Below are 216,878 nucleotides of genomic sequence, written 5' to 3'. Positions count from 1 at the left end.
GGACCCTCTACAGATTAGATTTTCTCACATAGCAAGAATTCTGAATATGCCAGGTAGTTGATAAGAAATCAGAAATTTAAGGTTACTGGTGTTTTGTCTTATTTAGCAAACACGTACGCAGGACTTACTCCGTGCTGGGAGCTGTTTTTTATGACTTCACACATGGACTTCTGTGACTGCAGAACATCGGTATCCCTCTTTCACAGAGGAGCCGCTGAGGCACAGAGAGGGCAGGTATCTGCAGGGTTATCAAAGGCAGAGTCAAGGGCGAAATTACAAACATCCTTTGATAACTTCTTTTTTTTGGAAAAAAAGGACCCTTGATAAGGGGACATTCCCATTTAAAATGATGTGGGCAGGGCCTCCAAAACCAGGAGAGACTCAAGCCAACAGATGCCCAAACACGATCTGGTCTTCTCAGGCCCCAGCATAGGGCCTGCACAAAGGAGGTAAATGTTGAAAGAAAGAAAATTAATAACGTGTCCTGATGATGGGGGGTGGACTTGGGTGGGGAAAAAAAAAATCACCTCTTTATTTTCACTACCTTCTAACTTAAATTTAGTATTCCTTTCAGCATGGCTGCAGGCAACAGACCACAGAAATATCACGACCACAGGTGTAGCTGCAGCTTTGTCCCCGGTGCCCACCCAGGACCCAGCAGGCAGATGGGCCAGACGTGGTTCCTGTCTCCCACTCCCACCCCCAGAGCTTCCGCAAGAGCCCAGGGAGCTGCCAGGAGTCCAAGCAGGAATGTGATCTCAGATCTGAGTGTATAAGGATGACCGTGGAGAATTGGCAGGGACTGGAGTCAGGGAGGCCTGTGAGAGGGTCGAGGCTGCTGCCGGGGGCCAAGGGAAGGGCCAGGAGTCCTGTGCTGGGGTTGTTGCCGTGGAAATGGGGAAGGACATGGAGTCTAAAGGTAGTGAAGAGTCCAGAGTGGCAGGCTTGGCGGCCTGTGTGATGTACAGCCTGCGTCCCACGGCCCCTCGCCCGGAGGCCTCTCCCTTGCCCGCCTTCCCGGATACCACCCCTTCCAAACACTTCCAGGGTCAGGTCCTCGAGGCTCCATCTGGCACCAGCCTCCCTTCCATGTCGCCAGCCACCACCACGCACCAACAACTGCCGTGTCTGCCTCACCTCTCCCTGTGCCCAGCTGACTGCACAAGTCCACTGAGATGCCTGAAGGGATGCCTCATCCTGCCCCCAGATCTCCTCCTGTGGGCTCATCTAAGTTGCTGAAGCCTGAAGTCCAGGAGTCGTGGCAGATGTCCTCTGCCTCATTCTCCTCTCTAATCCATGGTGACTTCTGAGCACCGAAGTCCCTCTACTTCACACCATCTCCACTGTCGCTGCCCTAATCCAAGCCATTGGCTCTTCTACCTGCACTCTTTTAACACGTGTTTGCTTTCTGCTGCTGCGTAACAAGCCGTCTCAAACCTAGCAGCTTGTTGTCTCATAGTTGTCGTAGGTCAGAAGTGCAGGCCCAGCAAAACTGGGTCCCTGTTCAGTCTCACAGTCTGACATCCTGGTGCTGAGGTCTCACCTGAGCCCCGAGGGCCTGTTCATGCTCATGTTCCTGTGGGCAGGATTCCTTTCCTTGTAGCTGTTGAACTCATGGAGGCTGTCTTCAAGGCCACAGGGTTGCATCTGTCCACTTCCCTTGCCTTTAAAACTCCCTCTCTGAAGAGTTCGCCTGATTCAGTCAGACCCACCCCAATAATCTCCCTTTTGATGAATTCAACTGATTAGGAAAACAATTGCACCGGCAACATTCCCTTTTGCCATCTAATGTAACATAATTATGGGAGTGATATTCCATTATAAATCTTGCTCACACTCAAGGAAAGAAGATAGTACAGGGGCACCGAGGGTCACTGTAGAATTCACCTATGGCAGAGAGCCTCTTCATGGGGTCTCCAGGATCTGCTGGACAAGGGTCATCTTTCTATCTGCCTGTCTGCCTATTTCTCTATCATTGATTTATTTATCTTTCCTTCTTTCTTTTTTTTGCAGTTTAATATGAAATATTCCAAATAAACCCAAAAGGAGAGTGAGTAGTATGATAGGCTCCCTTTGTACATATTACCTAGATTTAAGCAATTGTTAATGTCTCGCTTTATTTTCTTCATCTTTTTCCTTAATATTCTAAAGTCAATCTTGGACACCGTGAACCTTCACTCCTAAACACTTCAGAGTGTGCACTGATTTTTAAAAAAGGACATTTTTCTCCAGAATTCAATGTCACCATCACCCCTAATGAAATCAACATTAATCCTCTAATCCTTTCTAAACCCCAGTCACATTCAAATTTCTCTTACTGTCCCCAAAACATTCTTTACCAGCTGGCTGTTGAGTCAGGATCAGGGTGATTTCTCCAACATCCAGATCTGAACATGGCACTCCCCTGTTCAGCTCCCTGCTTTATCTCACCGCCCTGGGATCCAGGCCCAAACCCTGGCCTGATGGTGGCAGGACACTGCCCCCCCCCCACCTCTCTCTCTCCTTCCCTCCCCGCCCTCCCACCCACTGGCCTTCTTTCTGTTTCTCAATGGGTCATTGTCCTTCCAGCCATGCGACCCATGGCTGCTGCTTCGTCCAGTTGGCACTGTCTTGTGCCTTCTCATCCTTCAGCCCAGTTCAGCCATTGCTCCCCAGGGAGGCCCCAGAATCCCTGAACCAGGTCCACTCCTGTGTCCTCTGCTCCCTTGAAGCCCTGTTTCTGCCCTGAGCCCTCCCTGGAGCTGGAGCTGAGGCCTTGAGGCAGGAGGTGCCTGGTCAGGGGCCAGCAAGGAGGTCTCCGCGGGAGACAAGAGGACAGGCAGGCCCCCAGCAGGTGGCCCAGAGATGGGCTTCTCTTTGGTCCACACAGAATATTAGAAACATTTGAGTTGGTTGGAACAGAACTACAAGTCCACAAATAACCCACACATATATGGTCAATTGATTCTTGACAAAGATGCCAAAGCAATTCAGTGGGGAAAGAAAAGTTTCAGCCTCGGATCAACTGGACATCCAGATACAAATAATAATAATAATAGTAGTAGTAATTTTGACTCTGACCTCACACTAATACAAAAAAAATTTTTTTTTAGGTCTGTGAAATGGATCATAAACCTAGATGGAATAGTTAAAACTATGAAATTTCCAGAAGAAAACAAGAGAAAACAGTGATCTTGAATTAGGTGATGATTTCTAAAATAATACACAATAAGTGCAAACTATAAAAGGACTGATTGATAAACTGGACTTTATCTAAAACTTAAAATTTTGCTTCTGCAAAACACGTATCTAAAAGAAGGCTTGTATCTGAAATGATGTTTCTCAGCTCAGCCATTTTTTTAGCCTGCCCCCCCACCAAGGATCCTTTCAAGACGTTTGTTTCCTAAGCACCCCCATGAAGTTTTAATACCACACATATCCATTTCTGCACTGTATGTATATCTGTGCTTTCTACATAAAAGCAGTATGATTTTTTTCACTCGCCCAGAACCCAGTTGTCACCCTTGAGGCCAATAGCACCCACAACGAAAACGTACGATGGAGAATATAGAAAGACAATAAGGAGAAAAACAACACAACTTGTTTTTTCATGGGTAAATGATTTGAAAAAACCTTTCACCAAAGAAGAGACAGGGTGACAAATAATCACATGAAATGAAGTGCCACGTCATTAGTGGTTGGGGAATGTGATAGGGGTGTCACCACACACACACTGGGCTGGCCAGAATCATAAAGGCCAACCGTTCTAAGCACGAGGGAGGAGAGACCTGAAACTTACACACTGCTGCTGGGGACGTAAATGGACGTCCACTTTGGGAAACAATCTAGCAGTTTTTTTTTTTTTTTTAATAATTATTTTTTATTGAAGGGTAGTTGACGCACAGTATTACATTACATTAGTTTCAAGTGTACAACACAGTGGTAGAACATTTATATACATAATTCTAGGTTCCAGCTATCACCCTACCAAGCTGTTACAATATCTTGACTATATTCCTTATGCTATACATTACATCCCGGTTACTTATTTATTTTACCATTGGAAGTTTGTCCTTTTTTTTTTTTTTTTGTGAGGGCATCTCTCATATTTACTGATCAAATGGTTGTTAACGACAATAAAATTCTGTATAGGGGAGTCAATGCTCAATGCACAATCATTAATCCACCCCAAGCCTAATTTTCGTCAGTCTCCAATCTTCTGAGGCATAACAAACAAGTTCTTACATGGAGAACAAATTCTTACATAATGAATAAGTTACATAGTGAACAGTACAAGGGCAGTCATCACAGAAACTTTCGGTTTTGCTCATGCATTATGAACTCTAAACAGTCAGTTCAAATATGAATACTCATTTGGTTTTTATACTTGATTTATATGTGGATACCACATTTCTCTCTTTATTATTATTATTTTTAATAAAATGCTGAAGTGGTAGGTAGATACAAGATAAAGGTAGAAAACATAGTTTAGTGTTGTAAGAGAGCAAATGTAGACGATCAGGTGTGTGCCTGTAGACTATGTGTAATCTAGCGGTTTTTTAAGTCAAACACATCCCTACAACATGACCCAGCTATTTCACTCCTAGGCTTTACCCAGGAGAATGAAAGCACAGGAAACTTGCACAGAAATGTTCAAGGCAGCTTGATTTCTAATAGCTAAAGGACTAAAAGTGGGAGTGACCCAGTGTCCACCAACAGGTGAATGGATCAATAAATTGCACATCCTTACCATGGGATACTACTCAACAATGAAAGGAAATTAACTGTTTATACATGTAAGCACAGGGATGAAGCGCAAATACATTATACTGAGTGAAAGAAGCCAGGTGAAAAAGAGAGCATAACATATAATTCCATTTATGTGACATTCTAAAAACCACGATAAAATCTTCACCAACAGAAGCAGACTGTGTGGCTGCAGGTGGGTGGAGGGGAGCAGGGATGAAGGATGGATTACAAAGAATCATGGGTTAACTTTGTGGGGGTTTGGAGTGGTTATTGTCTTGACTGTGGTGATGAATTCATACATACAGACGCCAAAGTTCACATCTATGTCCAGACTCATCAAACTACATCTTAAATATGTATGATTTATTACATGTCAATTATAACTCAAAAATCTGTCAATTAGTTGCCAATCTTAAAAATGGGGTGGTTTCAATTTTTTTTTAATCTGTTTTTCCGACTTTACGTGTACTGGCTGTGTATAGCTTTTCCGGTTGGCCTGAAGGCAGGAGGCTGGAGCTGAGCACCCCAGGGCCCCTCTGGGCCCAGCACAGGCTCCCCAGCTTGCCTTGGCCTGACTCTGCTGGTTTCTCTGCACACTGGGTCACCTTCCTGTCTCCCAGGGCAGCTGAGTCTGCAACCCGGGGCGTAAGGGAGCTGGGGGTGGGTCCTGAGCAAGGAAGACACGGATTGTTCCTGCAGAGTCTTCTCAGGCGGCCCAACAAAGCCCCTCTCAGTCTTGCTGCATCCCAGGGTTGTCGGGCACAGTTAACAACATGAAACACCAGGCCTTGGACCTCATCACAGAAGAGTTATGGCTCAGGGAGCTCATGACAGATGCCACATCGTTACACGAGGTATCGTTATCCTGTTTTACAGAAGACTGTAGGGAACTGTCTGACGGGGTGAAGGCGCAAGGAGGCCAGCAGGAATTGTGCAAAGCTTCTTTGTACATTATTTCTGTGCTGGGTTGTTGGGTCTGTGATGCCAAGCCCAGAGCCAGGTAGGCCTGGATTCGATGTGAGCCAAGCTCTCTGCCTGCGCATCTCTTCTCCCCTCTCCCTGAGTGGGGAGCAGGGCACAGGGCTTTACTGTAGCTCTGGGCTTCGACCAGTCAGCTGTTGGTAAATATTTGCACAATTGGCCTGCAGAGCATTAGCCATATCCTTTCCTCTCTTCCCTGCCTCAGTTTCCCCATCTGTAAGGGGGAAGTAGGCTTGATGCCTTCTAGAGGCCATAGTATTCTGGGAATCCTTGAGGATAAACCTCCTCTTCCCACTTCTTTTCCTGAGTTGCTAATTACCAAGATCCTTTAGAAAACAAGCTCAAAAGCTCTAGAAACAGGTTGTATCCTGGGACCCAGAATTTGCCCAGAGCTCTGTGATCTTGTGGTTTAACCAAATCCACCCAAGCTATCTTGGGGAGTTAGGGGAATCTTTCACCTTTGACTGCTCACTATTCTTGTGCACAGAGTGAATAAGACAAATGGACACTATTTCCCTTTGTGCTTTGGTCACCATGAACCTCAAAGGTATTTGTCCTCAAAGTAGTGGAAGATCTGCTGCATCTACTCCTCCTGGGATTGCTGTGAGCCCTAAGGAGCAAGGTGGGATGTCTGACACGTGTGTGCACACTTGGTCCTTCCCACGCCTCATGGAGGAAAGGCCAGAAGCAAGAGGACCAGGGAGAGTTGATGGGGTGGCCTCAGAGGGAGAAGGGCTCCCTAGGAGGGAGCGGGCACATGCCCCTGGGCCACTGCATGGCTTTCTAGCTGGGCTCTCTGCTCCCCCTCTCCAGCCAGCCTGTCATCCACCCTACAGGGAGGGGGCCTTCTAACAGCCAGACCCCGCCCTCCCTTCTGGTGCAGAGGAGGAGTCCAAGTCTGCCCTGCGCTGACAAGACCCTACACCGGGGCTCCTTGCTGACCTCTTGCCTGTCACCACCACCCCAGTCTCTGTAGCCTGCCCTGCCCCCACTCCTCTGCCTGCAGTGTTCTTCCCCAGCCTCCGATGCTTCACTCCCTCCCTCCTCCTCGCCTCAGCTCCCACGGTCCCTGACCACCTGTGCAAAAGTGCTTCTCCCCACTAGGTGCGCCCCTCACCAACTCCAGCGTCCTGCCTACACTCATTCTCCTTAGCCCATGAGACCTTCCCTGGTTTACAGACTGTGTCCCCGCTTTTACAGAAATGTGACCTCCATGAGGCTCCACAGGGCTTCTGTGCCGTCCACTGCCCTGTCCTGGGGTCCAGAGCCTGGCACACGGGAGGGGTTCCATAGCTTGTGTTGCATAACTTGGAAGAAAAACGGGGCATGGTGTCTTGCCTGCAGACTGGGTGGGAAGGCGGTAGTTGGGGGACAAGGGCTCTCCCCCAAATCCTCCCAACCTCACACCCAGCGGGTAGCCCCTTTGACCTTGGAGCGCCCGGGCCCAAGGGCGTGGGCCCAGACGGAGCTGAAGCTTGACTTTCCTGGGCCCTGAGCACTTCTGCCTCGCTGGGACCCTTCCTCCATAGCTAATAACAGTAACATGCGTTAAATGAAAACGATGTTACAACTGCATTCGTATGAAGACAAATATATCACAATTATATGCTAAAACATTTTCGTCTATGTAGAAGTTCATTCTTTCTCTTCGGATCCTAATAGATCCTGCGTAAAACAGCCGCGAGGTGGGCGCGGGCGCTTTTCCCAGCGCCGCCCCCACCCCGCCCCGCCCCCACCCTTTCCGAACCGCGGGCGGGGGCGCCGCCAGGGGGCGCCGGACACCAGCTCGAGGCCCCACTAGGCGGCGGGAAGGGGCTCCGGGTGGAGCGAGGCGCTCCGCGGGCAAGGCCCTGCTGCGGGGGCTCTGCCGTCCCCGCCGCTCCACAAACCCTCTCCGTGCACCTCATCTACCCGCTTCAAGACCCAGGCCCAGTAGAAGTACCACACCTCCAGGAAGCCTTCCTGGGCCTCAGGCTGGGCCGGTTGTCTCCTCCGGCCCCCTGGGGCTCTGTCCACACTGTCAGTGAGTTTCCTTTTCCCAGGACAGTAACAGTGAGTCCTTGGGCAGGGGTGGGCTTGGGGTCAAGGATGACCCCAGAATGGCCACTCGGGCAGTGGTTTGCAGGTGAATAAACCGGGAGCTGGGAGCCCCACTCAGGTTTCCTGGGTCATTGGCTGTGGAAGTCCCAGCCCCCAGTGCACCCTTGCTTAGGGCCTGAGCGGCCACAGATGCTCAGTACCTGGGCTCCCTGGCTCCTGCCCAGCCCCACCCATGTCTGACTTCTGCGGACTGACCATTCCTCCTCCAGCACCTTGGAACCCGCCCTCCGGGCCTGAACTGCCTCTGAGCATTCAGCTCCCAGCCAGGCCTTTGCTGGTCTCTGCCAGGACCACCCTCCCTGGCAGCAGGCAGCGCTGCCTGCTGCCTCCTGTTCGAGGGGAGTGTTCAGCTGGGAAGGCAGGTCATTTATGAGACATAATTTGTGAGCCATAATACAGTTCTCAGAGATGTTTGGAATTTATTTTCTCATCTGGCTTTATTTATATTAATTATTAGATTAATAAATTAGAAAGGATTCCAGTTGTTCCTATAATAATCTGTTTTACTCATATTTTTTGACCCTGCAAGAGTGGCGGGCCCTGCAGTCCAGTGTGTCTGGCCAGCAAGATTTCAGAACACTCCAGAAAACACTCAGCCTCCCATATCCCAGGGTCCCTGCTGGCTTCAGAGTCACATAGGCACCACATAGGTGGTTCATGGTACAAACTGGAGTGAGACTGCCTGCATTCAAATCCCAACTCTGACTCTGGTCAGCTGTGTGGCCTTAGGCAAGCTACTGAACTTCTCTGTGCTTCAGGTTCTTCATTTGTAAAGTGGGAAGGTAATAGCAGAGCAACCCCACCCCCACTTCTCAGGAAGATGAAGGAGACAATGTCGGCAGAGCCCTCAGGAGAAGGCCATTCCAGTGAAGTGCGAGAGGGTTAGCAGTAAGCGCCTCTGTTGGGTATAGGTTGGCCATCCCCTGCTGAGGGTGGAGGGTGAGAAAGGAGCAGGCAGGCCTGGCCCCAGGGCTGGTCAGACTCGTGCAGCTCGTCCTTGGCTCCTTGGGACCTCTCTCATGCCCGTCCTGAGTAACCCTGACCACACCTGGGAATACACAGCGCTTTTGTTCTCTTCCTGTCCCCTTAACTGAGAGCTCTTGGGTGCAGGGCAGGGTGACGGCGGGGAGCGGTGTTCCTGGGCCTGGACTCTTCACCTAGGGTCGGAGTCAGGTTCCTGATTTGAGGAGAGGATGTGCATGTGGGCTGGCGGGAATGAATGGATGGACAGATGAATGCATGAGGGAGTCTGGGCCACACCCAGTGCCTAAGGGCAGAGGTGTGGAGATGGGCCTACAAGGAGGTAATTCGGGTTAGATGAGATCATTAGGGTGGCCCTCATCCCACAGGACAGTGTCCTTCTGCAAAGGGACACCAGAGTGCTCTCTCTCTCTCATGCAGACGAAGGAAGGCCGTGTGAGGACACAGAAGGCCACTGTCTGCACACCAGGAAGAGGGTTGTCCCCAGGACCCAAGCAGCCGGATCCCTGATCCTGGACATCCAGTCTCCAGAACCGTGAGAAAAAAGTGTCTGTGGTTTAAGTCCCCTGAGCCTATGGCATTTTGCTATGGTGGCCTGAGCTGACTAAGAAGTCCAGATCACATGGCATTTAGGGGCTGGGTCTCCCTACTCCATTTTCTCTGCTGTTCAGCATGTCAGCTTTCCCCTTCCTTCTCTGTTTCTTGAGGGGCCCGCTCTCTCCTAGCCTGAGGGCCTGGGACTTGAAGGGACCTATCTGCCTTCTCCACCCTTTCCAGACTTGAAGCCCAGCTTCTGGCTTCTCAGCTTTCTTGAGGGAAGAGGTGTCACCTATGAAAACATGACAGCGGATGTGAAACAAAATTGGCAAAATGTTGATCATTGGGGAAGCTGAATGATAGCTATATCCTACTCTCTCTACTTCTGTGTGTATTTTTTTTTTTTTAATAATTATTTTTTATTGAAGGGTAGTTGACACACAGTATTACATTACATGAGTTTCAAGTGTACAACACAGTGGTAGAACATTTATATACATAATTCTAGGTTCCAGCTATCACCCTACCAGGCTGTTACAATATCTTGACTATATTCCTTATGCTATACATTACATCCCGGTTACTAATTTATTTTACCATTGGAAGTCTGTCCTTTTTTTTTTTTTTTTTTTTTTTTGTGAAGGCATCTCTCATATTTATTGATCAAATGGTTGTTAACGACAATAAAATTCTGTATAGGGGAGTCAATGCTCAATTCTGTGTGTATTTTAAATTTTCCATGAGAAAAAACATTTTTCCAAGTGTTCACATCTGCTAGAGTCACACATGAGAATCTAAGGTTTGCAAGCTGAACCCAGAAGCTGGGGAGGAGACCCTTCGGTTGTCACTGCTCTGTGGCACCTTCAGTCATCCAGCCCCTGAAGGGCAAAGACCAGGCTATCTCCGAGTGCCCCACCCCACGCCCTTGCCTTCTCCCCACCCCGAGCCGGGCCTGTTGACCATGCTGGGCTGCACCAATGGGCCCCTTTCCTCCCTCCCTGTCTTCCCTTGGGTTCAGCCAACGGGGGCCCTGGCTGGAGATTGGATAAGGTGGGGAGAGTGAGTTCAGGCCACTTCCCGACTTTTCAGCTCAGTGTTTGGCTGTTCTGGAGGCCACACAGACAGATGCTGGGTCTCCCGCCTTCTAGCAGAGCTCTCCTTGTCCCTGGAGGTCTGGGGTGAAAGGGTCTGCCGCTGTGCGTGCCCCTTGTGGGTCTCCTAACTCTGCGTGCAGTCCTGAATCACCCCTTCTCATGAATCACCCCCTTCTCATGAATTACCGCTTCTGATGGGCACGTCCTTCCTGCCCAGGCTCAGAAACTGTTGGCCAAGCCTCATCCCTGGAGCCCAGCCAGATCACCACTGCCTCAGGGAGCCTTTGGATGTGGGTTCTTTTGACGTGGTTTTGAGTGGATATTTGACAAATGTCTCCTTTTCCTAATATAAGCATCCTGAGGGCAGGGGCTGTTTTCTCCCATAATTGTTTGAATAATTGCATTCCTAGTGCACAGTAGCAGACATTTCATAAACACTTGTTGAATGCATATCCATTTGAAAGAGGGAATTAATGAGGAGCTTTATCCAACAAGCAGCCATTCTCACAGATGGCCTAACCAACAAGTGGAATCCAGTGGACTGCCTCCATGGACAGCCATCCTGACCTCCAGACCAGTGCTGTCCCATAAAACCTTGTGTGGAATGGGCTTGTTTAGCCTTGAGCTCTCCAGTATGGCAGCTGCCAGCCACGCATGGCTACCGAGCACTTAAAATGTGATGAGTGTGTAAAGAACGAAGTGGGAAGAATCAGTCTACCTGATTCCAAGACTTTCTATAGAGATACAGCAATGAAAACCGTGTGGTATTGGCAAAGAGACAGGTACATTGATCAGTGCAACCCAGAAACAGACACACACAAAAACACCCAACTGAATTTTGACAAAGGCACAAAAGCAGTTTAATGAAGGAAACGCAGCCTCTTCAAGAAATGGTGTGGGGACAATTGGACATCCACAGACAAAACAACAACAACAACAACAACAAATGAACCTCAACCTGAAATTTACACCTTCTGCAAAAATTAACTCAGATGGTATAATGGTTCATTTTATGTCAACTTGACTGAACCATGGAGTGTCTAGCTATTTGGTCAAACATTCTGGGTTTTTCTCTGAGAATGTGTTAACGAGCATATTCAGTCAGTGGACTGAGTAAAGCCCTCTTCGATGTGGGTGGTCTTATTCTTTCCGTTGAAGGCCTGAATAGAACCAAAAGCCGACCGTTGTTGCCTGCTCCGGGGTCTGCAGCTTGCCAGCCCACCCTACAGATCTTGGGACTTGTCGGCCTCCATAATCATGTTGAGCCAATTCCTTCTAATAAATCTCTGTACATGTATCTTCTTTTGGTTTTGTTTCTCTGAAGAACCTAATGTAGGAGTCCTGGATTTAAATGTAAAACTACAAACTCTTTAGAGAAAACATAGGATTTTAAAAGAATGAAGACTAGTCAGTCAGTGGGCAAAAAAAAAAAAATGTGATGCGTGTGCTTGAGAAGCGGAATTTTAAATTTTATTTAATTTGAACAAATTCCAAATAGCCACATGTGGCTATAGAGTTGGGCTGTGCAGACCTGGAGAAAGGAGGGGCTCAACTATACGGATTGATCCGCGGAGCAGCCAAAAATCAGCTTCTCCCTGAAGACGGTCCCCAAGCCCCTGGGTGTTCTAAACCCCCAATGGGCTTATTTGTCTGGAGCAAAACCCTGCTAAACAAGCAAATGCCCCAGTTCATTCAATCAACATTGAATCCTTAACATTGAGTCCTTTGTTATAAACATCAGCTTATTAAATCCCTAAAGCAGGTCCATGAAGGAGAGATTATGATCGTTTTCAAATGAGGATATAGTACAGAGGTGAAGTGACTTGCCCAAGGCTGCAGCCCACCTGGTAGATAGCAAGTCCCATGGGCTTAACTTGGATGCCCCCAGCTCCCCAGGGAACTGTCCCGGGAGGCCCCAGGTATTCACAGGCATGTGAACCAGCAGGTCAGGTTTTTGGGGTGGTGGCTATTAGGGGCTGAGCTAGGACAGGGACAAGAAATAGAGAACCGGGGAGCTCAAATGCAGGTGCAAGCGTCTGGGGGCAGTGTCAGAAAAGACTGAGTCGGAGATGGTCTGTTTCTGAGCTGGGACGGGCAGCAGAAAGGGAACAGGGTGCCTGCCTACGTGTAGATGGAGAAACAGCATGAACCGGGACAGGAACAGGGTTTGGAGCCGACCCTGGTGGGGCTTCCCCCCAGCTCTCCCCTCCAGGCCTCAGTCTCCCCACCAGAACCCTGTGTGGTTGGATCTGGATGCATCGGGAGGCCCCTCCTAGCTGGTTGAGCAGTGCCTGGGGTCCATGGGGTGGTGGGTGAGTGGCGGTCAAATCAGACTGAGGACTGGAGTCCAGGCTCCCGATGCACAGCCACTCCAGGGGGCCAGAGGCCCCCACCCATCCCCTCCATCCACAGTGCCCACCCCCACCCAGAACCCCTGAAACACACTCCGTGTAGCCGGTCATGCACAGAGCCCGGAGCCTGGGACTCGGGAGTTCTGGCAGAAGAGGGGGAAGTTATCACGGCCTGTAAGCCGTTTTCTCCTCTGTAAAGTGGGAGTGACCCTGACCGCCTCCCCAGACTGCTGAGGGGATGAAGGGAGGTGCTGAGTCCCTGCAGAGGGGTCCCTGCCCAGGGTGAGGGGCCAGGGGGCAGAGACTAAGCCACGTTGGGCCGTGTGGCTGAAGGAGAGCAGGCTTTCGGGGCTGGGTAGAAAGGCCCCCGTGCCTGTCAGCCTCTGGATTGCACAGATAAGGAGAGATTAATGTCTAAAACGGGCCTCATTCCAGAGATGGACAAACCAGTTTGCCACTGCTCAACCGGAGTAGCTTCACCCTTTGCCCACAGCAAGGGGGCGGGGGTCAAGTGCCATCCTGACCCTCCTCTGCCTCATGATACTGCCCTTTGGCCTTGACCCGGGGACTCCAGGAGCTTCTCCAGGACTCAGAGGGTCTGCTGCCCTCAGTCCCTTGTCCCCAGCATGGGACTGGGCAGCCGATAGCCCGAAGTTTAGGTTGCAAGTCCGTGCTGCCTCTTAGGTGGCACTGGGTGGGAGAAGCTGCCGCTCGCCCCACGCACGCTCCAAGGCCAGTGATGGCCCCTCGTCAGAGAAGAAGCCTCATGGATCCCGGAGTGGATGCTGTTGGGAGTGGAAAACAGTGGAGTGCGACCACTGCTCTGGGCAGCTGGGAGGCTTGGCCTGGACACTTTCCTTCTCTGAGCCTCAGAGCCTCAGCTGTGAAAAGGGAATTAGAAGGTCTAAGACCACAGCTTGAGCCCCTCTCCACTCCACACCTGCTCTTCCTGCAGCCTGCCCCGTCTCAGTGAAGGGCAACTCCATCCTTCTGGTTTCCTCAGGCCAGAACTTGGGGCCACCCTTGATTCCCCCTTACCCACACCCCCACCCCATCTCCCTGCAAAGTCCTGGTGGCTCAGCCTTCAAACTGCATCCCCAGTGTGGGCATTACCCCTGCCTCCGCTCAGCCAGCCCGCCCCCTGCCAGGCCACAGCTCCTTCCAGAAGAGCATCTGGTGCAAACCAAGATGACTTGGCACCTTGAAAAAGCCTCCTTTCTTCTACTTACAATAATTTAAAAATTCTTTCACTCATTCAGTCATGAGACGCTGATGGGCATGTGCCCAGGGCAGGGCAAGGGAGTCACTGTAATAGAAATAACCCTATCTCAGCCCAGGAGGGGCTTTTATTCTGGCACTTGAGGGAACAAGACACACCATGGGCATGGCGTCATCATAGCTACACCGGTCATGTGCTGGAGCAGCAGAAGGAAGACGTCCCGGAGGAAGAGGGATTTGGGGTGGCCTTGGAGGACAGGGGGCCCCATAGAGGAGCACTGAGCATGGGGACCCCAGGCAGTGGGTTCAGCAGGTGCATAAGGGCTTCAGGGCGGCAGTCCAGGTCAGGGGGACTCAAGAACGCATGGTTCTGGATTTCAGTTGGAGAGCACCATGAAGGCCCTTGTCTTTGGGGTCATAAAGGACAAGAGAGATTGTGGTGAGCTTGGGGACATGCCAATGTCCAGTGGGACTGGAATCAGGGGTGAGGGGAGAGACGGGTGGCAGGGCAGTTGTCAGGAGCTGACTGGCCATGCAGGACCCTGGGCACGGGGTAAAAAGCACGGGCTCTGTGGGGAGTCAGGACTCCTGGAGGGTTTTATACGAGGGAAGGGAGAACCAGGTCTGCACTACAGAAATGCCACTCTGGCTTCTGGATGGAGATGCGTGGGAGCAGGGCCACGTGAATGAGGAGACCACGGAGAGGCAGGTCTGTGTGGTGGCTGGGGTGGGGACACTGGTGACCTGTGACCTCGGTTTAAAATGAGCCTCCCTATTTCCCACCTGGTACTGGGCAGGTCTATCTGTCCAACATAACAGTGCCAGCCACTGTGCTGGGTGCTGGGCTCAGAGACACAGTTCCTGCCAGGACAGAGCTCACCATCTAGCAGGCCTTTCTCAACCTCTATGAGCCGCAGTTTCCTCATCTGTGAAATGGTGGACATAATCGTGCCTGCCTCCCAGACTGGATGTGCTAAATGAGTTAATATGTGTAAAATGCTTAGCACAGTCCCTGACATAGGGAACACTGTTGTTACGTCATTTGTCCAGGCAAGAAGGCATGATGAGAGCTGAGTACATGTGTTATGGCTGAACTGTGTCCCCCTAAAATCCATATGTGGAAGTTCTAACCCCCAGGACCTCAGAATGTGACTGTATTTGGAGGCAGGTAATTTCGAAGAGGTGATTAAGGTAAAATGAGGACAGGGTGGCCCTAATCCAATATGACTGGTGTCTGGTGTCCTTGTATGAAGGGGAGATTAAGACACAGATGTGCACAGATGGACACCATGTGAGGACACGGAGAAGACAGCCATCTGCAAGGCAAGGAGCAGGGCTCAGAAGTACCCAACCTGCTGACACCTTGAGCTGAGACTTCCAGCCTCCAGCCTGTGAGGAGCAACGCTTCTGTCGCTCAAGCCCCCGGTCTGTGGCACCTGTTAGGGCAGCCCTAGCACTAATACACTGTGCCAGGCAGCACAGCAGGAGCGGAAAGGAAGAGACGACATGGAGTCAAGTCACTAGGAGGACTGGTGTGCCCAGCACAGAGCAGGCACTCAATACAGTCTGTTGAGTGAGGTTAGATTCTACTGAGAGGGGCCTTCAAGGGAGGACTGGGTGGCTGGGGGCAGGCAGGACAAGCCTGATGGGGCTGGGCAGAGGGTGACAGCCTGGGGGTGGTGGGAGAGAATCTCTACCCCCGGCCACTGCCCAGCACCCCAGTCGCGGAGCACAGTCACCCCACGGCCATGCACTGTGGCCCTGTTCTGCAAGGCAGCACCTCGATTATCTCCAACTTACCATAAAAGAAACCAAGGCTTTGGAAAGAGGCAGATGCTGCCCCAGAGAGAAGCAGAGGCAGGGCCCTTTGGGAGCACCAAGGTGGGGACACTCTGCAGGGCAGGGGCCGAGCCTGGGACAGAGGAGGGGTCTGCTGAGAACAGCCTGGGGCTGGGGGTGAAGCTGAGCCCTGGAGGATGGGGTTTGGGTTTCTTTGCCTGTGGTTCGTTTTGTTTTGCTTCATTTTAAGGTGACTGGATCTCAGTGTGTTAAAAAGCTTGGCTTTCTATCTAGCACATCTCGGATGTAGCAAATGCTAAAGGCAAGTGGTGAGGATTACCCGAAACTTCTCTGATTTCTAAAGGAGAGAGTCGTGGAAACCGGCTCAGACCTCTCTGGTGCTTGGAGAAACATTTCTGGGTCAAGAATTTCCAACCCATAAATTCCCCGTGTTTCAAATTCAAAGGAGGCCTGTGCAGGGCTGGGGTTTGTATAACCTTTCACATCACAGAACTTCCTGTCCCACGGCCTCCCGACAAATACATCATCCGGGCCAGGGTTCAGAAAGATTGTCTGATGGATTGAGATATATCAACAGATCTAAAGTCATATTGAAGCTCAGAGCCCTGGAATTTTGCTTGATCAAAAAAAAAGGGGGATTTAAAAGAGGGTTTTTTTCTTTTGCAAAAATATTTTTGGAACGTCCAGGAGGCATTGGGCTGCAGAGTGTGGATGCTGGTGGCATCAGGGACTCTTTTTCCCGCTTTCCCCCATGCACTCCACCAGGAGTGTCTCCCTAGTGAATTTGCCCCATTTCTCCTGCATTTTTCCCTCTACAGAACACGCCAAACAAAAGCCAGCATCTGTGAAATGGACACTTGTTTATAAAACAAGGTGTTTTTTTTTGCAGAATCTTTTCGGGCCTCAGCAGATTGTTATTTTAATGTTTCCCCCCAGCTGTTCTCTCTATATTTGGGCACAGCAAGAGACCAGAGGACTTTTTGGTTTTTTTCTTAAAAATAAACTACAGCATCTTGGAGAAGACAACAGGTTCCTGGGCTGAGCCTTCAAGATCAACTCTGCAGGCCTCTGATAAACTCCAGGTTCACAAACAATCACTGGATGAGAAATGTCAGTCCATAAAAATTCTTGGAGGAAAACCTCTCCCCTTGCTCAAGGTTCCTTATCTTTGGGGTGCTTTCCATTCCCTGGAGATAAGGATCTGATCATCTACCCTTGGCAGGTCAGAGCTGAGGCAATCAGACCCCCTCTCCACTTTACAGAGGGGAAACCGAGGCCCAGAGAGAGGAGCCGCACTTCTGGTTTTTAAAAACATTTTGAGTTTGCAAAATTTCAAATCTACAGGAACATTTCAAGAACAGTACAATGCACATCTGCATTCCCCAGCTGTTAGCACTTTGTGCATAAGCTCTCTCTCGCTCTCTCTCTCTGTCTCTCCATACATGCGTGTGTTAGTTTTGGATATGGTGCACCTCACCCATGACGATCCGGCATGTAGTTCCTTCTACATAGTGTTCACATTCAGGAAATCTAACATTTAATAATGAACACTATTATATAATATCGCTATATTAAATGTAAAATGATTACATAGTAATAATCAGCATTATTATCCAATACACATTCCATGATTCAAACTTCTGTCATTGTCATGCTAACTGTGACAGTGTTCATTACAGGTAGTTTTCAGCCAGGCATTAACCAAGTGTCCTGAGATACAGTCGGTTGTCATGTCTCCTTAGTCTCCTTGGCAAAAACAGTTCTGCCTTTTGTTTTGTTTTTGCTTCTGTTTTTCGTGACACTGGTATGTTCGAAGCATCCAGTCCAGTTGCCCTCAGAAAGCCCCTCTATTTAGATCTGTCTGATTGTTTTGTGTTGATTAGATTTCAGTCTGACTTTTCAGATAGGGACACTACCGAGATGCCACTGAACGCTCTCAGAGCCATGACACCAGCATGCACATGAGGTCAGTCTGTCCCATTATTGGTGATGTCACTTTTGATCATTTCTTTAAGTTGGCATCCCCAGATCCCTGCATATCTTGTTCCCAGAAAATCTTTCCTTCGTGGTTTTAACATCCATTGAGATAATTCTTCCTTGAGTCAGTTATTAACAGGATATTAGTAAAACGGTGACTTTTATTTTGTCATTCTTTCAAGAAGAATTTTCCCTTCTCTTTTAAAACATTTTCTAAAGTATCAGTTTGACCCATGTTTTTGTATCTTATCCAATGGACGAAATGTGTTACTTCCATTATTTATTTTGTGTTCAGATTTCCCCTGACCTGGCCATCGGGGGTCCCTTCAAGATTTCTCTGTGCCGACTCAGCCCCGTCATCTTCTGGCGCTTCTGTTTCTAGGCTCCACTCAACCTTCCCTGTCCCAGCCCTGGAGTCGCCTGCCTCTTTCTGGGGAACGGTGTTAGATCCAAGAGTGCTTCCAAGGGCAAGGGAGCAACTACTTGGGTGCCGTGGCTACTAGGCCCTTCCAGTAGAGTCGCTCGGATAGTCTCTTTCCTGGGCATGTCGCCCACCTCCTTCACTGATTGGTTGGTTTCTGCTGATTTCCAATTAGTTTCCCCTCCATCCTTGTTGAGTTACTTTTATTTCCTAACGTCTAATATTTAAGGTGCATTCAGATATGCACAATTCTTGACGCCGGAAGGCGCCATCCAGCCCAGGTGGGGCCCCCGTCTCTATTATCAAACACCTCCCAGGAAGCAGGCCTTAGAAGCCTGCTTCACGCCTTTTGGAGCAATCCTGGTCTGCGCGGTAGGGGTCCGTCGGCAGTTCCAGGGCGTCCACGCGCAGTGAGCCCCCGGCCTCCCCACTCCTTAGCGCTGCACCTGCGAACTGGAAGGGTCAAACTAGAGGTCACCGGATAGCTCACAGCCCAGGGACTTGACGGTTTCCACTATGGCCCTTTCACAGGTCACCCGTTTCAACTTCACAAGAGCCCAGTCAGTGACCGGCACACAGTAGGGTTTAGGTAATTCGTTGTAGGAATTAGCGTCCTGTTTTTACAGTGTGGAAACTGAGGCTCAAAGAGGAGGCGGCTTGTCTTCCAAGGTCTCCGTGAAAGGCGGGATACTGCTTGAAAACCCTGTCCAGCCCTCTTCACGCAGTAGGCACTTTGCTAAGCTGGAGGGGACCGATTTGCACGCTGGACCCCTCGCCAGCCCGCGGAGCCCGAGGCGGGGCATATGCAAATAGCTCGTGAGGAGGCCGTGGATTGGCCGGCGGGGGCGGGGCGGGGTGCACAGGGCCCGCAGGTGCACCGGCTGGAGAGGCGCGGCGCACGCTCTGCCCAGACCTCCCGTCCCGCGCTCCCGCCGCTCCTCCCGGGCGATGCCTCCGCTCTGGGCCCTGCTGGCCCTCGGCTGCCTGCGGTTCGGCTTGGGTAAGCGTGGACCGAGGGGTGGGGGGCCGTGCCCAGGCAGGGCGGGCAGCTGTGTTCTGGGCGTGTCCCGGGCCCGGACCCTCCCGAGTCCCGAGGGGAGCATGAATGGGAAGTGGTGTTGGAAACGGGAACTTCATTTATTCACTCAAGAAATAGGCACGGACCCCTGCTCTGTGCCACGCCCTGTGCGGGCTCCGGGGCCCAAGATAGTAATAGCAAACAAAGTTTAATAAGCTTCTTCTGGTGGGGATTCCGGGCTCCTGGATGGCAGGTCGCCCGTGATGGATGCTGCAAGAGGCGGATACACAGGGTCTGTGGGAGAGCAGGGAAGGGTCTGCACTGGACTCACGGCGATGACCTACACTAGCGGACACTGAGGGACATTTCAGGGGAAGGAGCAGCATGTGCAAGCTGAGGAGGCGGGAGGCCGCAGGGTCTATCCTGGGAACCTCCCGTCCGTTGTCTAACGGTGAGGCTGGAGCGTGGGGTGAGGCTGGAGGGATAGGGGTGAGGCTGGAGACTGAGGCGGCCCAGAATTTCAGGACCTTGCTGCCTCTCCAGAGAGGCTGGACAGTGGGGGCCGCAGAATGGGCCCGGCCGGAGAGTGATATGGTCAGATTTGCATGTTAGAGGGCAGAGAATGAGGGGAGGGCTGGTTTGTAAAGTCCAAGTGAAGAAAGTGGAACTCCAGGACTGGGCTGGGCGGAGGAGAGACGCTCACAAGGGGCGGTGGGCTTCTGGCGACTGAATGTCTGTCGTGGGAGAGGGAGGGCAGCAGTTCGACTGGACTGCCTGGTTTCTGGCCCAGATGGCTGGGTGGGGTTGGGATGCTGCCTGCGTCTGAGGCAATTCCTGAGACGACCCTTGGGGAGGGTGAACCCCAGTGCCAGCATGTAACTGTATGCAGGTGCTCAGTAACTGTGCACAGGTGTGTATGTGTGTGTAATGGGGGAGGGGGGTAGAGGGTTCCCATGGGGGTGGACAGTTCTGCTGGGGGTCAGCTCCTGTCTTTATTGCCTCCTCCAGGTGTGAACCTCCAGCCCCAACTGGCCAGTGTGACCTTTGCCACCAACAACCCCACCCTCACCACTGTGGCTTTGGAGAAGCCCCTCTGCATGTTTGACAGCTCAGCGGCCCTCAGTGGCACCTATGAGGTCTACCTCTATGTCCTGGTTGACTCAGGTAAGAGTACTACTTCCTTTGGGCTGCACTGAAAGGGGCTTCAACCTGTCTGCAGGGAGGAGGAAGGGAGGCAGGTAGAGGGCGGCTGCATCTCTGTGATCAAACTGCCCCATGCACCTCACTGACACACCAGTGTCTGCTCTGTCAGCCCTGTGTTGAGCACTGTGGTCACAGATATGTCTCTGCCCTGGAGGGTCCTCCAGTCTAGTGGGGGAATAATACAACACCAATCACTGGGTGTCTGCATCATACCAGGTGCTTTGCACACCTTAGAGCCAATATTTACAACCAGCCTGAAAGGTAACTATTACAATGCCCATCACAGAGCAAGGAATCAAGGCTCAGAGAGGTCGGTATGACCCACAGGAGCTCTGAGAGCTGGAGAGTGAACCCAGATCTGTCTGGTCCTCAAACCCATGCCCTTCCCGGGGCTTCCTGATGTGGTTCAAGACTGGTGTTTGTGAGGGGAGCTGAGCACACGTGACTGCGGGCTCTGGCCCAGCCCACACCCATTCCCTGGCAGCAATCCTGGGCTTCTGAGAGAAGGAAAAAGACAGCCTCTTACATTAGTAGCAAGCAGTCATTTACAACAGCTCACTCAAGGTCGTCAGTTTATTCTTTTAGCAGACATATATAGCCTGCCTGCCCATGTCCAGTCTGTGAGCCCTTTGGGGTATTTTTCTCCTATTTCACAAACCAGGGTCCAGAGAGGTAAAGTGAGTTGCCCAAGATCACCCAGCAAGTAAGGAAGGGATGTAAGACCCAACATTGGCCCGTCTGCCTCCAGTTTCCCCTGTACCATTTTGCAGAAGGGGAAATCCATGGCTCCCAGTCTGCTGGGGTGGGAGGTTTAGAGGCCTGGAACAGGGTGAGTGGGATGAGAGGCCGGCACAGCCAGAAGCAGGGCAGATGCTCCCATTGTCTCCTCCATTGTTCAGGGACTCCAGGGCCCAGCTCAGCACTGGCCGAGAGAGGGTGATCAGGGGCATTTGGTGAATGACTAAGGGCGGTGACCAGGAAGCTCACTCTTGGGATGCTTCTACAGCCAGCTCCAGGAATGCCTCTGTGCAGGATGACACCAACATCCCACTGAGTTCGACATTCCAGCAAACACAGGGAGGGAGGACAGGCCCCTACAAGGCCGCGGCCTTTGACCTGACTCCCTGCAGCGACCTGCCCAGCTTGGATGCCGTTGGGGATGTGTCCCAGGCCTCAGAGATCCTGAGCGCATACCTCGTCAGGGTGGGTGCCAATGTGACCTGTGTGTCCGACCCCAACTTCCAGGGCCTCTGCAATCCACCCCTGTCGGCGGTCACGGAATACAGGTAGGTGTAAGTGGATGTGGGAGAGCCACAATTGTACCCCAGCCCCGTCTCAGGAAGAAGCTGGAGGGCTGTGGTGTGAAAGGCCATGTATCTTGGGCCAGGACCATCCCAGGCAGCATGCAGGGACATGCTTCTGGGGTGTGCAACAGTGCTCTGCTCAAAAGGACCCCTGCTTGGCTTAAAGCATCGCCACTACCATCTTGAAATTATTAATTTTTTAACATGGGGCCTGCATGTTCATTTTGCACTGGACCCCACAAATTATGCACCTGGTCCTGGCCCATCACCCATGTGGCCGTTACTCATCCAACCCCCTTTGTTTGACAGGGAAGAAAACTGTGGTCCAGAGAGGGAGAGGGGTCTTGAAAAGCTCGGGAAAGCTGCAGCCCTGCATGACTAGAGCCCCATCAGAGCTTTTTCAGCTACTACCTGATCCCCTGCTTTTCCTGCCTCCTTCCGTCGCGCCCTGTAGTGGCCCACCCTAGCACAGTGGGTCCCTGAACCATTTCCACATGCATTACCTGAGCATCTCTGTGCAGAGCTCAGAGGGCAGCCCTGAGCCAGGCCAGGGAGTCCTACATGGAGCTGAAGCCTTAGGCACACCCACTCTCATTACCATGGAGACGCCAGGTTGGAGCCTGTGCATCCTCAAGGCTGTGCCTGGGGTCCAGACCACCACTCACCTCCATCCTCTCGGCCCCTGCTTGGGCCTCAGCTCTGGGCAGGACACTAGTCCTGCTCTCTTCTCCACTCTCAACCCCTTACCTCTGACCTTGTTCTTAATGTGGGAAAACCCCCTCCCCCCTCATTGAGCTCAAAGCCCACCCAACCTAGGGGACACAGGGCTCATATCCCAGCCTCTGGAATTTTTATCTTCAAACCTAGAGAAATAGGTTTAAACAAAATAGGATTAAACAAAACAGTCGAAGCTACGGAGACTTTAAGGGTCTTCATTTTTTAAAAAGTGTTAAGCCAGGGCAGGTTGGTTTCTTAGTTCTTAGCACATCCATCACTTTTTGTAGCAGACCTCAATTAGGCCACGGGACGTCATACTGTCACCTGATCCTCCTTTATGATTAGTAACACTTATTTGAGATTTTCTGCATATGAAATGTAGCCCTATCCCAGGGCAGTAGGGATGGGAGTGGATATTATTCCTTTTTAAAGGCCCTTTTGGGACACCAAGAATCAGGCCATCAGTAGTGGAGGGCAAGGAAGACGAATGGGTCAATATTCAGTAAATATGCCACACATGTCATCTATATAAAACAGAGAAAAAAGGGGCTGGCTCCTAGAGGGAGAGCCCCGAGGAGGGCCACTGTCACTGAGGGCTTCCTGGACGAGGTGGCATCTGAGCTGGGTGGGATATGGGCAAAGTCCAGCACTGTCCTGCTGCCTGGAGCCCACCCTGTGGTCGCCTAGATTTCCATCCCCTGAAAGTCCCACCCCCACACCGGCCAGCCTAGTCCCTCCCAGCTCCCTGGGGCTGGGGGAGTCACAGGATGCATGGAAGTCATCCTTGCTCTGTCTCTTTCCAGGTTCAAGTATGTCCTCGTCAACATGTCCACGGGCTTGGTACAGGACCAGACCCTGTGGTCCGACCCCATTCGCACCAACCGGCGTAAGTGGTGGAGTGGGCTGGGGGGCAGTCCTCAGGGAACCTGGGAAAGCAGACAAAGGCTGTCCTCTGAAAGTCCCCCGGATGCAGGCAGGCCATTGGCTTGATGAGGAAAATACATCTTAAAACAGTTTAACCTGAAACTGCCTCCCTCTCTCTCCTTCCCTTCCTTGAAGGCCAGGTGTTGCGAGGAAGAAGATGGGGGTTTGGCTGGGCAGGTGGAACTGAAGTCAGAGCCAGATGGCATTTCCCAGCCCTCACGGTGCATTTGTCTCCACGGGGCATGGAGTTTATCCTGCACTTAGATCCTAACCAGCCTCTTTGTTGAGTCCTCAAAACCACAAACATCCCTACCTTGTAAGCGGCTCCAGAGGCTGCAGCTTAGCCCAGGGGAGGGAAGGCATCTGCCTAGATCTGAGGTTTATACACACAAAATCATCTCTGCCGAATCTAAGGAACAATGGAAGAGATTTCCAAGGGTAGTTTTGGAGGCGTGTAACCCTAACTTTAGGGCTCCTCTCCCAGCCCCCATCACAGCTCAGCCCCTCAGATGAGACTTTGTGGGATGATGGGCCCAGCACGGAGCTGAGGATTTTTCCTGTAGAGTCCCCTGCCACTACCCCAGAGCTTTATGGGGCCCATAGCAGCCCTGAAAGGTTACCCAAGGTCACACAGCCAGTAAAGGGTATAGATGGGCATGTGTGTGGCCCACCAGCCTTTCCTGTGCCACGCCCACGCACTGTGGTCCCAGCACTGCCCTGGGACCCAGCGTCCTGAATTCAAGAGCAGCCTCTGAGCCTCACTGCTGTCAGAACCCCGCAGGGCCTCAGTTTCCGCATCTGAGAAGTGGGAGGAAAATTCTTGCTCTGCCTCCCTAGCAGGGTCCCTTTAGGTAATCCAGACATAACCACTAAGCCCAGCTCTCTTGGGGAAGGGCCTGGAGCCAGGCTGCAGGGACAGCGTGACCTTTGGGCTTGAGTCTGGAGTCCAAATGCCCAGAACAGGAGCTCAGTCTCCGGGAGCTGCACCAAGCGATCTGCAGAATGGGGGTCCTGTGGGATGTGACTCCGGGTGCGATGGCGGGAAATTGGCCGGCTCACAGTAGGACCTATATAACTATTTGTCAACTTAGTCCCAAAAGGGTGATACTGGCCAGGTTGGAGCCTCCATTAGACCAGGGCCCTTTGCCTCATTTTCATTTTAATTGTTTATCATCTGCATCCCATGCATCTCACCAGAAGATATGAGTTAGCTTATAATTGAAAATTATGCAAAAAGACAGTTAAAAGAGGAAGAGACCACACACACACACACACGCATGCATGCATGCATGCGCGCGCGCGCAAGTTGGGGCCAAACAAGGCCATCACACCTCAGCCCTGAGGGGAGACAGACTCTGAACTGGGAGTCTGCTTTGTCCCTGAGATTCATGGCCACTAGGGCAGGGGGGACCGCTGTGTACCCCTGGGAGAAAGCTGAGGGGTACAGTGTCTGGGGAGTAACTGGGCCTGCATCCCGTCAGTCACCCCGTACTTGGCGATTGACACGTGGCCGGGCCGGCGCAGTGGTGGCATGATCGTCATCACATCCATCCTGGGCTCCCTGCCCTTCTTCCTGCTGATAGCCTTTGCTGGCGCCATCATTCTCAGCCTCGTGTGAGTACCACCAGCTGGAGGGCAGCACTCGGGGACGTACTGGACATGCTTCTCCGGGAGGGTCTTCCCAGGCGGCAAGGGTGCGACCTTCCATCCTGGGTGGGGTGGGTCCGGTGTCCTGGGGGGGTCCAAGGTCAGGCCATTCAGTGGGGAGGAGGGGCTCAGTATGGGCTGTGAGGGCCCCTCACTTGGGCCTTAGATTTTGTTGCCATTAAAGTGGACCCGCTTGCAGTACAGATGGGGAAACTGAGACCTGAGGGGGAGGGTGGCCCGTGGCCACACAGCCAGTTAAAACAGAGCTGGGCCCGGAGCCCCAGTCCCCTGACTCTACTAACATCTCTGCTGTGTGTCTACACAAGTTAGCACCTGAGGTCTCCTGTGGGTTGCCTAGATAAGCCAACAGGTGGGGAGACAGGTGTGCACATGATCCACCCATTCTGGGAGGATGAAACGGGGTGAATCAAGGCGTGCGCAGGACCTGGGGGCACAGGGGAGGGCAGGGCAGATCCTGCCAGGAGCACAGGGTGAGCTTCCCTGAGGAAGAACAGCAGGGCAAAGTCATCAGGACAGGGCTGAATGGGACAGGGTGAGGAAGCCCCAGGAGGTTTTGAGGAGGGAGAGGGGTGCCTGCCCCAGGGGGTGGGGGCGGGGAGAGCATTTAGGAAATTTGCTTGGAGTAGGTGAGATTAAGTGGACGTGTTGGAGTTAGCCAGGCAGGAAGAGATGTGGAAGGGGTGGGGGAGAGCTGGAGGCAGTGAACTTGGAAGTCAGATTGCCCTCTGACATTTAAGTGAGTAAACACATGGATAACAGATAAGATTAGGCACCAAGAGACTGGCTGGTCCAGCCAGACCGGGAGCCGTCAGTACATGCTTCTGTCCTCCCCCCTCTGGGCACCGAAGGTCCCTGCTACCTGGCTTTAGCCTGGCTCTTTCATGTGCCCTTCCTCCCGTCCCATCCCAACTCCAGCTGCACCCAACTTCCACTGCTGCGCCAGACACTCCCAGCCCTTCCTCTCAAATGCCTGGAAGGCCCTTCTCTGCCCCTGCTCTCCTCCTGAAGGGTTACAGTAACTGCCCCCTCCTCCAGGAAGCCCTCCTGTGGCTCCTACCTTGAGGTCCTTGTCTGACGTGATCTGTCTCCCCACACAATCTTAGTTCTCTGGGGGCATGAGATAATGACCTCCAAGTGTCCAGCTCACAGTAAGACTTGTGAATTGTTGACATAGTTCCAAAAGGGTGACCCTTTGCTCACCCCAGGGCCTGGCATGTGGTAAGTACTCTGGAAAGACTATTTTTTTAAATGAATGCCTGGGAGGACATCTTGGAAAGCAATGTCTCAGCAGAAAGGCCCCCGGCCAGCCGGGAGGGTTTGGGCTTGCTCCGAGCCCCTGACTCTGGCTGTCTTCATCCTCTTGCTCAGGGACGTGGGAGGTTCTGAGGGGGCAGCGACGCACGACTCCCAGATCACGCAGGAGGCCGTCCCCAAGTCCCTGGGCACCTCGGAGCCTTCGTACACGTCTGTGAATCGGGGGCTGCCCCCGGACAGGGCTGAGGCATATGCCGGCAAGCTCCAGGGCTGAGCCCAAGCACCCGTGGGCACTGGCCTTGCCGGGCTGTGCGGGCAGCCGCAGTTCACCCCCTGGCCCCACCCGAGGAGAAACAGCAGGTTCGTCTAGCTCCACGGAAACTCGTAATAAACTCTTTCCAAGGCTTTGAGTTCAATAAAGTCTCACAGGATGAGTGGGTGAGAAGATGAATGAGTGCTGTTGTCTCGAGGGTGGGATTGTTCCCTAGAGGTTGGGGGTGGCCTCTGTGAGGTGGGGAAGCCAGCACCTCCCCAACTGCTTCAGGGAGCTGTACGCGCAGTCCTTAGATGGCGCTGGGGCCCACTGGCTGTGAGATAGTGGAAGCCGAACTGGGCCCCGCGTGTGGCTCTGTGGCCGCTCCTCCTGCCGCCCAGCACACGTCGCTTTCTCTCTGGGGCTCAGCTTCCTCATCTGTAAAACAGGCAGATATAAATGTTCAAGGCCATGTGCACCTGGGTTCCTTCCCAGCTTTCCCTGAGAACCTCATGGCAGGAGGGCAGAAGAGGCTTTGGGGCACAGAGAGGGGGCACCAAGCCTGCCAGGTCTCTGCTCAGATGACTCAGTCCTGTGTTCTGAACCAAGTAACAAGACCACTTCCCTTTTGCGGGTGTGCAAAACGAGGCACAGTCCACTTCCCATCAGTGAAAGGAGAAGACATCTGTCAGGGCAGGGTTGGCAAAAGCATGAACGCTACCTAACATTTGCATGGAAGACAGCCCCCCCAGGCTGATGGGGTGCACTGAGGCCACCAGCTCCTCTTCCAGGGGCACGTGTGCTGAGACACACACAGATCCACTAGCAGGAACCGAAGCTGAGAAGTCAGGAGGCAAAGGTGTGAGAAGATGCAGCCTGAGGGCAGGGACACGTGGGGAGAAGCCTGACCCTAGGGTGGCTGGGGCTGCAGCGTCAAGAGATGAATCTCTGGGTGGTCAGAACGGGGCGGGGGGGAGAGAGTGGCACGCGCTGCTCCTGAGAGAGCTCCCTGCCTGGGTGCATGCTGGACCACCTCCTGGATCCCCCAAGATTGCCTTCCAGCTCTGTGAAGCTGGCCTGGGCCGCACTGAACTTCCTGCTTCCCCCACCCCAGGGCTTCCTCACCGCAGCCCTGCCGCCTTTGGGGTGGCCCTGCCAGCACGTCCCCCTGAGAGAGCAGCGGGGCGTGGGCAGAGCTTCCTGGAAGTCTGCCATCGTTAAAATCTCACGCAAGTTTGCTTTCTGTTTCATGACGTTTTGTTTCATGTGTTTATTTTTTAAATTGAGGTGATATTCACATAACGTAAAAGTGAACCATTCTAAAGTGAACAATTAGGTGGCATTTGGTGCATTCACAGTGTTGTGCAGCCATCACCCCTGTCTAGGTCCAAAATGTTTCGTCATCCAAGAAGGAACCCCTGTGCCTGTTAAGCAGTCTCCCTTCCCCCCAGCCTGCTTTCTGTCTCCATGGATTCATCTACTGTGGGTGATTTATATCGATGGAATCACAGGACACTTGACTGATTGTTCCTGGCCTTTCCACGGAGCACAGTGTTTCTGAGGTTCACGGGCATTGCAGTATCAGGACTTCATGCTTTCATTTTGTTGTGTGGATCTACCATTCACCCATTGATGGCTATTTGGGTTGTTTCCCCCTTTTGGCTGTTGTGCCACTCGTTGGCCACTTAGAATAGTGCTGCTGCGAACATGCTCACATATTTGCTCGAACTCCTAGGAGTGGCAATGCTGGGTCACACAGCCATTCTATGTTTAACTTTCTGAGGAACAGGCAAACTATTCTCCACAGCAGCTGACCATTTTGCATTCCTACCAGCAGGGTAGCCTGTATTTATTTAATGTCAAAATATGCTGGAGTACCAAAAAAAAAGAAAATATGCTGGAGTAAGACATTGCTGCAGAGACAGCCCCATCATTACTATATGGGTCTGGGCACCCCTGGTCTCTGCCCATTCCCCCACTCAAAAAGCAGGACCTTCAGGCCCCTCTCTGTTAGCAACTGCATCGGAGTTAGCGGGTCGGTGGCCATCTCGGGGTGCTGAGCCCTCTTTCCGCTGGCATGGCTAATTGAGGCTCCAGCGAACATAATTTCCAGCTACTGAGAGACTTTAGCAACAGCTTGTGATGTGAAAAGCTGAAGGGCCTGAGCTGATTGAATGCAGGTGGGAAGACATATTTTGTGCCATGAGTAGGTGAGAAAATGAGTGATGGCCCCATCCATTTGCTCAGGTGGGACCCAGCTCCCTTGGTGGTGGTCACCTCCCCAGAGGGCACTGGGCCCTCCTCTGGCCCTGTGAGACTCCAGAGGGAGAGGCTGCTGGTTTCATGGGCAAAGCACAGCCTCTCTGGAATCAGACAGGTCTGACCTACCTACTAGCCGAGAGACCTGAGATGGGCCAGTCTGTCTCTTGCAGCCTCGATTTCCTCATTTGTGAAAAAGGGGCTGTGGAGTAAAATGGAGCCGTGCATGTCAGTCGTCATTACTGTCCCTCCTTCCACTCCCGCCCCCTTGCTCTCCGCCGTAATCGTCTGTAGAAAGTGTCTAGACTGAGTTGAAGGACAGGTTAAAGGTGACATCCGTTTCTGAGACTCCCCCCACCAACTCAGCCCAGAGCAAGGGGAGGAAGGAGTTTGGCAAAAGGGATTAGACTTGACCTCTGGGTTTGGTCCAGGGCCACTGAGTACCTGGTGGTGCCCTCAACCAAAATGCTGACAGGCAGGCTGGGTCGTGGGGGAATCAGGACTTCAGGGTAAGATAAATGTGCTGCTTACAAGGTAGCAGGTGGTTGCCGGGTCTGGAGCTCTGGGAGGAGAGGGCTGCAGGTACCAGGGCTGAAGGTGCCAGAGTGGGGCAGAGTTGAAGGGGCAGAGTGCACTGGTACCCCCAGTTATTCACTGCTCCTCGTGCTGAAAGGGTTTTACCTGCCTTCTCCACCATCAGGTGGGGCTCGGGGCCACTTCTGAGCAGCTATTCAAGAGCCAGTGGGTGGTTCCCCATTGCTGTTATCCCTCTAGCAAGAGAACACACACTCCCGCCGGCTGCTCCGTCCCCCCGGGGCAAGAATGAAGACCCAGGGAGCAGAGTCGCTCCACCAGGCAACGCAGACAGGAAATAACCTTGTGTTGCAGACCAGTGAGACTTCTGGTTTGACTGGCACTGCGGGGAGCAGCTCCAAGCCAGGGGCCCTGACACCCTTGCACATATCCACATAGGCCATGTAGGCCGCCCCACAGCTGCTCTGAGTCTGTGATCCTCCCAGAACATGGGAGCACATGGTGTGGGAGCTGCTGCCTCCACATCTTCCTGGGATGACAGGAGCCGGTTTCCCTCCCCCGGTTCTGTCGAGGTTTGAGGCTTCCTGTCACCCACCCCCATCCCCCAGCGCAGCTGCCTAGCTCAGCAGGAAAGCTCTCAGCACCAGGGGGCCCGGCCCCTCAGTGGCGGTCACCTGCCCCTTCGGTTCAGTGTTGGCCTTGGGACAAGCAGTGCCTCTTTGCTCATCTTTCTTACGCTGTCTGCGTCTAACAAGGTTTCTGGGCCTTTGTCACCAGCCGAATCTGTTGGCCTGGTCTTGGCAGAGTCATATTTCAGCAAAACCCACAGAAGGCTTTCTGATATGCCGAGCAAAGATGGTGTTTGAAGGCCTGGGATTGGCGGAGGTCACTCAACAGGTAATACTGAGAAAGCAAAGGACAGAGCCCTTTCAGCTTTGAGACGGGAAGGAGGGACAACCCAAGAGGCAGGAATGGAGCTCACTGGAAAGCCCAGAGCCCAGCCCCACCTCCAGCTCCCCTCTGTAACCCCACACTGTCTCCGGCCTCTGTTCTCAGCCCCAGAACCTTGCTGTCACTGAGTCAGTGACAGAGCTACTCAACATGTCCCCTAACTGTGTCCCCCCCAGTTCTGCAGAGGAAGCAGCCTCTCTGGAGTCCTGTGAAGGGTCCCCGGTGAATGTGGCCCCCACACCCCTCTGATGCAGCACTAGGGCAGACAGGGTAAACCACCATCCTTCAGTGGGAAAGCCAAGCCTTTGCTAAGTTCCAGCCAGCTCTGATCCATTGGGGCAGACTTACCCAAGCTGGTGGGTGGGGGTGGGTGGGCGATGCTGGGCTTGGCTCATGAGTTCTGGGCTGGACTCAGGCTTCACAGAAACTTCTAGTTATAAATATGCACAGGAGCAATTTTTCTAGCTCACTTCCCAGCTTCCAAAGGACCCATGCCCGCCCCTCTCCCATGGCTGGGATGTCACAGCCTTCAGGGCCGAGCTTCCCACCTCTACCCAGAGGCTGCTTCAACCTTCCCTCCCACTCCAGTCATGGGTCATTAATTAGCTGGTTGCCATAGATATGCTGTGTGACTCGAGGCAAGGAAATAACCTCTCTGACCATGAACCCCCGACCCCTGACCTTATGTGTGCAAAGAGGGTCAGGGTATTTGGGAAGGTCACCCCAAAAAAGGTGATAATTTTTTTTTCTCAGATCTGTTCAATCACAAAGGGATGCCATTCAATTCAATCCAGTGGAACCCTTGGAACCACCCATCTGGTCAGAAGAACAGAAATGCAGAGGAATCATCAGAGCAAACTCTTGGACAGAGCATGGTCTGGATTCAACACACAGGTCAGGCTAGAGGTACTGTAGGAATCAGGGAGGAGCCCCTCCCCACTCAACCAGGGCAGGCAGAATCAGGAGTCAGGTGACTTCCTGGAGGAGGTGATGCCCTTCTCAGAGCTCCTGAAGCCATTGGTTGTGATCCATGGCCCCATAACTGGTAGATAGATGCTCAATAAATAGTAACTTCCTGGGATGTCATGTATCTTTCTTGTTCCTCCACCTGTAATAATTCTAAATTTTACCAGCAATGCAGCACCTCTACTTGTAAAGAGAGAGGCTAAGGTGCTGATTGGACCTCTGTCCCAAGCCCTGTGCACCCCTCAGGAGTACCTCGGTTACTGACTCCACGAGCTCCATTGTAGCCCCCTCCTCAGAGCCCCTACCTGGCTGGAGAGGTGCCCACTGTCACTATCCCCCCCACCAATCAGTGGGTCATGTGACAATGGAGGTTGGACACGCAAATCGCCAATAGGCAAAGGCTGGGGTTCTGGGCAGCCTAGATGCCTGGTTCACCCAGTTCCTCCCTTATGCCAGCTTTGGGGTCCTGGGGATGCCTCTGCCCCGCATGCCTCTCACCAGGTGTGGGAGTCAAAATCTTCTCACGCAGCTGCGGGGTCCTGCCCTGCACGCTGTGGGCTGTGCTCACCCACCTGGCTGCGGCACCCACCCGTTGAGGGAATGTCTGGGTTGGGACTATTATGAATATAGCTGCTGTGAACATTTGTGTGAGGTTTTCACATGAACTTAGTTTTCATTTTTCTGAGATGAATATCCAAGAGTGATAATGGTGGGTTGCGTGAATGTGAGTACATGTTCACGCTTGAAAGAAAAGGCCAAACTATTTTCCAGAGTGGCTGGGCACCATGTTATACGCTCAGTCTTTTGCATTTGGGCCTTTCTAGTAGTGGGTAGGGGCGTCTCGTTATGGTTTGGAGTTGCGTTTCCCCTGTGAATAATAATGTTGAGCATTTTTTCGGGTTCTTATTTGCCACCCATGTATCTTCTTTGGTGAAGCATGTATTCAAATCTTTTGCCTAGTTTTTATTAAGAGTTCTTCCTATATTCTGGATTGGGTCCTTAGTCAGATGTATGTTTTGCACATTTCTCCCTGTCTTGCCCTCTTATTTTTGTAGTGGTATCTGATCCTTGCCCAACTTCCTTTTTCTGCATAGCCTCATCACCCCAACAGACAAGTTTATGCCGAGTTCCCCTTCAACACTGTCAGCTCCATGAGGGCAGGGGCAGGATTTCCTGTCGTGTGCTCAGCTCCTAGCACAGTGGACACTTTGTGGAGGTATTCGTTCAGTGCCCATGCAGGTCCCGCTGGCCACACGTGGCTGCTGTGGGGCAGAGGACGTGCACTGGTGAGTGGAAGCCTCAGAGCAGCGGTTGCTAACTTCTGGACCAGTGGGGTGGAGGCCTGAGCCAGGCATGCCCTGGGGGTGGGGCAGAGAGACCCTCCCAAGGTGCGCTCGCCAGGCTCCCTGCCTCCTTTCTGTTGGCAAAGCTATCCAGCTAGCCACACACCTCACTGCTGCCCAGGGCTGGCCACACAGCCCTCCTGCCAGCCTGCCAGAGGTGGTAGCAGCACCAGGGCTTCCACAGGAACCTGATGTGGAGGCGGGGCAGCAAGGACCTAAAAGGCTTAATGAACTCCTTTTCCCTTAGTGTCGACAGCATGTCCGCGTAACAAGGGCATATATGCACAGCGGGAGGGCGTACCGAGATCTGTGGGGGTGTGGTCCAAGGGCATATATTTGTACATCCGGCCTTTACGCCAGTGCAGGGCATCTGTGTGTTGCAATGTGGGTCTTTCCACACAATGAAACAGTAACTTCCTGTCTGGTTTGGCAGGATTGTCAGCTGGTTCCTGATGTCTTTCCTGTTTATTCTTTGGAGCACCCCTCCAGGGCCCTGTCTGTGACTGTCCCTTCTCTCCTTTCTGACAGTGCAATGCCCCTTCTGTAGCCAGACAGCCTCCGGCAGCGATTTCAAGCAGATGCCTACGTTTCAGCTTGGCCTAGTTACTCTAAGTCCTCTGTGTCTATTTTTCACCATTAATGGGGGACTAATAATACCTACTGCATAGGGTGACCACAAGGATGAAGTAAGATATGGTATGAAGAGTTGAGTACAAGGCACCCAGTAAGTGTGCAATAAACAGTAATGTGTACGCATACACACAAGCACATCTGTCCCAGACACACTGGTGTCTCCCTGGGCAGCACACTGGTATAGAAATGGAGTCTGGGCCCTAGAATCTGGCAGCTGAGCCTTGTTTCACGCACACACATATTTATTCCCTTGTTCCACACATGCTGAATAGACACGCTCATGCCACCTGGGTAGAGGCTAGGATATGGGCACCTACACCCTGAAGCTCCCAATATGTGGCACTGTACAGCCCAAGCCAGCACCCCGCAGTCCCCTTATCTCCGCTGAGGTTGCTCAGGGCAGCCAGGTGGCAGTGTACCTCGCAACTTGAGAAGCTGTGTCTCTCCTGCATATAGGGGAGGAGAGGCAGAGGTCTTGTTCCTAAGGCATCCCTTTTCCTGGCCTTGTCCTTGTAAGGCCTCTTGGCTGAGTTTTTGGGTGGAGGGGCTGAGCCCTCCAGCCTGTATCTCAACTGGGGCCGAACTGATTAATCCAGCTCCACCACCCTGGGACCCGCCGCCCCTGGGGCCCCACTGCCCCTTGGGTCTGGCTTCTGACAGCACCTAGCCCATGGAGTCCTGCTTATCAAGGTCCATGCTGTGGCCTGGGAGCTCCTTGAGCACAGGTGCAGATGACCAGCACTCAGCACAGAGCATTGCTTATCAAGCCTGCCTGTGTCAGGGGGTGGGGAGCCAAAAGCAGTGGTGGTTAAAGGTGTGGGTGGGGCATGGGACTGCCAGGGTAACTTGGCAGGGCATTGGCTTCTCTTTGTCAAATTGGAGTAATAATGATGGCACCTTCCACACAGGCTTATTCTGAGGACTAAATGAAGGAACATAAGCAAAGTGCTCAGGAGTGCCTGGCACCACACAGGAAGCCCCTTCTGCCTTGCTCATTTCTGAGCTGCTGGCACCCACAGGATTCTGGGCTCTGTCCTGGGCTCCCAAAAGTTCACAGGCTGCTGAAACTGGTAAGACCAGCTTCCCTCATAAATGGGAGGCTTCCACGTGGGCGGGGTGGGGGTGGGGAGGTGAGGGGTGGGGTGTGTGTGTTAACAGCCAACTTTAAAACCAGGCAGAGAAAAAAATGTGCTAAGGAGAGAGGAAGTAATCATTAACTCTGGCTGGCTCTGGCAGGGCAGGGAGGGCGATCTGGGAAGGCTGGTTAGCGGAAGCTGTGATCCGATTAGATCTTATTAAGGGAAGGGAAAGATTTCCAGTGGCAGAGGAAGGGAGGGGGGCACCTGAATAAGATCACTAGGGGACACTCATGCAGCGGTGTGCCCTGTGCCAAGCCCATTTGTGCACAATCCTCAACCACCCCAGGAGGTGGTATTAGCAGCGCCGGTTTACAGATGCGAAATCTGGGGCACAATCGCGCAGGCCACAGGGCCTCAGGGGATCAGAACCCAAGCTGGCCTATTCTCAGCCTCGGGGCAGGGGCACAGTGTTTCTTGATGAGGACACTCACACATTCAGACACTTGGGCATCGCGTGCGCAGTCAGTTCCTGCTTTGGGGACCCAGGGATGGACATGACCAGCAAAGTACCGGTTCTCACGGGAAGAGAGAGAGAAAAAAGCAAGTGTACGTAATCTCTGAGAGGGGTTAAGAACTCTGAAAGAAAAGAACACAGGGCTGGAGGAAGGGACTGGCGATTTTAGATGGCAGGGGTCTTCAGCAAGCAGAGCGTTACTGGAGACGCGAGACCTGCCCGGATCTGGGCTCACCTTGGGCCGAGGATTGAACGTGCGCACAAGTGTGGTGCGCGACGCAGCTGTAGTGGCGCGCTTCCGATCGTGCTGGTGCTCGCCACGCCCCGGCAGAGCGCGCTCGCGCCCATTTTGCAGATGAGAACAGAGCGCGCGCACTGGGCCTCATCAGAAGAGGGATCCTTCCGCGCCCTCCACCGCGCCTGCGCCGGAGATTTCCAGGGGGCGGGGATGGGCGGGGCTCCCAGGGAGGGCGGGGCCTCAGGCCTCCGCAGGACCGTTGGTTTCCCGGCGGAACCTTCGCGCGGCCAGGGCCGGCGTGCGGGGGCAGTTTTGCGGCGCGCCGCGGCCGGCCACCGTGGGAGTCGCGGCTGAGCGCGGCGGGGCGTGCGCGCGGTCTTGGCTCCGGCTCCCGCCCCGGTGCGCGCGCAGGCCCCTCCCCGCAGCCGCCGTCTGCCCTGCCCCGCCCAGCGCGAGCGGTGCGCGGCCTTTGCGAGACTCGGGAGACTGGGTGGACCGCTGAGCGGGAGGCTGCGGCGGGGGCGCGAGCTCGGGCCGCGTCTCGGCGGCGCCGCAGGTGAGCGGGTGTTTCGGGGAGGCCTGGGGGCCCAGGTCGAGAGCCCTGAGGACCTCGAGCCCCTCGGGATCCGCCTCGGCCCCTGAAGGCTCTCGGGCCCCCCGGCACCTCAAGGACCCCACAGTGACCCCTTCCCGTGGGGACTCCTGGCCGCCGAGGGAGGCCCCCTCGGGATCCCTCCCGGCCCCCTCAGGACTCGCCCCAGTCTCCTCCGGGCCCCTACCCCCAGAGACCCTATCGAAGTCCTCGGCCACCTCTGGGCCCTACCACTTGGCAGGACTCATGAACCCCAGAATCCTTCCGGAACCCTTAGAGGACTTCCTGCCCGTTCATGGCCCCGAGACCCCCTCAGGACCCTCTGTCCCAGACACCCCCTCAGGACTCTCCCAGAACCCCCTGAGACCGTCCCAGAATTCCCCTCCTTGCCCCGAGGGCTCCGGAGAACCCCCTGGGCCACCAGCCCCCCCAGATCCTGGGCCGCCGTCCCGGGGCATCTCCTCTGCCTCTTTATCACCTGCCCTGAGGGTTCGGGTCCCTTTCGGCTCCCCCTCCAGGCCGATCTCAGGGCTTGGGTTTCTCAAACCTGAGGTCCACCGACCCCAGGGTGTCCGTGAAAGTCTTCCGGAGTTGTGAATTCTTAATATAAAAGAAGTGGAGGCACATAATAGGTCACCTGATGACCCTTTGTAACCATGCGGGTGGCGGGGGGGAGCGATCCCGGCCCCTGTATTTGCATTGTGTGTATCTGGCACTGAGGCCAAAGCAGGGAGTGTTTAACTTTTAATACCCTGGTGAGACAAGGCCCGACAGGAGAGTCTAGACAGATCTGATGTGGAGGCAGAACTAAGTAAGTAGGGTGAGGGTGTTAGGGCAAATCAGGGTGCTTTGAGGTTCTCTGGCTTCATATTTTCATTCTTGGGACTAACCTTGTATTTGAAATGCCTGATAATTTCCAGGATTGGCCCTGGAGCTGGAGACCACACAGTGTCTGCCCCTAGGGCCTTGGAGGGGGGCGGTTATATTTTATATGGTGGCAGTTAAGTGTAGCGGCACTGGCCCCGCTGGGGTGGGAGCCGGGTTCTCAGGAAGGGGTGTTAAGGAGGGCTGTTGGGGAGGAGAAGTGACGGGTAGCAAGGTTGCTGATTCTTGAATTCTTGGTTAAGAATTTTGCCAGGGTCTTTCCGGCAGCCGGACAGTATGTGCGAAGGCAGAGAGGCATGCCGCGGGGCGCGCCACGATTTGGAAACCGGGAAGTGTGTCTGGAGCTCAGATTCATCCTGGGGCATGGCTGGAGATGCGTTGTCTCCCTTAATGAAAGAGGTTCTCAGGGTTTTGGAGGGAATCATAAGTGGGGGGAATCCAGCCTTGTTCCCCGAGGCTCAGGCCCTTGGCCCTTTCTTGAATTACTGCTTCTCCCACCGCCTTGAGTAAATGGTGACGCTGCTCCGGGCCGGCGGAAGATAGGAGCTGGCTAGTGGGAGGGGAGGAGTGAGGGAAGCGTTCTGAGGAGACGGGAATGAAAGCACTGGGTGGTGGGTGTGGCCGAGTGCAGGTTTTGGGTGGGGAAGTAGCAGGACGGGTTGCCAGTGAGGGAAGTCGGGACCACGGGCCCGGGGCCTGAGGAGCTTCTGACGCCCAGGACTCGGCGCTTTCAGGGAGCGGGGGCCCGTGGAGGGGTTTAAGGGGCGGTGTGAGAACGGCGGTTGTGATCTTGAGCAATCGCTGGCTGTGGCGGGGAGGCTGTTTGGAAGGAGCAAGGCCACGTAGAGGTAGAGGTGGTCAGGATCAGGGGGCCGCGCTTCCTCAAGCGTGGCTGTGCAGATTCTGAAAGTAGACGCAAAAGGCTGGTGGTCCAGCTCTTCCCACTTCAAGCCTACAGTTTTCTGCCTGGGGATTGACTCTTCAACTCCTTACTTCCTGTAGGTGAGGTTTTGTCTTTTTGCCCGAAAAGGCTGATGGTCACCTGGGGCTTCATCAGGGTTGACTGTGCGTGTCCTGGTGAGCCCAGCGTCCACACAGGAGATGCACGGGGAGGGTGAAGAGAGGCTGATTCTCAGAAGTGGAGCAAGGCCCTGGCGGGGGTGGGGCGCTGGGCTTGGGGGTCCTGAGGAAATGGAGAGCCTTTGACGGAGAGGCAAGCTCAGGTGTGTCCTGCCGGACTGTCGCCCGTGCGGGCCTCGGAGGGCTGCAGCTGGGAGCGGGTGGCTGTCAGTGGCCAGACAAGTGAGGACTTAAGCAGTGGTAGAGGGTGTGGAACTTTCTGTGGTGGTGAAGAGGTTCTGTTCTATGTCTCTGTTCCCCAATGCGCTCACCACACGTGGCTCTCCAGCACTTAAATATGGCTAGTGCGAATGAAGAACATAATTTTAAGTTTCATTTAAATTTGATTAATTCAAACCAGGCAGGACCCCATCACATACATAGGGTAATACAAGGGGAAGCACACTCTTCTGGGCTTTGTTCCTTTAAATGTTGCCTCTGTTAGTGTTTCATCAACCCTTATTCCTTTTTTACAGATAAAGGAAATAGAGGCTCAGAGAGAATAAATAACTTAGTATCATATTAAGTAGTTTAGCCCCTGATTGTTAACTTCTAAGCCCAGGCTCTCTCTGCTAGATCTCACTTCCTTTCTCCAAATGTCCCGGAGCCTCTCCTTGCGGGGGAGAATGAAGTCCTTTGGGGGGATGGCATTATTTTCCTGCCTAGCCTTCCTTATCTGCTTCTTGCTAACCTTAACGTGGATAGTTGTGCGATTAAACCAAAATAGACTAAACAAAACTGTTGTGAGCTGGTTGTTTTGTCCTAGGCTGCTTCTTGCTGTCCCCCTGTGTCTTCCTGTTGGCAGCTGTTTCTCAGCATTTCTGGAGAATGAACCGTGTAAGAAAGCAGATGAAACTGCAGATTAGTCAAATTGTGTGCCTCGTTATTTATAAAGATTTGGTGGTAAAAGTAGAAGTGAGTGCTTTAGGTGAAATTTTGGGGTCACAGTGGACCAGGTAGTGCTCAGATAGTGGCAAGATGATGGGACATGAGCCACGGGTGAGTTCATAGCTGGCCCCTAACTCCTTGGGGGACCTTGATTAAATCCCTACTTCTCAGGGTCTCCATTTTCTTATAAAATTAGGGTATTTGGCATTCCTTTGGATCCCTTCAGCTCTAAAATGCTCTGTTTTTAAGTTCCATTGAAGGTTTACTTGCGGAACATCTTATTCCTCTTGGGTTGGCTAAATGCTGGCAGCTCAGCTTGCCTTTGGCCGCTGTGTTGGTGTCCTTTACCGTTAGTGGCTTATCGTGAAGTAGCTGGTCCACCTAAGTTACTTTACGTGATGTGTCACCTGTATTGGACAAGCTGTGGAACAGTGGACACTTAAGCCGTTGGCAGCGTTCTAGTTAATGCCAAGTCTAGTTCTTTGCCATTCTGAGCTGCACTAATGTTCAGAGAAAATGTGCAAGACTGTATTTACTATGGTGGTTGGCCTCTTAAAATGGTTTAATGTCAGCCTTGGCCAGGTGACAAGTAATAATGGCCACTCCATAGGGTTGAGGGGATTAAATGAGATAATGCAAGTAAGTGCTTCATACTTTCCATTGAAATTAATAAGGGTGTAGAAAGGGTCAGTACTAATGTTACTTTTTGAACTAAACTGTGACTTCTGAATATTTTATTAGTGTGGGTTTGGTTGTTTTCTGTCTGGGAGTATATAGCCAGGCAACTCTGCTTGGACACAGTGGTTTTAAGAAGCAAATGAACACATTTTGACCATTACAAAATAAGCACTTTTTTACTGTTGTACTTTATTTTGATTGACTAGAAAGTGATTGACTAAGTGGCATGTGTTCAAATTAAGGTTTTGTATTTTCTGTAAATTTAAAAAAACAGTTCATCCCGAAGATCTCTTACTAGTAATGGCTGAGATTAAGTTTTACCAGGACTGTGGTTAAGTTCATACATAGTTGTGGTGACTCAGCCTTGGAAAAGTAGTGTTGAATTAAAAATCCCCTGTGGCTGAGGGAGCTGAGCTGGCTGCTGAGGTTGTTTACAGTAATAGACAAACATTTTACAGTTGATTAAGTGCCCTTCAGACAGCTCACTTTCTCTCCACAACAATCCACTCATTGATGTGGATGATGAAATTCCCATTTGACAGATTCGGAAACGGAGGTTCAGAGAGGTCTCGCAGTTGGGGAAGTGCTGTTTCCTTGACTATAGAGCCTGTGTTTTCCCAGCCATCACTCCAGTGCCGCTTCGGTTGGAGTTGTTAGGGTTTGGGGACTAACCATCCCATCTGCAGTTCTGTAAGCTTAATTTCCGTCCGTACGTGCCTTGTTGCCAGCTCAGGGTTACCTAATCATGCTGATCAAACTCGCCAGCAATACAGCTGCCAGCCAGATCCGGGATGATTTGCTGTGGTTAGAGGGATGACTGTCAGGTGTATTGAAAACAATTCTTGTTGCCCAGTGAGCTCTGCTTCCTTGGCCTCCCTCCCAAGTCTACATGGGGAGGCAGATGGCAATGAAGAAGGCAGTTTGTGGAGATCGGATTGGAGGAAAGGCAGAAGATGTGTCAGCAACCAGCATGTGCCCTCCTCAGGAACTTGCCTATCCTGAGGCGCCGGAGACGGACCCCGCTGGGCAGTGCCTGCCTGGCTTTCAGACCTGCCTTTGCGGCCAGTACAGGTGACAGGCTTTGACCTCCTGTAAGGACAGTCCAGGCCTTAGGACTGGCTACGTGAGTCACACTCAATGTGGCACTAGTATTTCCAAGTCTCCCATCTCCCGTGAGTAGGACCATTCGTACAAATGATTTATACATCATTTCTTAGGGTGGGTTCCTATTGTAACAGTGGCAGTGTGGTAATATTGATGGTATGTTATACAAAGGCCATCCGTGTTGCCGGGCTTTTCCGTGAATCAAGTCACTTGTACTCAGAGTGAACTGTGTCGGACTTTTCCCGCAAATTCTGGGGGCATCTTACTCCAGTACTCTATGGATCGACTACAGGTGAGTTAAAAGCCGGCCTGCGGACACTTCGGTGAGCGTCCGCCGCCTGCTGCCTCCTGCTGTGCAGGAGTGGAGTGTGTGTCTACTGCACACCCCTCCTCTCTGGAAGCAGGTGCTGTACAACCCGGGTGCTCTCATCTCCCTGCTCTTTTTAGCATCCAAAACCATGCGATAATTTATTGATACAAAGAAATTAAGGTTTTTCTAAGGATATTTTTGAGCATCCCACACACTTGGAGCTTCTAAATCATGGCTGTGTCTGTTGAGTGAAAATATAGTTTGTAATAGAAAATAATTCATTTTAAGTTTTTTTTTTTTTTTTAATAATTATTTTTTATTGAAGGGTAGTTGACACACAGTATTACATTACATGAGTTTCAAGTGTACAACACAGTGGTAGAACATTTATATACATAATTCTAGGTTCCAGCTATCACCCTACCAGGCTGTTACAATATCTTGACTATATTCCTTATGCTATAACTTACATCCCGGTTACTAATTTATTTTACCATTGGAAGTCTGTCCTTTTTTTTTTTTTTTTTTTTTTTTTTTTGTGAGGGCATCTCTCATATTTATTGATCAAATGGTTGTTAACGACAATAAAATTCTGTATAGGGGAGTCAATGCTCAATGCACAATCATTATTCCACCCCAAGCCTAATTTTTGTCAGTCTCCAATCTTCTGAGGCATAACAAACAAGTTTTTACATGTAGAACAAATTCTTACATAATGAATAAGTTACATAGTGAACAGTACAAGGGCAGTCATCACAGAAACTTTCGGTTTTGCTCATGCATTATGAACTATAAACAGTCAGTTCAAATATGAATACTCATTTGGTTTTTATACTTGATTTATATGTGGATACCACATTTCTCTCTTTATTATTATTATTTTTAATAAAATGCTGAAGTGGTAGGTAGATACAAGATAAAGGTAGAAAACATAGTTTAGTGTTGTAAGAGAGCAAATGTAGATGATCAGGTGTGTGCCTGTAGACTATGTGTTAATCCAAGCTAGACCAGGGCAATAAAACATCCATGTATGCAGAAGATTTCTCTCAGAACGGGGGGGTGAGGTTCTAAGCCTCACCTCTGTTGATCCCCAATTTCTCACCTGATGGCCCCCCTGCGACTGTGCCTGTCTTAGGTTGTTCCTCCCTTGAGGAATCTTACCCGTCTCTGGCTAACCAGTCATCTTCCGGGGCCATACAGGGAAATGTGAAGTTGGTAAGTGAGAGAGAAGCCTTATTGTTTGAAAAAGTTAGCTTTTTACTTCTTTGCATATTTATGCCCTGTGGCTTCTATGCCCAGCATTTGTCTTGAGGTATCTTTACCACTTGGAAGAATTATGATACTCGGTAAATTTGATATGAGGCACGAATTCTATTTAAGGGTTGTAATTAGGAAGGAAGAAGAAAAGCTATAGAAGTAGCAGGCAGAAGAAAACATGGGAAGATTGATTATTTCTTTGACATATCTTCTTGTAGAGTAACTTCAGCATGTATAGGTTTTAAGCTACTACTTAAATTGCACACACACATTAACATAATAGGAGTATAGTTACGTAACCAAAGCATATCTGTAATTACCAGCCATCTGCAGTGAAACCAAGAAAACCAGTTAGGCACCTTAGGCATTTGTGAAAACTTATCTATGATATGGTGGATATTGTCCAAATGAACTTGAACAGTCTGAGAGAAATCAGACAAATTAGAACAACCCATTCCTGGGGACTGTTCACATGCCATATGTTCTTTTAACAATAAATAGTTTGTAGTTGTAAGACTTTGGAGCGCTACAATTTGCACTTCTCCAAATTCTTGGTTGAGTTCCAACAGTATAGATCCAGTCCAATTTTGTTGTTTTACTGTATGCACAGGCCAGCTTAGATATCTCCTTCCTCATTCCCATGGCAGGTCCAGGAACTGGTGGGATGAGTGCATCTACAGCTGTAGCAGTGCGTGGATCTTTGTTGGGGTTTTTTGATGATCATCTTCTGGCATGAGTCTTCCAGAGGGTGCAGATGTTGGAAGTTCTTTTTCATATCGTATCTTAGTTCATTTTCAGGGTAGCCCAATTAGGCTTTGATCCTCTGTATAAACACAAACAGACCCTTTGCCTACACTTTTATATGCCCTTTATACCCTTGTGTAGAACTCGTTGGAGGTTACCACACAGGAACTGCCCTTTTTTTTTTTTTTTTTTTTTTTTTTGCTATCACTAATCTACACTTACATGACGAATATTATGTTTACTAGGCTCTCCCCTATACCAGGTCTCCCCTATAAACCCCTTTACAGTCACTGTCCATCAGCATAGCAAAATGTTGTAGAATCACTACTTGCCTTCTCTGTGTTGTACAGCCCTCCCTTTTCTCCTACCCCCCATGCATGTTAATCTTAATACCCCCCTACTTCTCCCCCCCTTATCCCTCCCTACCCACCCATCCTCCCCAGTCCCTTTCCCTTTGGTACCTGTTAGTCCATTCTTGAGTTCTGTGATTCTGCTGCTGTTTTGTTCCTTCAGTTTTTCCTTTGTTCTTATATTCCACAGATAAGTGAAATCATTTGGTATTTCTCTTTCTCCGCTTGGCTTGTTTCACTGAGCATAATACCCTCCAGCTCCATCCATGTTGCTGCAAATGATTGGATTTGCCCTTTTCTTATAGCTGAGTAGTATTCCATTGTGTATATGTACCACATCTTCTTTATCCATTCATCTATTGATGGACATTTAGGTTGCTTCCAATTCTTGGCTATTGTAAATAGTGCTGCAATAAACATAGGGGTGCATCTGTCTTTCTCAAACTTGATTGCTGCATTCTTAGGGTAAATTCCTAGGAGTGGAATTCCTGGGTCAAATGGTAAGTCTGTTTTGAGCATTTTGATGTACCTCCATACTGCTTTCCACAATGGTTGAACTAACTTACATTCCCACCACCAGCAGTGTAGGAGGGTTCCCCTTTCTCCACAGCCTCGCCAACATTTGTTGTTGTTTGTCTTTTGGATGGCAGCCATCCTTACTGGTGTGAGGTGATACCTCATTGTAGTTTTAATTTGCATTTCTCTGATAATTAGCGATGTGGAGCATCTTTTCATGTGTCTGTTGGCCATCTGTATTTCTTTTTTGGAGAACTGTCTGTTCAGTTCCTCTGCCCATTTTTTAATTGGGTTATTTGTTTTTTGTTTGTTGAGGCGTGAGAGCTCCTTATATATTCTGGACGTCAAGCCTTTATCGGAAGTGTCATTTTCAAATATATTCTCCCATACTGTAGGGATCCTTCTTGTTCTATTGATGGTGTCTTTTGCTGTACAGAAGCTTTTCAGCTTAATATAGTCCCACTTACTCATTTTTGCTGTTGTTTTCCTTGCCCGGGGAGATATGTTCAAGAAGAGGTCACTCATGTTTATGTCTAAGAGGTTTTCGCCAATGTTTTCTTCCAAGAGTTTAATGGTTTCATGGCTTACATTCAGGTCTTTGATCCATTTTGAGTTTACTTTTGTATATGGGGTTAGACAATGGTCCAGTTTCATTCTCCTACATGTAGCTGTCCAGTTTTGCCAGCACCACCTGTTGAAGAGACTGTCATTTCGCCATTGTATGTCCATGGCTCCTTTATCAAATATTAATTGACCATATATGTCTGGGTTAATGTCTGGATTCTCTAGTCTGTTCCATTGGTCTGTGGCTCTGCTCTTGTGCCAGTACCAAATTGTCTTGATTACTATGGCTTTATAGTAGAGCTTGAAGTTGGGGAGTGAGATCCCCCCTACTTTATTCTTCTTTCTCAGGATTGCTTTGGCTATTCGGGGTCTTTGGTGTTTCCATATGAATTTTTGAATTGTTTGTTCCAGTTCATTGAAGAATGTTGCTGGTAGTTTCATAGGGATTGCATCAAATCTGTATATTGCTTTGGGCAGGATGGCCATTTTAACGATATTAATTCTTCCTAGCCACGAGCATGGGATGAGTTTCCATCTGTTAGTGTCCCCTTTAATTTCTCTTAAGAGTGACTTGTAGTTTTCAGAGTATAAGTCTTTCACTTCTTTGGTTAGGTTTATTCCTAGGTATTTTATTTTTTTGGATGCAATTGTGAATGGAGTTGTTTTCCTGATTTCTCTCTCTGTTGGTTCATTGTTAGTATATAGGAAAGCCACAGATTTCTGTGTGTTGATTTTGTATCCTGCAACTTTGCTGTATTCCGATATCAGTTGTAGTAGTTTTGGGGTGGAGTCTTTAGGGTTTTTTATGTACAGTATCATGTCATCTGCAAATAGTGACAGTTTAACTTCTTCTTTACCAATCTGGATTCCTTGTATTTCTTTATTTTGTCTGATTGCCGTGGCTAGGACCTCCAGTACTATGTTAAATAACAGTGGAGAGAGTGGGCATCCCTGTCTAGTTCCCGATCTCAGAGGAAATGCTTTCAGCTTCTCGCTGTTCAATATAATGTTGGCTGTGGGTTTATCATAGATGGCCTTTATTATGTTGAGGTACTTGCCCTCTATTCCCATTTTGCTGAGAGTTTTTAACATGAATGGATGTTGAACTTTGTCAAATGCTTTTTCAGCATCTATGGAGATGATCATGTGGTTTTTGTCTTTCTTTTTGTTGATGTGGTGGATGATGTTGATGGACTTTCGAATGTTGTATCATCCTTGCATCCCTGGAATGAATCCCACTTGGTCATGGTGTATGATCCTTTTGATGTATTTTTGAATTCGGTTTGCTAATATTTTGTTGAGTATTTTTGCATCTACGTTCATCAGGGATTTTGGTCTGTAGTTTTCTTTTTTGGTGGGGTCTTTGCCTGGTTTTGGTATTAGGGTGATGTTAGCTTCATAGAATGAGTTTGGGAGTATCCCCTCCTCCTCTATTTTTTGGAAAACTTTAAGGAGAATGGGTATTATGTCTTCCCTGTATGTCTGATAAAATTCCGAGGTAAATCCATCTGGCCCGGGGGTTTTGTTCTTTGGTAGTTTTTTGATTACCTCTTCAATTTCGTTGCTGGTAATTGGTCTGTTTAGATTTTCTGTTTCTTCCTGGGTCAATCTTGGAAGGTTATATTTTTCTAGGAAGTTGTCCATTTCTCCTAGGTTTCCCAGCTTGTTAGCATATAGGTTTTCATAGTATTCTCCAATAATTCTTTGCATTTCCGTGGGGTCCGTCGTGATTTTTCCTTTCTCGTTTCTGATACTGTTGATTTGTGTTGACTCTCTTTTCTTCTTAATAAGTCTGGCTAGAGGCTTATCTATTTTGTTTATTTTCTCGAAGAACCAGCTCTTGGTTTCATTGATTTTTGCTATTGTTTTATTCTTCTCAATTTTATTTATTTCTTCTCTGATCTTTATTATGTCCCTCCTTCTGCTGACCTTAGGCCTCATCTGTTCTTCTTTTTCCAATTTCGATAATTGTGACATTAGACCATTCATTTGGGATTGCTCTTCCTTTTTTAAATATGCTTGGATTGCTATATACTTTCCTCTTAAGACTGCTTTTGCTGTGTCCCACAGAAGTTGGGGCTTAGTGTTGTTGTCATTTGTTTCCATATATTGCTGGATCTCCATTTTGATTTGGTCATTGATCCATTGATTATTTAGGAGCGTGTTGTTAAGCCTCCATGTGTTCGTGAGCCTCTTTGCTTTCTTTGTACAGTTTATTTCTAGTTTTATGCCTTTGTGGTCTGAAAAGTTGGTTGGTAGGATTTCAATCTTTTGGAATTTTCTGAGGCTCTTTTTGTGGCCTAGTATGTGGTCTATTCTGGAGAATGTTCCATGTGCACTTGAGAAGAATGTATATCCCCCTGCTTTTGGATATAGAGTTCTATAGATGTCTATTAGGTCCATCTGCTCTACTGTGTTGTTCAGTGCTTCCGTGTCCTTACTTATTTTCTGCCCAGTGGATCTATCCTTTGGGGTGAGTGGTGTGTTGAAGTCTCCTAGAATGAATGCATTGCAGTCTATATCCCCCTTTAGTTCTGTTAGTATTTGTTTCACATATGCTGGTGCTCCTGTGTTGGGTGCATATATATTTAGAATGGTTATATCCTCTTGTTTGACTGAGCCCTTTATCATTATGTAGTGTCCTTCTTTATCTCTTGTTACTTTCTTTGTTTTGAAGTCTATTTTGTCTGATATTAGTACTGCAACCCCTGCTTTCTTCTCACTGTTGTTTGCTTGAAATATGTTTTTCCATCCCTTGACTTTTAGTCTGTACATGTCTTTGGGTTTGAGGTGAGTTTCTTGTAAGCAGCATATAGATGGGTCTTGCTTTTTTATCCATTCTGTTACTCTGTGTCTTTTGATTGGTGCATTCAACCCATTAACATTTAGGGTGACTATTGAAAGATATGTACTTATTGCCATTGCAGGCTTTAAATTCGTGGTTACCAAAGGTTCAAGGTTAGCCTCTTTAGTATCTTACTGCCTAACTTAGCTCGCTTATTGAGCTGTTATATACACTGTCTGGAGATTCTTTTCTTCTCTCCCTTCTTGTTCCTCCTCCTCGATTCTTCATATGTTGGGTGTTTTGTGCTGTGCTCTTTCTAGGAGTGCTCCCATCTAGAGCAGTCCCTGTAAGATGTTCTGTAGAGGTGGTTTGTGGAAAGCAAATTCCCTCAGCTTTTGTTTGTCTGGGAATTGTTTAATCCCACCATCATATTTGAATGATAGTCGTGCTGGATACAGTATCCTTGGTTCAAGGCCCTTCTGTTTCATTGTATTAAATATATCATGCCATTCTCTTCTGGCCTGTAGGGTTTCTGTTGAGAAATCTGACGTTAGCCTGATGGGTTTCCCTTTATAGGTGACCTTTTTCTCTCTAGCTGCCTTTAACACTCTTTCCTTGTCCTTGATCTTTGCCATTTTAATTATTATGTGTCTTGGTGTTGCCCTTCTTGGATCCTTTCTGTTGGGGGTTCTGTGTATTTCCGTGGTCTGTTTGATTACTTCCTCCCCCAGTGTGGGGAAGTTTTCAGCAATTATTTCTTCTAAGATACTTTCCATCTCTTTGTCTCTCTCTTCTTCTTCTGGGACCCCTATAATACGGATATTGCTCCTTTTAGATTGGTCACACAGTTCTCTTAATATTGTTTCATTCCTGGAGATCCTTTTGTCTCTCTCTATGTCAGCTTCTATGCGTTCCTGTTCTCTGGTTTCAATTCCATCAATGGCCTCTTGCATTCTATCCATTCTGCTTATAAACCCTTCCAGAGTTTGTTTCATTTCTGCGATCTCCTTTCTGGCATCTGTGATCTCTTTCCGGACTTCATCCCATTTCTCTTGCGTATTTCTCTGCATCTCTGTCAGCATGTTTATGATTCTTATTTTGAATTCTTTGTCAGGAAGACTGGTTAGGTCTGTCTCCTTCTCTGGTGTTGTCTCTGTGATCTTTGTCTGCCTGTAGCTTTGCCTTTTCATGGTGATAGGAATAGTTTGCAGAGCTGGGACGAGTGACGGCTGGAAGGACTTCCTTTCTTGTTGGTTTGTGGCCCTCCTCTCCTGGGAGAACAGCGGCCTCTAGTGGCTTGTGCTGGGCAGCTGCGCGCAGACAGGGTTTCTGCTTCCTGCCTGGCTGCTATGGAGTTAATCTCCGCTGTTGCTGTGGGCGTGGCCTGGCTCGGGCAGCTGCTCCAAAGTGGTGGAGTCGCGTTGGAGCAGGAGCTGCTGGGAGGCTATTTATCTCTGTAAGGGGCCTCCCTGCTCCCTGCAGCCCAGGGGTTAGGGTGCCCAGAGATCCCGGATTCCCTACCTCTGGATTAAGTGGCCCGCCCTGCCCCTTTAAGACTTCCAAAAAGCACCCGCCAAAACAAAACAACGACCACAAAAAAAAACAAGAAAAAAAATTTTTTTAATTAAAAAAAAAAAAAATTTTTAATTAAAAAAAAAAAGGTGGTCGTTCGTTTTTCTTTATTCTCCGGTGCCAGCCTCAGGCCTCTGCTCACCGGTCTTTCTGCCCTGTTTCCCTAATATTGGGGTCCCTGTCCCTTTAAGACTTCCAAAAAGCGCTCGCCAAAACAAAGCAGCAAAAAAGCAAAAAAAAAAAAAAAATGGTCGCGCGCTTTTCTTATGTCCTCTGTCGCCCAGCCTCCAGTGCCTGCTCACTGTTCTTGCTGCCCTGTTTTCCTAGTATCGAGGGCCCTGCACTCTGGCCCGGATGGCTGGGGCTGGGTGTTCGGCAGCCCTGGGCTCCGTCTCTCTCCCGCTCTGCCTGCTCTTCTCCCGCCGGGAGCTGGGGGGAGGGGCGCTCGGCTCCCGCGGGGCCGGGGCTTGTATCTTACCCCCTTCGCGAGGCGCTGGGTTCTCTCAGGTGCGGATGTGGTCTGGATATTGTCCTGTGTCCTCTGGTCTTTATTCTAGGAAGGGTTGTCTTTGTTATATTTTCATAGATATATGTTGTTTTGGGAGGAGATTTCCGCTGCTCTACTCACGCCGCCATCTTCCGCCCCCCATTTTAAGTTTTTTTATTAGGTAGTTTAAGAATCACTAATCTTGACAGACATTTCTCTCCCTCCCCGTAAACGTTGCAGACTCTCCCTCCTTGGTCCTGCCCTTTTTTCTCTTGATCCCCTGTCCCCTTCCTCTCCTTCCCTTTGCTCTCCGTGGCAGTGTGGAAGGGCTGCGGGACAAGCTTTCAAACCCGGGCTGGTTCCACAGGTCTTCAGCGCGCGGGCCGGAGTCGCCCTGCACTGTGTCACCTGGCTGCCTGCCTGGCACTGAGTGGGCCGGGCTGGGGTGCCAGCTCACATGTCTTGGCTCCCCACGGGCGCTCTCCACCCTCCTGGGAGGCTACACTGGGCCTTACCAGGCAGAGTTCCTGGAGGGCAGGCTGCGTGTCGGACAGCTTATCCCACTTGGCTGGCTTGCTGGTAACCTCGTTGGCCATAGTAGTCACACCACCATCTGTGAGTGACGGGACTATTGACGGGGTGGTCTGGAGGCAAGGTGGTGGGGGCTTCTTAGCAATTGGGCACAGTGGGCTTGGGAGGTTGGGGGCTTTGCTTTGCTGACTGTGGGCCACATTCTCTCGCGCTGCGCCCCGCGTAATGACCATGCAGCCCTGGCTGCTGGGGTGCCACGATGAAGGCAGCTTGGGCTACTCTGAAGCCAGTTGATAAAGTACTCATCATCTCCAATTTTAAGCAGAAAACATCCTGCTAAGACTTTTATTCATGGCTTTAGATAAAAAGAATAGGAACTGCTTATACCAGTCTGTGCTGGAGCCTAATCTTGCCTTCAGAAAATGCTGATAGGTCCTTGAAAAGAATTGGTTGCTATGATGACTTGGCTTTGGGCCTGCGAGCTGTATTGACGACATGATCACCAAGGAAACCGCAAGATGCAGCTTCTGAAAGTTCTCAAGGCTTTTGTTACTCTTTTCTGGAATCTGATTGGCTTAGAAAAATGGCTTTGGGGATGGGAGCAGAACCAGGGGTTTGCTGTCCCACCGGAGCCTAGGATCAGTACTGATTGCTCTGAAAATGTCCTTGAACCTTGGTTTAAAAACGGGGAGATTTGCTGCTGAAAGGACTGGAAATGAGGTAATGTCTTTAAACATGTAGAGTTATAACAAACGGTAAATGTCTAAATATGGGCAGCTATGCAGTTTATTACAGAGTCGTTGTGTTGAGTTTTAATTTAACTTGGTACTTCCCCTTTGGCTTCTCTGCTCCTTAAACGAACACGTGTCTGTTGAAGTCTAGAGGCACGTCTGCCTGGTGAGCTGGAGCCCGGGTGATGCTGTTTAAGCTGCTGAGGAGCCAGCCCCGGACTTGTTGGGCCTCAGCAGTGTGAGCGCCTACCCGGCAGAGGCCACCCGGAGTGCAGGAAGGCTGGGACTTGGGGTTCGGCACTGGTGGTGTGTGTAACTTGTTCTTTTGGAAGACTTTGGAGTTTTAATTTTGGAGTCAGGTCCAGCCCACGGAAGTTTAAATCTTCATACTCTTTGCAGATGTGTGAACGCAATATTTAGGTTTTTCGTTTGTAACTGTTAAATGTGCATATATAGAGACTCAAAAGCAGTCGAACAATAATTGGAAGAACTAGATACAGATTTGTAAAGTTTTTTGCCATGGAAATAATTTTGGTCATTTCTTAAGTCTTTGGTTGACCAGAGATTGTTTAAAAAGAATTTGAAAATGTGTAGCGAAGACTGAGATGATGAGAGAGTCCTTCCTATACTATTTCAAAGTGACGTGGGTTATTTTGGGGGCGGTGGGGGACATTTGGTCAGCTGATGAGCATCTCCCAGTAACTTTAAGTAGGACTGAGTAGGACTGACCCTGGGAGGTTGAGAAATGAAGTCTGGGGCTGCCTCATAGGCAGGCTGGCGCCTGAGCCGCAGGACGCAGCGCTGTGAACGTCCAAGGAAGCAACTTTCACATGAGGCGTTCTTGAGCTTTTAAAACTTGGTCGGTGAGCAAGAGTTCATACTTTGTAGTTGTTAAAGCTGAGGATTGGTGGACAGTTAGGTCAGTCTTTTAGGGTTCCCTGACCCAATTTCAGCATGGGGGGTTCCCCCGCACGTAAAATACTAGGCAGCTTGTCTGAGGATTCAGTTCAATTCAACTCTGTTTTGACACTAACTGGAGGTGGTGTCAGCGCCCAGGTTGAGGGCTCAGTCCTACAAGACTGCCCCCGACCCCCGCTCCTGGGCCAGCGCGAGGCCCCAGGATGTTACCTGTGGGGTCTACAGGTTGGAGGTTCCAGCAGCCTCTTTAGGTTTGATTAATTTGCTAGAGCTGCTCACAGGACTCAGGGAAACGGCTGCCGGTTTATTGAAGGCTGTGATAGAGGGTACAGACGAACAGCCAGATGAAGAGGTAAGGGCTGGGGTTCCGGACAGAGGAGCTTCGGTCCTTGGGGAGCTTGGGGCCGGCTCCTCGGCCCGCGAGAGTGGAGGCTCTGAGAAGGAACGCAGGGCTCTCCTCCTGGGTTTTATGGAGGCTTCAGTGTACAGTCCTGCCTGACTAGGTCATTGGCTGTAGGCAACTCAATAACATCCAGCCCCTTTTCCCTCCCTGAGTTGCGGGTGGGACTGTGTTCCCACCCTCTAATCACAGGGTGGATCCTCCTGGCAAACAGCCTCCACCCCTGGGTGGGGTCCAAAAGTCACTTCAGTAGACACCCATTTAATTCACCTTCATGGCTCTGAAGCAGTTTAGGACCTGCAAATGAAGACCAAATATATCTGAGAATTATATATATGTTTGTTTCTGTTTCTTAAAAGCCATTATATTAAAGTCGTTGAAATCTCGGGGCTGGCTAGCAGGGGGAAGGAGGATCGGATTGGGGGCTGAGCACTGCCTGAACTCTGCCGGCCTTTCCCGTGGGAGCCACGTTTTCGTCACCTGTGAACTGTGGTTTCTTAACATTTGGGGGAAGACCACAGGCAGCTTTGGGAGTTTGGAAGCTCTGAGCCCCTTTCCCCAGGGGTGGAGGGAGGGTACATGAGTTCCTACACAGAGCTGTGTGTACATTTTCCAGGGATATTCTTGGGATCCCACCCAGTTAGCTCTAAAATCTAAAGATACGTATAGACTGATGAAGCCTTGTTTTCTTACCCTGGAAAATTATTTTGGGTTACCTGTTTCAAATTGAGGGAGGAGAAATCATACATGTAAAAAGGTGGTTTTCAATTAGTGTAGCTAGTATATGGCAAACAGGACTTACTCTGCTGACCGCTTTTCTGGAAGGTGTTTGGCAGTATGTGCTGAGGTACCTTCACAGTGCTCATATTCTTTAACTCAGCAACTCTGCTTCTCAGAAATCTCTCCTAAATAAATAATATCAAAATAAAGAGCTTGGTGCACAGACATGGTTGTCAGGAGTGTTATAGTAACGTTTTTCACTAGGGATATAGATAAAGTAAATGATGGCTTATCAGTAAGACAGAATTTCAGGTATGTAGCTGTTACACTTGTATTTCTGAGTCTTTATAAGGAAAGTGCTTTATTATGCATGAGAAAAGGATATGAACTATCATCTCAAAGGATGAGAAAAATTTTTTTAAGTCTAGAGGGAAATATACAAATGTTAGCAGTTATTTATGGCTCATAGGTAGTAGGATTATGGACTTTTTTTTTGGATTATGGACTTTTTAAACTTTATTTTTTTGTATATTTCCTTGTTTACAGTAAATATTAGCTCTAGAATGGGGGAAAATGTGATTCTGGAAAAATTGTAGAATATGGAGATAGTTTGGCAATACACACTTAGCTGGTTTAAGATTCCTATTTTATGTAAGCTAAGAATTGACCCTTTATTTCTTGGACTGGCTTTCAGTACAGGCACGGGGAGACCTGGCCTCTGGGAGCATCGTGTTCCAGCCCAAATACAACACTACCCCAGAGAGCACAGACCTGCCCCCCTGGAAGACCAAGTCTTGGCTTTGCTGTGCTAGGCTACCTGGCATTTTCTTCTGTCTGTGCTAAGTCATTTATGTTCATATCAGCTGGAAGCTCTTCTGGAACAGTCACAAAGGGGACGGCACGGACCCCCTGCCCCACCCCGCAGCTAGGCCACCTCAGAACCGGGCTGGGTGCACGTCGGTTTTCCTGCCTCTCCTTCCAGCGCAGAGCCACGAGGAAGCAGCCTGTGCTTGGCCTGGGCACCACACAGAATGAGGAACAGTGGCTTAGAGGCATTTTGGATGTATGTTTTCTTATATATGAAGTTTTTCAGGTATTCGGATTTAAAGATCCAGGCCCTTTGATTGTATTTCCAGCCTTAACTCTTGCAGGGTGCTAACAAAAGAACTTTTATCTGGGGAATGGCAGTCACTTCTGACTAATTTCTCCTTTAGGATTCACAGATGGATTCAGAGGAAAAGACAAATAGAAGTGAACAAAAATCAAGGTAAATAAAGGCTGTGACACCTTCATCTATGTTTGTGGCATCTGTCATGGGTCCCCTGTGTTATTGGTGCCACACAGGCGAGAGCCAAGCGAGACCTTCGGGTCAGGGGCCATCTCAACGGCCTTTGTGTCAATGTGAGAAACGTTCCCGAAGGCAGTTCTCTTTACACTGAAAGTGACCATGGTCTGGAGTCTGATCCAAGCCACAAGTGATGGGAGGGTCACATCTGAGACCAGGAGTGCCCCGCTTCACAGAGAATTCTCTAGGTGGACCACAGATTATGCTTGTAAAAAGTGTTGTAGGCAAAGGGGGGTGGTGGTGCTTAACCTGGAATGGACTGGGATTGGTAATTTGGGGAAAACCAGCATTTTGCTAGAAATTTTCTTATTTGTCACTGCAAGCAGGGGTCTTTTGTCATCACAGTTTGTATTTACAAGCTCTCTGCAACTTCAGAGGAATTAAATAAGGAAATTTTTGTTCACAAATGTATGTCACTTAAATGTGTGGATAATACCTTGGGGGACTCAAGGAAACTAAGACACAACTGTCTCCAAATTGTTTGGAGAACATGTAAAATAAACACACAAAAAGGAATGACGCACAGGCATTATCCTCCGGTAGTTTAAAGTGGGGGAATGGGGGTCCCGGACCAGCCGCATGGCCCAATGCCTGGCATATATTCCCAGAGGGCATTGCTTCCCTTTCTGGCTGAAGTACTTGCATGTTGACTTGCATTCTCTGCCTGCCTTGTTTTTAAGTAGAAAGTTTTTAAAAAGCCTCATCCGGAAACAGCCCCAGGAGCTGCTCCTGGTCATTGGGACCGGCGTCAGTGCCGCGGTGGCCCCAGGAATCCCCGCGCTGTGCTCGTGGAGGAGCTGCATCGAGGCTGTCATCGAGGCTGCCGAGCAGCTTGAGGTGCTGCACCCCGGGGACGTCGCCGAGTTCCGCAGGAAAGTGCTGAAGGACCGGGACCTGCTGGTTGTCGCCCACGATCTGATCCGGAAGATGTCACCTGTAAGTCCTTTCCACACAGGGACTTGAGGTTTCCCTGGGGGGTGCCTGGCTCTGATGTCTGGTATCTTGGTGTGCTCTTGGTGTGAGCCAACTGGCCACATGTCTCCAGATGACAGGTGGGCCCTAAAGCATTTGAAGGTGAAGTTACAGCGTCTTTGCAGCTGGTGATGATCTAGTTGAGAGGAAAGCAGGGGATGATTCAAGAGACCCTGAGCAGGAGTGGGCCCACCTTAGGCACCCAGCTGGCCCCACATGCAGGCCCATGCAGTGCGTAGGCACGAACGCTGGGGTCCCAGCTGACGTGCAGCCTTGTGGCAGGACTCCTGTTGCTTCTCCGTTTGTTGAAGAAGCACAGCCACCATCAGCCGAGGGCTGCGTGGGGAGCAGACACAGGACCGGGGAGGAAGGGCGAGAACAAGCACGTGGGGGTCCTCAGGGACACCGGAGCTGTCGGCCGGAGGGCCGGAGGGCGATTGCATTTCTGGGTCTCCCTTTGGGTCTGGGTAGGCAGCCCCAGCAGAGCTGGTGGCTGGGCTGGGTGGGCACCTGGGCTCCTGGGCTCCTGTTTGTTGCGGGGCCATCCTCATGCATCTGCTGCCTTGTGCTCTTCGTTGCCCCGACTTCTGCCATCAGTGATGTGCGGGGTCCCAGTGGTGGGAAGGGGGAAGGGAGGGAGGGGTCCTGCCTCATCCCCTCGGGGCTTGATGTGGGAGTCATGGTACCACTCGTGTTTTCATCACGTTGGCCAGAGCTGCACGTGCTACTTTGCCAAAGTCTGGGAAGTGTTTTTAGCTGGGTTACTGTGCCGAGTTCCGTGTTCCATTAATAAGGGGCAGCTGGCATCGTGAAGCACGGATTGGCAAATTAAGGCCCAGGGGCCCAACCTGGCCTGTGTGTGTTTATAAATGCAGTGATTGGTACACAGCCGTGCCTGGTCATTTACTCATTACTTACAGCTGCTTTCATGCTTTGCTGCTGAGTTGAGTTGCAACAGATTGTGAGGCTGGCAAAGCCTAAAACAGGTGCTCTGTGGTCCTCACCGATAGGGGCTGAGCCCTGTCCCGGGGGCCTGGGAAGAGGCACCGGTCAGAGTGGTGTAGGGTCGCTGGCCTCGCTGAGGGCCCGCGTGGAGAAGGCTGCTGGCTGACCATCCGGAGCTTCAGCCTGCCTGCGCTTTACGTCTGTGCCTTCTTGAAAACTTCCATCACAGAAGAGTCAGGATGATCGTGTTGCCCGGGCCGTGTTCAGGCTGAGAGCAGGGGTGGGGTGGGTGGGTGGGCGGCTGGTGTCGGGGTTGGGGTTTTGCCAGGGCCTACCTGCAAGGTCCTGGAGGGGCAGGGAAGCCGGGGACTATTTGAAGTGACTGGTGATGAGTCGTGGAGTCTGAGCTGCTCAGTGGGGGGGAGTGAGGCCAGCCGGTGGGGGTGGGGCAGGTGGGAGGGAGAGGCTGGATCCGAGGTTCTGGGGACATGGAACTTGCGGGAGTCATGTGACTGGGGATGTGACCGTAGGTGTGGCGGCTGAGATGGGGGTGGAGACAGGAGTTAGAGGTCTTGGGGCAGAACATGGCATCAGTGAGTGTGACAGCCACCAGGAACTGTGAGGGCAGCACAGACAGAAGGACTGACAGTGAGCCGGGTGCACCCTTGTGGATAAAATGAGAGTTCCTGGGGGCAGGATTCTCACCTGGCCCTGGTTGACTAGCTCACTGCACACCTGTGGGCACTACATGGCTGTTGACTCTAAAAAGAGCTCCACCCAGTGCTCTGGGTGTGACAGGGTGGCAGGGCTGCAAGGCTGCAGGAGAGCAGAGCAGAGGCTGGCGTGGTGGCAGCGCCGAGGACAGAGGCCCAGAGGACGGCTGCAGGGGCAGAGAGGCCCAGAGGCAGAGGCCGGCTTGCTGTGTGCAGACTCGCTGTGAGTGAACGGGATTCTAGTGACTGACCTGCCACCTGGAAATAAACCTGGGTATAACCCTTTCACCCCAAGCACGTTTGGCTGCCAATTTCTTTGGTCACACTGAATCCATAGCGAACTTGGCCTGGGGCTGAAACCCATTGGCAAGGCAACCCTGCACCCCCACTGGTCCTGGGGTGGAAGTGCTTCTGGGAGGGGGTGGCTGTTTTTGTTTTTTAAAAAAATTTTTATTAAGGTATTATTGATATACACTCTTATGAAGGTTTCACATGAAAAAATGTGGTTACTACATTTACCCATATTATCAAGTCCCCCCCCATATCCCATTGAAGTCACTGTCCATCAGCATAGTAAGATGCCACAGAGTCACTATGTGCCTTCTCTGTGCTACACTGTCTTCCCCGTGATCCCCCCACACCATGTGTACTAAACATAGTACCCCTCAATCCCCTTCTCCCTCCCTCCCCACCCACCCCCACACCCCTCCCCTTTGGTAACCACTAGTTCCTTCTTGGAGTCTCTGAGTCTGCTGCTATTTTGTTCCTTCAGTTTTGCTTTGTTCTTATACTCCACAAATGAGGGAAATCATTTGGTACTTGTCTTTCTCCACCTGGCTTATTTCACTGAGCATAATACCCTCCAGCTCCATCCATGTTGTTTCAAATGGTAGGATTTGTTTCTTTCTTATGGCTGAATAGTATTCCATTGTGTATATGTACTGCACCTTCTTTATCCATTCATTTACTGACAGACACTTAGGTTGCTTCCATATTTTGGCTATTGTAAATAGTGCTGCAATAAACATAGGGGTGCATATGTCTTTTTGAATCTGAGAAGTTGTATTCTTTGGGTAAATTCCAAGGAGTGGGATTCCTGGGTCAAATGGTATTTCTATTTTTACTTTTTTGAGGAACCTCCATACTGCTTTTCACATGGTTGAACTAGCTTACATTCCCACTAGCAGTGTACGAGGGTTCCCCTTTCTCAGCATCCTTGCAAGCATTTGTTCTTAGTCTTTTTGATGCTGACCATCCTTACTGGTGTGGGGTGATATCTCATTGTGGTTTTAATTTGCATTTCTCTGATGATTAGCGATGTGGAGCATCTTTTCATGTGTCTGTTGGCCATCTGAATTTTTTCTTTGGAGAACTATCTGCCCATTTGTTAATTGGGTTATTTGCTTTTTGGGTGTTGAGGTGTGTAAGTTCTTTATATATTTTGGATGTTAACCCCTTGTCGGATCTGTCATTTACAAATATCTCCCATACTATAGGATGCCTTTTTGTCCTGTTGATGGTGTCCTTTGCCATACAGAAACTTTTTAGTTTGATGTAGTCCCATGAGTTCATTGTTGCTTTTGTTTCCCTTGCTCAAGGAGATGCGTTCAGGAAGGAGTTGCTCATGCTTATATTCAGGAGATTTTTGCCTATGTTGTCTTCTAACAGTTTTATGGTTTCATGTCTTACATTCAGGTCTTTGATCCATTTCGAGTTTACTTTTGTGTATGGGGTTAAACAATAATCCAGTTTCATTCTCTTGCATATAGCTGTCCAGTTTTGCCAACACCAGCTGTTGAAGAGGATGTCATTTCTCCATTGTATGTCCATGGCTCCTTTATCATATATTAATTGACCATATATGGTTGGGTTTATATCAGGGCTCTCTTGTCTGTTCCATTGGTCTATGGGTCTGTTCTTGTGCCAGTACCAAATTGTCTTGATTACTGTGGCTTTGTTGTAGAGCTTGAAGTTGGGGAGCGTAATCCCTCCAGGTTTATTCTTATTTCTCAGGATTGATTTGGCTATTCAGGGTCTTTTGTGGTTGCATATGAATTTTAGGGTGATTTTCTCTAGTTTGTTGAAGAATGCTGTTGGTATTTTGATAGGAATTGCATTGAATCTGTAGATTGCTTTAGGCAGGATGGCCATTTTGACAATATTAATTCTTCCTATCCATGAGCACAGGAAGTGTTTCCATTTATTGGTGTCTTCTTTACCTTCTTTCACTTCCTTGGTTAGGTTTATTCCTAGGTATTTTATTATTTTTGATGGAATGATGAATGGAATTGTTTTCCTGATTTCTCTCTCTGCTAGTTTATCATTAGAGTATAGGAATGCCACAGGTTTCTGCATATAAATTTTGTATCCTGCAACTTTGCTGTATTCCGATATTAGATCTAGTAGTTTTGGAGTGGATTCTTAAGGGTTTTTTATGTACACTATCATGTCATCTGCAAACAGGGACAGTTTAACTTCTTCCTTGCCAATCTGGATGCCTTTTATTTCTTTGTGTTGTCTGACTGCCATGGCTAGGACCTCCAGGACTATGTTGAATAGAAGTGGGGAGAGTGGGCATCCTTGTCTTGTTCCCGATCTTAGAGGAAAAGCTTTCAGCTTCTCGCTGTTAACTATGATGTTGGCTGTGGGTTTATCATAGATGGCCTTCATTATATTGAGGTACTTGCCCTCTATTCCCATTTTGTGAGAGTTTTTATCATGAATGGATGTTGAATTTTGTCAAATGCTTTTTTAGCATCTATGGAGATGATCATGTGGTTTTCGTCCTTCTTTTTGTTGATGTGGTGGATGATGTTGATGGATTTTCGAATGTTGTACCATCCTTGCATCCCTGGGATGAATCCCACTTGATCATGATGGACAATCTTTTTGATGTATTTTTGAATTCGGTTTTCTAATGTTTTGTTGAGTATTTTTGCATCTATGCTCATCAGGGATATTGGTCTGTAGTTTTCTTTTTGTGGTGTCTTTGCCTGGTTTTGGTATTACAGTGATGCTGGCCTCATAGAATGAGTTTAGAAGTATTCCCTCTTCTTCTACTCTTTGGAAAAGTTTAAGGAGGTTGGGTATTAAGTCTTCATTAAATGCTTGATAAAATTCAGCGGTGAAGCCATCTGGTACAGGCATTTTGTTCTTAGGTAGGTTTTTGATTACCAGTTCAATTTCATTGTTGGTAATTGGTCTGTTCAGATTTTCTATTTCTTTCTGGGTCAGCCTTGGAAGCTTGTATTTTTCTAGAAAGTTGTCCATTTCTTCTAGGTTATCCAGTTTGTTAGCATATAATTTTTCATAGTATTCTCTAATAATTCTTTGTATTTCTGTGGTGTCTGTAGTGATTTTTCCTTTCTCATTTCTGATTCTGTTTATGTGCGTAGACTCTTTTTTTTTCTTGATAAACTTGGCTAGGCATTTGTCTATTTTGTTTATTTTCTCGAAGAACCAGGTCTTACTTTCACTGATTCTTTCTATTTTATTCTTCTCGATTTTATTTATTTATGCTCTAATCTTTATTATGTCCCTCCTCCTACTGACTTTGGGCCTCCTTTGTTCTTCTTTTTCTAGTTTCGTTAATTGTGAGTTTAGAGTGTTCATATGGGATTGTTTTTCTTTCCTGAGGTGGGCCTGTATTGCAATATACTTTCCTCTCAGCACGGCCTTTGCTGCGTCCCACAGATTTTTTGTGGTGTTGAGTTATTGTCATTTGTATCCATATATTGCTTGATCTCTGTTTTTATTTGGTCATTGATCCAGTGGTTATTTAGGAGCATGTTGTGAAGCCTCCATGTGTTTGTGGGATTTTTCATTTTCTTTGTGTAATTTATTACTAGTTTCATATCTTTGTGATCTGAGAAACAGGTTGGTACTATTTCAATCTTTTTGAATTTACTGAGGCTCTTTTTGTGGCCTAGTATATGATCTATTCTTGAAAATTGTTCCATGTGCACTTGAGAAGAATGTGTATTCTGCTGCTTTTGGGTGTAGAGTTCTGTAGATGTCTGTTAGGTCCATCTGTTCTAGTGTGTTGTTCAGTGCCTCTGTCTCCTTACTTATTTTCTATCTGGTGGATCTGTCCTTCAGAGTGAGTGGAGTGTTGAAGTCTCCTGGAATGAATGCATTGCATTCTATTTCTTCTTTTAATTCTGTTAGTATTTGTTTCACATATGTGGGTGCTCCTGTGTTGGGAGCATAGATATTTATAATGGTTGTATCTTCTTGTTGGATTGGCCCCTTTATCATTATGTAATGTCCTTCTTTGTCTCTTGTTACTTTCTGTGTTTTGAAGTCTATTTTGTCTGATACAAGTACTGCAACTCCTGCTTTTTTCTCTCTGTTAGTTGCATGAAATATCTTTTCCATCCCTTCACTTTTAGTCTGTGTATGTCTTTGAGTTTCAAGTGAGTCTCTTGTAGGCAGCATATAGATGGGTCTTGTTTTTTTATCCATTCAGTGACTCTATGTCATTTGGTGCATTCAGTCCATTTACATTTAGGGTGATTATCGATAGGTATGTACTTATTGCCTTCGCAGGCTTTAGATGGTTACCAAAGGTTCAAGGTTAATTTCCCTACTATCTAAGAGTCTAACTTAACTCACTTAATATGCTGTTACAAACAATCTAAAGGTTCTTTTCTTTTTTCTCCTCCTTTTTCTTCCTCCTCCTTTATATATTAGGTATCATATTCTGTATTCTTTGTCTATCCCTTGATTGACTTTGGGGATAGTTAATTTAATTTTGCATTTGCTTAGTAATTAGCTGTTCTACTTTCTTTACTGTGGTTTTATTACCTCTGGTGACAGCTATTAAACTTTAGGAACACTTCCATCTATACAGTCCCTCCAAAATACACTGTAGAGATGGTTTGTGGAAGGTAAATTCTCTCAGCTTTGGCTTATCTGGAAATTGTTTAATCCTGCATTCAAATCTAAATGCTAATCTTGCTGGATAATGTAATCTTGGTTCCAGGCCCTTCTGCTTCATGGCATTAAATATATCATGCCACTCCCTTCTGGCCTCTAAGGTTTCTGCTGAGAAGCCTGATGTTAGCCTGATGGGCTTTCCTTTGTATGTGATCTTATTTCTGTCTCTGGCTGCTTTTAATAGCCTGCCCTTATCCTTGATCTTTGCCGTTTTAATTACTATGTGTCTTGGTGTTGTCTTCCTTGGGTCCCGTGTGCTGGGAGATCTATGGATCTCCATGGCCTGAGAGACTATCTCCTTCCCCAGATTGGGGAAGTTTTCAGCAACTACCTCCTCAAAGATGCTTTCTATCCCTTTCTCTCTTCTTCTTCTGGTAACCCTATAATGCGAATATTGTTCCGCTTGGATTGGTCACACAGTTCTCTCAATATTCTTTCATTCTTAGAGATCCTTTTTTCTCTCTGTGCCTCAGCTTCTTTGTATTCCTCTTCTCTAGTTTCTGTTTCATTTATTCTCTCCTCCACCGTATCCAACCTGCTTTTAATATCCTCCATCGTGCTCTTCAATGATCGGATCTCCGACCTGAATTCATTCCTGAGTTCTTGGATATCTTTCTGTACCTCCATGAGCATGTTGATGATTTTTATTTTGAACTCCCTTTCAGGAAGAGTCATGAGGTCCATTTCATCTTTCTCAGGAGTTGTATTAATTTTACTCTGAATCAGGTTCCTTTGGCGTTTCATATTTGTATATGGGGCCCTTTAGTGTCCAGAAGCTGTAGTCTCTAGAGCTGCTCAGCCCCTGAAGCAATGTCGGGGGTCGCAGGGGAGCAGTACTGGTGCCTGGGGAGAGGCAAGAGCTGTTTCCTGCTTCCCGGCTGCTATGCCTGCCTCCACTGCCTGAGCCAGTGGGCTGGGCCACGGGTGTAAGCCTCTATGCTTTGCATTTGTAGTTGCTATAGACGGGGCTTCCCTCTGGCTGGCCTAATGCCAGGGTAGAGTTTGCCAGTTTGCGAGCCAGGTGGGGCTGGCCGGGAGAAAGGCGCAGTAGGCTGCCTATCACGGAGGGGGTCCTTGGAGCTGTGTAGCCAGCCAGGGAGCTGGAGCACCTGGAAATCGTGAAAGCTCCCAACCTGCTGGGCAGAGTGCACCCGGACAATTTTGTCTACCTGTCCTTTCTCCTGAGCAGTCAGCTCTGTGCAGTCCTTGGGGGTGGCCTGTTTTTAGCTGGGGGAGGAGGAGAACATTCACAGAAGAGGAAGGTGTGATGGCAGGCCCACCGCCAGTGGAAAGGTTTTTAGGGATGGGGAGGCACTCCGGAGCAGCAGGAAAGGGGGTGCCCAGTGCCACGGGATGAGTTGTTACCTGATTCTAGTGACACCCAGCATCAACAGGGACAGGAGGCATGGGGTGTTGGGGTGTGTGTGACTTCTGGTGGATGCCCCTGGGCGGATGTTGGCAGAGGGGTGAGGGCTGGAGGGCGTGGCCCGTGGCCCTAGTGCTTGTGGCTCGGCCAGGGTGGGCTTACTGGGTGTGCCCAAGGCCTCCCCCACCCCACCGCCCTCCTAGCTGCCACGCCATCTCTCTGCTGCTCTTCACAAGAGTTGTTTCTGTTTGCTGTTGCCTATTGCTTATCTCTACCCTCAATCCCACCCCAGCCAGGCTTTCACCTCCCTGCCCCAGACACCAGTGGCACTTGGTGTCACACCCAGAGTCCAGTCTCATTCTTGTCCTGTGTGGTCTCTGCGGTACGGCCACACTGTCTGTCACCTAATTTGAGGTGCCATTAAGACACATCATTTTGTATACCACCAAGAAAGCCCAGCGCCTCTATGGCTCCTCAGAGGGAAAGCTCATGTCCTTACCGCGGTCCTCAAGGCCCCACGTGGTGTGGTTCCAGTCGGCCCTCTGAGCTCACCTGCCAACACCGCCCTCATCCTCCTGTGCCAAGGGCTGCCCGCTCACCTGGGGTCCACCTGGGCTGGTGCCTCAATGCCTTTGCACTTGCACGTCTGCTTGACATCCTCACCAGAGACCATGAACTTCCTTATCAGAGGCCCTCTGACCATCCACCTTTTGCCCCCAGCAGTACTTGCCCCCCTTTCTCTGCTTTACTTTTCCTGTAGAATTGATCACGGTCAATGTGTCCCTCACATACTTGTACTTTATGTTTCCCGCCTCTGGAATTTTAATAAACTCCATGAGGACAAGAGTGTCCTTCCTACCTTCATTCCTCAGCCCCCAGTGCCTGCCTCCCTCCCTTTGTCTCTGGCAGCCAGAATGTGACCCGCTCACGGAGCTGTCGAGAGATGTTCTTGTAACGCGCCCCCCCTTCTGCAGCGCACAGGGGACCCCAAGCCCAGCTTCTTCCAGGACTGCCTGATGGAGGTGTTCGACAGCCTGGAGCGGCACATCCAGAACCCGCTGGTGCTGCAGTCCATCCTCAGCCTGATGGAGCGGGGCACCCTGGTCCTGACCACCAACTACGACAACCTGCTGGAGATCTTCGGGCAGCAGCAGAGCAAGCCCATGGAGTCTCTGGATTTGAAGGACAAGAGCAAGGTGAGGGCGGGCTTGCAGTCCACAGCCGTGTCAGTGGCGCCCGGGGCGCCGTCAGCTCCCCGCCGCTGGCTGGCCTTGGGAGCTCAGCGGGCCCTGAGGCGGCAGCCCTCCCCGCTCGGGACTCTGCTGCCCGCTCGTTCCCTGCGCACATGCTGTCCTGCCGTCTGCGCTCATTCGCGGTGCTCATGGGAGGGAGTGTGGGTGGTGAGGAGAACAGTTATGCGCACAGTCCCTGGCGGTCCTGTGCTGTGCATTTCAGTTAATCTGCACTCCCCCTTCAACAGATCGGGATTGCAGCATAATGTGATGTTTTCATCCTGATTTTCCTCCTTGGTAGTGTACTTGGCGCATTTGCCTGTTATTAAGCTGTTTTAAAAGCATGCTTTTAAAAGACAATAAAACTGTGACTAAATTACAATTGTTAGCCTTCCTCTATTTTTGTTAGCACATTTTCACAGTTATAAATAATCCTGCAATGAAAATCCTTACATTTCTCTGTTTATTTCTTTAGGATAAATTGCTAGAAGAGGTTCGGGGTCAAGGGTATGAATATTTTAGGCAGATACTAGGAATCACCACATTGTTTTCCAGAAAGATTTCCAAGTTTAAACTCCAAACGACTGTGTAAGGAAGTATCCACTTGCCATATCTTGCCTATATATGTTTCCAAAAAAAACCAGAACAAAATACATTTCACCCATTGGATGGGTGAAAATTTTACACTTTCGTTGCTCTTATTACTAAGGTTGGATATGGCTTTATTTTATTGACAATATTTCTTTTGTGACACGTTTGTGTCCTTTGTGTATTTGCTTAAAGATTTTGTTACTGTTAGTAACTCGTCCTGCCCCCTGGGTTGTCCGGCCCACTCGTGCGGCGGGCCTCTGTCCCGCGTGTAGAGCTTATGTTCATTCAGGATCCACATGAGTGGGAGGCTGGGCTCGTCTCAAACCGCAAGAGCCTGTGGCTGGCAGTTTCTGGCACGGTGCCTGGCAGAGAGCCTGGCTGGCGGACAAGGGCCGTGCTCAGGTGGAGCCGCACCTTCTCGTGAGTGCTAGGGACCGGGATTGAATGCCTGCTCTCCCTGTCTGAGCACCTGGTTTTACTCACCATTATAAATAAAGCACAGTATCTGGAACTAAAGTGCTGATGGCATCGTGCAGAAATGCTAGCTGCTTTGTATGAGGTCTTTGTCGGTGGTATTCTGTCTGTCTGGTGTTGTCGGTACTGCTGGTCCATGGGAAAAACCCTGGCATGAAAACTGGAATGTACATGATGGGCATCCTTGTAAAGACCTTTGTTTTGTATCTTGAAATGGCAATCAATGTAAGAGCTATTTGATACATTTTTTTTCCATTTTTTTCTGGGTATAGAAAATATATACATGGCAGTAATTAAAATATAACATGTAACTTAGAAGTGAAAGTCCCCCTTAAATAATCAGTCTCAACAGTTTGCTGGAACCTCAGATGTTAAATATATTTTCTATGTAATTATCTTTAAAGAAGCTCTTTCTGATATGGGAGTAATTAGTGTTAACAGATGAGTTTCTTAGGTTTAAAGGTAAAGTTGAAATGTTTCTGTCTTTCCAACATAGGTTTGGTAAACCATGCATTTGGTTTCCTGTTATATCTTAAATAATAACCAGATTCCCCCCACTTTGTTTTGGCTTGGTTTTGATAGGTCCTTCAGTGGGCAAGAGGGCACATCAGATACGGAGTTCTCCACATTCACGGCCTGTACACAGATCCCTGCGGGATGGTTCTGGATCCGTCGGGATATAAAGATGTTACTCAAGACCCAGAAGTAATGGTACGACCACCTTAGGGATCATTGTTTGTACCCTGGGCCTTCATGGTAGCCTCTGGGCATTCCTGCCCTTCGTTCGCAGCTTCTGAGAGCAGGGTGACTTCTCAGCTGTGTGTCCAGGGCCTGGCACATTGAACAGATGCTCAGTAGCCGTTTCAGGGGCTCTGGCTTGGGGATACAGGTGAATTTCTGCAGCTTGACTTGCAGGCCTGCACTGTCTGTATGTTCTTCTCTGGCCTCTCTTCCCGACTCATCATTTTTCTGTGTTCATTCAGGCATCACCTCTCCTTTCTCTGCTTAGTTCTAGCTTTCAAAACCTAGTTTTAAAATTTCATTCTCTGTGAGGCATTTTTTGGTGCCCTAGATGAAATGGAGTGTGGAAAACGGGTGAGCTCAGGGCCGGGTGCCCTCGTCCCTGGAGCTTATCTCTGGGCCTGGTGCATGGCCCAGGTGTGCCCAGGTGTGGCACAGTGGAGCCTCGGGCTTAGGCTTTTCACTTGCATCAGCAGTGGATTTAGGTTCTTATATCAGGATTTTAAGAACATCTGTGCTGAGAGGGAGCCTTCGAGATTGTGGATGTCTGAATGAGTGACCCCTACTACATGCTGGAGCGACCCCACACCGTCTGCTACCCCTGTGCCCACTCCTCTGGGTCACTGTCCCTGGTCCCCTCAGCTATGCTGCCCTCATTCCCCAAAACCCTATTCTCCTGACACGAGCCTCCTAAGGTTCCCTGTCCATGACCCACTGAGATCCATTAATGTCAGGGTGTTGTGTGCCCCCAGTTCTGAATTGAAAAAATTTTAGTGTCCTTGTTGTATGTTTCAGGAATTTAAAATTTTAAGTAATTCCAAAAGACTTGAGTGATGGCATTGATAAGATAGGTTGGGGGGTGTGGAGGGAGGGTAAGGTGGTAGGTGAGCCTCACCTCTGGAGGGTGTCTACACTGGGTCTGTTGGGGGCCTGGCCCAGTTACCTGGCTCGGACACGAAGAGGCCCTGGGACCACCTGGAGGCCAACTGTCCCTGGCTGGCCTGTTTGTCCGTGGGGCCACCTTCCAGGCGCTGCTCTCAGTGTGCCCTGGGAAAGGCTTCCCGAGTGACGGGGTCAAGTGCACACATCTTGCGACGGCTGGTCGTCAGATCCTGCTCCCTTGGGTCAGCATTCCTAGGTCCCGTTGGTGTTTCCACAGGAAGTTCTCCAGAACTTGTACCGCACCAGGTCCTTCCTCTTTGTGGGCTGTGGAGAGACCCTCCGTGACCAGATATTCCAGGCACTCTTCCTTTACTCGGTGCCCAACAAGGTGGACTTGGAGCACTACATGGTGGCACTCAAGGAGGATGAGGACCACTTCTTCAAGCATCAGGCAGACATGCTCCTGCACGGAATTAAAGTCGTGTCCTACGGGGACTGTTTTGACCACTTCCCGGGATACATGCAAGACCTTGCCAGTCAGATCTGCAAACAGCGAAGTCCAGGTATGGGATTTCTTCTTCACTTTTTCCAGTAGAGTTCTTCTAGTTTTTCTTTTTTTTGGAGATATAATTTTAACTATAAAATAAAATTGAGATGAAATTTCACATACTGTTAGATGCACCAATCTTCCAGTTATTTTTTAAAAGATGTCTCTGTGTACTTTAAAAAAGATTGGGGTAAATGGTATGATGTGTCTGTAAATAGAGCTTTAAAGAAGCTGTGTGTGCAGTTGTGCACACTGATTCCTGTCTCCCATCGCAGGCCTAGATTGCCGTAGCCAAGGGAGGCGACCGCCCGGCCAGCCTCGGCAGCCGGGGGCCGAGAACCCGGACGGTGCGGCTTCTCTCGCCTTCGTGCTGTCACCCCATTTTAGACGTTAAAACTGCAGAGGCACAAAATGATTTCATAAAGACTTTTATTCCTTTTTTCATACAGCATCTTTTCCCTGTTCTGAGTATGACACCCCTTTTTAAGTCACTCTCCTTGGCCCTTCTTTGGGACCAAGAATTGTTCATCTGCCAGGGAGTGACCGAGATAGCAGAGCAGTTTGTTGATGGCCATCTGGACATGAGGGCAGTTAATGGCTTTGAGTCTGGTGTCATGAAACACGGATGGCAGTAAACTTGGCAAGGTCTGTACCGACTGTGGTTTAATTGTAATAGGAAACCCAGACACACTCACGTGGGTTCACCACAGATGGCTGGAGAGTTAAGGTCATGGGACTGAATGCCCAGATAATCAGCTTTTCTCCACTAGTCCTGTTCAGAATTGCTAACCGCAAAGCGGGCTGATGTGAGTGACAGTTCCATCGAAGGATAATTGGGTAATTGGGGCCATTGTCGGTTTCTGAGGAAGGGGAAGGGGACTGGCCCTTGCTTGAGCTGTCACACACGGTTTGCATTTTACAGTCCTGCCCTTACTTCAATTTTAGCCACGTGCCCCCGCGACTAGAGAGATGTTAGAGGTGATGAGACGAGCTTAGAGGTGACTAGCTTGGCCAGTTAGTGCCCAGGAACTTTGGTGCTGAGATTGGGGTCCTGGACTGACAGCTCCGTGTGTGCCCGAGCAGGTCCGTATGCACAGCTCTGGAAAGGGGTGGCTGTTCTCACCTCTGCCCCAAACTCTGGCCTCCTGCTGTCACCCACAGCTGCAAAGGACCAGAACCCGGTGTGAACCAGCGTGAGCTCAGTGCGCCCGGGGCCTCCTGTCCCCACAGGCCCCTTCTCCACCCACTGGCAGCTGAGTGGATCTGACAGGCTGCCCCAGGGCTGGCAGATCTTTGGGCCTGTCGTCTGTGCCTGTGTTCTAAAGGGCGTTTGTACCTCCGTTAGTGAGGCACCTGGTCAGAGGGTGTTGTACCCGCGACGACAGCGGCCCTGGCCTGCCACCCGTGCACCAGGCCGGCTCTGGCACTTCACGTGTTCGTTCATCAGTCTGCACCGCGGCCCTGGGTGGGGAGGGTGCGGGGCCTGCCAGGGCCGGCGTCCCTGCCGAGGGCCACCTGCCTCTCCGAGCGGCCCCACCGCCGCCCCAGGAGGGAGAGCGGCTGGCCCGGCCCTGCTGACTGTTCCTCTCCTCCCCAGATGCCGACCACGTGGACAGCACCACACTGTTAGGTAAAGCACATCTTCATTTTCACCAGCCTGTTTTTTGCTTACACATTCCGTTATTTTCCTGCCACTGCGTGTAAAATCATAAAGGTGTTTCTCCCATTGAACACCTAGCCCCACCGAGGTGACAAATAGCAGTGCCTTCACGGTGCTCCCTGCCAGGGAACAGCCTGGCTGCTCTGCCTGTTTGCTTCAGCAGACCTGCAAGTAGAGCCCGGGTGGTGGTGGGCGGGCCGCTCGTTAGGACCCAGAACTTGGCTGTCGCCTCCCGTGGCCTTGGTTCCATGTGACAGGACTCGTTTCTGTGTTACTCTCGGCGCGACTCCCCGAAGCTCTTCCTTTGCAAAAAGCATTGACAGCCACAGCCTGCAGCCTGTGGCCGGCCTATTTGGCCAGTGCTTCAGTAAAATTGGATTTATTAACTGGTCCTTGGAGGGTGGCTACTAGAATAGGTAAGCTTTTTAATGAAAGTTTTCATTTTTTAGGTAATGCTTGTCAGGACTGTGCAAAGAGGAAGTTAGAAGAAAATGGAATTGAAGTTTCCAAACAACTCAGGCGATCAGGTACAAGCCAGCTCCTCCTTTGCATCCCAGCCGATGGCAGATTTGCCTCGTGGGTATTTTCCGCTGTGGCGCTTTGTTTTTCTGCCCCTGCTGTTAGGGGAGGATGATGCACACACATCATTCCTGCTGCTCAGAGGTGCCCACTTCAGAAAATGTCTGTTTATGTAAGTTAGTGTTTTATTAAAGAAAAACATACACAGAGACTGTGCACAAATGATGTCAGCCCAGTGAATTTTCATGAACTGAACACACCCATGTAATTGCATCCAGTTCAGGAATAACATTGTGGGGAGCTGCCCGCCTCCACCCCACTTGCAAGGGTGACCACTCTCCTGACATAAGTCACCTTATCTGCAAGAAAAACCCCTGGGAGTCACTTTTTTGCCACTTCTGTCACTGAATGAGATTTCCCTAAACCACTTAGGCACTGATCTAAACAAGTTCTTTAAGCATGTTTTTTAAACCATCTCTGCAGCCTCAGGGAGGAGGTCCGGCCCACTCACGCAGCCCTGCTGCTGCGTCCCGGTGTCCATCCTGGACTCGGCCCAGTATTCCGGCCCCGCTGCGAGGACCAGACTGTGAGGGCCTCCCCGCCCCACACCCCACGCCCCTCCTCATCTCCCTTCTCTGGGCCCCTGGCGTTTACACGGCCCTGGTGATCAGCATGGTCCCAGCCGGAAAGGAAAGCTGTCCTCCAGCCTGTCAACAGGTTGAGTGTAAAAATTGGAAAACAAAAGCATTTACTTTATTAATCAGTATACACGTATTTCCTGGTTACTAACTTGGGTGATGTGTTAGTGGGTCCAGCAATGTGCATCCTGGGCCAGTTGCAGGACACATTCTCAGTACCTGGGTCAAAGTGTTTTCTTCCTTAGATTCCATTAATTATGCTCCCATATTTTGTTACACATGGTGTTGCTTGTGTTACTTTTTGAGGAGTTTATAGACTCCTTTCCCCCCACTGTCCAAAAAACGTTCCACAGTGTTTTGAGCTTGGGCATTCTCAGTCCTACTGCGCCTCGGTCAGAGGTCTTCTGACCTCCCGCTGCGTTCTGGCCACTGGAAGGCCTGGCCTTGCTCTCTGGGACTGCTGCCCAGGGCGTCTTGCCCACCCCACAGCCGGGCCTCCTGCAGCTCCCGCTGCCCAGGTGTGGAGGGCCAGCTCCCGAGGGTGTGCGGGCGCCGCCGGGTCTTGTTCTCCATGGTTGGCTGTCTTGTGTCTGGGATTCCTGGTCCCTGATTTCCCTTGGGACTCTATTGCCGTAAGCAGGGGTCTCCTGCCAACCCCATTCTCAGCAGGTTGTACTGCTTCCCTTTAGCTTTTAGGCTCTTTTCCTTGATGCTTAGAAATTTCGTGAGGACGTATTTAAGTGGAAATCTTTTTTATATACCTTGCTAACCTTTCCCCCCGTTTCTGCAGTTCTGGAGCCATCTATAGTTTCCTTGATTATTTCTTCCTGTCTTCTCTGTTCCCTCTTCCTTGAACTCGTACTAGTGGGGACCTTGTGGATTGATTTCTGCTGTCTTTGTTTTTCTCTTCTGTCTTAATTTTTGTTTTACGCATTCAGCTTTTCAGAAACTTCCTGGGAGAGTTTCAGAATAATGTTCTAGCCTTTAAGTTAAATTTTTATTTTGACACTGTTATTAATTTCTGAGAGGTCTTGTTTTCTGATTTATTCTTTTTTCATAGCACCTGCTATTTTATGACTGATCCTTTCCAATCTGCAGACACAAGAGGCTTCTGGTTACCTGACTCTACTCCGTTCCTGAAAACATTGGGATAGAGGATTTTCAGATAACAGAGTATTTTTTTTATTACTTAAAATAAGAAAATCAGTAAAACACTCTTGTTAAACACCTATATAATAATAATCCATTAAGAATTTTAGAGCTGTGAAGCATTTAACATTTAATTCCTCAGGTCCATTTTCCTTCTACACCGTTGGGAACATGTTCTGCTGAAACGTTTCAACATGGAGATTACAAAGTCCATAATGAGTGCAAATAAGTGTCAGAGAAAATACACAAATAAGGTGGTTTTAAAAGAGGGCTGCCGGCAGAGCGAGGTGTGGCCTGTGGCTTGCAGGATGGCTGAGGCTGCGGCCCCTTGCCCTCTGGAGCAGGGGGAGGGGAGGTGCGTCGGCGAGCCTTTGGGGAGGATGGCTGTGCTACCAGGGCAGCAGACTTTACATCCTCTCCTTTCGATTTTGTACGTCAGTGCACACATCTTTTGAGGGAGAATTCCATTTTGATAGCATTCAGGATGCAAATCTTTGAAGTCTTATGAATAGCTAGTAGGGACATCTATAACTAAAAACAACAAAACTAACCTTTGAATTGTTTCCCCCGGGGCAAGTGGTTCACTTCCACAAGTCTCTGTCCTCCTGTACTTCTTGGGTCTGAGGCTCCTCAGTCCCCTGCTGATACCTAAGAAGGCAGGACCTGGTGATTATTCTCAGCTGACAGTGCTGCTGCTGTTGCGTATACATAGCTTTTCTCTCCGAGTGGCGACCTCTGAATAGTGTGTGTGTGTGTGTGTCAGGCAGCAGGGCCTACTGCCTGGTGGACGTTGCTGCAGAGCAGCGGGCAGACCATCCAGTGGGCTCCCGAGACCCCCTAGGTGCCAACAGCCCACTGCTCCCCAGGCCATCACGTCTACAGGGAAGGGCCCTGGTCTCTTTCTTGCAGAAAGCTTTGTCCTGTTGTGCCTGTGGGTGAGACCAAGGTTCTCAGTCTGCTTCCCATACCGCAGGCTGTAGGGCTCCGAGCGTGGCAGGCTGCCTTCTGCACAGCGTGCCGTTGTGCACATGCTCCGAGCCTTCACTGTGCCCACTTCAGTCACCTCCCATCCTGTGAGTATCTGATGTGCCCTCTGCCTCCCAGTCCACTAGGAGAGGAAAGACCATCCGTATTCATGGGTTGAGATTTCCGTAGATCTTTGCAAGCCTGATGTTCCAATTTACTTTGTTCCCTGATGGTATTTATAACTCACAAAGCCATTTCTTGACAATGGCTACTGTTTCCATTATGGAGTCATTTCCAAGGTCTTCAGCACATAAGAAAAACTGTAAACAGTTCCTGAAATAGAGATCCTTTTGCAAAAACTTTTTAAAGTAAACTTATAATTTTTGGTATTCCTTTCTTTTTGTTGAAACAGATGATGCTGGAGGGTCTTGAAATCTTTGAGACCAATAAAACCTACAACTTGAAAACCAGCCTTCTGTAAAACCACAGTGCCATACGCAAATGATGAGGAATGTTCCGAGAACTTCATGCAGGGTCTCTCACTTCTACACTCAAATACCCCAGAAGAGCCACGCGGGCTTGTGGCCCTCAGAGGCTGGGCGAGAGAGTTCCACCTGTCCAGGTGCAGCACACACACTCCAGGTGTCTGTGGGGACTGGCGACGACTACCTCAGGGACCAGCGCTGGCCGGAAGCAGGATGCGCCTGGGACTCCCGGCTGGCACTCTCTTTGTCAAGGTGGTATTTTTTCTAATAAAAAGGAGGGAGGAGGGGCGAGGACTAGAGTTGTTTGGCAAACAAGAGTTGCCAAAGAGAGAAATAAGAAACTAGACACTTATATTTTATATTTTTACGTGGAAATATGTTACTGTGGAAAATTTTAAATGTTACATTGTTAAATAGTAAAGAACAAATGGATACTTGAGGCACTGAATCTCTGCTAGTGAGAATGGTATGTTTTTAAAAAGAATGACTAAATCAGTAGGGCTTCTTCAGAAGTGTAATTTTAGTAGCTTTAGTTGGAAAGAGCAGCAGTTCAGTTGCTAAGCGAAGTCATGAAGAGCCAGAGGCTTTTTCAGAAGTGCAGTGTGGTGTTGTGCAGCCCATGTAACGACTGGGAACTGGGATGTTACAAGTGGAGCACAAGACTGTTTTTAACCCTTATTAGAGTATTAGTTTAAGCTTTCAAGTCTTTATTCTATGGGGTGAGGTCCAAACTTCCAGTTCTTACCCCTCAAAATTCTCTTCCATGGCCCATGTTAAGGGGATTTACACAGAGTGAGGTAGGCAGAACTTGTTAAGGGCCTGCAGCACTTTAAATGTCATCAAGGTTTGCCCATGGCAGGGACAGCCGTGCTGGGGCTCAGTGCGTGTGCCCAGGCTGGCGGCCACTTCACAGGCTGCCAGTCCTTGCGGTGACATTTCCTGCCAAGCCCTTACACTCCTGTGATAGCTGGAGCTCTCCACCGATGCAGAAGGTTAAGAATAAGAGATGAGATGTTGGAATGTTGGGAATGAGAAGCCAGACTTGCTGAAGGCCGCCTTCTTCCCTTTTCGAGCATGGAAAACACATCCTTTATGTTACTCTGGTCATAAACAAAACTCTTAACTTCATATACTCAGCTTTTCTTCAATTATGACAACGCTTGGTATAATGTATTTCATGAGCATTTTTACCTTAAGTTGCCACTCAATTGTGAAACCAAGCTATTTAAAATGGACTGTTTAAATTTCATAAAAAACATTGTAAATTTTTTTTAAAGACACATTTACAAAGTGCAATCAGAGATGAATATCTGATCCGAATGTTAGCCAGACACAGGGTATATGGCAAAATTACAAGTGTGAAAATGATGTAGAACGGGATATAAAACTAGAAAGTGAAGTGGAGGACAAGCTGGGGTGCCATGCTGGAGGGTCTGTGGTCTTCTTGCTGCAATGAATGAGTCTTGTCCGCAGTCAGTTTCTGCTGTAATGCTTTTTTTAAAATGCAAATTTATTCCAATATGATTGATGTATTAGGGAAAAAGCAATTTGAGCATAACTCATTTGCTTTGTGTATAATTTTGTCTGAGACTAGTTCAGGGGGTGACAAATATGGCCAGGTTTGTTTACTGCCTCAAGCCAAATAGTTTTTACATTTGTAAATGGTTACATTTTAAGTAGTTGTATAGGTACCTATTTCATAGCCCGCTTGCTGCCTGCCTCCCTAAAGCCTAGCCCTCTGGCCCTTAGAGAGGTTTGCTGACCCCTGCTCTAGGTGAGAGTGCGTAGGCTGCACCCAGGAGACCAGGTGTGGGGGAGACCCCAGCTGTAGCCAATGCAAGCCCCACCTGGCACCTCAGACACCCACCAGCTCCCTCAGATGACCTCCTTCCGGCTCTACGCAGCAAGCTGCCCCTGGTGAGGCCCCCTCTGTGAGCGACTGGAGGGTGTTGGGATGCAGTGCCGTATTTACTATAGCATTTCTCTACTTCCTAACCATCTAATGGGTGTAAAACTGGCTGTCATTTTCACTTGGTTACTTGTCCCTTTTTTGGAGTGCGGTGCCCCTGTGCACTCCCATGGCCCTGGGGGCTCTTCACCGTGCCTTCGCACAGCAGGGTGGTCTTCAGAAATGTGGTAGGTTGCCTGGTAACTGTCAGCAGCAGTCTAGGGGTCCACATTGTGAAAGTGACCAGGCCAGGCAGAGATAAGAGTCTGCACTGGGCTCATGGGGCACTAAAGGGGCATTTCAGTGTTAAGTGGATGTCTTCACAGGCAGAGGAAGTTGGTGGTTGGGTGACTGTATTGTCGGTACAGGAAAAGGCCCCCAGGACAGCTCCAGTGGCCCCCCTGCCTGCGGTCACAGGGGTTGGTTAGCTGGCTGGGGGCAGGAAGCAGGTCTTTTGTAACAGTATTTCTTGGGCACAGAGGGCATTCTGTTCACGTGAAACAGTGGCTGTTCAAACCAGTACCATTAATTCAGGAGGCTGTTCTGTGGTCAGCACTTGGACCTTAAATAGAAGACTACCAGCATCTTAAAATTTCTTACTCCATTTTGAAATGGAAAAGATGTCTTGTTAAAAACCTTGTGACTTTCTTTCCTACCCATAACAGTGTATTTAAGTGGAGAAGTCAATTGTTACTTGGGAAGGCCTGGTTCTTCAATATTTCCTTCCTAATGGAAATTATATTTAGAAACATTTGGATTGTATTGAATCAGACATTCAGTTTCACCTTAAATTTTTTTGGTTTGTTTTTAAGTTGTAGGTTGGAGACATTTGAAATTAGAATCTTTACTTTTTATTGGTATTTTCAGTATTGACATAAGTTACTCTAAAATAACTTCCCATAAAACCCAGGTTCAACACCCTCTAACTAGTATATTTAGAAACCAAACAAGTTTCCCTTAAAGATTACTTAAATGTATAAGGCAAACCAGAGTGAAGATGATGGAGAATTCAAATTTTTTCCTGACTGGCTTTCAAAATGGGAGTTAAAACTATGGTACAAATTGTACCTTTTTTTTTTTTTAATAACTCACTCATTCATAGCTAACTCTCCCAGGAAACTTTACCTGACACACTTTAATGAAAGTGAGCTACAGCGCCTTTGATAACAATCAAGCCTTTTCTTAAATGGCACAAGGCTCTCCTGCTTTCTCCAGAAGTCTGTTACTCAGTCAGTGAGACTGAACCGCAGTGAACCGGCCGCTGTGGCTGCGCTCTCTGCGCTTCGGCCCGCCAGGTCCTAAAGGGGCTCTCGGTGTCTCTTGCTGCTTTCTCGGCCTTCAGTATCTGGATACGCAGAAAGATCCAGGGTCAGAACTCGGCTGAACATGCACTCATCTTGCTGAAATGGAGAGAAGGTAATTAAAAGTCAGTTACTTAGGGAAAAGTGTTAAATGTAAAATAAAGGCCCTTAGTGAATCTTGATTTGCATTTAAAAAGGAACCTCCTTAGTATCATTTGTCTGCATTTATATTAGCCCTTTTTTTTTTTTTTTTTGCTATTATCTCATAAAAAGTACCAGAATATGCCACCCCAAAATACGCCTCTTTGGCTTATGGGCTGTTAGGAGCTAAAGGCTGTTGAGAACCAGCAGACACAGGAAAAGCTCTAAAAAATGGTTCAGGTTTTCCTTCTGTAAAGTAATTTATGCATATAAAAGATGACTCTCTCTTCACTCTTATCAGTGCAGGCCCTCCTTAAATCTGCATTAAAAACTTTACTACTAAAAGCCCTTCTTACCATACTTCTCCTGGCCACTTTCCTACCACTTGCCTCCCTGACTCAAGCCCCAAGCCAGTTTCCTTCCTTTAGCCTGTGATAGTGTATAAGCCCCAAGTTCTAGCCACCCTTTTCCCATCCCTGGGTGCGTTATGTTCAAGGACCCTGTTTCTTTAGCTAACCTGTCTTTTGCCAGCCGGAGTTACAGACCCCAGGCAGAGCCTAGGAAGAGGGCAAGGCCTCCCTACAGTGCATGAGTTCCCATCTCTCCAGAGGCACAGCTCCAGTGGTTCCCCTAGCATTTTGTGGGCACAGGAAGGGAAGTTAATTTTTATCTTAAAGGAAACTGCCAGAAATAAAACCTAACTGTCTCAAAACAGACTGATTTGAATTAGTTGCTCTACTCCATTAGCTCAGGTAATTATTTTGAATGGCTTAAGAAAGGTGTGTTCAACTTCTAAGATACCTTACAACTCGGAACTTCTGGTCAACTGCTTTTTTTTTTTTTTTTTTTTTTTTTTTAATTGGAGTTCCAGGAACGTAAGTCTCAAAAGGAAACTAGAAAATTTTAGGATGGGGTCAGTAGAAAAGCAAGCATCATAACACCCAGTATCTGGAGATGCCACAAATACAAACATCTCCATTTTGTAGAATATGCGGATAGCTAAATGCCTCTGGCACTTTTCAATTGCTGCTACTTTGGAAAGATAAATGGTTTCTGAGTTCTACCACAATTCACTTGGGTTTTGCCTAAAACATTGAATACAGAAATGATATATGATATGAATAGTTTGCTCTGTGTAAGTTAATGTGTGCTATTATTTTACAAAACTTTATCACACTGTTCTTCAATTTTGTTTGCTTTTTCACATAAAATATTTCTTAAATCTCTGTATTGCCATAGAAAAATAACTGGGTAGCTACTTTTAAGTCTTACTTGATTAAAAAACCATTTACGCCTATATTTATCAACTGCACAAATCAAACAGTATCTACAGACTCCATCTGGAACTTGTGACGTGACTTTGCCGGCAGGGGATTGAAAGGTGGTCTGACCCCTCTGCCCCTTTCCTTATCTTCACCTCTGGGTAGATGCCTATCAGTGCATCAGCTTTGGAATAGAGCTCCTCTTTCAGGGAAATGATTATCATCTGGAACTGTTCTTGAGTCTGCTCTTTGATGTAACTTGAAACCTGGGAGGAAATACAAAGCACACATTTCATGGCAAGGAAAGGCCTGTTTCTGGCCTTGGGGATGGTGAGTCTGCCCCTTTCAGGTGACAAGGCACTTGCTTGCTTTTCTGGTAATCCAGTAAGTCCCACTACAATTGCAGAAACAAAACTAGCTCAGAATCTAAAATAACAGGTTAGTAAAACATACAAACCTCATTAAATCTACGATGTAAAACTTTAAGAATATTTTAAAGAATAAAGCTCTAACTTGGTCATATATATGAATATTCAGTCAGCCTTAATAAAACAAAAACTACCATGCAGATATTGTATGAGGGTGAAGAAGGGCTGGTACTCAAAGCCTGAAGATGGGGAACATGTAGCAATTACTATGTATTCACAATCTGTGATCCAGTCCACTGGGTAGAGGTGAACTTGTGGCTCCTTCAGGAAGGTCAGTTCCAAGGAATGGAGACTAAGAACAAAATAGACTCTGGACAGAAGTGGGTCTGGGTGAACAAACTCTATTCAGAACTTGGAAAATGAAGAACTTACACACAAACCACAGTTTAACAAGACCCTTGCCAACTCTCTGGATCTCTGAGGGCCAAGAATGGGTCTTTTCCATGTGTATTGGTCCTGACTGCACCCAGGATACTAAGGGCGCAAGCTTTGGGCACAGGCACGCGACCTCGGGTGAGCAGTGTCAGCAGCTGAGGCAGATGGTGATGGGGAGACTGCTTTTGGCTACGAGGCTGAGGTCACAGGCAGAAGGAGCTGGAGCATCAGAAGCGATGACAGCCACTGTGATGTGGGAATAAGTCACGGGATGTTTACTGGAGTGGAGGAGACAGGACTTCACAGTTGCTCAGACTGCACAGCTGCGCACACTCAGTAAGTACACCAGGGAGTGCCAGGAACATCAGTCTCAAAAGGAAACTGGAACTTGGGAGGTTTTAATATAGGATGGGTGTCAACAGAAAAGCATCTTAACACCAGTACCTGGAGATGCCACTAATACACATTAGTGGCATTTTGCTAGAACATACAGATGGTTTAAATGCTACTGAGAAGAGGCAGCCCATAGAGATAGGTCCCACCCACTGCAACACGCACACACAATATGGGATACAAAGTACCCAAATTAATCTCCCAGGGGTGGAGCCTCCAAAGTGCGCCAGACCAGGGGGCCATTAGCTGGGGCAGAAGGCCTCATTCGAGGTGCATCTGTTGTCTTTGTCCCTTTCTTTCCCCTAGCCTCCCCCAATAGGCTGGCTCGTGCCTGTCCTCAGGGTTCAGCGGTCTAGGGGTCTGTTGGTTTTCTAGGTTTGGGGGGGTGGGGTTGGCTGCTGCTCTTAGTGCTTGCTGAGGCGTTCACAGGCAGGGTCCCAGAGTGCGCGCGGTGAGGTGAACACAACTTGGGAAGCACCAGAGGCACATGCCAGCCACGAGCAGGCGCCTGACTGTCCCGGCCTTTCATATGGGCTCAGCACAGTAAGAAGTCAGGTCAGCTTCAGACTCCACCTGCCATGGTGGCGCTCCAAGAGTGAATCTCTCTCGGGGGAGGGCTCACCCACCAAGCTCACAAGACTGGTATAAACCAGGTGCCAACTTACAAACGAAGGATGAGAGAGATGCCAGCAGGAGGAGAGCAGCCCCCTGTATGCAGCTATAAATGCAACTATAAATGCAAAGCCTAGTCACTTCTGGAAGATGCATGTGCCTGGAATCAGAGCCAGGAGTCTAATTCATCTCCACCAAAGGATGGCTCTGGTGGTGGTGCCATGACAGGGAATCCGCAGGCCAGAGCGCACCCTCCTCTGGGCAGTGATGGGCACTACTGGTCTTTGCCTCAGCCAGGCTTCATGGCTGCCCCCATTCTGTCAAAAAAGTCACCTGCCACAACGTGTGCCTGAGTGCCTGTCTCCTGCGGGTGGCTGTGTCTGTGCGCTGAGCTTTAAGGCTGTAAGTTGAACTCAGGAGTTAATCTGCTTAGTTTCTTCATTGTCTTGAATACTGAAAACAAGATTGTGCACAACTGCAGTAACTGGATAGACTTAAACTTTAATTCCTTTGGAATTTTATTTAGAGATGTTATTGGACTTGACTATAAGCAGCTAATGTTGGTCCTGTTTGCCACAGGTCCCTGTTCACAAGGCCTCAGTATCTAGGTTTGGGGGAAGCAGGCCCCCCAGCCGCAGTGCTGTGGACCCAGCAGTGACCCTCACTGGGCGGTGTCTCTGCTCCCCAGCTCACCGAGCATCTCAACGTTGAAACTACTCCCCTGAACCATCCTGTTTTTAGATATTTAACAGATCTGATTTTTAATCAACAATTACCAGACCCTGTTCAGTGTAAACTGCCTTCTGACTAGAATACAATCCTTGAATGTAGACATTCTACCGGAAATTAAAAGCAAGAAGAAACTTACTTTGCCAATGTTAGTATTGTCCAGGGCTGCATCCACCTCATCCAAAACAAAGAACGGAGCAGGCCGAAAACTAGAAAAAAATTACAATTAAGTTACAACTTCCTGTTTGTTTAGCTAAGAGGCTTAACTGTTCGGAATAAATGAGCTCCGTCTTCTGGTCCAGCTCACCAGTGGCCTCCTCGTGGTGAGGCCTGACGCTCAGTTCTCAGGCTGCAGCCCCCGTGACCTGCCGTAGAATCTGGGTGGTGGTCCTGCCGGTCCCCTGACCTCAGGGGTGACACAGTCTGCTTGCCTGAGCCCGCTCTTGCCCTGTCCTGCCTGCCAGCTCCTCATCTCACTGATGTGTGAACACTGCCAAGCCCCTCGGGCTCGGAGCTCAGAGCGCTCCTTGAATTAGCTCCCTTGGTGATCCCACCTGATGTCCGGGTTTTACACACCATCCATATACCGATGGCTCCCATACTTCCATCGATAGTTCTAAACTCCCAACAGCTTACTCAACAGTCCCACGTGGGTGTCTATAAATAGCTCAAACTCATCGCAAACCAAACTCCCTATCTGTCCCTCCAAACCTGGGCCCTCCCGTGGTCTCCAGCTCAGTTAATGGCTGTTGTTACCCTAGCTGTTGAGGCCAAAACCCGTAGCCTTGGCCCAGACTCCTCCATGTCCCATGCTTGTCTGCTTGATATTCTGCATTCACCCTGGTCCAACTCACTGTCTTTCACCTTGATGGCTACAGTAGTGTCCTAACTGCTGCATACAGTCTATTCTCTACAGGTGCCAGGCTCACTCTGGCCTTAGGACCTTTGCACTTGCTGTCCCTGTCTAGAACACTCCACATGACTTGCTCCCCTAATTCCTTCAAATCTTTGGTCAAACTTACTTTCTGAAATAGGCCTTCCTGGACCATTCTAATACTGCACACCCTCCCCTGATACTATCTCCAGTCCCTGTTTTTTTCTCTGAAAATGTAGTCATTTTCTAATAATGTATTAGAGACTTAGCCTACTACTGTGCCTTATCATCTGTCTTCCCTACTAAAATGAAATATCTTGAGTCAGGCATTTTGTTCTGTTCACTGCTCTTCCCCAGTGCCTATACCACCACTTGACACACAGTAAATATTTACTAATCTGTTGAATAAATGGATGGGGGTGACCCCCAGTAATATTGTTACTCTGCTAGGATTCACTCAGCACAGGCTCCCGCTCAGATTCCGGCCTGCCTCTCTTCCCACAGCTCCCTGCATTTGTGGTCTTCCCTTTTCCTTTCCTGTAATGCCATATTCCTGTTTCTTCTTGAGACCAGTGAGAAACAGTTGGCCTTTTGTGCCGATCTTCCTGATGGGGAAAGTGGGCCGCAGCATCTGTAGCGTCCAAGTTCATCTAACGCTTTGAATGTTAAAAGTTAACTGCCTTAATTTCAGCTAACTTTTTCCTGATTTATTTTAGAAACAGTGCCACCATCATTGGTGAAAATGAGGTCAAACAAATTTTTCAGAAGAAACCTTGCTTAAAGTCTACTAAGTAGAAGCTCTCTGAATATGGACTAGGGACACTGGGTATTTTTGTTTTATTTAGGTTTGTTTTTGCTATTTTTGACAATTTTGATGTCATACTGGCCATTCCAAACATTTCTTTCTTTTCTATAAAGCTGGAATTTTAGTAGCTACTGATAATAACCAAAATTGAATAAAAACCTGTTAAAGACTGAATTCTCTCTTAGATTTGATGTCTGAATTGTTATAGACCTAAAACATAACCTGAATTATCTGGCTGAAGAAAATAGTGTTGTATCACATATGGTAAATACGACTAAAGAGAAGTAATTAATAGATCACCTATAGGAAGGTCACTTGGTCTCTGCCCTGACGTGAAGTCAGACAGCTCACTGCGACCTTACCTGTGCACAGCGAACAGGAGAGCCAAAGCTGCCACACACTTTTCTCCCCCTGACAGATTGTCCATTGGCATGAACCGTTTCCCTGGAGCCACACAGTTATAGCTGATTCCCTCCAAGTAAGGCTCTTCGGGGTTCTCTGGGCTAAGAAATGCCTAAAACACATGTTTTTATTTAGCAATATTAGAAAAGCAACCAGCAAACTTCAACTTGAAATTGCAAGAGTTTAACTGCAAAATATTCCATTGATTAGGTTTTCCTCTATTTTTATGGCAAAATACCAAAGTCTGTAAGTAATGCACTTACCTCCACATGTACTTAGAGACAACAGGGTTGTTTGGGGGGGGAACAGAGGGAAAACATTCTAACACCCATAAAGGATCAGGCCTTCCCACCAGGTTGCCATTCAAACCTCAGCAGCACATGCTGCAGTCTTGGAAAAAAACAGTCCTCATCCATCCACTCATTGGTCTGTTCAACTATGGGCCAGGCACTGTAAACAGATGAATCCTGCCCTCAAGGAGTTAATGGGTTTATTTGAGTCTTACTAGTTCACTGAAAATAAGCAAATTATTTTTGGTTGAAATTTTAAATATCTGATCCAGACACACCTCTTTCATAAAAGAACACGATGAGAAAGAGGCAAATGCAGATACATCAGGCCTGATCTACCTGTTGGTCCCCATTAGTCCCACAGCACTTCCGATGGATACGGACAGTGGCCTGAGCAGCAGTTTATGGCAGAGCTACCTTTATTACAGTGCACGGATGTGGGGGCGAATCCTTAACTTGGGTCCCTCTCCTGTCACTCTGACTGATTCCCCAGGCCCCACCCAGCTCAACCACTTCCCAAGATCCTCTACATTTCCCCACCAGAGGACACTGGCAGTTCTATAAATCGAATTAGTACCAGACAACAGAATCCAGAACTGAAGAGAACTTGGAAACCAAGTGATTTAACATACATTTTTTAGGTGGAGAAACGGGGCTAGAGAGGTTTGGATCTGCCCGGGCTGGGCGGTGGTAGAGTGAGTAGGCTCTAGAACACAGGCCGTCATAATGAATCCTGAACCCACTTCGCCCCATAAGCAGGTCACTCAAATAATGTGGTGGATATTTTCACCCAGGAAAAAACCACCTCCAATAACACAAAATCCCACTAATATTTGGGGGTGAAAAATACATACTTGGGCACTGTTGTTTCTGCAGAGCTTCTTGTAGATTTGATCAATTGCGACTGAGACGTACTCAAAACACTGGCTGAAAAGATCGTATCTCCTTTTTTTCACCTGTTCAAACTCTTGCCTACACATTCTGGCTTCCTTTCTGCTTGCTTCAAAAGCTAAGAGAAAATCAATGTTCTTTATTTTGGAGACCATTAAGGGGCTGACTTCTTATTTCAACTTTAAAGCATAAATTTTTTAAACTGGATTTTGAGTTTGGTTGGCCTGAGTAAAGTCTACTTTCAAAATACCTCATTTATTCATTCTAAGGATATGGCTCTTAGAGTTGAGCCCTTTTCCCAATAGGCTGGTTTTAAACAATGACAGGCTCTGAAAGGGTAATATGCCTATTACACTGGTAAGAAAAATACACTGACCTGCTCTAAAATAGCCATACACCTGTTTCTAAATTAAAACGGAACACTTTTCAAAAAGGAGGCATTAGTGATTCAGTATTAAAAGTACACGTCAGCATATGACATGTGACATAAAAACAAAGATACAGTGCAGGGGCACTTGGTAAGTGCTACAGAAACCGGAACCCGCGACCCCCGGGAGTGGACCCCGCCGGCCCCCGCCGCCCGGGCTCACCGTCCGCGGACTCCTGGAACTTGTCCCGGGCGGCCCTCAGGCTCTCCGGGGCTCTCAGGTTGGGAGCCGCCGACTTCAACAGCGCGTCTTCTTGGGAGGCCACTTGCTGCAGCAGGAGCCCGAGGCGGGCCCTGACCTCCTCGTCAGACTGGAGAGCCTGGCACGGGCGGAGAACGGGCGGTGAGCGCCTCAGGCCCGCATCGCCAGGCGGTCAGGCCCGCCCCGGCTCCGCCTGCCCGCACAGCCCGCTCGGGGACGCAGGCGGGCGGCCCCACGCGTAGCGCCGGGCGGACGCTCCTCCACGGCTCGCGTGACAGATGCTGCTCTGTGCGCTGCGCTACTTGATCTGGCTAAAAGGCAGCAATTGCTATTTCACCTTCATTTACTCGTTCATTAACGCATACCGACCGTTTGCTATGTCTTAGACGCTGAGGACTCGATGATGGGGGCTGTTGTGTCGCTGCCCTCAAAGGGCTCGGGGGGAAGTGGGACACACGCCATCCACACGAGTGAAAATGCTCACGACAGCGAGCGCAGCACCGCGAGGCCGCGGGGAGGGACCCAGCCCACCCCGAGGCGGCCACACTTGGGCTGAGGCCTGATGATGAGTGAAACCAGCCAGAGGGAGGGGGGCGGCCGTAGCGTCTGGGCAGGACCTTCCGGGAAAACGTCCTCATCGCCCAGAGGGGCTGATAAAGGGGATATTGCAGTTCATTGGTAAGAGAATTATTTGAAAAATGTTAGTAAACTAGTTAACTTCAGTATCTTTTTAAAAACAAATTAACTCACACCATATACTAAATTTCAGCTGAACAAAACAGGTGAATGAGGACAAAACCACAAACAGGATATAAGTATTTACTTATATAATGAAGTGGGGGGGACTTTCTAAATCTGAAAGCACTAAACAGACTATAGAAAAGACAAAGCTACTTTCTGATGGCCTAAAGGTACCACAAATGCAAAGAGCCTGGGAAACCTAACGAAATTATACATGAAATGACAAGATGTGGATATTGCTACTTGGTGTGCATTCTCCGTTTCCCCCTTCCTAACAGCCCATGTTTGACTATTTCTCTCTCATGGGTCCCATGTACCTTGGTGTAAGGCTAGGTCCACCCCACCCGCAGCAGTGACCACTCAGGAATGAATATGTGACCCAGTTCAGGCCACTGTGATGAGGGGACAGCTGCTGGAGCTCGGTAGGAAAAACTGCTTCAATCTTCCGAACAGTACCAGGCACTGCCAAGAGCAGCCTCTCCTCTCTTGGATGGCTACGGTGTGCCCCCTGAGAAGAGCAGCCTCAGGGCCAGGTCGGAACACAATGAAGTATGTGCTGTAGGCTCCTTGAGAAACGGCCAGGGCTGCCAGCTCAGAGACCAGGAGGCTGCACCCAAGTCTGTGCTCTGTGGCTGGGAAGCGTCTGTTGCCCACGGACGGCGCCGCTTGGGATGCTGACAGGGCCGGTTCCGGATGCTGGAGTGTGCTGACTACTTCTGCCTACTGCAGGACTTCCCTTCCCAAAGAATTTAATTATCATTGTGAATCACCAAGAAGAGGATAGCTTTCAAAAAACTGGCTGACCATAGTAGACATCTCATGGGACTAGTGTTCTCCTGAACACTCTGTGAGAGACGCTGATACAAACACCTAAAAAGGTAACCTATTTATACTATTTATTCAGAAATCATTAGGACATCTACTGTTCCTCCCTGAACTTATGTTCTATGGTCTAGAAATTATTTTGAAGTATAGCAGTGTCCCTTGATCAGTGGGGCATACGTTCCAAGACCCCTAGTGGGTGTCCGAAACTGCAGGTGGTGGTGAACGCTATAGATAATATGCTCTTTCCTATACATACAGACCTGTGGCACACTGAGAGACTAACATTAAGTAATAATAAAATAAAACTTACAATAATACACTTGAAATTATGTGAATGTGGTCTCTCTCAAAATATCTCACTATGCTGTACTCACCCTTGTGATGATGTGAGATGGTAAAATGCCTCTCTGAAGAAAGGAAGTGAGGGGGGTGACACAGATGCTGTGATGTAGTGTGGGGCTAGTACTGACCTGACGCTAGTCAGAGGAGGATCACCTGCTTCTGGACCGTGGTTCACTGTGGGCACCTGGAACCTTGGAAAACAAACCCACAGATAACGAGGAACTACTGTTTAAATATTCAATATTACCATGCGTCAGTCAGTTACCTTCAAATCCTCCCTTAGAGAGCTGTAGTCCACCTCGATGGCTTCTTCTTTTTCATATATATCCATTGTTGCCCGGATACTTTCTGCTTCAGTTCCCAGCTGGAAAACATAGGAAGCCCATCTGGTTATCTGCAGTGGTGAGCTCTACTCATCTGTCTGCTCCATGCCCTCTGGTTGTTTGCCACCATACGCAGATTCAAAGTTAAAATACTGACCGTGGCCTGCCAAGCCATGATGACCGGGCCCCAGCGTCTGGCCCCCGTGCTCACTCCGCTCGGAGCACACTGACCTTCTGGGGCAGAGCAGGCACACGTCCACCTCAGGGCAGGCCCTGCCTGCTGCCCGGGCAGCCTTCTCCTCCATGTCTGCACCACTTCCTCTCTGCTTACCAGCTGCTTCTCTCAGGCTGCCCATGGCCTCTCCATCTAAGCCTGCAAACTCCCCTTCCCCAGTCCTCTATTTCCTTTCAAGCATTTTTTCTTTAGCTTGTGTCACCACCAAACACATAAATATTTTGTTTACCATTTTGTTTGTGTGTCCTATCTCTCCCCCACTAGAATGTGAAGGAAAGGATTTCTGGCAGCTATATTCATTGCTGAATTCTGGTGCCTAGTGTCCTGACTGACAACATGCAGCTGACCCTTGAAAAACATGGGTTTGAACTGTGAAGGTCCACTTACACATAGATTTTTTCAATAAGTATATTGAAAACATTTTTGGAGATTTGCAACAATTTGAAAAAACATTTTGTTCTCTCTAGCTTATTTTGTTGTAAGAATATAGTATATAGTACATATAGCATACAAAATATGTGTTAATTGACTATGTTATCGGTAAGGCTTCTGGTTAACAGTAGGCTACCAGTAGTTATATTTTTGGGGAGTCACAAGTTGTATGTGGATTTTTGACTATGCAGGAGTGAGTGTCCCTAACCCCCATGTTGTTCAGGAGTCACCTGTATTTCAATTTCAATGTATATCTCTCTGAACAAAGGAAGGAAGAGCAAAGAAGGAACAAATGAGTACTTACTCAGCTGTAGTCTCGGCATAAGTGCAATGCTGATGCCGAAAACCAAGATTCACAGAGTAAGAGAGGAAAAAAATCCTGTGTCATTCACTCCTTTCTAGATATTCGCAGCTAAAACAAACTCAATGAAACTGTTTTTGGAATTTATGTATGTTGTTGAAACAATTCACATACAAATTGAGCTTGAATACAAAATGTAATGCTGAATCCCTGACTCTCCTGATTCCTATTTATGTGATTCGACATTGCACTCCATGTTACACTTTGATATGAGGCAGCTGGTGCCTTGCTATGCGAAGTGTGGTCAGTGGGCTCCACGTGGGAGCCATCCGGAGTGCATACTCTTAGGCAACAAGATCCCCGGTGCTTCATTTGCACAGCATGATTTAAGAACTAGATTTGGTATAGTCTTCCTCACTTTATAAGAATCTTCTACAAGAACACTGGCAGATGTAGGTAACTTACCCTCTGTCTGAACACCTCCAGTGGAAGGGAAATCTCAGGTTCTACCTCCCAGTAAAACTACTCCTACAATTATTTTAATTATTTCTACCCATTAATCCTTGTTCAGCCCTCTGGACAGAGATAATTTATACCTAATGCCTTATCTATTTGGGACTTTATAGACTATATTATACAGCATCCCCATTACATGGCCACTATGAGATGTTTGTATGAAATTCTAATCCAGGAACTCACCACGAGAAGCCCTCTCGTCTTCCTCGTAGAAAGTGCCCGTAGCAGAAGCAATCTGATTGTGGCCTCTCCCCCCAGCCTCAGTACCCCCTTAGAACCAGAAAGATAAAGTGTGATTCTTCTTCTGTGACACACCTCTTTCCACTGGAAGAGAATGGCCATGTTCCCAAGCCTTTTCTTCCCTGTATGACATGGTCTGCATCTTTTAAAAAAGCATCATGCTTTTTAAAAAAATGAATGCAGCGTTCCAGTGTGGCTTGGGCATCACAAGAGGAGCAGAACTATCACTTTTTTCGTTCAGACAGTGGCTCAGTAGTAGTTCAGCTAAAGGTCTTACTACCTGCTTTGAGATACACCACCATGAATATGAAAGTTTTTCAAGCTAAGTAAGAAGTAAATAATTTCATATTCCCGGTGGACATGATGACAAGTAATTCTGAAGGTTCACTAAAATAGCAAGAGAACCAAAGCAGCAGCATGAATACATGGCCAATAACATCCACTTAGATGTCAGCCACTAAAATAGCTTCTTCCTGTATTCTATAACAAACCGCTTCTAAAATCATTGCCTTTTAAACAGACTTTCTATTTCTTTCTGTAGTGAGCTTTGTTTTTCTGCTCCTATCTATTTCTGCTGCTAATAGACGCCTCTCCATTCCCTCTCTCCGCACCCATAGAGTAGACACAGGACCCAGGATAAGCCATCAGAGTTCTTCCCCAGAATTTTCCTAACACAGAGACCAGAGGGGAGTTCTCTTTCCCCTCTGGTCAAAGCTAGTGTTTACACAGCTGTAGCCTTGTGGTGGGGGGTAAGCTGATTGCAGAGAATAAAGCCAGTATATACTGGGCCAGAAAGACTTCTTGGTGGTCAAATTCCTGGCCTGGGTCATGCATGAGACGACCTCCATTCCAGTCCTATCCCTTTACCCCTTTTCTCCTCCCCCTTTAAAGCCATGTGAGTTGCGTTTATGTCACTTGTGGCCAGGTAAGGTTTTCTCCTTTCCTTGTCTCCTCTGTGGAATGTGATCTCTGCTAAAACAGCAAAAAGCAGACTTTTTGAGTATAATATCGCACCAGAATTATGCCATGAGACACGGTCAATACTGGCAAGAGAAAAATTGTTTTATAGATGCTTTGTTCTGAAGAGTGAAGGCTTCTCTGGAGTAGAGAACTGGATGGAACTGAATGGTCCAGGGACAGAGCAGAAAGGGGATGAGGTATGTGGATGGGAGACCCCAGGGAAAAGACTCACATACTCAGTAAAACCTCAGAGATGACTCGAGAGGCACAATAATTATTTTCAGCATCCTCTGGATTAGCTAATAGTAAGATATCCTTTCTGAACTGTACAGCTGTGCCTCCCTAACGTAAGAAACAGAACTAAACCTCAGGGGTACTGTGGGACACAGGTGCAGTGCGAAAGAGAGAAAAGGCAGACAGATAAACGTCTGCCATTAGTGCACTTCAGCTTTAGCTTCTGGCTCTTTGGGGCTCCGTTCTCACCTCACCACCCGGGCAGGCTCAGTGAAGCTGTTTATGCTCAAATCACCTGAGGAGCTGATGAAGGTGCGGAGCAAGACCACCACCCTTTACAGACTTGTATGGCGTTGCAATGTGCAGGGACTGCCAATGCCAGGTGGCCACTTGCTTGCAGTGCACTGTGGCTAACACCACCTCCCCAAATGTCCTTAAGTCCAACTGCTTTACTTCTCTGATTTCTCTTGGGTATCTAATGTAGATTCAAAAAACTCTGGCCTATCCTGTGGAGCTAAAGGGATATGGACTAGCAAGAGAAATAAGCGGACTGCATGAAATGCCCAATCCTCTGGAATGATGGTCTTTTGCCCTTTCTTCTTCCCAGGAGATGTCATCTCTGCCCCTAAAGGGGCTTGAGAACAAGAGGAAGAATCTACAGAGCTGGGTTTCATTAAGCAGCCAAAGGGCTTTACACTAATTTCTACACAACTGCATTTATTTAAGAAAATCACTTGCTAGAATACCTCCACTTCGATGATGTCATCCAATGACCCCAATAAAAGAATTATTTCGATGTCTTGAACTTTGCAATCAAGCAACATATTATGCCTCTCTAGCCGTTTCTGTTCGAGAGAAGTTTGAATGAGTACAACTTCTTTTTGGCATTTTCCCACTTTCCTGTAAATACAGATATGAAAAAGTGATTATATTCTACTCATAATGTAAAGTTGCACCAAAGAAGAAAAATATGTGTTATAAACTTACATAAAAATATTTTTTCCTGTGAGTGCTCTAAGTTCTAGAATTATCTCATTGGTAACTTATAATTTGAACTTTAACACTCCTGAGAAAGGCCATAAATGTAATCAGTCAGTCCAAGAGAACGCTCTTCAGTGATGAATGTCATCACTTTACCAGGCCGACAAGGCAGTGCTTTCCTGATTCATTTTTAAGTCTATGATTTTTCAAGCTGCATTTCTCCCTTAGAAAAGCTCTACACTTCAGGATCCCAAACCAAGAGAAACAGTCTCTCAGTAATTACACCACCACTAATGTAATACTTTCTATCTTAAGTGAGGGGTCTTTTTACCAGTTTAAACAATGTGGGTGAGGTTTTTAAGAGAACCTCGAAACAGAACCAAAAAATAAAATAAGAACTAGGATTTTCAAGAATATGATGACAAAGATGTGGTTCTGTTTAAACTAAATACAAGGGTAAAAATAAAAGAGTAAATGAAATTTAATTCCACTTAAAAAAATATTAGACAAAGACTTTCTGGCTATATCTTGAAACACCGAAATCTCTGAAAAGTGAGGGAAGTTGTGAAATGCAAAGAGGTTGAGCAAAACCAGCACATTTTACCTGATCCCTTATGGCCGTATCAGTCATATGAGAACGCCGATGTCACTGGTGAGCAACAAGCCAGCTAGCTGAGGTGTCACCATCACTATGATGGCACACATAGTGTGTGCCAGGCACTGCACTAAATGCCATATGAAGTCATTTAATCCTTACAACTGTTCTGTTACGTAGGCACTATTATTATCCCATTTTACTGATGAGGAAATGAAGGCCTACATGTCAGTAGCAGAGCTGGGATATGAAAGTAGGAAGTCTGGCTCCAGAATCTACCCATCATCTGCTATAAACAGACCAGAGGGAGACTGTAGAACAGGAAGGTACCAGTGTCAAGAGGGACTTAGGTAAGGGACTCTTTACACAGTCCATGTTTTCATCTGTCAAAGGAACTATTCACTCTACAACTAACCACCGATTGGTCTTGCCCCAAGTTAGAATGCTTGAAAGGTGTGATAGGGGATCAAAAGCAACAAAGGATACACATTCAAATAATAAACCTACCTAGAATAAATTTCAAATTGCTGATAAACATTTTTGAAAAACTCTGGTTATGGTCTTTCAGATTGATAAAGTTTTTAATTACCTATCAACAGCCAAAAACTTCTTCCGTTCCTCTTCAATTTGAGCTTGGACTTTCTCAACGTTGGAATTCTGAGTGCCAAATATGTCCTTAAGTTGCTGCTGCTTTGCCGTAAGTTCATGGACGATTTGCAGACAATTTTCTTCAGCCTGGAGATGACCCACAATCTTTTACATTAATACGGCCAATAGATATCTTATTATCAATAAAACCAAACCAGTCCCTCTGAGATAAACCCTGAGCACTGTGTGAGCCGTCACAGGATGCGATCCACTCTGGTTCTGCACTTCTTGGGACAGAAATCCCGCCTGCCTTCGTCCTGCGCTGCAGATGCATTCCCCTGGCTGGCCGCTTTCTGCCTTCTGTCCCCACTGTTGAATGAAAACGTTCTTGCTACTACAACCTCTTAGAAGTTAAACAGACATTTTTCTGACTTTCTCTTTTGACAACCTTCCTCACTTCTTCCTGCAAAGTGGAGACCTCTCTGATACCTTCCCTCTGGCTCTCTTCAGAACCTGTGACCAGTCCTTTCACAGTTCATCCTTGTCCCCCTCTCTGGGAGTCAACCATTCACATAGGGTTTCAACTGGCTCCCATAAACCAGCCTAAACTTCTCCCCCATCTATGTGCTGTGTAACTACTGGCTGGAAATTGCCATCTATGTCACACAGGCACCTCCAACTCCACAGTCCAGAATATTCTCTCCTTACCCTGCTCCACCTGTCCACTGATCACCCGAGTGAAAACTCAGGAGTCATGTGCGGTGTCCGCCCTTGCCCTCCACTCCCACTTCAACACATGGTAATTCATGAAACTGTGTTGATTTTACTTCAAGTATATCTCAAGTCTGCCCCACAATCAGGACACGAGTAAGTGTTTACTTGATGAAGGGACGTCATCGTGTCAATGGTGAGGCGCTCGGCCACGGTGATTACCTTCTTTAGGTCATCAATTTCTTCTCTGCCTTTCTGGATGGTTTCTTTTAATGTGTTGGTTTTACTCAGTTTCTTCTTGAGCTGATTGCGACTATATTCAAGTTGAATATTAAGCCGAGTTTTTTGTTTCTCAAATTCTAGTCTAGTATAAAAAAGTCAAGCATTACAAGTGGTAAACAGAGTCCTTAAATTTTTTTCTCTGTTATGGGAAATCTCAAACAAATGCAGAAGCAGAAGGAATACTAAAATGAATTCCCCTATCACCCAGCTGTAATCATCACCGATCCACGGTGACTTGTGTTTGTGACCCTCCTCGTCACCCCTTCCCACCACTGGATCATCTGAAGCAAATTTCAGACGGCACATAATTTCATCTGTAAATATTTTAGTATGTATCACTGAAAGTGAAGTGACTTTTGATACATAAGCATAACTACTGTAGATAGAAATGATAATTCCTTAATGTCAGATTGCTATCAATGCCAAATTTCCTGAGTCTCATTAATTAAAACTGGTTTGTTTGAATCAAGATCCACGTATTCCATTTGAATGTTTCTTAAATCTTTTATAACCCATAAGTTCTATCCCCTCTTCTTTAAATCACAATTTATGTGGTTTTCTTATTTAGTCAGTCTTTAAAAAAAATAAAGCTATTCTTCCCAAACTCCAAACTGAGGAATTTAAGAACATGTTCCTTCCTATGCTCTTTCCTGCCCTGCCAATGCGATAAACTCCTAAAGAATTCTAGTATCGACTGTGGCTTACTTACCCTTTCCATTTTCTCTCCCTCACGACTCATTCAACAAACACTTTTAAGCACTGATTTTATTAGATAGTATGTTAGATACTACTAATACAACACAACAACAGGAATGATTAAAAAAGAGAGTAATGTTTAATGAAAGGTCACTCTCTGCCAGACACTTATAAATGCTTTTACATGAATTAGCTCCCTGAAGCTGTGGGAGATCAAGCACAGGAGTGAAGCATCTTGTCTAAGGCCGCTCACTTAGGCGGTGGTGGAGCAACGTGTGACACACTCAGGCAGTCCCCGCTCTTCACCGCTGACCACACTGCCTGCAGGAATGGTTAAAACAAACCCTTGGAGAATTTATTTCTGTTGCGAGAGGCAGACATACAGGCTATGCACAAGTGAAATGCTTTGCCACTTGGCTCCAGGACACCATACTATTCCTGTCCTCTCACTGATTGCTCCTTAGATCCATCTCAGCTCCTCAATTTGTTAACATCACCTGGGATCGTTTTTCTACCCACATTCATTCTATTGGTGATCTTATCCAGGCACTTGACTTTAAGTACTCTCTGTATACTGATAACCCCCAAATGTATACTTCCAGTCTGGACCTCTCGTGTCAACTCCTAACTGGTTTGTTCAGTTGCCTACTCTTCATCTCCAAGTGGATGTCAGTGGCATCCTAGGATACATAATGGATAAAGTAGTAGATGTAATAAGAGGGTTTGGCAAAGTTATGAGGTTAGCGCAATCTAAAATTTGATAGCATTTTCTATATCAGTAGAAGCCAACTAGAAAAGTATCACAAATATAGATACTATTCACAAAAGAAAAACAACTGCAAAATATCTGGGAATTAACTAAGAACACATAAGATCTCAATGGAAAAAACTTTAAAATTCTAATAAAAGATATAGATGATCAGAATAATGAAGAGACATTCTATGTTCTTAGATTAGAGGGCTTAGTATTTTGAAGATGTTCCCCCCAAATAAGTATATAAATCCAATGCAGTCCCATCAGAATTCCAGTTGGGTTTTTATGAGATGCTCAGTTAGTAGTGACAGGCAGAATTCCTTAGAAATAAAATCTATTCAGGAAGGATTATGACAGGGATAAAAGAGGATAATGATAGGGATTAACTCAGCAAAAAGACATTAACAATCACAGATATTTATGCACCTAATAACAAGACTTTAAAATACAAGAAGTAAAAACTGACAGAACTAGACAAAGAAATTGACAGATCCAAAGTACACGGCTGACTCTTGAACAGCATAGGGGCTAGGGCACAGACTATCTGTGCAGTTGAACATCTATGTATAAATTTTGACTCCCCCAAAACTTAACTACTAATAGTCTACTGTTGACCAGAAGCCTTACCAATAACATCAAGTCAATTAACACATTTTATGCTATATGTACAATACATTGTATTTTTAAAGTAAGCTAGAGAAAAGAAAATGTTTTTTCATATTGTTGCAGATCTCCAAAAATGTTTCTAGTATGTTTCTTTTTAAAAATGCACATATAAGAGGTGGGGCGGAAGATGGCGGCGTGAGTAGAGCAGCGGAAATCTCCTCCCAAAACAACATATATCTATGAAAATATAACAAAGACAACCCTTCCTAGAATAAAGACCAGAGGACACAGGACAATATCCAGACCACGTCCGCACCTGAGAGAACCCAGCGCCTCGCGAAGGGGGTAAGATACAAGCCCCGGCCCCGCGGGAGCCGAGCGCCCCTCCCCCCAGCTCCCGGCGGGAGAAGAGCAGGCAGAGCGGGAGGGAGACGGAGCCCAGGACTGCCGAGCACCCAGCCCCCGCCATCCGGGCCAGAGTACAGGGCGCTCGATACTAGGAAAACAGGGCAGCAAGAACAGTGAGCGGGCACCGGAGGCTGGGCGACAGAGGACATAAGAAAAGCGCGCGACCATTTTTTTTTTTTTGCTTTTTTGCTGCTTTGTTTTGGCGAGCGCTTTTTGGAAGTCTTAAAGGGACAGGGACCCCAATATTAGGGAAACAGGGCAGAAAGACCGGTGAGCAGAGGCCTGAGGCTGGCACCGGAGAATAAAGAAAAACGAACGACCACCTTTTTTTTTTTAATTAAAATTTTTTTTTTTTTTATTAAAAAAATTTTTTTTTCTTGTTTTTTTTTGTGGTCGTTGTTTTGTTTTGGCGGGTGCTTTTTGGAAGTCTTAAAGGGGCAGGGCGGGCCACTTAATCCAGAGGTAGGGAATCCGGGATCTCTGGGCACCCTAACCCCTGGGCTGCAGGGAGCAGGGAGGCCCCTTACGGAGATAAATAGCCTCCCAGCAGCTCCTGCTCCAACGCGACTCCACCACTTTGGAGCAGCTGCCCGAGCCAGGCCACGCCCACAGCAACAGCGGAGATTAACTCCATAGCAGCCGGGCAGGAAGCAGAAACCCTGTCTGCGCGCAGCTGCCCAGCACAAGCCACTAGAGGCCGCTGTTCTCCCAGGAGAGGAGGGCCACAAACCAACAAGAAAGGAAGTCCTTCCAGCCGTCACTCGTCCCAGTTCTGCAGACTATTCCTATCACCATGAAAAGGCAAAGCTACAGGCAGACAAAGATCACAGAGACAACACCAGAGAAGGAGACAGACCTAACCAGTCTTCCTGACAAAGAATTCAAAATAAGAATCATAAACATGCTGACAGAGATGCAGAGAAATACGCAAGAAAAATGGGATGAAGTCCGGAAAGAGATCACAGATGCCAGAAAGGAGATCGCAGAAATGAAACAAACTCTGGAAGGGTTTATAAGCAGAATGGATAGAATGCAAGAGGCCATTGATGGAATTGAAATCAGAGAACAGGAACGCATAGAAGCTGACATAGAGAGAGACAAAAGGATCTCCAGGAATGAAACAATATTAAGAGAACTGTGTGACCAATCTAAAAGGAGCAATATCCGTATTATAGGGGTCCCAGAAGAAGAAGAGAGAGGCAAAGAGATGGAAAGTATCTTAGAGGAAATAATTGCTGAAAACTTCCCCACACTGGGGGAGGAAGTAATCAAACAGACCACAGAAATACACAGAACCCCCAACAGAAAGGATCCAAGAAGGGCAACACCAAGACACATAATAATTAAAATGGCAAAGATCAAGGACAAGGAAAGAGTGTTAAAGGCAGCTAGAGAGAAAAAGGTCACCTATAAAGGGAAACCCATCAGGCTAACGTCAGATTTCTCAACAGAAACCCTACAGGCCAGAAGAGAATGGCATGATATATTTAATACAATGAAACAGAAGGGCCTTGAACCAAGGATACTGTATCCAGCACGACTATCATTCAAATATGATGGTGGGATTAAACAATTCCCAGACAAACAAAAGCTGAGGGAATTTGCTTTCCACAAACCACCTCTACAGAACATCTTACAGGGACTGCTCTAGATGGGAGCACTCCTAGAAGGAGCACAGCATAAAACACCCAACATATGAAGAATCGAGGAGGAGGAACAAGAAGGGAGAGAAGAAAAGAATCTCCAGACAGTGTATATAACAGCTCAATAAGCGAGCTAAGTTAGGCAGTAAGATACTAAAGAGGCTAACCTTGAACCTTTGGTAACCACGAATTTAAAGCCTGCAATGGCAATAAGTACATATCTTTCAATAGTCACCCTAAATGTTAATGGGTTGAATGCACCAATCAAAAGACACAGAGTAACAGAATGGATAAAAAAGCAAGACCCATCTATATGCTGCTTACAAGAAACTCACCTCAAACCCAAAGACATGTACAGACTAAAAGTCAAGGGATGGAAAAACATATTTCAAGCAAACAACAGTGAGAAGAAAGCAGGGGTTGCAGTACTAATATCAGACAAAATAGACTTCAAAACAAAGAAAGTAACAAGAGATAAAGAAGGACACTACATAATGATAAAGGGCTCAGTCAAACAAGAGGATATAACCATTCTAAATATATATGCACCCAACACAGGAGCACCAGCATATGTGAAACAAATACTACAGAACTAAAGGGGGATATAGACTGCAATGCATTCATTCTAGGAGACTTCAACACACCACTCACCCCAAAGGATAGATCCACTGGGCAGAAAATAAGTAAGGACACGGAAGCACTGAACAACACAGTAGAGCAGATGGACCTAATAGACATCTATAGAACTCTACATCCAAAAGCAGCGGGATATACATTCTTCTCAAGTGCACATGGAACATTCTCCAGAATAGACCACATACTAGGCCACAAAAAGAGCCTCAGAAAATTCCAAAAGATTGAAATCCTACCAACCAACTTTTCAGACCACAAAGGCATAAAACTAGAAATAAACTGTACAAAGAAAGCAAAGAGGCTCACGAACACATGGAGGCTTAACAACACGCTCCTAAATAATCAATTGATCAATGACCAAATCAAAATGGAGATCCAGCAATACATGGAAACAAATGACAACAACAACACTAAGCCCCAACTTCTGTGGGACACAGCAAAAGCAGTCTTAAGAGGAAAGTATATAGCAATCCAAGCATATTTAAAAAAGGAAGAGCAATCCCAAATGAATGGTCTAATGTCACAATTATCGAAATTGGAAAAAGAAGAACAGATGAGGCCTAAGGTCAGCAGAAGGAGGGACATAATAAAGATCAGAGAAGAAATAAATAAAATTGAGAAGAATAAAACAATAGCAAAAATCAATGAAACCAAGAGCTGGTTCTTCGAGAAAATAAACAAAATAGATAAGCCTCTAGCCAGACTTATTAAGAAGAAAAGAGAGTCAACACAAATCAACAGTATCAGAAACGAGAAAGGAAAAATCACGACGGACCCCACGGAAATGCAAAGAATTATTGGAGAATACTATGAAAACCTATATGCTAACAAGCTGGGAAACCTAGGAGAAATGGACAACTTCCTAGAAAAATACAACCTTCCAAGATTGACCCAGAAAGAAACCAAAAATATAAACAGACCAATTACCAGCAACGAAATTGAAGCGGTAATCAAAAAACTATCCAAGAACAAAACCCCCGGGCCAGATGGATTTACCTCGGAATTTTATCAGACATACAGGGAAGACATAATACCCATTCTCCTTAAAGTTTTCCAAAAAATAGAGGAGGAGGGGATACTCCCAAACTCATTCTATGAAGCTAACATCACCCTAATACCAAAACCAGGCAAAGACCCCACCAAAAAAGAAAACTACAGACCAATATCCCTGATGAACGTAGATGCAAAAATACTCAACAAAATATTAGCAAACCGAATTCAAAAATACATCAAAAGGATCATACACCATGACCAAGTGGGATTCATTCCAGGGATGCAAGGATGGTACAACATTCGAAAGTCCATCAACATCATCCACCACATCAACAAAAAGAAAGACAAAAACCACATGATCATCTCCATAGATGCTGAAAAAGCATTTGACAAAGTTCAACATCCATTCATGTTAAAAACTCTCAGCAAAATGGGAATAGAGGGCAAGTACCTCAACATAATAAAGGCCATCTATGATAAACCCACAGCCAACATTATATTGAACAGCGAGAAGCTGAAAGCATTTCCTCTGAGATCGGGAACTAGACAGGGATGCCCACTCTCTCCACTGTTATTTAACATAGTACTGGAGGTCCTAGCCACGGCAATCAGACAAAATAAAGAAATACAAGGAATCCAGATTGGTAAAGAAGAAGTTAAACTGTCACTATTTGCAGATGACATGATACTGTACATAAAAAACCCTAAAGACTCCACCCCAAAACTACTAGAACTGATATCGGAATACAGCAAAGTTGCAGGATACAAAATCAACACACAGAAATCTGTGGCTTTCCTATATACTAACAATGAACCAACAGAAAGAGAAATCAGGAAAACAACTCCATTCACAATTGCATCCAAAAAAATAAAATACCTAGGAATAAACCTAACCAAAGAAGTGAAAGACTTATACTCTGAAAACTACAAGTCACTCTTAAGAGAAATTAAAGGGGACACTAACAGATGGAAACTCATCCCATGCTCGTGGCTAGGAAGAATTAATATCGTTAAAATGGCCATCCTGCCCAAAGCAATATACAGATTTGATGCAATCCCTATGAAACTACCAGCAACATTCTTCAATGAACTGGAACAAATAATTCAAAAATTCATATGGAAACACCAAAGACCCCGAATAGCCAAAGCAATCCTGAGAAAGAAGAATAAAGTAGGGGGGATCTCACTCCCCAATTTCAAGCTCTACTATAAAGCCATAGTAATCAAGACAATTTGGTACTGGCACAAGAGCAGAGCCACAGACCAATGGAACAGACTAGAGAATCCAGACATTAACCCAGACATATATGGTCAATTAATATTTGATAAAGGAGCCATGGACATACAATGGCGAAATGACAGTCTCTTCAACAGGTGGTGCTGGCAAAACTGGACAGCTACATGTAGGAGAATGAAACTGGACCATTGTCTAACCCCATATACAAAAGTAAACTCAAAATGGATCAAAGACCTGAATGTAAGCCATGAAACCATTAAACTCTTGGAAGAAAACATAGGCGAAAACCTCTTAGACATAAACATGAGTGACCTCTTCTTGAACATATCTCCCCGGGCAAGGAAAACAACAGCAAAAATGAGTAAGTGGGACTATATTAAGCTGAAAAGCTTCTGTACAGCAAAAGACACCATCAATAGAACAAGAAGGATCCCTACAGTATGGGAGAATATATTTGAAAATGACACATCCGATAAAGGCTTGACGTCCAGAATATATAAGGAGCTCTCACGCCTCAACAAACAAAAAACAAATAACCCAATTAAAAAATGGGCAGAGGAACTGAACAGACAGTTCTCCAAAAAAGAAATACAGATGGCCAACAGACACATGAAAAGATGCTCCACATCGCTAATTATCAGAGAAATGCAAATTAAAACTACAATGAGGTATCACCTCACACCAGTAAGGATGGCTGCCATCCAAAAGACAAACAACAACAAATGTTGGCGAGGCTGTGGAGAAAGGGGAACCCTCCTACACTGCTGGTGGTGGGAATGTAAGTTAGTTCAACCATTGTGGAAAGCAGTATGGAGGTACATCAAAATGCTCAAAACAGACTTACCATTTGACCCAGGAATTCCACTCCTAGGAATTTACCCTAAGAATGCAGCAATCAAGTTTGAGAAAGACAGATGCACCCCTATGTTTATTGCAGCACTATTTACAATAGCCAAGAATTGGAAGCAACCTAAATGTCCATCAATAGATGAATGGATAAAGAAGATGTGGTACATATACACAATGGAATACTACTCAGCTATAAGAAAAGGGCAAATCCAATCATTTGCAGCAACATGGATGGAGCTGGAGGGTATTATGCTCAGTGAAACAAGCCAAGCGGAGAAAGAGAAATACCAAATGATTTCACTTATCTGTGGAATATAAGAACAAAGGAAAAACTGAAGGAACAAAACAGCAGCAGAATCACAGAACTCAAGAATGGACTAACAGGTACCAAAGGGAAAGGGACTGGGGAGGATGGGTGGGTAGGGAGGGATAAGGGGGGGAGAAGTAGGGGGGTATTAAGATTAACATGCATGGGGGGTAGGAGAAAAGGGAGGGCTGTACAACACAGAGAAGGCAAGTAGTGATTCTACAACATTTTGCTATGCTGATGGACAGTGACTGTAAAGGGGTTTATAGGGGAGACCTGGTATAGGGGAGAGCCTAGTAAACATAATATTCGTCATGTAAGTGTAGATTAGTGATAGCAAAAAAAAAAAAAAAAAAAGGGCAGTTCCTGTGTGGTAACCTCCAACGAGTTCTACACAAGGGTATAAAGGGCATATAAAAGTGTAGGCAAAGGGTCTGTTTGTGTTTATACAGAGGATCAAAGCCTAATTGGGCTACCCTGAAAATGAACTAAGATACGATATGAAAAAGAACTTCCAACATCTGCACCCTCTGGAAGACTCATGCCAGAAGATGATCATCAAAAAACCCCAACAAAGATCCACGCACTGCTACAGCTGTAGATGCACTCATCCCACCAGTTCCTGGACCTGCCATGGGAATGAGGAAGGAGATATCTAAGCTGGGCTGTGCATACAGTAAAACAACAAAATTGGACTGGATCTATACTGTTGGAACTCAACCAAGAATTTGGAGAAGTGCAAATTGTAGCGCTCCAAAGTCTTACAACTACAAACTATTTATTGTTAAAAGAACATATGGCATGTGAACAGTCCCCAGGAATGGGTTGTTTTAATTTGTCTGATTTCTCTCAGACTGTTCAAGTTCATTTGGACAATATCCACCATATCATAGATAAGTTTTCACAAATGCCTAAGGTGCCTAACTGGTTTTCTTGGTTTCACTGGAGATGGCTGGTAATTACAGATATGCTTTGGTTATGTAACTATACTCCTATTATGTTAATGTGTGTGTGCAATTTAAGTAGTAGCTTAAAACCTATACATGCTGAAGTTACTCTACAAGAAGATATATCAAAGAAATAATCAATCTTCCCATGTTTTCTTCCGCCTGCTACTTCTATAGCTTTTCTTCTTCCTTCCTAATTACAACCCTTAAATAGAATTCGTGCCTCATATCAAATTTACCGAGTATCATAATTCTTCCAAGTGGTAAAGATACCTCAAGACAAATGCTGGGCATAGAAGCCACAGGGCATAAATATGCAAAGAAGTAAAAAGCTAACCTTTTCAAACAATAAGGCTTCTCTCTCACTTACCAACTTCACATTTCCCTGTATGGCCCCGGAAGATGACTGGTTAGCCAGAGACGGGTAAGATTCCTCATGGGAGGAACAACCTAAGACAGGCACAGTCGCAGGGGGGCCATCAGGTGAGAAATTGGGGATCAACAGAGGTGAGGCTTAGAACCTCACCCCCCCGTTCTGAGAGAAATCTTCTGCATACGTGGATGTTTTATTGCCCTGGTCTAGCTTGGATTAACACATAGTCTACAGGCACACACCTGATCATCTACATGTGCTCTCTTACAACACTAAACTATGTTTTCTACCTTTATCTTGTATCTACCTACCACTTCAGCATTTTATTAAAAATAATAATAATAAAGAGAGAAATGTGGTATCCACATATAAATCAAGTATAAAAACCAAATGAGTATTCATATTTGAACTGACTGTTTATAGTTCATAATGCATGAGCAAAACCGAAAGTTTCTGTGATGACTGCCCTTGTACTGTTCACTATGTAACTTATTCATTATGTAAGAATTTGTTCTACATGTAAAAACTTGTTTGTTATGCCTCAGAAGATTGGAGACTGACAAAAATTAGGCTTGGGGTGGAATAATGATTGTGCATTGAGCATTGACTCCCCTATACAGAATTTTATTGTCGTTAACAACCATTTGATCAATAAATATGAGAGATGCCCTCAAAAAAAAAAAAAGGACAGACTTCCAATGGTAAAATAAATTAGTAACCGGGATGTAAGGTATAGCATAAGGAATATAGTCAAGATATTGTAACAGCCTGGTAGGGTGATAGCTGGAACCTAGAATTATGTATATAAATGTTCTACCACTGTGTTGTACACTTGAAACTCATGTAATGTAATACTGTGTGTCAACTACCCTTCAATAAAAAATAATTATTAAAAAAAAAAATGCACATATAAGTGTGGACCCACACAGTTGAAACCCAGCTTGTTCAAGGGTCAGGCCTACTTGGAAATTTCAACACTCCTGTTTTAGAGACTGTTAGAACAACTAGACAGAGAATCAGTAAGTACATTTAAAAAAAATTTCTATACACTTGCATTTTATCAATCTTTTCTTTCCTGGCTTCTGGGGTTCTTTCTGTCATACTGAAAGGCCTTTCCTAATCTGAGGTTATTTTTTAAATTTCCTTATGACTTATCCTAGTATTTTTATGCCTTCATCTTATTTATTTTAAATCTTGGATTCAGCTTGAATTAACCTGAGTCTAATGAATGCGACAGGGATCCCTGTAGGTTTTTTCCAGATAGCTAACACATGTATCCCAACACATACATGATTTATAGAAAAGTATCTTTTCTCCAGTGATATGAAATACCATATCATGATTTATAGAAATCATGATTTATAGAAAACAAATACATGATTTATAGAAAAGTATCTTTTTCTCCAGTGATATGAAATGCCAGCTTTATATTAAATCAAATTTCCTTTATAGATCTGAATATATTTTTGGACTTTTTGTGAGATAGTACCTCAAGATTTTAATTGATACAGCTTTATGCTATGTTTTAAAATCTGGGAATTCTAGTCATTTCTCATTACCTTTTTCAGATTTTCCTTGCCTAGGTCTGAATGTGAGCTCTGGAATCCATTTATCTGATTAAAAAATATGTCTATATATGTATTAAGATGATATTTACATTATAGATTAAATTAAAAGCCATTTCTTTATAATATTGGGTCTTCCTGTGAAAGAACTAGTATCTTTCCCTCTTATTCAAGTTTCTGTTTATATCTCTCAGTCTTGTTAAAGGTTTCTTTACATATTGTTTTGAGATTTAGTAAGTTTATTTCTAAGTACTAAGTATTTTACCTTTTTCTTCTTTAATTGGGGTATTTTCTCCCAATATATTGCTTCCCTGGTAGTTTGTATGTAGAACAGAAAGGCCATAAATTTTTTAATTGATTTTTCATTTAAAATTTCATATTAATATTTGTATCCACATTATTCAAAGCTTTTTTTTGTTTCTAATAGTTTTCATTTATTCTTTAGGAATTTCTAGATATATATCATATGTAACCTGCAAATAGTGAAAATTTTACTTCCTCCTTACTAAATTGTTATACCTTATTTATATTTCTATCTAGCTCTAAGAACTAGTATCATCTTATTTGTTATTAAGGGCTTTCTCTTAAAAACTATGGAATAAAATATTAGATCTCTTTAGAGCAGTGATGATTGAAATAAGAATGACTTGAAATAAGGACCACCTGAGGCATAATTGGTTTTAGTTATGAAATAACAGTTACATTTACAGATGTGTAAGTTGCTTACCAACCAACATCTTATTAAGTGACGGCAAGCATTTTTTTAAAGCTAAAATTGCATTTTATTTTTATTTTCTATTAAAAAAATTTTTTATTAAGGAATTATTGATATACACTCTTATGAAGGTTTCAATGAAAAAACATGTGGTTACTATATTTACCCATTATTATCAAGTCCCCCCCATACCCCAATGCAGTCACTGTCCATCAGTGTAACAAGATGCCACAGATTCACTATTTGCCTTCTCTGTGCTACACTGTTTTGCCCGTGATCCCCCACACCATGTGTACTAAACATAATACCCCTCAATCCCCTTTTCCCTCCCTCCCCACCCACCCTTCCACATCCCTCCCCTTTGGTAACCACTAGTCCCTTCTTGGAGTCTCTTGAGTCTGATGCTAATTTGTACCTTCAGTTTTTTCTTTGTTCTTATACTCCACATGTGAGTGAAATCATTTGGTACTTGTCTTTCTCTGCCTGGCTTATTTCACTGAGCATAATATCCTCTAGCTCCATCCATGTTGTTGCAAATGGTAGGATTTGTTTCTTTCTTATGGCTGAATAGTATTCCATTGTGTATATGTATCACACCTTCTTTATCCATTCATCTACTGATGGTCACTTAGGTTGCTTCCATATCTTGGCTATTGTAAATAGTGCTGCAATAAATATAGGGGTGCATATGTCCTTTTGAATCTGAGAAGTTGTATTCTTTGGGTATATTCCAAGGAGTGGGATTCCAGGGTCAAATGGTATTTCTATTTTTACTTTTTGAGGAACCTGAATATTGCTTTCCACAATGGTTGAACTAGCTTACATTCCCACCAGCAGTGTACGGGGGTTCCCCTTTCTCAGCATCCTTGCCAGCATTTGTTGTTCTTAGTCTTTTTGATGCTGGCCATCATTACTGGTGTGAGGTTATATCACATTGTGGTTTTAATTTGCATTTCCCTGATGATTAGTGATGTGGAAAATTTGTTCATGTGTCTATTGGCCATCTGAATTTCTTTGGAGAACTGTCTCTTAATATCCTCTGCCCATTTTTTAATTGGGTTATTTGCTTTTTGGGTGTTGAGGCATGTAAGTTCTTTATATATTTTAGATGTTAACCCCTTGTCGGATGTGTCATTTACAAATATATTCTCCCATACTGTAGAATGCCTTTTTGTTCTGTTGATGGTGTCCTTTGCCATACAGAAACTTTTTAGTTTAAAGTAGTCCCATGAGTTCATTTTTGCTTTTGTTTCTCTTGCTTGAGGAGATGTGTTCAAGAAGAAGTTGCTCATGCTTATATTCAGGAGATTTTTGCCTATGTTGTCTTCTAAGATTTTTATGGTTTCATGACTAACATTCAGGTCTTTGATCCATTTCGAGATTACTTTTGTGTATGGGGTTAAACAATAATCCAGTTTCATTCTCTTGCATGTAACGGTCCAGTTTTGCCAACACCAGCTTTTGAAGAGGCTGTCTTTTCCCCACTGTATGTCCATGGCTCCTTTATCATATATTAATTGACCATATATGACTGGGTTTATTTCAGGGCTCTCTAGTCTGTTCCATTGGTCTATGGGTCTGTTCTTGTGCCAGTACCAAATTGTCTTGATCACTGTGGCTTTGAAGTAGAGCTTGAAGTTGGGGAACATCATTCTCCCAGCTTTATTCTCCTTCTCAGGATTGCTTTGGCTATTCAGGGTCTTTCGTGGTTCCATATAAATTTTAGAATGATTTTCTCTAGTTCATTGAAGAATGCTGTTGGTGTTTTGATAGGAATTGCATTGAATCTCTAGGTTGCTCTAGGCAGGATGGCCATTTTGACAATATTAATTCTTCCTAGTCAGGAGCATGGGATGTGTTTCCATTTATTGGTATCTTCTTTAATTTTTCTCATGAGTGTCTTATAATTTTCAGACTATAGGTCTTTCACTTCCTTGGTTAGGTTTACTTCTAGGTATTTTATTCTTTTTGATGCAACTGCGAATGGAATTGTTTTCCTGATTTCTCTTTCTGCTAGTTCATCATTAGTGTATAGGAATGCTACAGATTTCTGCATATTATTTTGTATCCTGCAACTTTGCTGAATTCATATGCTAGATCTAGTAGTTTTGGAGTGGATTCTTAAGGGTTTTTTTATGTACACTATCATGTCATCTGCAAACAGGGACAGTTTAACTTCTTCCTTGCCAATCTGGATGCCTTTTATCTCTTTGTGTTGTCTGATTGCCGTGGCTAGGACCTCCAGTACTATGTTGAATAGAAGTGGGGAGAGTGGGCATCCTTGTCTTGTTCCCGATCTTAAAGGAAAAGCTTTCAGCTTCTCACTGTTAAGTATGATGCTGGCTGTGGGTTTTTCATATATGGCCTTTATTATGTTGAGGTACTTGCCCTCTATACCCATTTTGTGAGCGTTTTTATCATGAATGGATGTTGAATTTTGTTGAATGCTTTTTTAGCATCTATGGAGATGATCATGTGGTTTTCGTCCTTCTTTTTGTTGATGTGTGAATGATGTTGATGGATTTTCGAATGTTGTACCATCCTTGCATCCCTGGAATAAATCCTACTTGATCATGATGGATGATCTTTTTGATGTATTTTTGAATTTGGTTTGCTAATATTTTGTTGAGAATTTTTGCATCTATGTTCATCAGGGATATTGGTCTGTAATTTTCTTTTTTTGTGGTGTCTTTGCCTGGTTTTGGTATTAGAGTGATGCTGGCCTCACAGAATGAGTTTGGAAGTATTCCCTCTTCTTCTACTCTTTGGAAAACTTTAAGGAGGATGGGTATTAAGTCTTCACTGAATGCTTGATAAAATTCAGTGGTGAAGCCATCTGGTACAGGAGTTTTGTTCTTAGGTAGTTTTTAAATTACCAGTTCAATTTCGTTGTTGGTAATTGGTCTGTTCAGATTTTCTGTTTCTTTCTGGGTCAGCCTTGGAAGGTTGTATTTTTCTAGGAAGTTGTCCATTTCTTCTAGGTTATCCAGTTCGTTAGCATACAATTTTTCACAATATTCTCTAATAATTCTTTGTATTTCTGTGGTGTCCGTAGTGATTTTTCCTTTCTCATTTCTGACTCTGTTTATGTGAGTAGACTCTCTTTTTTTTCTTGATAAGTCTGGCTAGGGGTTTATCTATTTTGTTTATTTTCTCAAAGAACCAGCTCTTGCTTTCATTGATTCTTTCTATTGTTTTATTCTTCTCGATTTTATTTATTTATTAAAACAAAATAATTTTATTATGTCCCTCCTCCTACTGACTTTGGGCCTCCTTTGTTCTTCTTTTTCTAGTTTCATTGTGAGTTTAGAGTGTTCATATGGGATTGTTCTTTTTTCCTGAGGTAGGCCTGTATTGCAATATACTTTCCTCTTAGCCTTCGTTGCATCCCACAGATTTTGTGGTGTTGAATTATTGTTGTCATTTGTCTCCATATATTGCTCCATCTCTGTTTTTATTTGGTCATTGATCCATTGGTTATTTAGGAGCATGTTATTTATTTTGCATTTGCTTAGTAATTAGCTGTTCTACTTTCTTTACTGTGGTTTTATTACCTCTGGTGACAGCTATTCAACCTTAGGAACACTTCCATCTATAGCGACTGTAGAGATGATTTGTGGGAGGTAAATTCTCTCAGCTTTGGCTTACCTGGAAATTGTTTAATCCCTTCTTCAAATTTAAATGATAATCTTGCTGGATAAAGTCATCTTGGTTTGAGGCCCTTCTGCTTCATGGCATTAAATATATCATGCCACTCCCTTCTGGCCGGTAAGGTTTCTGCTGAAAAGTCTGATGATAGCCTGGTGGGTTTTCCTTTGTATGTGATCTTATTTCTCTCTCTGGCTGCTTTTAGTTGTCTGCCTTATCCTTGATCTTTGCCATTTTAGTTACTATATGTCTTGGTGTTGTCTTCCTTGGGTTCCTTGTGTTGGGAGATCTGTGGATCTCCATGGCCTGAGAAACTATCTCCTTCCCCAGACTGGGGAAGTTTTCAGCAATTACCTCGTCAAAGACACTTTCTACCCCTTTTTCTATCTCTTCTTCTTCTGGTACCCCTATAATGCAAATATTGTTCTGTTTGGATTGGTCACAGTTCTCTCAATATTCTTTCATTCTTAAGAGATCCTTTTTTCTCTTTGTGGCTCAGCTTCTTTGTATTCCTCTTCTCTCGTTTCTATTTCATTTATCGTCTTCTCTACCATATCTAATCTGCTTTTAATACCCTCCATTGTGCTCTTCAATGACTGGATCTCCAACCAGAATTCATTCCTGAGTTCTTGTATATCTTTCCTTACCTCCATGAGCATGTTAATGATTTTTATTTTGAACTCCCTTTCAGGAAGATTCATGAGGTCGATGTCATTTAAATCTTTCTCAGGAGTTGTATTAATAATTTTACTTTGAACCAGGTTCCTTTGACGTTTCATATTTGTATATGGCGCCCTCTAGTGCCCAGAAGCTCTACTGTTTGGAGCTGCTCAGCCCCTGAAGCAATGTCGGGGGTCGCAGGGGAGTGGTATTGGTGCCTGGGGGGAGGAAAGAACTGTTTCCTGCTTCCTGGCTGCTGTGCCTGTCTACACTGCCTGAACCAGTGGGCTAAGCCTCTGTGCTTTGCCTTTGTAGTTGCTGTAGACAGGTCTTCCCTCTGGCTGGCCTAACACCAAGGTAGAGTTTGCCAGTTTGCAAGCCAGGTGGGGCTGGCCAGGAGAAAAGTGCAGTTGGCTGCATATCACGGAGGGGGTCCTTGGAGCTGTGTAGCCAGCCAGGAAGCTGAAGTGCCTGAAGATTGTGAAAGCTCCCAACCTGCTGGGCAGAGTGCACCCAGACAACTTTGTCTACCTGTCCTTTCTCCTGAGCAGTCAGCTCTGTGCAATCCTTGCCCCTTTAGCAGCCGTCTTGCTAAGGGCTTCCTTGTTAGAAAGTCTGTGAGACTGCCCGCCTTTCTTTTGTCTTTCTTTTGTCTCAGAGCAGCCAGATATGGATCCCTGCTTTCCACAAGCGGCTGGAATCTCAGTCTCTCCAGGAATTCTGCCTGTCTTAGCTTTCCAACCCCCTAATCACGAGAGAACCATGCAAGCACCATGTAATGTAGGTTTGTGCTCCCAGAAGAGATCTCTGGAGTTAGGTATTCAGCAGTCCCAAGCCTTCCACTCCCTCCCCACTCCATTTCTCTTCCTCCCACCGGTGAGCTGGGGTCGGGGAGGGGCTTGGGTCCTGCCGGGTCACGGCTTTGGTAAGTTACCCTGTTCCATGAGGTTTATTCTTTTCTCCAGGTGTATGCATATGCAGTTTGGCTCGGTCCTCTTCCCTGTTGCTCTTTCAGGATTAGTTGTATTAATTGTATTTTCGTATTATATGTGGTTTTAGGAGGAAACCTCTGTATCACCTTTCATGCCGCCGTCTTTAATCCAAATCCTCGATGGTAAACATATTGAACATACTTTGTGCCTCCTGCTTTTCTCAGTTATCCAATAAGAAATTATTCAAATAAGTTATTCATAAGAAATATCTTCTCATTTCTAACTTTACTAGGAACACTTCTGGTGTTACTCCATGAAAATACCATGCTGATTTAAGGAAATGTATTTTCTCATATCACAAGTACTGACTCATATTTTAAGAAATTTTAATCAAGATTGGATGCTGAATTTTGCCAAATGCCATTTTATCACCTGTAGAGTTGATTGTGATTTTTCACCCTCCACCATTAATGTGGCAAGTTACAGCAATAATTCCTGACACTGAGCCACCCTTTTATTTCCAGTAGGAAGTCTACGAGATGATGCCATACTGTGTCGCTAGTGTCGTGCTGCTTGTTTCTACATAACCTTACCTTACTTGGTTACTTATGGTGGGACTGATTTATATTCTTATTGTATGTGTATGTACTGTTTTGGATTTTGGCATCAATATTATGTTCATTTCATAAAAAGATGTGTTTCTTCCTCTTCCACACTATGACGCAAATATTGAATATTCATTTATTAACCTTTTAAATATTAACTTTTAAAGTTACCTGCACCTTTAGAGTTTCCTGGGACAATTCATCTGTGAAACCACAGGTGCCTGGTGAATTTAATGATGGGAGGGGTAGAAGCTTTCTTATTTTCTTTTCCTATGATAACTGGCCTCCTTCAATTTTTCTATCTTGGTAATAGATTGTTTCCTCAAAATTATCAATTTCTTCCGTATATATGGATCTTTATCGAGAACAAAGTAACACTGTCTTATTCCTTTAATAACCACTGTGTAATTATGTCCCCATCCTCTTAAATTTGTGCTTTCTCTTTAAAAACTTATGGAAAAAAAATTAGATCTCTTGATAAGAAAAGAATGTTTACTATTTTTTAATGACTTGAAATAAGGACCACCTGAGGCATAATACCCTTAAGTTATGAAGTAACAGTTACATTTACAGATGTGTAAGTTGCTTACCAACATCTTCTAATAAAAATACCTTTTTTGATCAATTTCTTGTTGTTGTTTAACACGTTTGTTCTCAAATTCACGAATATTTTCCACGCCAATTTCTTCACAGAAATGTTGGAAAATAGCATCTTCAACCTTTTAAAATTATTTCCAAAAGAGATGGTTTAATAATTAATTTTAAGATATATAGACAATGCTTAAATCTAAGATTTTCCCACCAAGATTTTCCTTGATTAGGCCGAAAACGAATCCCCCACAGCATTATTGTACTCTGAGGAGCTGGGGCTGTCTCTTCATTTAACTTCATAATCTACATCCATCTATTTTCAAACTTTTTATTCTAAAAACTAAACAAGAAAGCTCATAACTAGACTTACTATTTTGGCTTTAGGAAGTATTTAACACAAGATTAGAAGTATTTCATTTATATTAGCCACACCAAAATATAACATTCTACACAAATAAAATATCCTTTTTACATGAGTAATACTAAAGAGTCTTAGGCAGCATCAAGCCAAGAGGACTAGGGCACTCAGAAGATCTGGCAAAACTAGAGTAAGCCAAATCCAACAAAATAACATTTAACTTCAGTATTTTTAAAGCTCTGCATTCATGTACAATTATAGGATAAGAGGGACCTGTTTTAACAGCAGGACATGTTAAAACCCTTCAGACTTCAGTTGAATATATGTTAAATATGAATGTGGTCTTATTGAAGCACTAGTAAGTTGAAATTTAGACAAGCAGGTACTCTAACCCACAGAAAGTCACAGCTCTGTGTGTAGAGTCCCATGGTATTCTGACTGGTCAGATAGTGTCTTGACCTTATGTTCTGTTCTGGGCATTAACAAACACAGCACCCAGAGAATGGTTACCAGAACTGTCTTAAACCCACGATAAATGTAAATGACTAGTAATTAGCGCTATTTAACCGGGATAAGAGATAACTAAGGAGCAACATTAGTATGGTTTCTAAACATGTGATAAAAGGCAGAACTAAAAGCAACAGGTGGAAGTATTGAATGATGGTGTAACAAACGACTTTCTAAGGATTAAGAGGTAAGCAACAGTAGAATGCTTAAAACAGAGAGTTCCTATCACATTATAGGCAGAGGCCAGAGGGCCAAATCTTTGTTGCCCCAGAGCCACTCGCTGTGCCTGGTATATAGAATACATGTTCAAGAAATAATTACTGAGTGAATAAGTAACTTTAAGGTTACTTATAACCTGGGTTAAGATAATTTGAATGACAAAATTGTTTCCTGGTGTGTAGGGCAGCAGAGAAAAGAAAGAGGCTGTACTTTTTCCAGTGGGCTAGGAGGGGCTGGGGAGAAGAGTAACTATACAGTAGTCATTGTCTCCTGAGATGGGCAACAGGAGTTCTCAAAAGACACAAGGAAATTAGTTTGGCAATTAAACTTAACAAGAATACATAGAACCTATAAAACTTAATGGTTAGAAAAATTTCTTTTAGCACATAGTCAAGAAGCCCTAAATCTGGTATTTGTTCTGGAACTATACTCCTCATGCCATTTAGTAGTAAATATATCATCAATGACCTTATCTATCTTTCCTTGAAATTCTTCAATTCTTTGTTGCCGTTCTTTGACTCCTTCACTCAACATTGTACATTGAGACTCAATATTTAGTAGTTCACTTTGTAGCTGAGATTGTTCCTAATTATAAGACAAAAAATTTTCTTTTTAAAATGGCTTTTTTAGCTTTATATAGTAAAGTCAAAAAACATGACAGGTATCTTTTCAAATAAGAAGGGAATCCATGAGATAAACTGAGGTACAAATGTATAACAAGATTGACAACCATAAAAATAAAGTAACTAAAGGAATATAATTTCAATCATGGGTAAAGTGTAAAAATTACATGGTACTATATAAATATAATTCCTGAAATTCTATGTCCTGGTTCTAAGTTGCGTCAAACTTTAAATCTATTTTACCCGGTAAAAAGCAGCAAGATGTTTCTTTTTAATCATTTCTAGTTCACTTTGGGAGTATTTGAGTCGTGTTTGAGTTCCTTGTACTAGAGTCTGTATTTGTTTCAAATCTGCTTCTTTGCGAAGTGTCTTCATTAAACCCTGAAAAGGAAGAGAAATATGAGAACATTTTACAATAGAAAAGCACTTTCCCATGTCAGATATGTCAATTCACTGATTTTCTCATATAACCACACACACAGTCCATCTTCCCTTCTTCTGATAAAAGACTGGGAAACTAGTACATAAGCCATCTGGCGTAACAGCATCCTTAAATAACAAACACATTTCCTAACAGGAAGCAGGCATGAAAAATGAGGAATGGGGAGTGTGTCCCACCCAAGGCATTTAAATGGCATGAATGGGCTCATGTGACACATGGTCTTCCTTCTAGTGCATCTCTTTTTGTTTGCCTCATGCTTGCTTCTCCTTTCATGTACCCTATTAAGTCTCTAGTATATGTTCTTCTGTAGTTTTACTCCAAGTCCTTTTATGGATATATGTATATATTTCACCTATATGTTGCTTTAGTATTGTCTTGCAAATTTAGAATCATATTGAACATACCTTCTCCCTCCTGCTTTTCTCACTCAAAAAGGTCAACTAATAACTCTAAATTAATTCTTTTAATGGCTGCATATTATTCCAGAGTGTGACTGTACCAAAATTATTCAATTAGTCTCTTAATGATGGGCATTCACTTTGTTTCCAAGTTTTTGCCACTATAAACGATGCTGCAACAACATAGCGGTATATAAACCCTGAAGTGTGAGTGCTTTTACTTCCATGCAATGGATTCCCCAGGGTGAGATCAATGGGTCAAAGGTATTCCTGTTTTTAATTTAATAGCTGGTACCAATTGCTTTCCCAAAGGCTGTAAGCATTCACATTTCTATAAATAATGTATGTGTTTCTTTACATCTCTTAACAGCACATATTTTTCCAAGTCTTATAGATAGGTATGAAGTAATCTTCAATTAATTTGTATTCCCCTGAGTACTATATTCTGCAGTGAACATTTTTTCATTTACTAGCCATATGGATTTTTTCTTCCTGTGAACTGCCTAATTATTGCCTTTGCCCAGATGTTACCATGTCTTTTTCATGTAAAGATTTCTTTGATGGTATAGAACTTACAGTCTTTACTTTAAACTTAAAAAAAAAATGCTTACAATGGCTTTTATCCTCATTTGAAAAAAGTTTTACATTCATGTTTTTAATCTTTCTGGAATTTACTTTTATGTCATAATATGGGGCACAAAATTACTTTGTCTAGATGTGTCAATATCATTTATTGAATAATCTATCCTTTTCCTACCAAACTAAAACATCATCTTTGTGGTATACTAAGTTGTCAAATATACAGGGACCGATTTCTGGAATTCCCCCTCTGTTTCGTTTATCTGTCCATTTCTATGCCAATACTATATCAACTTGATTACAATGGCTTTTCATAATATTTTGTATGCTGTTAAGAGAAGTTCTACCTCATTCTCTTTAGTCACATATTTTTTGACAAGTCTCAGAAAACTTTTCATGTGTAAGAATTAGGAGATAATTTTATCAAATTAAAAAATCCTTGGTAATATTTTAATTAAAATTGCATTCAAGTTGTGTATTAACTGGAGGACTTCTAACACAAGAATATAGGATACCTTCCCTCTCAGTTGTCTTATGTTGTCCTTCATTAAGATTGTTCTCTAAAAATACTGTGCCTTTACATTTATTCCTATTGTCAGAATATTTTTCCATTTTTAGATGTTTTTTAATAGTACAGAGAAAAACTAGTTTATGTATCCCTCCCATCATCTTATTAAGTCTAGTGGTTTTTAAACTACAATTTTATTATCAGCAAAAAGTTAGTTTTTCTCTTCAAAGATTTATACAAATTACTTCATTTTGTGCCCAACTGTATTTACTGTAATTTCTAAGACCACATTAAATAATGGTGATAACAGATATCTCTACTTCCTGATTTTTAAAAAAATAGTTTTAATGTTTCACCACTTAAGCCAATTATTTGTCAGTTTGGGGTAAGAACTATTTATTTAAATAACTTCCATTTACTCTTTTATTTAATACTTTAATTAGGACTAGCTGCTGAACTTTATCAAATGCCTTTGTATGTATGATCTTATCTTTTCCTTTTAATTTGTTAATGTAATGTTGACTGATCACTTAATATTGAAACAATTATGTATTCTTGGAAGAAATCATAGTCAGTCAGATGTATTTTTCTTTCCTATTTTACTGAATTCTCTATACTTACATTTGACTTAGAAATGATCCATTTATATTTACAAGGGCAGTCAGTCTTTAGTTTTATTTTTTGAAGTATCTTTGTACTATTTGATATTAAAGTTATATTAGCTTTAGAAAATAAATGGGGAAGTTTCCATCTGTTTCTATGATCTGAAATGGCTTTTTTGTTGGAATTATATTGGATAGAACTCAGCTGTAAAACCCATCTGGTCCCAGAGTCTTTTAATTGTGGTAAATATGCATGACATAAAACCTACCATCTTTAAGCATATAGTTCAATAGTGTTTAAGTACATTCACATTGTGCAAACCATCACCAGAACTCTTCATCTTACAAAACTGTTACTCTTATACATGTTAAACAACTCCCAGTTCTCCTATTCCTCCCAGACCCTGCCACCCACCATTCTGCTTTCCGTTTCTATGGATACGACTCCTCTGGGGATCTCATATAAGTGAAATCACATAGTATTTGTCTTTTGTGACTGGCTTATTTCATGCAACATAGTATCTTCAAGGCTCATTGTTTTGTAGCACATGAATTTCCTCTCTTTTTAAGGCTAAACAATACTCCACTGTATGTATATACCATATTTGTTTGTCCATTCATCCACTGATGGGACACTTGGGTTGCTCCTATTTTTTTGCTACTGTGAGTAATGCTGTTATGAACATGGGTGTACAAGTATCTCTTCCAGACTATGCTTTCAATTCCTTGGGATATATATCCAGAAGTAGAATTACTGCATCATATAGAATTCTTTTTCAAGTTTTTTGAGTAGTTACCATACTGTTTTCCATAGCTGATTCACTGTTTTACGTTCCTGGAGTCCTTTTTCGATGATAGATTACTCAACAATGGCTTAAAAAAATGCGGGTTTATTTTTCTCACACAAAGGCAGTTTAGATGCAGTTCCTCAACACTGGCATCTAACTTAGTACAATGGTGTTAATCCTCATGCTTGCTGTCTCTTAGTGCAAGATTGCTGCTGTGTCTCCAGGCCTCTTGACTGTGTTCCAGTCGGAAAGAAAAATGCAAAAGGGAACACCAACACTTTTATTTGTATCTCCAAAATGGTAACATGGCCAACACTAGGTACAAGGAAATCTGGGAAATCAAATTGTTTTAGTTTGTTATGATCCTATAAAAGAAGCAGGCAGAAAAGGAAGAAGTTGTGGATGGGGATTGGACAAATACTATGTGATTTCACTTATATGAGATCAGCCAACTATACCATTATCTGCTACTCCCTAACTTTTCAAATGTCCCACTATTTTTCTGGTCAATCTTGGTAATTTATATTTTTCTGAAGATCATCCATTTCTTAGAGATCTTACATTTTTTTCTAGTTATTTGCTTGTAAGAGCCTCTCGAAACTATTTTAATTTTCTTATTCTTGATCTGTATGTTTCTCACTTTTCTTCCCTTCATTAGATTTGCAAAGAGTTTATCCATTTTATGTCTTTCAAAATAACCAGCTTTTAGATTCATTTGTCCTTTTCTATTTTGAATTGTTTTCTATTTAATTAATTTCAGCTTAAAAGAATTCCTTCATAGTATTTTTTTGTATCCCAAAGACTTCCTATTCATCACTTTGGAGACACTATGTAATTTGCCTCTTGATTACTTCTGTGATCCCAAATTTATCTACAATTCTTAATTTCTATGTGAACAAAGATTTCTTTTGGTCACTCTCTCTAATGTTACTAAATTATCGTCAAAATAACAAAACAATTTCTACTTTTAAAAAACGATTGAGGTTTCCATTTTGGACAAGCATTTGATCAGTTTTTATTAATGTTTCAAGGATATTTTAAATATCTCAGTTATTGACTACTTACCATTATTCTGCAAAGTTTACATTTATTAACCACTCAATCCTCTTAACCCTATTATGCAGTAGGTGTTATTCTCCCCATTCTTTTGATAAGAAAACTAAAACATCAAAGCATGTAAGTAGTCACAGTGCTAAGTGACAGAATCTAGATTTAAGCTTGATTGCATTACTGATTTTTCTAAGTTGTTATTTAATGTTTCAGTCTATGAGATCTGTCCAATTTTGAAAAAGGTATAGTGAAATGTTCCAAAATAATTTTTTTATTAATTATTGTCACTTTACATATTTAGGTGCTATGTGCTACAAAACAGGCTTAAAATGGTGAGCTTGTCTTTTATTACATCATGTCCTTTTTTATTCAGTTCATTCAATAAATATTTATTGAAAGGTTACTATATATGAGGATTTTTAACCTTAAAGTTCATATTGTCTGAAACTGTCACTCCTGTTTCCTTTTTTGTTGTTTGTCTGGTGCTCATTCCACTTTTCAACATTCAATTTTAAGATGATTTCTTATAAATGACATTTAGCCAAGTTTTTTTAAATTTACATGATTTATTTATGTATTTATTTATTTAAGGTATCATTGATATACAATCTTATGAAGGTTTCACATGAGGAACATTGTGGTTACAACCTTCACCCATATTATCAAGTGCCCCCCCGACACCCCATTGCAGTGACTGTCAATCAGCATAGTTAAGATGCTAGTCACTGCGTCTTCTCTGTGCTATTCTGCTTTCCCCATGACTTACCTACACTATGTGTGCTAATCATAATGCCCCTTAATCCCCTTCTCCCTCCCTCCCCACCCCCTTCCCATTGGTAACCGCTATTCCCTTCTTAGCGAGTCTGTTGCTGTTTTGTTCCTTCAGTTTTGTTTTGTTGTTATACTCCACAAATGAGTGAGATCATTAGTACTTGTCTTTTTTCTGCCTGGCTTATTTCATTGAGCATAATACCCTCTAGCCCCATCCATGTTGTTGTAAATGGTAGGATTTGTTTTCTTCTTATGGCTGAATAATATTCCATTGTGTATATGTACCACCTCTTATCATTTACTGAAGGACAGTTAGGTTGCTTCCATGTCTTGGCTATTGTAAATAGTGCTGTGGTAAACATAGAGGCACATGTCTTTTTGAATCAGGGATCTTGCTTTCTTCGGGTATATTCCTAGGAGTGGAATTCCTGGGTCAAATGATATTTCTATTTTTAGTTTTTTGAGGAACCTCCATATTGCTTTCTACAATGGGTGAACTAATTTACAGTCCCACCAACAGGGTAGGAGGGTTCCCCTTTCTCCTAATCCTTGCCAGCATTTGTTTTTCCTTGTCTTTTGGATGTTGGCCATCCTAACTAGTGTGAGGTGGCATCTCATTGTGGTTTTAATTTGCATTTCCCTGATAATTAGTGATGTGGAGCATCTTTTCATATGCCTGTTGGCCATCTGAATTTCTTCTTTGGAGAAGTTTCTGTTCAGATACTCCACCCAATTTTTTAATTGGGTTATTTGCTTTTTGGGTGTGCTCTTTATATATTTTGGATGTTAACCCCTTATCAGATATACTGTTTATGAATATATTCTCCGATACTGTAGGGATGCCTTTTGTTCTGCTGCTGATGTCCTTTGCTGTACAGAAATTTTTTACTTTTATGTATTTCCATTTGTTCATTTTTGCTCTTGTTTCCCTTGCCCAAGAAGATGTGTTCAGGAAAAAGTTGCTCATATTTATATCCAAGAGATTTTTGCCTGTTTTCTTCTAAGAGTTTTACGATTTCATGACTTACATTCAGGTCTTTGATCCATTTCGAGTTTACTTTTGTGTTTGGAGTTAGAGAGTAATCCAGTTTCATTCTCTTATATGTAGCTGTCCAGTTTTGCCAACAGCAGTTGTTGAAGAGGCTGTCATTTCCTTTGTATATCCATGGTTCCTTTATCGTATTTTAATTGGCTGTATATGTTTGGGTTTACATCAGGGCACTCTATTCTGTTCCAGTGATCTATGGGTCTGTTCTTGTGCCAATACCAAACTGTTGATTACTGTGGCTTTGTAGTAGAGCTTGAAGTTGGGGAGTGCAATCTGGCCAGCTTTATTCTTTCTTTGCAGGATTGCTTTGGCTATTCAGGGTCTTTTGTGGTTTCATATGAATTTCAGAACTATTTGTTCTAGTTCATTGAAGAGTGTTGTTGGAATTTTGATAGGGATTGCATTGAATTTATAGGTTGCTTTTGGCAGGATGGCCATTTTGACAATATTAATTCTTCCTATCCATGAGCATGAGATGTATTTCCACTTATTGGTGTCTTCTTTAATTTCTCTCGAGTGTCTTGTAGTTTTCAGGGTATAGGTCTTTCACCCCCTTGTTTAGGTTTATTCCTAGATATTTTATTATTTTTGATGCAATTGTAAATGGAATTGTTTTCTGATTTCCTTTCTGCTAGTTCATCATTTAGTATATAGGAATGCAACTGTGCACTAATTTTGTATCCTGCAACTTTGCTGAATTCAGTTATTCTAGTAGTTTCAGGGTGGATTCTTTAGGGATTTTTTATGTACAATACCATGTCATGTGCCAACAGTGACTGTTTAACTTCTTCCTTACCAATCTGGATGCCTTTTATTTCTGTTATCTGATTGCTGTGGCTAGGACCTCCAGAAGTATGCTGAATGAAAGTGATGAGTGGGCATCCTCATCTTGTTCCCAGTCCTTTCACTGTTAAGTATGATATTGGCTGTCTGTTGTATATGGACTTTATTATGTTGAGATATTTGCCCTCTATACCTATTATGTTGAATTTTTATCATGCATGGATGTTGAATTTTGTCAAATGATTTTTCAGCATCTATTCAGATGGTCACATTTTTGTCCTTTTTGTTGATGTGGTGTATGATATTGATAGCTTTTTGAATACTGTACTATCCTTGCATCCCTGGAATAAATCCCATTTGATCATGATGTATTTTTGAATTTGGCTTGCTAATATTCTGTTGAGTATTTTTGCTTCTATGTTCATCAGGGATATTGGTAATTTTTGTGTGTGGTGTTTCTGCCTGGTTTTGGTATTAGAGAGATTCTGTCCTCACAAAGTGAGCTTGGAACTATTCCCTCCTCTTCTTTTTGTAAATTTTAAGGAGGATGGGTATTAGATTTTCTCTAAATGCTTAATGAAATTCAGCAGTGAAGCCATTTCATCCAGAGGTTTTGTTCTTAGGTAGTTTTTTGATTATCAATTCAATTTCACTGCCTGTAATTGATCTGTTCAGATTTTGTTTCTTCCTGGGTCAGTCTTGGAAGGTTATATTTTTCTAAAAAGTTGTCCATTTCTTCTAGGTTATCCAATTTGTCAGCATATGATTTTTCACAGTATTCTCTAATAATTCTTTGTATATCCATGGTGTCCATAGTGATTTTTCCTCTCATTCCTGATTCTGTTTATGTGTGCAGACTCTCTTTTTTTCTTGTTAAGTTTGGCTAGGGGGTTATCTGTTTTTATTTTCTTGAAGAACCAGCCCCTGGTTTCAATTCTATTGTTTTATTCTTCTCAATTTTATATCTGCTCTGATCTTTATTATGTACTTTCTTCTACTGACTTTGGGCCTAATTTGCTCCTTTTCCTAGTTTCATTAATTTATTGTGAGTTTAGACTTTTCCTTTGGGGTTGTTCTTTCTTGAGGTAAGACTGTACTGCAATATAGTTTCCTCTTAGAACTGCCTTTGCTGCATCCTACAGGTTTTGGGGTATTGAGTTGTTGTTTTCATTTGTCTCCATATATTGCTTGATCTCTTGTTTTTATTTGGTCATTGATCCATCAATTATGTAGGAGCATGTTGTTAAACCGCCATGTGTTTGTGGACTTTTTTGTTTTCTTTGCATAATTTATTTCAAGTCTCATACCTCTGTGGTCCTAGAAACTGGTTTGCACAATTCCAATCCTCCTTTACAGAGGCTCTTTTTTGTGGCATAGTATGTGTTCTATTCTGGAAAATGTTCCGTGTGCACTTGAGAAGAATGTGTATCCTGGGGCTTTTGGGTGGAGTGTTCTGTAGATGTCTGTTAGGTCCGTCTGCTCTAATGTGTTGTTCAGTGCTTCTGTCTCCTTATTTTCTGTGTGGTTGATCTGTCCTTTGGAGTGTGGTGTGTTAGTCTCCTAAATGAAACTATTGCATTCTACTTCCCCCTTTAGTTCTTAGTATTTGTTTCACATATTTAGGTGGTCCTATATTAGATGCACAGATATTTATAATGGTTATATCCTCTTGTTGGACTGACTCCTTAATCATTATGTGATGTCCTTCTTTGTCTGTGGCTACTTTCTTTGTTTTGAAGTCTATTTTGCCTAAGTACTGCAACTCCTGCTTTTTTCTCCCTATTATTTGCATGAAATATCTTTTTCCATCCCTTCACTTTTAGTCTGTGTATGTATTTGGGTTTGAAGTCTCTTGTAGGCAGCATATAGATGGGTCTTGTTTTTTTATCCATTCAGTGACTCTATGTCTTTTGATTGGTGCATTCAGTCCATTTACATTTAGGGTGATAATTGATAGATATGTACTCATTGCCATTGCTGGCTTTAGATTCATGGTTAACAAAAGTTCAAGGGCAGCTTCTTTACTGTCTAACAACTCACTTATTATGCTATTTCAAACACAGTCTTAAGGGTTTTTTTCCTCCCTTTTTTTTCCTCCTCCACTCTTTATATAATGGGTGTCATATTCTGTACTCTTTGTGTATTGTTGACTGACTCTATGGGTAGGTGATTTAATTTTGCATTTGCTTAGTAATTAATTGGTCCACTTCCTTTACTGTGGTTTTGTTTTCTCTGGTGACAGCTATTTAGCCTTAGGAGCACTCCCATCTATAGCAGTCCCTTTTAAAATATACTGTAGAGATGGTTTGTAGGAGGTAAATTCCCGAAACTTTTGCTTATCTGCAAATTGTTTAATCCCTGCTTCAAATTTAAATGATAATCTTGCCAGGTAGAGTATTCTTGGTTGGAGGCCCTTCTGTTTCATTGCATTATATCATGCCACTTCCTTCTGGCCTGTAAGATTTCTGCTGAGAAGTCTGATGTTAAATAGCCTGATGGGGTTTACTTTGCACATGATCTTTTTTCTCTCTCTGGCTGCTTTTAATACTCTCTCCTTGTCCTTGATTTTTGCCATCTTATTTATTATATATCTTGGTGTTGTCTTCCTAGAGTCCCTTGTGTTGGGAGATCTCTGCACCTCCATGACCTGAGAGACTATTTCCTTCCCCAGACTGGTGAAGTTTTCAGCAACTATTTACTCAAAGAGACTTTCTACCCCCTTTTCTCTCTCTTCTTCTTCTGGTACCTGCTATAATGCAAATATTGTTCCATTTGGATTGGTTGCACAGTTCTCTTATTGTTCTTTCATTCCTGGAGATCCTTTTTCCCTCTGCCTCAGCTCATTTTCCTGTTCTCTAATTTCTATTTCATTTACCATCTCCTCTACCTCATCTAATCTGCTTTTAAATCCCTCCATTGTCATTTCAGATAGTGTATTTTTCAAAGTTTCTCTTTCTTGAAGTCCTCCCTGAGATCCTGAATATTTTTCTGTAGCTCCATAAGCATGCTTATGATTTTTATTTTGAAATCTTTATCAATAAGATTGGTAATTACAGTTTCACTTAGCCCTCTTTCTGGTGTTTGTGGGATTTTTGTTTGTACAAAATTCTTTTGCCGTTTTATATTTCTAATGATTACTGTTGAATAACTTTGTGTAGGCGGCACCTCTAGTTCCCAGGAGGTCTACTCTCTGGAGCTGCCCAGCATCTGGAGTGATGGCAGGGGCCGCAGGCATGTGGCACCAGCACCTGCCAGGAGGAAAGAGCTCTCTCCTGCTTCCTGGCTATAGTGCCTGCCTCCACTGCCAAGTCTAGTGGGCCAGATGTGCAGGGAGGAGGCTCTGCTTTACACCCATATAGCTGCCAATAGATGGGGCTGCCCTCTACCTGGAATGGCATGATGGCAGGGGCAGCATGTGTTCAGATCGGTGCCTGCCGGGAGGGAGGAGTGGCAGGCTGTATATTGCACTGGGGGCCGTGGTGTTGTGTTGCCAGCCAGGGGGATGGAGCATCTGAGGCTGCTGAAAGTTCCCAACCTGCTTGGCTGAGGGTGCCAGTATGACTTTGATGACCTGTCCTTTCTCCTGAGCAGCAAGCTCTGTGTACTCCTTGACCTTTTAGCACCTCTCTCACTGTTTGGAAGTCTTTCAAAGTGCCTGCCTTTATTTCGTCCTGGAGCAGCTGGTTGTGGGTATCTGTTCTGCACAGAGGCTGGAATCTCAGTCTCTCTGAGTATTCTGCCTGTCTTTGCTTTCTAACCCCTCTAATCTCCAGAGCACCATGTAATGTTGGTTTGTGCTCCTGGAGATCTCCAGGGCTGGGTTTTTCAGCAGTCCTGGGCTTCTACTTCTTCCCAGCTGTGTTTCTCTTTCTCCCACCTGTGAGCTGGGGTACGGGGAGGGCTTGGGTCCTGCCAGATCATGGCTTTGCTACTTTTCCCTTTTCTGAGGTTTTCTCTTTTCCCCAGATGTAGGCATTCTGTTGCAGTCTTCAGGTCACTGTTTTAGGATTAGTTGTATTTGCTGTATTTTAATGTAACATGTGGTTTGGGGAGGAGGTTTCTGCCTCACTTCTCATGCTGCCATCTTTTTCCCAGATATTCTGAACTTCAGGGCAGAGGACTAGCTGCAGGTATTCCAGATTCTTTCTTCATCAGCTTGCTGCAGCTGGACGCGTGGCGGTGGGCGAGCCTCGGTTGTCACATCACTACCATGTTTGCTTTTTAACTGATGATGTTTGGTCTTTTATCGACAGGAAAACTAAGGCACAAAGGGGTTAGGTAAGTTGTCCTCGGTCAGACTGTGAATAAATGGTAGAGCCAAGATTCAAACATAGGCAGTATGGTTACAGAATTTATACTCTTAGGTCCTATGTTATTTTCCCTCTATAAAGAATGTTTAGTGATGCATTATTTGTAATAGCAGAAAACAAAATGTTTGTTGTTGGAGACTAGCTAAATAAACAAAATCTATACAATGAAAATACCAGGCAGGATTTATTAAAAATAAAGTGGTTTTCTATATGTTAACATGAAAACATATTCATGCTATGACATTAAATGAAAAATCTTTTTGGAAACACTATTTATAGCAAAGTCTATTATAAAACAAATAGGAAAAGTAATTTATATATTAGCATATACAGAGAAAATGTCCAGAGGCTATGTATCAAACTGCTTAGTAAATACCACTGAGAAGTAAGGATAGGTAAGGGAAATATTTGTTATTTTTTGTTTTATTCTAATTTGCATTATTTGAATTTTTTTTGAAACTATAGGTATGGTACTTTTATTGCCAAAGGAAAAAGTTAAAAAATACACTTATTCTACTTAATATCTACTTTTACAATATGGATTTACCTTTAATTCTTGGATTAGCTGGGTTCTTCTGTCTCTTAAATTCTTTAACTCTTTCTCATCCCAGCATCTAGCCTTGTATTTTAAGTCACTTGACCCTCCAGAGATCACCCCAGATTTTAAAAATAATGTTCCATCAAGAGCTACTGTCTGTAAAGTTAAAAATATTTTACCTTGGACAAATGCACATAAAGAAGATAAAAATAGGATATAACACGGCAATTTTTATAGCTGAGAATTTGTAGATGAGAAGTACCACTTACCCTTACTAATAAAATACCTAGTTTATGAAGGGACACCAGCCAAAAAATAAAGTACAAATACAAAGCCTGTTTTGTTAAGGTCAAAAACAATTCTAGGCAACAAATTAGCAGCAATTAAAAAGGTTCAAAATAAATTTGTATTAGTTCCAAACATTCAATACTGAGAAGCAAAAATCAAGGATATTTGTATTTAATATCAAGTAGTTTGCATTATAGAATCCTGGATTTGAAGAATTTGACATCATAACACTAAAACAACTTAGTAACTTTAGGATATCAAAAATATCACATTCTCCAAAATGGATAGAGAACTGGGAACAAGAAAAATTTTGAAAAGGAGTCAAAGGTATAAAATATTTGAAGTTTATAGTTCTGTGAGTAGCATACACATTATGGAATAAATGAAAAGCAATTCTCAATGTTTTGTACAATTCCAATTAATTACCCAAAGCAGGAGACCATCTGTTGAGGACTAAAACCATGTAATGTAAACTGATTTTTTAAAAAGCCAATAAATAGGAGTTTCATTCATTCCTTCATTCAGATTCCCTGCATTTGAGACATTTTCTACTGGGGATTGGAGTGGCCAAAGAAGTGAGATATGGTTACTGACTATCAACCGGGAATCATGGTAGTAGGAACAGAAACATGTAAACACATCATTACAATACAAAATGACAAGAAGACAAAAACATACTCAGAGTAATCTGGAAGCATCAAACTGGGGGGTTCCCAACCCAGCCCAGAAGTCCACAGGCTTCCTGAAAAGAGTAAGGCTTTCACCATAACAGAAGAACTAATTAGAATTAAATTAGTTATATTTAACAGAAGACTCAGTCTATTTCTCTCACAATTACAGAGGTCAGCGTTCCAGGGTCTGTATGGTGGCTCCATAGTTAACAAAAACCCAGACTCTTGCTATAATATTGTTCTGCTATCCTCAATACTTGGATTACTCCTTAGGGAGACCGGCTATTTGCTGGAAGGCCTTGGGGATTCCCTTCCTTCCCAGCTGTTAGCTTGTTTGCTCATCAGGTCTGAACCGGCTCTTTGGAAGAGCCTGAAGATACCAACAGCAATGGTACCTGATGGTGTCTGTGGTGGTGCCATGGAAACTGAACTACTATTGGTGGGCTGTAGTCTGGAAGGCAGTTTCCCTGACATGCAAGCCCACTGTTACATACTCAGCTTATTCCTCCAACCTTCTTATAAATTCTAGAGTCGTATGACTTGGTGAAGGGGAGACCCTAGTAAACATAAAGTTCTTCATGTAATTGTAGATTAATGATAACAAAACAAAACAAAACAAATCTAAACTGGTATGGAGGCAGATTCCCTCGAGGAACACTTTTAGCTCATGCTGTTTTTGCCTGGCCAAAACACACCTCAATGGAATAAAGGCTCAGAACCACACACACTAGTTTGCTTCTCTGTTTTTTAAGTTGTTCTCAATAAAGCTTACTTAACATTTACACTGTGTGTCACTTGTGATGTATATGTCAGTGTCTTTTATATGACAATCTTCAAAGTTACTTTATAGTCTAGAGGTGACTCCTAGAGCTCTTAGCTATTGCGTCTGTTTCAAGGAAGAAGGAAGGAAGGTAAAGGGTTCTATTAAAAAACTTTCCTGATTAGGGGCGGAAGATGGTGGCGTGAGTAGAGCAGCGGAAATCTCCTCCCAAAACAACATATATCTATGAAAATATAACAAAGACAACCCTTCCTAGAATAAAGACCAGAGGACACAGGACAATATCCAGACCACATCCACACCTGAGAGAACCCAGCGCCTCGCAAAGGGGGTAAGATAGAAGCCCCGGCCCCGCAGGAGCCGAGCACCCCTCCCCCAGCTCCCAGCGGGAGAAGAGTAGGCAGAGCGGGAGGGAGACGGAGCCCAGGGCTGCCGAACACCCAGCCCCAGCCATCCGGGCCAGAGTGCAGGGCCCCCAATCCTGGGAAAACAGGGCAGCAAGAACAGTGAGCGGGCACCAGAGGACATAAGAAAAGCGCGCGACCATTTTTTTTTTGCTTTTTTGCTGTTTTGTTTTGGCGAGCGCTTTTTGGAAGTCTTAAAGGGATAGGGACCCCACTACTAGGGAAACAGGGCAGCAAGAACAGTGAGCGGGCACCGGTGGCCTGGCGCAGGAGGACACCAGAAAAGCGAGCGCACATTTTTTTTTTTTTTTGGCAAGCGCTTTTTGGTAGTCTTAAAGGGATAGGGACCCCAATACTAGGGAAACAGGGCAGCAAGATTGGTGAGCAGAGGCCTGAGGCTGGCACCGGAGAATAAAGAAAAACGAGCGACTACCTTTTTTTTTTTTTTTTTTTTTGGTGGTCGTTTTGTTTTGGCGGGTGCTTGTTGGAAGTCTTAAAGGGGCAGGGCGGGACACTTAATCCAGAGGTAGGGAATCCGGGGATCTCTGGGCACCCTAACCCCTGGGCTGCAGGGAGCACGGAGGCCCCTTACGGAGATAAATAGGCTCCCAGCCACTCCCCCTCCAACGCGACTCCACCACTTTGGAGCAGCTGCCCGAGCCAGGCCACGCCCACAGCAACAGCGGAGATTAACTCCATAGCAGCCGGGCAGGAAGCAGAAACCCTGTCTGCGCGCAGCTGCGCAGCACAAGCCACTAGAGGCCGCTGTTCTCCCAGGAGAGGAGGGCCACAAACCAACAAGAAAGGAAGTCCTTCCAGCCGTCACTCGTCCCAGTTCTGCAAACTACTCCTATCACCATGAAAAGGCAAAGCTACAGGCAGACAAAGACCACAGAGACAACACCAGAGAAGGAGACAGACCTAACCAGTCTTCCTGACAAAGAATTCAAAATAAGAATCATAAACATGCTGACAGAGATGCAGAGAAATACACAAGAGAAATGGGATGAAGTCCGGAGGGAGATCACAGATGCCAGAAAGGAGATCGCAGAAATGAAACAAACTCTGGAAGGGTTTATAAGCAGAATGGATAGGATGCAAGAGGCCATTGATGGAATTGAAATCAGAGAACAGGAACGCATAGAAGCTGACATAGAGAGAGACAAAAGGATCTCCAGGAATGAAACAATATTAAGAGAACTGTGTGACCAATCCAAAAGGAGCAATATCCGTATTATAGGGGTCCCAGAAGAAGAAGAGAGAGGCAAAGAGATGGAAAGTATCTTAGAAGAAATAATTGCTGAAAACTTCCCCAAACTAGGGGAGGAAATAATTGAACAGACCACGGAAATACACAGAACCCCCAACAGAAAGGATCCAAGAAGGACAACACCAAGACACATAATAATTAAAATGGCAAAGATCAAGGACAAGGAAAGAGTTTTAAAGGCAGCTAGAGAGAAAAAGGTCACCTATAAAGGGAAACCCATCAGGCTAACATCAGATTTCTCAACAGAAACCCTACAGGCCAGAAGAGAATGGCATGATATATTTAATACAATGAAACAGAAGGGCCTTGAACCAAGGATACTGTATCCAGCACGACTATCATTCAAATATGATGGTGGGATTAAACAATTCCCAGACAAACAAAAGCTGAGGGAATTTGCTTTCCACAAACCACCTCTACAGAACATCTTACAGGGACTGCTCTAGATGGGAGCACTCCTAGAAAGAGCACAGCACAAAACACCCAACATATGAAGAATCGAGGAGGAGGAACAAGAAGGGAGAGAAGAAAAGAATCTCCAGACAGTGTATATAACAGCTCAATAAGCGAGCTAAGTTAGGCAGTAAGATACTAAAGAGGCTAACCTTGAACCTTTGGTAACCACGAATTTAAAGCCTGCAATGGCAATAAGTACCTATCTTTCAATAGTCACCCTAAATGTAAATGGTCTGAATGCACCAATCAAAACACACAGAGAAATAGAATGGATAAAAAAGCAAGACCCATCTCTATGCTGCTTACAAGAAACTCACCTCAAACCCAAAGACATGTGCAGACTAAAAGTCAAGGGATGGAAAAACATATTTCAAGCAAACAACAGTGAGAAGAAAGCAGGGGTTGCAGTACTAATATCAGACAAAATAGACTTCAAAACAAAGAAAGTAACAAGAGATAAAGAAGGACACTACATAATGATAAAGGGCTCAGTCAAACAAGAGGATATAACCATTCTAAATATATATGCACCCAACACAGGAGCACCAGCATATGTGAAACAAATACTAACAGAACTAAAGGGGGATATAGACTGCAATGCATTCATTCTAGGAGACTTCAACACACCACTCACCCCAAAGGATAGATCCACTGGGCAGAAAATAAGTAAGGACACGGAAGCACTGAACAACACAGTAGAGCAGATGTACCTAATAGACATCTATAGAACTCTACATCCAAAAGCAGTGGGATATACATTCTTCTCAAGTGCACATGGAACATTCTCCAGAATAGACCACATACTAGGCCACAAAAAGAGCCTCAGAAAATTCCAAAAGACTGAAATCCTACCAACCAACTTTTCAGACCACAAAGGCATAAAACTAGAAATAAACTGTACAAAGAAAACAAAGAGGCTCACAAACACACGGAGGCTTAATAACACGCTCCTAAATAATCAATGGATCAATGACCAAATCAAAATGGAGATCCAGCAATATATGGAAACAAATGACAACAGCAACACTAAGGCCCAACTTCTGTGGGACACAGCAAAAGCAGTCTTAAGAGGAAAGTATATAGCGATCCAGGCACACTTGAAGAAGGAAGAACAATCCCAAATGAATGGTCTAATGTCACAATTATCCAAATTGGAAAAAGAAGAACAGATGAGGCCTAAGGTCAGCAGAAGGAGGGACATAATAAAGATCAGAGAAGAAATAAATAAAATTGAGAAGAATAAAACAATAGCAAAAATCAATGAAACCAAGAGCTGGTTCTTCGAGAAAATAAACAAAATAGATAAGCCTCTAGCCAGACTTATTAAGAAGAAAAGAGAGTCAACACAAATCAACAGTATGAGAAACGAGAAAGGAAAAATCACGACGGACCCCACAGAAATACAAAGAATTATTAGAGAATACTATGAAAACCTATATGCTAACAAGCTGGGAAACCTAGGAGAAATGGACAACTTCCTAGAAAAATACAACCTTCCAAGATTGACCCAGAAAGAAACAGAAAATCTAAACAGACCAATTACCAGCAATGAAATTGAAGCGGTAATCAAAAAACTACCCAAGAACAAAACCCCCGGGCCAGATGGATTTACCTCGGAATTTTATCAGACATACAGGGAAGACATAATACCCATTCTCCTTAAAGTTTTCCAAAAAATAGAGGAGGAGGGGATACTCCCAAACTCATTCTATAAAGCTAACATCACCCTAATACCAAAACCAGGCAAAGACCCCACCAAAAAAGAAAACTACAGACCAATATCCCTGATGAACGTAGGTGCAAAAATACTCAACAAAATTTTAGCAAACCGAATTCAAAAATACATCAAAAGGATCATACACCATGACCAAGTGGGATTCATCCCAGGGATGCAAGGATGGTACAACATTCGAAAGTCCATCAACATCATCCACCACATCAACAAAAAGAAAGACAAAAACCACATGATCATCTCCATAGATGCTGAAAAAGCATTTGACAAAGTTCAACATCCATTCATGATAAAAACTCTCAGCAAAATGGGAATAGAGGGCAAGTACCTCAACATAATAAAGGCCATCTATGATAAACCCACAGCCAACATTATATTGAATAGCGAGAAGCTGAAAGCATTTCCTCTGAGATCGGGAACTAAACAGGGATGCCCACTCTCTCCACTGTTATTTAACATAGTACTGGAGGTCCTAGCCACGGCAATCAGACAAAACAAAGAAATACAAGGAATCCAGATTGGTAAAGAAGAAGTTAAACTGTCACTATTTGCAGGTGACATGATACTGTACATAAAAAACCCTAAAGACTCCACCCCAAAACTACTAGAACTGATATCGGAATACAGCAAAGTTGCAGGATACAAAATCAACACACAGAAATCTGTGGCTTTCCTATATACTAACAATGAACCAACAGAAAGAGAAATCAGGAAAACAACTCCATTCACAATTGCATCAAAGAAAATAAAATACCTAGGAATAAACCTAACCAAAGAAGTGAAAGACTTATACTCTGAAAACTACAAGTCACCCTTAAGAGAAATTAAAGGGGACACTAACAGATGGAAACTCATCCCATACTCGTGGCTAGGAAGAATTAATATCGTCAAAATGGCCATCCTGCCCAAAGCAATATACAGATTTGATGCAATCCCTATGAAACTACCAGTAACATTCTTCAATGAACTGGAACAAATAATTCAAAAATTCATATGGAAACGACAAAGACCCCGAATAGCCAAAGCAATCCTGAGAAAGAAGAATAAAGTAGGGGGGATCTCACTCCCCAACTTCAAGCTCTACTATAAAGCCATAGTAATCAAGACAATTTGGTACTGGCACAAGAGCAGAGCCACAGACCAATGGAACAGACTAGAGAATCCAGACATTAACCCAGACATATATGGTCAATTAATATTTGATAAAGGAGCCATGGACATACAATGGCGAAATGACAGTCTCTTCAACAGGTGGTGCTGGCAAAACTGGACAGCTACATGTAGGAGAATGAAACTGGACCATTGTCTAACCCCATATACAAAAGTAAACTCAAAATGGATCAAAGACCTGAATGTAAGTCACGAAACCATTAAACTCTTGGAAGAAAACATAGGCAAAAACCTCTTAGACATAAACATGAGTGACCTCTTCTTGAACATATCTCCCCAGGCAAGGAAAACAACAGCAAAAATGAACAAGTGGGACTATATTAAGTTGAAAGGCTTCTGTACAGCAAAAGACACCATCAATAGAACAAGAAGGATCCCTACAGTATGGGAGAATATATTTGAAAATGACACATCCGATAAAGGCTTGACGTCCAGAATATATAAGGAGCTCTCACGCCTCAACAAACAAAAAACAAATAACCCAATTAAAAAATGGGCAGAGGAACTGAACAGACAGTTCTCCAAAAAAGAAATACAGATGGCCAACAGACACATGAAAAGATGCTCCACATCGCTAATTATCAGAGAAATGCAAATTAAAACTACAATGAGGTATCACCTCACACCAGTAAGGATGGCTGCCATCCAAAAGACAAACAACAACAAATGTTGGCGAGGCTGTGGAGAAAGGGGAACCCTCCTACACTGCTGGTGGGAATGTAAGTTAGTTCAACCATTGTGGAAAGCAGTATGGAGGTACATCAAAATGCTCAAAATAGACTTACCATTTGACCCAGGAATTGCACTCCTAGGAATTTACCCTAAGAATGCAGCAATCAAGTATGAGAAAGATCAGTGCACCCCTATGTTTATCGCAGCACTATTCACAATAGCCAAGAATTGGAAGCAACCTAAATGTCCATCGATAGATGAATGGATAAAGAAGATGTGGTACATATACACAATGGAATACTACTCAGCCATAAGAAAAGGGCAAATCCAATCATTTGCAGCAACATGGATGGAGCTGGAGGGTATTATGCTCAGTGAAACAAGCCAAGCGGAGAAAGAGAAATACCAAATGATTTCACTCATCTGTGGAGTATAAGAACAAAGGAAAAACTGAAGGGACAAAACAGCAGCAGAATCACAGATCTCAAGAATGGACTAACAGGTACCAAAGGGAAAGGGACTGGGGAGAATGGGTGGGTGGGGAGGGATAAGGGGGGGGAGAAGTGGGGGTTATTAAGATTAACATGCATGGGGGGTAGGAGAAAAGGGAGGGCTGTACAACACAGAGAAGGCAAGTAGTGATTCTACAACATTTTGCTATGCTGATGGACAGTGACTGTAAAGGGGTTTATAGGGGGGACCTGGTATAGGGGAGAGCCTAGTAAACATAATATTCATCATGTAAATATAGATTAGTGATACCAAAAACAAAACAAAACAAAAAAAAAAGGGCAGTTCCTGTGTGGTAACCTCCAATGAGTTCTACACAAGGGTATAAAGGGCATATAAAAGTGTAGGCAAAGGGTCTGTTTGCGTTTATACAGAAGATCTAAGCCTAATTGGGCTACCCCGAAAATGAACTAAGATACGATATGAAAGAGAACTTCCAACATCAGCACTCTCTGGAAGACTCATGCCAGAAGATAATCATCAAAAAACCCCAACAAATATCCACGCACTGCTACAGCTGTAGATGCACTCATCCCACCAGCTCCTGGACTTGCCATGGGAATGAAGGAGATATCTAAGCTGGCCTGTGCATACAGTAAAACAACAAATTTGACTGGATCTATACTGTTGGAACTCAACCAATAATTTGGAGAAGTGCAAATTGTAGTGCTCCAAAATCTTACAACTACAGACTATTTACTGTTAAAAGAACATAAGGGATGTGAACATTCCCCAGGAATGGGTTGTTTTAATTTGTCTGATTTCTCTCAGACTGTTCAAGTTCAGTTGGACAATATCCACCATATCATAGATAAGTTTTCACAAATGCCTAAGGTGCCTAACTGGTTTTCTTGGTTTCACTGGAGATGGCTGGTAATTACAGATATGCTTTGGTTATGTAACTATACTCCTATTATGTTAATGTGTGTGCGCAATTTAAGTAGTAGCTTAAAACCTATACATGCTGAAGTTACTCTACAAGAAGATATGTCAAAGAAATAATCAATCTTCCCATGTTTTCTTCCGCCTGCTACTTCTATAGCTTTTCTTCTTCCTTCCTAATTACAACCCTTAAATAGAATTCGTGCCTCATATCAAATTTACCGAGTATCATAATTCTTCCAAGTGGTAAAGATACCTCAAGACAAATGCTGGGCATAGAAGCTACAGGGCATAAATATGCAAAGAAATAAAAAGCTAACCATTTCAAACAATAAGGCTTCTCTCTCACTTACCAAGTTTACATTTCCCTGTATGGCCCCGGAAGATGACTGGTTAGCCAGAGACGGGTAAGATTCCTCATGGGAGGAACAACCTAAGACAGGCACAGTCGCAGGTCTGAATCACAGGGTCATCAGGTGAGAAATTGGGGATCAACAGAGGTGAGGCTTAGAACCTCACCCCCCCTTTCTGAGAGAAATCTTCTGCATACGTGGATGTTTTATTGCCCTTGTCTAGCTTGGATTAACACATAGTCTACGGGCACACACCTGATCATCTACATTTGCTCTCTTACAACACTAAACTATGTTTTCTACCTTTATCTTGTATCTATCTACCACTTCAGCATTTTATTAAAAATAATAATAATAAAGAGAGAAATGTGGTATCCACATATAAATCAAGTATAAAAACCAAATGAGTATTCATATTTGAACTGTTTATAGTTCATAATGCATGAGCAAAACCAAAAGTTTCTGTGATGACTGCCCTTGTACTGTTCACTATGTAACTTATTCATTATGCAAGAATTTGTTCTCCATGTAAGAACTTGTTTGTTATGCTATGCCTCAGAAGATTGGAGACTGACGAGAATTAGGCTTGGGGTGGATTAATGATTGTGCATTGAGCATTGACTCCCCTATACAGAATTTTATTGTCGTTAAGAACCATTTGATCAATAAGTATGAGAGATGCCCTCAAAAAAAAAAAAGAAACTTTCCTGCAGGCCTACTGGGCCATTTACATCCAACGGCCCCTCCTAGATTGTTACATAGTAAGATCCGGGTTTTGTAAATAAGGAGAAAAGGGCGAGGGATACTAAGCACGCAACTGCAGTCTCGACACTGATAATTAGGAGGTAGCCTAGGAAAGGGCAGTGGTAGAAAGCTGGAGGTGGGGCATTGGTGAGTACAGACTGGGTGTGTGTGCAGTAGGGAAAGAGGGAACAAAAAGAATTTGGAATTCCTATAAAGCAAGGCAAGAGTTAGGGAATAACTTAGAGATGAAGATAGTAGATAGGGTGGCTCTTTGTATGCCATCACGGAAAGACTGTAGATCAATGCAACTGAAGACAGATGGGGCTTGTAGAGGAGACTGAGTGGTATCAGCATGGAATGATTTGACAGCAAACAGGGGACAAATGATCAGATATGACCTTTAAGTACACCACTCTGGCAACTATTTGGACATGGGTTGGTTCCAAGCAAAACTGAAGGTGATGGTATGAAATCAGCCAATAAGACCCAGGGTGAAAAACAGGAAAAACATTTGAGAAATATTTAGGAGGTGTAATTAGAAAAGCCTGGGAACTGCAGACGTTACAAGGAAGTACTTGAGGAAGAAAAAATTTCATTTGGCTATAATATTCATACTAAGAATTGAATTGAAGAATATAGGAGAGATATCCAAATTTAGAAAGAACACGAATTTAGTTTTTTTTTAATTTTGTTATCAATAATCTACAATTACATGAAGAACATTATGTTTACTAGGCTACCCCCTACACCAAGTCCCCCCCACAAACCCCATTACAGTCATGGTCTATCAGCATAGTAAGATGTTGTAGAATCACTACTTGTCTTCTCTGTGTTGCAAAGCCCTCCCCTTTCCCCCACCCCCACATTATACATGCTAATCGTAATGCTCCCTTTCTTCTACCCCACCCTTATACCTCCCTACCCTCCCATTCTCCCCAGTCCCTTTCCCTTTGGTAACTGTTAGTCCATTCTTGAGTTCTGTGATTCTGCTGCTGTTTTGTTCCTTCAGTTTTTCCTTTGTTCTTATACTCCACAGATGAGTGATGTCATTTGGTATTTGTCTTTCTCTGCTTGGCTTATTTCACTGAGCATAATACCCTTTAGCTTCATCCATGTTGTTGCAAATTGAAGGATTTGTCTTCTTATGGCTGAATATTTCATTGTGTATATGTACCACATCTTCTTTATCCATTCATCTACTGATGGACACTTAGGTTGCTTCCATTTCTTGGCTATTGTAAATAGTGTTGCCATAAACATAGGGGTGCATCTGTCTTTTTCAAATTGGAGTGCTGCATTCTTAGGGTAAATTCCTAGAAGTGGAATTCCTGGGTCAAATGGTGAGTCTATTTTAAGCATTTTGAGGAACCTCCATACTGCTTTCCACAATGGCTGAACTAATTTATATTCCCACCAGCAGTGTAGGAGGGTTCCCCTTTCTCCACAACCTCGCCAACATTTGTTGTTGTCTGTCTTTTGGATGGTAGCCATCCTTACTGGTGTGACGTGATATCTCATTGTGGTTTTAATTTGCATTTCTCTGATGGCTAGCGATGTGGAGCATTTTTTCACGTGTTTGTTGGCCATCTGTATTTCTTCTTTGGAGAACTGTCTGTTCAGCTCCTCTGCCCATTTTTTAATTGGATTATTTGCTTTTTGTTTGTTGAGATGCGTGAGCTCGTTATATATTTTGGATGTCAGCCCTTTATTGGATCTGTCATTTACGAATATATTCTCCCATACTGTAGGGTTCCTTTTTGTTCTATTGATGGTGTCCTTTGCTGTACAGAAGCTTTTCAGCTTAATATAGTCCCATTTACTCATTTTTGCTTATGTTTTCCTTGCCCGGGGAGATATGTTCATGAAGAAGTCACTCATGTTTATGTCCAAGAGATTTTTGAATATGTTTTTTTCTAAAAGTTTAATGGTTTCATGACTTACATTCAGGTCTTTGATCCATTTCGAATTTACTTTTGTGTATGGGGTTTGACAGTGATCTAGTTTCATTCTCTTACATGTAACTGTCCAGTTTTGCCAGCACCATCTGTTGAAGAGACTGTCATTTCCCCATTGTATGTCCATGGCTCCTTTATCTAATATTAACTGACCATATATGTTTGGGTTAATGTCTGGAGTCTCTATTCTGTTCCACTGGTCTGTGGCTCTGTTGTTGTGCCAGTACCAAATTGTCTTCATTACTGTGGCTTTGTAGTAGAGCTTGAAGTTGGGGAGTGAGATCCCCCCCACTTTATTCTTCTTTCTCAGGATTGCTTTGGCTATTCAGGGTCTTTGGTGTTTCCATATGAATTTTTGAACTGTTCGTTCCAGTTCGTTGAAGAATGTTGTTGGTAATTTGATAGGGATTGCATCAAATCTGTATATTGCTTTGGGCAGGATGGCCATTTTGACGATATTAATTCTTCCTAGCCAAGAGCATGGGATGAGTTTTCATTTGTTAGTGTCCTCTTTAATTTCTCTTAAGAGTGTCTTATAGTTTTCAGGGTATAGGTCTTTCACTTCTTTGGTTAGGTTTATTCCTAGGTATTTTATTCCTTTTGATGCAATTGTGAATGGAGTTGTTTTCCTGATTTCTTTCTATTGGTTCATTGGTAGTGTATAGGAAAGCCACAGATTTCTGTGTGTTAATTTTGTATCCTGCAACTTTGCTGTATTCCAGAATCAGTTCTAGTAGTTTTGGAGTGGAGTCTTTAGGGTTTTTTATGTACAATATCATGTCATCTGCAAATAGTGACAGTTTAACTTCTTCTTTACCAATCTGGATTCCTTGTATTTCCTTGTTTTGTATAATTGCCATGGCTAGGACCTCCAGTGCTATGTTAAAGAACAGTGGGGAGAGTGGGCATCCCTGTTTTGTTTCCGATCTCAGAGGAAAAGCTTTCAGCTGTTCAGTATGATGTTAGCTGTGGTTTTATAATATATGGGCTTTATTATGTTGACGTACTTGCCCTCTATTCCCATTTTGCTGAGAGTTTTTATCATGAATGGATGTTGAATTTTGTCGAAGGCTTTTTCAGTATCTATGGAGATGATCATGTGGTTTTTGTCCTTCTTTTTGTTGATGGGGTCGATGATATTGATGGATTTTTGAATGTTGTACCACCCTTGCATCCCTGGGATGAATCCCACTTGGTCATGGTGTATGATCCTTTTGATATATTTTTGAATTCGGTTTGCTAATATTTTATTGTGTATTTTTGCATCTACATTCATCAGGGATATTGGTCTGTAATTTTCTTTTTTGGCGGGTTCTTTTCCTGGTTTTGGTATTAGGGTGATGTTAGCTTCATAGAATGGGTTTGGGAATAGTTCCTCCTCTTCTATTTTTTGGAAAACTTTAAGGAGAATGGGTATTATATCTTCTCTGTATGTCTGATAAAATTCCAAGGTAAATTCATCTGGCCTGGGGGTTTTGTTCTTCGGTAGTTTCTTGATTACCGCTTCAATTTCTTTGCTCATAATTGGTTTGTTTAACTTTTGTGTTTCTTCCTTTTCCTTGTCAGTCTTTGAAGGTTGTATTTTTCTAGGAAATTGTCCATTTCTTCTAGGTTTTCCAGCTTGTTAGCAATTGGTTTTCATAGTAGTCTTTAATAATTCTTTGTATTTCTGTGGAGTCTGTTGTGATTTTTCCATTCTTGTTTCTGATTCTGTTGATGTGTGTTGATTCACTTTTTCTCTTATTAAGTTTGGCTAGAGGCTTATCTATTTTGTTTATTTTCTCAAAGAACCAGCTCTTGGTTTCATTGATTTTTTTCTATTGTTTTATTCTTCTCAATTTTGTTTATTTCTTCTCTGATCTTTATTATGTCCCTCCTTCTGCTGACTTTAGGCCTCATTTGTTCTTCTTTTTCCAGTTTCAATAATTGTGATGTTAGACTATTCATTTGGGATTGTTCTTCCTTCTTTAAGTATGCCTGGATTGCTATATACTTTCCTCTTAAGACTGCTTTTGCTGCATCCCACAGAAGTTGGGGCTTTGTGTTGTTGTTGTCATTTGTTTCCATATATTCCTTGATCTCTATTTTAATTAGTTCATTGATCCATTTATTATTTAGGAGCATGTTGTTAAGCATCCATGTGTTTGTGAGCCTTTTTGTTTTCTTTGTACAATTTATTTCTAGTTTTATACCTTTGTGGTCTGAAAAGTTGGTGGGTAGAATTTCAATCTTTTGGAATTTTCTGAGGTTCTCTTGTGGCCTAGTATATGATCTATTCTGGAGAATGTTTCATGTGCACTTGAGAAGAATGTATATCCTGCTGCTTTTGGATGTTGAGTTCTATAGATGTCTATTAGGTCCATCTGTTCTAGTGTGTTGTTCAGTGCCTCTGGGTCCTTACTTATTTTTTGTCCAGTGGATCTATCCTTTGGGGTGAGTGGTGTGTTGAAGTCTCCTAAAATGAATGCATTGCATTCTATTTCCTCCTTTAGTTCTGTTAATATTTGTTTCACAGATGCTGGTGCTCCTGTGTTGGGTGCATATATATTTATAATGGTTATATCCTCTTGTTGGACTGAGCCCTTTATCATTATGTAATGTCCTTCTTTATCTCTTGTTACTTTCTTTGTTTTGAAGTCTATTTTGTCTGATACTAGTACAGCAACACCTGCTTTCTTCTCCTTGTTGTTTGCATGAAATATCTTTTTCCATCCCTTGACTTTTAGTCTTTGTATGTCCTTGGGTTTGAAGTGAGTCTATTGTAAGCAGCATATACATGGGTCTTGCTTTTTTATCCATTCTATTACTCTGTGTCTTTTGATTGGTGCATTCAATCCATTTACATTTAGGGTGACTATAGAAAGGTAGGTACTTATTGCCATTGCAGGCTTTAGATTCATGGTTATCAAAGGTTCAAGGTTAGCTTCTTTAGTATCTTACTGTCTAACTTAACTCACTTATTGAGCTGTTTCAAACACTGTCTGGTGATTCTTTATTTCTCTCCCTTCTTATTCCTCCTCCTCCATTCTTTATATGTTGGTTGTTTTATTCTGTGCTCTTTTGTGTTTCCTTTAACTGTTTTTGTGGGTAGTTGATTTTACTTTTTGCCTTTAGTTAGTATTTGATTGGTCTGCTTTGTTTGCTGTGATTTTATTTTCTCTGGTGACATCTCTTTTGTCTTAGGAGTGATCCCATCTAGAACAGTCCCTCTAAAATCCCCTGTAGAGGTGGTTTGTGGGAGGCAAGTTCCCTCAACTTTTGCTTGTCTGAGAATTATTTAATCCCTCCTTCATATTTAAATGATAATCGTGCTGGATACAGTATCTTTGGTTCAAAGCCCTTCTGTTGCATTGCATTGAATATATCATGCCATTCTCTTCTGGCCTGTAAGGTTTCTGTTGAGAAGTCTGATGATAGCCTGATGGGTTTTCCTTTGTAGGCAACCTTTTTCCTCTCTCCAGCTGCCTTTAAAACTCTTTCCTTGTCCTTGATCTTTGCCATTTTAATTATTATGTGTCTTGGTGTTGTCCTCCTTGGGTCCCTTCTGTTGGGACTTCTGTGCACTTCCGTGGTCTCAGCGATTATTTCCTCCCCCCAGTTTGGGGAAGTTTTCAGCAATTATTTCTTCAAAGACACTTTCTATCCCTTTTTCTCTCTCTTCTTCTTCTGGTACCCCTATAATACGGATATTGTTCCTTTTGGATTGGTCACACAGTTCTCTTAATATTGTTTCATTCCTGGAGATCCTTTTATCTCTCTCTGCGTCAGCTTCTATGCGTTCCTGTTCTCTGGTTTCTATTCCATCAGTGGCCTCTTGCATCTTATCCATTCTGCTTATAAATCCTTCCGGAGATTGTTTCATTTCTGTGATCTCCCTCTGCACGTCATCCCTTAGCTCTTGTATATTTCTCTGCAGCTCCATCAGCATGGTTATGACCTTTATTTTGAATTCTTTTTCAGGAAGACTGGTTAGGTCTATCTCTTTCTCAGGGGTTGACTCTGTGATCTTGGTCTGTCTCAAATTCTGCCTTTTCATGGCGATGGAGATAGTTTGCGGAGCTGGCCCAAGTGACAGGTGGGAGAACGTCCCTTCTTCCTGGTTTGAGGCCCTCCTCTCCTGGGAGAACAGCGACCTGTAGTGGCTTGTGCTGGGCTGCTGTGCGCAGACAGGGCTTCTGATTCTTGCCGGGCCTCTATGGAGTTTAGCTCTGCAGTTGCTGTGGGCGTGGCCTGGCTCAGGCTGCTGCTCCGATATGGCGGAGCCGCGTCAGAGGGTAAACAGCTGGGAGGCTGTTTATCTCTGTGAGGGGTCTCTGAGGTGTGCTGCTGCCCAGAGGATTAGGGTGCCCAGAGTTCCCCAGGATTCCCAGCTGCTGGGCTAAGTGTCCCAGGACACTTCCGTCCCACTGTGTGGTCCCTGTCTCTTTAACACTTTCAAAAAGCACTCGCTTTTCTTTGTCCCCGGGGCGCCGGCTGCAGGGACCTGCTCACAGGTCTTACTGTCCTGTTTCCCTAGTTTCCAGGACCCCACGCATGCACTGTGTCTGCGCTCTGGTCCGGGTGGCTGGGGCTGGGTGTTCGGCAGTCCTGGGCTCCCTCTCCCTCCCGCTGGGAGCTGCGGGGAGGGGTGCCTGAGTCTCGCCGGGCCAGGGCTTGTATCTTACCCCTTTTGCGAGGCACTGGGTTCTCGCAGGTGTGGATGTGGTCTGGCTGTTGTCCTATGTCCTCTGGTCTCTCTTTTAGGAAGAGTTGTATTTGTTGTATTTTCAAAAATATATGTGGTTTTGGGAGGAGATTTCCGCTGCTCTACTCATGCCACCATCTTGGCTCCACCCAAATTTAGTTTTAAATAAACTGATTTTACAGTGCCGTGGACTAACATTTTACCTATTTATACTGTATATCTTGACTATTTCCTAAATTAGATTATTTTGCAGATTATAATAAAGATTGTTATAAATATAAATATACAATAAGACAGCTACAAACAACAGTGGTAAATTATACTAGGTGAAAAAAGAACAAAGTATAATTAATAATTAAGACTAGTATAATAAGATAACACTGAATTCAGTTAAATAAGTAGAAAATAGAAAAATTATTCAATACATGATGTTGGAAACATAAGTAACCATTTTGGGGGAAAAGACTAATACCTATATCTAACAGTATATATTAAAATATAGAAGTGATACCATTACAAAAATTGAAGTTACATATTTGATCTTACAGTGAAGACCCAATTATGCATATAAAAACTATACCTACAATGGTTAAGAGTGATATCCTTGATTATAAATAATTAGCATACATACTATAATACTTACTAGATCTTACTAGGTATGGCTGCCAGATTTAGCTAACAGAAATACAGGATTCCAGTTAAATTTGAATATTGGATAAACAAGGAATCATTTTTTACCCCAAGTATGTCCATATTTTTTATATGGCAACTCTATTCTAGGGGACAAATTAGGGATGGCTTTTATTTTCCTTTTTGAGTTCTATTTTCCAGAATTTTCTAAACTGAATGTTTACTAACTTGAATTTTTGATGTACAAGAAAAAACATAACATGAAAGAAAAGAATCCATGGAGCAAAGAGAGAGAAGTGTACCAAGGATGTTGAATTAATCATCTGCCATGATACACATGGAATCTATACCAACTCTCTCTTCCCAGCTCTGACACTTGGGCAAGTCAAGTTCACCTCTTTGCACAGGGTAACAAATGATCATTTTCTGAGGTCCTTTTTACTTTATTGCTGCTTGACAGCTGCAGTTGTTACTTCAACCATAATACTGCATGTGATGTGCCTGACATAGTACAATATGTGCTTTTTCATTCTATGTCCACAACCCCATGAAGGAGGTATTTTATTTTTCCATTTTATAGATAGGGGCTTAAAGATATTAAGTAACTTGACTAAGGCCATACACAGGGACTAAAATCCAAGTTGGTCAAACATCTATGTGCATATTCTTAACCACCAGATTACATACCTCCTTCAATTCTAAAAACACAGTGGGCAACAGTTCATAGAATTATGGATCTTAGGGGGCTTTTTAAAATAGTTTCTAGGTTTATTAAAGTGATTTATTTTTTCTAAAAGTAAATATAGTATCAAATAACCTATTTTCATTTGACTTATAGTCAAATTCCTGTCCTGGAAGGGCTATAATTTTTATTTCCAGCCTGCAATTTCCTTAACTTAAATTTACATTAGTTGCTATAATCCTATGCCTACTTTAGGGCTTATGTTCCTGTGAAATTCCTTGGCTGGCCCAACTGGGACCTCATATTAAACAGGGAACTGGAGGAATTTTTAAACAACATTAAATAAAAGTTTAGGGAAAATAAAAGAAGTTTAGAGAGGTGGACTAGAAAAAGAATGAATTCTTTGGCATTAAAATTTGTTCTGAGGGATAAGAAACCTTCCAGTGAACAAACTTCAACTGGTTCAAGAAATACTGTTTCAGTGTTATAAAACTGCTATGGTATATTTTCCTATAATTTTTGTGTTATGCAGATTATACATATTTTTTAAGTTGCTTTGACTGATATGAAAAATTAAAATACTTTAATATTTTCTTTTATTTCCAAATGTGTAAATATGTAAATATATCCACATAATTCAAAATTCAAAAGATACAAAAAAGTATAGAGGAAAAATCTCCCTGGCTTCCCTGTCCACCACCCAGTTACCCTCCTCAAAGGTAATCAAAGCTATCAATTTCTTACATATTCTTCCAGAAATGTCTCTGCATAAACAAATACATGCACACATCTCTTCTTTCCCCATTTTTTACACAAATGGTGGCATAGTATACACTAGTCTTATTACTATTTTTTTAAATGAATATATCTTGGAGATTGTCTCATACTTGTATATAAAGAGCTTCATTCTTATTTAAGGTTGTATAGTATTACAGTATATGAATACATAATAATTTTATTGAACTAGTCTTGGAAGGATTGTTTCCAGTTTTTCCTATTATACACAATGGTTCACTGAATAAATATTGTATATACATCATTTCATATCACATGAATTTATCTGTATGCAAAGTTCCTAAAAAGAACAACTGGTACAACTGCCCTTCACAGAGGTGTACAAATTTGCACTCTCCAGCAGTGAACAGAAGGACCTCTTTCCCTATAAAGTGTTATCAAACTTTTTGACACTGATCAACAGGACAGGTGAAAACAGTATTTCAGTTGTTTTAATGGCCATTTCCTACATTTTAAGTGAAGATGAGTTTTCATATTAAACAGCAATTGTATTTCCTCTCATGAAAATAAGTTTATTCATATCTTTTGTCCATTTTTACACTTTTTGTTCTTTTCCTTATTGATATGTAGGAGAATTTGTTCTTTACTATGAGTTGCAAATATTTTCCCTGGTTTCCTGTATCTTTTGATTTTGCTTATGGTGGTTTTTGCCAGGAAGAAATTTTTTATGTTTATGTGAATTTACCCATCTTTTCTAGGTTTGGGAATTTTTGTCATATCCAAAAGGCCTATCTCTGAGCTTAAGAAAAATTTCCCAAGGTTTTTCCTGGTACCTTTATAGTTTCATTTTTCCCATTTATATTTCTAATCCACTTGGAATGTATTCTGATATAAGGTATGAGATTTAGATTCAACTATATTTTATTCCAGATGATACTCAGTTTTTCCAACTTACTATACCCTGAATTTTATTTTCCCTTGTTTAATGTGTGAAATTTTTAGAAAAAAATCTTTTCACAAATTACCAGCTAGTTAATGAATTTTTTTGGGTCTATTTTTTGCCACACCATATTAAAAGGGCAAAGCATAAATAGATTTTTCTGTATTTATGTCTTAGAGTAATGACCATCCAGCCTATGGGAAAAGGAAGCAAATAACTTTTTTTGGTTAAGGAGAATGGATGGAACACCTACATTTATTTAAATAGATTCCAAATTTAAAAATTTTGCTATATAAATTTAAAAAATATTTAAGGACTGGGTTATAAAAATCTTGATGACCAAATTAAAGCTAGAAGAATTTCTGTAATTTATATTATGTGGTTGATATATACTGTATGTAGTTTGTAAAGTAACCAAAATATCATTTTGTGATGTCATTTGCAGTGTTTGAATAAAGAAAATTGGATAATGTAGTATCAAGTCTATGGAAAGATATCAAGTCTGTGGAAAACCAAAGCACAAACTGAAGATATTAGATGATTTCTGTGAAAATGTGACATCTATCCAAATGTTTTACACATCCTAAACATAGAGAAAATCCTTTAAGTGGAATAATAATAATAGGAAGAAGGTAAAAGTCCCTGGACTATACTTAAGATACAAATAAGACAAAGATGATTTAAAATTTGAAATAACAACAAGACAAAGCCTAGAGGGTAAGGCATGTTACTGGGAAGACATAAATCAGAAATACTTGTTGAATGAAGGAAGGAATAAACAGTTTTCATATGACTTCTTTAAGTTGATACCACAAATTTCAAAAATCAATTTTACAAAATATATTTTACAAATATATATGAAAATAAGTTTTAGTGTAATTAGGTAGCAAAATAAGGAAGATATCTTAGTAGTTCACTTATTACACATGCTTAAATTTAGTATGTAGAAATCAATGACAGTGATTGCATTATCAAGATTTTTGCTGAGAAAAGTGCTAAATGTTTGAATAAAATGTTTGAAAAACTACTCATATTATGGAAGTCAATAAATTTAATACTGGAAATTCCTATCTTTCATAAAAATAGCCTGATTTGTGTTAATCTGCAGTTCTGAACATTCCAGATAAAATGTGGAAACCAACTAGTAAAAAAATGACTACAACTTTTGTAGAGCTACTTGCCAGGCACTATAACAGCATTTTGCATGTTATTACTCAATTTGATCTTATAACTCTCTGAAATAGGTACTATTATTTCCCAGAGTTCAGATGAGCAAACTAAAAGAGGTTTAGAAACTTGCCTAAAGTCACATAATTAATCACCAAGTAGCATCACTGGTGGCTTATGCCCTCAGGTGCTATGCTATATTTCATTATTACATTGTCTAACTATGTCAGAGAATCTGAGGAGATTCACACTACTTAACTAAATACAAACTCTATTCAGCTGAGAGTAAAATAATATCTATTTTTTTAAACAAAATTATTCCCTTGAGAGATTAGTGTTCAATAACTTATTTTAATTGTACTATTTCTATAACTTCAAATTTGTTAAAATCTTGAACATGTAAAACAGTATCTCCATTAAGCTATGGAAGAATTAGCCCAGTGTAAAACAAGCACCAAAAGCCTTTCCTGCTATCAAAGACACATGCATTATACATGTAAGTACAGAGAAAATATGAGATTCAGCAAGGGCAGTTATTGCACATCAAGTAAAAAAAAATGCAACCTAGGTCTCTTACTTTCCGTCTTTCAGGTCCACTGAATGCGATACGCCTTGCTTCCTCCACAGTCTCACAGACAAGGCCGTTTCCACACACAAACTGAATTACTTTCTTCAGCTGAGGAAACTGAGTCTTTATGACATCAATCACCATTTTACAGCCTTTAATCTCCCTTAATCTTTCATTGATTGGCTTGATCTAAAAGGTTTAAGAAATACTTGCTATGTCAGATATACTAAAATAAAAAATAAGTAATATATTCTCAAAAACATACATAAGCATGACGGCTAAAGATTAATAGTATGCACATATATACAATAAAAGTTTGACAAGAACCTGATGAACGATATTCCGCCACTGGCTCATGTATTATCTTTAAAAAAATACACCTCACCAAAAGCCAAAAGATATAATTTCCAGATTTGACTGTCAACTAGCTAGTTGGGATGTGAATGCATGAGAAGTGCTCTCTGCTCCCCAAATCATGAAAGCTAGTGGGAGATATCACCCACTAGCATTATGGAGCTCATTACAGGCTTCAGTGGTCAGGCAAGCCTTCAAAACTTCTTTGACATGACCTCAAGTTGGGTCTATAAATAGCTTTAAAAAATTGCCTCCAATGTATTACTGAAAAACAGCAAGTATGATCTTATTTTGTAAAATAAAGCAAAAGCCCTATAAAAAAACCAAAATCTGTATATGTATACTTGTGAGTGTATATTTACATAAATTTGTATGTATGGAACAATCTAATTACAATTAAAGAATTGGGCAATAAGAACTGGTAGGAATATTTTCTTTACATTTCATACACACCTATACTAGACTTACAAAATGAGTGTGCCTTGAGAAAATTCTTAAGCATGAAATAAGTAAAACAAGATTTTAACAGGCAGATGAATTTGGTTATGTAGTTCTAGCGGGCAGAAGATATAAGCTGAATGTGGACGTGCAAAAGGTAAATCTGGACCATTAGTACTCAGCTAGCATTTGCTGAGCCCTCCTCCTCTGTGCCAGGCTTTGTGTTAGGAGTTCTGTATGTAATGATTTCTTGCGGTAATCAGCAAGGTAAGAACGACTCCTTTACTTCACAGATGAAGAAACTGAAGTTCAGAAAAATTAAGAACAAATTAGTAAAAACAAATTCGAAGTAGGGCTGAGATTCAAACTCAGGTCAGTCCAACTCTAGGACATGTGTTCTTAACCGCTATGCACACTGCCTGCAGTTCAGGGCTTTGAAGGCTGGACAAAGTAGGTAATTTTCTTTAGTAGGCAATAAAAAAATCACTGAAGGAAATTGATCATGATTATGACAGAGTTCTTGCTCCAGGAGCTTAGACTCTGGATACTCCAGAGACTCCCAATACACACCTCAAGGCTGAAAATTTAGCCTGCTCCACCAAGAGCTGAGCCTTATTTACTGGAACACATATTTACAATCAAGACTCTGGGCTGGCATTTCACACTGACAAATGTCATATCTATACCCTATGCCTTGCAACAGAACAAAATGAATTGTTGGGTAGTAGGCAGAATGCTGTATTGCTAGAAAAATGTCCTCAAAATCATCAAAGAAAAATTATGACAAAACTAGATTAGGAAGGAGTGATACGACATCAGGAAAGACGGCACCCACTTGTTATTCTTTGCCTGACAATTCATTAACACCAGTTATTTGAATGATTAACCAACATCCAAGCTACGATTTCTAAAAGACAGGATTTCATCATAATAAACCACTAAACACCACAAACTTCTTACATCAAGGTAATCTAGAGCGAGGAATGTCTCAGGTTCAGCTCTTTCCTCCTTCAGAAATCGAATACAATCTCTTGCTACCCTTTCAGTGGTGACAACAATAGCGACTATATACCGGCCAAAAAGTTTAGTAACAGCCAGCTGGTATTTCTTATGAATAGGATGACACAGGTCAAGGAGTCTTCCAAACTTAGCAGGTTTCAAAAAAGGAAAGAGAAACAAATACATTAGTGAGGAAAATATAATTCATTATTTTCTAATGTAACAAAGCAGCATAGACCAAAAATAATTTTATAAAATTATAAACATCATAATTTAATAGTCACATTCAAATGGATCTAAGTCTCATTAAGAAATATTCATTTAGGTACGTCACAGTTCATTTAAGAAAGAGTAATGAGGAGGGACTAGCCTTACCAAGGTATTAAAATATTTTACAAGGCTACAGTAATTAAATAATATTCATCCATTCCTTTATTTATTAAATAAGAATCTATGAAGCACCTATTACATGTAGGTACTGAGCTAGACACTGGATAAACATTACTGATCAAAATTGTCTTGTAGGGAAGAAAAATACAAATAATCAATAATTACAAGCATGCACAAGGTAGAGCTGCAAAAGACATTGTGATAAAACACAGAGTGCTCTGAGAGTATGTAACAGGGGCTTATATATATACATATATATATTTCCTCTACCTTGCGGGAGGAGGACAAATCCTTTTAGGACAGGGCTTTGAATTTGCATCTCAATTTAATGAAGAATGAGGAGCCCTAAAACCTTCACGTCTGAGAGTATCAGAGGTTTCAAGTTCTCTGAGTCACTAGTTTTTTAATCAAAAGGAAACAAATACATTTAAGTTCGTTTCTTGCTAGATTTAGGGATATTAGGTGAGAATTCTCAGGAATTAATCAGTTTATCAGTTTACCTTCTGCAGAATTAGGAATGAATGTTAGAATAAGTTCTTTTTTTTTTTTTAATCCTGGACTATCACCATTTTCTGAAGTTTATGGCATTAGCTGTATGAGCCCCTTTCCTCATTTAGTTGTTGAATGAGTTTTTTTTAATTAGTTTTTTTCATTTTGCTTAATATTAGGGGAAGGATTCTGTGGCCCAGCCTTACTCCTCCATCATTATGCAGAAGTCAAGACCAACATTTAAGAGTCAAAGTCAAAAAGAATGTTGTAAGGGAGATGAAAATGAGTGGCCAGAGAGACAGGAGGACAGTCAGGGATGTGGTATTATGGAGGCCAACAACAGGTGTTTCAAACAGTACAAGTGGTTAAGAGTGTCAGAAGCTGAAAACAGGATATCACAAAATAAGACTGTATAGAGAACAGTGGTGTTAATGCCAAGAGTGAATGCCAGATGCAAAACCGAAGGAAATTAATTCTGTGAAGCTGACATCTCAAGCAACAGGTTAGATAGTGTATATCTGGGCTAATGAAATACAAAAGCAATACTGGATGCACAGTCAGGTTTAGAAAATAAAAATTCATTGTTTAAAAAATGCCAATGATGTCTACTGAAAATATATTTTTAACCATGAGGACTGAGGCTGTGTGTCTAGGGGGAGAAGGCATCAGACTACTCCGTGGCCTTGGGGATACTAGTCATAACTTGGACTTTCTGGGTAATGTACCCATGTCATGTTTCTCCTCAGTATTTATTTACCTATAGACACTATTAGAAGTTATTTACATTTTACCCCAATTACTTAGTGCTGTATTTTAAATATAAATAATCAAACACAAAACTTAAAAGCTTGCTGAAATAATTGTTTCCTAATAAAGAGAATTTTAAATCCCAATAAGAAAGCTCAGCCTTTTTGTTAAATTAACTATAAATTTCTAATTACCACAGAATCTGGGTAAAGTCTTTTCAAGTGTTCGAGAACCTCTGCTCTCTTTTGTTGGCGTTTCCCCTCATGGTTGTCAATCCCAGCATTCTGCAATTCATTGCTAGTAAGATTCAACTCTTCATTCACTTCAGACATTCTTGATTTTGTCTTTGCAATTTCATCCATTAGATTTTCCTCTTGCTGTTTTTTCTCTTTCAAGGAATCCCTACATAACAACAATAAATTATACAGCAAAAATAAAACCCAGAATTTAGGAATTGCAATATTCAATATATTCTGGTCTGGCATTGCAAGGGAATGGAACAGTGTTGTATCAACTTTCAGTGATGCAAAATACAACAAAATAAACCTAGCATTAAACAGGCAGAAGAGATTCTGACAGGTCTTTGTTGATTCAGAAGATACACATTTCTGGATACTAAAAAAGTAAGGATGGATTACTATAACCAGAGAAATACATTATGAGCTTATAGTAAGTAAATGCCAGTTAAAAAGAAATTCTTAGTGGTAGACTACTTAAGGTCATACTAGCTTTCATGACATAACTTTTATTACAAAATATCAATACTTAAGAGTTTTTAAGTTCTACCATTGGTAAATGTTTATATTTTCAAAGCTTAAATATTTTATTTATTTATATGTTTAAGTATAATTTTTAACTATCTGCAATGAAGTGAGAAAAGCAATGGAGGAGTGAGAACATTATGATCCAGTGGAAGCATTCATTTAATGAATATACCACAAATAAACCAGACCCTTGAGATATAAGAAAGCTGCAAGGAATTTTTTAAACTATACCTACATGCATGTTTTTGTATATTCCTCTAACTTCTCTATTCGTTTTTTATGATCTTCTATTTGTTCTTTAATTTGTTTTAGATTTTCCTAAAATAGGAAATGAAACCTAAAATCAATTACAGCAATTCCAAACAAATAATTTTTCACTATATGTCTAGTCAAAGAAATAATTACTATAATTATTATAAATAATTATATTTACTGTAATATTGTAAATTGTTCTAAATTTGAAATATATCAAATATAACCACATAAAAATAGAGCAAATTTCAATTTTGAAAATACAGTATAGTTATAGAGCTTTGAGGTTCAAGAAAATCAGGGTTCAAATTCTGGCTCCACCATTTACTAGTTTCCTCTGGTAACTTCAAACTCCAATGGGACTGTTCTTAAACATCTATCTATACACAGTTCTTAACTTCCCCTCAGATTAATTCATTCAATAAATATCTATCCCTGGCTACCATGTGCTAGGATGAACAGGATAGAGTTCCTGTTCTCAAGGACCAAGGTCTGGTGGTAGAGATGGGCAGGAATGGATAGGATTAAGTGTAGGGGTTACGAAGATTCATTCTGGAGATAAAATGTTTGGAATCAAACCCTGATTCCTCCACATAAGTTTAGTCAGGTTAACCACCTTGTGCCTCGATTCTTTCATCTGTAAAATCCATTAATTCAACAAACATTAATTGGTATCTGCTCTAAATAAGGAACTATTCTAAGTGCTTAGAATATACCAGGAAACGAAACAAACACCCATGCTCTTGTGGAGTTTACACTCTGGGGGGAAGGCAAATATATTTAAATCAGACAACATGTTAGGAGATAAACGCTATGAGGAAAACAGTAAGGTAAGGTGGGCAGCTGTGCAGAGGGGACTAGTTTTAAATAGGTAGTCATGACAGGCCTTCTTGAGAAGGCAACATCTGAGAAAAGACTTGCAGGAAGTGAGGGAATTAAGAATGAAGAAATGCAGGGAAAGCATGTTCCAGGCAGAGGAAAAAGCCATGGCAAAGGCTCTAGGGCATGGATACAACTGATACGGTCCTGGGGGTGGGCACATAGTTGGATCACAGAGAGCAAGGGGAAGAGTAGAAAAAAAGGAGGTTTGGGAGCAGTGAGCAGATGAGGCAGTTCTACATAGGGCACTCAGGATTTAAACTTCATGTGCACTGGGGAGTGGTCGCAATCAGACATTAGAAGCAGCACGTTGGCTGCTTTTCTGGGACTATTGTGGAGGAAAAAGAGGGGCAGTAGGGAAACCTAAAAGGCTGCTAAAAACAGACAACAAGATGACTTGGACAGGGTACTAACTGTAGAAGTGGAGAGAAGTTATCAGATTTTTGGTATACTTTGAATGTGGAGCCAACAGAATTCCCCAAGAGTCAAAGATGGACTCCAAGGTTTTTGGCCTGAGCAACCAGTAAGATTGAATTGTCATCACCTGAGAGGGGAAAGATTATATGTGGGAAGCATTTGGATGTGAAGATAGAAGTTCAGTTTGGGACTTAAGTTTGAGATGTCTATTCAACATTCAGAATGGAGATACTGAGAAACTTGCATATAGAAGATAGCGAGTGATAAATACAAATTTGGGAGTCATAAGCAGATAGTATTTAAAGCTACAAGAATAAAGATCACCAAGGCAGAATATGGAGAGAAGAGAAAAAAACCAGGATGAGAACATAATACTACTGCTAATATCTACTTCATAAGGTTATTTGAGGATTAAATAAATTGGGTTTACAACAGTGTTATAACATGTTATGTATATGGTATGTACAAATAAACACATTATAATGCTACTATTGTTTCTGTTCCTGGAAAATGTGAGACCCATTTCTAGCAACATATTTCACTTTGAAATTCTAACCCTGTTTCTTCATCTGTACCCTAGAGCAAATACCACCCCTATATTGTTGTGAGACCTAAAGGAGCTAATGAATGTAAAGTGTCCAAGTAAGCAATAAGTGCTTTTTCCTCTAAATTCCAAATATTCACTTATAAACTACATGTATATATCATTCAGAGCCATTTTCCCACTACAGTTCTTGCTGGAAATGGTGGTCACATTTTCAGGATGGCCTGTAGACTCCATAAGATACGATGATTTGTTATTTTTGAATTGCCGTAATAATTTTACAACCCAATTCTCAGTCTTTAGAAAAAAAAATTATGGGCTAAGGGAAAGACCAGATGTCTATTATTACACCCACTTTCATTTTATTCAACATGCCCATCACTGTGAGGTAGACATACCTCTGTCCATCATACAGAGGAAGAAATCAGAGGCAGGGAAGTTAAATAATTTAGTTACATACAAAGATTACACAGGTCAGTGACAGAACAAGACCACCTGGAAGCTAGGTCCACCTTACTCTAAGCAGAACACTACAATGTTCTCTTGAAGGTTACCTCCCACGAAGACCACTAAGCTCCTCTTGGACCATGTCCTTAATGTTTCCAAACAATTCTCATTTACCTCTGTTATGGTACTTACTTGTTTTTCCCCCTTATCTATCCTCTTAACTTCACTGGACTACAGTACATATAAGAAGAGAGACTCTATCATCTGCCCTGCCTATCAGGACACAGCTGTGTAGCAAATGTTTACTGACTACATGAATGAAGGCACCACTTATATCTTAGACCATGACAAAAGACCAGCTAAAATGGCACTGAGCAGCCTAACAGGCAATCCAGAATTTTTTATATTAATTGCTTATGTTTGATGCAAATCCATTTATATATTGAAAAGCTAATATGAAAAGGGAATACAACTTCATGAAACTAATTCTAAATCATCACTGCACAAACAAAGGTACCTCAACTTCTCCATGCCGTCGCTTTTCAAATGCCAGCCTCTCCTCATCAGTCTTCTGTTCCCATTGCAGTTTTTCTAGCTGCTGGGTCATTATAGCCACTTTCTTCCTTACTTGTTCCTTAAGTTCCTTATAACGGTCCAGCTGTATAAAGAGCATTTACACATTGCTAACTCACTAAAGAAGCATAAGAGGGAATTTTTTATATGGTATTCTTTATTAGCAGATAATTAATCTCATCAGAATTATGTTTTATATAACTTAGATAATAAATGGCCATCTTCTCCATATAATGTGTACATAAAATGAACATCTTATTTAAAATTGTTTAGATAGATAAATATGGCATTCCAAATCAATTTTATAAGATCTCTGTATGAAATTCTTAAAAGAGAAGGGGACTAAAACTCACTAATAGTCCACAGCAAGAGGAATTCAGAGAAAATTACATATTTTTTGTTTATATAGTCACAAAAAAATAGTATATATATATTGTGATGTAAGATTATTATAAAATTTAAAGATAAATGATAATAATTTAGCTGAGAATAGTTGATAACTGAATTACAAATTTTTTTATATCTGCTATCAATTTATTTAAATTAAATTTTATAAACTAAATTAGATATTCATCATTCATCACTCAACATTTTAAATCTCCTTAAGTCATCAATTTCCCTCCAGTCAATTAAGTGATTATGTCTTTTCAAAGCCATATATATCTTTTAAGTTTTCATAATATTCATGAAAGAAATGACTGCCTTAGAAGGTTAATACATAATTACCTTTTAGTAAAAAATGATACCATGTAATCTTGTTTTTCTATGTATTTTCTATGACTTTAACTCATAAATGTTATAATGTTATCTAATCTTATAAAGGAAAAATAGCCTAAAGATTACATTTAGATTCTACATACAGGCTGAAAAATTTAAATTAATTCCCATATATTCTGAGGACAATCTCTTAAGATATCAGAAACAGAGGTTGTCCTTTAAATTTTTGATATCTACAAGGAGAAGCTGAAACAACAGAAACAAAATATTTTCCATATGTTGCCTTTTTCACCTGACTGGCTTCTAGTTCAATGTCTCGCCCTTTATGTAAGATTTCTTCCTCAATATGCTTTTCAAAGCTTCTCCAAGCACCATCTAAATCAACCAGCTCTGTCTCCAGGGCTTTTATGTCATCTTCCTGTTTAGAACATTGTTTTTCACTGTCCTTTATTGATTTCTTAGCCACATCTAACTTTTTGAGGTGGTGAGAAGTATTTTCTTTGGCTTTAATGTATTGAGGCCTCTTCTGATTTAAAAGTGCTTCAAGAGATCTAAAAACAAAATAAAGTGTGCTTTTAAACATAATTAAAGTTTATAATATACAAAGGGAAGAAAGTCTTTTGAGCAAATCATACATTTAAAAATAAATTCTAAAACCTGACTTTAAGATACTATAAGCAGAACAGTGGTTGCCAGAAGCTGGAGGAAGGACTGAATCGGTGAAGAATAGTGGAATTTTAAGAGTGGTAAACTATTCTATCCACTGTAAAGGTGGAACATGACATCATGCATTTATTAAAACCTACAAAACTTTACAGCGCCAAGAGTGAACCTTAATGTATGCAAGATTTAAAAAAACACTTAGGTGGCCAAAGAATCCACAGAATGAGACAAAAGAATCTAATTGTATTATAAATGTATGAAGCAACCTTACTAAAAGAGATAGGGGGAAAAAGTGCTAGCCTAAGCAACTCTGGAAATGAGTGGAGCCTGTTCAACTAAAAGCAAAAAGAATTGTACATAAACATTGTACCCTATTTGATAAAGTTGCTTCTTACAAGGATATTGATTAACAGTTCTGATACTGCCATACATGATTACTGGAACTGAACAATCAAGCAAATGAATGGCAGACTGTGGAAGCCAGGTTTCTCATTTTGAAGTGGGAGGTTACCAATAAGCAAGGTCAACATCAACAGTGATGTCATGTTAATATTACGATGTTACATAAATGATATATCACATAACATATATGAGACGCTGACATCCCTGATATGTGATGAGAATGGCATTTTACATCTGTGGTCTTCCTCCCATAGACCCATAAACCCTGTCTAATTGTTAGAAAATTATCAGATAAATTCCAATCTAGGGCCAATACTCCTCAAAATTGTCGAAGTCATCAAAAACAAGGAAAGCCTGAGAAACTGTCACAGCCAAGAGGAGCCTAAAGAGACATAACTAAATGTACTGTGGTATTCTTGATCAAAAAAAGGATATCACGTAAACACTAAGAGAATATAAAGTATGGACTTCAGTAAATAGTAATATATCAACAGTAGTGCATTAATCTGACAAATGTATCATATGCATATTGTAAGATGTTATTAGTAGGAGAAATTGAGTGTGGGAATATGGGAACTCTGTATTAGCTTTATAATTTTTCAATATATCTAAAAGTATTCCAAAGTAAAAAGTTTATTTTAAAAAATCAACTTTAAAAATGTTGCTTATATTTTTTTCTGTTAATCTGTGTAAAATCCAACTGCTAATAACTTTTTTAACACTCACTTTAATTCTTTTTCTGTTTGTTGCAGTTGCCTAGTTAGCATTCCATGTTCCTTTTTCTTGGCTTTAACTGTATTTTCATGATGAGAAAGAGACTCTTTTGTGACACTCAAATCCCTATTCACATGCTCTAACTCAGTGTTCAGAAAATTAATTTTCCTCTCATTATGATACAGTTGGAAAAGCTGTAATTGTATCTTGTTTATTTTCAGTTCTTCAAGGAGACTCTGGTAACGTTCTGCCTATAAAATAGTACAATTCAATAATAGTTAAAAGGGGGTATATTTACTTTATATGGCTTCTCATAAACTCAGCTATAATACCAACAAATTATCTCTAGTGAATTTTTATTCCTGTCGCTGAGAAATAGTATTCCTGTCAAAAGTAGCATTATTTGGAGAATGTTTCTGGATATACTTTTAGGATAAACAAGTAAACTGGTACGTAACTTTATGTTCATGTACTCAGCGGCATGGTGACAAGAACACTGAAATAGCACCCGTTACCTTGGATCCTTGTCCCATTTCTGCCTTGACCTCAGAGTCTGACAAGTTCATTAACATTTCTGATATCAGTTTCCTCATTGATAAGATGAAGGAAATTAAATGACTTGTAAAATCCTCACAACTTTAAATTCAATGATCCCAGGTGGAATTCCTACTATAAGGATGTAATTTTTCCACTAATAGAACTAATAAAACTGTTAAAGTTCTAAGTATGTGAAATGGGAGAATTTCCTTAGTACTTATACTAGTAAGAAGTGAATAAAACAATGGGCTACTGTGAGAGGAAAGCTCCTAATCAATGAAGTATTCCAAATAATACGTAAACAGCCATCTGCCAGGATGTTGTAAAAATTAGGAAGTTGGACTATTCTGTTTTCAAAATGTTTAAGTTCTGCAATTCTGTATTTCTATAAGCTGTTTCAGGATATTGTGAATACTATGGTCTGACTTTCACTGATACCACCCCTTTCCACTGAAAAAAACAAGGTTATATACATGATTATAAAAATATGAAGATACATAGAAACATCACTAATGAGGAACATATCCACTTTTCTTCAAACATTTATTGATTGCCTAAGAGCAGTGCCAGCCCCTCTTCTATATGATGGGTATACAGTGGAGAACAAGACAGAAATAGCCCTTGCTCTGGTAAGCTTATAATCTAGCTATTCTAACGGAGGAGAGGGAAGAAGAGGAGTCAGAGAGTAAGCAAGCAAACAAACAATAAACAAGATGATCTCACACAGCAGCAATACATGCTGCCAATGGAACCAGATAGGATGATACAAAAGTACCAGGGAGTAGGGTGCTAATGTAGACTCGGGGCATGGAGAGCAAATGCCTGCCTCAGAGAGAACTGAATGAAACTTGAATGAGAGAGTATCAGCCATGCAAAACTCAGGCATACAGCTATGTAGGCAGAGGACTAGCAAAACCTCCAGGCTGGAAGGGAGAGAGTCATGTTCAATAAATAATAAAGCATCAGTGTGGTGGTAGAGTAGAGGGAGTTAAGGCTTGAGAGGTGAATAGGGGCCAGATCAGTAGGCTGGATAAGGAGACTTGATTCTGGAGCAGTGGGAAGCAATGAAAGGGTTTTATGCAAGAGAAAGACAGTCTGATTTGCATTTCACAAAGATCACTGTAAATGCAAATGATTACCAAGCACATACAAAGCACTACACTAGGCATTGTGAAGGCACCAAGAAATACTATGGGACACAATTTGCAAAGTGTGTGTGTGGCATCCTAAGATGTCCCCAATACCCCTTTAGGTCAAAACTATTTTCATAACACTAAGATTTTACCTTTTTCATTGTATTGACATCTGCTCTGATGGTGCAAATGCCAATGTGAGGTAAGCTGCTAGGTCTTAACACAAATAAAATTTAATACAGAGGCAGGTATGAATATTCATCTATTAAGCCAGATATTAAGGAGATTATAAAAATATAAAACAGTGCTACCTTTCTAATTATTTAGTTTTAGAAAATGTAGTTATTTTTTATAAGAATGTTACTTATATTAACATGTAATGGGTTTATTATTAGTCTGAAAGCCTCTATCATATAAGATATAAACCCATCAAGCTTATTTCTAGTTCAGAAAATCAGACAATTTTGTAGTTCAGTTTTCCTGCTTATTTGGGGAAACAAAAAAACAAACAATGGAAAATAGATTAAAAATTTTACCTTTAATAAGTATTGGGCTTTATTTGTCTTAATTAACAACAGAATCTTTTAGTAACCCCAAGCCAGCACCTAGCAATTCTCACAGACCTTTTGTATCCAGCACTTCATGGGTTACAGTTTCATGACACCTTACCTCTTCTTTCTCTAATTTTGCATGTTTGCGCTCTGCGGCTAAATTTTTTTTCTTATTAAAATTAAACTGTGCATCGTCTTCGGCTTTCTGTAACTTTCTTTTCTTTTCCTCATATTCTCCTATAAGTTCTCCAGAAGTGCTGATTTCCTCAAAAAACTGGGTTCTTTCTTTGGGTTTTTTCATTGAAATCGACTCTACAGTTCCCTTTTAAAGACAGTAAAGCACACCAATGTACTAAAATATAGTGATGTATTTTCAAACTCATGAATCAAATAAGTTACCGTAGCTTCTTACCTGGAAAACCAGACAGTTCCGTGCTCTGACTATTATGCCTATCTTTTCTAACTCAGCTGTGTAAGCAGAACGACTCACAGGATTATCCTCAAAACGATATTCTGAGCATCCAGCTATAATAAAAGAATAAATGCTATTATAGGAGGTAAAAAGTCCAGACATATATCAACTTCAAAGTGTAATAATATTTTTTTTCTTGTGGAAATGGCCAGTTATGCAATTATATACATGTTAATAAACCCATCTAATCAGTCAACAGATATTGTCTACTATATGCCAAGGAGCATTCTACAGCAGTGAACAAAACAGACAAAAGTCAGATCTCAAGGAGCTTATATTCAATGATGAAGACAGACAAAAATGACATACATAAATAAAATAAATATCATGTGAGCACTGGGAAAGGGCTAGAAAATTTCTGTGTATGGGGAATTGCAATTTTAAATATGTCTGAATGTCTATGTCCCCTCTAAACTCCTATGTTGAAATCCTAATCTCCAAAGGTGATAGTATTAGCAGGTGGAGCCCTCATGAATGGTATTAGTACTCTTATAAAAGAGATCCCACAGAGCTCCCCAGTCCTTCACCGTGTGAGAATACAGTGAAAGTCTGCCACCTGGAAGAAAACCATCACCTGACCATGCTGGCACCCTGATCTTGGACTTCAGTTTCCAGAACTGTGAGAAATAAATTTTTATTGCTTATAAGCTACCCAATCTGTGGTGTTTTGTTATAGCAACCCAAACAGGCTAAGGCAGATTGGTTAGGAACCGAAACAAAGCGGGAAGCATCACACTTCCTGACTTGACAATGTATTACAAAGCTACAGCAATCAAAACAGATGGTACTGGCATAAAGACAGACGTATAGACCAACGAACAGAACAGAGAGTCCAGAAAGAAATCAATATATCTACAGTCAGTTGATCTTCTACAAGGGTACCAAGAATACAAAATGGGGAAAAGATAGTTTCTTCAATAAACAGTGTTGGGAAAACTGGATATTCACATACAGAAAATGAAATTGGACCCTTACCTCATGCCATCTACAAAAATTAACTTAAAATGGATTAAAGACTTAAATATACGATCTGAAACTAAAACTACCAGAAGGAAACACAAGGAAAAAGTATCTTGACATTGCTCTGGGCAATGATTTTTTGGATATGATACCAAAAACACAAGTAACAAAAGCAAAAATAGAGAAGTGGGACTGCAGCAAACTAAAAATCTTCTGCACAGCAAAGAAAACAATCACCAGAGTGTAAATGGCTACCTATGGAATGAGAGAAAATGTTTTCAAACCACATAACTGAAAAGGGGTTAATATCCAAAATATATAAGGAATTCTTACAACTCAATATCAAAAAATCAAATAATCCAATTTAAAAATGGGTAAAGGACCTGTATTTCTCAAAAGATGCTCACATAAATGACCAATAGGTATATGAAAAGATGCTCAATATCAGGACTCATCAAGGAAATGCAAATCAAAACCACAATATGTCACATCACACCTACTAGAATCAAAAAGAAAAAAGGCAAGTGTTGGTGAGAATGTGAAGAGGGAACCCTTGTACACTGTCGGTGGGAATCATAAATTGGTACATAATTATAGAAAACAGTATGAAGGTCCTTCAAAAAATTAAAAATAGAACTACCTTATGATCCAGCAATCTCATTTTGGAGTATATATTCAAAGAAAATGAAGTCAGTATCTCAAAAAAATATCTGTACACCCATGTTCATTATAGCATTATGTACAGCTAAGATATGAAACAACTTAAATGTCTCTTGATGGATGAGTTGATAAAGAAAACAAGGGACTATTATTACTCATCCTTAAGGAAAGAAGGAAATCCTGCCATTTGCAACATTTTGGATTAACTTGGAGGACCTTATGCTAAGTGCCATACACAGAAAAACAAATACAGCATAATCTCACTTATATGTGGAACTTAAAATAGTTAAAACTCAGAGAAGCAGAGAGCAGAATGGTGGTAGCCAGGGGAAGGGTTAATGGTGAGATGCTGATCAAGGGATACAAAGTGTCAATTATGTAGATTGATAAGTTCTGGAGATCCAGTATATAGGAATGTGACTACAGTTAATGATAATGTAGTGTATACTTAAATCTGCTAAGAGGGTAAATCTTAAGTGTTCTCACCATACACACACAAAAGAAAATGGTAACCATGTGAGGTGATATATGCTAGTTAGCTTGTGAAAATTATTTCACAATGTATATCAAGTTGTATACCTTAAATATATGCAATTTTTATTTGTCAATTATACCTCAATAAAGATGTGAAAAATTAATTTATGAAAGTTTATTAAAAAATAAATAAAGTAGGCTAGGGAATCCTTACTGAGATGGAGACTGAAAGAGCCCCAGTGGAGAACCAAACAGGTTCTACCAATTCTGAGATTTGCTATCCAAAAGAAAAAAGGACCCTCTCGTTAGTATGCCAGTGGAATAATAAAACACCCTTTTAAGAAAGAACAGATAATCAGACTTAACCCTTGAAAAATCAAATGACTCATAAGCAAACATCTACTAAAAGATACCTCGAACAATCCTTTCAAATGTTTTCTCTTCTCCGCTTTCTTCCACATATACAATTTTTACACTTGCAGAAGAAGAAACAGGTTTTCCAATATGTGCTCCATGAATAAGTTCCTGAATATTTTTTACTCTTAAATTGGCTATTTTCTCTCCCATTGCAAAACTAAGTGCATCCATTACATTCGATTTTCCTGGGAAAGAAAAGAGAGAAAGTTATTCATTCTTAATAAAAAGCTTGCCCAGAGCCAAAGAAGCCACCAATGGAAGTGAAATACAGACAGTACACATTCTCATTAGTACATCTTGTCTACACTCAAAATGCATGTGACTGAACAATTTTACGTAGATCACTGATTTTTTCTATGCAGCTATGATAGAATATTAAATGGTCTAAATTTAAGGATTGAAATATGTGGACTTAAACCCTGGCTCTCTCCATTATTATACCACAGCAAACCATTTAACTTCTCTGAATTTCAGTTATTCCCATTTTATAAACAGTAACTATCAAATATTTTTTAAAACTAGGTAATTATATCCAGGATATTCCTAAGGGCTAGACTAAGGCTACTAGAATATTTGTTATTGGTATCAGTTGGTGGTGCAGAAAAGTTATATAGCAGGCCTGAGCCTCCTATCCTTTGAAAGACCTGCTTACAAGGTTGGCTGGCATCTAGAGATTTGGATTTGGATTTGGGGAGGGTTTCCACCACTTTCAGATAAGAATGTCTCCCTGCGCCTAAACTGTTTGTGCAAATGATACGATTTATGCTGAACACCTGCTTTCGTTCTAGGAGTCTGGAATTTTGGTATATGTTAGGCAGACTGTGCCCATGTGACCATTCCCCATTAAAAACCTGGGCACCGAGTCTTTAATGAGGTTCTTAGGGAGACAACACTTCATATGTGCTGTCACAACTTGTTGCCTGTCCTCCGTGACTCCACCAGGGAAGGATTCGCAGAGCCTTGAACCAGGTTTCCTCAGTTTGCCCCATGAGCCTTTTCCCTGCTGAGTTTGCTTTGTTTCCTTCCACTGTGATAAACAATAGTCCTGAGTGTAACTATATGCTGAGTCCTCCTAACAAATCACCAAAACTGGGGGTAGTCTTGGGGACTTGTGACTCAAATGGCAAACTGTTACCTAAGCATGAGTCCATAGTTTGTTCTAAGACAATTTCAGAGGTGCAGTGTCATTTTAGCTACTAGGTTTTCTATTTACTTTTTCTTCTTTTACACATTCCTTCTCCTATATCCATGAACAATTTAAATTTCCAGTGCCAGAAGGGGGGAAAGTAACACAAAGAAAATACTGGTAGCCACTGGAAATATGGCTGAATTTTAGAAGTATGTGACCTTTCAAAAAGAACTAGAAGTGGTAAAAATGCTGTAAATTTATTTAGATAAGTCTCAGTTAACTAATAAGTATGGAAATGAGGCTTTTTTGGGTCGACTGATAACCTACAGATTGAAAGCTATTGTATAAGACAGTGCATATACAGGGCAAAATGAACATTCTTTGAATTGAATTATTAAGTCTAAAAGTAACAGAACTAAGCACAAACTGCTTTTGGTCAATCCTTATTTGAAATCTGCCAAAAATAAACATTTCCCTACCCAAATTCATTTATTTCATTAATGTCTATTGAACACATATTATGTGACAGGTCTTAAGGATTCAGCAAAAGAACAAGACCAATAAGTATTATGTTCTATTAAAAGAGTCACACAGTAAACAAAAAAGACAATCACATACATAAGTACCATGATGATATAAAATAGGTGATGAAACAGAGGGTGACTGGGAAAGGCAAATTCAGATAGGATGGTCAGGAAATATTTATTAAGAGCCTATCTACCAATTAGTGTTAGTCTACAACCGTCTGTTGAAAAAAATAAATGAAAAAACGAACCAAGTAAGTAATGGTCAGATCAGGGACTAACTCAAAACCAACATCAGGAAAATAATGAATCTTGGAGGAGTTATCTTTTAGGCTATCATTACTTGATAAAGATGGACCAAATAATCAAAGGTATAAAAATTATGCTCTCAACACAGAGAATACAAGTAATGATTCTATAGCATCTTACTATGCTGATGGACAGTGATTGCAATGGGGGGGACTTGATAATATGGGTGAATGTTGAAACCACAATGTTGCTCATGTGAAACCTTCATAAGACTGTGTATCAACAATACCTTAAATTAAGGTAAAAATTATTATCACTCTCCTATCTCAAAACCTCAATATTCTCCACTTATTTGTCCTCTTGCCCAGCCAGCTGCTAAGATCTTTTTGATTCCAGCTCTGTGTATCTCTTCATTCTGCTCCTTCTTATCCATCTCTTCACTTGGTCAAATCCTCCTTCCTTCAGTGCCTCCTAGCTGTGCTCAACCTTCCTTTCCTTGCCTCCTCAAATTCATTCACTCATTCTGCAAACATTAACTGAACACCTATTAATCAGCCACTCTCCTAGGTACTGAGGCTAAAAAGACAAAAAATAGGTAGGATTCTCCCCAAGGTGCTTACAGTGGGGAATATGACCAATTTTTATTGAAATCCATTTTGTGCCAAAGATCCCATGTGTTATTTTATTTAGTTTTTGCAACAATTCTATGAGGTAGATATTTAATTTGCATTTCATAATGAAGCAGAGGCTCAAGGGCAAACAAATGATATGTTTTGGAGTTAAGATGTCTGATTCCAAAATCTATATTCTTCCCACTAAAAGCAGGAAATTGTAACCTATAAGTTCTAAGATAAAGTTAATACAAAGAACTATACTATAGAAGCACTTAAGAGAAACACTAATTACTAGAGGCTGGAGGCTCTGCATAAGCTTTGCAGGAGATGATTCTGAGCTAAGTTTTAAAGGATAATTACAAGTTTGGGGAGGGGGTTGCCAAAGCTAAACACACCATTCCAGGAAAGGAGAATAGCTTGGTCATAAGTACAAAGGAATAAGAGGTCATGGCACCATTCCAGTAAGAAGTGGCAAGTCATTTTATGTAGATGAGCAGAGCTTACAAGGTTGTGAATGGTAAGAGAGAATTTGACTTCATACTGAAGTGAGGCCACTAAAGGATTTTAAGAATATCAGTGACTTTTTTAGATATTTTACAGAGATTCCTCAAAAAACCATCAGAAAATATGCAGAGGATATAAAAAAATCAATTCAGAGAAAAAGAAATACAAAAAGTCTTTAATTATATGAAAAGACATTTGAACTCAGTCATATTAAGAGAAATGTAAATTAAAACTGTATTGACTACAATTTCTAACTTACTAGCTTGGCAAAAATCCAAAACTTTGAGAACACATTATTTTGATGAAGCAGGAGGGAAACAGGCCGTCTCACACATTGCTGTTGGAAGTATGAAATGACATGACCATAGTGGAGGGGAAATTTGGCAATAGCTAATTATGAATCCATTTGTCTTTGAGCCAGCAATTCTACTTCTACAAATATATCTTCCTCATACATGTGTACAACCGCACAATGGAAAATACACAACTATACAATTCATTATAGGTTGTTTCTAAGAGAAAAAGATTGGAAACCCAAATGTCCAAAAATTAAAGGACTATTTGAGACAACTATGTCACAGCCACACAGTGGAGAATTATAGCAGAAAAAGAACAGAGGACATAAATGAAAATAAAATGAAAAAAGTGCCTCACGGCATAGCCAGTAAAAAACTAAAAACAAAGCTTTATATAAAGAAAAAGTGAGGGGATGGGAAAAAAATACACATTTGCTTGAATGTGCAAAAATAAACACTGAAGGATAATCAACAAACTAATGGTCATCTATAAAAGGTTAAAAGCAGAACACAAAAACTGAGTTGGATATGTTGTTTGCCTCTCCTGACCCATTCGTCCTTTACCAACAGGCTCTCTCTCCGCTTTCTACCTTGTATCAAAAGGCTTTCATGCCTTTGGCTTTTAGTTCCATTCAGTGAATGGGGATCCAGTGGCAGAAAAGAATGAAGTCAGGGTATTTACTCCCTACTCCCTTCCCCATGAAGTGGCTTCTGACTGCTGTGTCCTTCAACAGAAGGTCACTGCTCTTTCAAAGTTCCTTCCCCTCTGGGCGCAGGGGTAGTGATAGCTCCCCTGCTGTAGGCCCTGTGATTCCCCTACAGTCCTCCCACACCTTTGTAATTAGTCCCTTTTGTAAATAAACATTCCTCAGATTGTCCTAAATTGAGAGCACCACCTGTTCGCTGTTTGTACCCTGACACAGAAGCAACGGTAGAAGGAAGATTTCTTTGTGTGTATGTTCTTGAGTTCTGACCTTTGAAATATGTACATGCATTATCCACTTTTTAAAAAACGAAGTTTAAAAATCCCATAAATGAAAACAAACAGAAACAAACTGAATATTAAATGCTGACACAGCTATATTGAGAAATGACTTATTTCAAGGGACTTCAGATCACAGAATTCTGTCTGTACATTCTTAGTTGGAAGCATTCTAAGGATCTGTGCATAAAATGAGAGTTCCTGTGGCCAGGATTCTCACCTGGCCGTGGTTGACTAGCTCACTGCACACCTATGGGCAATACATGGCTATTGACTCTATAAAAAGAGCTCCGCCCAGTGCTCTGGGTGCAACATGGTGGCAAGGCTGCAAGGCTGCTATGGCTGCAGGAGAGCAGAGCAGAGGCTGGAGTGGTGGCAGCGCCAAGGACAGAGACCCAGAGGACGGCTGTGTGGGATGGCTGTGAGCCAGAGAGGACCAGAGGATGGCTGTGTGGACAGACAGGCCCAGAGGACGGCTGTGTGGACAGACAGGCCCAGAGGACAGCTGTGCAGACAGAGGTGCCCAGAGGCAAGGGGAGAGACTGGCTTGCTGCATGCAGACTTGCTCTGGGTGAACTGGATTTTAGTGACTGACCTGCCACCTGGAAATAAAGTTGGGTATATGCCTTTCACCCCAAGAACATTTTGCTGTTAATTTCTTTGGTCACATTGAATCCATAGTGAACTTGCCTGGGGCTGAAACCCATTGGCAAGACAGGACCTAAAGAAGTACAAAGGATATTTAAATTTCCTTTAGTAGCTTTATTATTTATAATGTTATTGATACTGGTATTTTAAGAGTTTTCTTTATATTGTAGGCTAGAGCAAATGAGAATTTATATTAGTGATATTAGGAATGAAGATTTTTAGAGTAAGAAAAAAATACTTACAATGACAAAAATCAAGAATAGTGAAAACACATGTTAAACCTGAACAGAAAATACCAATATGAATTCAATTTTTAAAAATTACTGTCACATGAAAAGATGCCCAACAATCATTTTGTTAGGCAGAAAGACACAAATGAGTGCAATGAAAAGGAGAAAGGGCCCCCCAAAGATGACTCAGGGAGTTGATCAGATAGAATGAGAAAGCCAGAAATGACTCAGAGTTAATCAGATGAAGCCACTGGGTCCAAGAGTGACTCAAGAAATGTCCACGGTCTCCCCAGATTAAGAAACAATCAGAAGCACAAGCACAGTACAGCCCCTGTCCTTATTTCACCAATCAGAACAAGCCTAGAGAGCTGATAGCTGTCAATCAAGGACCTCCAGGCCCTGCCAAAACCACATAAAAGAAGCCTCAGCACTGAACAACAACCCTAGAACAGATGGACCTAAAAGACATCTACAGAACTCTACACCCAAAAGCAGCAGGATATACATTCTTCTCAAGTACACATGGAACATTTTCCAGAATAGACCACATACTAGGCCACAAAAAGAGCTTCAGTAAATTCAAAAAGATTGAAATTCTACCAGCCAACCTCTCAGACCACAAAGGTATAAAAGTAGAAATAAATTCTACAAAGAAAACAAAAAGGCTCACAAACACATGGACGCTTAACAACATGCTCCTAAATAATCAATGGATCAACGACCAAATTAAAATAGAGATCAAGCAATATATGGAGACAAATGACAACAACAGCACAAAGCCCCAACTTCTGTGGGATGCAGCGAAGGCAGTTCTAAGGGGAAAGTATATAGCAATCCAGGCCTATTTAAAGAAGGAAGAACAATCCCAAATGAATAGTCTAATGTCACAATTATTGAAACTGGAAAAAGAAGAACAAATGAGGCCCAAAATCAATAGAAGGAGGGACATAATAAAGATCAGAGAAGAAATAAATACAATTAAGAAGAATAAAACAATAGAAAAAAAAAATCAATAAAACCAAGAGCTGGTTCTTTGAGAAAATAAACAAAATAGATAAACCCCTAGCCAGACTTATTAAGAGAAAAAGAGAATCTACACACATAAACAGAATCAGAAATGAAAAAGGAAAAATCACGACAGACCCCACAGAAATACAAAGAATTATTAGAGAATACTATGAAAATATATATGCTAACAAGCTGGAAAACCTAGAAGAAATGGACAACTTCCTAGAAAAATACAACCTTCCAAGGCTGACCAAGGAAGAAACAGAAAATCTAAACAGACCAATTACCAGCAATGAAATTGAATCAGTAATCAAAAAATTACCCAAGAACAAAACCCCCAGTACAGATGGATCCACTGCTGAATTTTACCAAGCATTTAGTGAACACCTAATACCCATCCTCCTTAAATACAATAAAGAAGAATAAAACAATAGAAGAGGAGGGAATACTTCCAAACTCATTCTGTGAAGCCAGCATCACTGTAATACCAAAACCAGGCAAAGACAGCACAAAAAGAGAAAATTACAGACCAATATCCCTGATGAACATCGATGCAAAAATACTCAACAAAATATTAGCAAACCCAATTCTAAAATACATCAAGAGGATCATACACCATGATCAAGTGGGATTCATCCCAGGGATGCAAGGATGGTACAACATTCGAAAATCCATCAACATCATCCACCACATCAACAAAAAGGACAAAAACCACATGATCATCTCCATAGATGCTGAAAAAGCATTTGACAAAATTCAACATCCATTCATGATAAAAACTCTCAGCAAAATGGGTATAGAGGGCAAGTACCTCAATATAATAAAGGCCATATATGACAAACCCACAGCCAACATCATACTTAACAGCAAGAAGCTGAGAGCTTTTCCTCTAAGATCGGGAACAAGACAGGGATGCCCACTCTCCCCATTGTTATTTAACATAGCACTGGAGGTCCTAGCCATGGCAATCAGACAAAACAAAGAAATACAAGGCATCCAGATTGGTAAAGAAGAAGTTACACTGTCATTATTTGCAGATGACATGATATTGTACATAAAAAACCCTAAAGACTCCACTCCAAAACTACTAGAACAAATATCTGAATTCAGCAAAGTTGCAGGATACAAAATAATATGCAGAAATCTGTGGCATTCCTATCCACTAACGATGAACTAGCAGAAAGAGAAATCAGGAAAACAATTCCATTCACAATTGCATCAAAAAGAATAAAATACCTAGGAATAAACCTAACCAAGGAAGTGAAAGACCTACACCTTGAAAACTATAAGACACTCTTAAGAGAAATTAAAGAGGACACTAACAAATGGAAACTCATTCCATGCTCTTGGCTAGGAAGTCTGAGCATCAAAAAGAATAATTTTGGGGAATTGAAACATACTTATCAATGAAAATCCAGGAGTCCATAATGATAACAAAAAAAAAGACAAAAATCCATTTCCACCATTTGTGCTATTAAAACTCTTTTCTTTGAAGTACCAATTAAAAGAGGCAAGCATTTGTCCTGCTTTTCCAGTGTGAACTGTATTTTATGCTAATCAAATAATCCCTGTAATGAAAGAAAACTTGTTTATGAGAATACCATCCAATAAATGTAGAAAGTGTGACAAAATTAGGAAAACCTAGTTTTGCAAACCTCTGAAATATTGATTCAGGCAAAATTATTTATTGGCATTTCATTAAACGGTTGACAGAGAATATCTGCATAATGCCAAAGAAACACTAGTAATACTAGAACACTAGACTAGTTAGAAGGGGAGAAACGAAGTGTACAATGGAGTGATCACTGTCACCACCCTAATCCACTAGACTCACTAATCGTAAAATAATTATGTCATGTGATGTACACAATTTGAACTACACATCACTTGTGATGCAGTTTAGCCAAAAATGTTTAACTTGAACCCATCAGCTTTTTAGATGTTGAATTTTCTCAAATACCTTTTCCTTGTCTATCAAGACATAAAATGGATCTTTCTTGCAGGAACACATGAGGATTACTGTCATAGCAGTGTGGTACATGGACTAAAGTAGGGTAACACCAAAGGTTGAGAAGTTAGCTAAAACATTATTACCTTAATCCAAGAAGAAATGATGAGAGTCTGAAATAAAGTGATAGTGGGAAGAGAACAGGACAGGTTTGTTAAGAAGGCAGAACTGGCATGACTGGTAGTGTACAGGCTGTGACAGGAGAATGTATCAAGGGTGAAGGAGAACCCATTAAGGTGGCAGCCATATGAAACTGGGAGAAAAGCATTTTAAGTCCAAGTAACAGCAAACGCTAAGACCCTGAAAATGGAAATGAGTTTGGCCTGTGTAAGGGAGGCAAAAAAGGCAATTCTAACCAAAAATAGTAAATGTGGGGGAAAATAAATATACAGGGAGCAGATCATAAAGGGCTTTGTGGATTATGGGAAGAAATATGGATTTTATTCCAGGTGCAGGGGGAAACCATTGGAGAGTTTTAAGCTGGGCAGTATTTTGATTTATAGATTCATTACCTTTTTAATGCTCACTCTGGCTGCTGCTGTGCGAATGGACTGCAGAAAGACAAGAAAGGAAGCAGAGCAACCTGTTAGGATGTTTTAGCAATAGCCTAAAAAATGAGAATTCTAGCAGCCTTGACTATATATTATAGCAGCAAAGAGTGGCAGGAAACAATTAGACTCAGGATGAATTTCAGAGGTAGAGTCATTAGGATTTACAGACGACTGGATAAGGGAAGTAGGGTATAGAAGGTAAGAGAACTGCAGTAAAGAATTGCTCTGGCTTTCTAGTCTGAATGAATGAGAAAACGGTGCTTCTTCATGAGCGAGTAAGACCTAGGAAGGAACAATTTGGAGGTGAGGAGAGAAAATTAACTACTCTTTCTGATTGCACTATTTTGGATGTCTGCTAGAAAAAGAGCAAACTAAACAATGGATTTTATAGGTTAGAAATAAAATTTTGAAAGTCAGTAGCATAAGGATGGTATTGAAGCTATGAACTAGAGATCACCAGGGGAAAGAACACAGGGAAGAGACAGGACATATTCCTGGGGGATACTCCAGTGCTTAAGAGATCTGGGGGAGAAGCAGGAGAAATCTTGGCTGGTACAGAGAAAAGAAAGTCCAGAGAGCAAAGGGCTTAAAGGAGGGAGAGGTGAAATGTGATCTACCTTTTCACCTCGGCAGCAATGCTTTTCATTTGCCAACTTCTTTAAAAACACTCCCAGCATTTCCTATTCCCCTCTCACTTCTGTTTTTCTCCTTAAAACTTAACACTTGAATATTCTATATATTTTTCGTATTTAGTTTGTTGTCTATCTCTCTGCACTTGAATGTAAGTTCTACATGGGCAGGGATTTTTTAATCTGTTTTGTTCACTGATGGGAACAATGCATTGGCACATAGTAGGCACTTAATTACTTCTAAATGAATGAAATACTGCTAAAATATTAAACAGGGTGAGGGCAGGGAATTGACCATGGACTTTTTACAAGACACAAGTCAAAAGTGACCCAGACAAGTGTCACTTCAGTGCAAGTTTGGGCTGAAAACTGAGTTAAGAGGATTAAGAAGAGAATGGAACTATAGACAACTGCTTTAAAAATATCTCACCAGGCTGATAAGTGAAATGGGGACATAGCCTGAGGAGAGTGAGTTTTGAGGGATTTTTTCCCAAGCATTTTATTATGAAAATTTCAAACATACAAGAAAGTTTAAGGAATTTCATAGTAAGCATCCATATATTTGCAACTAAATTCTACAATTAACATTGTACTGGACTTGCTTTTCACATATCTATCCTCAATATCCTAAGAATGTTAATAAAGCATGTATGTGTTTATGCCAAGGAAAATTATCCAGTAAGGGTGAAAGATACAATTCAAAAAAGAAAGATGATATTTAAAATCATCTTTAAAAAGCAATGACTTGAGGAGTGGACAGAAAAGCACAAGGAGAGAGGATGGCCTCGGACTCAGGCACACTTGTGGTATTTCCCTGCTAATTATACTTCCAAGTCTAACATTTTTTCCATAAAGTTAAATACAAACTTCACTCTGGCAAGGACTTATACAATAGTATTCTAACGTCATATGCTGCTGCTTCCCTACATGTGCACCACATTCTTGTCAGTTTGGACTATTAGCTGTCCCACAAATAGATTTCTACAAATCTCTGGAAAAATACTCTGTGCTCTTTGAGTCTAGCTCAAATGCCAACTCCACTAGAAAACCTTCCCCAATCTTTATCTTTTCCTATCCATACCTCCCCAAATCAGATGTGACATTTCCCTTGTTTAAATTTTCATGAAGTGTTATTTAGCCTTCTCTTTAAATTAGTGAGTCATTTTCTTATATTCTCTATACCTTGGGAGTAGGAGCTGTCTTATTTGTTGCAACTATTTGCTGAATCTGAGTGCAAAACATGAAGTTAAGATTAAAAACGAAATTTTTCCACAACCCACAAAAAACCTAAAGTCAGATTTACTAAAAACAAATGAGAACATGTCAAGTTTGGGCATGTGGTGAAAAGAGGAAATTAAAAAATATAACCAACTAACTACAAGTATAACATAAATGTGCCTAACAGGAAATTATCAATTGGTTTAACAAAATCTGCCCAAATGTGCCAGTAATTCTGTAAAATTTTTTAAAAAGGTGATCTGCTAATAATAATAGAGAAATGTGGTATCCACATATAAATCAAGTATAAAAATCAAATGAGTATTCATATTTGAACTGACTGTTTATAGTTCATAATGCATGAGCAAAACCGAAAGCTTCTGTGATGACTGCCCTTGTACTGTTCACCATGTAACTTATTCACTATGTAAGAATTTGTTCTCCATGTAAGAACTTGTTTGTTATGCTTCAGAAGATTGAAGACTGATGAGAATTAGGCTTGGGGTGGATTAATGATTGTGCATTGAGCATTGACCCCCCTATACAGAATTTTATTGTTAACAACCATTTGATCAATAAATATGAGAGATGCCCTCACACACACAAAAAATATATATATATATACACACACACTTCCAATTGTAAAATAAATAAGTAACCAGGATGTAATGTATAGCATAAGGAATATAGTCAAAATATTGTAACAACTTGGTAAGGTGATAGCTGGTACCTAGAATTATCATGTATATAAATGTTGAATCACTGTGTTGTACACCTGAAACTAATGTAATACTGTGTGTCAACTACCCTTCAATAAAAAATAATTATCTAAAAAAAAAAAAAAAGGTGATCTGCTAACAAGTTTCCAAATGAATACAACTGATGATGCCCATTAAATTGGTCATGGATGTACCATATTGAATTTTGGCCTTCACAGAGCAAAAAGAATGTGAACAGCTCAGGCAGAATTCAGTAATAAGGACACACAAAACCTTTGTTGTGGTATGGTATTGAAGGCAATACTGAAATAACACATGACTGGCTTTATGTGGTCCCAAGTACAGTCTCCTGGTGACCGGTGATTCTCTAGAGGGGAGTTGAGCTTACAGGGCATGTGGATCTGGAGGTAGAGGGGCAAGAGGAATCTGTAAATGCATTTTCACATCAACTTTAAGGTATGTTGCTAATCACAATATGTATTTTTAAATTAAGAAAATAAGATTATTTTGAAACTGAAGTTTAGCACTAGATTTAAAAAGTTTAAAACACCATAATGTTTAGGGCACATAGTTTAGGCTGACTTAAGTTCAAGACTTTGTGCAGATACTGATTGCACTGCTGGAATTACAAAATACAATTGAGCAACCCCTTCACATACTCTCCAGTTAAAAAGTGAAAATAAACTGGAGGTGGGCTCTGATAAATGGGTGGAGAGGGTTAGTTACAGTAAGAATGCAAATGTTTATAGTAATTATCTTTTCAATGCTTTTTGATAACAAAGTGTGAATGAGGAAATACATTACATGGGAGAGGCAAGGATATTTTCAAATACATGAATATATCTACAAAATCTAAGAAATCTTAGAAATCTGATCCTCTGTATTCTTTCACATATACTAAGCACAAAAGAAAATATTAAAGAGCAGTTCTTTTATAAGACAGCAGAAATTTAACAACAGTTCCACATTAATTATACTCCAAGTTTGGTGTGCCAAGAAAGCCCATATTTAAGTGTCCTATTCGTACTGATCAAATGTATGGAGGCAACTGTTATCTTGTAACTCAGATATGGTTTCTGAGCTAAGCAAGGAGACGTGGGCCGAGAGCGCCGAAAGGAAGACGCAGGGGCGAGGGGAAATCCCAAGGAGCCGGTCCCTGCGGGCCCCCCGCCCCCCAGGCCACCCCCCGGGGCTCTCGTCCCAGCGTCCCAGCGGCGGGGGCCTAGCCAGGCTCGGAGGGACACTCACGGGGCAACCTCAGAAAGCCAGGCCACCCCTCTGGGTCTCAGTGTCCTCGACTATAAAACGAGGTGATACCCGTTTGTGAGGGTTGAACAGGAGCTTGGGAAACGCCCGATAAATGCTGTCTCGCGGTATTCCCGGGGCAGAGGAGCCCTGAATCCCAACGGCTGTTCGGCCCCTCGGAACCGTTAGTCTCCTCTAGATTTGCCCCCACTTAATGTTTGGATGAGGAAGGGAAGGGATGGCGAGGGCAGGTGCCTGGGGCCGAGGGCAGGGGGGCGGAGGGCCCAGCGGGGACCCGGGGGGGGGCAGGGCGGAGGGTGAAGTCTGGACGCTCCGGTGCTTAGGGGGGTGCCTGGGCCTTCTGGGCCCCCTGAGGTGGAGGGAGGGCGTAGGTCAGGCCTCCTGGGAAGGGGGAAGGGGGAAGGGTGGGCCCGGGTGGGGGGCAAGGGTCGGGGCCTCTGGGTGGAAGGTGGGGGTCAGTCAGGCGTGGGGGGGTAGGGTGGGCAGGGGGCATTTGAGGGTCTGGCACCGGCCAAGGTGAGGGCGAGGGTCGGGATCCCGGGCGCGGAGGGCGAGGCGCAGCCGCTGGGGGCCCACCGCGTGGCCGCCCCCACGTCCCGTCTCGCAAAATAAGGCCCGGTCCACCCTCGCGGGCGGAGGCGGGCAGGGTCCCAGTTACCGGAGCCGTTGGGGCCGATGACGCAGGTGAAATTCTTGAAGGGACCAATGACCTGGCGGCCCCGCCACGACTTGAAGTTCTCGACGAGCAGCAGCTCCAGGCGGCCCATGGCTGCGCCGGCTGCGCCACAACCGCGTTCTCACCCTCAGGCGAGAAAAGCGCGGGAAGGGCTTCCCGCAGTCTCGCGAGAGGACAGCGAGAACTCGGCGAGCGCCGCGCCGCTCCTTAACAACAGGTTGTTTACGTTTCCGAGGAAACCGGATCTACGCACCCCAGGCGGGGTCGCAGAGGGCTGGATGGAAAGAGGGCGGAGCAGGCTCCTAGCCCACCAGCCAGCCTCGCAGAGAGCCAGCCTCGCTTGGGCTACAGCTTGTTTTATTTTTGTTGTCTTTTCTCTTTTAACGCACATATCTTAAAAGCCTCTTAGAATTTGCGATTCCCCGGTATGGAGGGAGTGCAGCCCCAGGACGTGGTGCAGGACCTTCGCCTGGCCAGGAGGAGACAAACGGAGCTGTGCAGGCAGAAACGGATCTTCAACGCCAGGAACAGGATCATCGGGGTGAGGCCCCAAGGAAAGAAATCAAGAGGGAATGTGGAGGGGCAGGCAGAGGGCAAGAGAGGCAGGTGGCGAAGAGAAGAGGACATGAACCCCGGGAATGAAACTTTTGGTCCAGACTTTGTGGAGAAAGACTAGTGTGTTGTATAACTTTGCTGAGAACCCGAGAGGCCTTAGACCAAATACCATCACTTGCCAGAAAGGCAAATTGAGTCCTGTCCCAGAGAGGGAGCTTGCCTGGAGTTAGTGGTAAGCAGAGACTAGAATAGTGTTTTCCTCTTTCTCAGCCAGATTTTCCACATTGCTAGAGGTTCCTTCCCTGGCAAATGCCCATGGAATTACTATTTTCTGGCAAGCTGAGCTGGGCCCAGGAGATGAAGAATATGGCAGATCTTCCAGAGCTCATGGGGGAGAAGCTGGCATTAAAAGGCTCACGTTAAAATGCAGTGGTATCAGTGCTCAGATGGAAGGGAGCACAGGGTGCGGGGAGCACAAATTGGGTCTTGGAGGGGAAATCAGTGAGGGCTTCCCAGAGGAGGTGATGCCTAAGCAGTGGTCTGAGGATGAGAATCCATTAGCTAAGAGAAAAGGAGGAGGACAGGCTGAAGAACCAACTAGAAGCAAAGGCATCCAGGTGTGAAAAGATCTGATGTGTACCTATGACAACTCCTCAGTGGAGCAAGGCTACAAAAGAGTGTACTTTTGTTATCACCTGAATAAAATGATCTGGCTTTAACTCCTCTCGTTTCCATTCCCAGGGAGACACAAAAGCTTGGGATGTTCAGGTTCGTGACCAGAATATAAAGGAAGCAACTGAAAGAGCCAGACAAGAAACCTTTGGTGAGCCTTTCCTGAAACCTATCTAGGGTTTAGGGCTATGTGGCTCTTAGACCCCAGTCCTCATTTCTTCACATATGTAGAACTTCATCATTTTCATACTCTTCCTTCTCCTAATATTTCATAATTTCTTGTGTTCAATTAACTTAGTGTGCTGATTCTTCTGTAAAAAGAAAAACAACTACTGAATTTTATGTGTGTTGTAGGAAATAAATTGTGAGGATAAATGTATGTTTTTCTTTGTTTTCTTGGAAAACTGGATATGAAAAACCTTAAACACACACATTCTCTGACAAAAAGTTCAAGATCTTCTAACTGGGGAGAGCTATTTACACTAGATAACACGCACTCACTTCCAGTTTATACAACTGAACTGACTCAGAGCTAGATATGGTTTAAATAATAGTGTTTCAGTTCTTCACTTTCCTACATCATGTGCAACAATTTCAACTTATTTCTAAAAGCACCATGAGGATTTTCAAAACATAAAAAGCAGGCCACAAAATTATATATGTAATGTTTATAAAGTTTTAAAATATATTTAAAAATATGCTTAGAAAAAGATGGAAAGGAAATATACCAAAATGTTAGCAGTGATAATATTGGCATGATGGAATTACAAGTGATGTTTATCTTCTTTATATTGTTCTATATTTTCTAAACGTTTTACCTTTTTTACTTTTAGTTTAAAAATAATTCAAACTTACAAAAGCTGTATGACAGGCACATATGTACCTACCACCAGATTAGATGTTAAGATTTTGCCAAATTGGCTTTAGATATATTATTTTAAGATTGCTTTTTGAGAGTTAAATGCTATATATACGTGTGTGTGTATCCATATATATTCACTCCATATGAATATATATATATATATAGCATTTAATATATATATAAACCTCTCCTCCACCTCACCAACTCCTTCTTCCTCCCTCTTGAGAATGTGCATCATTCCATGCATGTTTTTTGTACTTCTACTATTTATATATGTATCCATGACAATATAAAATTGTTTTTTGTGTGTTTTAAAATTTTACACAAATGGTATCACATTGAATGAATCCTTTTACAACTTTTTTTTTTTTGAGAGGGCATCTCTCATATTTATTGATCAAATGGTTAACAACAATAAAATTCTGTATAGGGGAGTCAATGCTCAGTGCACAATCATTAATCCACCCCAAGCCTAATTCTCGTCAGTCTCCAATCTTCTGAAGCATAACGAACAAGTTCTTACATGGTGAACAAGTTCTTACATAGTGAATAAGTTCTTACATGGTGAACAGTACAAGGGCAGTCATCACAGAAACTTTCGGTTTTGATCACGCATTATGAACTATAAACAATCAGGTCAAATATGAATATTCGTTTGATTTTTTTTTTGTAGATAATTATTTTTTATTGGAGGGTAGTTGACACACAGTATTACATCACATTAGTTTCAGGTGTACAGTATTCGTTTGATTTTTATACTTGATTTATATGTGGATCCCACATTTCTCCCTTTATTATTATTATTATTATTATTATTTTTAATAACATGCTGAAGTGGTAGGTAGATGCAAGATAAAGGCAGAAAACTTAGTTTAGTGTTGTAAGAGAGCAAATGTAGATGATCAGGTGTGTGCCTGTAGACTATGTGTTAATCCAAGCTAGACAAGGGCAATAAAACATTCATGGATGCAGAAGATTTCTCTCAAAACAGGGGGGGGTGAGGTTCTAAGCCTCACCTCTGTTGATCCCCAATTTCTCACCTGATGGCCCCCCTGCGACTGTGCCTGTCTTAGGTTGTTCCTCCCTTGAGGAATCTTACCCATCTCTGGCTAACCAGTCATCTTCCGGGGCCATACCGGGAAATGTAAAGTTGGTAAGTGAGAGAGAAGCCATATTGTTTGAAAAGGTTAGCTTTTTACTTCTTTGCAGATTTATGCCCTGTGGCTTCTATGCCCAGCATTTGTCTTGAGGTATCTTTACCACTCGGAGGAATTATGATACTCGGTAAATTCGATATGAGGCACGAATTCTATTTAAGGGTTGTAATTAGGAAGGAAGAAGAAAAGCTATAGAAGTAGCAAGCGGAAGAAAACATGGGAAGATTGATTATTTCTTTGACATATCTTCTTGTAGAGTAACTTCAGCATGTATAGGTTTTAAACTACTAATTAAATTGCCCACACATATTAACATAATAGGAATACAGTTACATAACCAAAGCAGACCTATAATTACCAGCCATCTCCAGTGAAACCAAGAAAACCAGTTAGGCATCCTAGGCATTTGTGAAAATTTGTCTATGATATGATGGATATTGTCCAACTGAACTTGAACAGTCTGAGAGAAATCAGACAAATTAAAACAACCCATTCCTGGGAACTGTGCACATCCCATATGTTCTTTTAACAGTAGATAGTCTGTAGTTGTAAGATTTTGGAGCACTACAACTTGCACTTCTCCTAATTCTTGGTTGAGTTCCAACAGTATAGATCCAGTCAAATTTGTTGTTTTACTGTGTGCACAGGCCAGCTTAGATATCTCCTTCTTCATTCCCATGGCAAGTCCAGGAACTGGTGGGATGAATGCAGCTACAACTGCAGCATCGCCTGGATCTTTGTTAAGGTTTTTTGATGATCATCTTCTGGTATGACTCTTCCAGAGAGTGCTGATGTTGGAAGTTCTTCTTCATATCGTATCTTAGTTAATTTTCTGGGTAGCCAAATTAGGCTTTGATCCTCTGTATAAACACAAACAGACCCTTTGCCCACACTTTGATATGCCCTTTATACCATTGTGTAGAACTCATTGGAGATCACCATACAGGAACTGCTTTTTTTTTTAAGAGAAAGGAATATTATCAGAAAAGTGTACCTCCATAGCTGATCATCTGACACCCTTTAAGTGATCAAAATTAAGGATATTTAAAGCATGCATTAATCGTTGATTTACAGTTAGTTTTATCCTATCAGGGAGTAATCCCCCTTTTCTTTCTTTCTTTTTTTTTTTTTTTGTTATCTTTAATCTACACTTACATGAAGAATATTATGTTTACTAGGCTCTCCCCTATACCAGGTCCCCGCTATAAACCCCTTTACAGTCACTGTCCAACAGCATAGCAAAATGTTGTAGAATCACTACTTGTCTTCTCTGTGTTGTACAGCCCTCCCCTTTCTCCCACCGCCCCCATGTGTGCTGATCTTAATACCCCCCTTCTTCTCCCCCTCCTTATCCCTCCCTACCCACCCATCCTCCCAAGTCCCTTTCCCTTTGGTACCTGTTAGTCCATTCTTGAGTTCTGTGATTCCGCTGCTGTTTTGTTCCTTCAGTTTTTCCTTTGTTCTTATATTCCACAGATGAGTGAAATCATTTGGTATTTCTCTTTCTCTGCTTGGCTTATTTCACTGAGCATAATACACTCCAGCTCCATCCATGTTGCTGCAAATGGTAGGATTTGCCCTCTTCTTATGGCTGAGTAGTAGTCCATTGTGCATATGTACCACATCTTCTTTATCCATTCATCTACTGATGGACATTTAGGTTGTTTCCAATTCTTGGCTATTGTAAATAGTGCTGCGATAAACATAGGGGTGCACTGATCTTTCTCCAACTTGATTGCTGCATTCTTAGGGTAAATTCCTAGGAGTGCAATTCCTGGGTCAAATGGTAAGTCTGTTTTGAGCATTTTGAGGAACCTCCATACTGCTTTCCACAATGGTTGAACTAATTTACATTCCCACCAGCAGTGTAGGAGGGTTCCCCTTTCTCCACAGCCTCGCCAACATTTGTCGTTGTTTGTCTTTTGGATGGCAGCCATCCTTACTGGTGTGAGGTGATACCTCATTGTAGTTTTAATTTGCATTTCTCTGATAATTAGTGATGTGGAGCATCTTTTCATGTGTCTGTTGGCTATCTGTATTTCTTTTTTGGAGAACTGTCTTTTCAGTTCCTCTGCCCATTTTCTAATTGGATTATTTGATTTTTCTTTGTTGAGGCGTGTGAGCTCTTTATATATTTTGGACATCAAGCCTTTATCGGATCTGTCATTTACAAATATATTCTCCCATACTGTAGGGTTCCTTTTTGTTCTATTGATGGTGTCTTTTGCTGTACAGAAGCTTTTCAGCTTGATATAGTCCCACTTGTTCATTTTTGCTGTTGTTTTCCTTGCCCGGGGAGATATGTTCAAGAAGAGGTCACTCATGTTTATGTCTAAGAGGTTTTTGCCTATGTTTTTCTCCATGAGTTTAATGGTTTCATGACTTACATTCAGGTCTTTGATCCATTTCGAATTTACTTTTGTATGTGGGGTTAGACAATGGTCCAGTTTCATTCTCCTACATGTAGCTGTCCAGTTTTGCCAGCACCATCTGTTGAAGAGACTGTCATTTCGCCATTGTATGTCCATGGCTCCTTTATCAAATATTAATTGACCATATATGTTTGGGTTAATGTCTGGAGTCTCTAGTCTGTTCCACTGGTCTGTGGCTCTGTTCTTGTGCCAGTACCAAATTGTCTTGATTACTATGGCTTTATAGTAGAGCTTGAAGTTGGGGAGTGAGATCCCCCTACTTTATTCTTCTTTCTCAGGATTGCTTTGGCTATTTGGGGTCTTTGGTGTTTCCATATGAATTTTTGAATTATTTGTTCCAGTTCATTGAAGAATGTTGCTGGTAATTTGATAGGGATTGTATCAAATCTGTATATTGCTTTGGGCAGGATGGCCATTTTGACGATATTAATTCTTCCTAGCCACGAGCATGGGATGAGTTTCCATCTGTTAGTGTCCCCTTTAATTTCTCTTAAGAGTGACTTGTAGTTTTCAGAGTATAAGTCTTTCACTTCTTTGGTTAGGTTTATTCCTAGGTATTTTATTCTTTTTGATGCAATTGTGAATGGAGTTGTTTTCCTGATTTCTCTTTCTGTTGGTTCATTGTTAGTGTATAGGAAAGCTACAGATTTCTGTGTGTTAATTTTGTATCCTGCAACTTTGCTGTATTCCGATATCAGTTCTAGTAGTTTTGGGGTGGAGTCCCTACGGTTTTTTATGTACAGTATCATGTCATCTGCAAATAGTGACAGTTTAACTTCTTCTTTACCAATCTGGATTCCTTGTATTTCTTTGTTTTGTCTGATTGCCGTGGCTAGGACCTCCAGTACTATGTTAAATAACAGTGGGGAAAGTGGGCATCCCTGTCTAGTTCCCGATCTCAGAGGAAAAGCTTTCAGCTTCTCGCTGTTCAGTATAATGTTGGCTGTGGTTTTATCATATATGGCCTTTATTATGTTGAGGTACTTGCCCTCTATTCCCATTTTGCTGAGAGTTTTTATCATGAATGGATGTTGAATTTTCTCAAATACTTTTTCAGCATCTATGGAGATGATCATGTGATTTTTGTCTTTCTTTTTGTTGATGTGGTGGATGATGTTGATGGATTTTTGAATGTTGTACCATCCTTGCATCTCTGGGATTAATCCCACTTGGTCATGGTGTATGATCCTTTTGATATACTTTTGAAATCGGTTTGCTAATATTTTATTAAGTATTTTTGCATCTACATTCATCAGGGATATTGGTCTGTAATTTTCTTTTTTGGCGGGGTCTTTGCCTGGTTTTGCTATTAGGGTGATGTTGGCTTCATAGGATGAGTTTGGGAATATTCCTTCCTCTTCAATTTTTTGGAAAACTTTAAGGAGAATGGGTATTGTGTCTTCTCTGTGTGTCTGATAAAATTCCGAGGTAAATCCGTCCGGCCCGGGGGTTTTGTTCTTGTGTAGTTTTTTGATTACCATTTCAATTTCTTTGCTCGTAATTGGTTTGTTTAACTTTTGTGTTTCTTCCTTGGTCAGTCTTGGAAGGTTGTATTTTTCTAGGAAGTTGTCCATTTCTTCTAGGTTTTCCAGCTGGTTGGCATATAGGCTTTCATAGTAGTCTTTAATAATTCTCTGTATTTCTGTGGAGTCTGTTGTGATTTTTCCATTCTCATTTCTGATTCTGTTTATTTGTGTTGATTCTCTTTTTCTCTTAATAAGTTTGGCTAGGGGCTTATCTATTTTGTTTATTTTCTCAAAGAACTAGCTCTTAGTTTCATTGATTTTTGCTATTGTTTTATTCTTCTCAATTTTGTTTATTTCTTCTCTGATCTTTATTATGTTCCTCCTTCTACTGACTTTAGGCCTCATTTGTTCTTCTTTTTCCAATTTCGATAATTGTGATGTTAGACTATTCATTTGGGATTGTTCTTCCTTCTTCAAGTGTGCCTGGATCGCTATATACTTTCCTCTTAAGACTGCTTTCGCTGCATCCCACAGAAGTTGGGGCTTTGTGTTGTTGTTGTCATTTGTTTCTATATATTCCTTGATCTCTATTTTATTTTGGTCGTTGATCCATTTATTATTTAGGAGCATGTTGTTAAGCCTCCATGTGTTTGTGATCCTTTTTGTTTTCTTTGTAGAATTTATTTCTAGTTTTATACCTTTGTGGTCTGAAAAATTGGTTGGTAGAATTTCAATATTTTGGATTTTGCTGAGGCTCTTTTTGTGGCCTAGTATGTGGTCTATTCTGGAGAATGTTCCATGTGCACTTGAGAAGAATGTATATCCCGTTGCTTTTGGATGTAGAGTTCTATAGATGTCTATTAGGTCCATCTGCTGTACTGTGTTGTTCAGTGCTTCCGTGTTCTTACTTATTTTCTGCCCGGTGGATCTATCCTTTGGGGTGAGTGGTGTGTTGAAGTCTCCTAAAATGAATGCATTGCAGTCTATTTCCCCCTTTAGTTCTGTTAGTATTTGTTTCACATATGCTGGTGCTCCTGTGTTGGGTGCATATATATTTAGAATGGTTATATCCTCTTGTTGGGCTGAACCCTTTATCATCATGTAATGTTCTTCTTTATCTCTTGTTACTTTCTTTGTTTTTAAGTCTATTTTGTCTGATATTAGTACTGCAACCCCTGCTTTCTTCTCTCTGTTGTTTGCCTGAAATATGTTTTTCCATCCCTTGACTTTTAGTCTGTGCATGTCTTTGGGTTTGAGGTGAGTTTCTTGTAAGCAGCATATAGATGGGTCTTGCTTTTTTATCCATTCTATTTCTTTGTGTGTTTTGATTGGTGCATTCAGACCATTTACATTTAGGGTGACTATTGAAAGATAGGTACTTATTGCCATTGCAGGCTTTAAATTCGTGGTTACCAAAGGTTCAAGGTTAGCCTCTTTAGTATCTTACTGCCTAACTTAGCTCGCTTATTGAGCTGTTATATACACTGTCTGGAGATTCTTTTCTTCTCTCCCTTCTTGTTCCTCCTCCTCGATTCTTCATATGTTGGGTGTTTTGTGCTGTGGTCTTTCTAGGAGTGCTCCCATCTAGAGCAGTCCCTGTAGGATGCCCTGTAGAGGTGGTTTGTGGGAAGCAAATTCCCTCAGCTTTTGTTTGTCTGGGAATTGTATAATCCCACCATCATATTTGAATGATAGTCGTGCTGGATACAGTATCCTTGGTTCAAGGCCCTTCTGTTTCATTGCATTAAATATATCATGCCATTCTCTTCTGGCCTGTAGGGTTTCTGTCGAGAAGTCTGATGATAGCCGGATGGGTTTTCCTTTGTAGGTGACCTTTTTCTCTCTAGCTGCCTTTAAAACTCTTTCCTTGTCCTTGATCTTTGCCATTTTAATTATTATGTGTCTTGGTGTTGTCCTCTTTGGATCCTTTCTGTTGGGGGTTCTGTGTATTTCCATGATCTGTTTGATTATTTCCTCCCCCAGTTTGGGCAAGTTTTCAGCAATTATTTTTTCCAAGACACTTTCCATCCCTTTTCCTCTCTCTTCTTCTTCTGGTACCCCTATAATACAGATATTGTTCCTTTTGGATTGGTCACACAGTTCTCTTAATATTGTTTCATTCCTGGAGATCCTTTTATCTCTCTCTGTGTCAGCTTCTATGCGTTCCTGTTCTCTGGTTTCTATTCCTTCAGTGGCCTCTTGCATCCTATCCATTCTGCTTATAAACCCTTCCAGAGTTTGTTTCATTTCTGCGATCTCCTTTCTGGCATCTGTGATCTCCTTCCGGACTTCATCCCATTTCTCTTGCGTATTTCTCTGCATCTCTGTCAGCATGTTTATGATTCTTATTTTGAATTCTTTGTCAGGAAGACTGGCTAGGTCTGTCTCCTTCTCTGGTGTTGTCTCTGTGATCTTTGTCTGCCTGTAGCTTTGCCTTTTCATGGTGATAGGAGTAGTTTGCAGAACTGGGACGAGTGACGGCTGGAAGGACTTACTTTCTTGTTGGTTTGTGGCCCTCCTCTCCTGGGAGAACAGCGGCCTCTAGTGGCTTGTGCTGGGCAGCTGCGCGCAGACAGGGTTCCTGCTTCCTGCCCGGCTGCTATGGAGTTAATCTCTGCTGTTGCTGTGGGCGTGGCCTAGCTCGGGCAGCTACTCCAAAATGGTGGAGTCGCGTTGGAGCAGGAGCTGCTGGGAGGCTATTTATCTCCGTAAGGGGCCTCCCTGCTCCCTGCAGCCCAGGGGTTAGGGTGCCCAGAGATCCCCAGATTCCCTGCCTCCGGACTAAGTGTCCCACCCTGCCCCTTTAAGACTTCCAAAAAGCACCCGCCAAAACAAAACAACGACCACAAAAAAAAAAATGGCCGTTCCTTTTTCTTTATTCTCCAGCGCCAGCCTCAGGCACCCGCTCACCGGTCTTGCTGCCCTGTTTCCCTAGTATTGGGGTGCCTATCCCTGTAAGACTTCCAATAAGCGCTCGCCAAAACAAAACAACAACAACAACAAAAACAAAAACAAAATGGCCGCTCTCTTTTCTTTTGTTCTCTGGCGCCGGCCTTTGATACCCGCTCACCGGTCCTGCTGCTTTGTTTCCCTAGTATCCAGAGCCCCGCGCATGCACTGTGTCTGCGCTCTGGTCCGGGTGGCTGGGGCTGGGTGCTCGGCAGTCCTGGGCTCCGTCTCCCTCCCGCTCTGCCTGCTCTTCTCCCGCCGGGAGCTGGGGGGAGGGGCGCTCGGCTCCCGCCGGGCCGGGGCTTGTATCTTACCCCCTTTGCGAGGCGCTGGGTTCTCTCAGGTGTGGATGTGGTCTGGATATTGTCCTGTGTCCTCTGGTCTTTATTCTAGGAAGAGTTGTTTGTTATATTTTCATAGATATATGTGGTTTTGGGAGGAGATTTCTGCTGCTCTACTCACGCCGCCATCTTGGCTCTGCCTCCTCTACAACTTTTTTAATTCAACATTATATTTTGAAAACCAGCGATCTACATATAGGACATTCATTTTAATTATTTTATGATGTTTTATTATATGAATTAACCACAATTTGTTCATCCATTCCCCTACTGATGGCTGGTTTAGATTTTTTCCAGTGTTTTTAATAATTTCAAATGATGCTGCAATGACTATCCATGCATATGTTCCCTTGTGACATGAGTGAGATACCTAGAGTTGGAATTGATAGGCTGTGCATGTTTTCAGTTTTGTAAGATATTGGCAAATTGCTTTCCAAAGTTATAAGTGTACCAAGTTACACTCCCACAAATAGTGAATGAGAACCCTTGTCTCCCTGCATCCTTACTAATACATGCTATTATAGCATTTTAAATATTTTGCCAGTTCATTAGATGCTTCCCATCTTGTAAGGTCAATCATCTTTTCACAAGTTTATTGATCATTCCACTTTCTTTACAGTGACTGCCTGTTCTTCTCCTTTGCCCATATTTTGGTTGGGTTGTTCGGTTTTTTTAATTGATTTGTAGGTACTCTTTGTATATTCAGGATACTAGTCCTCTAATGGTTGTGTTACCTTTTTGGAGGGTTGGATTGCTTTTAGAAACACTAAAAGTTATTTTTAAAGTGCATTCAAAGTTTTTTCGTCCTCTGAATCTTAAGCTTATGGATATGTTATGTGTCTTCTAGCTGCTGAAATGAGGCAAAATGACAAAATAACATGCATATTAGAAGACCGGGAAAAGAGAGACAGGAAAAACCTCTGTAAAGCGATCAATGACTTCCAGCAGAGCTTTCAGAAGCCAGAAACTCGCCGTGAATTTGACCTATCTGACCCCCTAGCACTTAAGAAATATGTTCCAGCTCGGCAGTCAGATTCTGATGTTCGGAATACGATATCAGGAATGCAGAAATTCATGGGAGAGGATTTAAACTTCTATAAGAGGAAGAAATTCCAACAGGAACAAAACAGAGAATGGTCCTTGCAACAGCAAAGGGAATGGAGGAACGCCAGTGCTGACCAAAATTGTGCAGGTAATGAAACAAGACAGACAGATTGTTCTCAGTACTTTCTTCAGCAAACCAACCCCTTCTTTTCTTGTTTCATTTTGTCTGTTAAGTCCCACCAATGTGTTGCTTTGGCTGTGTGGGGAAAGAGACATCAGAGCCTGCAGCCAGGACCTGGACATCTCGAGTCAGGCATGGTCAGGCAGGAGTCCCCTCTGAGCAGGCGCTCTGTCGGAGCTCCAGCCACAACCGGAGTGTAGGGGCTCAGGCCGGGCTGCTGCCCGCAGTACGTCCCCTGTTGCCCGTTTTCACCCTGTCCTCCCACCCTCTGGTGGTGGTGCTGGCAGTGCTCTCTGACCTCTCCTCTCTCCATTGACGCTCACCCCTGTGACTGCAGCTAGTCTCATGGATTTAGGTATCACCTATAGGCCATCATTTCCCAAATCTGTATCTCCAGCCTGGACTCTTCCTTGTATCCAGTCATATAAATCCAGTTGCCTCCATACATCTCTTTGCTCTTACATTTCTAACAACACATCAAGTCAGTACAAGCCCAGGGAGACCCTCTGCTTCTCCCCGCAAACCCGACCTTCCACCTCCCTCATGGCGGCCCTTCTCCCCCAGCTGCCAGGCCCAGGCCCCAGGTCATCTCTACACCTTCCTTCCCTCAAACGCCGCCTCCAGGCCAGCAGCGAATCACCTCCATTTCAACCACCTCTCGCCACCTCCATTACCTCTCTGCTCTAAGTGCCCAACATCTCAGCTGGGTTATGGCAAATGCCTCTAACTGGCCTCCCTGCTTCTGCCCTTGTCCTCTGCAAGCTCCTCTCAACCCGGCAGCCATCATGGTCCTGCTAAAAGTTAAGCTCGATCTTTTGTTCAAAACCTTCCAATAGCTTCTCATATCACTCAGAATAAAACTCAGATTCATTTCAAGACCAAAAAGGCCTTCACCGTGTGGACCTACCTGCTACTAAGCTGCCCTTCATTCATTCCTCCTGTCCTTCTGCTTATTCATTCATTCCATCCTTGCTGCGCTGGCTTCCTTGATCTTCCTAGAACATGAGTGTGTCCCGCTCACTTCTGCAGCTTACCAGCAAGGCCTCCCCTGACCGCTGTTGTAGACGCTGCCCTGCACCCTCCCAGACCCCACCTCCTCTAGCTCTCTCCTTCTCCATAGCACTGATCACAGACACAGTGTGTGCTTATGTATCTGACAGCCCTCTCCCCAGTATTCTATCCTAAGCTCAATGAAGGCAGATTTTATGTTTTATTCACTGCCTTATCCTTACTTCCTGGCACATAGAGAAATACTTATTGAAATAATCCACTCATAGGGCTTTAAAAACTCTCGTCCACCTCCCAGGTGCTCCACGTTTCCATCTCTGGCTGGGAACCTTTGTCTAAGCCCTGGACTGCTTCCTGGACATCTCACAACATAGGGGAAAGTAGCCCTGAATTTCTCTCTGGATCTGCCCCTCTCTCCCCACACTCAGTGACACCTCCTTCCCTATCAAGCCAGAAACCTGGGAGTCATCCCTCACCCACCCTTGTCTCGCGGCCACCCTCAACTCCTGTTCCTTCTGTCTCCTCTGAATATATTTTGAACCAGCCACTCCTTCCATCCCTGCTGTCACCACTGCAATGCAAGCTGCCACCTCTTCTCCCCTGGGCAGACCATAAAGGGCTTTCTACTTTCTGCCCCTCTCCCGGTCCATTCTCAACACAGCAATCAGAGTGCTACTTTTTACACAAGGTCAAGTTGAGCAATGTCACCCCCACAATCAGAGCTTAAAACCCTCTATGGCTTCCCTTTACATATGGAATAAAATGCAAAATGCTCTCACAGCCAACAAGCAGGGCCCCCGCATGCTGGGGCTGCTGCTCAGCCCTCCACCTTCACCTTGTGCCTGCAGCTCGCTATGCTCCAGCCAGCCTGGCTTTTTTTCACTTGTCTGTCCTGACAGCCCCTCCTCCACATCAGCCGCGTTGTACCTGCTATGCACCCAACCCCTTCCGTCTCTCAGGTCTCAGCTTCAATGTTGCTTCATCCTGGAGATGCTCTCTTACCCCTGCCCTCCAGCTACCTAAGCCAGGTATTTCCCACACCTTCTCTCTCAGCATCCCTTCCCTCTAAAGCACAGTCCCAGTTTGTATTCATGTCTGTTTTGGAGTCACGTGTTTATTACCCCTCACCTCCCAGGCAGTAGTTCCAGGAGGGCGGGAAAAGCCCTTTATGTTTACACACCAGTGTATACCATGTTCCCAGCCAAGTGTGTGGCCTTGATTGCTCCGTGTTAACTGACGAATTGGAAAGGTAAGAGACCCAGCTGAAGGGGAACAGGAGTAGAAATCAGTGCTACAGAGCGAGGTCTTTGCTTGTGGAGATATTGAGCGGACTGCAGGGCACAAACACTGTATGCAGAACCTTCTGATCAATGACGTTTCAAAAAATGTAACAACCCTGCAAGGTGATTGTCCTGCTCACCTGTGAGGGCTGAAGGCTCAGAAAGGTTGGGTAATAGTTCAGGCTAACAGAGCCAGGACAGGAGCTGCTCTAACTCCAGATCTTTATGGTTTGCTGCTTGCACGCTCCACTTGGATCCCTTCTGCTTCTCCCCTTCCTCCTTGTTGGCTTGGTAAAGTCCTATTGCCACTCCATGAATATCTTACCTGACACCCCGTCTGGGGAACCCCGTCTGGTTCCCAGGGCAGAGCTTTGTCTGGCCTCCCACCAGCCCATCCTCACTGTAAGGATGTAGCAGGCTCTGATAGATCACAGATGGCAAGGGACCCACTGTTCTCCCTTCCCAGGCCCCCAGCAGACATTACCAGTCCACGGTAGTGATCACTGACAGGTGGGGCTGGGCACCGATCAAAGAGCTTTACTTGAATTAACTAAGTCTCCCAGCAGCCTCCTGAGGCACCCCTACTCTGTGGATGAGGGCGTAATAAGTGGATGTGCGAATGGACCCTCCGTGGGGCACAGTGCATGCCTGGGAAGGAGCTCTGGGTGGGCACGTGAGGTCTGACCACAACTTGCTTCCTTTCAGAGGAACTCTACGCGAAGACAAGGCTGCAGTTTGATGAAAGAGCTAAGCATTTACAAACTCTCGAAAGTGCTACCAGAAGGGCAGTTTGTGCATCTGTGAAAGAATTCAACAAGAGCCAGGTAGGCCCCGGGCCCTGCCTGAAGGGAGGACAAGCTCATAGCTGCTCCCCCAGGGCACCCCCACCTCCCTGGCCCCAGGCTCAGCCCATTCACTGCATCACACCACGAACCCCAACGGAGCCCTGCCCAGTTCCAGGGTGACTGAGACCCAGGCCCTGCCCCTGACTGAATCTGGGTGTGAACTCTGACAAAGCCAGCTGTGCAAGCTGAGGGGTCAGTTCACCTTTCTCAACCTCAGATTCTTCTTAAAACAGGGATGGTGACATTCACCTAGGCAGGTACCGCTAGCACTGCTCTGCACCTGGTCCTGGTTTCAGTTCTTCTTTCCCACCTGTCAGAGTTCCTCCACACCAGGGACAGGTCCGCGGGCACTCATCAGTGGGGGCAGTTACTGTGATAATGGTTAGCGCCTCCTCTGGGGTCTCCTGACAGTGCCCCCTCTCCAACCTCTGCCCACCTTCCTCACTAAAACGCTCCCCCCCAGGACCCTGTGATGAAGTTGCTTCAGGTTCTCTTCCTTTTGTGAATTAGAGCCCCTCCTGATTTTCTTCTCAAGTGCCATCATATTTCCTGGGTGGGGTGGGGGCTGGGCCTGGATTCATTTATCAGATTAGCTGAATGACCAGAACTATGGTCTGCAAAGCACAGTGAGCAAGATGACCCAATGCCAAGCAGGAAGAAAATACTGGAACTCTGCTTCATATTTATTTTTAACCACATAATTGTAAACTCCTGTATGTGGGTGTGGGTGTATTATGAAGTATATGCTATTTGTACAGTCTAATAGTACCATATTGTGAACAAAATATACTGGAGACTAGCTTAAAAACGTTCTACTGCTGGGGGTATGTGATCAGAACTTCTAGAGAGGATGGACCAGGGGCCAGAGAGAATGGTGGTTTTCAACAGCTGAGGAGAGGAGTAAGGCGGGCTAACTTCCAGAGATGAGGGGATCAAAGGGCAGATGGTGGCACCTGGAGGCCAGGTCACCCACAGCAGGCTGCAGGAGGGTTTAGAGATCTGGCCCTGGCCCTGCACTTTGCAGAGGATGCCCTAGAGCAGAGGCTATTTGCTCCAGCCCCCCAGAGAATTAATGGCAGGCAGAGCTCCTGATTCGTAGACTGCTACTGGCTGTTCATCCATCTGTCCATCCATCCATCCATCCATCCATCCACTCTTTCATCTGTCAAGTCAGCAGATATTTATGGAGCCCTCCTGCTGGGCACAGGTGTGTTTTTTGGGGAACTGGGTTGCTACACTCATCAATGTATTCATTTGTCCCATAAAATTTTGAGTGAGCACCTACAATGTGCTGGCACTGTCAGGTGCCCCTACTCCTGGCATGGACACTGCGAGTCAGTGCCATCACGAATGCCCCTGCACTAGGGAAAGCCACCTTTGGCTTCTGCAGCTCTGTTCCTGACTAGAAATAGGCCTTGTTCATTAGCCTGGGACATTAATACTAGGGTTCTAGATAACTATCCTCAAGAGCAAACGCCAAGCAGGCCATCTGGGTCAGCAGAGGAGGTGCACACTGGGGAGCCTCCAGGTCTCAGGTACTCGTTTCAGTAGAGAGGCATTGTGCGGTCAGGGCTTAGTGTGCAGGATCCGGAGCCCAGCTGCGTGCATACAAGACTGGGCTCTTGCCTGTAGCCTTGGAACAGCCCCTTAAGTGCCTCAGTTTTGCCATCTGTAGGGTGGGATAACACCCACCCATGCAGTCAGAATGAGCTAACTCATGCTGGGGTAAGAAACACCTCCCAAATCTCAGTGGCCCAAAACACAAAGTTGATGCTCCATGTTGGTCGTGGGTTGGCCAAGGGGCTCAGCATCCCGGAGCCCAGGTGCTGGGATAGAGCGGCTCTGGCTGGAGGACTTCATCAGCACAACAGAGAAGGAATGTGGCTGATCTCTGCACCTCCCAGAATCATCTCTGCTCACGTTTCATTGGCCAAGTGAGCCCCGGGGCCCTGCTCACGCAAAGCAGCCGGGAAGTACAATTCTGCCACATGCCCAGAAAGAGCACTGGAAATGTTTAGTGACCAGCAGGAATGGCTATCATGCTCGCTTGTAAAGTTGTTATGGGACTAAACCAGGTAATACATGCAACATGTTGGACCATCTGGCACATTATCCAGACTCAGTGATACCATTGTTTTTAATCCCAGTGACAATTAGTTAGCTGCTCTTATTAGTTACTTTGTTCAACAGCCCTGCCACGGGGCATGATTAACTGATAGGGCAACAGGCTCAAGGGGCAGCTGACTTTCTTAGGGACACCCAAGTACTAAGTAGCCAGCCCAGCATGCGAACCCAGGCCTGTCCAGCTGCACAGCCTGTGCCTCTGTGATGCAGTTGAGCTGGCCGCCTCACGAGCACCTGCCATGTGCCAAACACCTTGCAAAGAACTCAGTCGGTTCATCACTAAAGAGAACTGATAACGGTGAGAAATGTCTCTTAATCCACCTTCTAACTTTACAGCAATGACTGCAGCCCAGAGAGGGGAGGTGACTTGCTCCAGGGCACACAGCCAGGGCCTGCTCCCTCCACTTAGCACCCTCACTTAAGCAGGGATTTGACCAGGAATCTGCTTATACCCAGAGCCTGTGGCTGATGTGCATCAGGAGCTGAGAGGCAGCAATGCACTTTCACCCTTTAAGTCACCACTGTTGTGAATCACTCTGTTGAGTGTGCTCTGTGACCTGCAGCCACCCAGGGGTGACCAGGGCTACAGATAGGGTCGCAGAGCCCTGCCCAGGGGTGGGGGAGGCCATGCTGGTGGGAGATGGCACCTAACCTGGGAAGACAGCTCCCTGCTCGGGCAAATCAGCGCAAAAAAGCCCTGCAGGTTTTAGGCACACAGCTGATGGGTAGGGATGCCCTCAGCCCAGCCCACATGCCCAGCATCATGCAGGCAGCAGGGGACAGAGCCTGACAGGCTGACAGGCCTACCCCACCCCCACCCTCCCCAGGGCCCTTCAGCACACTTTTCCTTCAAAGGCCCCCATGTGATTTGCTGGCCTGTGCCTCAGTCCCCTGGGATCACTTGAAGCATCTTCCTTAATATCTCACCCTGAATAGGCCTCAGAGTCAGCCGAAAGGAAGATTCAACAGAAGAAACAAGAACAAGAGGACAACCTGGCCGAGATCTCCAACCTGCTGCGTGGGGACCTGCTCTCTGAGAACCCGCAGCAGGCAGCCAGCTCCTTCGGGCCCCACCGCGTGGTCCCCGACCGCTGGAAGGGCATGAGCCAGGGGCAACTGGAGCAGATCCGCACGGTTCAGAAGCAGCAAGTCCAGGAGAAGCTGGTGCCTGCCCTCCCCCCTCACAGAGCCCACAGGCACCCCTGTGTCCCACATGCCACCATCCCCGTGTGCCTGTAGCTATGGTCACTGTCACACTCGGCCTCAGGAGTTTATGTTCTGGGGAGGGGGGGATGGGGGGGTTAATGACAGCAGCCTAGTAACCCCACATGTGTACAGTGTAGCTCAGGAGGAAGACAGGCTGGGTCAAGGGATGGTGCATGCTGGGCATAAGGAAGGTGTCAGGGGACAGAGGTGACACTGCAACAAAGACCTGTGGCAGGAAAGGGAGAAAGCCCTAAAAGTACCTGGGGAAAGGAGGGCCACGCAGGGTGAGCTGCAAGGCAGAGGCCCCAACGCAGGGGCATCTGGTCCTGTTCAGAGAAGAGTGAGAGGCCCTGTGGCTGGAGTGGAGTGAGGGGAGGGGCAGGGGGAGCCCAAGAGTCGGGGGGTCCTAGCAGGCTGCCAGGGAGACTTCGGCTTTTTCTGTGATGGAGAAGGATGTCCTGCAGGGTTTTGGGCAGAGGGGTGCTGTGATCTGACTGCATCAGGATCAGCCTTGCTGTTGGGAGAGGATGGCCTCTGGGGGGTCTAGGGGAGAGCATTAGGGAGGCTGTGCAGGGGTGGAGTTGGGAGGTGACATTGGCTCAGTCCAAGGCTTTCAGCGGCAGTGCTGAGAAGTGGTCAGATTCTGGATCTGTTCTGAAGGCAGAGCCAACAGGATTGATTCAAGTGTTGGGTGTGGCATATGAGAGACAAGGAATTAAGGATTACTCCAGGCTTTCTGGTCTGAGCAGCCAGAAGGATGGAGTTGGCATCTACAGAGATGGGGAGATGGTGGGAAAAGCACGTTGGTTGGGGAGTGGAAATCACAAGTGCAATTTTGAGCATGTTAAGTATGCAGTGTCCATTAGTTATCTGTATCTGTTAGGATTTCATTTGCCTGAACATGTCAGAAAACCCCAAATAACAGCACTTTAACAAAATAGAATTTTCTATCTAGTTTATAGACTAATCCTTAGAAAAATAGTCCAGGTCTGGTATGGCAGCTCCATGGTCATTCACTGACGTTCTGCCATCCTCAGGATGTGGCTCCCACCTTTCAGCACAAAATAGCTGCCTGAGCTCCACCATCACGTGCATATTCCAGCTAGCCAGAAGAATGAGGCAAAACACTCTAAGGACATTTCCTAGAAGTTTCACAAGACACTTCTATTTGCATTCCACTGGACAACACTTAGCCACAAGGTTGCCCCTAATTGTAAAGAAGGCTGAGAAATGTAGTGTTTATTCTAGGCAGTGAAGTGCTGGTGATTCTTTTATTAAGGAAGAAAGAAAAATACCTGCTGGGTTGCAGGGAAGTAATATTTTCTGCCAAAACTCCCAAGTAAAGCCCAGTAGGCAGCTAGATATAGTCTGGAGTTCCGAACACGTCCTGGGCTGGAGACATAAATGTAGTCGTGGCCACACAGAGTACTGAAAGCATGAACCTGGATGAGGCCGCACAGGAAGGGAGGACAGAGAGCAGAAGGAGTCTGAGGACTGAGTCACGGGACCTCCTCCCTCACCATTTATGAAGAGCAAAGGGGTGGCAAGGGGCAGCCCAGGAGGTAAGAGGGATGCTCGCGGTGGAGGCCCAGTGAGGGGAAGGGCTTGGGAAGGAGAGGGAACCTGCGCCAGATGCTGCGGTGGGACTCCCAACTGGGTGCTCACTGGGGCCTCTGTGGGATCACCCTTGGTGGAGGGGAGTGGCCACAGCCAGTGGGCTTGGGAGAGAAGCTGGCAGGAAGGAAGTGGAGAAGCAAATGCAAACAACTCTGAGCACTTTGCTGTAAGGGGTGCAGAGAAACGGGTGGTACCCAGTGGGGACATGGAGTCGGGAAGATTGTTTGTCTCTGATAAGTAGCGGCATACTTGCCATCCCATGAGAGGGAAGCAGGAGAGGGAAGACTGGCGTCCCAGGAGAGGCTTGCTGAGCCGCATCCTGCATGGCAGGAGAGCAGGGGACTCAGAGCCCTAGATGAGGCCTGGTGTGGTGGGTGCCTAGACTGACCACCTGCGACCACAGGGGGGGGTGTCCCCCGGCAGCTTGTGGGCTTCTCTTCTGGAGCCCCTATTTCTTGGTGAAATAGGAAGGGAGGTCAGCAGCTGAGGGTAAGGGGGCCGAGTAGGGGATTTGAGGACAGAAAACAAGGTGCTGAAGGTCATCTAGGAGAGCTGGGAAGGCATGGCCTAGGGGAAGGGGCAGGATGGCCTGGCAGCGCCAAGTGTCCCCTGGAGGCTTGACATGCCCCAGTGAGCACAGTCAGGTGCGCAGCTGTACGGGGAGAGCTGGGATTCACCATGGCGGGGCTTGCCCAGCACGTCTGACTGAGTGAGAGGCCAGGGCCAGTGGAAAAGTGTGTGGTCAGCCAACTGGAGGTTACAGGGGTGAACAACTGTTAGAATCAGAGAACTGGAGAAAGAGCTGAAGAGGCCAGAATGGTGGTGAATGGGACACTTGAAGGTGAGACCAGGGTGGGTGGCATTACTGGTAATGAGGAGGCCAGGGTAGAGGCAGTCTCCTAGAGAGAGATGCAGATTCTCAGGCCCACCACAGACCTCCCGAACCAGAAACCCTGAGGTGAGGCCCACTGTTTGTGGCCTAGCCAGCCCCTCCGGGGTTCTGATGCCTGCTGGAGCTTGGGGACTACGGGTGGGGTGCGCCCATAGTGTGGCAGCTGGCAGGTCAGCACCAGGTCTTTGGAAAGGAGGTGAGATCACTGGGAAGCCATTGGGGGTCATATATGCTGAAATCACTCAGAATTATGGCAGGAAGGGAATTTGGGGAAGTTCTCAAACCAGTGAAGGGTTAGCAGATTACCATCTCGGGTGGAGTGGTGGGTGCCGTGGTCAGCAGGAGCTGCCAAGCGGCAGGTGCAGGGTGGGGGCCATGGCCTGGCCCAGGAAATGGGGAGCAGGTGGGATAGCTCACCTCCCAGCCTAAGGGTCAAGTGTGTGGGAGGGAAACAGCCCCTCTGAGACAGGCTGCAGGGGCTTAGGGGCCGAGGGCAGGGAAGTGGGGCAAGGTGGAAAGTGCCCTGAGCTTGGGGTCAGGCAGCAGAAATGTTGGTGCCCTCGCAAGGCCCTGCTCCATCCTCACTCCTGCAGTCCAGCCTGTCTGCAGGGAAGGTCAGCCATCTGTCCTGAAAGCACTTTTGTCTGACTTCTAAACTTCCTATAAAATTAAGAAGACAGAAAAGCACAAAGGGGAGAAAACCCGCATTAAGTCTGATCACTCAGAAAGATGTCTGTCTCTTCCCCCCAACATGCCTTTTAATGTCTTTTCCTCCTGTCTCCTCTTCTATGCATGGAGATAATTTAGAAAATTGAGATCATGCAAAGAATAGTTAGGGTGTCTCAGTCCCAGGCGAGTGTCATCCCATGTCATTCTGTATTCTTGATGAAAGAAAGCTTCATTTTACAGGGGAGAAAACATGTTCAGAGGGGCAAAGTGACTTGCCCTGTGGGTGGTGAAGCCAGGCACCAGCCTGCCTTTTGGTCCCTGGGCAAGGGGCTGGAGCCTCTGCCAGCCCATCTGCACCTGGTGGCTGCAAGCTGACCCAGGCCTGCAGGGCCACTGGGCACTCTGCCCCTACATCTGGTGAGAAAAAGCCCTGTCCTAAGACCCCCAGAAGGGAAGAAGGGGTGCTCTTCCTCAGGCCCAGCCCCCTGCTTTTGCTTTTTTTTTGTCTGCAGGAGAAGGTGAGCTGACAAAGTAACTCACACACAGGGTGGCTGATAAAACTGCTCACATTTCAGAAGTGACCTCTTCCCTTTGCATTAATCCACTTCCTCTTCTAGGGCTCAATGGTTTTTATAGATAGGTCTGGAAGACAATGAGGAATGATCGGAGATGCAGAAATGCACCCCCAAAATCGTGTGCCCATGGCTCTGGATGGGCATCAGTACATTCTAGAAGCCACCAGGTGATTCCAGCGTTCAGCCAGGTGGAGCCACGCACCCCACTGGTAGTGTCCCAGATGCGGAGGCCCAGACACGCGAGGGCCCTGCATATGGAGCCCAGCTGGGCGCTGCCGTTGGAACTGAGTCTCTGCTGTCCCCCCAGGCCTCGGAGGGCCGGCCAACACCTCCCCCTTGTGGGAAGCAGCTGGGCCACCTGGAATGATGGCAGGTGGGGGGAGTCTCCTCTGATTTCCTGCATAATGTTGCTCACCTACCTACCCACCTCTGAGACTCAGTTTCCCCATCTGTAAAACAAGAGGCTGGTTTTCCTAGATGATCCCCTGGGTCTTTTCTGCAGCTGGGGACAGATGGTGAGTCACCTGTCTTCCCTCCAGAGGCTTCAGGAAGAAGAGCGCCAGCGAGACTTGGACTGGGACCGGCAGAGGGTTCAGGGGGCACGCGCCACTCTGCTGTTTGAGCGGCATCAGTGGCGCCAGCAGCGGGACATGCGGAGAGCCCTGGACGGCAGCAACGTCCGCCTGGCCAGGGAGCAGCTTCAGCGGTGAGGGCCGGGCAGGGCAGGTTGGGGTGGAGGAGGGGCATATGGGGCTGGAGGGCACCAGAAGGCAGATCAGGCCAGTTGGGGGCTGTATGGAGAGCAGGCACCATGCTTTCCTGGCCCCCTGGCCCACCCTCCCTGATCTTTCCCACCTGGAGGGCCCTAGTGTGTATGGCACCAAAGGCCCTGTAGCAGCAGTGGCTTGAGCTATGGCACAGCCTGCTGGTTAGGAATATAGACAGAAAGGGGAGAAGGGCTCAGAGCTGAGAAGCCAGAAGTTAAGTGCTTGAACACTGCTGGGTCCCTGCACAGGCCAAGTGACTGAGATTCCACTGAGCCTTCATCCTGTAAACACCCCTCCCTGGGCGGTCCTGATGTGAGCACTGTCAACCCCCAGTGTCCCAGACATGGGTGCTGGTGATGGAGTGCGTGGAGGGTGCAGGGAGCCCCGGGGAGGGCACTCAGTGGGAAGGCTTCCACGACGAGGCTGCGTGTTCAGGGGTGGGGGCGGACTGCAGGCTGCCCACTGCTGGGAGGGGCCCCCAGGCTGCCAAGAACAAGCCTGGAGCCTTCTGTTCATTACAGACAGACTCCAAGAGTAGTTCAGAGTTCCAGCCACAGAAAATGTCAAATGCAGCTCAGGGGGTGAACTTGTCACTAAAAAACACATAATTTACTTATTTATCTATTCATGAAACTCTTGGCTTGAACTCAGAAGGGCCCCACTGTTATTTTCTCCAATCAGATGTCTGTTTACTGATGGGTCCATCCTTGGTTGGTCACTTTTGAGCCTAGGAATGGACAAATGCCTTTGCAGTCCCACCGTGGAGATTGAATCCTAAACTATCCCCAGTCTAACTGCAGTGCATGGCCAAACACCCCTCTCCTTCTCCCTCGAGCTCATAGAGCAGGAATACATTCTGTATCCTGGGGATAACACCCTGAATAAAAGGATTTTCCTTTTAAAAAAAAAAGAAGAATATTTAGGAAGCTATGTATTTGCTCATTGTTTCTTCTTGTTTTATTATCAGGAAAAAATACATGAAGGAACTGTATACAAATCATCCCACTGAAGATTATTTCACACAGTTTAATACAAGAAGTCGATAATGAAAAAGGCACCCTTCCTTTCTTTCTGAATCGTTTATGTATAAAACTTGGTGACCTTGAAGAGCCACATTTATTAAAAGAAATGTACTCCTTGTTCCAGAAGCACCTTTCAACTCCTTTTTTCTACTGTGGACAAAGCATTTGTTAAGCCTTTCCTTGTACTTCCACGAAGAACATTCGTTTCTGTTCAGCTCAGCTCAGAGACTGTCTCGAGAGCAGCTCTGGATGCAGGGGGCATGGCCCTGCTAAGGACATTCTAGAGGGAGAACACCATCTGAGGGGGGGCTGTGTATTATTTAGACTCCAGGTTCAGCCACTGTAACAGCCAACTCACAAGTGCTAACTCTGAGCAAGGCATTGTTCTAAATGCTTCCTAAGGAATTAGCTCATTTGATCCTCACAGCAGCCAGTGGTGGGTATTTGTATTACTCATGCTCCAGGCGAAGAGCCTGAGATAACAGGCATGTTTAAGTGACTTGCCCAAGTCATGCTGATGGGCAGTGGTGGACTTCGGGTTGACCCCAGGAAGTCTGGCTGTCACTTCTCCAGTGAAGGGAGCCAATTCAGTCCCCTGGCTCCTGGTAACAGAGACCCAAAACAAGAGTGACTTCAGTGAAGCAGAAGTTGATTTCTTGCTGTGCAGCATGCCTCCCTGCTCCGTCATCTCCCCTCCCATGCTCAGGAATGCTGCTCCAGCTCCCACCGTCATGGACCAACAGGCCAGCAGAAGAGAAAAGGGGAGGAAAAGGGGCCTTGCCTTCAAGGGCGTGGCCTGGAAAGCATACATTTCACTTCACTCACATCCTTTTGGCCGGAATTTAGTCATGTGACCACATCTAGCTGCAAAGGAGACTGGGAAACAGAGCTGGCTAACCATGACCAGGAAATAGTTCTGTAATGATACAGAAAATGGAAGAATACCTAGGAGGGACAATTCTCAGTCTTGAAGAGTGACTTGGAATTTTGCCAGAGGGGAGATGACGGGGGCATTTTATGTGGGGTGGGGGGATCGTGTCTAGCAGTAGTGGATGTCAGGCTCCCAGGCCCAGGGTGAGTGGATCCTGCTGAGTTATCACTTCCCTCTCCACCTAGTTTCTTGGGGAGCCATGTGCACAGGGCCAGTGACAAGTGGTGGCTCTTGGAAGCACTTTATCATGCGCTGAGACAGAACTAGATACGCCCATGCAAGCTACTTAGCTCACCCTCCCTCTCGGTCTCCACGCAACTCCCGTTCTTCCCATGCTCAGAACACTCCACTGACCCGATGTAAACCTGAGCCTGATCGGCGGCATTTCCCGGGTGGATCAGTGGGGCTGGACCCCCTGGCTGGCATACCAAAGGTGCGGGGGTGAGAGGAGTGGTGCTGGGGACGTCCTCTGCTGTGGTTGGCATGTAGGGTCTGGGGCCCACGCAGGGCGGGGTGGGAGGAAAGGGGCCTGGGGCCACTGCTGAAGAGCAGGCAGGGCCAGATCAAGGAGGCTGTGGACTCGAACCAGGAGAACTGGTGAGGAGCTGCTGGCCAGAGAGTGACCGAGTCCGGCATGCACGTTTCAGAAGGGCGGCTCCAGCAGCAGAGCAGAGCTGCCCAAGGGAGGCCGACTACGAAGACAAGCCGACCACCTCCCTCCTGCAGGCCCACATGGGCTTCCGGAATGGTAAAGCGTCTGAACTTACAATCCAAAGGGGACGGCGTTCAAACCCGAGTTAGCCTGGTAGTGCCACCACCCACAGCTTGAGGTGGGGCGGGGTGGGGCTGCCTCAGGTGCTGCAGCTGAAATACAAATTGTGATGTTCTGCTGCTGGGGAGCAGGCAAGCCCATTTGTTGGCCCCTAGTGCGTGGCCCCAGTCTAACTGCAGTGTACAATATGGGGGCCTCAAGCAGATGATCTCTTTTAAGCTCCCTTCATGACATCTCTGTAGACCTGGGCTTTTATCCTCCTTTGATAGGCAGAGGAACAAGGGGCCTTGCTCCCAGGATGCCCATGGAGTTTCTGCCATCTTTAGGCAGTTGAGCAGTTCTGTCTGCACTTAGGCTCCTGCTGCACTTAGAAAACGTCCATATCTTCCATTGGAAATGGGTCTCCTGTGATTTATGCATTGCCATGGCTGCTAGCCCCGGATATTCCTGTTTCTTGAAGGGTGGGAAAGGCCTGTTCCTGGGTGATGACAGTGATAAGTACACCCTCTTTGGGGAAGAGGGTTAGGGGTCTGTTAGTTTCCTGGGGCTTCCATAACAGACTACCACCGATTGTGGGGCTTGACCCACAGAAATTTATGGTTCCTCACAGTCTGGAGAAGGTCAAGGTGTTGGTGGGACTGGTTCCTTCTGAGGGCTCTGCAGGAGAGTCTGTTCATGCCTTTATTGCCTCTCCCAGCTTCTGGGGGTGTGCTGGCCATCTTTAGTGTTCCTTGGCTTGTAGGTGTATCAGCCCAATCTGTGCCTTCATTTTCACACAGAATTCTCCAGATGCACATGTCTGTGTTCAAAATTCCTCATTTCATAAGGACACCTGTCTTGCTAATGGGTTTCAGACCCGGACAAGTTCACTATGGATTCAGTGTGACCAAAGAAATGACAGAATGTTCTTGAGGTGAAAGGGTTATACTCAACTTTATTTCCATGGTGGCAGGTCAGTCACTAAAATTTCATTCACTCAAAGCAAGTCTGTATGCAGCAAGCCAGTCTCTGCCTCTGGACCTCTCTCTTCTCGGCACTGCCACCACTCCAGCCTCTGCTCTGCTCTCCTGCAGCCCTGCCGCTGTGTCAACCCAGGTGGGGCTCTTTATATAAAGTCAATAACAATGTATTGCCCACACGTGTGTAGTGAGCTAGCCAACCAGGGCCAGGTGAGAATCCAGGCCACAGGAACTTTCGTTTTATCCACAACACCATTCATACTGGATTAGGGCCCACCCTAATGACATCATCTTAAGGAATTGCACCTACAATGACCTTATTTCCTAATAAGGTCACATCCTAAGGTATTGGAGGTTAGGACTCCAACGCATCTCTTTGGGAAACACAGTTTATCCCATAACAAGGGGAATGCAGAGGACCACCTGGTGCCCAGGCTGCACAATCCATGCTTCAGGGCAGGGACTGGCGACGGATGAGTGACGGTCCATATAGGTTGAAAATAATCCTCCTGCACTTGAGCACGGGGATAGCGAGAAAGGTGGGGGTGAGCAGCTCACTCGTGCACATGGAGTGCTCTCACGGTCCTGTGCTAGGATCTCCTGCAGTCGAGCAGGAGACACAGATGTAGAATAAATTCCCTGGGAAGGACACGAGGTGGGATCACTAGTGGGGGCTGATGGGCCCAGGTGAGAAGGAAGGAGGCCCTCAGGCTGCTGCAGCTGTCAGCAATAAGTTTATATGCCTGGCATCATGGGCCCAATACGGGGAGGCTTGCTTTAACTCTGAATTTTGCATCATTGTAAAAAATACTCCCAAAGGAAAGCCAGTTTTGAAAACTTTGAGCACTTGCTTGCTTTCAGCACGCCCTCTGCTGGTAACCAGCCACGCAACACATTCCCCTTGATTCTCAAGTGGGAAAAGGAACCTTGAGAAGGGGTCTCCAGCCTCGGTGTAGGGGGGGCTCTCACCGCACCTGTGACACCACCACTGGCTGTTGTGATTCCTGCTGCGGGAAAACAGAAGACAGCGTAAGTGACTTACCCTGGCTGCAAGGCAGACCCAGGGTCCAGGCACGGGGCCTTGTCCACTTCTTTCCTCTGAACTGCTTGCTACAATTTTACTCACAGGAGACTCCAGAGTATTTTGTTTTATTTTGTTTCACTTTTTCCCTGACATGTTATGAAAAATTTTCAAATATATGGAAAAAAGGAAAGAATTGTACAGTATGTACACACACACATACCACCTAGATTCTACAATGAATATTTTGCTGTATTGACTTCATTACCTATCTCTCCACAGGCCGCCTTTTAAAAATTCCAGTTATATGCTGCTCAGAAGGACACATCTAAACCAAAACCACACAGAAAAGTTAGAAATAATAGGATTCAGAACTCATTTGAATTTACCCACATAAGTGAAAACTCATGTCTACATAAAAACCTGCTCCCCAATGTTTATAGCAGCTTCAGTCAAAATGGCCAAAATGTGGAAGCAATTAACATGTCCTTCAATAGGTGAGTGGAGAAAAGAACAGAACAAAATTTAGTGCTGAGAAGTAAATCCATACAATGGGATATTTCTCATCACTAAAAAGAAATGAGCTATCAAGACATGGAGGAACATAAATGCACATCAGTATGTGAAAGAAGCCAGTTTGAAAAGGTTTCATACTGTGTGGTCCAGCTCCGTGACATCCTGGAAAAGGCGTGACTGTGGGGGCAGTAAAGGGCCAGTGACTTCCAGGGGAGGGTTATACTTATTTCACATATTTGAACAGCATACAATGTTCCTCCATCATCTTTAACAGCCCATTTATGCCTGTGCCACATCCCTCCTGCTTCAAAATGTGCCCACTACAGAATCGTTCCTGCTGATCAAGCATTCACTCTGTGCTGGGCAGAAAGTTGGCTAAGTGCACTACGCAGGGCACCAGCTCACCACGTTTTCATCCCCATTGTGCAGATGAGGGAAGTGCAGCACAGAGGTCAGCACGTTGCCCAAGGTCATGTAGCTACAACAGGTGGAACTGGCTACAACCCATGTGATCTGAGTCCAAAGCCCTGGCTCTCCCCATCCCTCCCCCACCCTTTGGTGACCCCGCATCCTTGCTACGAGCCAGCCGATTTCATGGACACACCCCACTGTGCACAGACTGTACCCTCAAAAGGCTGCCTCCCTCTCTCCGATTCTACCTGCCTAAGTCCGTAATGCCCTTGTTCACTGCTGGTATCTCCCTGCTGTATTGCTGTAGAAAGTCTCTTCAAAATGATGGCACTGTGGCAATGCCATGACACAGACAGGTGGTCACTTATTATCTTGACGTACAGATGAGCAGCCTGAGGCTTTGAGAGGCAACGTGCGGTCATACCATGGGAAGAGCAGAGTGAGGATTCAAACCCAGGTCATGCTGACTCCCACTGCGGTGCTCTGCACATAACCCCAGCCCCACACCCCCGGCTGAGGTGGTACTGTTACCCTGGGCACCGGGCCTAACTTTCCTGGATGTTTGTCCGGGGCGTGAGCAGTGCATCGTGCTACAGCCAGAGCTTTTACCTTGTCTCGCACACCCTGAGGGGTGCTGCGCTTATGCTCTGCCTGTGCCGAGCACCATGCTAAGTACATTCCTGTCAAGAATCTCTGTTCTTTGCAACAACCTTCAGAAGTCAGGACTATTGTCCCCACCTTCCGCAGACGGAGCCCCTTAGGTGGAGGGGTTCTGTCTCCAGTGAAATGGCGCGTATGGCAGGTTGGATATCCTGAAAAGCCTGTCCACTACAAGTCACCTAGATCCTGGATGAGTTACACCAAGCTTTTTACCTGCATTGCTGAGCTCATGAGGGGGGGAACAAAACCATGAAAAGTCACACATACAAGAAAGAAAAGTGAACAGGATTCGGAACAGTGAACAGCAACAGGAAATAGAAGCTGGGGCTGCCCTGGTGGCAGAGGCTGTTAATAGGAACCCAGAGCTTTGGCCATTACTATTCAGGAGAAAAATGAGAGGCCCTCCTAAAGGGGAACTTCAAAACTAAGACCTCTGCAAAAATCTGGGAACCCGAGATGGTGGCTACACCTTTGGTGAGAGGGTGGGATAGAAAGAGGCTGTTGGAAACCAGTGAGTCTTCCCCGAGGCTCTGCGGTCGTGGTGATGGTGGCGACGGCCCTTGAGAATTCACACCCACATGCTTCTCTTATGTGGCCCCAGAGTTTCCATTTTTTTCAAGCAGGTAAGGGAGCTCTCCAGTAAAGAAATTAAATTTAAGTGTTCTCAGATTAATTTTGCCTCCATGAAACCTGGTAGAAGCTAACCAGGACCAAACCCCCCGCAATTCAGACTCCTCAGGACTCTCCCAGATTAAATTCAACCAAACTTGCAAACACACAAGGAAACAAGCTGCCAAGATTAACTGTCAGTAGCAGCCTTCATCCAGATTTGGATCTCCCTAGGACTTTAGCTAATGAAGTTATTGCATACAGGTATTTAAAAGAGCCTACAGATCTTCTGCTTCCTGCTTTGCTGGAGTAATCTGCTTCGATGTTACTATCTCTCCTGCTATAAACAACAGAAAACTGGAAAAAATAAACATAACAACTGTTTTCAGACATTGGACAGCAGTGCAGGACTGTGATCTCCAGAGAAGAGAGACAAAGTAAGCAGTACAATCACCCAGGACTTCTTCCTGGAGGCATGACCACACCTTGGCGTGTGGGTGGGGGGTGCACCCCAAGCAGAGGGCACTGATCTCAGTGAGCAGAGGAGGAAGAGTTCAGTCAGAGAGCCGAGGAGGCTGGGATTTGTGGAGCAGAGTCACCACGTGACCCAGCAATTCCACTCCCAGGTATTTGCCCAGGAGAATTAGAAACACATGCCTGCACAAAAACTTGTACATGAGTGATCAGAGCAGCACCATTCATAACAGCCAAAGGGTGGCTACAGCCCAAATGTCCATCAACAGATGATGCACAAGCACAATGTGTATGCGTATACCTCTAAGGGCATATTATTTGCCCATTAGAAGGAATGAAATACTGGTACATGCTACAATACAACATGGATGAACCTTGAAAACAGTATGCTAAGTGAAAGGATCCAGACACAAAAGGGATGAATTATGATTCCAACTGTATGAAATGTCTGGAATAGGCAAACCCCTAGAGACAGAAGGTAGATTAGCATTTTGTTAGGGACTAAGGGGTTCCATGTTTTTTTGCGTTTTTCTTGAGTAATGAAAATATTCTGAAATGAGATAGTAGTGACAGTTGCATGACTCTGGTAATATATGAAAAACCACTGAATTGTATGCTTTAAAAATGTGAATATTATGTGAATTATATATCAATTTTTTGAAAGCTCATGAGATACCACTACACAGCCACTAGAATGTCTAAAATTAAAAAGACGGGCCATGCTAAAGGGTGACCAAGGTACAGAGCAACGGGGACCTTAATCCACCCAGTGGGAAACAGACAACTTTTACAAAGTTAACCACACACTTAATTATACATGTAACCACACATTTGATGTTTAACCAAGTGAACCATATGCCTAACCTATGACCAGCTATTCCAAGGGAAATGGAAACACTTCCAGAAATGCTTGCAGCATCTTTATTCATAATAACCCATACCCAGAATCAACCAGGATATCTATCAACAAGTGACCAGATAAACAAACGTTATACCCGTACCAGTCACCAATTACAAGAAACAAACTGCTCATATACCCAACAAAATGACTGAATCACAAACCAGAATCAGAAACATGGTTCCAGATCCAAGAGAGTTCACAAACACAATGCTACGTACTTGAAGTTCTAGAAGCAGAACTATTTTACCTATTTGCCTGGACAGGGCCCTGGGGTTGGCCGCCAAAGGGCATGAGGCAACTTTTCTGGAGTGATGGAAATGTTCAGGAAAAAAACAAAGACACCCCCCCCAACCCCAACAAGAAAGCAAAAGGAGGGGCCCTAACATACCTGCTACCCGGTACGGGCCCAGCGGGCCAGTTGCTGCTGGCCCGTGCTGATGTCTCCCAGCAGGCGGCACTCTGTTTCGCGTGCGTCCTCCCTCTGCAGGCCCCAGAGCCCCTGGCCATCCTGTTTCCCCGTGTGCCTCTGGGCTCTCCAGGCGGATAGATGAGGCTGGTGTGAGGCTGTGGGTATGACCTGTGACAGCAGGTCTTGGAGCATCAGTGCAGACTTACAAATATATAACAAATCTGGCTACTTCTTACCTCCTTCATGGCTTACCCCTTGTCCAAGCCGTTACCCCCTGCCTGGATTATTGCCTTAGCCTCCTCCCTGGTGTCCCTGCTTCTCTCTGGTCCATGCACATTCTTTCTCACCACAGTAGCCACAGAGACCAAGTTAAAATGCAAGTCAGATCATCTGTTCTTTTGCTCAAACCCTCCAATGGCTCCCAACACACTCAGAGTGCAGCGAGCTGCCTTGAAGTCCCAAATGACCTCAATACCTGCTGTCCGTCTCTCAGACCTCTTCTCCCTTGCTCACCCGGGTCCAGCCATGCCTGCTTGCTTGTTATTCACTGAACATGCCAAATACACTCCCACGTCAGGGCCTAGGCACTCATTGTCCTCCTAGTTTGAAATGTCTTTCTCTGGATATCCATTTGGTCACCTGTACCACTTCCAACTCTGTCACTCAAAAGCTACCCTTTTGGTGAGGCTCTTTCCTGACCCCTACATAAAACAGCAACGCCCCCGCTCCCCCATCCCACGGTACTCTTCCCACCCTGCTTTGTTTTTCTCCACCAGCCCCAGCCCCTGATATGTATGCTTATGGTTGGCCCTTGCCTGCCACTAGAATCAAAGTTCCTTGAGGCCAGGGACTTTGCTTCATTCGCTGCCTTTCCCAAAGCCTTGAACAGTGCATGACACATACTTGTTGCACCGACTAATGAGCTACGTGGCATGAATTTCAAGCCTGAGCCTGGGCTGGTCCACCCGGGATTCAGGCCCACTCAGGGCATGTCTAGAGAGCATGTGGGATGAATCCACTGGGGACCCATTGATATGATGACTGAGGAGCTGCCGGGAAAAACTCACCCTATGGGCAATGACAGCCCTGGCACACAGGGTGTCCCAATTATAATGGCTTGGCTGGTAACAGAACAGAGAGAGTGGCAGCTCAGCTCTCCGGGCTCCTGTTAGAGATCCAGGGCAGGGCCCCGGAAGTCCAAGGACAGCATTCCTGGGAGGCAGAGGGAGCTGTAGGCAGCATGGCCCTGCGGTGGTACCCAGAAAGTGTCCCCAGGTGTCAGCATCGCCAGCCAGGCCAGGGTGTGGAGAACGACGCACCCAAGGGGTAATGAGGCCCACTAGGAAAGGACCTGTAAGTGGCCAGCACAGCATGACCTGAATCACACCCTCCCTCATGCTCATATTTCTTCTGTCCTCAGAACCAGCGTCTGACTACCTCACGCCTCTTCCTTGAGGATTCAAAGGGTGGCTGGACATGGATTCTGCCCCAGAGGGCTCACATTCTATTGGGGGGAGAGAACTGTTCTTTTATTTACTTACATTTATTGAGACACCACAACATGCCAGGCACAGTGCTAGGCCCCTGGGCTGCAGCAATTAACAAGATGTGCAGGCTAGTAGGGGACAGAAATAAACAAGCAAATAAATACTTGGACAAGATCACCTCAAGCAGACATAGAACACTCCTAAGAAAATGACTGCAAGAGCCACTTTCTTCTATCCAATGTTTTTAACGGTGACTTGGATGAAGCTCTGAAAAATATGCTCCTCAGGTGTTCAGGTGATCAGAGCCGGAATCAGAGCCCACAGAGTCTAGAGTGCTGCAAAATGGCATCTAAGGGTGGCAAGTCATCGAGATCTGGAGTCAGGTTCCTGAACCAATTACACACACCCAGACTGTCAGGGTCAGAGCATGTACCCAGGATTGGGAGGACTTTCCTGACTACGGGTCTGGGATGGCGTGGCTGTTCAGTCACTCATTCATTCCACAGATTTTGAGTGGATGCTTACATGTGCCAGATCCTGTTTTGGGCAATGGAATTACAAAACAAACCAAACTGCTGTCCCTGTGGAGCTTCCATTCTGGGACAACAGTTAACAAGATGAACAAGGTGTAGATGACGGGTGTAGATGGTGATGGGCACTAACCAGCAGGTTAGGAAGGGGTTAGTGAGAGTGTTTGGGAGGGCAGTCTGCACTTTTAGGCAGAGGGCCCCGTGTCACTATTTGAGTTCCCAAAGCCCATGGTAGACTCCGCCTTCCATCTGTAAACTGGAGATGTACCTGTTGCATTGGCTGGGCTCACATGGGCCCACGGAGGGGCTCTGGAAACCGCCTCTCCTGGATCCCATGACCCCACAGTGAGGCAGGGGCAGACAGTGAGGGTGGGCGCCGGTGATCGCCCCACAGTCGGCAGCATCCTGGACAACTGGAGGACCTCGGTCCTCCCTCTTGGGTCTGGGGAGGGGGAGGCAGGGAGCTGGCTGGGCCCTGAGTAGGGAGGAGGAGAGAGGCTTCCCTGACCTTGACTCAAATCCACTACGCAAGCAAGCTCCAGAAGTGAGACAGATTGAATCAGGCCCTTGATTCCTTTCCTGGGGCTGTGAGCAGGATGTGAGTGGTGTGGGAGAGACATCTGCAGGAAGGTGTTGGTCTCGGGGTCTGGGCTTCCGAGTGCGGAAGCAGTGCACATGGTCTGCTGTCTTTTCCTCCTCTCCAGGGTTCCCTGAGCCACGCCTGGCATGGCCGCAATTGCACAGAGGCCCTGGAGGGTCCTGCGGGTCCCTGGGGAGGATGCCAACCCCCCTCAGCCTGGGTGCCCGGCGGGAACTCAAAGGAGGCCTGTTGTCTGATGGAGCTCCCGTAGTCCTCGCGCAAAGACAGGATCCAGGGGCTGTGGTGGGGCAAACGGAGTCCTGGGGCCTGCAGGAAGATCAAGAGCACATGGCCCCTCGGACCCGGGTTCACGTGATTCACGTGACTGCAGACAAGTGGCTCTACCTCTGTGTGACTCGCTTTCCCCACCTGTAAAATGTGAGCACAACACTGACCTTTCTCTCAAGGTTACCAAGAGAAGTAAGTAGATGTCCATAAAGATGCACAGAGGCACTTGGAAACGGTGGGGAAGCGGGCTGTGGGGTCACACCCCCAGCTCAAACACCGGCTCTGCTTCTCTCCAACTGCGTGGCCCTGGAGGAATGAGTTTCCCAAGGCCCCATTTCCACATCTATGAAACGGGAATGGTAAGAACATCATCATCCCAAAATTATGAGAATTAAAAGAGAAAAGTTCATTATAGTGCCTAGTACATAGCAAGAACGTCATAAATGTTAGCTATTATTATGCAAAAAATACACTTTGGAGACAGCCAATGCTCGTGAATGAACACTATACCAGTAATTTTTTAAAATTGAAGTATAGTTGAGATACAACCTTATATTGGTTTCAAGTATACAACACAGTGATTCAACAGTTACCCACGTTATTAAATCGTCACCTCACTGTGCAGTTACTAACTGCCAACATAGTCAGTAATGTTATTTGAATGAACCCTAAACCGTTAATATAGAATATGGCAGAGGAAGGATAAAGTTCTCCATTAAAGTTCAAAACATTAGTTATGTAAACATATTTTTCCCTGTCTGTCTTAGAAAAGCCACTTCTCTCTGTAATAAGCCCTTGAAATCTTTGGAAGGAAATGTCACATGAGAAAAACTAGTGTGTTCTGATGTGTGGCATTCAGATGTTCCTTTTTTCGGTCAAAAAAACCCTTAGTGAGCAGTGTCTGTGTGCCTGGCGGGGGCACCAGGGGAAAACGCCCAGGTCTTTGTCCCTAAGGAATTCGCCATCCAAGGGCCTCCTGGTTGGAAGTTTGGATGAACAGCCTGAAATTTCCCAAGTGGCTGGTTCTCTTCCGCCCAGAAACACACTGGAAAATGGATATTCTAGAGGTTATCCAACAACTATTTCTTGGAACCATAAATGTCTGAGGGTTGCTGCAATACTTTAGATTATCTTGTTTTCTTTATCCACTGAAGCCAAATTTTAATGCTCCATCTGTGTGAATATCTTTTGATAATAAGAACCAAATGTTGTCGGTGGAAATGACTGGAAATTACACTTAGGATCAGAATGCGGGGTTTTAGATTCCCTCTTGGAAGGCAGTGCGAGAAACAAACACAGAAGACGTTTTCCCCATAAATCACCTCAAATGTCGCAACACCCGGGCCTCCTGCCTCCCCCTCCGTCCAGGCGTCGGGAAGAGTCGGGTGAAGGCAGCCGCCAGTTGCTGTGACCCTCTCGCTGCCCACATGAAACCCCCCGTCCACACCTCCTCTTCTCCGAGCTCCTTCGTTTCTTGTTACTAGAAATCTCTGCCCAGATGTCCCACCTCCCAAGGGCATTTCAAACCAGCATGTCCAAACTGAGCTCATCATTTCCCCCAAACCTGCTCTTCTATCCGCGAATTCCTCCTGGATGAACAGTACCACCACCAGGTACCCCCTCCAGCACCCGTGCCGCCCCCACATCAGCCAAGTGCTGGCCCTCCTACCTATGATTTGGTCCCCTCTTCCCCACTCCCTGGTCCCTGTTCAGGTGAAGGACCCTCCTCCAGGGTCTGGACCATTGCAGTAGCCTCTTGCCACTTCGGACTGCCCGCTCCCCATCCCTCCTGCCAAAGCGATCTTTTGAAAAACCCAGTTCCCATTTGGCTGTGGCCCTTTTTGGTAGCAAAATTGGAACCTGAATCCATCTGCTTTTCCACTTGCACCCCACCTTTCATGAAAAATGTAACAACAACATAAACTCCTATCTAGGGTTTAGTACAATAGGGACCTTTCGGGAATGTCCTGGGACCAGGACACTCTGGGTGAGACTGCTCCTCTCTCCTGTCCCTCACGTCCTGGATAATGGAACTGATGGTCTGGTGGCAAGATTCTGGCACCTGTGCTGGGCAGGGCCCTGGAATGGAGTGGTCCAGATGCAGTCCTGGCTCCGTGGGGCTCTGAGCATGAGTAGTTAGGACTAACCGGAAGCAAAGTAACCAGGAGGGGCCTGAGGGGTGCAGGGTCAGCTGAAAACAGTGACTTCTGAGGAGGCCAAAAGGTTGTACCAATGCCCGTGGGCTGTGGGAGGTGGCAGAGCATTAGCAGGACAGTAGATGGGCAGAGCTGGGCATTAGTCCGAGAAGGCAGGCTGCAAGCTCTCCCACATCCCCTTTCCAAACCTTAGTGGCCTTTCACTTGGGTTTTTGCCCTTGGGAATCCCGATGGGGCACAGGGACCACCCGGACTGCCTCACCCCACCTGGGATTGGTGACATGGGCCTGCACCAGCATCTCCGTAGTGCAGGGAGGCCTGCCTGGCCCAGCCTCCAGGGGCTCTGATGAAGAACAGATTTGTGTGCATTTGCTTCATTTTGCTTTGTTCTTAGAAGGCAGCCAGGAAATAACTGTTTTCTGGGTGAATGCAGAGACCCCATTTCTCTAGTATGGCTCCCCTTCCAGCCGGCCCCGAGACACCCAAAGGGCAAAGCTAACAAGAGCTCAGTGAGGACTGCCAACTTGGCGATGTCTTTGGTAGAATCGTAATAATAGCTAATGCTTGCAGAGTCCCTACTATGTCCTACGTTTGCAATATTTCAATCATGGCAACAACCTGTGAGCCATGCACCATGGTTATGCCCACTTGTGGATGAGAAATTGAGGCTCTAGCTGGCTACATCACTGACCCAAGGCCACACAGTGAATGGTGGAGCCAGGTAGTCTCCCTCTGGGAAGCATGCCCTGGGGGTTTGTGGGTACCTGCACAATTCCTCCTGGACAGCACCCTGCATTTGCACTTTCCCTGTCCCTTCTCCCTTCAGGGGCAACGACCTGAGCCAGCCACCCACTCTGCGCCTGTGAGCACCCAGAGCTCAGGACAGAGAACTGGGTTGTACATTGCCTGGAACAAAGTTAGGACAACATTGGTGCTCAACAGATGTTTGCTGAAAAGACTGTAGGCATGAATCATTTAATCAAATGCCAACCAGCCTCCACACCCAACAGCCCCCACCCCAGCCAGCCCTGGCCTCCCCACACAGCACTGTCTTTGGGATTCATACTAAAGGCCCTTGGGCAACCGTAAGTTGGTATCTGGGAGGGGAAGTCCTCACTATCCTTTCATTTGACATAAATGGACCCTCCCGACCTTTCCAAATGACTGATATTATTGCTGTTCCCTATGAGCGGTCAGCTCCGTGGTCAACAATTTGTTGAACACCCATGAAACGTTCCAACACGTCAGCGAACTCACAATAAATGACGTGTGGTTTTTCCTTTGGGAAGGCTGGCATGGATTCTGGGCGAGGCGGTTCCCGGACCCACGCAGGGGAGGCCAGCCTGACGCGCCCCCTTCCAGCCACGGCCGCCTGTGTGCAGTGCAGTGTAATCGGTTCTGCATGGCGTTGTCAGGGTTTATGTTGAAATCTGAACGAAAGAATTCGGTGGGGAGGCCGCTGTCAGAGACTGCATGCCTGACTCCCCGCGGACGCCTCCGCTTGCCTGTTCCCAATTAGGGGCTTGGGGGTGCTCAGGGCCTTGACTTGTTTAAAATGCTGCCCCTGAGGGCCCTTTGTGGAGCCTTGTCGGTCTTTTCCTTTTCAAGACGAAGACTAAAAGGAGCCCCCTGGAGGTGAGAAAGCGCAAGACCTGGAGGTTGGGCCACTCTTGGATTTCATGGGAAGGGCTGGAAAATTGTTTAAGTCTTGTCCCTCTGCACCAGAGTCCCGCTTCCAGGACCATGGATGCTTCCAGAAGTGGCTGGCCACCTTGATTCAGGAAAGAGCTAGATGGAAAATATGGCAAGAAGCAGTATTTTCTTCCCCAGCTTGGGCACCATTTTTGCCGTCTACAAAAATACACGTTGCTATATTTAGGCAGTGCTGTTAACAGGATTCTCTCTCTCTTTTTCCTCAAGAATGTTTGTCAGCTTGTTTTTATCATTTAGTATTTTTCCCTTCCACCTGGAGGAATCATCAAATGCTCACACTCCTGAATCAACTCTCCCTGCTGCCAGCTAATTAAAATGAACCTCTGGCCAAATCACAACCTTCAAACCTATCTCGAGTGTCAGTAGAAAGTCCTGGGGCATGTTTTCCCCACCTGGGTGGGACAGGGCACTGCTGCTATTCCTGGGGACCCACTCTGTGCCAGGCACTCTGCTAGTTGCCATCCCCAAATTGGTCCATTTCAGGCTCCTGTCTGCTAGGTGCTGTGGGAGCTCTTATGGCCACACCATGTTCTAGATGAGAAAACCGGCCCTAGGAGTCAAGCCACAGCCATAGGGGTGTGGGGACCCTGAGATGTGGACCCTGGTTCATTGGACTCTGCATTCTGTGTGGAACATGCCGCTCAGGTTAGTGCTGGAGGAGACACATGTTTGGGACATTCACTTCTGCAGTTCTGTGGGTTTTATTTTAACGTGGAATTCCGCAGGGCCTCTAACTGCTCCCGAAAGCGTGCTCCATGGAAAGGGTTCCGACCTGGGAGCTCGAGGAGGTACCACCCTCCTAATTCATCCCGCCCACTACCACCATGCGGAGAAGTTGGCTTAGCTTCCAGGCCTCTCCCCAAATGGAAGCAACAATGAAGTCCCCTTCACTGCCCCCAGTGGCCCTTAGGACTTCAGGTGTGAATTAGGAGAAGCCCTGCAGTCCCTGTCTCAATGCAGAGCTTGGCAAATTGGGAAAGGTGCCTGCTGTCCGGATAGGCATGGTCCCATGCCCAGGCACACGGCTTGGCCAGCTTGCAGTGGGCAGCGTCCGGGCTGCCATTCATCCCTTGGCCTGGCATCTGTGTGCAGTATACAGCTTCATTCACTCGGCTCAGCCCTCACTTCCTCATTAAGGAGGCTATCAATCACAAGGGCACAGGCTGCATTCCCAGAACATGCCATTTAGCTTCAGGGCCTGGCCAATGATAACAGTGATGTAAGAATAAAGCGGGTCACATTGATCTGTAGTTACTCCATGCCAGGCACTGTTCTAAGTATGTCTGATCGCATTACCACCTGTGATCTGCACCACAACCCTATGAGGTAGGTTTTATTATTGTCTTCATTTTACAGATGGGGAAACTGAGGTTGTCATTTGAGAATACAGGGACCATGGGGCCAAGCTTCTTTTGAAAATGCAAATCTGACCCATCACTCTGCTCAAGGCTTTGGGGCATCCCCCTTTGCAATGTCAGAGCAGACGGGTCTGGCCTCCTGGTGCTCTGTGGTTAGGGTCCTGCCTGTCGCCCCGGCCACTCTGCTCCAGTACACTCCAGAAACCTCCCATACCTCTGGACCTTTGCACAGGCTGGCTTTCCCCCTGGACGGTCCTTCCCAACCCGGTCTGCCTGGCAAGCACCTCTTCCTCATCTTTCAACTTGAGCACCAGTGGTTTTGGTCTCTTCCAGAACAGCTCCCTCCTTCCTTCCTCTGGGTCCTGCTCTCCGCACCGCATGAACTGTGATGGGACACCTTGCAGCTTCTCTACATTCACTGTCTATTGCCTGTGAGCCCTGAGGACCCCCGAGACACCCAAGAGGCGACGCTGGATGCATGTGCCTGGGTTCAGAGAGAAGGGCTTGGCCGGAGCACTGTGAATTCAGGAGCAGGTGGCAAAGAGGCGGTAGCTGGAGCCACAGGAGAGGAGGAATTGGTCCGGGAGAGAGTGGAAGGAGAAGAGAAGAGACGGAGCCCAACATGCGGAGGGTGGGTGGCAGCTGCGGCCAGTGGGGTAGGAGACCCAGGGAAAGCGGAGTCACAGAAGGGACCCTGAGGGAGGCATTGCTTCCCCTCCTCTGAGGCTTCGTTGAGCCGCCTCCTTGCAGGGTGCGCGCGCCTTGTCTACCTGGCACTCCTTCCGCCTCGTGTCTTCCATGAGATGGCACGTAGCTCGGGGCAGGGGCTCCGTTCTGCTTTCACCCAAGTCCCCAGCCGTCATCCCATGGCCTGGCTCAGAATGACACAAAAACTGGAATAGGAAAATACTCATTTCCAGTTTTCCTTAAACAGGTCTGAGCTTCTGTTTTCACGAAATCAGCCTATGTTCTGCGAGTTAAAGATGGGTCAAAGCGTCCTTGACTGCAAGAGGCTCAGGCTGTCCCCAAGGCAATCCCGCGGCAGCTAACGTGAAGGTCCCAGTGCCGCTCTGCTTGGGGTGGGGGCTGGGCGGGCGCAACCCTAGCTGTGCTCACTGCGGCTTTGCCTGGCTTTTAAACAGCGACAGGTCAAAGTGAGTGATGCTTTCCAGATGCTCCTGTCACCCCAGCCTGGAGCTGGGCTGGCCAGCTGGGCCCCACAGTGGGCCTCTCCTCCAGTGTAGCCTCCCACACAGCCGGACTGCCTCCCATGGGCGGAGCTTCCATGCGCCTGGCTGTAGCTGTGCGGCTGCGGCCTCACTTCCTGCCCTAGAGATGGGTCGGGCCAACGGTGCAGCCTTCCCAGTTGTGATGCTGTACAGGTGTGTGCCTCCTGGGCTTGTGGCCGCCTCAGGATCGAAGCCAGGTGTTGAGGACCCCCACGGGTTAGCAGCAATGATGCCCTTTATTTGAAAAGTGCTTCATAATCTTTAGAGACAACTCCCCCCCCCCCCCACCCCACGTCTGTCCAAGCCGCCTGCCCAGCTCCGTCTCTCTGGGCACCACTGGTGCGGTTCGCGGCCCTGCTGCCTTGATAAACCCACTTGGGGGGAGCTCAGCACACACTTGCTCCTGACTCTGGGCTGCTGTCCTTTGGAATTTATCACACACTGACTTGAATCAATGGATAGGTTTCTTCTTTTAGTAAAATATCTTCCTTGCATTCTGATACTTGAACACATTGGTAAAACACCTATGTTAGAATTTTTTAGTGTGTTTTGAAATAGTTACAGATTCACAGGAAGTTGCAAAAATAGCACAGAGAGAATTTTCTGCTTCTGGGAAGATGAAGTGGATGTGCTTTTCTATATTCCGCCCACTAAGTACAACTAAAACCTCTGAAAATTTAATATAAAACAATATCAGAAGATTCTGAAAGGCGGAGAGAAGCAAGAGGGTTGACTTGGGACCTTGGGACCCAAAGGACAGCACAGTGGCGAGCTCTCTGGGTTTCCTGTGGTCTCATATTATCCTGGGCTTGGAGCCAAAGAAGCTGGCATCTGGAAATGCCAGCAGGTGCAGATAAACCAAAGCCTGCTCTTCCAAGCTGAAGGACCAGGTAAGGGAGGCCCAGCCAGGCAGAGAACTGTCCTACTTTAGTAAATAGACACAAGCAAATTTGGCCCCACCCACACCCACATGAGGCTGTACTGAGGCATCCCAACATCCCCCAGGACTGGTGACAGAGAAGGCTGCATGGGCGCCAGGCAGTAATGAGGCCCCTCTCCCACAGGCTCAGAGAGACACACGGGGAGTCCACACTTCTACCCCCACTCGGTACTGACAGGGCATTTTTCATTTTCCCCACAGGGAGGGGTTTTGGCAGGGGAGCCCTAGTGGAGCACCAGGCCCTTCACACAGTGGCCCCAGGACACCCTGGCCCCACCCCGCGGCTCTAGGTGAGGGGAAGTAGCAAAGCACTTCTCTCTCTCCCAGCCAGGGAGTTTTCAGTGGAGGCTTTTGGGGAGTTAGAACCCCTGCTCCCACCCCATGGGAATGAGGAGCACCCCACTTTGGGTGTCAGTGTGACTCAGTGGGAAACCAGGGCGTCTATCTCCACCTGGCAGCAATGAGGCAGGGCCCTCCCTTCCCCTGCCAGAGCAATGTGGGAGGAAGCCAGCTGTAACAGAAGATTTAAATAAGATCCAGAATCTCATATGTAATGTGAGAATGTCCAGGTTTCAAATGAAAATCACTCGTCATGCCAAGAACCAGAAAGATTCAAACTGAATCAAAATAGACAATAAATAGATATTAACCCTGAGATGATAGAAATGTTAGATTATTTGACAAAGAGTTCAAAGCACCTGTGATCAAAATGCTTCAACAAGCAATTTTGAACAAGCTCGAATGAGATGAAAGAATAGAAAGTCTCAGAAGAGACGCAGAAGATATAAAAAGGAAAGAATCTGTGAACTGGAAGAAAGAATCAAAATTAGCCAATATAAATAACTAAGAGACAATAAACTGGAAAGAAAAATGGACAGAGCCTTAGGAACCCATGGGACTATCACAAAAGATCTAATATTTGGCACATCAGAGTCCTAGAAGGGGAAGAGAATGAGCATGGAATTGAAAAAATAACCACAAACTTCCCATATTTGGTAAGAGACATAAACCTGTAGATTCAAGAAGCTGAGCAAATTCCAGATATGATCCAAGCAAAGAAATCTACCCCAAGACACATCATAGTGAAAATTCCAAAAACTGAAGACAAAGAAAAATATCTTGAAAGCAATGAGAGAGAAATGACATCTTACCTATAGGGGAAACAATTCAATTTATATCTGATTTCTCATCAGAAATCATGAAGTCCTGAAGGAAGTGGCATGTTAAAACCTCTTTAACAAGGGCTGAAAGAAAAATTCAGAATTCTGTATTCAGAAAATATTCTTTCGACATGAGAGGAAACCAAGACATTATCAAATGAAGGACGACTAAGAGGAATTTTGCCTGTTGACCTACCCTAAGATAATTACTAAAGGAAGTTTCCTACACAGAGAGGAAAGAGTAAAGTAAGTAACCTTGGAACATCAGGAATAAGCAAGAATATGGGAAAATACAATAGGTTTTCCTTCTCCTCTTGAGTTTTCTGAAATTTTTGACATTTAAGCATAAATTATAACTGTCTAATATGGTTCTGAATATACGTTGAGAAAATATTTAAGACAATTATAAATGGGAGTGAGCAAAGGAAGTTGAAGAGAGATAAGATTTCCCTACTCCCTCTAACTGGTACAATGACACCAGCAGACTGTGAAGAATTACACAAAACATTGTATTCAAAACACTATAGGGGAGTTCTACAAACATGTTCAAGCAACCCGCAGGATGACAGGTAAAAGAAAGCAGAGAACCAAAAAGTAGAACAAATACGAAACAAAAGACAAAATGGAAGTGTTAAGCCCTAACATATCAGAATTACATTAAATATAAAAGGTCACTTACCACTTAAAGACAATTAAAAGACAGAAATTGTCAATTAAAGACAGAAATTGGCAGAGCAAATTTTAAAAATGACTGACTATATGCTGTCTACAAGAAACTCATTTACAATATTATAGACAGGTTAAAATAAAAAAGATAAATCATGCAAATGTCAATCAAAGGAAAGCAGGTGGCTATATTAATATCAGATGAGTAGACTTTTGAGCAAAGCATTTTATCAGAGATAGAGAATATATAGTAATAAAAGAACAAATCCACCAATAAGACATACAGATCCTAAATGTGTATGCATCAAAAAATGCAGCTGCAAAATATGTGAAACAAAAAGAATGATAGAATTGAAAGGAGACATAGACAAATCTATGATTTTACTTGGAGACTTAAACATGTCTTCTCAACAATTGGTAGGGCAACTGGACAGAATACCAACAAAGATATAGAATAACTCAATAATACCATCA

At 44.4% G+C, this 216,878-nt stretch overlaps 4 protein-coding genes across 8 annotated transcripts; 3 read left to right on the top strand and 1 right to left on the bottom strand.

Moving 5' to 3' along the window:
• Positions 1 to 19,059: 19,059 nt before the first annotated feature.
• On the top strand, positions 19,060 to 26,680 carry UPK3A (uroplakin 3A). Its single transcript, XM_036931491.2, has 6 exons — positions 19,060 to 19,188; positions 20,215 to 20,370; positions 21,416 to 21,695; positions 23,234 to 23,316; positions 24,836 to 24,968; positions 26,391 to 26,680. The coding sequence occupies exons 1-6, from the start codon at positions 19,137 to 19,139 to the stop codon at positions 26,548 to 26,550; spliced, it is 864 nt and encodes a 287-aa protein (XP_036787386.1). The 5' UTR covers positions 19,060 to 19,136; the 3' UTR covers positions 26,551 to 26,680.
• Positions 26,681 to 34,146: 7,466 nt separating this feature from the next.
• FAM118A (family with sequence similarity 118 member A) lies at positions 34,147 to 77,047 on the top strand. 5 transcript variants are annotated; one of them, XM_036931287.2, is made up of 9 exons: positions 34,147 to 34,285; positions 53,412 to 53,464; positions 54,226 to 54,478; positions 63,451 to 63,672; positions 65,356 to 65,484; positions 66,674 to 66,959; positions 68,541 to 68,573; positions 69,053 to 69,130; positions 72,288 to 77,047. In XM_036931287.2, the coding sequence occupies exons 2-9, from the start codon at positions 53,421 to 53,423 to the stop codon at positions 72,305 to 72,307; spliced, it is 1,065 nt and encodes a 354-aa protein (XP_036787182.2). In that variant the 5' UTR covers positions 34,147 to 34,285; positions 53,412 to 53,420; the 3' UTR covers positions 72,308 to 77,047. The 5 variants fall into 5 exon arrangements, with proteins under 5 accessions (XP_036787182.2, XP_036787181.2, XP_036787185.2 ...); XM_036931286.2 differs by having other exon boundaries at positions 34,267 to 34,285; positions 54,223 to 54,478; XM_036931290.2 differs by lacking the exon at positions 34,147 to 34,285 and adding an exon at positions 35,465 to 35,602.
• SMC1B (structural maintenance of chromosomes 1B) lies at positions 75,364 to 173,082 on the bottom strand. Its single transcript, XM_057486290.1, has 25 exons — positions 172,953 to 173,082; positions 159,716 to 159,904; positions 157,149 to 157,261; positions 156,855 to 157,058; positions 154,528 to 154,766; positions 153,029 to 153,287; positions 151,964 to 152,104; positions 149,143 to 149,225; positions 148,338 to 148,545; positions 146,479 to 146,664; positions 144,736 to 144,915; positions 123,442 to 123,588; positions 111,859 to 111,996; positions 111,461 to 111,577; positions 109,930 to 110,036; positions 91,687 to 91,828; positions 90,755 to 90,900; positions 89,336 to 89,489; positions 85,614 to 85,712; positions 83,402 to 83,558; positions 82,775 to 82,929; positions 81,591 to 81,742; positions 79,689 to 79,758; positions 77,168 to 77,278; positions 75,364 to 75,708 (listed from the first exon to the last, which is right to left on the bottom strand). The coding sequence occupies exons 1-25, from the start codon at positions 173,059 to 173,061 to the stop codon at positions 75,607 to 75,609; spliced, it is 3,708 nt and encodes a 1,235-aa protein (XP_057342273.1). The 5' UTR covers positions 173,062 to 173,082; the 3' UTR covers positions 75,364 to 75,606.
• A 133-nt stretch (positions 173,083 to 173,215) lies between these two features.
• RIBC2 (RIB43A domain with coiled-coils 2) lies at positions 173,216 to 196,760 on the top strand. Its single transcript, XM_036906590.2, has 7 exons — positions 173,216 to 173,511; positions 174,267 to 174,348; positions 184,252 to 184,596; positions 187,623 to 187,741; positions 190,823 to 191,050; positions 195,385 to 195,551; positions 196,580 to 196,760. The coding sequence occupies exons 1-7, from the start codon at positions 173,398 to 173,400 to the stop codon at positions 196,656 to 196,658; spliced, it is 1,134 nt and encodes a 377-aa protein (XP_036762485.2). The 5' UTR covers positions 173,216 to 173,397; the 3' UTR covers positions 196,659 to 196,760.
• The last annotated feature ends 20,118 nt before the right edge of the window (positions 196,761 to 216,878 follow it).

This window comes from Manis pentadactyla, chromosome 10 (assembly GCF_030020395.1).
Source record: "Manis pentadactyla isolate mManPen7 chromosome 10, mManPen7.hap1, whole genome shotgun sequence".
NCBI classification, from domain to species: domain Eukaryota; kingdom Metazoa; phylum Chordata; class Mammalia; order Pholidota; family Manidae; genus Manis; species Manis pentadactyla.
The sequence above is the reverse complement of the archived record's forward strand: the minus strand, read 5'-3'. Positions and strand labels throughout refer to the sequence as shown.

Bases quoted from the DNA above. Each gene is read 5' to 3' on its own strand.
- UPK3A (XM_036931491.2), top strand. From the start codon at position 19,137: ATGCCTCCGCTCTGGGCCCTGCTGGCCCTCGGCTGCCTGCGGTTCGGC. The intron at 19,189-20,214 runs GTAAGCGTGGAC...TGCCTCCTCCAG, and splicing joins CTGCCTGCGGTTCGGCTTGG to GTGTGAACCTCCAGCCCCAA. The intron at 20,371-21,415 runs GTAAGAGTACTA...ATGCTTCTACAG, and splicing joins CTATGTCCTGGTTGACTCAG to CCAGCTCCAGGAATGCCTCT.
- FAM118A (XM_036931286.2), top strand. From the start codon at position 53,421: ATGGATTCAGAGGAAAAGACAAATAGAAGTGAACAAAAATCAAG. The intron at 63,673-65,355 runs GTGAGGGCGGGC...TGGTTTTGATAG, and splicing joins ATTTGAAGGACAAGAGCAAG to GTCCTTCAGTGGGCAAGAGG. The intron at 68,574-69,052 runs GTAAAGCACATC...TTCATTTTTTAG, and splicing joins GGACAGCACCACACTGTTAG to GTAATGCTTGTCAGGACTGT.
- SMC1B (XM_057486290.1), bottom strand. From the start codon at position 173,061: ATGGGCCGCCTGGAGCTGCTGCTCGTCGAGAACTTCAAGTCGTGGCGG. The intron at 123,589-144,735 runs GTAAGAGACCTA...TTAACTTTACAG, and splicing joins GTGGACCTGAAAGACGGAAA to ACAGTAGCTCTTGATGGAAC. The intron at 111,997-123,441 runs GTAAATCCATAT...CTTCCTTTTCAG, and splicing joins AGCTAATCCAAGAATTAAAG to GGTTTAATGAAGACACTTCG.
- RIBC2 (XM_036906590.2), top strand. From the start codon at position 173,398: ATGGAGGGAGTGCAGCCCCAGGACGTGGTGCAGGACCTTCGCCTGGCC. The intron at 173,512-174,266 runs GTGAGGCCCCAA...TTCCATTCCCAG, and splicing joins CCAGGAACAGGATCATCGGG to GGAGACACAAAAGCTTGGGA. The intron at 195,552-196,579 runs GTGAGGGCCGGG...TTTTATTATCAG, and splicing joins GCCAGGGAGCAGCTTCAGCG to GAAAAAATACATGAAGGAAC.